The sequence below is a fragment of the Phyllostomus discolor genome, chromosome 3 (assembly GCF_004126475.2).
Source record: "Phyllostomus discolor isolate MPI-MPIP mPhyDis1 chromosome 3, mPhyDis1.pri.v3, whole genome shotgun sequence".
Lineage (NCBI taxonomy): Eukaryota > Metazoa > Chordata > Mammalia > Chiroptera > Phyllostomidae > Phyllostomus > Phyllostomus discolor.
The window spans coordinates 188,989,644-189,278,001 of NC_040905.2; the positions used below are offsets into that span (position 1 = coordinate 188,989,644).

General features: G+C 40.5%; 3 protein-coding genes and 1 pseudogene across 7 annotated transcripts; 2 read left to right on the top strand and 2 right to left on the bottom strand.

The window, feature by feature from the left end:
• The first annotated feature begins 500 nt into the window (after positions 1-500).
• Positions 501-26,068, top strand: RNF20 (ring finger protein 20). Of its 3 annotated transcripts, XM_028512102.2 has the most exons (21): positions 517-653; positions 1,748-1,902; positions 5,027-5,101; positions 7,537-7,704; positions 7,833-7,980; positions 8,129-8,311; positions 11,525-11,643; positions 13,835-13,981; positions 14,156-14,233; positions 14,445-14,564; positions 15,877-16,056; positions 16,967-17,102; positions 17,432-17,553; positions 17,674-18,044; positions 19,494-19,611; positions 20,186-20,335; positions 22,411-22,623; positions 23,464-23,589; positions 23,760-23,900; positions 24,601-24,702; positions 24,962-26,068. In XM_028512102.2, the coding sequence occupies exons 4-21, from the start codon at positions 7,588-7,590 to the stop codon at positions 25,136-25,138; spliced, it is 2,748 nt and encodes a 915-aa protein (XP_028367903.1). In that variant the 5' UTR covers positions 517-653; positions 1,748-1,902; positions 5,027-5,101; positions 7,537-7,587; the 3' UTR covers positions 25,139-26,068. The 3 variants fall into 3 exon arrangements, with proteins under 3 accessions (XP_028367894.1, XP_028367903.1, XP_035877876.1); XM_028512093.2 differs by lacking the exon at positions 5,027-5,101 and having other exon boundaries at positions 501-653; XM_036021983.1 differs by lacking the exon at positions 5,027-5,101 and having other exon boundaries at positions 517-890.
• Positions 26,069-28,894: 2,826 nt separating this feature from the next.
• On the bottom strand, positions 28,895-193,714 carry GRIN3A (glutamate ionotropic receptor NMDA type subunit 3A). 3 transcript variants are annotated; one of them, XM_028531093.2, is made up of 10 exons: positions 192,174-192,308; positions 187,038-189,075; positions 141,146-141,750; positions 118,009-119,056; positions 83,068-83,213; positions 78,825-78,940; positions 70,390-70,541; positions 38,863-39,027; positions 37,743-37,819; positions 28,895-33,168 (listed from the first exon to the last, which is right to left on the bottom strand). In XM_028531093.2, exons 2-10 carry the CDS (start codon positions 187,734-187,736, stop codon positions 32,829-32,831), a joined length of 3,348 nt encoding a protein of 1,115 aa, XP_028386894.1. In that variant the 5' UTR covers positions 187,737-189,075; positions 192,174-192,308; the 3' UTR covers positions 28,895-32,828. The 3 variants fall into 3 exon arrangements, with proteins under 3 accessions (XP_028386894.1, XP_035877877.1, XP_035877878.1); XM_036021984.1 differs by lacking the exon at positions 192,174-192,308 and adding an exon at positions 193,684-193,714 and having other exon boundaries at positions 31,825-33,168; XM_036021985.1 differs by lacking the exons at positions 28,895-33,168; positions 37,743-37,819; positions 38,863-39,027 and adding an exon at positions 45,044-45,468.
• On the bottom strand, positions 52,934-53,785 carry PPP3R2 (protein phosphatase 3 regulatory subunit B, beta). The gene has a single exon (XM_028531106.1). It carries the CDS (start codon positions 53,740-53,742, stop codon positions 53,221-53,223), a length of 522 nt encoding a protein of 173 aa, XP_028386907.1. The 5' UTR covers positions 53,743-53,785; the 3' UTR covers positions 52,934-53,220.
• LOC114512247 lies at positions 168,871-169,395 on the top strand (annotated as a pseudogene).
• Positions 193,715-288,358: the final 94,644 nt, after the last annotated feature.

Consider the following 288,358-nt stretch of genomic DNA (forward strand, 5'->3'; position numbering starts at 1 on the left):
GTCTAGGCACTACTTAGAGACACTAAAACACCCCCAAGTGTTTCTAATGTGTAGGCAGGATGTATATAGTTCCCTGTAAGAAAAATGTACAAGCTCTGAAACCCATCAAATCTCTTGGATTTTCTCCAGAAGCCTTCATTTCAACTCCAGGTGCTCCAAGTAACATTTTCCCGAGGCCCGAGAGGATACTCCCCCCCCCCCCCCCCCGCGAGATCGACGGGACTACCAGCCAATCGCCAATTTGAATGGGTCTCGGTAGACCAATAACAGGCAACAGAACAAGGCACTTTATCTAAATAGAAAAACCAGGTAGCTATAAAAGATCAACAAGCCGAAAAACTCACAGGCGCTCTCTCCACCGTCAGCAAGGCAGAGACACACCTTCTTAGCGGGTCCCGCTAAGTCCCCCACCCGCAAGTGTTGCTATAGAGACCGCGCCTACTTCCGGGCGCTTGGCGCCCTCGCGCGCGTCATTTCCCTCCGCTGGTTGAAGCGACGCCCTCTTTCCCGTTCCTTTGCCTGGCCCCGCCCCCCGGAAGCCCCGACCTGTCTCAGCCTGCGGGTCAGGCTTGAGAGATGGGCCGTCGGCGTGGACGTTGGTGAATAAAGTACCCCGAGTTCTGCTCTCGGGCGAAGCGATTAGGAGAAGCCAGGTTAGATCTCGGCCTAGGGTGCAACGGGATTTGCGGGCCATTGGGAATCTCCATCCTCTCCGGCTCCGGGGCCTCCATCTCCTGGGCCTACATTTGTACGTGCAGGAGCATGGGGTCCTCGGCCACTCGCGAGTGAGATTGAGGTCCTTCTCCTGCCCCACTGTCTCCTCTGTCTCCAGGCGTGGTCCGACTAAGGTTGCTGCCGCCGACATCCTTTTCCTGCAGCTTGAATTGGACGTAATGTGTAGTTTGTAGTTTGGATGATGGTAGGGCCGCTTTCTAAGGTAGCTGAGTGCCGTGGCATCCATTTCTTTTCCTTTGAGCCTGGGAACCCTGGGAGACAGGTAGGCAGGCAGAATATTTGTTCGCCTCCATTGTGCATACGAGGAAAATGAAGCTCAAGAACTCTTTCAAGGCAGCACGGCTCCCTAAACCATAGAACTGGAATTTGCACCCCGGTTTGGCTTCTTTAGGGTTGCAGAAAATCATGGGGAGAACATTCGGAAATAGAAAAAAAAGCGCGAATATAAAAAGGAGAGGTAGCATTTCTGAGTGCAAACTTCATGTCAGGCATTATGCCAAGTTTTTTCTGTACTTACTCATTCCTTATAAAAGGCATAGAAGCATATGCTACTGTTGTTATTTTTGGTTTAGGAAATACATACAGGCTCAGAGATGATAAATGGCTTGTCCAGTATTAATGACTTAGTAAACATCTCCCAGATCTCTTTACAGCCCTGTGATTCTTCTAATGCAGCAGTATTAACCTCTATGCTGATCATATTGTGTTTTTCCATTTTAGGAAATGAGATTTCTGACATTTTTCTCTGTCTCTTCATCTTTTACCCGTTATCTTATTTGTTACCAGCATCTTACCTAGAAATATGTAGTCATGTAAATTCAGCCCCGACTCTTAATCCACAGTTTACTTCTTTCTTTCCAAGAGGAATTTGGGGATTGTGTTGTTTGGTGTGGAATTAATGGACCAGGTTAAAAGGTCGGTCAGAAGAATGGCTAGTTTTTACATCATAGGTGGTCTCTATTGTTGCTCTCTTGGCATATCTTACTTAAGTTTCTGTCTTTTTTCCCTCTAGGAAAACAGCTGTCATCTTGTGCCAAGATGTCAGGGATTGGAAATAAAAGAGTGGCTGGAGAGCCAGGCACTTCTGTGCCTCCGGAGAAGAAGACAGCTGTTGAAGATTCAGGGACCACAGTGGAAACAATTAAACTCGGAGGCGTCTCTTCAACGGTATGTAGAAACAGTAGTAGGAGATTGTGCTTTTCTTCTGTCAGTTGCAACCTGAAAGTAAGAATTTATGGAAGCCTTCAAGAGTAAGGGGAACTGATTTGAAAAGAAGAGGCAAATAAAACAGCCAAACGTAGATGAAATGATGTAGTGGTCTGTTCTGAAGAAGAGATACTGACGTTTGATCTTTATTTTTAAAAGGGTGCTTGAAGAACCTGGTGCCTGGTACACATTGATTATAGGTATTCAGCGGTAGGAAACTGTACATTCATTTTTCATTCATTGAGAGATTAGGTCGTGACTGGGTAACTTAGTCAGTTAGAGCATCGTCTTGATGCACCAAGGTTGCAGGTTTCATTCCCAGTCAGGCCATGGGCAAGGGATTACCAACAAATGCATAAACAAGTGGAACAAGAAGTAGGTGTTTTTCTCTCTCTCCATCTCTCTTTTCCTCTCCCTTCCTCTCTCTCTCTCTCTCTCAACTCAATAAATTTAAAAAAAAAAAAGAAAGAAAAATTAGGTGCCAGGTACTGAGAAGTAATGTAGCAAAATCATGATTTGAGCCCTGGCTAGTGTAGCTCAGTGGATTGAGCGCGGGCTTCGAACCAAAGCATTGCAGGTTCAATTCCCAGTCAGGGCACATGCCTGGGTTGCAGGCCATGACCCCCAGCAACTGCACATTGATGTTTCTCTCTCTCTCTCTATCTCCCTCCCTTCCCTCTCAAATAAATAAATAAATAAATAAATAAAATCTTTCAAAAAAAAATCGTGATTAGAGTAGCGAAGAGCTGGAGACTGAGGCCCAGCTTCCTGGAGTTGACTCTCGGCTCTGTCCCTCTCGCTGCATGGTGCCTTGTTAGTCTCCCTTGTCTGCAAGATGTACACAAGTACCTATCTCATTGGGTTGTTGAAAGGACAAAATGAAAGACTTTGGTAAGGGCTAAAATATTACTTTTAACATGGTAAGTGCTCCATATATTTGAACTATTAATGATTATTGTTGGGCTAAATATTATGAATATAATGGTGCATAAAATAGATATTGTCCTTGCTCTTATGAAGCTGACATTTTCATTAGGTTGTTAGACACCAAACTTAATAGTAATGTTATGTGTCTAGTAGACATCAGAAGCTCACTATAATAGTGTGCTTTACTACTTAGCTCAAGATTGAAGCCTGTATTTTGGAACTCAGCCATGGTGATATGTTATTACAATGTTTTACATTTGTATAGGTTATGAAACCACATCTGTTACCTATTTGAATTGAGGATGAAGATCAGAGAGAGTAATAGGGGCGTTCAGTGTGCATTGTTGATGAGGTGTCATTTCTGAGTCTGTCTGGGGTTCAGCTACTCCATACTACTGCCAGAAGGTGATTTTGTCATAGCACTGTCTCACATCTAGCATCCTGGGGACGTTTATTCATTCAGTAAATATGAATATTTGTTAAGCGTCTGTAATTTGCCAGACACTGTGCTTTACACTGAGCATAGCACCTGGACTACAGTTTGTAGGGCGACACTGACAATGGCACAGACTGTTGGACTAGAGTGGGATGTGTGCTGTTCGTAGGGATAATCGCATGCTCTAAGGGAAGCACAGAGCACACAGATCAGTTTGGACTTTATCCAGAAGACAGGGGGCAGCTGTTGGAAGGTCTTAAGCAGGAGAGTAACATTCTCTGAGTTGTGTTTGGAGACTAGACTGTAGAGGAGCCAGGGTTATAAGCAGAAGTCCAGTTAGCAAGATTATTCCCTCATTCCTTCTTCCTCTTCCCCTGCTCACTCCCCCTCACTAAAGGTGGGGAGCTGGGGCATATGTCTACTGATCCTTGCCCCAGTTGTTTGAAGGTTGTTCTTGAAGGCACTGACTCCTCCTTTGTATTTCAAGGTTGCCAGCTAAGATTGTGAAACAAAAAAACAAACAACTCCAAAGTGTGCTTGAAGCGGGAACTCTGAGAGTGTGAATGGAGCTGTCCACCACAGCTGTGCTGAAATCTGGCAGGCTGACAGGCCAAGGCATGGGGCAGCAAAGTGTCAGCTGCAGCAGGCTGTTGTAATGATCTTGATGAGGGATCACGGTAGTTTGGACCACTGTGGAGGTAGTGTTGACAAGATATGCTGATGGATTGAGTGAAGCATTTGAGAGAAAAGCAGCAAGATGACCCTGGGATTCTGGAAGTATGGCGTTTCCACTTACTGAGCTAGGGAGGAGTATGAGAGGAGTGGATTATTGGGAGCTGTGGAGGATGAATCATGAGTTTAATTTGGGATCTGTAAGTCTGAGATGTTTACTAGACCTCTGAGTGGATAGGCCATTGGGTATGGTGATATGCAGTCTGGGGAGAGGTCAGGGCTAAAACTATACATTTGGGAATTATCATTTTGTAGGTAATGAAATCCATGAGACTAGAGGCTCCTTTCTAAGGAAAGGGCACAAAGGAGAGATCTGAGAGCAGAGACCTAGAGCTCTACAGCATTTTGATGTCAAGGACATGAGAAGAGGCTAACCAACGAGACAGAAAAAGAGGGGCCGGAGAAGTAGGGGGAGAAACAGAGCGAGTGGGGCCCCAAAAGCCAAGTGAAGGAAGTGTTTCAAGGAGTTGATCAGGTGCTGCTGATGGGCTGAGGGAGAGGAGGACTGAGTGTTAGATTTAGCAGGGGGAAGTGCCTGGAGGCTTGACCGGAGCTGTGTGCGTGGAGTAGAGACGACAGAAGCCTGATTGTAGTGAGCCCAAGAGAATACATAATAGGAGGAGAGGAATCGGGGGAAAGAGGTTAAAGACAGTGCTTTGGAGGAGTATTGATGTAAAATAGAACAAAAAAAGGGGGCAATAGCCAGGGCGAAATGTACTGTTGAGGGAAGGTTTTTTTAAAGGAATTCTTTTTAAAGTAGGAGATACAACATGTTTATCTGCTGATTGAAATGACTGGGTAAAGAAGATAAAATTGATGATATAGTTAATGCACAGGTAGGGGCCTTAACGAGAGCAGAGTCAGGTTTTCCAGAGACTGTTAGCAGACAGGAGGAGGAAGGGGATAGATGTAGATTGGCCAGTAGTTGTGGTTGTGGGAGATAGATGTGGATGTCTTCCTCTGATTGCTCCTATTTTTGTTTTTTTCCAGTGAAATCAGAAGCAAGACTCATCTGAGAGTGAGGATGGGGGAGGAAGTTGTGGAGGTTTGAAGAGACAGGAGAAGGTATGGAGTAGTTGTCCTGAAGAGAGAGAGTGAACTCGAGAGGTGGAGCAGGGCTGCCAGGCAGCCCCGAGGACCCACTCGAGTTTGCGGTCATGAGTTTAAAGGGAGAGCAGTCAGCCTGGTGCTTTGTTTTTTCTAGTCACATCGAGCTGCCTGGATGGAGGCCTGTGTGGCGTAGGTGGAGAGTCGGGTGTTTCCAGGATTGGGGTTTGTACCAAACGGTATGATGAAGGAGAGGAAGGTTATACAAGGATGTGGTTATAATGACTGATCACGGAATTGAAGTTTGACAGAGAAGGGATTTTAAGGAAGTGAGAGGAGTGATGGACATTGACAAGTGTAGGACCAACGGTGGTAGAACCTGGAGGAGTTGAAGACTTGCTGGAGTCAGGGAGGTAGAGAGTGGGAGCTGGAAAATAGGTGATAACTGTGGAGAATGGGGTGTTTGGAACTGAGCTCAGAGAGAACATATAGGTCCAGCTAAGACTAAGGCCAACTGGGAGTTTGTGGGTGAGGGAAGTAGAGGACAAGGTCACTGGAAGAGAGGAAGTCAATGACTTGATCCAGTGTGTATAGGAAAGAGCATCAGTGTGGGAACTGCGGTCAGTAAGAACTCTGACAGGAGTTGTATTGCAGAGAGTGATGATAATCTAGGTGCTGAATCTTCGGAAGATGTAGGGCAGTGACCCGGGCACCTGTAGATGAGTGCAGCAAGGTGGGCTATAGGTGGTGCAGGCCAGTGGCATGAGCTGCAAAGCAGGGAGGTTTTAGGGAATAAGGTGGAGTAATGGCCTGGGAGTGGCAGTTGGGAACAAGGAGGATGCCTGTCTGTCTGCAGACCCAGGGCTTCAAAGGGTGTGGGAGGGAAACAGTGACTGCCGGAGAAGCCTGCAGGGAAATGAGTATTTTCCTCCAGGTTTCAGTTAGAGCAGGAAGGGGAAGAGGTGCTCAGAAAAGATGCTGAAGATATAGTTTATTAACTATTAATAAGCTGGTGCATTGGGAAACTACTGACTCTTTTAATGTATCAAGAATGTTTTAACCAAAGTGGGAGAAGTGAAACAAGAAATTGGTGCTCTAATACATAGCTCATACCTTAAAATAGTCAATAATTCCTAGGCAAAGTAAAAAATGCCCTTTCTAATCCTGTTTCTTTGCCTGGAATACTGGCCTACACCCCAAACTAGCAAAGGAGCTAGAGAGAGAGAGAGAAGTTACAGATGCTGAGGGGTGTGGAATTACTGATGGAGTGATGTTTTTGCAGAAACAGAAGGGAATGGGATTCTGAGCACGCATTGAAGATTTAAGAATATATGCATAGGTTGGTAGGTGATGTGAAGGGGTCGAGGAGTTGGGGAATCAAGAGCTTTCCATCTGATGCCCTGTATTTTCTCTTTAAAGTTGGAAGCAAAGTCATCTGCTGTGTGTGTCATGAGAGGAGGCAGGGCTTGGTAGTTCGATGTTGTCTCGTTGGAGAATAGGAGATAACTTACTTGTCAAAGAAACATTTCTAGAGAAATTCTAAGATCTGTTCAGGTTAGGAATTTATTTTGTAATGGCAGCGGTCTCCCTGGTTTAATGACCTCACCTACAAGTCTCAGCATACTGGGTGCAGGAGTGGAATAGTCAGATATGTGGGTTAATTCAGATTGGGGTTGTTTTGCAGAGGTGAAATAAAAGGATTAAGGGCAGCAAGTTGAGGGGCTGGACAGGCAGGAGTTGGAAGGAATATACTAGGGTATAGTCAAGGCATGGGAGATAGTGGGCACAGAGGGGACTGACAAGGAGACAGGTGAGAATCCAAAATTTTGGTGCTCTAGATGAGGGCTGGCATATTGTGAAGGGCATGAGATACCTAGAAAGATAGGGATTTATTTAGGGAATGAGAATTTGGAATTTTAGATTTCAGATATGACAGAGTTCCAGACTAAAGTCCAGGATGTGGCATTTGAGGTACATGGCTGAAGCACAGTGGAGGAGGCAACCACTGGAGTTGAGGAGTTCAGAATACAGCTGAGATGCCGGAGGATGTGCACAGGTACACACATTTATTGAGGCAGGGACTGGGGTTCAGAAGGACCCGGGTGCCAAAGTCTTGAAGGGATGAAAGGCAGTGCTCAGGTGATGGATGCCGTTGGACGGTGGAGCCTCCCAGTACAGAGCTTTGTGGATGTACATGGGAGTGGGACAATGGGATGAGCAAGGTTGGGGTTCTGGTGTATTCCTGCATGTCATTCTTTCCTCCCATCATCATAGACCCTTTATTTCTCCTGCTCCTACTTCTTATCTAATTATTTGTTGTTAAGTTTTTTTTTTTTTAATGAATAGCTTTATCCATAGGATATAACTAATTAACTACTAAGGCCTTGTTGAATTCAACGGCTGATTTGTCTAACTTCATTGTGGAGACTAATAAGATTGGTTTCCTGGGGCAGGAGGATTCAGACATTCGGACACTGCAAACCAAAAATCGCAAGCTGGCGGAAATGCTGGATCAGCGGCAGAGCATCGAGGACGAGCTCCGGGAGCATATCGAGAAGCTGGAACGGAGACAGGCCACTGACGATGCCTCGCTGCTCATTGTCAACCGCTACTGGAGTCAGGTGTGTTTGCTCAGATTTTTATCGTCCTTCTTCTTAGCACTCTTCATCTGCACAGTTGTATCTTTTTGTTTTTCATAATTACCCAATTTGTGCCCTTTTGTGTTTTTATAACTGCACCTAATCTCCAGTTTGATGAGAACATCCGTATCATCCTGAAACGGTACGACCTGGAGCAGAGTCTGGGGGACCTGCTCACGGAGCGGAAAGCGCTGGTCGTGCCAGAGCCCGAACCGGACTCGGACAGCAATCAGGAGCGGAAGGACGACCGGGACAGAGGTGAGCGTCTCTGGTGGGTTTGCCCGTGCGCGCTGATTCTTTTGGAAGAGCCTTGCTTTTATGCTTTCCATTTGAAGGGGGAAAATGGATTTTGATAATTCCAGTTGAGTAATTCGGGGGGCTTTCTCTTTCCCGCTGTGCCCTTCAGGGGAAGGACAAGAGCCAGCTTTCTCTTTCCTTGCTACTTTGGCCAGCAGTTCCAGTGAAGAAATAGAATCTCAGCTGCAGGAGCGGGTGGAGTCCTCCCGCCGGGCCGTGTCCCAGATCGTGACTGTGTACGATAAGCTTTGGGAGAAAGTGGAGCTCCTGTCCCGGAGGCTCAACGGCGGAGGTGAGGCCTGAACCAGAAGACTGGGGGCAGAGGGGGAGGAGTAAGAGCTCACCTTTGTGTGCTGATTTGTACTTTGCTCAAGTCAAATATTTATTTTTAATCAAATTGCTTGGAATCCTAATCTTCAGTGTTACTGGTGATGTTGTTGCTGTGGCACGTTAGTATTTTACTTCACGTTTTGAGCCACACCACAGTCCTACAGGAAGTGGAGGAAAGGTTTGGTCAGCCCCAATTTGATTCTCTATTAATTTACACTTAGATAAGTAGAACAATTAATTTTATTCTTTAAGAAAAAGCTCTGTTTCTGAGTATTTGTGTAATATTGGCCATTGATTTACTAGTGATAATATTTTAAATATTGGTAATTACATTTTTAAAAAATTTCCTTTATTGATTAGTTTTGACTTTAGAAAGTCAGTTAATATATTCTTGTTTTTTGTTTTTCTGTTATCTAATAATTTCAAAAAAGAGTTGGTGTAGCTTTTAGAGTTGTTAGGTGATCTCTGTTTAAAAAGAAAACAAAATATTATGGATGGAAAGTGTCTAAAATAAAAATATTTGAAATAAATATGATACCGTTCAGTGTTAATGCAGAAATGTATATTTGTACAGTATTGTAAGGTATTTGTGTAGTTAGGTTGCATCTTATTAAATGCCCCGGTTTCGTGTTTTTAATAGTAATGCTGATCTAGTTGTAATATTTTAATTTCTCTGATTATCATTAAGACATTTAACCCTTTGTTTCTGAAAGAAACATGTTAAGTGTAATGGAGATTGAACTATTGGGTGGCCAATTAGAATTTTATTACTTTGTAATTTTGGTTTTGAGGCTACTTGGGCTAAATTATGAGCAGCTAAAAGAAGAGGCATATAGAAGATTTGTGAAAATTTGGCGGGCAAGGGTGTCTTTTGCTTCTCCATCTGTGTATTTCTGTATTTTATTATTTCGATAACAGTTGTTTTAAAATATACAAACAGAAAACATAAAAGTGGACTATGGCAGTCCTCCCGTCTCACTTCCCAAAGATACCGTTATAAACAGCTTTGTATGTATGTGCTGCATTTTTTTTGCGTGTTCCAGCTACAGCCTGTCTCGGGGGGCAGTGCCTCGGCTGACTCTCCTTTGTCTCTTTAGTGTCTGGCGCTGTATCTGGTGGGCGCTTAGCTAATGGTGAATGAATGGCTGTAAATCCTCCCTGTCACCTAACGGAAACCAAGCTGTGTGTTACTTTTTTCTCCCTTGGTTGTACTCAAGCAGTTAGATGGTGTTGTCAAGTCCTAGTTAAATGCCACATGGATATATCATATGCTTTATGGTATATACCGTGCACATATTATACACAGGTAATAAGATATATGCAAAGGTTATGTCAGTGTTAAACTTGATTTTATAAATGAGTATCAAGTAAGATAGTTGTTATGTTTAAAAAGGAGCTCAAATGAGCCGTGGTGTGTGGCTCAGTGGATTGAGCGCCAGCCTGCAAACCAAAGGGTCACCAGTGTGATTCCCAGTCCAGGGCACATGCCTGGGTTTCAGGCCAGGTCCCCAGTTGGGGGCACGTGAGAGACAACCACACATTGATGTTTCTCTCCTTCTCTTTCTCCCTCCCTCTGTTTCTCCTTCCCTCCCTTCCGTTCTCTAAAAATAAATAAATGAAATCTTAAAAATAAATACATAAATAAAAAGGAAATAAAATGAGTAGTATATTAAACAGTACTTTCAAATTTTTCTTTTGATGGCATGCATTTTAAGGTTTAAGTTTAAAAAATTAATTACAAGTTACCAGTTGCAAAGCTTAGCATAAAGGACAATTGCCATTGATAAGCTGAACTTTCTAAGAGATAACAATGTATAAAGCATGGATTGTAGCATAAACTCTAATGTTTTGGCAGTTAATTTTTTCCCTATGTTAATTTGGTCATTGATTCAAAAGAATTGAATTTATCAGCTTGTTTATTAATTCACTAAATATTTATTGAGCTCTTTTCTATTTTTTTTGATACCTTAGGATTTTAAGAGGACTAAACTTCATTCCTAGTTGTTAACTTGGATTATGAATCCCTTAACTGTTTACATTAATTTTTTTTTTGTCCTGCTTACAGAGATTCTTACTTCATAGGCACAGGATAGGTCCCAGGGAAGTGGTCTGATGGGCAGTTCTGGTGGAAAACCCCAAAAATCATTACGTGAGCAGCCATTCCATATTATGTTTTTAGTGGTGCTGCCAGGGAGTGGCATGAGAGGACACTATTTTACTTCTGTTAGCTTTCTCTGCAGGGTGGAGTGTGTCTCTAGAGTATCTGGTTTTATTTAGGTACTAACATTTGGATTTGAGCTTTGTATTTGTGACTCTAATTTTAAACCTACGCACTTGGTGTAATTAGTTCTGTAGCTTATCCACCTTCTTTGTAAATAGCGCACTTCGGTTTTTCAGCTTCAGGAGTGCCCGTAGCACGGTTTTCCAGAATATGATCAGGAACGCTATACTCTTTATTCTTTAGGACTTGATAGGTGCTCATTTGAACAAGGAAATTTCTGCTCCGTGGTCTCCTTCTCTCTCCCAACATAGAGATGCTTCATGTTGGTGTTAGTGAATAATAGCAGTTTTTGGTCATCTTACAAAAGAGAATTTTATTGCTATGAAGTCTGACAGATTAGAGATACCTCTTTTAAAATTCAACTTTGGGGGGTAGTTGTCCCTTATCTGAATAAAGTTATAGAAACTCTCCATTTCTTTTTTTTTTAAACTATTTTATTTATTTATTTTTAGAGAGAGGGAAAAAGAGGGAGAAAGAGGAGAGAAACATTGATGTGAGAGAGAAACATCGATTGGTTGACTCTTGCCCGCCCCCAACAGGGACCTGGCCTGAAACCTAGGCATATGCCCTGACTGGGAATTGAACCAGTGACCTCTCAGTTTGCAGGACGACGCTGAACCCAGTGACCCACACTAGTCAGGGCTATCCATTTGTTTGCTCAAGGCATTTGGACTCCATAGAAAGGGTTGGGAGTCACCTTGACTCTGTGATCATTTCCTTAAGCAGGTGATCTAACCTCTGGGTAGTTCATCTGTCTTGTGCAGGTAATAAAAACCATCCTAATTCTTGATGTTTTCTGGGAAATTAAGTGAGATTTCATGTTAATGCTTTGGTGGGATATGCAGTTCTATGATTTGACACTATACATGCTAAATTATAGTTCTTCTCCCTCAGATAATCTGATAGTGGAGGAGGCAGTGCAGGAGCTGAATTCCTTCCTCACGCAGGAGAATATGAGGCTGCAGGAATTGACAGACCTCCTTCAGGAGAAGCATCACACCATGTCTCAGGAGGTACTTGACCGCAAAGGAGAGTGGTAGTTTCTGGTTTCCTGCGGCAGACGCTGGCTCAGAATCCTGAGTGCTTCCAAGGTCATCTCACCCTAGAAAGCCTATTTTTATATATTGAAGAGCGTGCAGGACAGGCTAAAGCAACCAGCTGTGAGAAATCAAAATCTGAGGCTAGGTATTCTAAAAGGAAGAAAATCATTGAATATGTCTCCTTGAATATGCCTGTGTTCAAACGATCCTAATTTTAGGATCTTAGACTTTAGGAAGAAATACTGGTGTGTGCAAAACACACCACACCCCCAAATAATGAATTGCCCCAAATAAAAAAGCCCATGCACAATGACATCGAGGAACGGGTTGGCAGAAATTCGTCTGAGAATGGGGCAGTAGGAACTGCTGCATTATCGATGGCCTAGGAACTTGAGGAATGCGGATTTTCAGTCCAAACTTGGACCCAAATGGTGCCATGACTAAACCATGTCGAGATTTGGGTCTTTGTTTATTTATATAAAATGACTGAGACAAGTGATGACAGGCCTTACACGACTCTTCTGATACTCTTGATTATCACTGTGTCAATAGTTTAGTTCAAGGGATATTCTGCTGAAGCTAGACCTATCTTAGTTATCGTTTACTTAGTGCTTGGCACGTAGGTCCTCTGTGGATATTAGCTCCCATCTTAGAGCTGAGGAAACAAGTTCAGAGAGGCTGGTGGCTGGTCCAAGGGCACACAGCCAGAAGGGGGTAGAACTGTGACTGGGGTGCAGGTCTGTCTAACCTCAAACTTGTGTTCTACATCATGCCCTTGTCTCTAAAGTCCAGGGCCGAGGTCTGTGCTGGGCTGGCTGCATGAGAATCACCTGGGGAGTTTATTAATATACGTGGATTCTTATCAACCTTCAAAGGGGTTACTGTAAAACAGTGCTTATAAATAAGTGGGAGTGCAGTAAAACATAGTGACTTTTTGGTCATGCTTAAAGAGAAACTAGTTGCCACCAAGATGACAGAGCCTTCCTCTTCTAGACTTTCCCCCAAATCTCACTTAACTTTACAAAGCTGGAGAGAGACGTCGCTTTGCTCAACTGAACTGATGTCCAGGATGGCTCTGTGGCTGGCTGTTACTGCTACCTCCCATGTGGGAGCTCACCTTAGCTGTCCGCTGGAATGCCTGCGTGCTGCCTCTTGGACTTGGTGGTTCCAGGGTGGCTAGACTGCTTACGTGGTAGCCAACTTCCATGAGTGTCCCGGGAACGCCAGGCGGGACCTTCAGAGCCTTTCAGACATAGCCTCAGAGTTACGTGGCATTTCCATGGAGTCACCAATGTTGACTCAGCTTCTTGAGAAGGAAGCAATGATCCCACCTCTTGATTGGAGGCCATGTTTTAAAAACCAATACGAGGGATACATGTAATTAATGTACACATGTAACAGTTTTATAATTGAAGCACTAGATAGTATTAGCTTGTGTGTAGCTCCTAAATAAACAGAAAACAACAAAGATTTTTGTATCTTTATAGTGTCTAATTCAAGATTGTCCTGGGGTGAACTTAAAAAAGAAATTGGAAGTTTTCCTTTTGTTCTCTTTGGGTTATCATTTGTGGAAATGTGGGAAGGAAAAGTGAGGGTAGAGATAGCTGTCTTTTTTTTTTTTTTTTTTAAGATTTCATTTATTTATTTTCAGAGACGGGAAGGGAGGGAGGAAGAGAAAGAGCACACTCCCAACTAAACTTGGCCTGCAACCCAGGCATGTGCCCTGACTGGGAATTGAACCAGTGACCTTTCCGTTCACAGGCCGGCACTCAATCCACTGAACCAGCTGGCTGTCTTTTCTAAATATACATGTATATTTAAATTTTTGTCTCATATTATCTGAAAAAATCAAGGGTGTTATCTTTTGTCTCTTAAAAATACACATTTTTTTGGTGGTTTTGTTCTATCTAGAGAAATGATGCTTTGAGGTAGAAAAATGAATGAATCTTAAGGAGTCTTTTCCTTGTGTGGGAGTTCTTATAAACTTCTATGGTTTTCATTATTGTAGCTTACTCAGAACTGTTAAAAGAACCTGTATAAAATTTCACTTTATACTCATGCATTGGGATGAAGGTATTGTTATCCATTTTTTTTAACTTAGTCTCTCTCTCTCTCTTTTTTTTTTTTGGCTATATTTTTATGAATGCCTGTCTTTGGGATGTAGTTCTCCAAGTTGCAGAGTAAAGTGGAGACAGCCGAGTCACGAGTGTCTGTCCTAGAGTCCATGATTGACGACCTGCAGTGGGATATTGACAAAATTCGAAAGAGGGAACAGCGACTCAACCGACACTTAGCAGAAGTCCTAGAACGGGCAAGTGCTGTTTTATTCATTCTGCTTGGAGACTAGAATCATTTTACGGAGTCTGCTCAGAAAGGATGGACTTGGGTAGTACTTCTGGGGGACAGATGGACTCCTTTGAAGCTACGTTGGTTACCAGACTGAAATTGTGGGGTCTCTCACTAAGAGTCTTCGTCCTCTCTGTAGGTGAATTCAAAAGGGTACAAGGTCTATGGAGCAGGGAGCAGTCTCTATGGCGGCACGATCACCATCAATGCGCGGAAGGTGAGTTGGCCGCTCTCTCGGCACGTGTTTGGACCTGGCGCCAGTGTTCTGCTGGGTACTTAGGGCTGCATGCACAAGGGGTACAGTGGGGTTTGCTGTGGGTCAATGAAACACTGGTCAGAGTGGGTCAGTGAAGACACATTTAGGAATGGAATGACTTAAAAACTTTTGTTCTCTGTTCTCATTTTACTATTTTTCTGCTTCTCTCCAGTTTGAGGAGATGAACGCGGAGCTTGAGGAGAACAAAGAGTTGGCTCAGAACCGCCACTGTGAGCTGGAGAAGCTGCGGCAAGACTTTGACGAGGTCACGGCACAAAACGAGAAGCTGAAGGTAGGAGACGCATCTCTCACAGGGAGTAAAACGAAACCTTTGCTGGCCAACTCACGTGCATACTTGTGACCCCTTATAAGTTTCCTATGAAGGAAAGTTGGTCTATTTACTTATGTACTTATATATTCATATCCTGCCTCATTCTGAAAAGGTTTAAAGCAACTACAAAGATATATAGACTGAATCAAGGCACCGTAACTTAGGAATTGTTGAGAAAAATGAGTAGGATGAATTAGGGTGAGGATTCAAAATGGATTTAAAAGATGGTGCCATGCCTTGGCTGCAGGGCACAGTTGGGTGGGGTGTTATCCCATAAACCAAAATGTTGCAGGTTCGATCCTAGGTCAGGGCACCTACCTAGATTGCAGGTTTGATCCCCAGTCTGGGCATGTACAGGAGGCAACCAATTGATGTTTCTTTGTCTCTGTCCCCCTTCCCTCTCTCTTCCTTTCTTCTCTCTCTATAAATCAATAAACATATCCTTGGGTGAGGACCAAAAAACAGCTGGGCTGTGCACAAGACATATGCCAGGAGTGTGTGCGCACTGTATGAGGGCGTGCTGCTCACATGCCCGTGATGGCCAGGTGCGGGCCCCAGAGGCTGGCTCTGCAGCTGCCAGCTGCCAAAACAGAAAGAAAACTGGTCAGTGATCCTGATGGTGTTCAAACCTGCCCCCCATTGGAATTTTCTCTCCCCAGGTTCTGGGGGGGAAGCAAGTAGATTCTGAAAGTCTTTGGTTTCTCTTTCCATCACAGCCACGTGTCTTCGTGTAATTTGATTTATTTATAGGTAAATATATGAGTAAAGACATTTGACCTGAAAACCACAAAACAACCTGAGTAAAATCATTTGAAGTGTTTGGGTAATTAAAACAGATAGTTGCTTAGGAGAAGCATAACTATTTTTGATGTGATGTAGAAAATGTTTTTTTCTGTGACTATGAATAAAGGCAATAAAGTTAGTGACGGGGCTCCTCAACTATGTTCTTAAAATAAGCATCCTGACAAATTTCACAGGGCTTTTTCTAGTATTCTTGGATCTAGATGGACACATAATGTAAATAAAAACTTATCAATTAAAACAGTTCTTGTGTGGAAGAATACAGGTACCAGGCACTGCCTCTTGGGTGGTCTGATTTAATTTAAGGTAGGTTTTACATAACCAGAGGAGTTGGTAGACCTGCCCCATAATCTTCATAAAGTTTCTCTCAATTGTGCAGGACATCAGTGAGTTTAAGATTTTATTTCCTCTCTGGCATCTAGGGCACAGATGCGAGATTCTGCTTCTGACCTTTTCTTTGGGTCCTCCCAAGGTGGAATTGCGGAGCGCAGTGGAGGAAGTGGTTAAGGAAACCCCGGAATATCGCTGCATGCAGTCCCAGTTCTCTGTCCTCTACAACGAGAGCCTGCAGTTGAAAGCGCACTTGGATGAGGCTCGGACCCTGCTCCATGGCACCAGGGGGACCCACCAGCGCCAGGTGGAGCTCATTGAGGTAACAAGTAGCCTTGTCTTCTGTATATAAGCTTTTTCTGCTTCCTAGATTTTTAATTTTATTCTCTCATGTGCAATTAATCTCTTAATTGTTCAGCAAGTACTTACGGGGTGGCTGTAGGTCTTGATTCTGTCAGCTGGTGGGGATCCTGCCTTCAAGAATCATACAGCACGTCTAGTGGGGAGAGCAGCATCCATCAGAATGCAGTGTGGGTGCAGTAGGGGCATATCCCACGGGGGCAGTGATAAGGGAGACAGCATCAGGTCTGACTCTGGAGCCTTCTTGTGTCCCCTTGCCAAAGTGAAGTGTGAATCTTAAGGATAAATACAAGTTTACTAGTAGATCAAAATAGAAAGGCATTCAACAGTGAGAACAACAGATACAAACATAGGTTAGTGTGCTGGAGCCTTGCGTGCATGGGGCAGAACAGTGGGTAGGAGCTGCGTCACTGCTTACAAGCCATATAGCTTACACTATCTGTGTAAATACTTTTTTACAGGCAGAAACTTTTATTTATATGTTCATTTTCTCTATCTCCTATAGTTCTTAAGGTAATGTTTATAGTAGTTGGTTTTTTGTTATATTTCTGCCAAGTGAACTGAATTTAATATATCTTCCTTTACATGTGCTTATTTTTGTTTTATTGTTTAGTTCAACCAAATTGTAACATTCTCAGAGTTAGTGGCCTTTTCCTTTATTTCTTTAATATTCAGCTGGGTCTCAAGTCAGTGTTTTCTAACTGGTGCTTAGTAAGTATTAATTGAGTTGGAATTTTTCATAGTATCCTTCTTTTCTTGCTGTTTTCTTTATTCTTAGCTCCATAAAGATCAAATTTAGGGAACATAATATAGTTTGATGATATTTCCACATCGTGATGAGAATTTTGATTGGTTCTTTTTTCTCTGTGTAGCGAGATGAAGTTAGTCTTCATAAGAAGCTGAGGACCGAAGTGATCCAGCTGGAAGACACCCTGGCCCAGGTCCGCAAGGAATATGAGATGCTGAGGATAGAGTTTGAGCAGACCCTTGCTGCCAACGAACAAGCAGGTATAGTTATTTTTGTTCCTCCCTGCAGTTTGGCTGCTGCAAATACTTTCTCTGAAAGACACAACGCAGTTACCGGGATTTGTTGGTACTAACTGGAGTTCAGAAGAACTCCTAGAGAACCTAAAATCAAGTCCTATACTTCATTCTGGTTCATAGCCTGAGTGTTCGTTTTTAACTCAATGGTCAGTTTTGTTTTCATCATCAGAGAGGACTTTTTCTTTCGGCAAATCTCCCTATTTCTTAGTGTCCCTGATGTACGTGTTCTGTGCTTTCTCCCCTCTGCCTTTGCTACCATAGTTCTTAACAACATTGCTGTTGCTGTGTTTAAGGCCCCATAAACCGGGAGATGCGCCATCTCATCAGTAGCCTCCAGAATCACAATCACCAGCTGAAAGGGGAGGTCCTCAGGTATAAGCGGAAGCTGAGAGAAGCCCAGTCTGACCTGAATAAGGTAACCAGGAAGAGCAGAATAAGTATTATTTGCTATTCAGTTTTTAAAGCTGTTTTTGAGTGAAGACAGCAATGCGATTGCCCTGAGTGTCATGCTTCTTCCATTTCTTTGTCCTCCCAGACACGCCTGCGCAGCGGCAGTGCCCTCCTGCAGTCTCAGTCTAGCACTGAGGACCCCAAGGACGAGCCTGCAGAGGTCAAACCAGATCCCGAGGACTCCTCTGCCCAGGCCTCTGCAGCGAAGGCACCCCAGGAGGAAGTCAATGAAATGAAGTCCAAACGGGACGAGGAGGAGCGGGAACGAGAAAGGAGGGAGAAAGAAAGGGAGCGAGAGAGAGAGCGGGAGAAGGAAAAGGAGAGAGAGCGAGAGAAGCAGAAACTAAAAGAGTCAGAAAAAGAGAGAGATTCTGCTAAGGAAAAAGAGAAAGGGAAACATGATGATGTAAGGAAAAAGGAAGCAGAAATCATCAAACAACTGAAGATTGAACTCAAGTAAGAGCAATGTGTAGAGTAACTTTCTGACCCAAAAGCCAAGGTTAGGACATCATGCATGAGATTTTTGGTTGATGGCATGGCTTCTCCGATAATTATGCTATTCTGAGTGTAACCGAATGCGCAGTTAACGTGGTCTTGATTCTGGATCAGGTGTACGGCCAGCATGAGCTGCGTGGCTGCTGGGCAGTCTGTTTTGGCGGTCAGGTCTCAGTAAGCCCCGTGGTTGTGGCTTTATTGTTCATGGACCCAAGTTAAGCAAAAGGGTGTCATGATTGAAATAACACTCATGAGAATTACTGAATTGAACCCCTGGCAGATTGCTGGCATTAATTATAATTTAAATTATATCAGGTAGAGTATGTATCACTATAATTGGAATAATACTGATCTGTTTGCCTTGCAGTTAACTGGTTTGTGTACATATCAGGTCATTTTAAGAGATTTCTTAAAAGGCTTATTTATTTTTTTTTAAAGATGTTTTATTTATTTTTAGAGAGAGGGGAAGGGAGGGAGAAAGAGATGGGGAGAGACATTGATGTGTGAGATAAAACATCAGTCAGTTGCCTCTTGCCCGCCCCGCAGTCAGGGACCTGGTCCGCAACCCAGGCATGTGCCCTGACTGGGAATTGAACCAGTGACTTTTTGGTCCATGGAGTGATGTTCAACCTACTGAGCCACACCAGTTGGGGCTTTTAGGAGGTTTTTAGCTATAAGCATTAAAACAGTAAGACCTTTAGGTCAGTGAAGTACTGTTGGATCTCACACATTGCCCCTTCTCTTCCTGCTTATCTGATAACTTCTCTGGTAAAACAGGTTACTTCTTGCCTCACATTGGTCATGGTTAAGCCTGTATTGATGTTTGGATTTGAGGGACCACTGTACTCAAAACATTTGAACTTCTTTGGTATATGCAAGTATAGTTCAGGGGTTTGATAATTTACTACGAGATGAAGTTTCTGTCTTTGGCTTATGGTTGACCACTTAACTATCAAATCTAGGAATAGCAGTATATTTTAAATGTTTGATTTTTCTCGCCCCCTTTTTTTCTGTCTTTCTCTTGGTATCTTTAAGACAAGGGTTTTTTCAAGCATGCTATCAGAATCATTTGTGACTTATTTAAAATACAATCCTGGATCCCAGCTCAGACCTGTTGAGTATCTTTTTCTAAGAGTGAGGGCCCAGAAATTCGCCTGCTAAATAAGGACCACGCGTATTTATTTGCTAATTCTATGTTAGAGAACTTGGTCTGCAGGGAGAAATGATTCTTTTATACAACTACTTTTCTGTGTCTACCGAGTATATCCAGAAGTCTCTTGATAGTCTGTGCAAGATAGAGTATAAAATAGAACTGTTGTAAAATATTTTGCTCAATTTGAAATTCCCTTGCACTGGTGCCCTTTGCTTTCTCTTTACCCCGCTCCCTGTCCTCCCCCACCCCCATCCTAGGAAGGCGCAGGAGAGCCAGAAGGAGATGAAGCTGTTGCTGGACATGTACCGCTCTGCCCCGAAGGAGCAGAGGGACAAAGTTCAGCTGATGGCCGCCGAGAAGAAGTCCAAGGCAGAGGTACTCGGTCTGCCATCACCTATTGTTCGGGTTAAATCTTCATTTGTGGGATGTTCCTTCACACTTCTGAAGGGTGTAGTTTCCTCCTCTGTAAAGTTAGTGTTTAAAACTTAGCAACATTTCCTTGCCTTTCAAGGACCATTTAAAACAGAGATTTCCACATTCTCCACTAGGTGGTGGATAACACATATCACAATTACTGGGAATAGGAGTAGTCTTTTCAGTTTTTTATCCACCTTTACCCATAAAAAAATCATTGTTATAATGAGTCTCTTTTTGATTATTTATGGGGAGAATGTCTTATTCTCTTAAATTTTTGGAGCCCAAGGAAAACAAAAATGATGAGGACATGCACTGATCAAAAGTGTTGCTGATAGAAGCCTGTGAAGTCGGAACTGAGTGGTGCTAAAACAGTGTTTGATGTGGTGTGCTGGTACATCATTTCCCTGCTTGCATAATTCTGTAAAGCTGCTTTTGATGTTACAGGCCCTCCATCTGTGTACAATATTAATCGAGTTTTGGAATTTTAACACAGCTTTTTCTTTGTTTTTGTGTGATTCCCCTCCTCCTGTAGTTGGAAGACCTAAGGCAAAGACTGAAGGATCTAGAGGATAAGGAGAAAAAGGAGAACAAGAAAATGGCTGATGAGGATGCCTTGAGGAAGATCCGGGCTGTGGAGGAGCAGATCGAGTACCTGCAGAAGAAGCTGGCCATGGCCAAGCAGGTGGGCACACTTCCTTTATTTAACTAGCTTTGGAAGTCAGTGTGATCTGATAAGTGAGTTATTGATAGTGACGTTTGCTCTTTCATTCCAGTCTTTTTTTTCTTTTTAAGATTTTATTTACTTATTTTTAGAGAGAGAGGGGGAGGAAGGGAGAAAGAGAGGGAGAGAAACATTGATGCGTGAGAGAAATATCGATTGGTTGTCTCTCGCACACCCCCGACTGAGGGCCTGGCCCGCAACCCAGGCATGTGCCTTGCCTGGGATTGGACCGGTGACCTTTCAGTATGCAGACCAGCGCTCAACCCACTGAGCCGCACCAGCCAGGGCTCCAGTCTGTTTTAAAAATACTTCTTTTCCCGTATGTATGTTGGTTTGTTTTACATTGAAGTCTTTCATCCTTCAGTTATTTTGTTGTGTGTATTTGTGAAACATGAAGTTTACGTTTATTTTCAAATGTAGCATGTTGTTCAGAAATTGTTTATTGAGGGATCTATCTCTGCTGATCTGGAATCAGGGGATGTAATGAATGTTAAATTAAAAAGAAAAATACAAAATTTTATACACATTATGATTATAAATATATGAAACTAAGAAAAACGTGGGCCCCAAATAAGTTATAAATAAGTAGCCAGTGTTTTAACTGTGGTTGTTTGTGGGTCATGGAACCAGAGAGACTTCTCCTCTTCTGATAGGGAGCAGGTACGTCTTTAAGTCCCAGGGAATTTATTAACATTCAGTAATAAAGACACCAAAAACGGTTGGAAAAACCATATGTTTACCATGAGGAACACCTCCAGTGTTTCTGAGAAATAGCAAAATGACAGTGAAATGAAGTATTTCTAATGGTGATTAGATCATTATGTGCCTTTAAAAGAAGAACTTATTAGAATCTATATACATTCCTTTTATAAAAAGTGGGGTTTTGACTTATTAAATCTGATCACCACTCCTCCCCCGCCCTTTTTGAAATTATTGTCAGGAAATCGTATTACTGTAGGTTCTGATACAAGTAGAAAGACACAGTCAGTTCTTACATAGGGTGACTCATTATCTTAAAAATGTCAGTTCTCTCTAAAAATTTGGAGTGGAGAAGACCTTTCTAGCTATTAATAAATGTTTAAAAACATGAAAGAAAAGATTCATAATTTTTGACTTATGAAGAAAAAAATCTCACAAAACTTCTAAATGGCAAAAACCACTGTTAGCAAAGCCAAAAGAGAAATGACAGAGGAAAAAATTTCTAACACTTATCACAAAAGGGCTTATGTTTCTAATATATATATATATATATAAAAGATTTTATTTATTTATTTTTAGAGAGAGAAGGGAGGGAGAAAGAGAGAGAGAGAGAGAAACATCAATGTGTGGTTGCTGGGGGCCATGGCCTGCAACCCAGGCACGTGCCCTGTCTGGGAATCGAACCTGTGATGCCTTGGTTCACAGCCTGCGCTCAATCCACTGAGCTGTGCCAGCCAGGGCTCTAACATATTTAAAAAAAAATTCTGAAAAATGATAGGGGAGAAAATCCACCAACCCAATGGAACAATAGGCAAAGATATAAATAGTTCACAGGAAAAAAAATAGAGATGACTCTTAAACATATGAAAAGATGCTCATTTATAATAACACAAATATAAGAAAACTATTTTAGATATGTTTTTCTCATCAGTTTGTTATGCAGTGCTGTTGGGAAGTTTGTAGGTTAAATTCAGCATTATAATTATGAAAAGTGTGAGAAAATGTGAGGTTTTATGTTAGAAGTTCTCCTAACCAACTACTCCATCATTGGTATGCTGGATTCTGGTGTGTACAATATTTCGTCTGTTGACACTGACTCTGAGAACAGATCCAAGAATGGTGTCAGACCAACGCCAGTGGCTTCAGATACTGGGGCTTCTTCTGCATAGCTCGGGCTAACGTGGTGACAGGACGGTGCTTCTGAAAACAAAGTGTCTCTTCGTCTCTAGGTTAATTTATTTTCAAATGAACAGTGGGGAAGTTTAGTTTCCTGTGCTCATTTTTTTTTTGAAGTCAGATGATTTGATTAAAATGAAGGGTTTTTCTCCTTATTTTAGGAGGAGGAAGCTCTCCTCTCTGAGATGGATGTCACGGGCCAGGCCTTTGAAGACATGCAGGAGCAAAATATCCGTTTGATGCAGCAGTTGCGAGAGAAGGACGATGCGAATTTCAAGCTCATGTCGGAACGCATCAAGTCCAATCAGATCCATAAGTTACTGAAAGAAGAGAAGGAGGAGCTGGCTGACCAGGTTTTGACTCTGAAGACTCAGGTAATTAGAATGAATAGAGCTTTCCAGATTTCTGTTGAAGTAGGATAATTTCTACATGAAAATAAGCATTAAAAGTGGTGGTTGTCGCAATTTTTTTTTTGTAATAGGAAAAACTGAAAACTAAATGTACATCATTCGGTTACTGGTAAATAAATTATACATCCCTACCAAAGAGTACAGTGTAGCCATTAAAACAAGGGTAGGTCTGCTAATATGGAAAAAATATATCTAAAATATCTAAAATATATCAAGTGATTTATTTTCCTTTTGTGTTAAAAATTACATGTCTTTCTGTCCATGTGCTGTGTATTCTAAAAATTTCTGGAAGGTGACATGACAGCTGGTGAGAGTCACCTGATTACCTCTGGACGTTGGGGTCAGAGTATGGGGGTGTGTGGCTTTGCTTTTTACCCCTTAAGATTGTTTGATTCTATTTTGTGCATGAATTTAAAAAAAAGACTACTTTTGAACCTGTAGCCATTCTGAAAGAGACACTTGGCTTTTTGTTTGAGCTGTGATACATGCTCTAGTGTGAATGGCCTGGCTTTCATGGTTATGTGCCCAGAAAAGATGAGTATCTGTAAGTGTAACTTCCTCTGTTCTTGGCAATTTAGAGAGAATTATTTCCCTGGTTTCCCAGACTCTTTGAATCATCATTAGTATCTTTTTGTGTTCAAAGTGAAGCTTTTAATTATTCTAATCTGCAGGGTTCATGAGTAATATTGGTAATAGTTTGAGATTTCTAACAGATTCTCTTTTGTGGGCCTGTGGATTAACAGCACCTAGTCGGTTTTTCTTTTTCTTCCTGTTTGTACTAAAATCTGATTTCCTTCTCCCAAGGTTGATGCCCAGTTACAGGTAGTAAGGAAATTGGAAGAGAAGGAACATCTGTTACAAAGCAACATCGGCACGGGGGAGAAGGAGCTGGGTCTGAGGACCCAAGCCTTGGAGATGAATAAACGCAAGGTATGACGGATTAGTCTGTAATCTGAACGGACGGTCAGTCTCAGAGGAACAAATAAGCGTGGCACTGAAGAAATTACAGGCTCGCTTTTCCCTTGGACTTGGGTTAATGTTTTGACTCGCCAGAAATATAGGAGGTGGGTAAGATGACATTATTCGTACGTCCCACTTAGGCGATGGAGGCGGCGCAGCTTGCAGATGACCTCAAAGCACAACTGGAGTTGGCGCAGAAGAAGTTACACGATTTTCAGGATGAGATTGTGGAGAACAGTGTCACCAAAGAGAAGGACATGTTTAATTTTAAACGAGCCCAGGTAAGAGCAGTTCTGTTTTCTTTACCTGTTACTTGCTAGGTGTTCTCTGAGCTCTCAAATGACCCTCCTTATGAAGGGTCATCGGTCTAAAGTATGTCATTTCCTGTTCGACTGAAGTTCCTCAGGTGAAGAGACCAGAGTCTGTTTTCTTCACTGTGTGTCCCCAAAGCCTGTCATGGTGCCGAACACCTCGTGGGCGTGAAGTAAGAACTTCCTAAATGGATGCATTAGTACATAAGTGGCAACATACCTACGTTAGAGGACTTCTCTAGGTTCTCCTGTACTTTCTCTGTTTTTGACCTGTCAGCTGTTTCACATGATGCTCTTCTGGTCCTATCCATAAATGTGTTAATTATTTTAATCCAGTCTACCCTCAGCTTAAAACTAATTGGCTTAAAATAGTATCTCATCAAGTTTTTCATCTTTTAAAAAAATTTAATGCCTCTAAATTCTTAGACTGTATTTTCAGTTAGTACTGAAATTGACCATAGTTAAGGGCGACCCCAGTTTGGTAATATGATCACATTTGCCTGTTCTGAAACAAAAGAAAATATCTTGCCATGGGCAATTCTCTACATTCTTAAAAGACAATTGGGCATGAAACGACTTCTTCCCACAGCAGGGTGTTCAAGGTGGAGTGATGCCTTTCTCACAGTGGCAGGTCTGGGGGGCGTGTCTAATGGTGTGCGTCCTGCCACAGGAGGACATCTCTAGACTCCGACGGAAGCTGGAGACCACAAAGAAACCAGATAATGTCCCCAAATGCGATGAGATTCTGATGGAGGAAATTAAGGATTACAAGGTAAGAAAAACTACCTCAGTGACTGCTTTGTGGGGTTTTTTTTTTTTTTTTTTGGTTAATCAGGGTCTGAAGTGGCCTGCTAACAGACTGGGAGAATAAATAATGAACTTCTTTCCATGAATATAACCAGAGAATGGTTTATTTTCAGGGAGAAAAAAGGTCCTTAGCGCTTAGTGGATTATGTTGTTGTCTGCTTGTGTATGCAAGCCATTTGGATCATAAACCTTTACGGTTGCTCAGACTCTCCTTGCTTTTTCAGGCACGCCTGACCTGTCCATGCTGCAACATGCGGAAAAAGGATGCTGTACTTACCAAGTGTTTTCATGTTTTCTGCTTCGAGTGTGTGAAGACACGCTATGACACCCGCCAGCGCAAATGTCCCAAGTGTAACGCTGCTTTTGGTGCCAACGATTTCCATCGCATCTACATTGGTTGATCCAAGCCAGAAGAAGAGGAGGGGCTGGCTCAACAGGCACTTTCTCATTAACCATCAAACCTCTACCTCTTCCCTCCCTGACCGTCACTCACAGGGCACTTTGTCAACTACCTGTCCTTCACAGACTTGACCTCCAGGTTCTCTTGTAGCTAGATGACATCAGGGGGAAGGACTGGTAAATGCAAGTCTTAGGTTATAGAATGAATTAGAAACAGACAACTCATTTGTCTCCCTACCAGCCTTGCTTATTTTGTGACTTGCTTTTAGACTTTTCAACATTTCCGTCTTCAGGCTCACTGTAAAACCTTGGATTGCCCGTTCCACCTGTGGAAGTGGAGTTGGTGTTCTTGGCGTGGGGAAGGGAATAGGGAACCAACGAGGCACGTGGCTCTTTGGGGAAGAGATGCGTGTGCGATCTTTCAGAAATAAGCTGTCGATGGGCACAAGCTTTTCTTGATTTAGATAATAAACTTTTTTGTAAACTCGGGTCAAGATGTGATAGTTGTGCTATTCTTTCCTGGATGGTTTGAAGCCTTAATGAAATTATTTCCAGGATGATGCAGTTCATTTTTTATTCCCTAGCCAAGTAACTTACTGAGGTCAGCTGGCCTCCTTGTTGAAGTAATCTAGGTTTTGAATGTTCTCATTAAATTCTTTAAATTTCTTGAGGCAGGTTACTTTCAGATACTGTAGTCCCTCTTATCTCCAAATGAAATGAAGGTTGGAGAGGATGGGGAAACAGTACTGAGAGGGTAAGGAGAGCTACTGGGTACTCCGGGAACTCGAGTCAGGGAACCTAGGGGAGCTGTATATTTCCCTCGTCAGCCTCTCCCAGAGGCGGTTCTGATCCCTGTTTTCCAGAAGAGTCCCTGTAATCTCCTTGTAAAACTTATATTCCTCAAGCTTCAAATAAAAAAGGAGTCCATTTGCTTTTGTGTTTGTTTCTCTTTGAAACTTTTGTATTTGTCATTATTAGTTGATTTATACCTGCTGTTCTAGAATAGAATCCTCTTGAACAGAAATAATCAACTTAGAATAAGAGGCTAACTGTGATTAGTTAGTTATTTGATTAATTGAAGCACTTTACTCCCAGCTGTTTTATTGAGTCTGTTCTGGGGGGAGATTATACTTAGAAGATGATGGCTTTTTTGTCCCTTCTTGGTTCTGTTCCATAGCTCATTGTCAGGGTAAGAGACTGTGGCTTATGTGCCAGGGCGTATAAGGCTGTCTGGCACTTTAAGTCGCAAGTTCTTGAATTTTAAGTTTATTGTAACCAGCCAACCTGAAGTCTTACATATCTTTGGCATGGGGTTGCAAAAATGGATCCCTTCTGTCCCCTCTGATCCCTTCTGGTCACCACCTGTCCCAGGAGATGGGCAAGGACAAATTCCATGTCCTTTTGTGGTCACTGCCTATAGTCAGCAAGACTTGTGATGAATTTCACAGTCATGTATGGGTTAAGAAACGAGTTTAATGGGAATCTTACAGTGTCTTCGAAGAGATCATGGGTCCCTGAAGCCCCTCAACTCCCTGTCTCTCAACACACACACACACACACACACACATACGCACACATGCACACACACACACACACAGCCACCATGGGGTCAGGACACAGTGCACTTGCAGTCAGCAATATCATACTTCCCGTTGCTGCTCTGTGCTTACCGGGCAGTCTGCAGCATAACTTTGTTGGCTTGGGGGCCAACAGACTACCTAGGCAGCAGGTTATGATGGGCAGGTGTCAGGCACTGCTAAATAGTAACTTATAAATAAATTGAGGGGTCAGTTTTTCTTCTACATTTTCCCCTATGTCTAGGATAAGACTGATGTTCTCTTTGGAATCTAGGCCACATGTATTTGTCTCTGTCTCTAAGTCCACCAGTCCTGGTTAAATGATAGCAAGTCCAAAACATCAAAAAACTAAGTTCATTTGCTCACTGCCCAGCAAACAAACTGAATGCATGTGAATGAGAGGCATTTCCACCCAGAAGCAAGGATTCTGATCTTTTAAATATGCTTCTGTTCAGATTAAAATCCTTTAATGATTCTTCCTGTCCACAGGTGGCAAACACAAGGCCCGAGGGCTGAATCTGGACCTCCACCTTATTTTATGTGGCCCAGCACCTTGTTTCTACTGGGTGGCAGTGCTGAGTTCTCGCCTAACTGTTAACAAGTAGTTACATTTATACAGTCCTAAAATTACATTCGTCCCTTTGAAGGCAACTGAGAGGCTGACAGGGCCCCTGGTGAAAATGAGTTTGAGACCCCTGCTCTGGTCTTTGGGATCCAAATCAAAGTTAACACAGTGATCTTGCCTCTCTGCTTTTCTCTTTCCAGTCCTTATACTTACCAACCCACCTTGTGCTTTATATTTCTGTCCTACTTGATGTGCCTAAGTTGTCTGATTGCCATGGTTTCCCAACTCTGGGGCTTTGCATAGGTTTCTTTTACCTGGGCTGCCTGTTACCCTCCATCACACACACACACACACACGCACATGCATGAAAATGATTTCTTTGTTCCCATAGTACCTGGTGTGCATTTCTTTATCAGAGTAGAGGCCACACTGTTTTGCCAGTTTGCATCTCCCCAGCAGACTGGGGTTCCATGGGATTGGAATCGGCTTTTGTATCTATCTCCAGCAGCTAGCCCCGACGCCTGGCTAAAGTCATCCAATGAGCCAATGAAAGATGCAAAACATCCTTGGGTCATTTGGCGGTTGAATTAGGTTAGAGTAGGGTTATATTTTTATGAGACTCGACTTGGGTATATTCCAAAAGAATGTGTGTGAAGAACGCACCCAGCCAGCAGATTCGGGATGAGTTTGTGAGAGCTAAAGTGGCCTGAGCTGTCAGAGACAGCAGGATGCCTGAGACTGCAGGATTCGCAGCTGTGTCTATGCTGGATCTTGGTTGGACTAGGAAGCAAAAAGAGGGGCCTAAAACTATTTCTGTGAGACTCAGGGGCTGTTGAGTTGAGTGGACCAAGGCAGGCGCAGTTACCACAACAGATTTCCTCTCTGTGGAGCTGGGAGCCAGGCCTCAGCCTCAGACACAGGCGATTAGCAGAAAGACTAAGGGGAGTTTGAGGAAGAAGAATCCTGGCAGTGCCGCATGGCTGTTCTGGAAGCTGCACTGCCTGCATAAAGAGTCTCTGCTGCTGCTGTTACACACTGGCTGGCCTCAGGCAACGTTCAGAGTTTCCCGATCCTTAGTTTTTCTATCTGTAAACCAGAGATCTAGTGCATCTGCTCCAGACTAGGCCTAGAGTACATGTGTCATGAGGTTATAAGGAGGATTACAGGAGGTCACAATCTATAAAATAAGAGATCGACCAATGTTAGCTCTTACGGTATTGTCTGTTTATAGGTTTCGAAAAGGACAGATTGAGAAGAGGCCCCTGAGGTTAGAGACCACACCTGTCTCATTCACCATTGTGTCTCCAGCCCTTCGCACGTAAATACAAGCTGTTTAGCTCACGTTTGTTGAATTACTAAACGAGGGTGGGTAGGGCAGAGTTTTTCAGACCTCTCTTAATAGCGTGGCTTTTCCTGAAAGTCTCTCACAGACGAAGCCACCTCCGTTCTACTTTATCATGCCTGGGCTCTGAGTTTTCTGAGCAGATTTTGTGCCGCTTTGGATTATACCCAGGAAGTCAGCACAGGTCATAGTACCAATGGCCCCCAGTCAGGAAGGCGCTGGGACCGCATCAACGTCTGAATCCCCAAGGACAATGCCAGCAGTCCATCAGAAGTGAAGTTTCTATCTGAACATTTATTCCACAGTCATAGAAACTGAAGATGGAAAAGATTTGAGGACATCTAGTCCATCCACGTGGTTGTACAAGAAAAGTGGCTGGAGCAAAACAGCCCGGTCACGTCATGCTCACAAGACGGCATTTCAGTTCTTCCCGCAGCGGAGTGATCGCAAACACGTTAGAATGAAGACACAGTGCAAACAACACTCATTACAAATCTTAAGAAAATACTTTTAAGTACATTGTTTTCATAAAACAACTGGGGACTAAACTAAAAGGAGAATGAGGGAATCCGGGATAAGATGGATGGTGTCAGGGTGAAGAAAGGAGCAACAAAACAGCGAAGAATAGTGAAGTGGTTTTGATGACTAGGAAGATTCTTCTGAAGACTGCTTGCTTGGATTTCCTGGTTTGCTCATCAGATATCTGAGTTGGGAGGCAGAGAGGCTCTAAAGTACTTTCGTTCCCCTCCCTTCTTTATCCACACCCAGGAGAGCTCACTAGCTGCAAGGCCGAGCAGACCCAGCACCAACATAGAGAAGCCCCTCATCACCCACGTGACAAAGCTCCATTCTCCTCGGCAGCTGAGCCACTTACACTTCTCTGGTTGGCACAGAAGCAGCAGGTGCTGTATAGGGTTTGTGCAACAGCAAGATCCAACAGTGGAGAGTCACCTCCAGGCACATTACAGACCTCGACTGATAGGGTCCCTGTGGCTACCTCACTTGTCTGTCCTTGTCCTTCCTCCAGCTTGGCTTTAACTGTTGGAGGAATCCCCTGTCCTCTCCCTTGAGGCATCCATGCTCTGGGGCCCTGACAATTATTTACACGAACCCATCTGTTCTAACATGCTCAGTCATACTTTACTGTGGGCTTCCAGTGCCAGGAATTCTGCCTTGGAAAACAGGGCCGGGGGCGTGTGACACGAACATGTCACGTTCTAGGTTTCCCAGCACCAGAGCTCAGACCAGAATGGCCTTCCTCATCTCATGAGTAGCAGCCCACAAGAGGAGGCAAGGTTGCAGCATCCTTGGCATCCTTCCTCACCACAATACCACCTCCACCTGAGGACTTCTGAGCTTGGTGTTTTTTGAGCCAGAGGAGAGCTGAGAGAACAGAGGTGGGGCAAAAGAGGTGGGGCAAAAGGAAGGTTTTCAAAGGACCTACCATTTCATGGAATCTTTTTACAAAACACAACATACTGTTTCACAAATTGCAAAAACACTGTTCAATCACTACCGATAAAAATAACCATTGCTACTTAACATGAAGACAGCTTCATTTCACCACAAGCAATTAAGCTTTGTTTTTCTTTACCCCGAACCAGGAGGCCTTTCAAGCAGTGTTGATAGCAGCAAGCCTGCTTTCAGCCCCTGCTGCTTCTTGCCTCATCCTGGCCACGGTTTTGGCCAAGCAGTTCCCCAGAGGGTACTGGAGGAGCTGTGCACTGGTCCTCCAGCTCGTGGAGAGGCAGGGCGGTCTGGCGTGTTATCACCACTGCTCAGAATGCCTTAGTAGAGAAGCTTAAGGTAAACCCGATATACAAAAAATCCAAACTTACAAAACAGATACATTAAGGGATAATTCATTGCATTACAAAAGGATTCTTTACAAAAGAATTCACCTCTGGGTTCCTTTAAGTAGCCAGCTTCTCAAGTACAGTCAGGAGATGAGTTATAAAAGTGTCCACGAACAACGTTAGGAGCATGGCTGTTCTGTGAGTTGAGGTACGCCTGTACACGAGCCTTCCAGGCTGCTCAGAGGGCAGGGGTGCGCGGAGCACTGTGGCAGAGTCTCTGCGGCATCCTTAGCTGTTGCAGATGGCGAGGGTGGGGCAGCTGAGGAGCCTAATCTTTCAAAGGCAGTTGCAAACCTTCCTCTGGGCCTGGGGTGAGAACGTGGGAAGATAGGGCATTTCAAAGCACATGTCCTTCCTCTTTCCAGGCTCACCTGTTCCCTCCCTGCTGAACTGTTTCATCTGTGAGGTCGATGAAGTCTACCTCTAGAACCCTCCCACCTCCCTCATCGGTATCCCCGTGTCTACATCCACCCCTGGGTTCTCTCAGACAATTAACTAACTGCTGAAATGTTACCTAAGTACAGCTTAGGGTGTTATCTTTCCTTGGGAGCCTGGGTAGCTCTTGCTGGGAATGCAGGGGCTCCATTCAAAAGTAGGCTGTACCTTTGTAGCATCGGCAGCTGTTGCAGGGCCCCGGAGCTTGGCACAGTGCTGCCAACTCATGGTGGGCCTGCAGATGGACTGGGGCACAGCAAAGCGTACTGAGAAGATAAAGCAAACAATTGAAAAGCAAGGAAGTCTAGTCCTCAATGGTGCCTGGGACTGGAAGGGCCTGTACAGAAAGTGAATGAATCAGCAGGTACTCGTGGAAGCTTTTAAAAAACTCGAAAAAGCTCTTTTTGCTTCTCCCACTGCCTGCAACAGTCACACTTCTTGAACAGTGTTTCTTGAAGGGTGATTTTTGAACCACATGGGTCAGGCACCTGGGAGCTCACCTCTAATCTCTCCCCTGGCCCCCACCCACTGTCTGGGGAAGGGTCCTGTCAATCAGCATTTTGACGAGTTCCTGGATGATTCCTGTCTACACTAACATTGGGAACTGAAGTTCCGTAGTTCCCAGAGCCCTTTGCCTTCCTGCGTGTCCAAGCAGCTGTCCAGTGGGGAAGGGATGCCTGGGCAGAGGGGTGCCACGTGACCAACAGCAATCTTTAAGGGCATTAGATGGGGCCTGGGAGGGAATTGGAGGGACCAAATCTGTTCGTAGCTCCTCAGAGCTCCTCAGAGGAAAGTGGGTGTGAGGCTGGGAGACTGACTTGGTTGTTATCAAGACAGGTATGAGAAGCACAGGGCACATTTCTGAATGGTGGAGCCTGTGATGTTCACAAGCTTGAGGTTCACTTTTGGGATGTTTTGATCCAAGAGATAGGTGACTCCTGACCTGAAAACGGCCTCGTATGGGGCTTGCGAAACATTTTCACTGAACCCACAGTTGCGGTAAGCCTGGATATTCTGGTGTCGTCCTCGGGCCACGCCCTTGTTTTGTTTTCCTCTCTCTCCCTTTTACAAAAGGCACGCACTGCAGTGGAGATGCTCAGTTACATTACAAGTACAGTCCTGTTCATTTCTTAGTCAAATTGCTTTTCCAGCCCAGAGCTTTGTTCTAAAAGCAAGGTGGACATTTTTAACGCCTCTTTGGCCTGCCCTCTCTTCTTATTCGCCACATCCCTGTCCCCTTTCATAGTGGCATGTAAACAGGTTCCCACTAAATGTTAATCAGGATGGTGTCAGACAGCTAGGACGTTCTCAGAATCACGGCTCCTACCCAATCCGATCCGTCCTTGCCTGCTGTAATACTAATGAGTTCAGGTGATGTTTTTAAGCACCCACTTCCCTGTCCGCAGTTTCTCTAGCTCTGACCCTGTTCCTCATTCAGAATGCAGGAACAAATCTAGCCTGGGGAGTTGTATCAAAAACCACAACCCTGGATAGTCCTGTTCTATACTGAGAATGAAGCCGACAACCTAGTGAGACACGGGTCTGGCTAACAGTTCTTTTTATCTCTTGTTGTTAGTGCTGAGAAAGGGTTAAAAACCAGAAATAGTACTGTGGCACCCGGTGAAAAGGTTAACAGGAGCTGGGGTTGTCTGGTAGTTCACAGATCCCTTATGCTGTGCTCACTCCTGACTAATTTGAGATTCCTGCTCTGAAAGGCTGTTACCCTGGAGACCTAGGGAGCGAGCTTGAGGAGAGCTGGGGCTGCCTTTTTAGGCTGGGGAGCACAGACTTGACCTCTAAGAAGACTTAGACCTCAGAGTCCCCACACCTTTGTCAGTGGTTACAAAAGAACATTACAAAGTGTCTCAAGGGCTCAGAGGAAGGCCAGGAACCGACAAAGGGGAGGGGCGGCATCAGCTAGGACTCATGAGTCCGTTTTGTCCGTTGATACTCTTCCAGCTCCGTTTTCCTGCTCACGGCCAGCTGCAGCTCCTGCTGGATCACCTGAATCTGCTTCTCCAGCTCCGAGAGCTCCTGCATCACTGAGTTCCGCGCCCCATGTACGGAGTCTGCTTTCCCGTTGGTGGTCAGTGAGGCAGGGAGCTCTCTTCTCCTCGGAGGGAGAGGGATGTCCTGGTGGGTCCCGACACCCAGCTGGTTTTGTCCTCCCTCCTCACTGAAGATGTATTTTCGTTGGTTGTCGTGACCTTGATTGGAAGTATTCCACACGGAGAGCTGACGGGGTCCCACGTTGGACCTGGGAAACAAAGAGGCACTGTAGGTTGACCTTCCACTCGGCAGCTCTCAAAGCACTGTTCCCCATCTGTTAGCCCTTTCATGTGTGAGTGATATGGAGCCGGGCACATAATTCAGAGACGCAGGAACAAAGCCATGGGCGGACTGCCTACTAGCTGCTGTCATGGGGATGAAAGGAGCCAATATAGTTCTTTTCAACTGAAGTTCAAGGTCTTATCAAGTCTTATGCTGCCCTAAAACTGGAATGGATGTATACTCTGCAGAACTATCGGACCAGGGCATGACCCATTCTTACATCAAGAACCTTAGATGCCCTTTTATTCCTGTCCTGCTGGGAAGGCTCAGAAATCAGCACTGCCTTGAAACATTCTGTGGCTAGAAAGATGGTGCCTCAGTAAAAGTAAGAGTTGGTTTATTCAGCTGCTGGACTCTGAGCATGAGCCTGAACATGGATACTATGCCATGGCTCATCTTAGGTCTCATAGGACCACACCGATGCTCACTACTTCAGAAGTCTGAGGAGAATAAAAGCATACAAGCTATAAGCCACAGGTTTCAGCAAAGTCTCCTATTAGAGGGAAGCCTTGATGTGGGTTGAGACTGACAGCCCAGTTCTGAAGCTTAACAACAACAACAGAGTGCACAAGAACGCCTCAAGATCTTGCCAGGATAATGAAAGTCAAATAGAGATAGATTCTCAATCCTCTGTTGGGCTTGTGTCAAACTACCCACCACCAGCTCAGAGAGATGGCTGTAGACAGCCAGAGGGTTATTGAGGGCCAGGTACAGGGGGTCGGGGGAGGATCTGGTTTCTGAAATACACTTTGACAGTTGGATGCAATGAGAAGAGTTTCTTGCTACGAGGACAGATTAAAGCCCAGTCTGCAAAGCCACCAATTTCTTCTAGCCTTATGGAACAAGGAGAAGGAGGAGGAGGGGGATTATGACCACTTTTGCAGTCTACCACAGGGCCAGACAAAACAGAAACACTCTATTAGGTCCTTGTGTCTTGGTCCCCATCCATATAATGAAGGAAGATTTTATTCCTGGACTCTTACTTGCCAGGAAGAGAAGGGGAGGGGTCAGGGGAGGGATACTCATGTCTTGATTCAGTTACACGGATGAGAACTAAACCACAAGGATTTCCTAGGATGACTCTATTTCATTTTTCCCTGTGACAGATGGCAAAAGTGGTCACAATCCTTTGTTCTTCCTCATCCATGCCCCTCTGTAATGCGACTTTGCAAGTCATCCTTACCAAGGGGATTCAAAAGGGGGAAGTCTATTTTCCCTTCCCTATGAATTTAGTCCGTTCTCATGACTGTTTTGGGCAATAGAAAGCAGCAGAAGTGGCAGGTGGCAGTTTCAAGCCTAAACTTTTTTTTTAATTTTAATCATTGTTCAAATACAGTTTTCTCCTTTTAAGCCTAAACTTTTAAGAATATCACATATGTGCACTCTCTCTTAGAACCTGCTGCTGCAAGGCGAGCAAGTCCAGACTAGTGTGCCGGACGATAACAGACCATATGGAAAGAGTCCCCAGCCTGCCCAGGTCACCCAGCTGAGGACCCATCATAGACCGACCAGCCCTGAGCAGCCTCCCCACACCTGTAAGCTGGCTGCAGACATATGAGCCAATGTAGCCAAGGTCAGCCACGTCTGGCCCAGCTCAGTCAAATGCCCAGCTGACTCACAGATTCATAAGCAACCCCCCATTGTTTCAAACATTAACTATCGAGGTAATTTCTCACACGGTAAAAAGGAACTGATATATGCCCCAAGCCATTAAAACACACAACCACATTTCAACCACCCTGTCATTCTGTAACATTTCTCATAGTTTCAGTCTCGTGTAAATGAGTAGGGGGTACCAGAGCCTGGCTTCCACGTGTCCTGGGCTGGGTAAAAATTCTACAATGAGCCCACTTATAGTTCTCCTAGCTTTGTACCTGGATCAGAGATGGGGTTATAATTTCCCTTCTAGCCTTTAATTGTTCACTTCTGCTTAAATTTTTGAACTCATTTCCCACTGAGTTTGAATAATTTCAAAACAATCTTATTTGTGGTGTGTGTTACATGGTTTATACTTTTTGTGTATCTAGGAGTGATGGGAAAGGGAAAAGGGGGGTGCACTGGAAATCCAGGGGGCAAAGGATACCAAAACTTACATAAAATCACATGTTAAATAAATCGAGGGCTATGTATAAATAGTCTCTTTCAATTGTTACTTTTTTCTCTGCTTTAAATAAAAAAGGAGCGACATCAACTTTCATACCATGATCCAAAGTTTCTTTCCTCAAACCTGAATGTTAGTAATTGACTCATTTATCTATTGCTTTATTCGCTCAACAAATACGGGGCACATAGGAGGGATGTCAAGTTGTGGCAGGCATGGGCATTTGCAAAGACACTCTTCCAAAGGAGAAAGAGGAGAGTTTTCAAGCTGACAGAACTAACTCTAGTACCATAGGATGATTGACAATGGGATGGGGAAAACCATGGAGTAGGGGGCATCCACCTTTCATGTTTTCTTGGACTGTACAGGCAACCACAGAAATCAGGTAAGTGGATTTATCTAATCTAGTTTTCTCTAGAGCTTTGTACACATATCTGGAAATATAATGTAGATGAATAAGCAAAAGCTGGGTTCCACGATGAACTCTAGTATTGCAAGTGCTCTGATAACGGACGGGCGGCTCCAGGCCATCTGGGCATGCCAGACGCCGGATGCTGAGCGTCAGACTTGGTGTCTGATTGGAAGGAATGGCTGTGGTACACTGCTGCTCTCCACAGTGTTTAGGTTTAGTTTTGTAGCAAGTCTTTCTCAGCCTTGGAGTGCAATGTGACCAGTGAGTAAACTGTACTTAACACAAAAAAGAAGCCAAACAAGCTTCCACAGAGCAGTTGCGAACATGGACGTCTGAGGCTCCCCTAGACCATCCAGAAGAGACGTGACAGCTGTGGGACCTCGGACACTTGCTGCGTTTGACAGGTTCCAGGTGGGAGTTGGGCTGTAAGCAGGTGGCACAGGAAATGTGGACCCAACCGGAGCCATAGGGCTTTGTTCTGCCTTAGTTCCTTCTCCAAATAAGGGGTTCTGGAAGGGAATTTGCCAGGGAAAGTGGCTAAGTTAAGGGAAAGACACATTTGGTTCTCAATTTAGGCCAAAGAGATGTGTTTTGGACTCGCATCACAGTTGGAGCGGGGCTCCCTGGGCTTCCTGTTTCTATTATGGCTGGAAAACAAATGCTTTGTCGTTAGGAGATGATGTCTGTGCTGCTGTGACTTCTTGTGTTCCTCTGGTTAAACATTTATGTAAAAGATAATTACAGAAAAAATATATGTAACATGACATAGAGCAGCTGGAACCTGATTAGCCTACAGCCCGTCGCTGACAGGGCTGCCGGCTAGGATACAGGGGACCACAGCCTGAGCGGCGGGTGGGGGGTGGTGGGGGAAGTCTGCTCACCGACTGCAAAGACGCTTTAAGAGATAGTGGAAGGGATTCTGACAAGCTAGATGCAAACTGGAGAGAAGGGGATCCCGGCAGTGCCCTGGGGAGGTTCAAACAAGAAAAACAAACAACGGTTTTCATCCCTTTTCCCTTTTCCTCGATTAGAGAAGTGTGAGTGTCAGGTTTCAAAATTACCCAGAAAGCCAAGCTTTGAGCCTAGGATGTGCCCTGGATGACAGTAGCTTAGAGGTGATGCCCGAAGCAGAGGCCCCTGGGCATGTGGAGGAGCCAGGGGGGCCACCCTCGGCAGCCACGCCAGGAGCCAGACCCAGACGCTTCCGACATCTTTGGCTACCATGAATGAACAGGTGATCTTCATCCGCAGGCTAGATGTGGGAGGGGGTGAAGTTCTAATTTTCAAATGTCTTCTATGCATTTAGTTCTTGTTACTTCCTGGTAATGAGCTCCTCTTTTCTGGGGAGTTTGTAGTAAGAGTGCCAGGAAATAAATTAGGCAGAACACATCTGTTGCCTGTTCTGCCTATTCCTAGGAGTGCTGCAATGGAGTGGGGAGGGAAACATGTCCGAAACGCAATATTGCATGAAATTGATTACCTGCAGGGTTCATGAGCTGTCTTACATGTATTTCTTACACAAGAATGATTACTAAAATAGCTTTGTTTTCAGGGTTTTACGTGTATTATCTCATTTAATTCTCACAGCGTCTCTACGGAATGGATACTGTTTTTATCTCAATTTCACATGAGGGCACTGTGGCATGGAGAAGTTAAATGATGTGCCCAAGGCCACAGCTGCTGTCAGTGTCCGAGGCAGGATTTGGATGCAGCGGCTTCACTGTAGGGACCACACCTGAACTTTTACCCATGACAAATATCGCCTAGGCTGCCTTTCGGTGTTGGTGTATGTACAGACCTGTTCTTTGTCTTCTATTTCTACTTGAAGTCACACAGACTTTTTACTGATTGTGTTTATCAACAGCGGGGTCCTGATTTGATCTGAATTATTTATACATAATTTCCCTGTTGAACACGAAGTTTCAGTTTTATCTCTAAACTTTTACATGAACAAATTTGAAGACACCTAGCACTGGCTTCTTCTTACCTCTTCGCCACACGCTTAGTCTTGAAACGCGGCTTCTTTTCCTCTGCAAATGATGTATTTAGTGCTCTGTGTAATCTCTGGTGGAAAGAACAGAGTCACACGTAGAGATCATTAGAAACACACAGTCAGGGACAAAGTTCTGCCTGCGATTTAATAGTGTATCTTGTCACTACAAACCTTGGCCTCTTTAAACAAACTTCCAGGGATGCCCGAAAAGAGATCAACATTCAGTCCCAGATCTCAACAGAACAAGAATTATAAATTATTATTCTACCTGGAGGGAAAAAATAATTTGATAGGAAGCTTAGTGATGCTCTGGGTTGTAAAAAGGTACATAATATAAAGAAGAGCTGGTGTGACTGAGGTGTGGCAAAAGGCCCAGTGCATTTGCTAACGATGCATTAAAAAAAAAAAAAGCCTGAGCTTCCTAGCAGCCAAAACAAAAAAGGAAAGAAGAGCATTTGAGAATGAAAGTAATCACATTAACACACAACGAAGATCAGTTGTCTGCGGAATTCTCCTTAAAAAAAACAAATTCTTCCTAGGGTGAAGGTGGGAAAAACAGGGTTCAAGTGTAACTGAACCAATACACGTTACCTAGAAAAAAATGTATTGTGATAACAAAGCGGCAAGGCCGATGACTGGGGCAGAAGTGGCCCCATTTTCTGGACCACTGAAGAAAAATGCAGAGAGAACAAGGGCCAGTGGGTTCAGAGGGAATCAGGGACTTGAAGCTCATTGGATGGGCTCCAATGTTGGCAAGGACAGAATCTATAGAAAACACACCTTTCATATCCTCTCTTCAGATTGTCCCTATTCGGTGAAACCAGGTTAAAAACAATGTTGTTGCTTTCATTGTGAGCAGCAGTGGAGGGTTATAGGAAAGGAAGGAGCTTTGAGAGGAAAGTGAATTAATGGGATAGAGGGAGCTGTGTCTTGTACACTGAGGGTGTTCGCACCACCCTAGTTCTCGTGGTAACTTGTCATTGGTCAGTCTGACTTGGGGCTCTGCAGGATTCTCCCACTACTGGGAGTTCTGACGTTTAAGAACATCGGAGCAAAGATAGATAAATAAATAAATAAAAGAACACTGGAGCGCGGCGGCACCTGCGGCACGCACCTGACTGGTGTGGAGCCAGTACTGCAGCCTAGATTTGTTCTTGATTCGTGGAAGCAGCAGCCTGTACACTATGTGCTCACCAATGGCCGTCAAGATGGACAGACCCAATCCTGCGCACAGCAGCACGAAGAGTCCCGAGAAGTGTTTGATGCCCATTTGCAGAGTCTGGGGCAAAACAGAAAAGAAAAGGCCGTGAGCACGATGCTCCCCTTGGGCCCACGCTTGCTCTTTCTCAGGTGCAGATGCTTCTTTTCTAGACCCAGAGGATGCAGGAGACTGTGCCTTCCCGTGTGCTCTGTAGAGCTCCCTGTGAAAGGAATGCAGCCAGGAATGAGGCCGCGCCAGTGCCTGGGGGGCCACTCCCATACAGTCCTAGTGCAGGAACAACCCCTGGGCTGGTGCAGAGACCCCGAGTTGGGACCACGCTGCCGTCTCCAGCGAGAGGTTGATAGGGACTCCGATGAAAGAAACAATTTAATATGTGAAAACACTGACTAGTTAGTTACCAAGAAGCAAACCTCTCTCAGGGACACAGAATGGGTAGGTTTCAGGGGAAAAGATGATGAATTCAATAATTTTGAAATTTAGGTCTGGCAGGGAACATGGGCCTCAACTGCTTCAATGTGCCCCTTTTACAGATGAAGAACCGAGGACCAGAGAAGTGGGTTCTAGGTCCCCAAATCAGTCAGCCATGGAGGAGGGAGAGATGGGACCTGGGATTTATCGACTGCCTGCTCTTTTGCACTGAGACGGGTATGATAACCGCAACTGATAGTTGAGGAAGCTGATGTCCCTGCAGCTTTGAAGTGACAACGTTGGTCTGCAGGCCCATGTTTGTGTTGTTCCCGGGCCCGGGCTCTGCCACAGATGCAGCAACAACAGTTACAATAACTAAATGGGCAGGCACTTCCCGAGGGGTTTACATGGGATATCTAAGAACACTTGTGAGTTCTCTACGGAGGAGGTGTTTGTTACTCAGTCATTGACATCGACAATGAGTTGATCCTGTAGAAGGAAGGACATGTGATCTGTTGAGTGCCTGCCTACTATGTGCCAGGCACTCTTCAAAGTACCACAGGATGGAGATAGGAGGGTTCTGTCCTTGCCTTTCGTCAGCTTGAATCTCGGGAGGGAGCGAACATGTATACCCCATGCCCCCTGGGTTTTGGGGAGAAGCTGGCTCATGAGATAAGATTTAGAGTAAGAGAGGCAGGTGGAATAGTAAGTGTTCTAAGTTTGTGGTGTGGAAACAAAACAGGAAAGATATGACCCCCTGGCACAGTGATGTAGGGCTTGTGAAACAGACTGTGGCTTAGGGGCAGGGTGCATGAGGCCTGTGTTGTGAGGGAGAAGCTGGGACACTGGGCGAGCCCTCAGATGCCAATGCTAAGGAGGAGCCTGGGTGTCATTCCTTTGCTGCAGGCTTTTAGTCATCATCATCATCATCATCGTCCATCTTTATCTAACACAGTACGTGGGAAGCACAGTTTTGAGCTCTTTACCAATGCGGCAGCTTGTTTAATACTCATAACAACCTATCAAGTAGGTAGGTGCTGTTACTACCTCTACCTTGTTGGTGAGGAAACTTAGGAACAAAGGAGTCTAAAGCCACATAACTAGTAAAGGTTAGAGCTGAGGTTTGAACCCAGGCAGTCCGGTTCCAGAGCCTACACTCATAACCACATCATTGACTGATGTGGGTGATCCTCCCATCCTCTTGAAGGGATTTTCCTTTCTTTCATCCTCCCCACCTCCACTTCCAGTCCCGGAGAGAGAGCCAGCCAGGCATGGTTCAGGCCTGGCTAGACCTCCTGGGTATTCCAGGAAGTGTATCTAGGGGGCAGAGTTCAAAGGCAGAGCTTGGAGGTCTCAGGCATTGGTGGAGGCCAGGGCATGGAATCTTGTTTCCCCCATGACGCTACTTCTCTGGCTCAAAGATGGGCGCTAGGATCCCTGATGAACTAACAGCTATAGGTGAGCAGGGGTGTAGAACAGACACCAGGTCCAGGAGACTGGGACTCAGGCAGGAAGACCAGGCAGACCGCCTGAGAAGGCAGGCAGAAGCCATGCCCTAGACAACAATGCATGCTGGGCTAGGATAGGGTAAGGAGGTGTACTGGGCCCTGCGGGCTACACAGGTGCTAGAGCTTTTCCTGGGGCATCTCTCTACAGGTGGTAAACAAAGTCTAACCTTGACCTCCAGAAAGAACTTACAAATGTGTTTGGAAATAACTTTTGACTTGGATCTGCTGTAACATATACAGGAACTAGCTATCACAGAAGGGTTCAATGTGTTATTACTGCTATGGATGAAGAGCAAACTGGGGCAATTCGCCTTGGCCTTCAACATAAACATCATCCACCATTCGGCAAAACGCTAAACAGACCGACACTGCATTTTATAAGGCTCTGCCAGGATGAGGAGAAAAATGTAACTTACAGTGAGTCATCTTGCCTTTATTTATTTACTCATTTATTATTTTCATTATTTTTCAATTGAATTTATTGGGGTGATATTGGTTAATAAAATTATGTAGGTTTTCAGGGGTACACGTCTATAATACGTTGTTTGTATATTGTGCTGTGTGTGCACCACCCCAAGTCAAGTCTTCCGTCACCATTTATCCCGTGTCCCCTCTCCTACCTACCTGTCCCTGCTCCCCTTTCCCTCTGCTAATCCCCATGAATCATCTGTTTTCTTGTGCATAACAATAGTCTCGTTTTCCTCTTGTTACCTCAACAACAAACAGGCTGTATTCAGTTTATTTTACACATCTCTTTCTTTAAATTTCTGTTATTTATACCCACACAATAACAGACAAATAAAAGAATCAATAGTTACTTTTTTAAAAATTGGGCATCTAATATGTGTTCCAGACGCCAGTGGGGTACTATGACCTTATAATAACCCTGTATGTTAAACATCATTATCCCCATTTCACATCTGAGAAAACTGAGACTCACAGAGATTAATGACCTAACCCAGGATCCCACCAGTAGCCAACAGGAAGCCAGGCTGTGGATCCAGGTCCATCTGAGGCCAAAGCCCACACAGCCTTTCAAATGCACACGGTTTACAGATCCCTTGCTAGTTGCACTCTGTCTGTTCCCTATAACAACTTGCAAACATTTTTATTCACAGCTCAGCATCCTAATTGAAAACCCACTATAATCTGCCTGTGAGTGCCCATAGAAATGTCTAAATTGTGTCTGTGCCTGAGAGATAAGACATACAGCTGCAGCTGTGACTCGGCTGCTCTTCCCCGAGGACCACAGGGTCAGTGTGCCGTGCATCGGTTATGCGCACCTGCCCCAGGTCGTCACATGAGCACTGGTTTTCAAATGAGGTAGAACTGGTTCGACTTGATATGTATCATTGGTGAGAGGAAGAAGAAGGAGAGGAGCAATGAATATTCAATGTCAAATCTGTAAAATAAATTTAAGTGAGGCAGACAAAATGATGATTGCAGTTGTGACATGAGAGGAAACATCACATTCAGATTTGCAATCAAAGCCCAGACTCATGTCATCAAGAGCTGCATAAATGGAAGCAAAGAGACGCAAACAAAAGTATGCTTTTCATTTTCTCCATCGCTTCACTTGCAGCTTCATCTGATAGCTCTCAGCCACACACTCCTGAGGTCCCTGGTGTCGAGGAGACAAGACTATCCCAGAGTTTAGCCAGGGAGAAGTATCAGTCATTTACGGTTTCCCTTTGTCCTTCACAAGCTCGCTGCAGCTCATCCAATCTCAGATAACCCTGTAATCATTATGTAACCATTCAGCCATGACCAGTGTGGCTCAGTAGGTTGGGTGTCATCCTACAAAGTGAAAAGTTGCCGGTTCTATTCCCTGTCAGGGCACATGCCTGGGTTGTGGGTTCCGTCCTCAGTTGGGGGCAACCAATCAATATCTCTCTCACATCAATGCTTCTCTCCCTTACTCCCTTCTCTCTAAAAATAAATAAATAAGATCTAAAAAAAAGGAACTGTTAAAAAATTGCCTTCTTTGCTCCTTTTATTTTGCTAAATGTTATTTATACTTGTGTTTCTTTAACATTCTATTTTATGGCTCATTTAGAGTAGTACATGTGCATTGCACTGCGGAGGGAAAGCATGCTCTGTATACTGAACTTACGAATACCCAGTGATTATGTATTAAAAAAAGTGGTGTCTTAACTGCTTTGTGCTATGCAGAAGTCCTTGGTAGATTGCCCCACAGGACAACCCCTGCATTGTGCATGAGACATTAAACATCTAAAAGGTGCCTAAGAGTGTTTTAGTGTTATTTAGGGAAGCTGGTTGGGTTTTAGTGGAAGTGGGAGTGCTTTATTGCTTTTCCTGTCTAAAGTAATGGAAAGGACCCCCACCATCTGGAAATTCAGTAGCTAACACATTTTCTTGAACAAACTAGATTCAGATAAAGGGAGGTGCCTGTACTGCCAAATGCTCCGAGGGGACTCTGTCCATATCATCAGATCTTCCACTGACAGGCGGAGGCTGGGACTGCCAATGTTGTTGCCGCCCAGACCTTGCTTTGAGTCCTGCTCAGATGTACACACTGGAAACATCTGACAGCTGGTTAGACAACTGGCTAGTCCTCAAACCTCCAGCAGGATGTATGGTTTCAAAGTATTTCACTCATCATGTGCCTCAGATGTTACTGGCTAAGTCCTGTGAACTAAGCCTGCCTAGCTCCCAAGGCACATCTCCCCTAATGCACAGCACCTACTCAGTTTCTCTGGTCCTCTAAAGAGTCCTCCACTATTTCAGTTCCCATTTTCTTTCCCTGACCCGCTCCAACAGGCGTTCGTCCCTACCCATTACCTAAACAACGCCCACTGAAGCCATCCAGGACCTTCACATCACCAGATCCACTAGTCGGTTTTCACCTTATTCATGTATCAGCCTGGACACTGTTGATTATTTAATGTTCTTTGATATATTTGGTTCACTGTTTTTGGGACACCTCTCTTTTCGTTATACACCAGTCTTGTTTTCTGGTTCCTCCTCATCTTTCTGAACATGAAACACGGGTGGGCCCTCAGTGACCTAGCTGCACTCACTTTCTTATCCAGACTCATGGCTTCAAATGCCACCTGTGTGCCAAGGACTTCCAAGTTTGTATCTTACCCCAGTCCCCACTCAGCCTCTCTATAAGGAATATCTAATAGACATCTCAACCTTAACACATCAAAATAAACTCCTAACTTCTCCCCTGAAATCTGCTCCACATACGGTCTTTCCCATTTTAATACATCTCCATCCTCGCACTTGCTCAGGCCAGAGACCTGAGAGCCAACCTTGACTCCTCTCGTTCTCTGGCATCCTGTACCGAGTGTGACTGCAGATATGGTGGGCTCTACCTTCGAAGTATGTCTAGGGTATGATGACTCCCCACTACCTCCACCGACCACCCTGGCTGGTCCAAGGCACCGTCATCTCTCACCTGGTCTCTTCACAAATACCTTCCTAATTGGCTCCCTGGCCCCTTCAGCCTGTCTTCTGCATAGCAGGCAGAACGACTCAAAATATGTCAGTCCTGTGCCCAGTGCCCAGCGATGGTTCTCCATCTCACACCGAATACATGTCAGACTCCTTACAATGGCCTAGAAGACCTTGCGTGATTTAGCCCCGTGCATCCTCAAGTTATATCCTTCTTCTCTGACTTGTTCACTGTGTCAGCCACGTGGGCTTCCTCACCATTCCTTAAATCTACCGAGCAGTTTCCTGCTTGCGGGTCTTCATTTTCTGTCCTCTCTGCCTGTGAACTCTTCTACCAGGATTCAGCATTGCTCCTTGCCTCGTTTTCTTCAGGTCTCTGCTCAAGTGTCACTGGTCAGTGAAGTCTCCCCTAACCACCATGGTTACAAAGCAAATCCTGCCTTCTTCCTCCCCTTCTTTCCTGGACACAATCTATCCCCCTTACCTTCCTTTATTTTTCTCTCAACAGAATATATATTTGTTTACTGCTTATTTCCTTTAAAATTATTTATTTTTAGAGAGAGGGGAAGGGAGGGAGAAAGAGAGAGAAAGAAACATCAATGTGAGAGAAAAACATCGATCAGTTGCCTCTCACGCCCCATAAATTGGGAACCTGGCCCGAAACCCAGGCATGTGCCCAGACCGGGAACTGAATGAACGATCTTTCGGTTTGCAGGATGACACCCAACCCACTGAGCCACACCAGTCAAGGTGATTATTTCCTATTTAATTCCTTATGTAGAATAAGTTCTAAGAGACCAGGGATTTTGCCCATTTTTGTTCAGTGTATACATCCTGATTATCTAGAATACTGAGTAGCACTTACTAGATTTTCAGTAATTGTTTTTGAAGATATAGATGCCAGAATATGAGAGCTAGAATCTTTTTTGTATAATATTAATTTACAAATGTGTCTGTATAATATAATAAAATATATAAGTGTTTCCCCGAGAATACTTTCATAGGTCTCAGGAGATTTTTAGAATAACTCTGTGAAGGAGGAAGATATGGATGGATATTCTCAACTGACAATGAGAACATGGAGGCTCAGAAAGCTTGGGAAACTTGTCACCCTGACTTCATCGTGCCAGTGTTCATCAATCTGAGGACCTAATGTGGGAGCCTAAATGAAAGATATATTTACAATTAATAAAGTCAGAAATTGAAGGTTGGATGTAGTCATTCAGCTGGCTTACATTGGAAGTGTATTGTATTGATTTTATTTGCTTAGGGTCCTTTCCTTGGGGAGCGTCCCTTCTCTACTTCATGTCTTTGGTGTGTCTACCCGTCAGACGCTCCACTCCTTGTGTTGTTGGTGGAAATCAGGCTCTTCCACGGAGCAACAAGGAAAGCATTCCGAGGACCCACACACGAGAGACTGTGGTACGGCAATATGGTCTGTTCAGTTGGAGATCTGCCCCTGGGTTTGCAATGTCCCATCTCTGTCTGCCCTGCTGTGCAAAAAGTCCAACTCTGTCCTCAGCAAGGCCAGTACAAAAACCAATGTCCCGTTTCTGTTCTACAGTCAGGCTTAGTCTTTCGGAGCCCACGCCATCTGCTGCAGGCCCTGGTCGCTGCTCCTGGTAGCGTGCTCCTCCTCGGGGAGAGAGTGCGCATGTGCCCACACACTGGGTGAGTGTGGTCATGAGCAAGAAAGCAGAGCTCCTTTGTTCCCCTGAGATTATATCAGTTTGGGTTTGGGATAGATCTAGTGCTTTTTCAAAAGGATCAATCAACTTCCCCAGCTTTTATGGGCTTTGGTTGGGTCCACACCCTCTAGTTAGACCCACAGGCTTCTAAGGTGCTGAATCTCCCTCTGTACCCTGCAACAATCCTGTACGGGAGTGGGTATGGGAGGAGGGTTAATCCCCTGGGCAGAGAAATGCTGTAATCGCCTGGGGTGTGAAGCTATGGCTTCCTGGTGAAGCCAACAGGCTCGAGTCCCCCTGTTTATTAAGCTCAACATTGAATTTCCTTTCTTATTTATAATTAGTTAACTACTTATGGTAACACTTGGTCACACCAGGCCAAGCCTGTGACCCAAGTAAGCCAATTTGCATTTGAAACAAAGACCTTTGGCATTGGAAGAGGTTGGAGCTGAGTGCACTGTCACTGCCTAAAATATAGTCTCCTACTTCCTGCCACTAACCTCCCTGGATCCTGTAGTTGCTGTAGCATCCTCAGTTACTCTTTTTTTTTTTTTCACTTCAAAACATTATTTTTTCGATAATCCTCTTTCTTGCTTAAATGAATCTGTTGCTTGCAACCAAAGAATCTGAGCTGATAGACTGCTTACAGGGTTTAAACCTCTCTAGCTCTGAGGTGTGACTATAATCTCTTTTGAGATAGACTTTACTTCTCACACAGAACACTGAAATGGCTGTGTGAGCCTGCTCTGGAGAGATTTCTCTGACAGGTATGGCTTTGCCTTTCTTCGTGTGCTTCCACAAGCTGGGTGTATAGCAGGTGCTCAATAAATGCTTATTAAATGAAATGCATACCTGAAAAAGAATTAGGTATAATTACTCGCAAGATTTCCAGTGTCCATTAAGTACTTTGCCCCAGAGCAAAATGATTTCAAGAACTGGGGGAAATCATTTTATTTTTCAGTGATCTAGTGCATTAAGCTTTGTACAATCTCTTCTCTAAGTCTGTAAAACCAAATCTTGGTGTTCAAAATAATTTTCTTGTTCTTTAATAAGAGAGTGGGGGTCGGGGAGGAATACTGGTTTCAGTGAGAGGGAAAGAAAAGAAAGGCTATGGAGCTTCTGAAATATTGACAACTCCTACATACTTGGAAGCAGAAGGAGGAGGAGGCATATGCTGTTTCTAATTTTGAAGAATTGATTTTTATTTTTTGCCATCCCACTATTTTGCCTACAAGAATCTTAGCTCCGTAAAATCTGTCAGATTCATTTTGTGTGCACACGCACAGCCCTTTGTGAGGGAGAGAGAGAAGATGGAGACATGCATGAGCTGTGGGCTTCCTAGGTGCCAAGGACAGCTCCCAGGGGGTGGAGTTCGCCTGGCTGGAGAGAGTCGGGCAAGCTTGTACAGTGTAATTATTTGGGATTTCTAAAAATAGTTTAACAAGCCATAAAAAGGGAGGAAGAAGATGTTCACTTGGCAAATCTGGAATCTTCTCTTTTATGAATACGAATTGAAAAATCACGTGTAACGAAAGGAAGAAAACAGGAGGTGATTTGCAAAATCCAGGGAGATACGGTGTGAATGAATAGCAGTCACACATTTCTTTGGATGAGCAAAATAATGCAGATGTGCAGCCATCAGGGGCTGCAATCAGGGAACTTCCCGTCATTCCCCAGGCCCTGGGGGCGGGGCCGCCTCCACCGTCTCTGACCTACGGTCGGCGGCGCTGTGGCCCAGGCGCCCAGCGGCGCTGCCCCTGTGGCCCAGGAGAGGCTTCTCTGTGTCCTTGAGTCCCTTAGAGGCCCGGCCAACCGGCCCTTAGCCTTGGACATGGTGCTTCGTTTGCTGCATTCGCTCCATAGTGCAGCCTTTTGGAAAAAAAAATCTTAATTTATTATTAAAACAACTCAGAAAACATTCTAAAAGGCAAATTTGAGACAACCATAATCTGTTTATAGTTATGGTTATTTTGATAACTATTTTCAAGTTTTCATTTTTATAAACAGTTACTTTTAATTTTTCATTTCCTCTTCTGAATCATGACCACAATAGGCATATTTCCCAGAGTTGTAAACAGAACGTCTAATCATTACACGTTTTACAATAATTAATGTTATTTTCTAAAATTTTATGTGGTTTCATTGTCATTTTATTTATTTTAGTAGCTTTATATACAACCTATTGTTTTACCATAACTGACGTAACTACCCCCCAAACTATCAGGTGTCTAATTTTCTATCATACTGTTTATCTATATATGTGATCAATATTGCTGCAGCCAAAAATCTTCTGTGTACAGCATTTTTAAATGATTACATTTGATTTTTTCTTTGACATCTCTGTTGCAATGGGTGGGATTAGCAGGTCAGACGATGTCACTGTTTTGACACGTGGTGGTGTGGGAAACAGCCCCTGGAAAGTGCGACAATTGTCCGGCTGCCACCAGAGTGCCCCCCCCCACCCCCCATGCTCACATCCTCAACAGTCCTGCTTTATAATTAGTCCTTGTTTCCTGCTTTAAATATTCTCCTGTGTACTTACCCAATTAGTGGGGCTTGTTTTAAATGTTTGTTTTCCTGATCTCCTTTTGATGCTCACATCCTCAACAACCATGCTTTATAATTAATTTTTGTTTCCTGTTTTAAATATTCTCGTTTGTTCTTACCCAATTAGTGAGGCTAGTTTAGAATGTTTGTTTTCCCAATCTCCTTTTGTATGAATCATATACATTTATATCTGTTGCCCAATTATGCATTTCAGAAAAGTTGGAAAAAGGCTCTTAACCCCTTTCCTAACATGTGGTTTCTCCATTTTTAAGTTTTCTTGTTAGCTCTGTTTTGTTAGATTTTATTATACGAGGTTTGAAATTTTACACAGCTGTGCTTCTGTTGTTGTAAACTCTTTTGTTATTGCAGTTGTTAAAAAATATTATTTGTTGGAATTAATGTTTTATGACCAGTTGTTTTATTCTTGAAAAACAATGAAGACTGCAATCCATCTTAAGCTTTTGTACTGAAGAATGGGACGCATTAGTTTCTCTTCATTGCGACTTCATTTCAGCCCATGCTTCAGAGGTACTTGAGCCAATAAAAGGCCACCCCATCCCGGTTTGGCCTCAGTTCCTGTATGCTAATTTTGGTTTTTATTTCTAAAAAGTCTTCAAATTTTATAAATATTGGCAAATAAAAAATTGTGAGAACAAACACTTTGTAAAACTAACAAAACAATTTCTTTCTGGGTCAGGGTTAGCCTCTGAGCTGTCAGATGGTATCCTTTGATCCACGCAGCTTTATGGCTGTGTCCTTTCACTGTTATGGTTTTTTGTTACGATCTGGCTATTGCCTTTACAGCTGACACATGATTTGCTGCTATTCACACAGTCTCTGGCCACCAGGATACTTATGGTTCCAATATGAATGCAGAGGGGTCCAGTTCTGATTCTCAGGCTAGTGGGCTGACTTTTCTATATGATGCTACCTTATCTTAAAACACTTCTCCTGCCTTGGCTGGTGTGGCTCAGGGGATTGAGTGCCAGCCTATGAAGCAGAGGGTCACCGGTTCGATTCCCAGTCAGGTCATGTGCCTGGATTGTGGGCCGGTTCCCTGGTGCGGGGTGCTTGAGAGACAGCCACACATTGATGTTTCTCTCCGTCTCTTTCCCCTTCCCTCTCCCCTCTCTAAAAATAAATAAAACATTAAAAAAACCTCACCTTTTCAAGTCATGCTAAATAGATAAAATGGGGTAGTCAGAAATAACTATCTACTCTACATTCTAACAGAGAGAATCAATAGCATAAGTGAAGAATGGAATTTATAATTAAAAAAAATTCCTGGGAGATATTTCCTTGAGAATTCTTCTAAAGTATCATAGACTTAGAGGATAAACCAACTGTTCTAGTTCCATATATTTTTTCCTATGTTTCAAAGGATGAAATGCCTAGTGCTTGGGGATTGCAACATATGGTAGAGAACAGACACAATCGGTTAATACAGGATTCATAAGAACATATTGTTTCTGATCTCCATAGCCTCAGTGGACATTGGTTGCTGGAATCAGTTTAATCTAAATACTGTCAATATTTTTCAGGATGAGATGAAGGTGGAAGATGATTTAAGACTGCCTTGCCGAATACGTGTGTGGTTTTTGTAATACACAGAACCGAAGAGGCAAGGTTGGCAAGCAATTCACCTCTTATGTGAGAAGTGAGGCTTGATTTGATTACATGAACAAGACTATCAGAATAATTTGAGGCAGGTAAATGTAGGAACCACAAAAATAGGAGACAATACAGTGAGGTGGGAAAAGCTCAGCGTTTGGGTTCAGAAAGGCTGGTTCAAATCCTTGCTTTGCCACTAACCAGCAGGGAAACCTTGGAGAAGTTTCTAGATCTCTCTGCAGAATCGTCTGTAAAACTGAGATGATGGCACCCACTTCACAGAGCTGTTATAATGATTAAATGATACAACAATTGTAACAGCATCTGGGACGGTCGTTCAATAACTGTCCGCTATTTATCTCACCCCAAATTGTACAGAACTGTATTTGCTGGCAACCCACAACAGAGAGAAAAATCAAAGCATTCTAACTTGGAAGTAAATATGATCTTTCTTCCCCCAAAGCCATATAAATCAGATCTTTCCTGTTAACTGAAACAAGAAACAGGCTCTCGGTTCAAGGTCATTGCCCCAAAGCCTAGGGTAACTATACTAAGTACTGATCAAGGAGTTGGCTTAATTCTAACCACTCTAGAGTGGAAATATTTTCCTTCTGCTTGTTAAATTCAACTATGTAATCCCACATGTTTCAAACCCTTGGCCATAATTATAAATTTTCCACATTTTACTGTGCATATTACAGAATATATAAATAATGTCTCTTTTGGGGGGGGGGTCATCTGGCTATGCATGCTCACTTTCCTCATGCAGTTTCCTCCAAAAAGTCAAAAGGGTTGAGCTAGAGTGAGAGAGCCTCTCTTATTTAAACTTTCTCCAATTGAGAATTCTGCTGTCTCCTTTGCAAATGAGGAGGTAGGAGGACCTTGACATTGTTTTCTTTCTGGATTAGGATGACACAAATGTCCAGTTAAATATAGACTGGGTGTAGCTAAGTACTAAGTAAGGGTTCTAAAGGAATCAATACACTTCCTGTCTCCCTTACTGTGTGGATCTAATAGAAGTGGAGGGAGTGGGGGAAGGGAAGGAAATCAGTAGAATGAACCTACTGTGCTCCAAGCACTTTATATCTCTTTCTCTCTTTTTTTAAAACATGTTTTGTGTTTTTGAATCCTCGGAACAACCCTGGGATGTAGGAGGAATGACACAGAGAGGTTAAGTAACTTGTTCATACTCACACAGCTGATAAGAAGTGACTGTAATAAAAATCCAGTTGATATTGAATCCAAACCCAGGTGTGTCTGAGTCTTAGAACTATGTTACCTGTAGTAGGGGTATGATTCATATATCACTACAGAGTTGGGAGCATTTAATGATTGTTAATGTATTTTCTTAGGATTGCACAAGAATTAAAGGGACAAGGACTCCTGCTCTTTGTGGTTCCTAAGTAAGCTATTAAATAAAAAGTGTGGCAGGATGCCTTGATGGATGGGTTATCCTGACAGTAATTCAATCTGTGGAATTATCTTTCCTACTTTTTTTTTCCTGCTAAGACTTCCTTCCAGCTTCTTTAAAACATAAGGATATCCTTGAAATGGATCTTTCTTGTCCTTAGGAAAATCACCTGAGTTTTGTCTCTTGGCTAAGAACGTGTAAGGGAGGGTATGTTTCATTGTCTTGGTGTTATAGAGCCTTCGGCACCTTCCATGGGGAGTGGCCCACTGGGAAGAACAGGGATGGGGTGAAGCGTGACCTCAGAGAGCTGATCATGTCTAGGGTATAGGTGGCGCTGTACTTACTGGTGCACTGCTTTCCAAAACCAGCAAAACCAAACCAACTACGAGTTTCTGCTGTCTTCTGGGATGTACTGTCCCATAGATGGATGATTTCCAGCTATGGACATGATGTCATTGACCTCGAAGCTAGGAAAAGATGCACACCCACTGGCCGTCGCCCTGTGAACCTTGCCCAGAGTTCCCTCACATGCTTTGGCTGCAGGCTTATTATGGTGTGAGAAACTCTGGGATGAATGTTGTGTTAGAGGAATGGCTTCCTGGGATGAGAGAGCTCTCAGCTTCCCTGCCAGGCCCCAGGTCTGATTTTCAAAACTAAGCTGAGTTAGTGCAGACGGCATTTGCCTCTGCTGCAAGGATGTGCCCACCCACCCTTGACCTCCTAGGACCACCACCACTTCAGCATCCTGGGGAGAGCCCACTGCCTCCAGAATCTTCACTGCCTCAGCCCGGGGAAGAATATCATTGAACCTGTCCCATCCTCACCTGCTGGCATGGGGCTGAGTGTTGGAAGTGAGAGAGCTTTCCAGAATGGCTCCTGCCTTGTTTGACTGCAAGCCCTTTTACTGAACTTCATACCAGGGCGGACAGCCAACCTTGAAGACCCACTGCCACTGAGGCTGACAGCTGCCCAGGGCAGCGCTTACTTCAGGCTTAGTGTGTCTCACCTGACCCCCGAGACCTGTTTCTGCCTGGGAGCTGGAGCAATGCAACATGAGGGGCCTGACTGGATTTCCAACCCTCAAGACCTGCTTGGGGATTTCTAGGCGCATTATGGGGAGGGGGATGCAGCCTGGGAAGGGGAAAGATGGGTTTTGTTGCCCCGAGAGAAGCGATTCAAAGGGGCTCAGGCAAGAGAAAATATGTGTTCCTACTGCTACAATGGGAAATTAACTATCTGTCAAAAGACACCCGAACACCACAAGTGAAAGAAAACTGTTAACCTAACACGGGGTTTGAATTGTACAATTATTTCCCTTATGTAAAATAATGAGAAGGAAAGGCAAAGATATCTCCTCATTTTTGAGCTTTTAAAGTTCTTCCTGGCTCTTTATAGTTTGGTCTGTGAATCGAAACAAAGAAAAAGACGTTTATAAAAGCCGTTTCCTCCTCTGTCCCCACTAGGCTCCCTCAAGTGTCACCGCGAGTCTCTGCGAGAAGAATTAACACCAGTTGGTCACGAGGCTCGTGTCAGAAAATGCAGCTTTACAAAGAGAAATACTTCTGGATAAGCCAGAAAGACAGTGGCGGGGCATCTCGAGCTGATCTTGAAAGAGACAGAGAAAGGAAAGTCGGCGTTGGGCGGAGCTCGGAAAAGCTCACACGGCTGCCACCAGCTGCTTGTGCACCTCCAGGCCCCCCACCGCGGCTCTGAACTCCTCAAAGGATATTTTCCCATCGCCGTCCCTGTCCAGGGTGATGATGGTTTTGTCCACCAGCTGCTGTAGCTTCCAGTCTTTCAGGTTGTCCCCCACCATCATCTGTAGCACCTGGAAGAGCTCCCCGTTGGAAATGTAGCCGTCCTTATCCATGTCGTAGATGCTGAAAGCAAACCTCAGCTTCTTCTCCTCGTCTCCCTTGACACTGAACTGGGAGGTCCCTATGATGAATTCCTCGAAGTTCACCTCTCCGTTGCCGTCGGTGTCAAAAACCTCGATCACCCGCTGCACCAACGGATTCTTCTGCAGCTCGGGCACGGACATGAACTCGTCCACACTCAGGGCACCCGAAGAGTCCAAGTCCAGCTTCTTAAACCTCTTGCCCAACCTTTTAATTTCGTCACGGTTAAATTGGGAGCACATCTCCGCGGGGTAGCTGGCCTCGTTTCCCATTGTGGACATCCAGCCCGCTCTCAGGGGCGCAGGGGCGGTGGGTGTACCGGGCTCGCGCAGGGGCAGTTGCGCAGCCGGTGGGGTCGGGGCCTGGTGGGGCTGCTCGCGCGGGGCTCCACCAGGGGACTATGAAATAGGCAGCGGCGCTGGGAGCGGGCAGGGGTGGGGGTGGTGAAAGAGAACAGGGAGAGGGAGAGGGTGCTTTTCAGGGCATAGGAGATGGTAGGACAGGAGAGGAAGAAGCTGAGAGCGGGCTACCCTCTGTTCTCCCTGCTCTCAGCCCCCAGGAGGTTTCATTGATAACCTCTGGCCTCTTTGCTCTTCCTTTCTCACTTCCTCACTTCTCCTTTTCCCCTAACACTATAAACTCCAGGAGGGCAGTGGCTGCATTGGTACTGCTCACCGCAGCCCCCTCCAGCACAGAGCCAGACGTACAGAACCTGCTTTATAAATGTATGCTGATGACCTAGCGCGCTGCAGTCAGGGGCTCCTCGCGCTCACCCTCCTGGCCTCGTGTGAGCACTAGGTGAGAGAACGCGCCAAACCGCCAATGTTATTTATCCCCCACGTTCTCCACCAGGGGAAGCCAGGATTGGTCACTGGCCTTTTTCAGGACAGGGGGTTCAGGGTTTTTGTAGGAGGCCATTCAGATATCACAGAGAAGTCTTAAACAGATCACACGCTACAGGTAGTAGCGTGTGCCTGACGAATGCACACAATGGCGGGTTCGGGGCATCCTTCCAAAAGACACAGGTGCCAAGAGCATAGCCTCTGTCACGTTGTTACTCTGAGTCCATCGTCTCATGCACAGTCCGTATCTTCGTGGGCTGTCCTGCAGAGCACTCTGGGGGACGGCTGCAGTGCGCCAGGGAAGCCTGTGCGTGTGCTGAGTGACGCCGGCTCCTAGGCTATCCCAGTCTCTCTCCTTCCTCCCACCGATCGTCCTTTCTGTTGAGGATTGATATCACATGCCCCCATGTTCCCTTTTCTTTTAGGAGCACATCAGTTACTCCAAATGCATAAGAAATCCATTTGGTTCAAGAACAATAGAGTTCAGAAGGACCTGGGGGACACCCCGGGCCACAGAATCAGCTGAAAGGTGGCCCTGGCCACCTTTGGTTAGAGCATTGTCCCTATACACCAAGTTTGCAAGGTCAATCCTTGGTCAGGGCAACCAATGAGTGCATAAATAAGAGGAACAACAAATAGACATTTCTCTCTCTCTCTCCCTCTCAAGTCAATAAAAATATTTTTTTCAAATAAATTTTTTTTAGATTTTATTTATTTATTTTTAGAGAGGGAAGGGAGGGAGATAGAGAGAGAGAGAGAAACATCAATGTGCAGTTGCTGGGGGTTATGGCCTGCAACCCAGGCATGTACCCTGGCTGGGAATCGAACTTGGGACACTTTGGCTCCCAGACCACGCTCAATCCACTGAGCTATGCCAGCCAGGGTGTGAATACAAATATTTTTAAAAAGTTAATTTGAAGGGGGCAAAAATTCCCTCACTTAAAAAATGCTGGCATGGTCTCTGAGCTTCAGTTCAGCCAAAATATCAGTCTAAAGGTAATCATGCTGAAATTGGCCCAAGGCCATAGGATACCTTACCACCAGCTCTAGACAGTTTAAGAGAAAAGGAGAAGTTTGGAGGCTGAAATATTCAATAACTGAATTACTATCAAGACTGTCTGAATTAACTAGATCTGAAAGAAGCATTATAAAAAAATAATTTAAAATCAGATGACCCAACATCAAATCTTAGGTGTCCAACTTCATGGCAATATGGCCTTGCACAAGTTTCTTATTAACATCAGTCTCTCCTCTGTAAAATGTAGCTAGTCACATATTTTGTACACTTGTATGAGAATTAAAGGTGACATTGGCCAATAGGATGAATCATCGTTCTCACTAATTTTATTACTATTTACACTGCTGGTGGAGACGACACCTCCAGAAAGAGTACTCGGCCACCTGGGAACTTCAGTGCACGTTACGTCCGTGGAATGAACACAACTCACACACGGTTCACAGTGTGCTGCTCACTGCTCTCCACGTTTTTGACGTTGGCTCCTCCCGTGCAGCATTCTTTGGGACTAACTGCACACTTTCCACTGCAGGCTTGAGGAGTCCAGGGACCGGCCTCACTGGCCCAGCAGGCACCCCAACTGAATCCTCGCTGCCTTTCTCCTGAGTAAAAACGCCTTGATGGCCGTCATTTAGAAAGGAGTCATCAGTGTGGAAACTTCCAGTCGGTGTATCCCTTGATGAGGGTGTGTTAGTAGGAGGTCTCAAAGGGGTAGTGGGGGGAGCATAGGAACTAAACAAACCAAGTTCCGAGGCTCTACTCTGCCTCTATTAGCTGTCGGCCCCTAGGGGAGCTATTACTGTCCCCGCCTCAGTGTCCTCACCTGCAAAAGGCGATAATAATTATACCTGCCTTATCTACTACATGTGGGTATTATACGAGTGAGATGAGAGGATGCATACAGAAATGTTACGTAAGAGGAGAGATATTGTCTCAAGAGTTAATTAACTTAATGGTTGAATAGACAGTACTGGGAAGATGGTGCCATTTCATTGAAATAATTTGTGTGTGCAGCGAGAATTGCTTTACTGCTGCCCCATGGAGGATGGAATGTTATGCTGGACCTGACGTTTTAGTCAATGAGAGGTTGAGCTCCCCATTATTCCCATTTCATAAACCTTGTAATTCGGCATTATGATGGGACTCAATGCCATTGTTTTGATTTTCTCTGGCCATTAATCTCAGTCATTTCTATGGGAAAAGGTCTCATTCCATTTAGAACTGTGGAGGGATCCAGAGAGTGGGGCATTCGCCGTGGTAACTAAATTAAAAGAGTTGACAGATTGCTTTGGAAGAAATCAGGAGCCTGATGGACCTTCCATTTCTGCAAATTATTTCTTCCTGAAGAGTTTTCAGATGAAGAACTATGAGATGATTACGTGCAAAAATGTCTGACATTGGAAAATAAAACCAATAGAAATGTAAGTGATGACACCTGAGGCTCATATGAGGCCATCCTGGTAGCTTTACAGGAATCCTGGGCCTTTAGCTGGAAGTTCTCCGCTTTCTGTGATGTTGCTGGTCACCGTATTTAACATCTGTCTGCACTGAGGTTAGTCACCATGCAGACTGTGGGGCCCAGAGCCCTGAGTTTAAAACCTTTCATGAACATCAAATTTCTTATTTGCAAAGCTGGAATAGCATAATGATGGCATAGTGTTATTTTAGGCTTAGGTGGGATAATACCTAAAATGATAATTGAAAAAAGCATCTGAAATAGCCTGCCAGCACACAGGAGGTGCTTAATGTATTTTGCACTTGGTCTGTTTTCCTTTCTGTCTCCTTTTCTTTATTTGTTTTCCAAAGTAGAAATTTGACTCTGGCTGTATGTGTTTTGTCCTCTTTGGATGTAAATAACTTTGTTTCAAGTTTAAAGCCACTTGACAAAAACATTGAGCATCACTATGTGCCATGCTCTGTGCCAGGTAATGGGGTTTTCTGAGGTGAATGAGGCACAGTCCCTTTAGAAATACATAGTTTTGCCATTAAGAAATGTACAGTTGAGTGAGAAACATGCTTTAAGGGTTTATTTGCTCAGTATTTTATGTTTATCATGCATAGGCAAAAGGATCAAAGGCATTATGCTTGATTTTCTTTTGTAATGCTGGGATAGTTTTTAATATGAGCTTCAGAGCGTTTGATTTTTCAATCCTAGTTTTTCTGTTTAATAACTCTCTGATCATGGGCAGAGTTATTTGTCTGAGTCACTGTTTGCTCATCTGTCAACCAAGGATACAAATGCTAACATAATGTTCAGGAATAAATGAGATAGAACACATAAAGAATCAGACTCGATGCTTAGCACATAGTAGGTACAAAATGGTAGATGTCATCATTGCCTACTTTAGGTTTGCCTGGAAAATTCTAATGGACTGTTTGCATATATACACGTGCAGATGCACTCAATTATTTGTTTTTTCACAAACACTTATTGAGCGTCTGATATATGAGAGGGACACATTGTCTATAGCAGACACTTTCCAAGCTGTCTCTGCCCTCATGGAACTTACAGTGTGGTAGGAGAGTTGCATATTAGTTACTTTATCATGCCCATAAATGTTAAAGAAGCACCCGTGGTGTTACAGGTGAGAGATAGTGTGGTACGAATTTGATCCAATCAGAGAGAGTCACAAAACCTTCACTGGGGACTAGTGATTGAGCTGAAATCTCACAGAGGAGGAGCTAACAGGATGTTTTCTAGGCAGGGAAGTGTTCCAGGGAGAAGGAACACCCTGTGCAAAGGCCCTGGGGCAGGAGGAGCACACGAAGCAGGAAGAAGTTAAAGGCCAATGTGGTTGAACAGGCAGGTTGAGGGAGAGCATAGTATTAGATAAAGTGAAAAGATGGTATGATCAGGCCCTGGACACTGAAGAGAGGGCAACGGCTATTCAGTTATTCCATACAGGATGTAAATTACTCAGTTGTGTTAAAGGGGGGACATGTAAAGGGGGTACTCCCACGGTGCTGCCTTCTCAACCAACATGTGCTGAAATCCCACCACAGCTGTTCGCTGAGGAAGGACCTCAGAAGCCTTAGATATCAGGAAACGTCAGGACAATGACATCCTTAGGCTCAGTTAATGCCTTTTGTGAGGAACAAAAAAGATGGCTTTTCTGATATTTTGTGACATCTCACATCACAGCCACTAGATGGCAATCTTCACACATTTCCAGGCTTCCTTTTTTAACTTCCAGCCAGGAATCTCCAGAATCCGGAGGCAACTACTTAGCACAGGCAATACTTTGGGGAGATCTGTTTCCTGGGATCACCCATAGATTCCAGTGTAAGGAAGTCTAGAAAAAAATGGAAGACTCTCTCACGGTAGTCCTAATCAGTTTGAGCCCTGCTCACACCTTTTAGTCGCATAGTAAATAAATAGCACTCATAAATATTCATGAGTTCACTGAATTTAACCAGGGGAAAGGCAAGAACTATCGACAGTATGTGCTCCTGGGTATATAATGTGTGTCGCAAGCATCTCTGGTATATAAAAGAGTAGACACTTATTCCATGAGGTCTGTTTTCTTGGTCATTAGCAAAGGTGATTGGGGACACTTGCTGGAATTAGTGTCTCGGTACCAGAATTCAAACGCAGCAACCAGAGAGCAGCAGAGAAGCAATCCTCGTGACGCCGGGGGCTGAGGGAAAACGAGGCTGGGGCACTGTCGGTCTCCAGCCTGCCCACCCGGCGACCTGACCTGAAATACCCTTGATGGCATTTAAAGAAAATAGTCCTGCTGCTTTTTTTAAAGATTGGGGAAAAGGGCAGCCTAATGCCTTGTATAAGCCATCTTCTTGTTTTCCCACTGAGACCTCGGAGCTGAGTTGGAAGAAAGGAATAACATAGTACTACAAAAACTGGTTAACTGATAAAGATGATTGAATAAAGAAAATGTACCTATCTACTGTGGAATACTACTCAGCCATAAGAAAAGATGAAATACTGCCATTTGTACAACATGGATGGATCTTGAGAATAACATGCTAAGTGAAGTCAGTCAGAAATAACACATTGAGAACTATAGGATTTCATTCATATGTGGGGTATACAACTGAAAGCAACAAATGAACAAATAGAAAAGCAAACAAAAACACACAGACACAGACAACAGTGTGGTGGTTACCAGAGGGAAGGAGGGGGTGGGGGTAGTAAAGGGTAAAGGGGTCAAATGCACGGTGATGGAAGGTGAGTTGACTTTGGGTGGTGGGCACACAATGCAATATACATACGATGTAACATAGAATTGTACACCTGAAATCCATGTAATCTAATTAACCAATGTCACCCCAATATATTTAATTTAAAAATTAAAAATTAAAGCAAGGAAAAAATGCTAATTAATCTGGCACTTTGCAAAATAGAAAATTCCAGAATCATGTTTCTCTGAAGTCCTGCCCCAAATGTCTTCTGTTGTACAACATATGTAAGTAATAAAAAAAGTTTACGTTGCAATTCTAAGATGCTTGTAATCAGAGAATGTTCCTTTTTGGCAGATGGGTCCATGAGGGAGGGTGCACCAATAATTTCTTGCCCGTGCTTATTATTTACCAAATAGTTTTTCCTCTGTGTGTATAGCTCTATACTCAGGGAAGAAGGGGGAAACATTTGCTAAGCTAGGTGCTCTCCATAAACTAGCTCATTCAATATAGTTCACTACTTACAAGTAGCCATTATTATGATGCCCCAAATAGAAAAGATGTCTCTGCTCTTGCAGAAGTAAGAAGGGGCTACAAGGCAGAACATAGCAAAAGTCTAAGGCCTGTAACTTATGTCTGGTTGTAGCTGTGGCTGCACAACAGGTGAGCCAGGGGAGCTGGCCAACTGTGACTTTAGAATCCCCGAGGAGGGTACCAGTGAGAGGGCTTGGGGTCCTGTCTGTCCAGCAGGGCTGGGCATGGTAGGCCTGGAGGGTGGGGCCACATTGCATTGCTTATAATTTCATGCCTCAGTGTCTTGCTCATGCTGTAGCTGGAGGGGTCTCCCTGCTCCAAAGGTTACCTCCTCCAGGAAGCCTTCTTTGACCCTCTCTCTTGCTCTTTCATGGGTGAATCATGGGCTTGCCTGTGTCACAGTTCTGCCTTGTGTCTTCTACTGCTGCCCCTGTGGTGGTGAGGTGGAGGGGGTTTGTTTGCAAGGCTGTCTGTCCCTGCCTGTGAGCTCCCTTCACGTCTCTGTTGGCTGCTCCTGGTGCCTGGAGGGCACACAGGAGTTCAATACATGTTTCCTGACAGATGGCTGGCTGGCTGGCTGAATGGCTGGATGGATGAATGAGTTTGTTCTGGCAGCTGAGTAAAAGAAGGTGAAGCCTTTCTGAGTTTGGTTTCCCTTTCTTCGGTGCAATTCCACCCCACTTCCAAAAAGGACACATGAACAGCTTTGTGCTTCTTCAGGTTTCCAGAAAGTGCTACCTGGATAGGTTCCATCTGACCCTACGCTTGGCTTAAATATTAAACTTAATTACTGAGGCTATTCCAAGGGAAGCGCTCAGCTGTCAAGGTGGCTCTCGACATACACGGGTTTTCAATTTAAAGCAATCTACAGCCATTAACTTTCCTTGCCTCACCATAAGTTTCATCAGGTTGAATAGCAGTGACATTTTAAATTGAAAAAGGAAGGGATAGGAATGAGAAGGGGCAGGAAGCTATTGAGACGTGACCTAGTTGTCATGAGAAGAAAAGACTGCATTAAAACTCACCGCTCCCCCACCCTGTACCATTCCCTTTGGGTTTTAAAAATAAACTGGACAGAAAATTGACCAACATTGAAGCTTCTTGATGTGGCTTGTGTGATTTCTTTGGCTTTCAATGTGTAGTAAACTAACTCTTCTTCCCTCCCTTCCCTTAACAGAGGGAAGAATGGATGTGCCAACTCTGTCTTCTCAGTGAACAAATATTAACAGGTTTCACGCTAGATGCACATGGTGAGGGTGAAGAGCCCACACCGGCGGCCAGTCAGTTCACTGTCCCCTGTATGCCACGGTCCGTATCTTCAGCGAAGTAGCTCAGGCTTCCTCTAAACGAACCAGCTTGAGAACCACAGCATTCCCTAAGCTGGATATGCTGCATGGCTCAATCTCAGAGTGAGAAAGTAAGCTTAAAAAAACTTCAGTGATTTGCTTAAGGTCATCAGATTGGTCAAGGCGGGGTCTGGACAAATACACCTGCCACCCATGCAGCACCTACGACATGTCCGCCACTTTTATGTACATCATCATCTCTATTCCTTAGGCCAAATCAGGAACCTTAAATGGTGCTATCTACCTTCTGCAGAGGGGGAGACTCAGAGAGGGGAGGTCACTTGTGTTCACAGTGTTTTCATGCACCTTTTTGTCGTGGATGCTTCCACACCATGGTTACGTTACATTTGTTCCTCTACAGCACTCCTAAAGACAAATGGTTTAAACTTAAGCTTTAAAAAATGAATGTAACAGACACGTTCATGCCTGCCTGCCCTGTAGCCCTGTCCCCTATGGGATGGATTTCAGGTCTGGGGAGGCCAAGGATGGGAAGGGTCAAGAGTGAATTAAAGGTCAGGTTGGGGTTGGCAGCTAGAAATGAGGTGAGGTGAAGTGAAGGATGAAGTAAGTTCAGGGGTGGGGTGAGGGTCAAGTTGAGGGTGAGGTCAGGGATAGAATGGGACAAAGTTTTTTATTGTGCACTTGCCTTAATAATAAAAAAACACTAAGAAGTATAAAAATTTACTTTTAGACTGTTTCAAAATTTACTTCTCTTTTTCCCTACCCCAGGTAACTGAACTCTGTGGATTTCAGGGAGAGAAATCCTTTCACCACAACCTTTGACCTCTTGCTTAGTGAATGTCTGTTTCCCTCGGCACTCAGTAACAATGTGAGAACTCTGGATTCAGAGATAGAAAACCTTGTACCAAGCAACAAGATACGAGTTATACTGGGGCTCAGAGGGGTTGAGTAATTTTCCCGAGGATATAAAGCTGCCTCCTTGTAGTAATAGGAGCGCCAGGGTGGTCGGGCTCCCAAGACCAGGGTCATTCAGTGGACCTGGTCACACCTCCCTCTCCTTCTAGCATGAGGCATGATCTCTGCCTGCGCGCCGGACCTCTGTCTGTAGGTGCAGAAGCTGCCGGCTCTCAGATGGTCAGGCTGCGAGCGCTTTCTTCTATCTGGCCCCGGCCCCACCATCATCTGCCACGAGGTGGTGTGCTGGACATTCTTTTGCCCCTCCAGATCCACTCTCCACCTTTCTCCACCCTGCTTTGTGCCCTGGGGTGGTCTTCTATGGACCATATTGTTGGCTGCTTTGACCTAAGGCAGTGGTGGGAGATGGGAAGGCGGGAGGAAACTGATGTCAGGCATTTATTCTCTGGCTCATTCCTGGCCAGGTCCGTGTGAGTTTTCTCTAACCAAGGGCTACAGCTCCAGTTGCAAAGCCCCGTCCTATTCCCCACTGGGCTCTAGGAATGGTGCTCTCCACTTTTCCCCTTGAGTTTAAGTGTGGTAATAGCTCTTCCACTTTACCTGCCCTGGGAGCCCGTACTATTTCCACTGGTTTCCTTAAACTGTTTTTTTTTTTTGCAAATAGTTTCTTGAAAACTCTCTTCAGACTGTTTGAGTGTGCTATCTATTCCGTGCCAAGATCGCCATTCCCTTTTCCTTCTTGACTATTCCCAGTTGGTTACAATGTGCATTATTCAGCCCATTATTTAAAGTAGACTCTCAGCCTGGCTGGTGTGGCTCAGTGGGGACTGAGTGCCAGCCTGCGAACCGAAGGGTTGCTGGCTTGATTTCCAGTCGGTGCACACACCTGGGTTGTGGGCCAGGTCCGCGGGGGGGGGGGGGGGGGGCAGGTGAGAGGTGACCATACATTGATGTTTCTCTCTCTTTCTCCTTCCCCTCCCCTCTGTCTAAAAATAAATAAAATATTAAAAAAATAAAGTAGACTTTCACAAAGAGGCATCATCATATGTATTAAAAATTCCTTGAAGAATTTGGGGAGTTTATGAACAGTGATCTGTTTACTGCGTTCCTTTTACTGATTTGTAAATGACAGATCTCACAAAACTTTTCCTGAGGCTCTTAAATTCACTCAGTGATTTGAACAACAACAAAAAATTACCTTTTTTTCCCCTCCCTGAATCCAAAGAAAGTGAAGGAAATTTAAAGCCTGCCATAAGTTTCCCCCGTGGAATTGATCTACGGCGAGTCTAGTGCGGGCAGAGGCACAGTCGTGCTGGTGGGATCACGGGGAAACATCTAAGGTCAATTTAAATTTCCTCTCTGAAATTGCCTGAGTCTGGCCTGCAGAATTGGACCTGCAATTTCCTAGGTGACTCTGGGGAGCAGATAAGGCCCTAGAACTGAAGAAAAATGAGTTTATCTTCCAGAGAAACTGTAGCTAGACAGGCCTGGGCCTGCCGAGAAATGAGAGGTGAATAGATCAAAGTTCTCACAGGGGACCAGGTATTAATGTCCACCTGCCAAAGAGGCATCTTTCTTGTCTTATTACTAGGTGACCACATAACTCCTTAGCCAAACTAGAATATATGTATATATGTGTGTGCATGTGTATTATTTGCACACACACATACATATGAAAGGGTGTGGAACACTCTGTGGCACAGACACAGAAGACTTGGCTTGTACCTGGCAACTAACAGAGGTAATCTCAGAAATAAACAGAGGAACGTCTTCCCTGGAGCACCTGCTGGGTGGGAAAGCCTCCAGAACATATCTGCTTCCTGCTGCACTGTGCCCTGCACCCCTCCCCACCCAGGGGGAGGGGGAGGGAGAGAGGGAGGAGGTGGGACATGTTCATTAAGCAACCATTTTTAATTCCTCACAAGACCCACGGAAGAGATGAAGAATCGGAGGCTGGGGTGTTAGGGACTTGCCCAAGAGAAGCTGATGGTAGAGGCAGGCTTCAAATATGGCCTGTTTGCTTTCAAAGCCAGTCCTTGTTTCTCACACCGACTCATCCCAGCAGCGCATGGTATTTGAGGTGCAGGGGTGGGCAAACAAAGCTTTACCAGGCATGCTTCCTTCTTCTGACCTTTTCTGGGAGAGAGCTTTTTAAAAAAAGCAAGCAGGGGGAGACTCATGGATTGAGCAAAAGGAAATCCAGCAGACAGATGGCCTTCCCAGAGAAAGTTCAATCAATGAAACTTTAGGTTCTGTGTGGGTGATGCCCTGAAATTCTGTCTTGGGTTGTTCAAGATAAACATGCCCCTCATTGCATGAGGATATGTACTGCTATTTAAACGCACACAGCTGAGCACCACTGTATAGCAGTTCGTTATTGCCTTGGCCGGGATATGCCACAGTGCAGGCCACCATCCCTGAGAAACAATAGTGCCGTGTGTGTGTTCATAACGTTCCCTGCGCCTGGGGGTGGCCGTCCTAGCTCTACACACACGAATGCTATCAGAATCTTCTGTCTCTGAAGTTCCAATTAAGGATATACCTCTTTTTCATTCCCCTAATTCCTACACCTCGCTCCCCTTTCTAAAGTCAGCTGACCTGGAAGGTGGGACCAAGGTTGTCTTAACGAGCATAACTTGATGGTTATGTGGAAACTGAGGCTCGGAATGGCCTAGTAGCGTGTCCAGTATCACACAGCTGGTAGGGTTCAAACCTAGAACTAGCTCCCAAGCCCATGCGTTCTACCATTAGACCATATTGCCTAGGTTATTAAATACAGGATGGGGCAAAAGGAGGTTTACAGTTGTTCATATGGAAATTAATATGATAATGAATAAATAATAGTATAAGAATAAATTCTGTGTTTTGCACATACACAACTGTAAACCTACTTTTGCTTCATCCTCTAGTCATGCCTCAGGATGCTATAAAGGGAAACCAGAGTCACTGTATCAAAAAGCTGGGAGGGCTCTTGAGGTTAATTAAACCCAAATCCCTCCTTGTACATATGGCTGGAGGTGGGCAAGATGAGAGAGGGTGAACATGGACAACAGTGTGGTGATTGCAGGGGGAAGGAGGGTATAAAGGGGTTAAAGGGTTGTGGGAAAATACAATAAAAATGTTTTTAAAAAATGAGAGAGGAAGCAACTTTCCCATCCACAGACAGGTACAGAAGTATTTGGTTGTCTATTCAGCAACCACTCTCCTGTCTTCTTTCTAAGAGAGTCCTGCCTTTGTTTAGGTCGTCACCCTTCTCTGTGTGAGCATGTGTTTCAAGGGAAGCTGTCCCATCACTGATCCCAGGGGGTGAGTCATGGTTGGTCTAAGTCATCATGGGGATCCCATGATTCTCACCCTTGGTTGTCTTAGACATGAGCAGATGACACAATTTTGACTAATCAAATATGAAGAAGTTTCCTGGAGGGTTTCTGGGAAGGTTTCCTTACTTCTAAAAAAAAGCTGGAGGAAGACACCTGAAGATATCTATGAACCCCAGGAAATGATGGAGGGAGAGGCAGTGTTCATATTTCTATTTACTATTTACTGTGCCAGTTTTCTTACTAGATGTTTCCATAAGTGATCGTCTATGCTCAGAACAAAATGGCAAGGCAGGTTTCATACTCATTCACAGAAGAGGAAACTCAGACTCAAGAGCCATTCAGCTATTAGTTGGTAGAACAAGGATGCAAGTCCCAAAACACATGGTTTCAAATTTATCATGCTTCATGTTCTATATTTTCACATCTGAATAAATAGTGGTTGTGTTAGTGGCTGTGTTAGTCAGTCTCCAAAAGTATGTTCCCCTTGGTGACCTCAATTGGGGTCAGGTTCTGAGTTTTCAGCGATCCGTGCCCCAGGAGGTTTGCCCTGGGAGTCACATGATCCTTTCAGCTGACATCTCAGTCTGCCGGTCCTCTGAAATGGCAACAGCCTAGAGGTGTGCCTGTGGTCAGGAAGGAGCAAATCTTTCTATGTTGCTGGCTTTGGGGACATGCCTCAGAGTCTCCTTTTGTCTGTCTAATGTCTTCCTTTCAACATTGAATCATTTGGAGATTCTGAGTTGAGTTAACCATCCGTCAGAACAAATGGCAGAAAATGCCAAGTTATGGTTGCTTTGCACAATTTCAGCAATTGGTTTGTTTGCTTTCTTGGATGAATTAACTTAGCTGACCAGTATAAACCCAGGAGTATTTCTTTTAGGAAAAGCCATGCAAATCCCTTCCAACAAAGATAAAAAAATGCCTGTTTTACCAGGGTTGTAGTGAGAACCAGTGGCTTAATGTCGCTAGTACAGTTTCTGTCATGGGGTGAGAAACAGAACGTGCCAGTTCTCTCATTCCTCTTTGCTTCCTTCAAACTTTGCTCAATGATCATCTCGATGAGGTCCTCCATGACTGTTGTCATCACCCTTGTCCACCTTCTCATCTTGCAAATACTGTTTAATTTACTTATGTAGTATGTCTATTGCTTATTATCTCCTCCTGCTACAATGCAAACTCCTCAAAAGCAGAGACTTTTGTCTCTTGTTCAATGGCATACACTGTGGAACCTTGGTCCTTGAATTGAATTCTTTCTGGAAAGCTGTTCGAGAAGTGATTTGTTAAAAAACCGAATCTCCTCTGTCACCTGAGAGACATGTGACTGATTGTACAGGTATCATCATGAAAGGGCTGTTGGGTAGAAAATCAAGACCCTGAAGTTTTGTTAGATAACCGAGACATTTTTTTCATGAACAACTTAGTCAAGAATCAAATTGTTTGAGAACCAAGACATTGGAGAACAGAAGTTTTGTTCCCAGTAGACAGCCTCTCTGGAGTGCCATGGGAGTTTTCTCCATCAGCCAAGTTGGCAGCAGGGGGAGGTTCTCGCACTGAGCACCTGAAAGGCTAGCAAGATAATTGGATAGAGGAAAAAGCCTTTCCCCTCCTCTTCCGGTACCAGATTGAAGGGGATGCCAGGGGAAGGCAGGCACATGCACCACAGAAGTCAAAATGGCCCAGAGGAGGTGCTGGACAAAAGAGGGTGTAGTCTAGCCCGGGGAAAGAAGGAATTGGTTGAAAGGTGGACCCACCCAAAGCATGCGAAAGTTTGGGAAGTTGATTGGTCATTTTGAGAAATCACCTGGTCCATCCCACACCCAAGCTAACATAATCCCAGGGGAACAAAAGAAGGGTGGCTCTCTCTTGCTCGTGGCATGCTGGCTCTTGACCTGCACTTGCAAGGCAAACAAACTCGCCTGTTCTCTCCATGGGCCATGTGGCCCATGGCCTCCAGGAGGGAATTTATTTCCCTCTCTCTCTCTGACCTGGTGATACATTTGCCAGTGCGTGCATGTGCTCTCTCCCAAGGGTACATGACCTTGCAGCCCCAGCAGCTGCATGGCCCAGGACTGGGCTTCATACACAGGCTCCAGGAGGGAACCTGAAATGAGCAACAGCTGGGAACAAGCCACACTACCTGGACGGGGAATACAGACTCCTTAGCAGCCACCTGTGGGTTTCAAAGAATTTAATGGGAGCAGGAACTCTGGACCCTGGCTTTTGTCTTGGTCTTGGTAAGGAGTTGGGCTTTGAGACAAAAGTCTGCCATTCTCCCTGAGAATCATGCAGCACCTGAATAAAACCTCTTTTCTTTTACTCCAGCATCTGCTTCATGAGTTTGGCTTTAGTGGTGAGAGGGAGCTGACCCTTCATTTTCTTTGCTTGTTTGTTTGTTTTGTTTGGCAACAGTTTGACTGCGCGAAGTGTTTAGAACGCTGTCTAGCACCATACCGAGTGCTTGATAAATGCTGTTGGAGAAGACAAATCCATTCTTACAGGTGGTCTAAGTGCTCTGAAGCGGGTTGGGTAGGTCACAGAGAAGCAGAGGATCTGCATTAGCCATGTAGTGCCTCCCAAAAGGCTTTCACTGAATCACGTCTAACATCATGCTTGCAGCTTCTATGAACCATCAATACAAGAATTAGCTAGAGAAATATTTTTGCATTTTGCAAACATTGCCAATTCTGTTATTTAGTATCATTTTTCCAAAACAGAATTATTTTAGAATTTAGTACTAAAACCAAACTAGTTTCCTTCTCTTCTTCTGATTAAAAATCTTTCCAACCCATCTCATAGTCTATTTTTTGCCATGGCTGCCCAGAACATTGGAGGTCAATTGAATTCTCAGGGCATTGACTGGCTTGCCTCAGGTTCTAGTTGTAATCATTTGCTCTTCTTTTATAGGTTTTGATTTCTGATTTAGGAAAAACACACTTAAAATCTATTTATCTATCTACCTGTTTATCTATCCATCTACCAATTATCTATCTGTATTAGGTTTCTAGAGGTGCTGAAATGAATTACCACAATCTGGGTGTCTTAAAACAACAGAAAATTTCTTTCACATTTCAGAAAGCCAAAAGCCTGAAATCATGGTATCAGCACAGTGGGTTCTGAAGACTCCGTGGAAGAATTCATTGCATGTTTGTCTTTCAGCTTCTGTTTTAGCTTTTGGTGGCAGCTGCCAATCCTTAGCCTTTCTAGGCTTATAGATGCGGCACTCCAGCCTCTGGTTGTGGCTTCACACGCGCTTCTTCCCTGTGTGCCTCTACACATGGCTTCTTGTAGGACACCAGCCACCGGATTTAGAGCCCTCCCTAATCCAGCACAGCCTCATCTCATCTTAAATCATTGCCTCTGAAAAGACTGTATTTCCAAAGCAGGTCACATTCTGGAGTTCTGGGTAGACATTAACTTTGGGGGGACGTTATTCACCCCAGTACAGTACCAATACCACACTGGCTTTATGTTCTTACCTTTTGCTTCCCAGCTACTCAGATATGTTGCTCGGTTTCTCTGGTTCGTTTATTCCACAGTTACTTACTGAGTGCCCACTACAGCCTAATGAAGGAGAAATACACTAACAAATAATAATCTGATTAAATATATGTTAATAAATAGTAAAGTTTATAAATTATAAGTGCTAGCTATAAAATAATGTGAGCTATAAGATTTTAAAGGGAGATAGGATTCGGATTGGATCAGGAATAATGGCAGGCTCTGAAGAAGGGAGATTTCAGGTGGGAGTTTATAACGAGAAGGGATTAGCTGGGTAAGTGTCAGGGGGAAGGGTGTTTAAGGGGGAGGAGGCAACAGCATGCGCAGAGACCCCATGGCAAGGAAGCCACCTGGGAATCGCTATCTAAAATGACTGTTGTGGAGGGGCTGTCATGGTCCAGGAGAAAGCAGGAGGAGACAAGGCTGAAGAATTAGGCAGGATCACATCCCACAGGGCACTGTAAACCATGTTCGGTATTTCAGGCTGTTCCCTAATGAACATGGGAGGCCACTTCAGGCTTCTAGGCAGAAGAGTGATCTACCATGCAGAGAACAAATTGAACAAAGGCAGGCATGAAAACAGAGATACCAGTGAGGAGACTTTAACAGTGGTCCAGGTGAGGGATAATGGCTTGGGCTAAAGTGATGACTGTGGAGATGGCAATAACTGGGCATATTTGAGACAGAGTTTACAGAAAGAAAAGAAAAGATATGGCTTGTTGATGGATGTAGAAGGCGAGGCATGGGAGACATTAAGGATCGCTGCCAGTTTCTGGAATGAGTAACAGGTACCATTACAAAGATGTGAGGCACAAGAGGAAGAACACCTTTAGGAGAGAAGATCAAGGGTTCAGTTTTTGACAAGTTAAATGTGAGATGCCAGTAGGGTATTCAAGTGGGGATGCAAACAGGAAACTCGATATATGGCCCTGGAATTCAGGAGAAGAGTCAGTGTTGAAATACATGTTTGGGGATTGTTGGCAAACACAGGCTATTTGAAGCCATTATTGTTGACTTTAGATTTTTTTTTCCTTTTAAATGTCAGGCTGACCTTGTACTGGTTTATTTGGTTTCTCTTTTAAGTGCCTGAGCTCTTGTGGCTCTTGTCACACCTGTTAGTCTCCTATCTAATCATCCAATTTCTGGCTCACTTTGCAGGTTTCTTTGTAATTACATCGTAAAGGCAGAGCATTGCAATAGAAAGAAGCGGGTTCTGATTATTTGTATGCCTTGGTCAAATCCCTTAGGATCTCTGGGTATTAGTTTCACGTCTACAAAAGGGAATTGGTTGTTTTCAGTTTTTCTAGTCCTCATGGTAATGCTATACAAAGCACTAATGTCATCCGCAGTTTTCCCTTACCTCGGTGACAGCAAAGCTTCTCTTGCCACAGGGAACCACCTTGTACCACTTGTCATGCAGCACGTCCATAAACCCGTGGGACTTGTATTGACTGATTAGCTCGGATATATTGGAGGTCAGCAGAGAGTTGGGTGGGAGCCCAATGCCATATCCTAGGAGAAAACACAATCTCAGATGAGCTTTTCACCTGAGAGGTTCCTAACAGGTTGCTACTACACTCATGTGATATTGCCACCCGGCCTGGTAACAAGGGTGTGGTGAACTGTCACTGTCTTGCCTTCAGAGGACTCAAAGATGTCCAAGGTATGCTTCCTTTGGATCTGCTGCCTCTCTGAGTGGCTGTGATGAGTCTGGAAAGGAGAGAAATGGGCTGGGCGCAGGGTGCAGGTGGTACATTGTTTTCCACGGGCTTCTGTTCCTCCTTTCAATGTATTTCTTAGAAACCATCCTTGAGGTCTCTGCCAGGGCTAGGATTCCCTATCCATCTCTCCTAGAACCCTTCCTCTAGGCCTTAGGTGCACGCAAGCAGGTTATAATCATCATCTTTGGCTTGTGACATACTCTCATCACTGGTCATGCATGGCCCTCTTTTACTTTTATTTTATTTATTTTTAAATAAGAAGACCACATAAACCTATACTATAGCATGAGAACTAAAATACCAATAAAAATTTATAATAACAAACTTCAATTGTTAAAAAATAAATCTGATAATCCCAAATGTTAGAGAAGATACAGATCAATAAGATTGCTTGCCCATTGCTTGTGGTCATGCAAACTGATATAAACACCTTGGAAAACCATTCGCTGTTTCAACTATATATTTCTTTTTGTATAGTTGAACACTTACATACTCTAAGACCAGTAATTTTTAGTATATTCCCAAAGAATTCTTCCACGAGCACACCAGGAGATGGGCATGAGCATGTTCTTAGAGTCACCTTTCATAGTAACAAAAACTGGGAACAACTCAAATGTTCTTTGACAAGAGAACAAGTAAATAAATTGTGGAATATTTACACAATTGGAATATTATATGGTATGAAACATATGAACTAGAATTACATGGAATAATACAGATGACTCTTAGCAATAAGATATGGTGTGAAAAAGGTCAGTCCCAGATGATTACAGCACGGATCCATTGTGTAAGTGTAAAGGCACTCAAAACAAAACAATATGTCTTTAGGAATTCATGTGTAAGTGATTGAAATATATTTGGAAAAAAAAGCAAGGAAATGATAAACCAGGAGTGCAGGATGGTAGTTAATGAAGGGAAGGGAATCAGGGGAAATGACGAGGGAGGAACAGAAAGGTGGATGTAATTTGTTGTCAGTTTTATTAATCAGCTTGAACCCTATATCCCCACTCTGCGTGGCTTTATTTGCTTTCCAAACTGTTACCGCATTGTTAATCTCTCTGATGAGCCATGTGAAGGAGCTAATTACCTGCATTTTATCTTTAGCTATTGGATAGCAGAGTCAAGAAAAAGATGTTTTGCCCTCAAGGTGATTGAGGAAGATAAATAAAAAATATAGTTACTTCCTAAAAGGCTGTCACGAATCCAGAGATGTTTACTGGTGACAAATACATGTTCTAATTATTGTATCTTATAATTTATTTCCAAGGAAATTAGCTTTTTTCCTTTTTTATTGCAGATACATAAATTACACAAATCCTCCTTTAAAAAAAGATGAGGCCTGGTATGTGTGCATAACCAATAAAAGACATAAATAATGCAGAAAAATGCTTGAGTTTTAAAGAGCTGTATGTTTTCTTTTCCCTGATAATTTTGTTTGTCCCTTAACAATGGCAAGTCAAGGAAATGATGACAAATGTCAAGAGCGTGCTTAGAATTTTCCACACAAAAAGTTATTTTGAGGGCCTGTTTTGTGCCTGCTAGTTTTGGATTGAAAGGCAAGGCTGACAATGAAAGGCTTTACATGGGCAGCCTGTTCTTCTGCTGATGTTATCATTAAATAACATTTTTTGTAATGAGTATAAGAGGTTTTCTTTAGAAACATTTCTCATAATGTATGCTATTGACAATTCAGTCGCACCTACATTTATTCAGTACTTCTGTATATGCCAGACACAGAAGATAGGCACGTGTTTGATAATATTCCTTGACTAACTGATTCACTCATGCATTCATTCACTCATTTGTGCACTCAACAAATATATTGAGTGAACAGGCACAGTGCTGAGTGGTGGGGATTTAGCAGGGAACAAGGCAGGTGTGGTCCTTGCTGTTGTGGCATGCTATCTGTCTCTCTTAGGGAGACAGACACTAAACAATGCACTAAATAATGATTGTTTCATTACAAATGAGGTAAGTGCCATGAGGATGAAGAACTGGGGCATATAAGAACATACAGAAGGAGAACTTGGAACTCTGGTGGAAGTGGGTTTATGGTCAAGATAAGTAGGCCAAACCTTGGCTGGTGTGGCTCAGTGGATTGAGTGCTGGCCAGTGAACCAAAAGGTACCTAGTTCAATTCCCAGTCAGGGCACGTGCCTGAGTTGCGGGTCAGGTCCCCAATAGGGGGAGTGTGACAGACAAACAAACACACATTGATGTTTCTCTCCCTCTCTTTCTCCTTCTCTTCCCCTCTCTCTAAAAATAAATAAATAATATCTTTAAAAAAAAGATAATTAGGCCAGGCTTGCTGAATACTATTGTATTTTTAATAATACATTATGAACTATTGTATTATAAAAATATTATAAAAACATAGTAATATTCAGCCCCTGAGGCAATAGTTTTCAACAATGACAGCAACAACAACAACGTCTAATATTTATTGGGGGCTTAAAATATACCAAGTCCTATTCTATAATAAAGTTTTTACATACCTTACCCCATTTTGTAGATCATGTACTAGATGAAGACTGTGTTTTTGAGTGTGGCATATGGTTCAGTTGAATCACTCTGGGATTCTAATAATAAGAACCACAACATACTGAGCCCTACTGTGTGCCATACACCATTCCACATGCATTTAATTTCTTTATAAACCCATGCAGAATATGTATTACTCAAGTATTAAAGACTGGATAAGTAAATTACCCAAGGTCACACAGCTCGTGGTTGGCAAAGCCAGCATTTGAGGGTATGTCTGTTTGAGTCCGAAACCAGTGCTTTGCCCACTGTATGTACTAGAGCATGTGGCCAAGTCAAGGGAATGCTTGACTGACTTCTGTCCCTCCAGTGCAGGCCGTATCACTATGTCATACTGATGTAATCCCCCCAAACGAGGCAGCTCACTAAAAATCCAGTTACCAAAGCTGGTGCTTTGTTTTCAACAGCAGGCAAAAATCTATATTATCAAGAGCAGATTTTTATTTATAAACTTTTCATTAAGTTGTGTGAATACAGCATAAGTATAGCCCTAATTGGTATATATGTGTGTGTGGTGTATGCAGGTTTATCATACATACATATGTGAGGAGATTAGCTAGCAAGAATGCTCCCTAACTGTATTATTCCTCCTACAACTCCTCTTAAATTATTCCAGCCCACATTAGTGTAATAATGACAGAATTGTTTTTAGTTGTTTTTTTTTTCTGGTGTGCATGCAAAGCCTTTTATTTATTTAATTTTTTAAAAAGATTTTATTTATTTATTTTTAGGGAGGGAAGGGAGGGGGATAGATAGAGAGAGAGAAACATCAATGTGCGGTTGCTGGGAGTTATGGCCTGCAACCCAGGAATGTACCCTGGCTGGGAATCGAACCTGGGACACTTTGGTTCCCAGCCCGTGCTCAATCCACTGAGCTACGCCAGCCAGGGCTATGTTTTTAGTTTTCACTTGATAAGCATTTGTTGCACCGCTATGCACCTAGTCATTAATTCTACAAACATGCATTGACTGCTCACTCTGTACCAGGCACTCGGCCAAGTCTGTGGAGGTTGCCAAGTGAACTCAGACCCTGAGTGTGTCCATGAGGAGCTCCGCGTCACATGGGAAGATGAGGCACACACACAGAGAACTGCACCACAGGCAGAGAAGTTACAGGACTTTTCTTGGGAAAAAAGATAGGTGAGGCGTACATTCAACAAAGGTAAAATTGAATGACTAGGATGCAGTGAGGAGGGTGGATAAGACTCTGTAGAGTTCAGGGGGATGACAGATTGCTACCAGATGAGAGGATGAGGGAAGACATCTTGGATTGATTCTTATAATGGTATTTTGGGCAGATGAGACAAAAATACATGATAAGAAATTTTAAAAATCTAAAATTAACACTTATAATAAATCTACAAGTTCTAAGAATAGAATTTTGGCACTACAACAAAAGTATAAAAATTGCCCCAGAGGAAAAGCTATGTTGAAGTTGCAGAGACATTTATAAAAAATTGCTACATAGGAAATAATAAATATTAAATCACTCCACTCCATCATGTCAAAGTTTAGTTGCAAGTGACTGCTAAAAATACATTACTATCCTTTTTAACTTTCTATTTTAATGCATATATTGAGCATTGACATTTTAATGATTTTTAGCATTAGTAATAATTATTAGCTAATTAAAGCAAACTATGCATGTGAAATAAGGGGAGAAATAAGAAAAACATTATGTGACAATGAGAAGAGGTATTTGTTAAAAGACACACAATTTTTTTTACTCAGAAACATAAAACAGTAAAACCTTGCCCTGACTGGGTGGCTCAGTTTCTTGGAACATTGACCCATCTACCAAAAGGTTGCAGGTTCAATTCCTAGTTAGGGTACACGCCTAGGTTGTGGGTTTGATAGCTGGTTGGGCTGCTTAGAGTAGGCAACCGATTGATGTTTCTCTTTCACAATGATCTCCACCCCCAATCAATAAACACATCCTTGGGTGAGGATTAAAAAGAAAGTAAAACCTTGAAGGTTTCATTTCTATCCTTTATCAGTTGCTTTTCAAATTTGATTGTGTTCATTGGTCAAAGAATTTTTGTTTTAAAATTGCTGACCCAACTTAGCAGCCTGAGTTGCTTTCATTATCATTAGAAACACGGCTTTGCAATAAAGATGAGGTTGACTATTTTGTGGTTGATGGATGAAGCAAAAATGGAATTCTTCAACTCTACAGATGAAGGCATCAGGCACCCTGGAAATTGGATATGGCTTAATAGCCCAAGAGAACAATTTTTACAACAGAATAGAATCCCTATCTTTTCCCCATGGATAAATCAGCTTTATTCAACTGAGAGTTGTGGGAATATATTTTGGCTAGGAAATGCATAGTTAGAAATCCATAGACTAAGAGAACTTCCTGAAATGTGGTTGGAAAATCGATATTTTGAAAATAAGATCTCAGCCTCAAAAAAGGCTCCAGGAAAAAGACTAATTCAGCTTTACAGTCTATCCTTGGAATGTCATATCTAGCTACTCTGGAGCAATGGTTGAGAACATGTTGTAGTAGCCCCAACTATAAAGGAAACATTAAAAATGTGTTGTCTTTACTCCCAGCACAACAAAGTGGAGAGAGAAATGTGTGGGAGAAGCTGAGATATATGAAGGCTATCTATCCTGGGATAATTTGATAGTGATTGATCTCAATCTATTAATTCAATATACTGAACACTAATTTTGGGGGCACTTACTGTGTGCTTGTACATGCTTTACATGCATTATTTTATTTAACCTTTACACCAGCTCTCATAGAAGTATGAGTGCAGGCAAGGAACCTGAAGAACAGGTTAAATGACTTGCCCAATGACACACAGTTAGTAATAGCAACTCTGTTCTAACCCAAGCATTCCGGCTTCACCCCCGGGGCTCCAAGCACTGTATTAAATAATTAGCGGGAAGCATATAAAAGAACAAACTCAAAACAAACAACGGTCTGTGGCAGAAAGGTCACAAATCATTACTATGCAGTTCCATTACTTTTTTCTCGTTTGACCTTTACTGTCAGCTACCTCCAGTGCATAAATCTGGGACATGTATTCATTTATCTCCACACTTTCTTTTTTCCCTCCAGAGCATGCAATATGTCTTTGTGTCCATGGTGTATACAGTACTTAATATGACCAAGGGTTTTCCATATGCTCTTAAATTCTTAATATTTTAGTTTGCTGTGCTAAGTACTATCTACAGTGAACGTGCACTGATTATGAAGGAATCAATGTTTCCCTCCTAAGTTCCCAAAGTCATTTAAGCACTGGGAAACGTATATGCAGACCATCTGGATGCTTTTGATGACTGCATTTGTAAGTGAATTAAGTATTTACTTCAAATCTAATCTAATGAGTTATGTAATGGGTAATACATCATTTATCACATAACTGCTATATGCCTAGAATTTTACTAGGTCCTGTGAAAGGAATCAGACACATGAAACAGTAAGAATTTTTCATAAATTGCTTTAATGATATTTCTATGCTTATAAGGTCTAATCAATTAATAATAAAGCCCACATTTTCACAAGTTCCAGAAACCTAAATGTTAAAGGAAAGCATGTAATATTTTAAAAAATTTTATCAGGAGAGAAAGATTCCTTAGACATCTATAAATGAACATGCCTTTTTAAAAAGCAGCAATCAAGACTTTCCTAGGATCTTCATCCCATTGTTTACAACTTACAAGTGACCTCCCTTTGTGTTTTACCAAGTTCTGTTTTTAGGGCATGACCTTGTTGCTGGGGCAGTGATGAATTAAATTTTCTGATTTGCAGCTCACCGAGAATGAATCAGTGATGGTGGTTATTTATTTATTTATTTATCTATTTATTTATTTTAGAATAAACCAGCAATGATGAGAATGTTGTCTCTGTTCAAATCTATAGTCTTTCTGCTCTTTTTGCAGGGAGAACCCTTCATGGGCCATTTTGGTGCTCATCCTCTTTGAAAACAACGTGGTGTCTGGGGATGATGAGAACTGCGAGACACGAAGTCTCAGGCACACAGATGGAAATGTAAACAGGAAGCCAGTGGGAAGTTAATTATCTGGCATCTGGCACTGAGAGCCAGCAGAAGCAAACAAGCCATCTCCACTGCCTTTTGACAAGATAGGGTTGCCCCCCGAAGACAAAGGTGGAACGTGGAGTCCCTCATTCTTATGCCTGCAACCAATGATTCATTGTTTAGTAGCTGCTGATGGCAGAAGAGGCCTCAATTACCCAGTGAATCTAGGACAGAAAAAAATACAACATCCCTTCTATGTGGCATCTCCAGATGCCACAAAAAATGGAATTTTCCATTGTTACATCAAAATGGGGTAGGTAATGAATGTCCTTTGGTTTTCAAGCTTTTTTTTCTTTTTGTGACTTTACAATCTCAGACTGTAGTCTTAATAGAAGACCACTGCCACTTAATTTCTTTCTTCCTGAATTCTATCCCTGGTTCAGGTAGAGGTCACTTTGCCTGGAGAATAGATTGATTTCTCTTAGGAGAAGGCATGAAGAAATAGCATCAGCTATTATATTGTCATTCATCACAGAGGCAAAGACTTAAGTACAAAATTTGCTGATGTGTTTAGGGTAGACAGAGACCAGCCGTGGTTGGGAAATTGGACTCAGAATAGTCTTGTGACACTAGTTAACACACAGGACTTGGGCGCCCCTGTGGGATTGTTTCAAATCAAGTGTTTGCTGACAAGAGAGCATCACTGTCTAGAGAGCTAGCTCATGCTGTCAGAGAAGGGAAGCTGGGGATTGGGAGATAGGAAATTTGCTGGTTCACACTACTAGCTCTATATGTCAGCTGTTGTCCAGAGTGAAAGGAGCTACCGACAAAGCAATCGTTCTCTGGTCCTGAAGTTTGATTTATCGGTTGATCAAGTTGGATGCAAAAATTTGCTGCCCGTGGGGAGAAAGGCAAACCTAAGGTCCCAAACAAGTTTTGTTTAGGACTCTTAAAGGTTACTAAGCTATAGAATTAGATTTTTCTACTTATGTTCCAACTAGTGGAAATACATTTATTAAGAACCATGGATTTGGATTCTAATTCCCGTATTATCATCTAATTGTGTGATTACGAAAAAGTGATGTGATGTCTCCAGGCTTCCTTGTGTTTAAAGTGAGTAAATTAGATTAGATCAACATCGGGGTCCTTTCAGTTGTAAAATGCAATTGTTCTAGCTTTTGCGTTTTTGGATCAGATTCATTACAGGATTTGGCCATTAGAAAATATAGATTAATTTAAAATTGGACTCCCCATTTATTACACTATACTACTATTTCCAGACATCTGAAGTGACATCATTTGGGTACCAATTTTTTTGTTTTTTTTTTTTCCCCTAACAGTTGGGTAAATAAATGTTTGTGGAGTAGGTGAAAAATAAATTCCTAACTTCAGCAACTTAATAGCTAAGTGCTTATGCGTTGAAAATGAAAACAAGGGAAGATGAATAGCATTTTGCCTCTGACTTTGGCATTTGTGACTTGCTAGGTTGGCAAAACGAGCACATCGTGAGTAAAAGTGAATTAAGAGTGACTGATTAATACCTTCTATGGCAAATGGCTTTCCCACGGTAAGAAGTTTGCAGTCAGCATCTATTGACACTTCATAATCCAGAAGGGCTTTGTCCATAATGAAGGCGTCTAGTTTCACTGGATCATTCCTATATTTAAGACCAAGAGAAGAAAAGCAAAAAAAGAAAATCATCAGTGGACAGGAAGTGCTAAGGCTGATGGCTGGCTTTGTTTAGGGGACAGAAACCTGGGCACTCAGGGCAGCACAAGCTAGCTGCTGACTCTGCCTTGTTGACATCTCACTGACCTGTAGAGAGCAGACCAGGAGACACAGCCACTGTTGTAGGACAGCATGACCTCTTTCCCATGGGTGTGCCTACCAGTTCCTTCATTACTTCCAAATCCAACAACAAAGCCAGGGAGACTCTGAATTGAATGGGAAGGTTCATTTCTCTTCCATTAACCAAAGGGCCTTTTTTTTTTTTGGTGCTAGGCACCGTATTTATTATTTTCCACACATTATCACTTGGAATGACCATGAGGTAGGTTGTAGTATCCCATTTTCACAGATGAAGAGATTGAGGCTCAGACACTTGAAGTAACTTGATCCAGGTTACATAGCTAGTAAGTGCTGGAGCTAGGTGGGCTCGTGCATCAGCTTTTGGAGATTCTTTCTTATTTTTTTCTGTCATGGTCACTATCATGTTCTTCCTAGACCAGGCATTATTTCAGATTTAGGAGTAGATGTAAGGAAACGCAAATAAGAGAGCTAGTACTTTTGGGGGAAAGGGAGTTAAGGTCTCTTTAAAGTCCATAGGCAAGCATTCAGTAAACCCAAGGGGAAACATCTGTCACAGGTCTTAGTAATCTGTTTTATTAATTTATCTCTGTAGCTTCATGTCTCATTCCCATCACAGGAGGAAGTTCTGGCAAGAGTCATTTAAGGAGTTGTCCCTGGACTGTATCAGTGAATTGGTTGTGGACTGGGCTTACGATGCCAACAGATGTCTTATACACCCTTCATGAGTTCTCCCCACTTTTTGGACACAGGCACAGAGACAGTCCAGAGGACAGCTATGCCTAGGCACCAGCTGAGCTCCCACTTACAAAGGGGGGCTGGGAAGGAGGAGTTTCAAAGAGAGTTGTTTAAGGTATATGTAATGACTGTTGTTTTTGGTCACCTCAAGGCCTTTTTTGGATGGCTGCAGGACATACATCCATTTAAAAAAGACTTTCTGACCCTCAGCGTTACCCAAACAGCTTGTCAAAGAAAACATCCCTTCTCCATCCTACCTGGGCTCAGTCATTCCTCACTTAGAGCCAAAAATGAGGCTATTGGAATCTAATATAGAGGAGAATATGGCCAGGGCCCATCAAAATCTAAAAGAGAAAGACATCCCTAGGCACCTCTACGATTCATCATGGGGCAGGATGTGTATGGGGCAAAGACATGGATGACTTTGGGGCACACATGAACCCATCTTAAGTAGGTCAGTTCTTTTCTTGGTGCCAGTGAACATTGCTTCCTCCTCATTCAGGAAGTAAAATTGCCAATTCACAATACATCTTCCTTTCCATGCAGTATTGGAGGTCTATGTTTAACTTTAACCAAAATGACAGAATACCTCCTAGTTCTGCAGCTGTGGGAAGCTTCAGAAAGGGTTGGGGATGTGAATTGTCTCATAGGAGCTGATGATGAGGAACCTTAATGGAATCTTGGCAATAAAATCAAAATTGAACTGAAACATGTTTCTCCAATCAAAGTTTTACTGCTTTAGTAACAGAATGTACCTTGGGAGCTACACAGTGACAAGTTACCATTTACCAATACTTTGCAAATATTTGTAGTTGCAATAACAATAGAAAGAATTGGGGTTCAGTTTTTCTAACAAGTAATTCCTGAGGTCCATTGTCAGTAGTATCCTTAAATAACTACACCTGATTTCAGACTGCACAGGGTAGCTCACAGACTCCCCTGGGGTCCTGAGTCACCGGTGAAGATGGGTGAGATCCAGGTATAAATAGCCTCTAGACAGGCTGAATCATCCTTTCAGTTGGCAGAGCCTGTGGTTGTTTCTTCCATTATTGACCTGGGCTCTTTTTGAGAGGTCATTTTATAATAAATAAAATGCACAACACAGTCATACATAAACATGCTAAAATAAATGAACAATTTAATAGGGCTTTATTTTTTAAGAAAAGCATCACCTCAGAAAGCAGGGCGCTAAGTAAGTAGGACTAAGCCCAGGGAAATTTGGATAGGAGTGGGAAGGGACAGGTTTAACATGAAAGGAACCTTGCATGTACAGAGCACTTCAGGGTTGTGCCCTGTAGGTGAAGGTGTTGGGATATCAGGGGGGTAACATGAGGACTGTGGTTGCTCAGAGTGGTGGTTAAGAGCTTAGGCAGTGACTAGGTCAAAAGGGGAGAGAGAAGCCCAGATATTAGATGGGAGAGGACATTTATGGTAAGCTCTGCTGTATTCCAATTTCACCTCAATTAATGAATCACCTAGGAAGCTTGTTAAAATGCAGATTCTGGGATGGGTCCTACATTCTACATTTCTCACATCTCCCAGGTGCTAACTAGAACATGGATGTTACTGAAACACGGACATTCTTTGAATATCCAGGACCTACTCTTCTGTTATGGCTCCTAGACCAGCCTACAGCAATGGTTGGATTCTAGAGACTTGATTCTAGTCCTGAGTCTCCACTTGTTAGCTGTCTCACCATGAACAAGTTGCTTCTTCCAGGCCTCAATTTTTCATCTGAACCCACTTTTCTAACAATTTCTTCTCTCCAGGGTAGAGTGGGGTCACCTCTGCCCACTGGGGCCTTTTTAGGTGAAGCTCCCAGAATCATGAATACCCTGAGGTGAGTGGAGCTGGGTAGAGCAGAGTGGCCCTTTGCACCCCTTTCTTAGAGAAGAACCTGGTATGTCAGCCATTGCTACCTCGCTGGGAGCCACTGCTATCTTCCTGACATCTTCCTGCCTCTCTCAGCCATGCGTTTGCCTGAAGAAGAGAATACAGGAGGAGCTTGGAGGCCAAGGAGCACTAAACTCTGTATCTGAGAGGGACTCTAATGCTTTAGTGTTTTTGCAAAATTAAAAGTGCCATTTTGCAGTATTTGAGCACCCTATGTAACTTTGCAAATCTGAGAGCACAAGTCTTCCTCTCTAATTCTAGTTACAAGTCCACAAGATTGTTTTAGAGGCCTGTCACTAGAGCTTTCGAGAAACACATAACTAGCCATTCTGTCCCATGAAGCTATTTATTTTTCCTTTTGTCTCAAAGAATTTGGGGTGGCAGATTCTGCTGTCCATTGGGAAGATTACTGTGGTTGACCACAGAGACACCAGTTTCCTGAAGCTGCACAAGTTTGGAGGTTTGAATGTATGTCATTGTCCTGGGACCAGTAGGCAGGAGGGAGAGGACTGCTCATTCTTATGCTGGGTGCTTGTCAGAAATCTTTCCTTCCCTTTTCTCAGGCCAACCAGGTGAGCAGATCCATAGATGCACCACCCTCCTTTGCATTCTGTCTCACTGAATTATAACCTCCAATATCCTGCCATGGAGATAGGAGTACTTCTCATAAATACGTTTCTTTTCCCTTTTTTTTTTTTTTGAGACGGAGAGATGCATCAATGTGTGGTTGCCCATCATATGCCCCTTCTAGGGACCTGATCCACACCCAGGCATGTACCCTGATTGGGAACCAAACCAGTGACCCCTTGGTTCACAGGCTAGTGTTCAGTCCACTGAGCCACCCCAGCCAGGGCTGCTTCTCATAAACTCTGATGAGAAGGATACAGGCATGGGATCATTGCTTTTTATCTTATTTCCTTTCTACAGGAGATCTCTAAGAAAACTTCCACTTCTTTGTGAAAAGAGGAGACAGTCCACTGGCTTAGAAATTCACTGTGAAGGAAGAAAGGGTTGCTTTGGGACACTTTATCCTCTGGCCACATTCCCTGAGTGCTTGATCATTTCTGCACCATTGTTTTCTCAAGTAAAGTCAAGCCAACATTTATTTCCCCCACCATCTGCTACCCTAATGACCCCACTGGCACTTAGAGAAAGTCTATTGCCAAGTTGGCACTATGCAGGTAACTAGTAATTTAGGTCACAGAAGTAAATGCCCACTATTCCATATTGGATCTCACACAGTGTGAGGTATTACTGAACACACAGTGGGTATATTTAGCTGTCATTAAAAAGAAACAACAGGCACTGAATCAGAGAACTTTTTGGACCCAAGAGGTTGACACTCACTTCAGAAACTCCACTCCATTGGGGGTGGCTGGTACATTATACCTTCTCATGTACTCATGCATCTCTGGGAAGCTTTGCCTCACGTAATCTTCAGCACTGCTTTCCCGGACAGTTCCAAAGCGGAAGCCTTGGGACGGATGATGGAGCTATGAGAAAAAGAAATGTCTTTAATATAAATTAGTCTTAGAATTTTCTTCTTCCATCACTCTAAAAATCTAGTAATGTATAATTTTATGCCACATGCAGGCATAAATATGCACATAGAAATGTGCAGACATAGGGAGATGCTCTTTCCTATCCTAGCTTTCACATCAGTAATTGTTCTGTCTTTCAGAAGCAAAGAAACACAAAACAATTTTCTTCTTTTTGTTGAGAACTTATCACAATTCTTTAGAAGCTGTATAAATTGGGATGTAGAGTCAATCTCATTATTATAAATTGCACATCAGACATAATACATGGTTAAGGTAATAAATGAAAGATTGTGCTCCTTCTTGGTTAGAATGAGACAAAGTCCAACTTAAAACTTTGCATACTGGGACTGAAATATACCTGACCCAAAGCAATGACTATATCTCTTTTATGTTTATCTGTCTTTATGCTGTACAACAGATCCTCAAATAATATTTTGTTCATGCCTTTTCATGAGATACCATAGGAACTTAACTCTTGCCTATATCAATTAACCGATGGTAAAACTGATTTTTGTTAACGTTGTTTTGCCACAGTTCCAAAAACCTATCAATGAATTAGGAAAGAACTTACTGTATTATATGTCAAGTCTGTAGAATTTATTTTTGGTGTTACTAAGAAATGATCTTTCCTTTAAGTATTATCCAATGCTGAGTCATGCTGTATATTTGCTCAAATGGAATAGTAGGTAAGACAATTAGGAGCAACAGAGGAGAAGGGGAGCAGGAATAGACCCAGTAATATCCTAGTTCTCCAAGGGCAAGACCTCCCAGTGGGGACCCGTGCACTGGGCATCCTGCAGAGGCTTCTGCCACTAGGACAGCTGAGACAGAGCACATGAAACATTATTATCCTTGAAAGGTGCACACAAGTGTTAATGTGGAAACTAGACAGATTATTTCAAATATAAGAATGAACTGGGGTTGGACCATATCACGAAAATAGTAGAACACCCTGTAATCAGCAGTATTTTTGAGATGATGCTTCTCCACAATTGTTACGGTAAAGTTTTTGCAGTGTTGGTTTTGCTTCATGTTAAGACGTTTGATATCATTGGTTCTGGAGCCCTGGGGACAGGAATCCATGGATGGGCTTCATGGAATTTATAAAGTTCCTAAAACTGTAGGCAACATGTAATGTAAACATGTGTTGGTAATTTTCCTCTATGGGGGAGATAGCAGAGAGGTGTTTTTTTTAATAATTAGATTTTCAAGTAGTTTACAAGCCAAAAGTGTTCAGAACTCACTGAATATGGTAACAAATAACTCACATTGGACAATGAATTAGTGTTGACACACACAAGTGTCTAACAATGCGGCAATGGTTAAATTATATGACACATTTGTAAAATGTTATGCAACATATAAGTATGTTCATGAAACATATTGAACAAAACAAGATGAATGCTCCCATGACAAATAAATAAAAAGCTTTTGTAGGGTATGGTTGAAATCAAAGATGCATTATTATTATAAATGCTGTGATCCCCCACATGTGTCATATTTGGAGACACCCACGCATTTGGAGGAAAATGTGTCAAGATGCCAGCAATGTCTGTCCCACTGGTGGTGAATACGGGTGTGCTTATTTATTTTTACATTGTCTACAGAAACATGCTTTATGATTTAAGTAGAAAAAAACTTTATTTTACAACAAGCAAAATAAATCACTCACTAATTTACTCAAAATTCATTGAGGACTTAAGCGCATGCAGCTATCAGAGTTACTGGGGCCACAAAGGTAAATGCCCACAATTATTGCCACATAGGAACTCACCACCTGGTTGTTCACGATATTTCATTCATTCATTTATCACAGGTACCTCAGGTTCCTATTGTGGACACTTGGTATCTGACAGGTGCTCTAAACATGTTCATTGAATGACTTTTACACTGTTCTTTCATCCTCTCTTTACCCACCGAACTTTCATTCATCCTTCTGCCCTCAGCTGGGTCATCCCTTCCCTGACCTGTGGTCTGTGCCAGATCACCCTTACACAAAGCCCTCATTGCACACACTTTTCTTTCATAAAACTTAACAGAGCAGCACTTTTTACATTTAATTGTGTAATAGTTTAATACTGAGACTTTCAGTTTCTTCAGTGGACAGGAAGTTCATTGTAAACTATTGAACTGACTTGCATTCCAATGACTTTCATCATGTAGTTGCTCGATAAAATGCTTGATGAGTAACTGACCAATAACTATTCTTTGAACCCAGAGGAAATGAAAGATTTGTCATCCCAGTTAGTACAAATGGGGCTAAAAACATAGCTTATACCTAAAGCTTTTGAAATGAACCCTCCTTTTCAGGTAAAAGGGTTTTAGTTCAGTGATTAAATAATTTTTGTCTCAGATATGAAAGTCATTCCTTTTCAAAGTCCATTTTCTCACATTATGCTGTGGCAATACTTTCACAATCTACAATTGTTTCTAGGCAAACTCTGGGACTGTTTTCCCTGCTGAGTAGTGTATCACTACATCAGTCCCTCCCCAGACACCGGCTGGAGTTGCGAGCCAGCAGGCACTGGCTCAGAATTCCAGTGGAGGACTGGCCCTCTTCCTCTGGGTACCTTTCAGATGCCTTTGCTCATGGGTTCCCACATCTGCCTCACATGGCTCTAATGTCTGGGAAGGAAGCAGTTTTGAGGTTTTGAGAATGGAAAGTTCTTTAAGGATTAAGATGAATAACCTAACTCCACGAGAGAAAGCATTTTTTTAGGATCATAGGGACCTGCTCTAATTTGGAGATGTTTTGCAATGCTGCCACCTCTCTGGTCCACGCCACCATCATTTCTGCTCCTGCACATTGCTTCTCTTCCCCTCTGACCCAGTCAGAGCAATCTTGTTAGAGCCCAAATATGACCGTGCCCCTCACTTGCTTAACACCCATCAATGGCTCCCCACTGCTTTTGGAATGAAATTGAAGCATTCTTCATGTGGCCTAAGGTTCAGAACCATCTTGCTCCTGCCTTCTTCTCTCCATCCTTATCTCCCCACTCTCCCTGGGACCCTCTAATTTTTAGCCAGTTCTATCAGTTCTTCCAATGTATATATTTTTTAATTGATCAGAGCTCTTTCCCATAATCTTCATGTAGCTAATTCTTAAAGTTGCTCCTCAGAGAACTCTGAGCTGACTCCCATTGTACCCTGCAATTTCACACAGTATTGATAACACTTGCAATTATCAATATTTGTTCAATGTCTGCTCTTCTGCTAGCTTGTGAGTTTCCACGAGGGCAGAGCCCCTGCCTACCTCATTTGTGTGGTCATAAGTCCTGAACGTACAGCTGCTATTATGGTCATCATCGTCATCATCATCACTATGCAACAAATACACTGCTCAGCACATAGTAGATGCTTGAGAAATATTGGTTTAATAAGTTATCGTTATTAACACAGAATGCTGTTAGGTAGACACATTACCAGTTTGATACTTTTGTTACACCTCATGTTGTCTGTTCCCTTAAAAATTAATTTTCCCTTTAATTCTTAATTTAATTCATTTAAAACCACATGTCCTTTTTATTTCTGTGTGTGAGCTTCTAATGGAAAAAACAATGGGCCACCCAGCAGTCACAGAGTAATAGAAGCAGAAAAGGGATCAAAGAAGTGAATGATGCCACCCCATGGACTAACATAGCCTGTCCTGAGTGTGCCCATGTGGTGTGTAATTCAAACAACCAAGGACATCAGAAACCCTGAATCAAGGAGGGGGGATAAAAGTACACAAAGAGCAAAAGCATTTGAGCTGGATTACAGCTATCACCAGGAAGTCCCAGAGAGAAAAGAATTTCTTTAAAATCTGAGCTAAATATTTCACCGGCTCTTCCAAGTCTGTTTATGTTTGCATCAGCCTCTTCAGGCCTTGGGGAAATATGTGTGGTTAAACTATCTATTTGTGTGTGAATTGTTCAGTATTAATGGAATACTGAACTTTACCCAGAGCACCTACACAGGGAATAGTCAGATAAATACTTAAAAGACAGCAGAGAAATGGCTCAGAACAAAATAGAAGCAAACTCAAGAAATAATCAACCTAAGCTTGTATGTCTAAGGTAACTGTGATGTTTTAGATTAAAAAAATATCCTAATATTGAATGCATTCATTTAAGGCCTACATCTGTATTTATCTGAGATTGATACTTAAATAATAAATGGAATGTAGCACTGGACCTGGGACAATGTTTTCTGAAACTGGGTGGAAAGGGCCATTCTTAGCTTGCCCGATGGAATTCATTTAGAACCTATGGACTCTATAATATCGGATGGGGTCAGAATTTGGAGGCTCTTTAAAAGTCACCTGCTCAAATTGTCCACTGATGCCTAGGTCCTTTATAGCAAAGATAAATACACCACCTGTAGTTTCCTCAAAATGTAGATTCTGTTTCATGAGGGCTAGGTTGGAGCCTGAGAGTGCATGTCTAACTAGTTCCCAGTTGATGCTGATACCTTGGTTCATGGGCCAGACTGAGTAGAAGGGCTTTATTTATAACATCTCCATGAAGTGCCTCTTAAGCCTCTGCTTGAATATCTCCAGTGATAAGGAATGCCTCTTGAGGCATATCTTATGTACATGAAGGATAATTTTGTGTCCCAATCTCTTTGAATCTATTCAAATATTTGAATCTATAACAATAACAATAGCAATAATGAAATAACAGGTAATATTTTCAAATATTTACTATATGCAAATACGTTAAAATCTAACGAGTGCTAATATTATTTATTATTACACAGGAAGAGCTGAGATTCAGGGATATTGTTTAAGACCAGCAGAAAGTGATACATGAAGATATGACTGACTCTGTCTGACCCTTCCCTGGCTCTGCCTTCTGCTTTTACAGACATGTGTTGTCCAAGGTCTCATGATAACTTAAAAATATATATACCTGTCTGCACTACAATTTCAAAGTCATTTTGGTTAGTGTTGGTGTGGCCATTGAATTTATATTGTAAGTGAGGACACTTCTTTAAAAGGGGGCACTATTGATAATTACACGGGAACCACAGGCACACTAGGGTGGTCCCCAGCAGACAGAAATGTGTGTTCTCCAAATTATCACTCAGGCTTTGAACCTTAGGAGAGTGATTTTCAAACTTTTTCATCTTATGGCACACATAGACTAATTACTAAAATCCTGCAGCATAGCAAACAATATACTTTTTGCTGGTCTAATAAAAAATAGGTATAATTTTGATTCATTCACAATGGGTGGCTATTGTTGTGTTGGCTGTTGTCATTTTTTTGTTTGAAAATCTGAGAAAAGTAGTCAGTGTCCCTGACTAAATGGTTAGGTATGGCATGTTTTAAAAATTCTTGTGGCACACCAGTGTGCCACAGTATACCAGCTGAACATTGCTACCTTAGAATATAGAAAAACGAGGCTGGAAGTAATGTTTCTGATCTCTACTCAGTTTTCAATGTGAATTGCAGAGTTATTTATGTTGTAATTCTTTTTTCCATGTTATTCTTATTTTCTTCCATAGAAGCTAGGTTCTCCATTTAAATTTAAGCTTTTTATTGTCTCTCTCTTTATTTTAGTCTGAAATCCTGTCTGTTATATCAGCTAATCTCACGCCAGCATATCCTTTGACATCATGTTTGACTTGTGTGAGCTTTGGCCCAGGTTGTTCAGACAACTGGAGTCCTCGTACCAAATCCCTCATATAGGCCAAGGCTCAGCAAATTATGCCCCATGGGCCAAATCCAGCCTGCTACCTGTTTTTGGAAATTAAGTTTTATTGGCACACAGTCATGCCCATTCACTTACATGCTGTTTATGGCTGCTTTTACACTACTACTTACTGCCCTTACTACTTAATGGGCATGCTGAGACAAAAATATGGCCCAAATGAAAGAAAAGATCAAAGGTCCAGAAAAAAACACAACTAAATGATGAAGAGATGGCCAACCTATGAGATGCACAGTTCAAAGCACGGGTAATCAGGATGTTCACAGAACAGTAGAGTTGAGTAGGTGGGAAAGAAACTATATGGTTTCACAATGTCTAAAATATTTTTTATCTGGTCCAAACAGAAAATGTTTGCCAGCCCCTGGCATAGACAATATTGATCTAATTATTTCCTTAAGTCCCATTATTTCAAATTCTCCTCTCTATTCAAAAATCCAACTTCTGGCCAAGATGGAGGCATAGGTAGATACACTTTGCTTCCCTGCACAACCAAAAGAAGGACAACAACAAATTTAAAAACAAAAATTACCAGAACTGCCAAAAGTTCAAACTGTATGGAAGTCTGACAACCAAGGAGTTAAAGAGGAAACATTCAACTAGACTGGTAGGAGGGGCGGAGATAGGTAGCCAGGGTGGAGAGGATGCATAGCAAGGCAGTGGCTGGCAGAGCAGGAGGTCCCACAGTTGTGTGTGGATAAACCAGGAGGGACAACTGGGGAACCCGACAGACCTTGCAATCTAGGGTCCCAGTGTGGGGAAAATACAGCCTCAAAACCTCAGACTGGAAAAACCTGTGGGGGTTGTGATATTAGGAGAACCTCCCAGCCTTACAGGAGAGTTCACTGGAGAGACCCACAGGGTCCTAGAATGTACACAAAACCACCCACCTTGGAATCAGCACCAGAAGGGCCCAATTTCCTTGTGGGTAGAGGGAGAAGTGACTGAAAGCCAGCTGAGAGCTGAATAAGCTGCATTGTTCCCTCTCAGACCACTCCTCTATATACAGCACCACAATGCAGCTATGTGGGTTGCCCCCCCATGGCAAATACCTAAGGCTCTGCACCCCTTACTACTTAATGGGCATGCTGAGACAAAAAATATGGCCCAAATGAAAGAACAGGTCAAAGGTCCAGACAGAAACACAACTAAGTGATGAAGAGATAGCCAACCTATGAGATACACAGTTCAAAGCACTGGTAATCAGGATGTTCACAGAAATAGAAACAAAATAGAGGAAAAAGTGAAGGCTATGAAAAGCGAAATAAAGAGAACCAACAGTGGAGGGAAGAAAATGGAGACTCAAGTCAATTATTTGGAGCAGAAGGAAGAAATAAACATTCAACCAGAACAGAATGAAGAAACAAGAATTCAAAAAAATGAGGACAGGCTGAGGAACCTCTGGGACAACTTTAAACCTTCCAACATCCAAATCAGAGGGGTGCTAGATTGAGAATAGTAAGAAGTGCAAAGTTCAAAACTTATTTGAAAATATAATGAAGGAGAACTTCCCTAATGTGGCAAAGGAAATAGATTTCTAGGAAATCCAGGAAGCTCAGAGTTGGGTCCAAAAAAGTTGGACCCAAGGAAGCACACACCAAGGCACATCATAATTATGTTATCCAAGATGAAAGATAAGGAGAGAATCTTAAAAGCAGCAAGAGAAAAGGAGAAAGTTACCTACAAAGGAGTGCCCATAAGACTATCAGCTGATTTCTCAAAAGAGACTTTGCAGGCAAGAAGGGGCTGGAAAGAAGTATTTGAAGTCATGAAAGGCAAGGACCTACATCCAATATTACTCTGTCCAGCAAAGCTATCATTTAGAATGGAAGGGCAGATAAAGTTCTTCCCAGATAAGGTCAAGTTAAAGAAGTTCATCACCACCAAGCCCTTATTATATGAAATGTTAAAGCAACTTATTTAAGAAAAAGAAGAATGAACAGTAAAATGACAACAAACTCACAACTATCAACAACCAAACCTAAAAAACCAAAAATGAGCTAAGGAAACAACTAGAACAGAAACAGTTTCACAGAAATAGAGATCACCTGGAGAGCTATCAGTGGGGAGAAGCAGGGGGGAGAATTGGGAAAAAGGTACAGGAATAAGAAGCATAACTGGTAGGCACAGAATAGACAGGGGCAGGCTAAGAATAGTATGGGAAACGGAGAAGCCAAAGGACTTGTATGCACGACCCATGGACATGAACTAAGGTGGGGGAATGATGGTGGGGGTACGGTACAGGGTGGAGGGGAATAAAGGGGAGAAAAAATGGGGCAACTGTTATAACATGATCAATAAAATATATTTAAGAAAATAAAAAATATATACCATCAGTCACTTAAGAGATTCCATCTTTGCAGGTAAATGACCAGAGGTAGGTTTGATAACTCTTAGCAGGCTTCCTGGCACTGCCCAGATTTAGGCTTTGATATGCAATGAGATACACCTCATTTCTCCCTGCATGGAGTATTCAGTCCTCTAGCAGGAGGTCCTCCTTAGGTCTGAGTTGCTCAAGAAACCAGAGGGATGAAGCCAGCTAAGGAGAGCAGGGTTTATTAGCAGGGAGTAGGAGGGAAAGTGGGGCCAACCGAGGGAGATTCAAAGGAAAGTGGGGTGAACCAAGGGAGGCTGGGGAGCGAAGCAAGGGAGGTTAGGACTCGTGGGGGAAAGTGGAGCCAACAAAAGGAGGTTGGGACTCACTTGGTTGTTTTTAGATCAGGGTTTTTTGTTTGTTTGTTTTTAAAATTTTAATGGTTCAAGTACAGTTTTCTGTCTTTTACTCCCATCCCAGCCCACCCACCTATCCCTCCCCACCTCCCTCCCATTTCCACCCCCCCTAGTTTTTGTCATGTGTCCTTTATATTTGTCTCTGTAAACCCTTCCCATTCACCCCTGAAATTCTCCTGAAATTTCCTCCCCTCTGGTCACTGTCAGCCTGTTCTGTATTTCAGTGTCTTTGGTTATATTTTGCTTGTTTGTTTGTTTTGTTGATCAGGGTCTTTAAACGCAAAAACTTGCGGTTGGGGTATGAGAGTCTGACTGGCTAGAGGTGGTTGCTGGGTGAAAGCTGCATCCTGTTATGCCGGATAAGCCGACCCCAGACCCTAATCTTCCTGGTTGGGGCCTGCAGGCAGCTCCCCACAGTGCCATTTTCTCGCCTGGTGATTTTCATTCCTCCTAGGCCTCCCTAGATCTAACTGTCCTGACTGCTCAGTCCTTTGTTTCTTGCTAAGGCCAACTTACAGGGAAGCTCCAGTTACAAAATTTCAAATTGAAGCATGAATGCTGTGTGGACTAATTTTAAAGTTAATTTTAAATCCCAGGGACAGGGAGTGTTGCAGCAGCCTCCATAGGTGTGAGGTTTTTGAGGGCCAACCTACTCTGGCTGAGTGGTTTCATCTCATTCTTTTCTTTGCCACTTTCCTCCATTACTCCTCCTTTTGATGCAGACTTCGTTAGAGACAGAAACTATAGATAATATTTTCTACATTATTTCTTCCATTATTTTAATAATGATAATAGCCAACCCTTAATGGATAGTTCCATTCCAGGCACTGTGCCAGGCTCTTAAATTAATCACTTTGTTTAATTTTCACAGCATCCTTTTTTGGGTACACAGAATCATTATCCCTATTTCAAAGAAGAGAGAACTGACATTTGAAGTGCCGAAGCAACTTCTTGCCCAAGGCCACACACAGCCAGAAAGTGGCAGATCAAGGAACTGAGTCCAAAACCCTGAAAACTTATACTATTAATCTCTAGTTCACACTGCTTGGGGGAAAGATGCTTTTTCTTGGAGTAGCTATGGATAAACTAGGCATTCCTCAAGCCTATTGGTCAACTTAATCCAAACAACTAGTGCCAGCTTAAAGCAGTAAGACAAAGAGCCCATATCCTTTGGGTTTTTAAACGAGGTGTTTATCAGTTACAGCAACAGCAGCAAAAACAGCAGTGTTTTGAACTGTGCTGTTTACAAACTCATTCATGCATATTATTCCACTCACCAGGCACAAGCAGTCTGATAGTTTCTGTGTTCTATTCATTGACGGTAAAAAATGAGCTAGATAGATTGGCCAAGCTTCCTAAAATAAACACATTCATCCTGGATCCCATTGGGGCAAATGCTTGTGCTCAGTATCCAACAGTCTTGGGGTGGCTGTCAGCGGGCTGAGCCCTGCTCCTTCCTCCTCCGCCCTTGTCAGTCCAGGCTATGAGTAAAGATAAGCAGTTGGAGATCATTTAGTTTATTCATTTATTTTTATAGATAATAATTAAGGTGGGCTCTATTTTTTATTTTTAGTGTGTTTATTGATTTTAGAGAGATGGGGGGATAGAGAAAGAGAGAGAGAAACATCGATTGGTTGCCTCCCATTTGCACCCTGACTGGGGATTGAACCTGCAACCTAGGTCTCTTCCCTGACTGGGAATCAAAACCCCAACCTTTTGCTGTATGAGATGACACTCTAACCAACTGAGCCACACCAGCAAGGGCAAGGGAGCTCCCCATGTGTTAGGTACTGTACTAAAACGTTAACAAAGGTGATCTAATTCAAGCCTCATAACAACACTATGAGATATTTATTATCATTTCTAGCTTTGGCACACAAGAAACTAAGGCTTGTGTTTAAATAAATTGCTCAGGCAAGAGGCATACAGGAGGGGTCTGAACTTTGCCAGTCTCCGGATTTAGGCCCTTGATGAGAAACGTGAAGAAGGGACTTGCTCCAGGTCACACAAATAATGCACAGGCGAGCCTGAAAAACCCTCACGCAGGCCCAGACATAGCTGTATTGCATGTTCCCCTCCCTAAATGAATATGGCTGATAAAAATACTTGTTCTTTATTTCTTCTTTATAATGTTAATGATGAACAACACTTTCCCATCTACTCTTTATGAAACTGTAAGCTTCCAGTCTTTATTTCCTTCTCTAAAAATAATTTCCTGAATTAAATTTGCTCAGCCACATCCACGAAATGGCCCTGCAGTGCTCATTCACCAGGCCTCTCGATGTCCTGGGGGTCTTCCTGTCCCAGGCATAGGGATACACGGGGAGAGCCTGTCAACACGGTCTTTACAGTGTCCAGTCTTCAGACACTATAGAGAGCAAACCAAAGAGTTACAGACTTTCTACGGGGAAATTATCATTATTCTGCTACCAACGTTCTGTTTATGTCTTTCGTCTTCCCCTTCTTTTTCCACGTAAGTCATTTTGTTTTGCTTCTCTGACCCTGCTCTCAGTGTCTTACTCTCTTCGTCTGGGGCAGCCTCTCCTTTTCAGCTCACGGAGACCCTTCCAATCGTCTTACTCAACATCCCCTTCAAATCCCATTTTATGTCGAGTGATCTTGTAGCGCTAAGTCCGTTTCTCCCTTCTGTGTCAGACTAGTTATTTTGCTATGGACACTACTATCGGTATTTCCAAATAAAGAAGCATAAAGTAATAATAATCACAATGGTGATGATAATGATAATGTAGCTCACTATGTGCCAGGCACTGTTTAAATGCTTTAGACATATTAACTTTTTAAATTCTTACAACAGTCCTACGAGGCTGATTCTGTCACTATATGTATTTTATAGATGAGAATCCAGGGGCACAAAGCAACTGACTCACTGGTCTAAGCTCATGGAGCCAGTAAATGACAGAACTGAGCAGCCTTTGTAGCTCTCTTGTTTATGGTCTTGACCTCTACGGTACACAGTATAACAGTTTTTTGCTTTACCAGCTATTCCTTTATCTGCTGTGACACTGACTCAGTTCTCTTATCCAAAAGAGTTTAGTCACTGTACCTGTAGCCCCACAGCCAATTACAGGAGCTTAATTAGCTGCTAACGAGCTGTTAATACTAGTATCTATGATTTATTGTGCTAATGATATGCATGGCTCTCCACATTCATCATGTCATTTCAGACTTCCTACACCCCTGTGAGGTAGCTTGTGTTAATAACTCCAGTTATGGGTGGGGGAAATGAAGCTCAGAGGCATGAAATAATAACTTTCCCTAGGCTCTTCAGCCTATGCTGCTGGAGTCATTGTTAAATTTGCTTACCAGCTGACTCTAGAATCCATCTCATGTAGGGTATTGTCTTAATGAGATTTTCAAAGGTATTTGTGATCATAATGCAATCACTTTAGAACTAAGATCCCTCTAAAGATGTGATTCCACTACTGCAAATAAAAGAACTGGGGCCTGAACCAGGTCAGCTGAGGCCAGAACCTCTGGCAGGAAGAGGGAAGATTCCTTTAAGCTCATGGCATCAGCATAATAACCCTGGCCTTTGTTTATATAATTGACTTGTTATCCAGCCAACAACTTCAAGGGGGATAATGATCTGTGGACTGTGGAACTCAAACTTCTCACTCGAATCATTGCCTATCACCGGCAGTACTGTCCTTGCAGACTGAGCAGGAGGAAGGCCCTTGCCTAAACTAGAGTCAGCAATTATGGGCTGATTAAATGCAAATGAATAAAAACAGCTATAAATTTGCCCCCAGTCTAGTGATGTAAGCTTTTTGGCACTACTCTACCCAATCCTTGTGGCTGAGTAACTTGTTTAAATGCCAGTTTTTATTTAATTACATAACTTAGAGGAATTCAATGTTAAAGCGTGTCCTGAAGAATGCGGCTTTCGTTCAGGGTGGGTTGGGTGCAAAAGGGCAGTGGGAGGTTCAACCTAAAGGTCTGTAATCCCACAGCACGGATTCCAGGAAGCCAGTTTCTTAGAGAAGCTGCTAAAGACAAACATCAGACAAACAGAAAAACAAACAACTGAGTAACAGAAAGAAGAGAAATCCTTTCCTCTTAATTTTTCTCTTAGGCTAGCCCTTGGGGGTGGCTTGGGCTGTTTCTAACACTTTTATTTGCCGATGAATACTCAACCTGCCTTTGCCATGGAGTGCTCAGGGAATCAGTGCCATTATGATTGAGGGGCCCTCCAAGATTCAAGCATCTATTCTGAATAAATGCATCCAGGAGGAGATGCCTCCCCTCTCCTCTCCCCCAGGGCAGCCTGCCTGTGGCATTGTCCCAGCTTTCCCACTTGAGATGATCTCCCGGTTTATGGCTGAGCTGATGTTTGCGTATCTTTCTTTTCTGTTCAGCACATTTGCTCCCGTTAAGGGAATCACAAGAGCAGCACAACGAAAGTAGCATTTTGCTTTGCGAGTCAAGCATCAGAGGGCAGCAGTCAGCTAAGTTAAAAAGGCATTTTCTTTCTCCTTCTTTTGCAAGTCTGAAAAATTTTGCATGCAGCAATAAAAAAACACACAGTGATTCATAAAGTTTGCCGCTGAGAAAAATGAAGATCAGCAAGATTAAGCAATTTGGCTAAGATGAGACAACTAAGTGGAGCTATGCCATACACACACTTAACATATTGAACTTGTGGGCTGCCTCTGGAACTTCCCTTGAATGTAAGTTCTGATTCCATCATCTTGAGCATCATCACAGCAAACAAACTAGATGCATGAAATGAGGAGTTTATAATTCATATGCAGAAACTGGCTTGGTATAATTTGGAAGAGCAGATCTATGAACTGTCTCTAGTGACCAGATAGACATTAGCTGCAGATGCTTACTTAGTGTTTGATGAATGAATACACCGATAATGTAGAGAAAGAAAAAGTGGAAGTTGAAACCTAGAACCTCAGAACCTAAAAGCCTCATGATGTTAATTAATTCACACTGAGTTTAAAAGCACACATTTGAAAAAAAAGAAGTTAAATGTATCTCATTGGTATAAAAATAATTGTAAGTGGAAGCTATTTTTTAAATTTTATTTTTCAATTACAGTTTACATTCAATATTATTTTGTGTTGGGTTCAGGTGTACAGCATGGCAATCAGACAGTCATATATCTTACATAGTGTTCTCCTAGATATTTCTAGTACCCGCCTGCTACCACACACAGTTGTCACAATATTATTGACTATATCCTCTATGATGTACTTTATGCCCCTGTGATTATTTTGTAACTGCCAATTTGTACTTCTTCATTCCTTCACCTTTTTCACCCAACTCTCCTCCCCTCTGGCAATCATCAGCCTATTCTCTGTGTCTATGAGTCTGTTTCAATTTGTTTGTTTATTTATTTTGCTCTTTAGATTCCACACAGAAGTGAAATCATATGGTATTTGTTCTTCTCTGACTGACTTATTTCACTTAGCATCATACCCTCTAGGTCCATCAATGTTGTCAAAAATGATAAGGTTTTATTCTGTTTTTTATGTCTGAAAAATAGTCCATTGTGTATATGTACCACCGCTTTTTTTATCCATTTGTCTATTAGTGGGCACTTGGGTTAAGTGGAGGTTATTTGATTGTTTTAAAATCATCTGTTGCACCAGTATACACTAGAAGTAATACAATATTTCAAACTGAAAACTGATTTAAAAAATGTATGTACTTACTAAACCCTGATTTAACTATTCTTTTTTTGCTCATGCTCTTTTGTTTGTTTATTTTTAATTTAGGTATAGTTGGTATACAATCTTATATTGGTTATATTAGTTTCAGGTGTACAATAATGATTCGACATTTTTATACTTTACCATGTAGTCACCCCACCAATTCTAGTAATCATTTGCCATGGTATAAACTTACCACAATATTATTGATTATATTCCCCTTCCCCTTTTTGCCAATCTTCTCACCCCAACCTTTCTGGTAACTACCCCTTTGGCCTCCGCTTCTATGAGTCTGATTTTGTTTTGCTTGTTTTTTAAATTCCATATTAGTAAAACCATACAGTATTTGTCCTTCTCTGACTGACATATTTCAAGTTGGCTCATTTGCAAATGGACCATTTCTTCCTGGAATCATAAAATGTTAAATCTGGTTATGTTTGAACTATTTAATTCATATAACCCTTAATTTTTAAGTGAAGAAACTACAGTTGACCAAGGTTAAGTGACTTGTTCAAGGCCAAAAATTGATTATGGCAAAGTTGGAACCAGAACCTCATTTCCTGGACCCTTGAGATTACATGAGTAATGTAAATAAAAATAAAATTTAAAAACCTATGACTTTACAGATATTTAAGGATGAAAACTGAACAGAAGCAACTCCTCAGGTCCAGGTCAATGTCTGAGTTGGTGGATGGGAAATTATATAAAAAGTAGCCAGTTTCACTTCATGAAACTTTTTCAAAATTTTTAAATTTTAAATAAATATTGTTTATTTAATGTCACAAGTAGTACATGAACCTCACTGTAAAATAGAAACAGAAAGTTTATGGCATGAAACATTATAGTATCTCTTTTCACCGTGATTCTAAAAGTAGCCATTGCTGATATTTTAGGGGCTATCATGAATATTGCTGAGCTCACCTCACTTTCAAAGGAGCTCAGTTGGGTATTTAGATGTTTTTTCTAGATTATGGCCTGAAAAATATATTAGCCTTGTTTGAGACTAATGTTTTGTTTAAGGAGCTAATGTTTTGTCTAAATGTATGATTAACTGGTGTGCAAACCACAAAGTAACACCAATCTCTTTGATTTTTACAATAACTTTGTCTAAGTTTTTTCAGCTAAAGAACTTTAAAAACTCCTTTTATACGTTTCCTCCCCAAAATCCTGGGATGTCAAGATGAAGAAATGGTTAGACTCATAGAGAATGAACTGAGGGTTGCCGGTTGGGAGGGCCTTCGGGGAGCTGGGTGAAAAAGCCAAGGGATTAAGAAGTACAAATTGGTAGTTACAAAGTAGTCATGTGGATATAAAGCACAGCATAGGGAGTATAGTCAATAATATTAAAATAACTATAGCCCTGGCTGGTGTGGCTCAGTGGATTGAGTGCTGGCCTGTGAGCCAAAGGGTCACCAGTTCGGTTCCCAGTCAGGGCACATGCCTTGGTTGCAGGTCAGGTCCCCAGTAGGAGATGTGTAAGAAGTAACTACACATTGATGTTTCTTTCCCTCTCTTCCTCTCTCCCTTCCCCTCTCTCTAAACTTAAGTAAATAAAGTTTTTATAAAAAGATGGTGAGAAATGTGCAGGGACAAAAAAAATAACTACATGTGATGCCAGTTAGTACTAGAATTATTGAAGGCACCACTTAGTCAATTATATGAATGTCTCACAACTATGCTGTATACCTGAAACTAATATAAAAAATAATACCGAATGTTCAATGTAATTGAAAAAGAAAAAAATAAAAAGATGGAGCAATCGTTGTGTTCTCCACTTACCAAATAGGAAACCAAACTCTATAGAGATTAACTGGGTGCAGCCGGTTGATTGTATTAATGGGTCTAATTTTTCTCCCCTCTTTTATTTGCACCTTTTGCCAAGTGACTGTGAGTGCCCTCCCTCTCTAACTCTGGTCCTGGTCAGGTGACTTATCTTTGTCATTTGAATGTTAGCAGACAAGATGGAGGCAGTTTTGGCAAAGTGCTTACACATTTCTACTAGTGCTATAGCCCTCTGCTGTCACATCGAAGGACATGCCTAGGTTAGCCTGCTGGAAGATGAGCCATGTGGAGCAGAGCCAAGTCCCCCAGCAAGTACTGAAGCCACCCCAGATCAGCCAACAGCCAGAGGACTCCCAGATCTACGTAAGTGAGCCCAGACTAGGTCAGCCAGACCTGACAAGCATGTGAGCTCCAGAAATGCATTTTGTCATATGCCACTGATGTTGTGTGGTTGTTGGTTATGTGGTATTGTACTGGCAGGTAAGTGATACAGTGCTAACAACTATAAGTGAGAATCCAGAAATTTAACTAATATCTTCTGTCTCTAAACCTAGTGCTCATGCATTTGACCCAATCTTGCTTTTCTGCATTTGTACAGGTTATTACCTCTGCCTGGGATTCCCATTTCTGTGGGTCCTCCCATTCTTTCTTTAAAACTCAGACTGGTACTACTTCCTTTTAGAAGCCTTCTCTGATTTTCCCAAGAGATAGCTGTCTTCTTGGGTGCCACCTTTTTAATATATTTTCATTGTTTCACTAATTGCAGTGTAGAGTAGGTAGTTATTTACCTGAATATATTTCTGAAGGGAATGTGAGTTTCATTAATATAAGTGCCTCATTAATATTTTTGGAATTATATTAACTGGCAGGAAGAAGATTATAGAAGAAGAATGAGTGATTTCTTGCTGGAAAATTTCAAGTATATTTCTCATCTGGTCTTGTCTGCCACCTAAGTTAGCATCTCTGGGTCAGGTAATAGGTTTAAGAACAAAGAATCCATAAATTCAGCACATATATATTATATATACTGTGTACCAGTTAATAATCCTTATAAATAACACAGAAGAGATCTCTAACCTTGTGGAGAAAAACGATTAAGAGAAGGCAAACCAGATAGTTACAGATAGTGATAAATTAAAGAAGAGAAGAGAAAAAATGAGAAAAAATAAAGAAAAGAAAAAACAGTACAAGAAGATAGAAAGTCAGATGAGGAGGCCACTTTTGAGAGAGCAGTCAGGATACTAAAATCCTCACTGGGTGCTTAGTGGTAAACACCCTTCCTTCCTTTCTTTTACTGCAGCGTTTTAATCTTAATTATACATTTTCTGAGGACAAATTGTGTTCATTGTTCTTCATATCTTCCGCAGACTCTAGGTGCAGAGCGCAAGTTGCTGGCTGATTTATTATTCTGATACTGAGGGGCACAGTAAGTTCAGGGTGAGTGTGTGTCTTGTTTCCCTTTCAGGTTTTAAAATTTATGCCACTTGCTTGGAGGGTTAGTATAAGTCTATAAATTATACAAATAAATTTCATATTCCTCGGTAATACTCCTGTGCTGCTTCTTAGAATTCCCATTTATAAATGGTCACAGGCTTCATTTTAAAGATGTACGTCAAACCATAAATCTGGAATGCCATGAATGTTGGCAGTAATTCTTTCTGGAGAAGGCAAGGATGCATTGGGTCTTGGCCTATTGTTAGAAGTAGGAGAAAAAACAACTAGAGCGATCCTCAGCCCTCGTATTAAGTATTATCTGTCCTTTTTCCTTCATCTGGTCATCTGTAAGTCTTGGATTATGGTCCTCTACAATTCTATAGTAGGTTGAACAAATAATCACAGAATGCTGATACAGGCCAATCACTGTACTCAGGTAATTTATACACATTATTTCATGATTGCCTAAAGACAGGGCTGTGAATAGGTATTTTCATTTCTGTTTCTTAGGGGAAGAATCTGATGCATAGAGTTTAAGTACCTTGCCTAGGATCACAAAGCCCAGTCATGTAGAAGAGACAAGATGAGACAAAGTTTTCTAATGAGAAACAGGACTTAGAGATCTTTCTGTTCACCACGCCCCCTCCCTCCCCCCCCCCCCCCCGCCCCCAGCTAATGTTTAATCAAGGGCCAGACTCTGTCCTACGTTCTGAAAATTCAAGGATGACTAAAATAGCATGGGGCAAGTGCTTTTCATGTCATTCCATGAACCTCAGAAGAAGGCATGGAGAAGAGGAAAAGAAGACAAGAAGTGATTCTGAGTGTTCTATGCAGCAGTTTGTCTATTTAGAAGAGCAACTTTTGCATTGAGTTCCCCAGAAAGCTGGTAGTTCTCACATCTGCCTCCCATGGAAGGTGCTGTCTCCTTAGTGATGGACTTGACTGCCAGTGGGCTGCTGAGGGATCCCCAGGCAGAAAGCCCTGAGCAGTGCCCCATGATTGGAGTTTTCATGCTTTCCCCAGCCCCTTGGACCAGGGACATCTGGGACTTGGGCCGGCAAGTTAGCTTTCATATTTTCCTTCAGCGCAAACTACTCAAGTGAATTTATCTTTTGTGAGGTTTGGTCTTCTATCAGCATTTAGTTTTTATGTATTCAAACTTTCATCTAATATGCATAATTGCTGAAAGAAAAAGGCTGTAGAACAGCCATGAATTATGGCTTTTAGGGGAATGAACACTGCAGTTAATGTTGCAAGACAGCTTCCATTATAATCCCGTTTTCACATCCCTGTGATATTTTAGGGGGGATGGGGAAAGGAAGAATTTTCCTTTGAGCTAAAATTTTCCACAGTTTCACTCAGCCCAAGGTGATTTTCAAAAATGAAATATTTTCACAATGTCTCCATTTATTTTTGAGTTATTGTATTTGGAAATTGCTGTTCATTTTTATGCCAAGCATTATTAGTGCATAAAAAATTCCAAGTATGAATGGCTATTAAAACTTCAGTCATTACATGCCACTTGTCTCAGGAATGACATCTGAGCAAGATTTTAAAAGAATTATAACACCCAAAGGCCAGATTCTTTCTTTATGTGACTATATTATGGTATCTGATGCAAAAATGGTTAAAATATTTCATTATTTTCAGAGTTTCATTAGCACAGCTTTTCAGAGAGGAAATAAATATTTAGGTAACTTTTACAATTTTTGAATTTATTGTGAACTCTTAAGTGACCAAATATATTTAAAAATAGTTTCTATATTTTAGGAACTATATTATTCAAGCTTTAAATTTTTTAGGTGAGATCTGTTTTAAGTATGTCTTTTATAAATGGCACATTATTGAGATTTTTTTCAAAAAGTGTCATTTTCTTAGTGAAACCTACTTTTGGGGCAGAGAATTACTAATAAATATCATAAAACTAAAATTAATTCTACCTATATCTAAGGATCTTTATTTAGAATGTGGGGCACATATTTAAGTAAGTGTTTTGGGCAGAGGGTGCTGACGCCCCGAGGATCGGTGCGCCCCGCCATCCTCATCTCCCAGCTGGGCAGGCAGCTGATGGACTTCCAGCCAAGATGGAGGCATAGGTAGACACACTGTGTCTCCTTGCACAACCAAAATAAGGACAACAAAAATTTAGAAACAAAAAAAAACAACCAGTACTGACAGAAAACTGAACTGTATGGAAGTTCGACAACCAAGGAGTTATAGAAGGAGTATTCATCCAGACTGGTAGGAGGGGCAGAGTCAGGTGGCCAGGCAAAGAGGGGTTACAGCAAAGCAGAGGCTGGTGGACCTTGGGCTCGCAAGGTGGCAGTGGGTGGACCCAGTGAGGCGGCGATTGTGGAATGGGGTGCAGCACACAAGGCAGCTGGTGGACCAGGTGGTCCCACATTTGCGTGCAGATAAACCAGGGGGAACTGGGGAGTGAGACAGACTGCACAACCAAGGGTTCCAGCACTGGGAAATAGAGCCTTGGGCACTGATTGAAAACACCTGCAGGGGTTGAGGTACCAGGAGAGATTCCAAGCCTCACAGGAGAGTGCACTGGAGAGACCCACAGGGTCCTAGAATGTACACAAACCCACCTGCCCAGGAATCAGCACCAGAAAGGCCCAGTTTGCTTGGGGGAAGTGACTGAAATTTGGCAGAGAGAGGAGCGAGTGCCATTGTTCTGTCTCTCACCCCTCCCCCACCTACTGCATCACAACCCAGTGACTGGGTTGCCCAGCCCTGGTGAACACCTAAGGATCCACCCCTCACTATGTAACAGGCACGTCAAGACAAAAAAAAATGGCCCAAATGAAAGAACAAATCAAAGATACAGAAAAAATACACTAAGTGAGGAAGAGACAGAGAACCTATCAGATGCACAGTTCAAAGCACTGGTGATCAGGATGCTCACAGAATTGGTTGAATTTGGTCACAAATTAGATGAAAAAATGAAGGCTATGCTAAGTGAAATGAAGGAAAATGCACAGGGAACCAATAGTGATGGGAAGGAAACTGGGACTCAAATCAATGGAGTGGACCAGAAGGAAGAAAGAAACAATCAAACAGAAAAGAATGAAGAAACAAGAATTCAAAAAAATAAGGAGAGGCTTAGGAACCTCCAGGACATCTTTAAATATTCCAACATCCAAATTATAGGGGTACCAGAAGGAGAAGAGGAAGAGCAACAAGTGGAAAAGTTATTTGAACAAATAATAAAGGAGAACTTCCCCAATCTGACAAAGGAAATACACTTTCAGGAAGTCCAGGAAGCTCAGAGAGTCCCAAAGAAGTTGGACCCAAGGAGGAACACACCAGGGCACATCATAATTACATTACCCAAGATTAAAATGAAGGAGAGAATCTCAGAAACAGCAAGAGATAAGGAGACAGTTTATCTACAAAGGAGTTCCCATCAGACTGCCAGCTGATTTCTCAAAAGAAATGTTACAGGCAAGAAGGGGTTGGAAAGAAGTATCCAAAGTCATGAAAGGCAAGGACCTACATCCAAGATTTCTCTATCCAGCAAAGCTTTTGTTTAGAATGGAAGGACAGATAAAGTGCTTCTCAGATAAGGTCAAGTTAAAGGAGTTCATTATCATCAAGACCTTATTATATGAAATGTTAAAGGGACTTATCTAAGAAAAAGAAGATAAAAACATGTATAGTAAAATAACAGCACACTCACAATTATTAACAACCACATCTAAAACAAAAACAAAAACAAGCTAAGCAAACAATGAACAGGAACAAAACCATAGAAATGGAAATCACTTGGAGGGTTAGCAACAGGGAAGTAGGAGGAGGAGAGGGGGAAAAAGGTACAGAGAATAAGTAGCATAGATGGTAGGTAGAAAATAGACAGGGGGAGTGTAAGAATAGTATGGGAAATGTAGACGCTAAAGAACTTATAAGTATGACACATGGACATGAACTAAAGGGGAGGATGTGGGTGGGAGAGGGTATACAGTGTGGAGGGGAGTGAAGGGGGAAAATGGGACAACTCTAATAGCATAATCAATAAACTATATTTAAATAAAAAAATAAAAAAATAAGTAAGTGTTTTGTTCTATTGGTCTGTGTCTCTAATTGTTTTTTTCCTTCCACCTATTATTGCTGTGGTTGACATTCTGAAACATAATCTTGTGTCTATTGTTTATTTTATGTGTATGGCTTTAGATCATTTATTTATATTTCACTATGCTAAAACTCTACTGGCAGTGTACCTAGTCACTAAGATGAGAAAATATGTATTTTGCAAAGTGTGATACAACAAAAATTGTATTATCACTGAAAATAATAATATAATTTAATTGTTTGAAATGATACTGAAATATCTTGCAACAGCAAGATGACTTGTGTGGTCAGGCTGGGGACCACTTTGTGTGGTATTGGAGACTGTAGCCCTGCTAAAGCCCTGTAGCCCACAAGAACTGGGTTGAGAAAACATTGTAATACAACAAATATAATAACATTTAGAAGATTACTTTGGGCTGGTGGTTCATCTGTAAGTTTAGATTACAAATGAATATTATAAAGAGGATGATTTTTAACCAAAGGAATATATTTTTAACTTGAAATCTTTTCTTGTATTAGAGCAAGGCCTTGAAAGAGGACTGTAAGTCTTGACCCAAATGCTGGGAATGCAGGAGGCACGCATGACCCAATGCTAGCACCGAGGGATCCTGTGAGAAATCAGGCCTGAAGAATGCATTGTACCCTGTGAAGCTTGCTTTGCTTTGTATAGCCCTATTAATATAAACCAGATGTTTAAGCTCAAAGCAGAAGGGAGTGAACTCCTGAGCTCATGAACTATGCCTTATCATCACCTGGCATCAGCATGTCTAACAGACCCTGACCTGAAGCAGATCTCTGTCTTCCTTCAATTGCTATTTATAGATAATATCTGTTTTCTATCACTATAGCTTGTTGATATTGATTGATGAGCTATGCTTGTATGCTGTATACCCCTGCACATACAGATCTCAATAAAAGCTGATTTGGGGAAGAGTTTGAGGCATTCTCCACTAGAGGGAATTGCTACCCCCTTTCCTGCTGGACAGATTGTGTCTGGGACGACTCATTTCATCTGCGGCCGGGAGAACTCTGCGGGATGGGGTCCCCTCATGATCAGTGACTTTTTCAGGGCTTTTCCATCTGATGGCAACCTTTATATTTTCTTCCAAAATGACTGATATCTTCACTAGGTAAATATTTCATTTAATGTAATTCAATAACTTCTTTGTCTCCTTTAGAATCTTGTTCCTATACTTTTAGTTAATGCAATGTTTTATGTTTTTATCTGATTTCATCATCCTAATTAGATATTCTTTAAATATCATCTCTAGAGCCTTTGAATCTTAAATTATTTTTTTCTTTTGTGACTGGAGAGAGGTATTTTATAGAAAACAGCTTGGTATTTTCTCATTTCAAATTCTGGTCTGGTACAAACACATGTGTATATATACATTTACACATATACATAAAGTATACATAGATACTGTGTTACATATACATGCATGCATATATTTATGCAGTATATCATGATACATACTATATGCATGAGAAATACATACCACACACATGAGATATACATACATGCATGTGTACACATCTGTGTTTATATACATGTATATATACACCTGTGTATATATTTATTTCTTGTTAATGCTTAGGTTACAATATTTTCTGATTCTCCTCTGCTTTTTTTTCTCTAGCATATTCATACAGCTGTCCCTGTCATTTGGAGGGAGGTTATATCTCTGTGTTCTCCTTTCAAGGTCTGTTTTTTCTCTCTCACTCTCATGATCTGTTTGTTAAGAATGAACTTTCACCTCCTCTTATCCTTCATAATTCCGACTTATCATTCAGAGCCCAGCCCTATCACTACTTCTTCAAGGAGACCTTCCCTGATTGTTTCCCCCACCCCCAAGTTGGTCAGGTTCCTATTGATACATTGGTAAAGCATTCTGTTCATCATCGTAACATTTACCACAGAGTTATGGTCATTTAATGTCTGATTCTCCCACTAAAATGAAAGTTCTTTGAAGGCAGGCTAAGGGTCTGACTTGCCTGTTGTAACCCCAGTTCTTATCTTCATGGTAGATATATGGTGATTTACAGCTTTTTATGGAATAGATGGGTAAATGAATCACCTGCCTGCCACTCATTAAAAAAAGCAATTCATATACTTAAAGCCATTTGTCAAAATGACTATGCATTTAATATAGTTTTTTCTATAATTGGTATAAAGGACAGGCTAGTTATGGTACTCAATGCTTGAAAGCATTTCAACAACTTTTGCCCACAGGGAGCTATAATTTCACCTAATGGTCTCATAAACCACTCAAGGATTTCATGTAGTTACCAGAACCTCAGGCTAAAATTATAACCCTGAAAGCCCTTGCTGCCTTTCAGTCATTTGGTACATGACACAAAGCAAAATATATTCTACATTTTGGGACTTGAGTTTGACTCTCGGTATATTGGTTGCTTGATATTAGATTTGACCTGCAAAATATTCAGCTCCCTAAAAGGTTAAACCATCTAAACACCTAAGGTAAGTCACAAGGACTAGGGGTACCTTGAGCAGTAATTAAATAAACATATTATGAACTTCTTGTTTGTTCTGGTAATTATTTTTCTTAAATTACCTTCCTGAAATGCTGAGCAGAGCTTTGGAAGCCATGAGTATTCTTACCCTTGTATACTTAGTAAGTTTTTCATGTAGTTTAATATAAGGGAACACATTGTATGGAAAATGTGATGGACCTGAAATTAAAAAGCTTGGGTTTATGTATCTGCCTGAACTTTGGAAAACTCACTTACCTTCTCTGGGCCTCAGCCTTCTCTCCTGTTAAATTCTTTCTCTGCCCCAAGAGGTAGAGGACAAATGGAGGTGCTGGATTGAAAGTGTTTGGGAAATAACAGAATGCTTTACAAAGTGGTTTGTGTCATTATCTGTCATATTGGTGAAGCAAAATGGTCATTTTCTAAAAGCATGTAAAAAAGTGAAAAAGAACCACTGGGTCAGGATCAGAGCTTGTATTTCTTTTTTAAAAAAGGTTTTTATTTATTTATTTTTAGAGTTGGAAGGGAGGGAGAAAGAGAGAGAGAGAAACATCAATGTGCTGTAGCTGGGGGTCATGGCCTGCAACCCAGGCATGTACCCTGACTGGGAATCGAACCTGCGACATTTTGGTTCGCAGCCCATGCTCAATCCACTGAGCTACGCCAGCCAGGGAGAGCTTGTATTTCTTCTGTGTAATTCTTTTCCTTCTTTTAGCACTGAGTTGTCGATAAGAACCTGTGCCAGAGCACGTGATGGGAACATTATGGGAGTACGAGGGCAGTGCCTTCCTTTCCTCCAGAGGAGCTGAGTGCAATGATTTGTTAAATCATTTACAAGATGTGAAGAGCAGGGTGAGAAATGGGTTAATAATGACCCAAAGGAGATGCTGATAAACTGTATACTGTTTCCACAGAGAAGAAAAACAAGTGTAAAAAGGCTTAAAAAGCAACATAAGGGAGCACTTCTTTGCACTCAGGGTAGGCCAGTGACAAGTACCGGGGATTATTTTCTGAAATTCTTCAGGAAGTGGAGTGGTGTGTTGCTGGTTTGACTAGAAGGCATAGATGTAATGTAGATCAGATTGACAGTGGGGTGGGGAGAACTTTGGGGGGGGGGCAATGAACCAAACTGTATAGGTCCATTATCCAAGTTGTCTGCTAGTTGGGCTAAAATTGTAGCTGGCAGGCTAGTTGCTCTGAGTCAAATCATCTCCAAGATGCTGGGAGAGGACCAGAGCTAAGCAGAATCACAGTATATAAGCCATTGGAACCTTGAACTTGTTAACAGGGCATGACACCAATTATGTGACAGAGATAAAGTTTAGTCCTGGGACATGCCACTTATTCAAGGGTAAATGGAAGAATGGGGCCAGCGGCTAAGTGACCTGATGCTAGGCCATGTGGGAACTGACCGACAGCACTGATTCTGGTTCAGTGGGCCTGGAGTCTGGCCTGAGGTTCTGTATTTCTAACAAGTATCTGGAGATGCTAAAGCTGCTGATTCTTGGACCACATTTCTGAAAAGATCGGAACAGGGCATCTCAAATTCTCCCTGAATAGGAATAGGATTAGTTCCTGGCCTGGTTGAGGGAAAAGAAAGGAAGAGGGCTGTGTCTGAATGTGAGGATTAAGTGGCATCAGCTACGAGGAACAGAGAGTGAGAGGAGTCTGAATCTTGGCAGAAAGCTCTGCAAGATGTCTCCTCCTTTGGTCTCTTCTTCCTCAGATTTGATAGTTGGTAACTTGCCCCTAAAATTCATGAAACTGTCCAGTAGTCCTGACCTTGTTTTCTCTGTGAGCAGAATCATCGAGTCTAAATTAGTAACCCACAGAGGAAACTAAGAAAAGTCGCACCTCTTTCAGGGAACGTTTGTCTTATCTTCAAACATGTGCAGTGCATATGGGGGCCTTCTGGAGGGAAATTTTTTAACACAAAGAAATGGCCATTGGGAGAGTTTCAGGACCTGTTGCAAGACGAAAGATTTGGGGGGCCCCTGATACCACTGTATTCTATTGGTGAGCAACCCTTCACACGACTGCCAGTTCAGGAAAACCAAAAACGTTAGTGGAATTTTTTCACAGACTATTTGATTTAATATACATATCTTGTATACTCTACTTTTTCAATAATATACATCTAGTTCATTTTTTCCTCTAATTGCAACATTATATTCAAGTGAAGAAATGTATCCTACTTTAACCAACTTCCACTTAAGGGCGAGGGATTATTTCTAGATTTCCATAGGATAAACAATATCTTGACTAGTGGAGACTGATTTTGTTCCTGTTCTCTTTCAACAAAATGTACATGAGCTGAGTGGTGCTGAAGGTGGACTGGAGTAACAGCTTGAGGGATTTCATTTTGGGGAGATGAGTTAGTGCCCGTTTATACTCAGACACTACAGCCTCACCTGGAGGTTTCTAATGTAAGCCAGGAGAAGCTGCCCTTGCACAGGGAGTGGGGGCAAGGGAGCAGGGCATCGCCTGAGACTGTGGCAGTGTGCCACAGTGAGGGTGGATGGAGACAATATGCAGATAAATGATTCCTTTTTCTTAGTTTCTGAAGTACCCAGAGGGCATATTCTGTTACTGCAACACTTCCCTAGGTAGGATAGTAGTGATGGTGCTGGTGAGGGTAGGTGGCGGTTAATCTGCGTCTCTCTCACTTCTCCATCCCCTACTCAGCCATCTACTATGTGTGCACACATTCGGATGTCGCAGCCCCAGCCGTCATCTCTGCCCTTGAATCATCTTTGTGTGTGAGCAGCTTTCTCAGGTGAAGTCCAAGGGTGGGCAAGGGCTGGCTAGAATAAATCAGACTGTGGAGGACATTCTTGCTGCATGTATAAATAAAACACTGAATAGAAAATAATTTACAGTCAGATATTGTTGGGTATGAAAACTACCTCTACCATTGATTAGCTATATGGCCTTGGACAAGTTACATAATTTCTTTTAGCCCTGTGTTTTCATGGGTATGGCTACAGTGAAGTTTAAATGAGAAAAATTCATTTAAAGCAGTTAGCATAGTTCCTCAAACATAGAAGGGAGCCAATACACGCTATTATTATTATTTATTAACATTGATATTTGTAGTTCCTGCTATTGAAATTATATCTATGGTCTTATTATGAAGTTATGGAGTTCATATAGAACCTCAGGATACTGACTGATCATCATTTTAAACATAAACTATAGGAGATATACCTGTTTCTATATCTACATTCATTGACATTCTTATTTGCCAATAGATTTACCTCCATTAATTTTATGTCTTCAAGTCATGTGTGGGAAAGAACTCTAGCTCAAATATAATTTAAGGAAACATTGATAAGCCGTGTTTGGGTTGGCATTGTTAAAATTTTCTGTCATGTGGCATTTTTTAGGCAGCAGCTTCCTGATAAAATGCCATGGTAAGTGCATTTCTTGAGTTTGAAAAGTATTCATGGATTCTGACAAAATGTCTTTCTGAACTTAAATTATGAATAACATCATACACCTATCTCTAATTGGCTAGAGCAGACGTGTATGCAGTACCAGTTGGGAAAACTGAGCCCTAACTTGTCGAATTTCCCAGACTGAGTTAATAATGGAGCTGAACACACAGCTCAGCTTTCAGACTTGCCAGTGGGTTTGCCAGTGGTTAGATCATGATAGCTCCTGATCTAATTAAGGATCAAAATGTCAAGCTGAGGCTCAATCATAAAAATCCTACATTCGCCTTAAATCCTAATGCGTGTGGAGCTAAAATATGTATTTTAGACATAAAAAAGAGCCTCGTTGGGGGTTGTCTGCAATTTCTTCAGACACACACAGGTATTTACCGAGCATGAAAATGAGATTCTTCATGGGCAAACCGTCAGACCTAAATTGCATCAAATTTCTATCTGTCCAATGCCAGCACTTTGCCCTTTGTATTACAGCACATTGTCCCCTACTGGGGCTCTCTCTGCATTCATGCCATAGCATCTACTGTGAGAATGGTTTTGAATGGTTTGGATGGATGTGAGGCCATGCAGGGTGGCCAAGATGAGTCCAGAAAATAGAGGCAGAGTGTGGGGGCACCTCTCACTTGCAGTTGGAGGGTGTAGCCAGATGGTTCCCACATTATGTCCAAGAGTGGCCTGGAGTAACTTAGTTCTCCCAAATTACTAGTGAGTGACTCCATTAACCTGCATTAGCTTCTAAAGTATAATAAGAATGGATGTGAACATACAGTCCATAGACATGCCTATGGATAATTAGTTTGAATATGTAAGATATATGTGAATATTTAAAGATGTCTGTGACATATTCATTGGTATAGAAAGTATCCATGTGTAAAGGTAGTGCTTGCTAAGCAGGTTAATAATGTAAACAAAGTTATAAGCCTATTTTCCCCTACTTTAAGAGAGGGGTGGGAAAAATTTTTGGCACAATCTCTGTTCATATTCAAATGAAGAAAGTGAACTTAGACATTCATTAAAGCAAACCCAGCAGGGTGTCTAATTGAAAACACTTTGCTGCAGTTAGCATGAATTAGCGTATCTGTTTGAAGGTAATAAAGCTGCAGTTATTTTAAAAATTCTATTAAGAACCATCTCAAAATTGTTTTGGATGTAGATGAGGAAATAAACAGATCACATGCTCATTTATTCAGTTTTCCATTTATCAACCTGAATTAGCTAAGTCTTGATGGTTTTCCTAAAGTTCCTCAGAGAACATTCAGGAGGAGAAGGGGAATACACACTTTCAACTCCTCACACGTGTTGCATCCTTACTGAACCATTAAGTGCTTCTGACCTGACTCCACGCTGTGCCTCTGGGGACTGAGAGCCACGTGGGCTAGGGTAGTAGATTCTGTCTCCAGGATCCTGCGCCTCTGACCCTTGGCTCAGAGATGAGCATCATGGTCTTAGGTTTTCCTTGCTTTGATAATCTGGTTATATCAGTCTCAAGGCTCAAACACTCCTGGTCACTCTCGGATATAATCTGGAACCCACTTGGGTGCACTCTCCAATTTCAAGTGAGAGGTGCTTCTGCCTTCTGCCTCCATCCCACAGGACACATCTGCTTGGCTTCCTGACCAAGTCCATTATCTACCCAACACTTACGTAAGTGAGTGGTTGCCATGTGCTCAGATTCTAGGGATACAGGTGCATGAGATAGATCTGGTCTCCACCCTCATGAAGTTTATAATTGAGTGGTGAATGGAATCAGAACTTCCGTTAGATATTTCACACCCATTATCTCCTGGAATCCTCTCAGATAAGGACACGGAGGCCTTGGCAAGTAGCTAGCTAAACTTCACACAACCAACCTCTGATTGTGGCATATATTAAATGCAGATCTGTCCAACACTGGGACTTTGCTGTCTGTACAATAGTATAGCACCCCTTATTGGAGCTTTCCTTCTATTTATTCCACAGCATCTAGTACGAGAATGATTATAAAAGATCTTATCAGAAGCATTACTTCCAAAGTAATCCCTGCAGAAGGTTATACCCCTATTCCAATGATGCTGCCATTTGTCATCAATTTATTAATTGAACAACATTTAAGAACATTTACTGTTCACCCAACACTGTGTTGATCCAGTGATGAGCAAAACACAAAGGAACAATTACCAAGTGAACAAAGAGATGCTATGACAATTTCAGATCATGCTACATCCTGTGAAAGGGATAAACCAGTTGGGAATAAAAATTTTCTACAGAAAGTCTCTGTGGAAAGCATGGCTTCTTTAAGATACAAATGTTGTATTAGGATGGGAGTGCTGTTCCTTGGGCAACTCATCCTTCCTGGACTTGCAAGGCTGCAGGCTGCAGCAGAGCATGTGGAGTGAACATTGTTGTGGTGTGACTATTGTCTCGTGCCTCAGTTATTCTCATTCTTGGCTCATGATGTACTTTGTCATTACATAAATAATTCGTGGGCATTACAGAAAATATGGAGTGAAAAGAATAAAATACATATTTCCTGTAATATAGTGCTTGGATGTCAACACTGTTAATATTGGGTGATATTTCCTTCTGGTCACTTCTCTTTATAGTGTGTGCATATGGGTATTCTGAACCTGGAAATGGAGTATATGCTTTTGTATCCTAACTTCTTACTTAATGTGATGTTTTGATTTTTTGATATTTAAAACTCTTCAAAATCATCTGTACTGGCTACATTTTTAATAGCACATACGAATGTTATAATGTATTAGTTGTGCTACTTTTGGATATTTACCTGATTTTCATGTCTTTGCTATTTCAAGCAAGACAGTAGTGGATCTTTGCAATAAATTGTTGTTCATATATTATTTCCTTTGGATGGATTCCTAGAAGTGGAAGTCAAGGGTGACAGGGCATGAACCCTTTTAAGGCTCTGGATACAAATGGCCACACTGATTTATGAAGATATGGTACCTACTTACCCTCTGAATAGCAGTGTATGCTGGTGCCAGTCTAATGTGCGTTCATCAAGGTGGAGAACTATCAGTTAAAGAGTCCTAATTCGATAGGTAAGAATATCATTTCATTACTGTGTCAGTTAGAATTTCTTTGATTGCAAGTAGGATTTAACATGTTTTAATTTCTTGGTCAACTTTTCTTTCCTTTTCTGAATTGCTGTTGGATACTTTCATTTACTACTCGATGTTAACATATTTAATGTCTATCTTGCTCTCTTTCTGAAAGGATTTATGGCAGCTTACGGGTCATAGAATGCAAGATAGCATAAATTAAAATAGGAAGAGGTAGAAAAAGAAACAACGTGAAGCCAGGAATGATGCTTAAAATGCGTACTGCAGTGATAATAAATGTGCTATTAATAGGCAAGAAATTTGCCTCTAAGATCTCCAAATGTTAGCTCAGAAAGAATCTTGCCATTTACCAAGTTCACACTGACAATGAGAAAGAGAATGAAGGAGAGCTAATTGTTCAAGATAAATATAATTAATATTGGTATTAAAATCTGACAAGACTTTTAACTATTTTTGTGTTTTTTCAATATAAGTTGCTTCACTTGGACTAATTTAATTTCCATGACCACTTAATGAGGGAATCTACTATATTAATATCATTTACAACAGTGTCTGTCACTTGGGAGTGGTCAGTGAGTATTACCCAGCTTTTCTGTTCTTTTTACTACTATTAAGTTTTCAATATCAAATCTCTTGAAGCTTCTATTTTTAATATTAACTTTAATATATTACTTTTAGGAGATTAAACAAAACAAAAATGTCCCTTGGGATTTTGATTGGACTTGCTTTAGATCTATAAACTAAGGAAAATTTGACATGTTTCAATATTGGGTCTTCCAATGTTGTAACATGGTAGTTTGTTTGCTTATTATTAAAAGAGCTTTATTGAGATATAACTCTCATACCATACAACTCATCCATTTAAAGTGTGCAACTCAGTGGTATTTAGTATGTTGACAAGATATGTGCAAGCAATCAGCGCATTCAGTTTTTAATATGAACCTTATGTTTGTACATTGAACATCATTTTTAATGCAATTCCTACAGAGGACACTTTCCTGAATATGAATTTTTGTTGCAAGAGTGAATGAAACGTTTCTCTCGTATGTTTTCAATCTGGAAGTACATGGGGCCTGTGGGAAGTGCAGCTCTCCTTAGACTATGGCATTTCTTGGATTTTTCTTGTTTTGAGAAATTTTTTTCCCTAGAGTGTCTGGTGATCAAAATCCATTACTTTTTAACTTGTCTTATTTCTGGTTCTCTTTCCCATCTCTTAGCTCGTGATGGGGTGCTCACAATTACACCCCTCTTCCTCCTGTCTCTGGGCTTCTGCACAGGCTGCCGGGTCACGCTGCCCTGTCACCCTGAGGCTATGCTCTCCTAATGCCCCCACCTCCCATTAGCTCATTTACATCCTTCAGATCTCAGCTCCATTTACTTTCTTCAGGGGGAGGGGTCTGGGTGAGGCTGGTTCTCTGATTCTCCAGACAGATCAGGTTTCCTGTGAGGCTCTCTGATTCTGTGTAATTTTCCTTGATAGTAAAGTTACCATGATTTAATTCATTAGCTGATTTATGTGCTCCCTTGTTAAATGTCTCTCTTTCCCACCAAACTCCATGTTGCAAGGATAGTGTCTGTTTTGTTCACCACATAATAGCCTGCCACCTAGCACCGTGCCTGGAACAGAAGTTGCTGAGAATGAATGAATGGTTTGGTGTAGTTCAGTTTTCTTTCCCTCACCTCAAACTCCATTTTCAGGATCTGTCTGCCTTGGAGTTCTGGCATTCCTCTCTCATTCAAGGCCAGCTGTTATTATATGAATTCATGTGTTATATGAGGCAGCCACATGCTATTATATGAAGACCAATAAAGGAGGTCTTTGTTATTTGGGGGAATGCTTACATCTTGCTAGGGTTATGTGAATGCCCTTTAATATTTCTGGTTAAACTTTGCTCTTGCCTTCACAGTAGGTCTATTTAATTTTTAATATTTACTTTAATGTTCACCAGGACTGTTTTTCTAAAGCCGTACCATGATTTGCCTGTACAAAAATGACACTAGCCTCCTATTTTCTCTAAGGAGCTGACATTTTAAAAAATATTTTAGAGAATAGGGATAAAGGGAGCATTTTATGTGAGAAGCTGGAAAAGAAGAACTAGAAAGCCCATTAAAATCAGCAAATAGCTCATTTGAGATGCACATGTATCCTTTCAACCGGGCCAGTTCAACTCCAAGGGGGAGGTAAGGTTTTCTTTTTCAATGTACCTTACAATTTATGGAGCGATTTTTAAATCTTTTCTTATATCTCAGTAGAATGGATGTCAATGGCTGGAAGGTTCTAAGAATACCCAGGTCTACACCATAGATCAGAGACCCAGGTGAAGACCTTGTTGGATAAAAATAATAACTGCAGTTTCTATCACCTGTCAATCATCTTATAATGTTAAAGGGAAATGACCTTGGATGATGAGTCAATGGGTGCTTATTTCCATCTGTCTACTTCGTTCTATTTTCTACATGGCCTGTAGTGAATAGTGCTAGTTTTATGCCAGAGAAATATCCATACAATCTCTATTAAATATATCACTCATAAGTTCTTTCCCTCATGTCTCATGCTTTAGGAGCCCACCTGCTTTGAAGCATGGAGCTTGCTTCCCAGAAGAATCAGTGGGAGGCCATGAGTAGCTACATGTATTACTTTTAGTGTAAAATAAATTATTCTGGCAAAAGTGGTTGAGTGAGGCTAGAACCATTGTCCTGAATATCATTTGCACAGCAGGCCAGTCCCTTTCTCTTGCGGTTATCTGTAAGAGCAGCCAGCAACAAGCTTATTTCTTCCCTCTGACCCATCAGAGAGAAAAAAAAAAGATTCCAGTCTGCTTTGGCTACTGCAACATGTAGTGAATCATAAACTGGCCTGTCCTGCACAGCCTTTTGCTTTAAATTTTATTCCTGATTCAAAGTAGTTGGTCGAAGCAAGTGAATCTCAGCTCTGAAATGGAGATGAAGTATTCACATTTTTAACTCTTAACAGTTTTATTAATTGTGTTAAATGTATAGCCATCATGCTAAGCAATTATGATCAAGAAGAGAAATAGGGCTATTATATTTATTGCTAGCTATCTGATAATCATGATTACAGATACTTATGTAGAAAGGACTCAAGTCACTTATGAACTGTGTATAAATCCAAATCACAAATCTCACTTTTTAAGTCAAGTATTGCTTAGTCAAATAATTTGGGTATCTTTGTATGAAAAAAACCTATAAGTGAGAGACTTTAACATAGAAACATCACTAGGGAAGATATATATATATTGAGGAACCTTAGGGGAAATTCATTTGTTATCTCAGATTAAAAATGGTTTAGATTTAGGCTTATGTCACTTCTTTAAGAACTTGAGAGCTATGACAGAAAGTTAACTTTGTCCAATTCTACTCACCTCGTCTTGTGGGCTGGGTTAGATTTATAATTTCATCTTTCTATTTTGATATAGTGGAGAATGGAATGATTGTTCCTTTTGCTTAAAAAATTGTTTAACTGCTGTGTATGGTTTATCTTTATGTTTTTTTTTAAACCTCTAAAATCATTGCTTCATGTTTCTCATGCATACCATCATGACTTAATTTTGGCAATCTTTGGTTCTGATTTGTGAAACTCACTACTGCTTTACCTGTTTACCTGAACTCCACCCTCTTCCTTTCCTCTATCTGTAGGGTCAAATATCTAGGATACGAAAGGCAGCCTGGATTAGATACGTTTTTCTTAAATGTCCTTGGACAATTGTAATGTAACTGTTGGTAACCTCCCCCAAACCCAAGGTGGCCAGCTTATACAGCTTTCCTTACTCTGTAAGGATGCTTTATTCTCAGCTAATTCTGCCACCTCAGTTAGTTCAGCACCTCTTCTTCAATACCCATTGAGTTCTCTGGTGTCTGGCTTTGGGAGATTATGATAAAATGTAAGTTCTTTCCATGTAACTATTTTTTTTAATGGTGGAAAAAGATTCTTTACTATTTAAAATATGGATCTCATTATTTGTTTCCCAAGAGAATTAATTAGTTCGCAATGAAATCTGCTTTGGGTGAATATACTTTGTAAAAGTATTCCCTGATAGCCATTCTGCCCATCAAATAACACAAGGAAAAATTGCGATAATAGATGTTTCTACCAGAAAAACTTTCTTTGGAACAAATACCCCCTGAAATCCCTCACTTTTTTTGTTTCATTTAATACAGCAATAAAATGTTTAATTCAACAAGACAACAGATTTTTGGGCTACTCCCTATGGATGGCTGAGAGAATATTTTGTGTTAGATGAAAAAACATGGACATACTATAGCATAACACACAATATATGGAGTTATAACAAACAACAAAGAGAGCTAGAGTAAAAAACAAGTATTACCTTAGGGTCGTGTATTCCAGAAAGCTCTTCATAGATCTTCTCACCCACCATGACAGCTGCCAAGTTTGCCGTGTATGTAGAAAGGCAAAACATACAGAATATGGCCCAAAGGTTCATTAGAAACCTTCCAGTCCAGCATTTTGGGGGTTTGATTGCTGCTGTTCTACCAAACAAGAGGGCATAACACACATTCAATGCTGAAGAGAAGGAGAAGACTTTACTCCTATTCCGCCCTTTGGGAGTCAGACCAAAGGGGCTCTTCCATTCATACAGAGTGAGGAATATGGCAGTGATGTGCAAAGCTACAAAAATCCCTAGCCACAATGTCCAGTGGAGTGGCCACATGAAGGCTCCAATGGGAGCTGCTGTGTCTCGGGTCTTCACTAAGATGCCCAAGCTGGTGGAGAAAAAGGGACTGGTGAAATCTATCACCTGGCTTCGTGCAGTATTGATGCTGAAGGAAGTGACTGCCATGTGGGCTGACCCACTCAGGAGATCACCCACCAGTCCAGTCCAGTGCCCATTTTTCCAGGCACCATATTTTCCATCCCCAACAATATAGAGGTCAAAGTCAAAGTTCAGGTCTTCTGCTAGTTTTTCCAACAGATCAATGCAATATCCATAGCAGCACTTCTTGAGTTTGATGGGCACTGTATCATTACTGCTATGGAGGCTACTAAAAAGGTCATCCAATATGGAAGAGTCATTAGTCATGGGGTCTAGGCAGAGTTGGCCAGCAGGGCATAAGCCTTCATCATCTACCTCCCGAGTGAAGACAAATGGATGCTCGATCAGGGTAACCACTCTCAAGTGTAGCTTACTTGGGTGTTGGAAGTGGGTTTTGTGCCTCTGGGCCTGCTCCGGCCATATTCCATAGTCCATAACAACTTTTCCCTCCTGCCAGCTGCCCAAGCGGGTCCACATTGGCTTTCCCATGGGGTCATGTTGCAGATTCCAGATGAAAAAGTTGTTGTCCGAGCTGATGATAGAGGAACCTTTTACTTTGATGGAACCACTGAGGCCTCTGAAAGTGGTGTTGGCTAGAAACCTGGCAAAGAGGAGCAAGCACAAAAAGTAAGAAAAAGAGGTGAAGCCAGAGACAGGAAGCTGTGTTGATTTTTGCTTTTCTGTCACAGAAAAAAAAACCTCTCTAATGTTTTTTAAAAGGCATGGCTTATCGGCTTTTTTCCAGGAATTAATAAGCTGGACTCTTTCTAGGAGAGGAGTCCTATCTCATGGAGCCAATGAGATCTCACCCTCAGGCTCTAAACATTCAGGTTAAATGCTTGGCTCTTGGTCTTATTCCAACTTCCTTTATTCCTAGTTAAGACTGGTGTTCATTGTTTTCTGTTGGAAACTGTTAATTATATATTTTCCAAGCTATGGTGTTTCTCAGCATCTTTAACATGTTTTACATCTACTGCCCACTACATCTGGTTGTAACTCAATCAGCTCAATAAATATTTTTTGGTGTGAGGAATAAGTTTTGGTAAGTATGCATACACTTTTATAATTGCTTAAAAATTGTATTCATGAGTCTCGATAATAGCCGGATCTTGTTATCAGTGTTTTTTCTTGGTAGAGTGGAAACAATCAACACATCTGTCCCCATGAGGCCAGTTAAAGCTGTATGTAGGCTATCATCCATGGAACAAAGGAAAAGATGATAAATAGGTTTGCAGTTCTCCATGGAGCCTCAGGCTACCCTCCCCCTAAGTCATTAGAGAAAAACAATTGGCTCTGGCACTAGAAAGAGCTTCTGCCAGAAGTCAAAGGAAGGAAAATTACCAACTGAATGTTACACTGATTCCTAGTCCTGTGAACAACTGTCAGGACATGTATATTTTGATACGGGTGGGACAGGAAAATGCTTGGTCAGAGTCCATGTCTTTCTTGAGTCTGGGAAGATAAGACAATAATAGGTAACATGCAAGTTTGTGGCACCTCTGTGCCCCTTAATTATGACCTAGTGTCAGAATACAAACCCGCACTTTGACATCAGACACACCTGTGTTTGAATACTATCTCTGCTCCTTTACCTACTCCTATAAACGGAATCTTACAATAGGTGCCTTTTTATGTCCACTCAAATATTTTTGTTTGTTTTTATCTGAAATAGCATTTTGATTATTTTAAAGGGAAATTCCAGGTGGATTTGTGATCTTTTTTTTTTAAAGCCCTTTTAAGTGTGTTGATGATCATGGGCTAGAGACCACTGTGCTAAGTGTGACTCAAGGGCCAGAAGCCAATCAAGACTACTCCAAAGAATTCAAGAAGAGGGAGGACTCCCAAGCTCATTTTACCAGGCCAGCATGATCCTAATACTAAAAGCAGATGAAGACACTGCAAAGAAAGAAAATTTTCAGCTAGTATCCCTGATGAACATAAAGCAAAAATCCTCAAAAAAATATCAGCAAACCAAATCTGGCAATACATTAAAAAGATCATACACCATGATCAAGTGGGATTTATTCCTGGGGTGCAAGTTTGGGACAATATCTGCAAATCAATTAACATAAAATGACATATATACCACATAAAATGAAGGATAAAAATTATATGATCACATCAATAGATGCAGAAATAGCATTTGATGAAATGTAGCACCATTTATGATAAAAAAATCTTTCAGCAAAGTGGGAAAGGAGGAAACATACCTGCACAGAATAAAGGCCATATATGACAAACCTACAGCCAACGTCATACTCAATGGGCAAAATCTACAAGCATCTCCTTTCAGATAAAGGAAAAGGCAGGAATGTCCACTTTCACCACCCCTATCCAACAGAGTAGCAGAAGTCCTAGCCACAGCAATCAGACAAGAAGAGGAAATTAAAGGCATCCAAATTGGAAAGGATGAAGTAAAACTCATTATCTGCAGGTGTCATGATACTGTACAGAGAGAATCCTAAAATAAATTCCACCCAGAAACTACTGAAACTGATAAGTGAATTCATTAAAGCAGCAGGATAAAAAATTAATATATAAAAATCAGTTGCATTTTTATACACCAATAATGAATTATCAGAAAGGGAAACTGAGAAAACATAACACTTACAATTGAATTAAAAATAAAAAGAAAATACCTAGGAATATAGTTATCCAAGGATGTAAAATATCAGTACTTGGAAAATTATAACACACTGAAGAAAGAAATTGAAGAAAATACAAATAAGTGGAAGTATATACCATGTTTATGGATGGGAAGAATTAACGTCATTGAAATGTGCTCGCTACCCAAAGCAATCTATAGATTCAATGCAATTCCCATCAAGATTCCAATGATGTATTTCACAGAACTGTAGGAATATTTCAAAAGTTTATATAGAACCACAAAAGGTCTCACATAGCGACAGTGATCTGAGAAAAAAGAACAAAGTTGTAGGAATCATGTTACCTAGCATCAAACTATAATCTAAGGCCACGGTAATCAAAACACCATGGTACTGGCATAAAAACAGACACATAGATCAATGGAATAGAACAGAGAGCCCAGAAATAGATGCATACCTTTATAGTCAACTAATATTTGACAGAGGAAGCAAGGACATACAATGGGCTAAACATAGTTTATTCAATAGATGGTGTTGGGAAAATTGGACAGATACATGCAGAAAAGTGAAACTAAACCACCTTCTTACGCCACACACAAGAATAAATTCAAATGGATGAAAGACTTAAATGTTAGCTCTAAACCATAAAAATCCTAGAAGAAATCATAGGCAGTAAATTCTTAGATATTGCTTGTAGTAATATTTTATGTGATATATTGCCTCAGGCAAGGGAAACAAAAAACATAACAAAATGGGACTACATAAAACTAAAAGGTTTTTGCACAGCAAAGGAAACCATCAGCAAAATAAAAATAACCTATGGAATGGAAGAACATATTTGTCAAAATATCTGATAAAGGATTTATATCCAACATTTATAAAAATTTATAAAACTCAATACCACATTAGAAAAAAATCCCAAAACATCCAATTTAAAAATTTGGGGGAAAGGACTTGAATAGACACTTCTCCAAAGAGAACATACAGATGGCCAATAGACATATGAAAAGACGCTTAATGTCACTAATCATCAGAGAAATGCAAATTAAAACAACAATGAGATACCCAAACACAGGTCAGAATGTCAATCAACAACAAATAACCTGCTAGCATTGTGCATGGACAACTTACTGAACTCTAACCTTCAGTTTCATAATCAGCAAAATGGGGAAGATAATACTTCCTTCTTAGAAAGGCTGGAAATCATGTACACAAAGCACATACCACACCTTCTGACATAACACAAACATTCCAAATATGGGAGCAGTTTTTAGTGTCATTCAAGTTTTTTCTTTTTCTTTTTTAAAGATTATACTTCTTTTAAAAACATTTCATTTATTTTTAGAGAGAGGGGAAGGGAAGGAGAAAGAGAGGGAGAGAAACATTGATGTATGGTTGCCTCTCGCACACCGCTCCCCCCCACCCCACGGGAGACCTGGCCTGCAATCCAGACATGTGCCTCACTGGGAATCAAACTGGCAACCCCTTGGTTTGAAGCTTGGCACTCAATCAACTAAGCCATACCAGCCAGGGCAAGTTTTTTCAATCAAGGCTGTCCCCAGTTCACTTTCCTGTCTTTTATTATAATTTTTCAAGTTGGAGATACAAAGTACTACATTATGATAAACTCATGGAAGGTACTCAAAACACATTTAAAATGAGAAGGAACTAAATTGAAATGTGGAATGTACCATAGGTTTGTTGTTTTTTTTTAAGAATCAGATAATACAAGCCTAGGCTCTCAGCAAACACATTCATCAATTGCCTGCCACAAACATTACCTAGTAATTCACAAATGCAAATACAAGCGGTAAGAAGTTATGCAATCATGGAAGGGAGAAAATCAGAAAGTCTGAAGAATGCACTAATCTTCATTAGAGATATAAATGTAATTCCCATTTGAAGATGTTACCATCACTAAAGGCAACGAAACTACTCATGTTGATAGATTGTGTGTAATGGTAATTATTCATGTTAGCACTCCCCAGTGGGGTTCAACCACTTAAAATGAGTTCGATTTTGCAACAGTAATGAAGTCTCAGTTATCTTAGACTTTAAAACAGTCTACTGCATCTTTAGAGAAGTAGGGATCCAAATCATTAAAATATACAGATTAATCAATTGATAATTACCTAGGTTCTATAAGGAAAGTGTGACTACAATTGTGTTTCTGATGAGCAACTACTTTTAGATTCATTCAGAAACACACACCACACCTGGGCCCTTGCTGACATAGCCTAGGGACGAAAGTGGCAAATAGGTTAATTTCATTTGATTAATTTAGTGACTGGGAAAGTCAAGTTAAAGTTGTAGAAAGAGGAGCCCTTCATTATTTTAAGAATACTGGGACTTAATGATCACAGATTTTCAACTGGATGGACCCTTGAAAGACTATCAGTGAATAAATACATACTTAAATTATCTCAGAAAAGAAGGCACTAGAAGTCACCAGAGGTCTTTCAGAAATTATGTAACTCCCTCATCTCAGTAAAACGATTCCTTCTCTCATTGTTAACATTCAAGATGGCCATGACTAAGGGCAATACTCAGTTGTCTCTGAGGCATTCGTTTGTCTCAGGAAGGCAAATCAATCAGGATCTAAATGGCTTCAGTTTCCCCGGACCATTGTGTCTGTTTCCCTGTGCAGTTGGGACCAAGGAACTGGATCTCAGAGAAGCCCCATTTATGACAGATTATTTCTATCTATATTATTTTCAGTTTTATGGTGAGGGTAAATTATAATGATCTCATTGATAGCTTTTCCACTCACACTTCACACTCTTTGTATTGTAATGACAATGTGAGGCAAAGTTTCAACGCTCACTATATTAATTAAAAGACTGAAATCCCAGTTTTGTATAAATCGAATTCTACCATGTTCATTTTGATCTTGCTTGTGTCTCTTCTTGGATGAACAAGAAAAAAGATCAGGAATAATTTTATTGGCAAGATAAGCTGACACCAACACCAGGCAATGGCTCTTAGCACTGGAGTGACAGAGATGAAAGACACACTCATTCACAGCCAGATCAAAGTGCAGAAACGGGGAGAAAGCAGAGTGCGCAGGTAATTCTAAACCAGTGTGTGTTTCATAACACTGGGACTGAGAGCAGGGCACCTGCCCATTTTACTCTTGGGCCCACAAGGAAGGCTTCCCAGAGGAAGAAGTGCCAGAACTAAGTCCTGAAGAAGAAACTCCAGTTGGCCAGAAAGAAAACCTGGGGACTGACGCCCTCAAGCCAGGGAGAGGTGTGTGCAAAATGCAGGGACAGAGAGGGCAAGCTGTGTGAGGATGAACACTGAGGAATAAGACTGGAGATGGGGAAATGAATGACAAAAGCGTTGAGGTCACCGTAACAGTAATGGAGTGTCATTGAGGAAATTTTTATCTTGGGAAGGACACGATCATCAGATTTGATTTTAAAATTAATTTTTTCTTAGCTACACAGGAAATGGTTTCGAAGAAGAGGGGGCTGGGCACTGTTTCAGATGTGAGGTATAACACTTCTTCCCCTCTCTTGCTTCCTCTCTTCCCTTCTCTCTGCTTGCTCCGCAGGAGGTTAAGGCGACAAGGGCTACTATGATAGCAGTAGAAGTGGAGAGAAGATGGTATAAGCAAGAGACACACAGTTTCAAAAAGAAAAGTAGTAATTTTAATAGGGCCAAATGCACAGGATTGCATTTAGTTCGCAAACCATACTAAGAACATGTGAAACTCAGCTTGATGGAAGGTCACATAAATAAGATCTGGAGTATTTAGGTGAATATGAACTCTGTGTAAGCCCATAAAGCAATGTGGGTATAAAAAAAAGGAAAAATATTCATTTTTAAAAATAGAGGCTTAGAGCTTGGGTTTCAGGGACCAATAATAACACCACATCCTGTGCTGATCACACTGCTGCTCCAGACTAGATATGAATTCTAAGTAAACCTTCTGGACTCAGGAATGTTATAAGGAAAAGCAAGGAGGCGGTAAGCACAACACGCTGATTGGAGCTGGGAAGATTTTTGAGCGCAAAATAATACAACCAAAGGTTTGCTTTAGTAATACTGATCTGAGAGTAAAACGTATGTTTAGGAAGAGACCAGGTGCCCACTTAGAAGAATATTACAATTGCTTTGTCATGGTATGATAAGGGCTTGACTCTCACTCTGTGAGTGAAAACCAAGTTTAGCACTGCACCTCCAACATGGTGAGTAAGGAACAAAGAAGTTCAGGTATGCATTTAAAAAAAAAATCAATAAACCTCCCAAGATACCATTCTGTTCAAAAAAGTGAAGCCCAGTAATTTATAGTGGGGTAACTTATTACTTTAGTAAAAATTCCCAATTATGGCACAAATTAAGAATATGTGTTGATGTGTATAGGAGCAGAGATAAACTCTGCACTTTGTATATTATCTAAAAAATGTCTTTGAGACAGTTCACGGTGTAAACAAGATCAGTGTTTAATGTATTTAAAATACGTTTTAAAAGCCACACGCACACAAAACTTGATGTACTAATCAAAGGATTTTCTTATTAATGAAAACAAATGAACAAAGATGTTAACAAAACAACACATGTCCCATTTAATCATTTATTCCATTAATAATACTATGTGCCAGACAGTGTTCTAAGTGCTGGGGGTTATAGTAATGAATAAAACAGACAAAAAAATCTATGCAACTTACATTCTACTGAGCGAGACAGAATAAAATTATAGATAGGTAATATTGGGATATTAGATAATGCTAAGTGCAAAGGAGGAGAAATAAAGCAGAATTAGGGGATAATATGTGTCAGGATTCATGGTAGTCGGGTGAAATTTTAGATTAGGGAGGCTATAAAAGGCCTTCCCGAGAAGGTGGTATTTGAGTAAAGAGCTGAAGAAGCAGAATTTATTTTTCATCTTTAATCACTTTAAAAATATCCTCACCCAAGGATACATCCATTGGTTTGAGAGAGAGAGAGAGAGAGAGAGAGAGAGAGAGAGAAAGAGAGAGAGAGAGGAGAGAAATATCTATTGGCTGCCTGTCTGACTGGGGATCAAACCCTCAACCTAGGTATGTGCCCTGATCTGGAATAGAACCAGAAACCCCTTGGTGCATAGGATGACACCCCAACCAACTCAGCCACTTGGCCAGGGCTTTAATCACTTTTTTGACCAGGAGGATGTCTGGGTAAAGGGTGTTTCCGATATAGGGAGCAACTAATCCGGTGTCCTTGAAGTTGGATTGTGTCTGGTATGTTTGAGGAGCAGCTATAGGAGTGAAGGGCAGGAGAGTTGAAGATGAGGTCAGGGAGAACTTATGACCCTGAAGTCAGGGGAGAGAGGATTTTGTAAGGACTTTGTTCCTTCTCTACATGAGATGGAACACCATTGGTGGGTTTTGAGCAGAGAAGCGATGTGATATGACTTAACATTTTAATGGGATCTTTACAGTGCTGTGTTGAGAATGAACTAAAGAAAGACAAGAGCAGAAGCAGAAAGTCCAGTAGTAAGCTGTTTTTAACCCCAAAGGGTGATGATGGTTTGGACTGAGATGGAGGCGGTGAAGGTGAAGACTTAGTTGGATCTTGATATATTTTGAAGCTGAAACTGATGGGATTTGCTGACAGCTCAGATATGGCTTCTAAGAATAGGAGAGGCAAGAATGACACAAAGATTTTGCCCTGAGCAATTGGAAAGATGGAGCTGCCATTAACTGAGATAAAGAAAACTATAGGAGAATCAGGTTTGAGGTGGGTAAGAAATATCAGGAGTTCAATTTTGCTAAACTTAAGTTTGAAATAACTTACAGACATACAAATAGAAATGTCAAGTTGGTAGCTGGAGATCATCTGGAGTTCAGGAAGGATGTCTGGATAAGACATACAAATTTGGGAGCCATCGCTCTGTACATGTTATATTTAAGGAGACCATTTTGATCACAATTGTGAGTAATTGTAGATGAGAAGAAATCCTGGCATAAGTCCAAGGCAGGCCAACATTTGCAGGTGGTACAGGTGAGGAAGAACTATAAAAAAAAATACCCTGAGAAGTAATCAGAGATAAAGAAAAGTAGGAGAAACGCAGGCTGTGTTGTATTCTAAAAGCCAAGTAAAAAAGTCATTTCAAAGGGGAGACAGTGATCAACTGTGTCATATGTGTCTAACCCATTAAATGCAATGGGAGCCGAGAATTGAGTATTGGCTTTAGAAATGCGGGCCACCGGTGACTTCACTGGAGTAATTTCAGTGAAGTGCTGGAACCTAATGCTTCAAGGGAGAATGGGAAGAGAGAAAGTAGAGAGTACTGTTTAGACAGTTAGGCTGTAAAGAGAAGGAGAGAGAGAAAATTGTGGTGGATGAGAAAAATCAAGATATGTTTGTGTGTATAAACATATATATATGAGGGGGGACACCCCAAAACCCCTGGAATTATCTTCTAAAGGGCAGGTCCCTGGAAGCCTCGTACTATAGGCTCCCCCACTAGGTGAGGTTCCAGGAACCCATCGGTGTTGGTGCACCAGTTGGCGATGTTGTGAGACGGTGCACTCAGCTTCAGTGAATTTTTTTTTGAAGACTCAACGTGTTTGCCCATTTCATGGTGGGTGATTTATGAGCACATCTGCCCACACTTGCACTGACTGTTCAGCAGTTTTTGACCAAAACCTGCATAACCCCCGTGCCTCACCCTCCCTATTCACCTGATCTCTCCCCGAGCGGCTTATTTTTGTTTCCCCCAGAAGAAAAATGTCCTCACAGGGAAACGTTTTGCTGATGTGGAAGAGATAAAAGAAAAAATAGCAGAAGCAGTAAAAGGCATCAAAATTGAAGAGTTCAAACCTGTTTTGAGGAGTGGGAAAAAGGTCTCCATAGGTGTATTGCATCAAATGGAGAGTACTTTGAAGGTGACTGAAGTTTAAACATGTAAAAATAAATACACACATTTTTATAAATAAATTCCACTTTTTGGGTCTCCCCCCCCATAAGTGTGTAAGGCATATAAAAGGACAGGTTTTCATGCTGATGAAAATGATCCAGTTAAATTAGAAAAATCATTGATCTAGGAGAGAAGAAAAAGAATCCTTAAGACAGTGTCCTTGAGGGGCAGAAAGGATTGTGACCTCAGGTGCAAGTGGGGTGATGCCCTTTGCTGTGACGGGAGAGGAGCCTGGGTACAGAGCAGGCAGAGAGAATGAGGGGCCCAGACGCAGTCAGATGGGTGAGTATGAACAAGGGGGTTTGTGGAAATTCTGTTCTGATTGCTTGAACTCAGTTTTTGGTCAGTTAGAAAGTAAATTATAGACCTCATTATACTCTCCCCACATAATTCATTTGAGAGAAGTTTCACTGTATTACTGTCAAAGTGGAACCAAAGGTACTTTTAAAAGTATAGAAAGCAAAGAACTTTTATGAGAAATGTTTTAGATCAATCTCAACTGAAATGTTTAGTATTCTTTTTTTCCCACTGAATTTGCAAGAGTCAGTTAGTTGGAAGACTATCTGGACCTGGCACTTTAAAAAAATTGTAATTCTCTAATCACTTTATCCAGGCTTTTCTATTATGCATTCCATTTCTCTGAGTCAATTTCAGCAAATATTTTTCCATGAATTAGAACCACATATACTATTACATACTTTTACTACATATATATTTATATTTTTACTACATACATATTTTTACTGATTTAAGGATTTCTCCTCAATTAATCTTTTTTGTCTTAATCCCTTCTTTCTAGGTCTCCTCCCAGTTCTCTCTCTTCTAGACTTTTTGGATGAGGATATGTTTGTGTTCCTATATTCTTTAATAATAGAACATGGAGTTCTGGCAAAGGTGGAAGTATAGGTAGAAACCATTTGCTTCCTTGTACAACCAAAAGGAGGGTAATGACCAATCTAAAATCAATAAACAACCAGAAGTACCAGAAAATCAAATTGTATGGAACTCCGACAACCAAGGAATTAAAGAGACAGTCAACTAGACCAGCCAGACCAGTAAGATGGGCAGATGGAGAGAGCCTGTGGCAAGGAGGCAGATTATGTGGGCAGAGCTGACTGAATGGGAAACTGAGACCCAGAGCTGACTGTGGACTATGGTGGGGATTGCTGTGGTGGGAGAAACTCCCAGTCTCATATGAGAGTTCATTGGAAAGTGGCCTAGAAATGAGCAGGTGAGCTGCACTGTTCTCTCTCTGGCCCCTCCCCCACAGTGCAGCAAGGAGAGATGCCCTGCCCAAGTGAATACTGAAGGCCCCGCACCCTTACAACTTAGCAGGTGTGCTGAGACAAGGAAATATGGCCCAAATGAAAGAACAGAGCAAAACTCCAGAAAGAGAGCTAAGTGATGAGGAGATAACCAACCTATCTGATGGAGAGTTTAAAGCCCTGGTAATCAAAATGCTCACAGAACTGATTGAGCTTGGTCACAAAAATGAAAGAACAAATGAAAATACTCAAAGCGAAATAAAGCAAAATATTCAGGGAACCAGCAGTGACAGGAAGGAAACCAGGACTCAAGTTGATGATTTGGAACAAAAGGAAGAAATAAACATTCACCCAGAACAGAATGAAGAAACAAGAATTCAAAAAAATGAGGAGAGGTTTAGGAACCTCTGGGACAACTTTAAATGTTCCAATGTCCAAATTATAGGGGTGCCAGAAGAAGAAGAACAAGAGCAAGAAATGGAAAACTTACTTGAACAAATAATGAAGGAGAACTTCCACAATCTGGCAAAGGAAATAGACTTCCAGGAAGTTCATGAAGCCAGAGTGTCCCAAAGAAGTTGGATCCAAAGAGGAATACACCAAGGCACATCATCATAGTTACCGAAGATTAAAGATAAGGAGAGAACCTTAAAAGCAGCAAGAGGAAAGGAGCAAGTTACCTACAAAGGAGTGCCCATAAGGGTATCAGCTGATTTCTCAAAAGAAACTGTACAGACAAGAAGGAGGTGGAAAGAATTATTTGAAGTCATGAAAGGCAAGAGCCTACATCCAAGATTACTCTACCCAGCAAAACTTTCATTTAGAATGGAAGGACAGATAAAGTGCTTCCCAGAAAAGGTGAAGTTAAAGGAGTTCATCATCACTCAGCCCTTATTATATGAAATGTTAAAGGGACTTATCTAAGAAAAAGAAGATAAAAAATATGAACAGTAAAATGACAACAAACTCACAACTACCAACAAATGAACCTAAAAAAAAGAAAAACAATGAAAACAAAAACTAAGCAAACAACTAGAACAGGAACAGAATCAGAGAAATGGAGATCACGTGGAGGGTTTTCAGTGGGGAGGGGGAGGGGTGGAAAAGGAGAGGAAAGGTACATGGAAGAAGAAGCATAATTGGTAGGCATAAAATAGATGGGGAAAGGTAAAAAATGGTATAGGAAACAGGGAATTCAAAGAAGTTTTATGTACAACCTGGGGACATGAACTAAGGGGGCAGGAATGCTGGAGGGTTGGGGGGTGAAGCATGGAGGGGAGATAAAGGGGAAAAATTGGGAAAACTGTAATAGCACAATCAATAAAATATACTTAAAACAATAAAAAATAATAAAACATTAACTGTGGTGTTTATCTTGGTGTATCAGATTAATTACATTATTCATAAACTATTGCTACTTTAAAAAATGTTTATTTATTGATTTGAGAGAGACAGAGAGAGACATGGATCTGTTGTTCCACTTACTCATGCATTTGTTGGTTGGTTCTTATATGTACCCTGACCGGGGATCAAGCCCACAACCTTGGTGCATCAGATGACGCTCTAACCAACTAAGCTACCCAGTCAGGCCTACTTACACTTGCCAAAATTTACTAAAGTTACTAAATTTACTCAAGTAAAATTATATTAAAGTTTACTAAAGTATGAACACCTACGGGTCTCTTCCCAACTCTAAATTTACCGAAATTTAATCAAGTTAAATAAAAATCTGTGACTAGAAATGTCATGTTCTTAAAGATTTTAAGGCCTGTTGCCTCCTGATTTTTCTCCCATTTTATTTAGCATGTGAAGATTTACAAATGTTATGTTTTAATGTTTGTTACATTTGGCTCTTTTCTTGTTTTTGAACTAGTTCTATAATAATTCCATTGTTTCCAGGGTTCATTTTGGAGACATGCAAATCTATCTTTGTGTTTTTAAATGTATCATCATCTTCATGTGTCTTCTTCCACACCCAGTGGTTCTTAGGTCGTGTATTTGTTTCTACTTTAATCTTTTCCACTCACCAACTTGTCTCTTTGTATATCTGCTTCTCTCATTTGTTTTTCTTTACTTCTTATTAAATTGCCCTCTTTCTTTGTTCTTTCCCCCTATTGTGGCCTTCCATTAATCATATCTGCACGTGGGAATATCTATTTTGCTCTGTAAAGCCTTAAAATTTATTTTCCCCTTGGGAACTTTCTTTGTATCATTAAAAAATTTGTATTCTCATTCTCTTATATCTTGAAAAATGAGCTGATTTTCCTTTCCCATGATTGTCTCATCATTTGTAATGTTTTCCCCCTGAGGAATAAGAGATTTATTCATCTTTCATAAAGCTCCATAAAATTTTTTAGCCTGTGAGAACATAATTGTGGTTTTTTTAAAATTTTGCCTGATTAGAACTCTTTGACTATATTGTTGTTACTGACATTTTCTCTAACTCTCCCCCACCTCCCCCAGCACCACATAATTCTTGTCAGGTTTACTTGCTCCTAGGCACTGAATCTAAATATGTATTTCTTGGTTACACTTCATTTAACTCCAGATCTATTGGCTATAGTGGAGAAGCTCAATAAAGCCCTTTTAGTATAAAACAAGGCATATTCCCAGTCTCCCATTCTTCTTTTTCTGGGAAGACTGAAAGAGAGTTGGGAAGAGATCAGGAGATGCTCAAAAAATTCCATCTTTTCATCATGTGACTCTCATTTACAATCATCAATCGTGTAGTGAACCTTCCAATGAAAACCTCACACCCTCCACAGTTCTACTACCATACTTGTCATATGCTCACACTTTGATTGTTGCTTTCTGTTCTTTACCATTGAGGACCCCCAAACTATTCTCTCTTTGGATAGTCTCATAGCTTTCAGAAAACTTATACCCAATTCTTAAAACTTAAGACCGATTCCGGTCTTTGACAGCCTCCATAGACTTCCAGTTGTCTGAATTATTAGCTATTTGTATTTTGTTTGTATTTTAATCTGTGATTTTCTTAATTCTTTAAGACTTTTTCTCTAATCCTTTTGGTTCCCTGAATCATTCTCATGTTGGGTCTTCGTCAGGTTGTAGATCATTTCCCCTCCCTCCAGTATTCTCACAGTTTCTGGCATGTGGGTTAATCTATGGTTATCTCATTATTCCTTTAATGTTCTTGCTCATATTTGATTTCTCTTAATTTTATGTTCTCCTCTCTTCCTCTCCCTCCTTCTTTTTCCTTTCATGGACTTTGTACAAAGGAAATGCCAATATTCCACCTTGTTAGGAAGAGACCTTGTCTTAAATCAGTGACTGACTATTTCTAGTTAAGTATTTTTTGTGGTTGCCATGCTAGGCCCCTTCCATTACCCTCTGAAACCCATCTATTTACTTCCATTTTCCCCACAATGTCTTTTTTTGCCATCTTTCCTTTTTTCGTGGCCCTGGAGAGCTTTCGTATATTTGTATGCCAAGTTGTTACTAGTTCAGGTTTTACTCCATGGCATCTTTCACTGAAGCAGACCCTGTGGTGTTTGCCTCCCTTTTGTGAAAACGTGAATTTGCCCTCTTAGCCTCAGAGCTTACCGATGGTACAGTTCTATCAGATGGCTGCTTTGATTTTGTTCCCCATGCATGGGAGAGCTCTCCAAATTAAACGTTAACTGTAGATGATTTCTTGAGCTAAGTATAAAATGACTCAACTGTCTTCTTAAGTCCTCCTTAATATCCCAGCATATAAGTATTTGGCAGCTGATTAAATCCATCTTTGACTTTTTAGACTGGTAAATCCTCAAAGGCATGGATTTTGACATTCTGTACGTTTGGCGAGTAGTCTCGCTGAATGTACACAGCAACCACAGAGTTGCTGTTAGGAATGAGCAAACCCTCCCTTTCCCATTGCGCTGCTTCCTTACACTGTGGGCTGTAAAGCTGAAAGAGACATCCATCTAAGCTCTGAGCTCACTGAGTTGTCTTTGGATCTCAGGTAGCACACCGAGCCTGATCAGAGTGACTTTTCAGTAATGTGTGTGGGGAAAATGCAATTAACCATGAGTCTTCTGCACAAATCAGACATCACTTTGCCAGAAGAACAGGATCCACCAGCCAGGAAGTATTTGCATTTGCAATTTATAGATTGTTCCAAACATTAAAATTCCAATTCATTTTCCCCTGAATAATGAATGGGTAGTATCAGTAATACAAATTAGTTCACTGGGAAGCCTCTCTGATGACAAGGAATTTAATAGGAATTAGAAATTGCTCAATTTCAATCTTCAGAGCAAAGCTGCACCTCCATTATAATCATTGATTGCATCAACTTTTGAAGTAACTTACAAAGTTCATCTTTTAAAATAGATTTTATCAGTTAATGGACAACAGCAATTTAATAGCATATTAAAGGTACAAATGTACATACATATGGATCATCTGGATCTATGTTTTGCCAATGCCTGCAAAATTCAGTTACTTACAAGTGAAACGAAGGGAAGGGTAGGAGAGCTCCTGCTTTTCTTGACCTTTTTCCCTTTTTCTTTGACCTTGTCCTTTTCTTGAGGAAAAGTCTAATCTATGTGATTGGGTCATAGGTGAACATAAATTTTGGGCTGTGTTAATATTGGTGTGTGTGAAGGGGTTGCTATATTAAGAGGTCTGACATGTGGACACAGCATTCTCTTTTTCCTGCTTTCATGTGGCACAACTGGCAAGCTGATGCTTTTTTCTGCTTTTCTCCCACATGGTAGTTAGATCTGTTTCATGCCTTTAGGTTGTTTTCCTTTCCCTTTGCTTTTTAGTATGAACCTTGACTTTTCCACATGATCATGGTCTGTGCCCACCATGTTCCTGGTTGCTTTGTGTAATACTCCAACTTCGCTCATTCTAGTTTTCTAGATTTGGCCCCAGTACTAGTCCAGGTGTTGATATCCCTTCTCTTACCATAGTCCTGGCAACAGGACATTACACATTATTTACCAGTTAAGCATCCATCCGAAGAGTTTACAGGGTCTGTAGGTTGAAGTGGCCCCAAGAGATAGATCTGGAATTCAGAGTAGAGCTGCAGTATTGCCCTCTATATCTTCATACCTCTTTTTGACATAGTTCCAAATTTTACAGTAGATGCACACAAAGTAAAAAAGTCAACAGAGACCACAGTTACCTCTCAGGCAAATAAAAACTTGGAAACTCTCCTAATTTGGAAAAACTCCACAGTTTAATATCTGCTGGATGCTAGGTTAAGCAAATTTAAGCTGCACTCACAAAATAAAGTCCTGAGGAATACACATTTTCCATTGCTCTTTATTTGAGGCCCTTGTGAGTTAGAGAAAATTTCAGACTCAGCTCTTGATGTGCCTTAGGTGATGTGGAAGGAATGGAAAATTCAAAGGATTTCAGCCAAATTAGTCCACTGACAGAGGCTCCTATTGAAAATATCTGAAAACACAGACCTTGTATTGGTCCCTAAGATTCACGACACCAAACCCATGGGCTTTCTAGAGGTATTGACTCCTTGGTTGCCCTAGTAGAGAAGCTAATGCAGGAGTACCAGCTGGACAAAGCGGCTCATCCCACAACAGTGGGTTCTCCTTGGGGATCCAAGGAACCAGTGTTACTAGCACTCAGTCCCTGGCTTCCATGTTCAGTGCAACAGTACCTGTTGACCGTACAGGCTAACTGATTTGGCTTGATAGAGGTCCTCAGGACAAGAATGCCTATATGCAGGTAATCGTGCCTCCTGATTTTTATAACTTTGGCTGAAATAATATTACAAAGAAATGAGATCCCAATTAAGGAAAGTGTATATAAATTCTGAAAGAGCCTGGAACTTAGATTTAGATGCACTGATTTAAATCTCCCCTTATAACATAGTCACTGAATGACCTTAGGCATAACACTTAACTTTCAGACTAGGAATTCTTACAGTTCAGGAAATTAAAGTTCCACAGAGAATAGAAAATTTTGCCAGCATGACAATGCCAGCAAATTATTGTAAAGGTGGGCAGAAATACCCCAAATTAGAATTATATCATGCACCCTCAGGTTCTTCTGGGATTCATCTAGTATCCAGGAATGAAATGGAGATCATCATTAACTTATACCTTGGGATTTCTGAATGGATATTTGTTTTAGTCTTTTTTTTTGAAGCTTCCTAGTGTCTCAGAATACCTGACACATAATATGTTATGAATATTATGTGCAAAATCAATAAACAAAGCAACCTTTACTATTAATGAAAGGCCAGTAAACCTTGGTATTGCTTGGCCACATAAGCACAAGAATGAACATGGCTTATAAGGGAAAGAGTCTCTAGCATGTTGGACCATTTTTAAAAAAAGATTTTATTTACTTATTTTTAGAGAGTGGGGAAGGGAGGGAAATAGGGAGAAAGAAACATCAATGTGTGGTTGCCTCTCACACACCCCCAACTGGGGAACTGGCCTGCAAACCAGGCATGTGTCCTGACCAAGAATTGAACCAGTCACCCTTTGATTCATAGGCGGGCGCTCAATCCACTGAGCCACACCAGTCAGGGCATGTTGGATCATTTTTCAAGGACAACTGAGGAGGGGGCCTAACAATGCCAGCTAATGAAGCAGGATAATCACTAGTAGAATGGGTGTTGTCTCAATAAGAATAATAACTGAACAACTAGGTCAAAGAAAATACTTAAAAATATAGGTAATAAGAGGAGCATATCCTCTACTGGTTGGAGGATAGAAAAAGAGGGTTGTAAGCTTCCTGAGGGCAGAGCCTTTGTCTTATTCTTCATGTCTCCAGCATGAGCCAAGGGCCTAGCCTAATATCTGTAGCTTCAACAAATATTTGTAAATGAATAAATGAATTAATCACTGCCTACTTGATATAGCACTGAACTGCTGACGCTGTTCAAACAAGAAAGGCAGGATTCCATATCCTCCTTAGAAACCAGAATAACTATCAGGACTATGATTAATTAGCCAAAGGATCAGGGACGTCTTAGGCCATGAGAAACAGGGTGCCTATCAGTGCAGACTCTTGAAAGTCTTAAAGCAGGGGTGTCCAACCTTTTGGGGTCTCTGGGCCACACTGGAAGAAGAGTTGTCTTGGGCCACACATCAAATACACGTAATCACAGAAAAATCTCATAATGTTTAAGGAAATTTATGATTTTGTGTTGGGTCACATTTATAGCCATCCTGGGCTACGAGCAGCCTGTGGGCCACATGCCTTGGACACCTGTGTTTTAAAGGACAATTGCTTTTGAACAGGCTGGGAGTAACCCAGGGAGCTCTTTCTCTAGGAATCATAGATTCATTAGCACCCAAAGCCTTCAGGTAAACATGGGCAAATCCTAAACCTAGGATCAGTAGCTAAATCCCCAAACTCTATTCATTTTCACCAGAGTCTGGCGTTTAGAATGGAATAAAGAAATAAATGTGGGCAAGGTTAAAGCCAATTTTCAGAAATAAAAAAATTTAAATCCTAATAGTTTAAAAAAAATTACTTGCAAGGATTTTATGTTGTAGTACTGTATTCGATTAATTTGTTACAGGATTATGATTTTATAATATGTCATGGCTAATGTTCTGCCATTCAAGTGATACCCAGTATGCATATAAATGCAAACTCCTTAGATGGGTATAAAAGCCCTGTGGGGCATGCTATCAAATTAACTACTCTCCCAGAATCATGTCAAAATCCTCTTCAAATGCAATTTATGCTCCAACTGTACTCAAATTCTTCTTCAGGTCTCGGTGAATTTTCATTGCCTGTGAATTAGCTCCAAACCAGAAAACTCTTCATTTATCAAGATCCAATTCCAGTGTTTTTCCCTCGTCACCAAATCTCAAAGGAGAGCTAATTATTTCCTCCTCTGTGTATCTGAACATAACTCTATTTTAAGAATCATGTATCCATTTGTTTTATAACCACTTACTTTTTCAACCCCACAGGGTAGGCTGTCGGCTCCAGAATGGCAGCCTACAAGTCTTCATTTCTGTCTACCTCACCTAGCTGAAGAAACAGTCACCAGCTACACAAAAACATCCACGCATGTATATTTATGGAGTCATTACCAAATGACCAATCAGATTTCATGTCTTCCAATAATTAACATTTAATCAAACAACTTGGAAATACATTATTAAAGATCATGCTATGAACTTGACTCCCCCCACCCACCCAAGTGGTTTTGTCTACATTTAGTTGTGACGATGTTTGCTCTGGCATGTGGAGACCTGGAAAGAATAAAATCCTTGATACCTGTAATTACGCCCGTGTAGTCTGCCATGAGAAATGATTTTTCTAGTCTAAAAAGCTAGGCTGAAAAAGCCATGCTTTTGGTGATTTCATTAACATTTAAAAATGTTAACAATTCCGTCAGCCCAAACTGAAAATGACTGTGTGAGAAATGAAAGCTTGCGTAACTTTGACACTCGTTCTTCATGGCTCATTATCCCCGTGACTTGCATTATGCAGTGAGGAAGAGGGGTCAGCTTCACAAAATTCAGGAACAATTAAGAAAATTAGTATATGCAGATGTGACTTATAGGCTGAGAATAACAAACTTTGTAAAAGACTGTGTTCAGCGAAATAAATAAGAATGATGAAAAAATTCACAGCTGTTTCATACCTTAAGGCAGCTTTTCAGTTATTCATTATAAAGACTGCCCACTTCCTTTGACCCTTTCCTGAACACTTTGAAACTCTCTCCTTGACGCATTACCAGAGAGTTAAGAAGGCCTGGGCATATTTTCTGAAGTTCTTTAAGTTCATTCTCAAACACATCCCATAAAGATGGAAATATTGTCACTGACCCATATACATTGTAAATTGCTGCCTCCATCCCTCACAATCTTCTTTTGTAGCTTTTATAGTTTGTGGAATAAACATGTGGAAAAGTCACAAGAACAAAGGTTATTCACTAACTTAATATTTCATTAAAAAAAACAGAAGAAAACTAGATGGTATCTAGGTAAGTTAAAAAACAAGTATGCTTTTATTCTAGACAAATTTTTATTTATGTCAACCACTTGGTTTTCTTCCACAGCTACATTTGATGTAGGATGTAAATACTGGCTTAGCCAAATAGTCCATTTAGTTTTTTCCATAAAATGAAAGGCACGTTTTTCATTTTCACTAATAACTTTATTGATTTTTTTAGTATATCAGCTATCTTCCCCATGGTATAATGTTGATTGTGCTTAATTAATGTCTAAATTTGATCGTTATCAACTTCAACTGGGCTGCCTAACCTTGGAGCATCATCCAGTGAGAAATCTCCAGCACGGAACTTTGCAAACCACTATTGACACAATCCATCAGTCACAGCACCTTGTCCATACACTGTACAAATTTTTTTTTTGCATTTTAGTTGTATTTTTACATTTCTCAGAATAATAAAGCATGATATACTGAAAATGTTGCATATTTTCTTCCATCTTCAATATTCAAATGGCTACACAAAAAATTCACCAATTTTGATAATTTTTAAAAAGTGCATGCTGATATGACAGCTGTCACAATACAATCTACCAAAATTGTTTTGAATGAATTAAAGACAACTAAGTGCTACTAGAGCCATCTTATGGGAGAAAACAAACTTCAGCCCTGGCTGGCGTGGCTCAGTGGATTGAGCGCGGGCTGGGAACCAAAGTGTCCCAGGTTCGATTCCCAGCCAGGGTACATTCTTGGGTTGCAGGCCATAACCCCCAGCAACCGCACATTGGTGTTTCTCTCTCTCTCTCCCCCCCTTCTCTAAAAAAAATAAATAAATAAAATCTTAAAAAAAAAAAAAAGAAACAATTAAAAAAAAATAGTGCCTTAAAAAAAAAAAAAAAAAAAAGAAAAAACAAACTTCTTGGCCAACCCAATATAATAGAAAATTTCCTTTCCTTCTTTCTATATCAAGTTCAATAAATGTCTTTTAAGGGGTTGCTATATCCTAGGTATTAAACCAGCCTGAATAATAATATTTCCACTTACTAAAATTTGTATTTTGGCTCACAAGTCAGGTACAGGCAAATAATAATGATTTGTACATCATTTCATATAAAAAGTGCCATGGGATCCTTGTGGAAGGGGGCATACAACTTTAATATAAATTAAATCTTGAGAAGCCAGAAAGATCAGTTTGATCTTGATAAAATTAACCCCAAAGGTATATATAATGCATGTCAACAAATATTTCTCCCTGAAGTTTTTAAACATTTTTAGGATCCAAACAGAATCATTTTTCCTGGGCTCTCCATTTTATATGAAACAGAAAAATGTTAAATATTTAATGTAGTTTCCACCAGTGGTTTTTCCTGCCTGCTGTTTACAGTTGTCTTTTCAAAATAATGACTATTCTGAAATACAAATAAAAACTTTGCTTATATTTTTGTTATGAAGGAAAATGTTTCTTACCCTAGATAAAATCCTGCACCTCCATTATGAGCTAGTTCAAAAACAGTAGATTAAATCAGACAGCAGCTATAAAATAAAAATATTCATAGAATTCCATCTTGTGGAAATTCAAATTGCGATATGGAAGAAAATGGAAAGATCAGATTATCGTAGAACATTTAATTTTATCATTAAAAGTTTCCTAATAAGTACAGTTTGATTTATTTTATTAACAACCTTCTTTAGGGAGTATATATATAGGCTGTGCTTAAACTTCTCTACAAATATGGTATTTAGCATGTTGCTTTGCAATTAGTAGGTGCTCAATCCACATATGTAAAATTAAATGTAAAATGCTTAGGATTTCCTGACTTTTCATCAAATAATCATGTCTTTCTGAAAGGTAAGATACTATGGTTTTGCCTTGAGTCCCTCAATATTGTGGGATGTCCCTGTTTCACGAGAGTTGCCTAAAAATGGGGCCTAGTCTAGAGCCAAGCATTCACCTCTGAGAGAGCAATGGTTTTCTGATTCAGCCTCTCTGACCGTAGGTGATCCTTTTCAGAAAAAAAATTAGGCCACTATAAAAAAATCCTTTAAGGACATTCTCCTTTGGGGAAATCATGAAAAATATTTCTATAAAATTGGTTATCCTTTAATTTAAATGGGCTTTTTCATTTTAGCTTCTGAGCCAGATTGAGGAAGTGGGGATGAAAAATGACTAAATTTTAAAAATCATACACATGTATGATACTCTTGTAGAAACTCTTAGTTTATTCTAGCTCTCTATGTATGTATATATGTATGTATGCATGCATGTATCTACCCATCTACCCATGTATCTATTACAATGTGTCCATGGACAGTAGAATCTATTAATTACATAAATGAATATATAACATAGCAAACCAGGGCTTAGAGAACTTAGGTAACTTGACCAAGTCATGCAGGTAGTAAGTGGCAGAGTCAAAATTCAAGTTCAGAGTCTGCCTCCAGGGTCTATGCCTTTAACCACTACTTTATACTGTCTTAAGCATCAAGGCCTAGGGGGAGGGAGAAAAGTCTATTTTCTGCTTGATTATTTTTTTTTCCCTCTGTGATTTAGAGAGATTTGTCCAAGTCTGTCGATATGGGAAAGCGTGGGCAGGGCAGAACTATTCGTTATGCATCTACTATGAGCTGAGCCACAGTGTTAGGTACTCTTCATATGGAATTTCATGGTATCTTTATTATGACATCAAGCTATTCAATATTATCCCAGTTTACTAACTAGAAAACTGAGGCTCAGGCTTGTTAAATAACTTGCCAAGAACATACAGCTAGTAGGGGACTAAGCTGGGATTTAAAAGCAGAACTGAGTGTTGCCCATTATATGCCGTGTGCTAAAAGTCTATAGATCAAATTCCAGATGACAGACCATAAAATACTAGCCTTATGTAATCTGAAAACCTCTCAGAAACAGTAGAGTTTAAAGTTACTCAGAATCAAGATTTTTGCAAAAAAGATAGGGAAATTTTACTTCTTGTCCCCAGCCCTGTGAATGGGGATGTAACCCAGGTCTTGCATCCTACCTTGACAGATACTGTCCTGAAGTGAGATTTGTAGTCTCCACATCCATGCAGTTCATTGTGCTGGGAATGAGGGCAAGTTCTGGCTGGATCATGGTGGCTGTGGCCACAGCTCTTGCAACCAGTTCCATGGCATCTTGCACATAGTACTCAAAGACTGACTGTGTTGTTTTCCCATGAGCAATGAGTCCCAAGGGAAGACCTTCTGTCCTCAACTCCTCGACGTTCTGTGAATCCCCCAGCACCCAACGAAGCTCAGGGGGCATTACCCCAAACTGCGTGGTGATTTCAAAAATCCGCCGGATACCCTCCATGTCGCAGCCAAACATCACCATTGTGGGCGTGCTGTTCTTAATGCTCTCAAGCTGGACCTGCAGGAAGCTCAAGAGATCCTCAGTGGAGGAGAGGTTGGTGGTGATGTTGATGATAGACCCAAGGAGAAACTTGGAATTATTCTGGGTAAGGAGGATGAAGTCGGTGATGTTCCAGTCTTCCTGGCACAGCAACAAGCTAAAATTGTACCAGTTGTTCATGGTCAGGATTGAGACAGTGACATCAGCATCAGAACTTAATGAATTTTCTAAACTCAGCTGTAGGTGAAGGGGATTCTGTATTTAAAGATATGAAAAAGAACAATTAGAATTGGCCAAAGACTATAACATAGGGTACACTCTTGCTTTCCTACTAGGCTTACTCCTTTATTTTTTTTCTATAATATTCAAATGCATATCTGAGATAAAATTCTCATAATCCAAAAAGCTATGTTTTCTGTCTAATGGAATTATTGATTCTTTACAACTGATTACCTTATAGTTTTTGCTAAGAGTATCAGACAGCAGATGGTTCTTGGTGTAAATGCTGGGGTAACACAACCATACATACACTTGGTCTTAAATGTTTATTAGGCTTATCTTCCTTTCCTTCTTCCTTTTTATTTCCTTCTTTGCCTTAACCCCATTCCAGACACAAAGAGCAACGGAAGGCAAACTCCATATCCAGCTGGCAGAAACAAACCATTCCCAACTGTTTCCTTGGCCTCAGCTCCCTATTCTGTTGACAGTTTTCTTTCTAAAACATAAATATGACCACATCAGTCTTCTGCACCATACCCTCTGAATCACCCACAGGACATATTTCAAAACCAACAGCATGGCTTAGGAGGCCATTCCTAGTCTTTAACCTGCAATGCTCCAGCTATGCACACCAAGACAAGTCATAGCGGACAATTTATTTCTCCTGCATCAGAGCGAGCATTTTCATGCCTACACAAACTCGATAAGCTGATCTCGTCACCTGGGAATGCATTGGTCTATATTCAATGTCATCCTTCAAACACTCAGCTTTTTGACGCAGATTTCCAGAAACTAGTTTATGCAGCCTTTATGACTATTTCTGTTGCTGCGGCTGATTATGTTTTTTTCACTCCCAGTATTTTTGCCCTGTTGATTTCCTGCAGTGGTGAACTGGGTTTTGTTTGTTCTCTGCCTGCTGACCAAGCAGACTTAATCATCTCATGTCTGTGTCATGGGGTCATGCTCATCCCTTTATTACACAACTCTTCACACCACAGTGCAGCTGTTTGGCTCATGTGTTTATCTACCAGACTAGACTGGAGGCGCTTTAGGGCAAAGACCGTATCTCAACCATTTCCTGTAGCACAGTTCTTAGTTAAACAGAGAGTATTTGTCAAACAGGTTCTTCTTTCCTTTACTTCAAGTCCTGGGCTATGATCATAATCTCTTCACTGAAAGACTGAGAAGAAGTCCTTTCCTAGCACAACTTCAAGACCCCATTTTGTCCTCATTTGGAACAAGGCCCATCATACACTGCCCACAGAGGGATTCATTTAATAGTATCTGAGAAGCAAGTTCTAATCAAGACAGGGGTGAAAATGTTCTCTTCTTGCTAAGTTGGGAAGTGAAATTAGCTAGTCACAGTGGGCATTTAGCATCAGACAGAGAAACCAATGCATTTGGCATGAGAGAGTGACATGAAGGTAAAAATGAAGAGTCCTCCCCACTCCCATGGATAATAATTAATGCATCCAGTCACAATCATCCCTATAAACAGTTCCAATAAGCAAATCTAGATGTTGCAGTTGATTTTTTCACAGACTCAAGGAACCAACTCTTCAAACAAATATTTATTCAATATTTAGAAATATTGAGTGATAAAGCAGCCTCACATGTAGCATTTCCTAATTTCTCTCCGTGTAATGATAAAGGCACACACATACAAAGATGTGAAAACTCATAACACTAAAATTCAGCCTTAAAAATTTTTCAGATTCTGAGAACATTAAAGAAGACCCATCAAATCAAATTAAGAAACAAAATCTAAGTTGTACATATAGTTTGCTATTTGCAAAGGGCAAACTGATGACTTGACAGAAGGTATCATCTAAACACAATAATTTTCACATTGTTTTCCTCCTAAATCAGAGAGCCCAATAACAGAACAACCTAAGAATCAGGAAGCCTCTCTCAACCATGCAATAGAGTAAAACTGCCTCATAAGTGCATTCAATTTATATAAATTAAGCAGCCTCAGTGGAAGGAGGTAGGGGGAGGGAAAATATGAAGCTAAATATACTGATAATTCTCATTTTCCTATATGAGTGTGTCCTTTATTATATATGGCATATTATATATTTATGTATTGTAACATGTAAATATTATTATACATAGTTGTATATATAAAACCATATATGGCAAACTAAATAAATATTACTAGAGATTTATAAAATGTAAGTTTCCTACACTTTGAATTCCACAGACAGAAATGTCAGGCAAAATGGTAAGAAAATTTGGAAAATAAATGATAGAGAGGCCTTGCAATTTTTATGAAACATTAATAATTAAAATAGGGAATTACTAACAAAATTATTAACAGATAACTAAGTAGAATAGATGTTAATGTATATATTAAAGAGTTATATTGACTTAATGTACTATATTAATATATTACAGGTTGAAAATTACAAAGGAATATGAAGTTGAAAAAATAGATTATTTGGAAAAATAATGTCATTTATTAATGTATTTTAAATTATTTTTTATTTTTCAATTACAATTGACATACCATACATTAGTTTTAGGTGTACACTCCATGATTACACACTATATAACTTACGAGGTAATCATCCTGATAAATCCTGTACCCATTTGACACCATACATAGTTATTAGAATATTACCTACTACATTCCCTACATTGTACTTTTCATCCTCATGACTAGTCTGTTTCTTCCAATTTGTACTTCTTAATCCATCCACTTTTTCCACCCAACTCCACAACCCTCCTGTTTTCCAGCAGCCATCAAAATGTTCTCTGTATCTATGAGTCTGTTTTGCTTCTACTTATTTGTTTTTTTAAGGTTCCGTTGTTTATAGGTATGTATTTATTGCCATTTTATCACTCATATTTTTATCTTTATTTTCTTCTTCTTAAAGAAGACCCTTTAAACAACAATAAAAAAAAGACAAAAGAAAAAAAAGAAGACCCTTTAATGTTTTCTGTAATACTGGCTTGATGGTGAGGAATTTTTTTAGCTTTTTCTTGCTAGGGAAGCTCTTTATGCATCCTTCAATTTTAAATGTTAGCTTTCCTGGGTAGAAGAATCTGGGTTATAGGTCCTTGCTTTTCATTACGTTGAATATTTCTTGCCAGTCTCCTCTGGCCTGCAAAGTTTCAGCTGATAGTCTTATGGGAGCTCCCTTGTATATAACTACATTTTTCTTGCTGCTTTTAATCTTCTTCTTGTCTTTATACTTTTGCATTTTATGATGTGCCTGGGTGCCAGCCTCTTTGGGTTCATCTTGTTTGGGACTCTTTGTGCTTCCTGAGCTTGTGTGTCTATTTCCTTTACCAAGGTTTGAAAATTTTCCGTTATTATTTTATTCCCATAGGTTTTCAATTTCTTGCACTCTCTTTTCCTTCTGGTACTCCCATGATGGTATGCTTGAGATTATCCCAGAAACTCCTTACTCTACCCTCATTTTTTTGGATTCTTTTTTTCTTTTTACTGATTAAGTATTTTTGCTTACTTATATTTCAAATGGCTATTTTCATCCTTAGCTTTATCTACTCTACTGTTGATTTCCTATAAATTATTCTTCATTTCAGTTAGTGTATCCCTAATTGTATCCCTAATTTATGGCTGGTTCTTTTTTATGGTTTCCATGTCCCTTTTTCCTATGCTGTTGAAGTTCTAAGTTCATTGAGCATCCTTTAACCAGTGTTTTGAACTCTGCATCTAGTAGACTGCTTATCTTAATTTTATTTAGTTCTTTTTTTCTGGCATCTTGTTCTGTTCTTTCGTTTGGGACATATTTCTTTACCTCTTCATTTTGGCAATCTCCCTGTGTTTGTTTCTATGTATTACATAGAGCTGCTACGTCTTGAGGGCTTGGTAGAGTGGCCTAACATAGTAGATGTCCTATAGAATCCAGTGGCACAGTCTCTTTGTTCACCCAAGCTGGGCACTCCAGATGCAATACCTTTGTGGGCTGTGTACACCCACTTGTTGTAGTTGAGCCTTAATTTCTGTTGGCATGTTAATGAGAGGAATTTACCCTCAGGCCAAGTAGCTACAAGGACTGGCTGCAACCACCATGGAGGATCTGCTGTGTGGGGGCCCACTCAATGGAGCAGCACTTATTTCAGCAGTGTTCTTGTGCCTGCTGAGTCCACCCCTTGAGTGTGTTGCTTGTGCAGGTGCTTGGGTGGTGCTTCAGTGTGGTCTGAAGCTGTCCACCAGGTGTGCTGACTCTGGGGAGATGCAGGAGATGCAGGGCAAAGTCAGCTACTGCCTGTGTTCTGCCCAGGCCACTTAGGATGAGCTACAAAATTATCTCCAGGTGGCTGCTACTTGTGCTGGGCTTGGAGACACCCAGGAAAGGCCAAGCTGAGAACCAAGCTGCCGGTAGTGCTGGGCCTGGGGGCCACATAGCAAGGGGTATGGGGGCATGTCAAAGCTAGATGCTGTTTGTTTGAGAGATTTTAGGGAAGTCTGAAGCACAAATCAAGACAGGCCATTTGTATGGAAAATCCACTGGAAACAGCTTGGGTGGGCCCACAAGTTGGTGGGGCAGGGTCTTACGGAAGCAACAAGTGTGAGCTAGGTTGATAGGAACTCAGATGTGGCACCTGCTTGCTGGCTCTGTTGGGAGAGGGCTCACCAAAGGAACAATGGCCTCTGCCAACACTCTGTCTGGGAGAGAGCTGCCCCTCCAGCTCTCACTCTGATGTCAGACACTTCAGTTCCTCCCTGTATGTCCCTGGTGCCTTCTGAGATGCTGTCTCAACACTGGGGCTCAGAGGGAGTGAGTCTGAGTAAGTGCAGGCCCAGGTCCATTGAGAGGAACTGCCTGGGATTCCAGAAGCCCTCCATCTCTCTCAGTCACATTCCCTGCTGGTTTTTATGGCCAGAAGTTATGGAGACTTCTCTTCCTGGCACTGGAACCCTGGGCTTGAGGGCCTGGTGTGGGGCTGGGACCCCTTGCTCCTCGGGGGGGGGGACCTCCGTAGCTGAGATATCCCTCCTGATTTTTATCTGTGGGACTTGGTAAAAATTGGAAAATACCAATGACCCTTTGATCCTATCCTTGGTTTTTCTGTTGTCAGCAGGACTTGCTATAAACAGTGAAGAATGCATTTCTGAACCCCATTCCAGGTACTTGAAAGTAGAAAGACATGACTGTAGTAAGTAGACAAATAGACACAATATAATTTTTTAAAGATTTTATTTATTTATTTTTAGAGAGGGAAGGGAAGGAGAAAGAGAGAGAGACAGAGACATGAATGTGTGGTTGCTGGGGGTCATGGCCTGCAACCTAGGCATGTGCCCTGACTGGGAATCGAACCTGCGATGCCTGGTTCGCAGCCCTTGCTCAATCCACTGAGCTATGCCAGCCAGGGTGACACAATATAATTATAAATTATAGAAATTAATGTAAACGTGATAGGATGCAGCAAAACTGGGAAATGGGGAAGAATGCTCCAGGAAAAGTTCAGTAAGTATGATTAGGGGAAGCAGGTAGATACAAGTGTTTGCTCTATACAGGCATTCTCTAACTGGGTGTTTTAAAAAAATAAAGAATGTATATAAAAATGGTTATCCACTGTTTATAGGTAAACATATAATGATTTATAAAAAAACATACATATTTAACTAAAATATGGTCTTATTTTGGCTATCCATTCTTCTTTGACTAGGTGTACTATCTTTCTAGTCCCAGAAAAATGGTTGGAGCCACCACCTACTTCTACAGTTTTTCTGTTTGGTTCTGCATTATCCTCTTTCACAGTGCCTATACTGTTCTTAAGTGCTAAGCTGTCCTTGCTGGTGGTAAGGTAATCAAACTGAATTTTTCTCTCCTCTTCTGGGAGGCAGTGAAGCAGAATGGTTAGGGCTTATTAGTTAAGACAACATATGCTTGAATTCTGGCTCCATCATTTAGGAGCCATGTGGCTTTCTACAACTCATGTAGTATTTCAGAGTCATAAATTCTTCATCTGCAAAATGAGGTAAATACTACCTCCTAGCTCACAGATTCATTTTGAGAACTAAATGTGAGAAGGAGGTAACACATGGGAAGCGCCTGATGTACATAGTGAGGGTCAGTGACTGATGGTTGGTACAATCTGCTTGAGTTGAGTCACTGCATTGGAAGTGCTTGCTAAAGTGACTGACTGCAGTACAAGTTTTTCCTTTGCGATTGCTTTTTCCTTTCTCTTGTCTCTTTTCAAACAATTGTCCCTGAAATAGGTGTCTTTTACAAATAGCAATTACATGAAACAGCCACTCAATCTCAGGCTGGGAGAAGCCATTTATTTGGGAGATAGTATGTTTACAGCAGAGTACCCGCCCGCCTGCCCCCATCCTCGCGAAGCCTCTTTCTCCGGTGACTGGTTCTAGTATCACTTTACGAGTTAAGGAATTTTTGGTGCCAACTCCTGGAGATCCCCCATCAATCTTTGTTCTCCCTGAGAGCACAGATTAAGCTATTTTCTGGATCAGTAAAAGTTTCAAAGACAGGATTGGCTGCAGCGACGAGCTTGCCAGAGTGCTGTGAGATATTCCCTTGGCAGAAGAAAAGAGGTAATGAAACCAGGTTTGCGTAAAGAGTGGAGGAAAGATGAAATTCTCTTAGCTCTTTCCTGGCAAGCAAACCCATTTAGATGTGCCTTCTAGGCCAAAGCTCAAAAAGTTCAAGTGAGCAAAATATTTACACTCCTTTCAAACAGGAACGAGATCCCCTTCCTTTTGTATGTCTGCTGGTTATTTAAAGTGTTTGAGGGGCTCAGAGCCCACTTTCTGTGCTGCTATTGCTTCTGCTCAGCCAAAGAGGCTGCAGGTTTTCTGTTTCTCATTATCTCACTTCATTTGACCTGTATGATACAGAAGTATTTTTTGCTGAGAATTAAAGCTTATTCCTTTAGAAGCCCAGGCTTTTAAATAAATTAACAGTTTTTTTAACGGTTGCATTAAGGTTGCATTAAGGATTCAGGCAAATATAATGCACAGGCCTTGCCCAGATATTATAACCTAATAATACAAATTAAAAACTAATAATAGCTGCCTATGCCCCAAGTGTTCTATGCAGATTTCTTTATCTTATCCTCACAGTGGCCTCCTGAGGTGACTACAATGATCAGCCTCCTTTAATGGATGACCAAACTGAGGCCGAGAAGGAGTGAGTAATTTTCCCATGGTTGCACAGTTACTAAGAAAGGGGTCCTGAGTCCCAAACCCACATTTGTAGGACTTGAAAGCCTGTGCTTTGACCAGTAGTCTGTACTTCTCCCTCCACATGATATGAGCAATGTGTAAAGGAAAGCCTTGACATGTGTACATTTAATATTTATAGTTCCAGTTATTTGCAAGTAATCCTAAAGGCCCATGGAATCAAGTCACTTTTAGGATGTCTCCTGGCATGGGTAAGAACGACATGCATCATGTGGCTGGCACATGGGAGACAGTGAGGGGGCCCAGCCTGCTACCAAGAGTACACCTGGCTTCCCACCCTTTTTCTTCATTCATCCTCCCATTTACAGTAAATTTTGGGGAAGCATAAGACTTGCATTTCTTCATTAACAGCAATTTAATTTAACAAAGAGGTTCAGTTGTACAATTAATGACATCCATTTTGTGTTTGGTAGAATAAGAAAGTTTGGGAAACACACTTCAGTTTGTCCTTTAGATGCTACTGAATTTCATGGTCAAAGCTATCCATAATGGTGTTCAACCAATATGTTTGGGGTTGTCAACAAAGATCTTAGGACATATCCCTCAGGATTTTCAGTGATATACATATAAAACAATACATAGTGGAGTAGTAAAATGCAAGGGATGCTTTAGAAGGCAGCATGGTGAATGCATGGTGCAGTTGGCATAATATTGCCAGTCATGCAGGGTGGGCTGTATTTCACTGCAGCAGCATCAGGAAGGCTGGTCTCGCCCCCTGGAATACAGCAGACAGTGGGAGACCAGTCCAGTCTTAGGAGGAAATATTGGCATGTCTAACACTGTCTTCAAAAAAACAGGCTGATTCACTTATCCAAAAAGACATATGTTGAAAGCCTAGTATCAGCCAGGCCATAGATACAGAGATACATGTCTTCAGGCAGAAGAAATAGCAGAAGCAAGCACGTGGTCTCCTTTGAACCAACTCAATCCTTCTTTTCCCCAGGCTGATTTCCAAAAATAGAAGTCAAGTGGCATGGCAGGTCAGTTTGTAAAAATCACTCAAGCTTCCTACACTGTGCTTTAATACTCAATGGGTTCATCTGTATTCCATTCCACTTCTGCCTTTTGTACTGAATGCTTATACCTACTCTTGGTGACCCTCGGCAACCTTGAAAGCCTTTCGCTGCCACTCACTCTTTGAACCCTGTTCTCCCAGCCCACATGTATAAGATATACCCAGCTAGGTGCAACTCTGGTGATAAAAATGATCACTGGTATAGTTGGTGAAGAGAGGGCTTTGATCAAGGGGTGTGGCTACTGAAGACATGTAGTCATATGATGATTAAGAGAGAGACAGCAAAGGCAAAATGTCCCAACACAGGAAAGGGTGTAGCAGTCAAAGAGGCATTGGAAATGTGGGCATCTGACATCAGGAAAGACTATCAGGAAGCAATAACATTCAAAACATTGGTCTGGGGTTCAGAAGGTCACTGCAATTCCCAGGAGAGCCCGGAGGAGGGGAGGTGGTGATGCTATGTGGACTCAGATCTTTGTTTGAATTGTGGTTCTGCTGTTTACCAGTTGTGTGTGAGAGGCTCTGTGAAAATCACTTAGCTTCATGGAGCTTAATTTCCTCTTCTGAGCAATGCAACTGATGCTAGCTGCCTTGCAAGGTTTGTGAGGATTAAATAACATAATGTATATAAAGCATTGGCAAAAGTATATAAAGCAAGTGGTAGCTAATAATGATAATGATGATGATGATAATGATATTAGGAATGTTACACTAAGAGAATTGAAGTGTAAGAGCTAGATTGGTATATTCAATTTATTGAACAAACTGGTTGAATTCTTGTTTTGAGTACCTATTTTGTGCCAGGCACTAGATACTGACTACTGAGGCCACAGTAGTGAATAAGACCAATAAGGTCTTTTCTTTCATGGAGTTTAAAATCGAGAGGGTATTATTATTAGCACCGGAATATATACTGGGGAAATAGTTTAGGGATAGGGCAAGTAGACTATCACAAGAAGTAGGGCCTGAAATTTCAGCCAGACTAAAAGAAATGGTGGTTTGGTTTTTTGAATTTTAGATTATGAGGCAAATATTTTTATAGCATTCTTGCCCACATTTTGGACAAGCGCTGGCTACTGGGGCAAGACCAAGTCTGCAGGTGAAGGTCAAGGGACCATGGATGATTGGGAAAGGAGGCTTCATCACATGGCTGACATGTAGTAAGTACTTAGTAAATAATAGGTTGTTGTTGTTGTTGTTATTATTATTATAGGTGTTAGTAATATTATCACAGTTCTGTGAGCTGCTGTAATTAATCCTTCCCTGATGACTCACAACATTCTGATGTCATCACCGACCACAGTGCCTGGATGCAGGACTGTGATGTGTTCAGGGACATGGAGCCAGCCGGTTCCATGTAGAGCCAAGGGGAGCTGGGATTCTGGTGACAATGGAGCTCTTGAGCCTCTTTCAAAAGTGTATTTTCTCTCTTTCTTGTCATGGTATCAGGATCTCTGCTGTCCCTTTTTATTGTGCCACTGTGCCTATTTTTATCAACTTGCAGGTCCTATTAATGTACTTTAAACTAGAAAAAGAATATGACTCTCATGTCACAATTTTATCTAATATAAGAGTAAAACACATCAAAAACAATCCTATAAGCAAATGAGTCAGCTTTAGCAGTATCAAGGAGGCTCTGGACTGGATTTGAAATCAGGACTGTTCTGGGAAACCTGACTTCCATTTATTTATCTATGACAAGAGAACAGTAATTAATAATCAACCAATGACTTCAGGGCAATATGGGGACCACATGACGTTATACATGTGATAGTGCTTTATGAAATAGAGAGCACTACAAAAATGAAAGATACAGTGCATCTGAAATATGTATTTCCTGGACAGTAGCAGGTGGCAGGATGAGTAACCTAGATAAAGAAGTAAAGGAGGCATTTTGGAAGTAGAGTATTAAAGTTACAAATAATTTTCAAATTCCATGCCAACTTTTTCATCTTCATACTAAGGAGGACAAGATTATTTGTCATATTTTCAGACCTTTTAGAATAAAGATGTTGGCTTAAGGATGATTTTAGTTCTGCTCTGGCTGGTGTGGCTCAGTGGGTTGAGTGCTGGCCTGCGAATCAAAAGGTTACCAGTTCAATTCCCAGTCAGGGCATGTGCCTGGGTTGTACCACATATTGATGTTTCTCTCCCTCTTTTCCTCCCTCCCTTCCCCTCTCTCTAAATAAATAAAGTCTTTAAAACAATAAGAATGATTTTAGTTCTTATATTACCACTCAGGTTTTGGTCAAATTAAGTAATACTTGAATGAACATATATATTTATATGTATCAGCAAGCAGATGATTTACCAGATAATTAAAACTTATCAAAGTATTTAAATTACTGTTATAGACACTCTTGGTGACAAACTGGCATATTTTCTTTCAAAATATTTTTATATTTTTTTCACTTCCAGCCAAGATGGAGGCATAGGTGGATGCACCATGCCTCCATGCACAACCAAGATTGGAACAACAACAATTTAGAGGCAGAATAACATCCAGAGCTGACAGAAAATTTATCTGAATGGAAGTTGGACAGCCAAGAAGCTGAAATAGACCCGATCATTCAGACATGTAGGAGAGGCAGAGACGAGCAGCCAGGTGTGGGTCGCGGCTCGGAGAGCAGAGACAGTTGGGTGCATAAGGCATCTGGGGTGCACAAGATTGCAGCAGGTGGACCCTGAGTACGCAAGCGGCAGCTGGCAGACCCAGTGAAGCGGTGATGGTGGAACAGGGCAGAGCGCGCAACTCAGGAACCCAGAGAAGGGACTGAGGTCCCATGGAGAACGGAGCAACCACCATTGTTCCCTCTCGAACCTGCCCCCACATATAATGTCACAGTCTAACGACTGGGGTGCCCAGCCCTGGTGAACACCTAAGGCTCCGCTCCTCATCATAACAGGAGCAACCAGACCAAAAAAAAAAAAAAGAGGGAGAGAGATGACTCAAACAGAAGAACAGATCAATGCCCCAGAACTCATCCTTTTAAGTGACTGAGAGATAGCCAGCCTATCAGATGCACAGTTCAAAACACTAGTGATCAGGAAGCCCACAGAATTGGTTGATTTTGGTCGCAAATTAGATGAACAAATGCAGAAGGAATAAATGCAGTTACAATAAAAGAAATGAAGGAAAATGCATGGGGAACCAATAGTTATGGGAAGGAAACTGGGACTCAAAACAATAGAGTGGACCAGAAGGAAGAAAGAAACAACCAAACAGGAAAGAATGGAGAAATAAGAATTCAAAAAAATGAGGAGAAGCTTAGGAACCTCCAGGACATCTTTAAACGTTCCAACATCCGAATTATAGGGGTACCAGAAGGGGAAGAGGAAGAGCAACAGATTGAAAATGTATTTGAACAAATAATAAAGGAGAACTTCCCCATTCTGGCAAAGGAAATAGACTTCCAAGAAGTCTAGGAAGCTCAGAGAGTCCCAAAGAAGTTGGACCCAAGAAGAAACACACCAAGGCGCATCATAATTACATTAGCCAAGGTAAAAATGAAGGAGAGAATCCTAGAAGCAGCAAGAGATAAGGGGACAGTCACCTACAAAGGAGTTCCCATCAGACTGTCAGCTGATTTCTCAAAAGAGACCTTATAGGCAAGAAGGGGCTGGAAAGAAGTATTCCAAGTCATGAAAGACAAGGACCCATATTCCAGATTACTCTATCCAGCAAAGCTTTCATTTAGAATGGAAGGAAAGATAAAGTGCTTCTCAGATAAGGTCAAGTTAAAGGAGTTCATCATCACCAAGCCCTTATTTTATGAACTGTTAAAAGGACATATCTAAGAAAAGAAGATAAAAAAGTATAGCAAAAGGACAGCAAACTCACAATTATTAACAACTATACCTAAAGCAAAACCAAAAGAAACTAAGCCAACAACTAGAACAGGAACAGAACCACAGAAATGGAGATCACATGGAGGGTTAGCAACAGGGGAGTGGGAGGAGGAGAGAGGAGGGAAAAGGTACAGAGAATAAGTAGCATAGATGGTAGGTTGAAAATAGATAGGGGGAGGGTAAGAATAGTATGAGAAATGTAGAAGCTAAAGAACTTATAAGTACGACACATGGATATGAACTAAAGGCGGGGATGTGGATGGGAGAGGGTGTACAGGGTGGAAGGGAGTGAAGGGGGAAAATGGGACAACTGTAATAGCATAATCAATAAAATATATTAAAAGAAAAAAATATTTTTATATTTTTGACAAGTGAGTTCACAGGATGGCCAAGAACTATTGAAATGTGCACCAGATAATTAAACTGTCTAGCATGCAAGTTGAATTTCCTTTGGAAATTTGACTATGTCATTGCAGCTTAAAATCATTATTAAGAGATGGCTTATGTCATATATTAATTTGCCTTATTACATTAACAATGAAACCTCAGCTATATGCTGATTATTTCTTTTTAAATACCCTTTAGAACTAACACTACAGTTGACATAAACTTTTTTCCTCCGTTCCATAAGCTATTTTTCTATTGATACAAATACATATTTTATACATTCAAATGTGGTTCAACTAATAGTGATATAATATGGTTTTTATATTAATTTAAAATTTATAAAATCAGTTTAATTGCATAATGGCTTGTTATTTCATTTGGAAATTTAAAAAATTTCATGGACTCATTTCAATAAATTTATCGATTTATTGTTTGATACCTGCCACTGACAGATTTCACACTAGAAATAGTATTATGTGGTCACCTCGGCAGCATACACACTAGAAATAGTATTAGCATGCCATTAAACAGCATCTCAGTTCATTTCCGTATTAGCACCGTATTTCAAAACTTGTGATCTACTAATTATGATTATGCTTTGCTGCCATGACATTTATTTCACTTGCATTACTAGGTGCACATTAACATAATTCTTTGTACCTTTCAAATCCTGGTTCAAAGTGAGAAAGCACTGGAAATGTTCATTTTAGTTCTTAAAGTCTCTGGTCCCAGAGGCAGCACTTTCTCATGAATTAGTGATCAAACTTAAAGGCTCTGTAAGCAGTTCCGGTGATCTCAGGTCCCGGACAATGAATTCTGAATGCACAGGTCTGTGTTCTTCCAGGCCGGTCTATGTGAGCATTGTCACTGACTAGGAAATAAAAAAAACCTAGTTGGCTAGTTTTCAAATTTAAGATGTGGATTGAATCTGGCCCTGTTGTAAACTCCCTTGTCAAACCTTTGCCCATATCCATTCAATAATCAAATAATAATCAAATAGGATGGAAATATCAAGTTTGAATGATTCACCAAAAGCCAATTGGTGCATTTAGGATTTTAGTATTTGGTTTGAAAAAGACCTGAAAGCTCATCTAACCCAAATTCTTGTATAGTTTATGGAATGTCATGAATTACGGGGTAAGTTAAAGGCATTTCTCCTTCCATAAGACAGGTTAATAATTTGCTTAATTGAGGTGGCCTGTCTTCACATGATCTTTAGAGAATAGGACTAAATTTTAATATTTAGGAATACCTACTTGTGTTTTATTCCTGAATTTTAAAGGAAAGATTCAGGCTCTGTCCAATTTGTATACTCGACTATCTCTCTGTCATCCTTAAGCCACAAGTAATTGCCCTTTATGAGAGAGGTGTATAAAAATGCACTAATTTATGAATTCATTAATTTTTCTTCTCTACTGTGACAAGCACATACAATCACATCATGTCTTGAGAACACTGTAACACTAATTACTAATATTTTAGGTAAAAAGAATCTAATCAAATCAGATGAGTTTTTTGGGTTCCTGTCTGATTTAATGTATGAACCCTGGAGTGATCTCTTTCTGGAATTATTTACTGTTCATATAAGTTCATTCTGTTAGCATTACATAGCCTCTGTTGGCATTATTTCATTTGAAACTCTTGCATATCATGTCAAAAGTGTTTAGGTTTTAAGGTGGGAGGAACCTCCAATGATCATCATTATGTTTTCTAAGTCCAGGGAGCATATACCCATAGAGAGAACAGGGACCTCGAGAAGTCTTCATTATCTCCAGAAAGAAAAAAAGAGAATTGATACCCCAGCCTTTATAACATAAGCCAGCATCTCAAAATACTAAATTCACTATGGATAACTTTCTCTCTCCTTTCTGTTCGTGCCCTGGATGATCCTGGAGAGTGCCATACCCCATCTCTTGCCTCCCTTTCCGGTCATGCAGGACCCATCAGCGCAGACTGTTACATCTCTATGCATCCCAGCCCTCATGTTGATCTCCGTTGGTACAGGACAATGGTGTCATCTTGTCCTGATTATCCAATTGTCTAAGCACATCTTAGTTTTCTTTTTAATCTTGCAAGCTGTTACAAAACATTTGGAATTACAGAAGTACTCTGGTTCTCTTGTTCTCCACATCCATAGGTTGGTCCTTTTCTCTTTACCCCCCTCGTTACATCACTAACTCCCAGACATCTTTCCAGGCTGAGCTCAGGATTCTCTTCTCCAGGTCAACATTCTTCATTTGCCTCACCCTCAAATTCTATTACTTGCCTTGCTTTGAACTGCAGCTCCACCACACTCCGTCGATCTACCAGTCATTTCTACACGGCATAGTCATCATGGGCTTGCTCCCCTCTCTCCTTCCTGGACTATTTGGGGCTAGACATGTTTGTCTTTTATACTCAAATTCCATATAATGGTGCCCTGAAAACAGGAGACTCACAGTGAAGATTTGTGGGTTGAATGAATAAATGGTATTGTACAGTTTAGATTTAGACAGAGAAGCCTGACCTTTAGCTGAGATGTGTGTCTATTTTGTATGAATCATTTTCATTCCTATTTCACCAACACAGTTTCTCTCCAGAGGCACGAGTAATTATTATCTGCATTCCCATAAAACCTTATCCTCCTAAGAAGACACGGATCTTCTCCGATGTCAATCAAAACACTGGCACCTGAACGCTGGGAGGTCTGACAGAGCCGTCAAGCGCATCTGCACCTGAGGCACTGTTTAGAAACACAAGTGAATCATGATCTGCACAAACTCAGGGCGTGTCAGCCGCTTTCTTTACACTCAAGATGGTTGTGGGGAAACATTTATTGTGCTTTATAAATTATTCATAATCGAATTTATTTGAAAGCTCAACACTGATGCATTTAAAATACGATTCAATATAAAGAGGTATCAACACGGAAGCAAACTTTCAGTTACTTATCTGTTACCTAAAAGTGAGGTGCCATTATACAACCAGAGAAATAATTGGAATCTCAGCAACCAACCTAGAATGGTATTCTAACAAAGTAAATGGAAATAACAGGAGCCAAACAAGACTATGTTAAGGGTATATAGACTATGAAGAGGGGAGATAAAGGAAGATGATACAAGTTTTATCAGGATTTTAAAACTTGAAAATAACACATCTATTATTACTATGCCTCTATTATTACTAAGAAAGCATCATATTTTGCATAACAAAGAAATTAGTCAGGCTTCTGTTCATTTGAATTCAGAGACACAGCTCTACATGGCGTGGAGGATGGGGAGAGGGAAATATGGACAACTAAACTCAGTGTAAACCTCTTCTTGCCCTGAATTAGTCAAGCTTGCCACAGTGTATATGGTGGAAGAGTGAAGACACTTAACTTTCTCAAGGAAATAAAGTGTGGACCGCTACGAACTGAAGTGAAGTGGCCTCAGGATTAGTTCCTGAAGGGTCTGGCAACTGTGGGTCATAGAAATGATGGGGAGCTTATTCATTCCCCTCTCTCATCTCCTTAGTGACCTTGTTCTAGAATTTGCTTCAGCAATTTCTCTCCCCTGAGACCTCTGATCAGCTTACAAATTTCCTTAATGTCAGTCACTTTCCTCCTCCAGCTCCTATTCCAAATGTTACTCCTTTTCTTCAGCATAAGTCTGAAGATTTACCGATGCTTAAAGCTTGCACTTCATCTTTTTCCATTTTTCTTATCCAATTAGGATTTCAAACTTACCATAACAACTTTCATTACAGCGATCAATGACCAAATACCACTGAAACTAATGGTAGGTTTTCACTCCACCTGTGACTCAACCTCTGAACACCATTTGACACAATTGTTACTTCTTCTTGAAACACTTCATCCTTCACGCTTCTCAATCCATTCATCTTGTTTTCTTTCTGTCTCACCAGTTGCTTCTTCTCAGGGCGTCTTTTTCTAAATTCCAGGTGTCCCAGGGCTCTGTCCTTGCCTCTCCTTTTCTCCTCTACACTCCAGCCTACTAAATTTAAATACCACCTACCCCCTTTATCTCTAACCTGGACTGTACATATTCAACTGCCTCCTTGGTATCTCCTTTTGGATTCCTGTTAGGCATCTGAAACTTAACAAGTCCAGAAAGATTCACTGTGTTCTTTCCTCTTAGACCCCCCAACTCCAGATACTCCCACCAAACCCACTTCCCTTAAAGCCCTCCCCAAGTCATCATTCACCTCAACTGCTCAGACCAAAGATTAAGACATCAGCTTTTAATCCCTTTTTTCCCCTGCACATCACTCATTAGTCCATTCATAAGTCCAATTCACTCCAAAATATGTCTACAACTCAATCACTTTCATCATCTCACTGCCTCTAGAGTGAGCTCTAGATGGAGATCTGTTGCCTGGACTAATGTGACAGTTCCTCACTAGTAGCCTCCCTGCCTCCACAGTGCCTGGCTGGCAGTCAGTTTTACACAAAGCAGTCAGAGTGATCTTAAAAAAAATCTAAATCCACCTCATTCCTTTGCTTATAAGACTTTAACAGCTTTCCTGGGCATGAAAGCAAAATGTAAGCTTTTTACCTTATGCCCTCAGTGGTCTGGCCCTGCTCTCTCATTCCACCTGTGTGGTCTCAAAGCCTTTATGCTCCAACCTTGTACTTGCTGCCCCTTCTTCCTCATGCAAAGTGGGGATGCTCTCCCCCCCGGATGACTGATTCTATCTCGGCTCAAATTTCTGGGCTTTCCACTGAACATTAGCAGCCTCCTCACTGCATCAACCAGCATGAAATTCATCATTTTCTTCATAGAACAATTTTATATTCTTCAGAGCATTGATCAATAGGAAAATGATCTTGTTTGTTGAATATATTTTCTCACTACTAACATGGAAGTGTCAAGAGGGTCTGGACAGTTGATTCTAACTACACTCTCAGGCCCTAGATGAATGCTTGATGGTGTTGGTTGGCTGACTGACTCACAGACTCAGGATGCCTCTCAATCACATGTTAAAATTTATCCTTCTACTGAAAACTTCAAAAGTTCTTTTTTTTACTGATAAGACACATGCGACAATCATTTTGTGGTGACATCTGTCTTCCTGTTCCATCTCAGGTTCCACCCAAGCCACCTGGGTACTTCTTTTGCCACTTGCACTTCCGTCTGTCTTGATCTTGATGTGCCTGGGCCCCTAAGTTTCTTCATCTAAACATTCACCTCCATTGTGGCTCCATCTCTAGCTTTCTCTCCTGTTTAAACAAGTTAAACAAAAAGCTAAGGGTTTCTTTTAATAGGAGCACAATAACGGCAAGTGATTGTGTTTACTGAGCATTAAAACTATTATCATCACATTCAAACAGTTCACAATTTTGCCTATTGTCTTAAAACAATGAGACAGTTTAGCTATTATAAAATAACTCATTGTGACACAGCCCTTTACTAAAAAATTGGATAACAGTAGATCCAATCATGTTCCCTAAAATATTCTCAAATAGTATATTTTGATAGAATAGGGCTAGCTAGTTTATTCATAATAAGTTCATGCAATGTTACAGAGAGACCCAATTTAATCCTTTGGTGTTCGAGGTCATATTCACTTTCAGAGTAACTAGCTCATGTTTCTAAACAACATATTTCATTCAGAAATTACTTGTGTCGTGCTATTACATGCTGGGCACTGTACCACATATTGGGAATGCGACGAGAGTGAACAAAACACATGTCATCTGTCTCCATAGAGACTAGAGTCTTATAAGGGAGAGGTACATATTAATAAAATAAAAATCAATGATAAGTAGTGATTATTGGGTGAATGCTTACTGTGTGCTAGGCAGTGTCTTAAGTGTTTTACATGATTAACTCATTTAATCCTTACAACAACCCTCTGTGTTGTAGGAATTATGAACATCCCCAATCTCCATAGGAAGGCCACACAACTGGTAAGAAGCCAAGATGGGATTCAAAGTTGAGCTCAAATGAGACATACTTTTAATCACTACATTTTACTCCCTCATAAGACTTGTTAAAAAAATGAGAGGTATCATTTAAAGTAAGTTCATAATTGTAATGATATTTCTATGAACCTAACTAAGGTAAAGAGTATAAAGAAAGTATATTCGAGAGTGACCTAGCCTGGGGATCAGGAAAGATTTTTTTTTTTAGGGAAGAGGTATTAGAACTGAAATGGGAAGGATTGGATTAATTTTTATTTCAGTCCCTCCAACCTGGTTATGCCCCACGTAATACTAGAACTTTCTTCTCAAAGGAATACAGACGCTCCTCATTGACAATTTGGCAGTTAATTTTTTTCCCTGACTGTCCCACTTTCCTACAATGTAATCAATCTCTGCTATTGTTTAACATAATTCAGAGTTAAAACAAATACATATGGCTCAGGTGCACATAAAAAACTCTTTGGGTGGCCATGATATGTCTCAGGATAAATGTCAACTCAGGATGAATATGGTACCTTCTATAATAACCCTAAGAAGTGAACAATATTAACTACCATTCTTTTGTAACACATTCTAGCCACTTGTAGATAAAGCCTCAATTTGGAGAGGAAGTATTTAAGAAAATCAGATTATATAATGAGGCCACTGGAAGAAATGACATTATAACATTTAATTTATGACACATTATTAGAAAAACATCCTTCCCTGCCCATGAGGCAATGCACCAAAGCATAAGAATGTGCTGATAACGGTCATCATAGGTTCCTTTGAAGCAACAGTTCATCTAGTTCCCAGAGAGACCAGGAAGCTTCAGTTTGTTCCTTGGTCACAGATTTCATTCTTCACCCAAATCCCTATCTAAAAATATAGAACACAGCACACAGGGGAGACCAAGAGAAGGAAGGAAATGAATGTATTGCCAAATGACCAAGTCCAAGAGGACTGATCTTCTTTTTTAAAAAAAAAAACTTGCAGATGAAACTCACAGATTTCAGGAAAGAAATCACAGATTTGTAAGGAGGCAGGTGACTAAATCAGCAAATGAGAAACAAGAGACATCCCACTGGCAATTATCCAACAGACACTGAAATTTGCAAAAGATGCCAGCATTTCCCAGGAGAATAAATAATCATGATGTTGAAACGTCAGCTGTGGAAATAGTATGTTAAAAATGCTGTGCAAAATTTCCCAGCAGTATATTTTGTCTTATGGAGTATAGCATTACGCACAATGGTCCACAAATAGCCCCAGGGTTGTAACTGTATCAGCAGAAATGTCTTTAGTGCGCTGTCCATGGTAATCATTAATGAACTGAACTAGGCACACACTGGCTAGCTTAATTCTTATCAGCAGTAATTGTTTATGCCTGATAAGATAAAATCATAAACTTCAAACCCAAATCCTACATATATCCATTTGCTCTACTTTGTGGCTTGTTTATTGTCTGGTCCTGCATATATTTGACACAATCAAGAGAGACCTCGCCTATGGTTGCCCTGGTGATACCTTCTCTATATGCTTTGAAAATATCACTGATTGGCAGCTGCCAGAAATATGAAATAGATATAGATGGGAGTCATCTAATTAAGAAGTAAAATAATTCCTTCTAACATGTTTATCTCTCAAGTTCAAAGAAACATTTCTAACACTGCATAATATGCATACAGTTTTAAGGTAATAAATATCAAGGCAATTGTCTTCATTTCTAACCATGATGGACTAGCCATCCTAATGATTTGAAATTAGCAGATAGTGAACTTTTCCTTCCCTCTTGGAAGGCATGAAGCTTCTGGGAAAGGGTAATGTCCTTCCCTTCTTCATGTTTAATGTTTCTGATGAGGAGGACAGTGGAAAGGAGAAAAAATGATAAGTTGCACATGCTTCTCTTTTGATAGTTCTTTGGCAAGACTTCCCCCTTAATGGCAACCAGTTGCATCTTGCTGATTATCAGGTGAGGACAAGAGGGAGTTCCTCAATGCAAAAGCGGTAAGGGGCAGTCCTGAGAGGTGCTGAATGTGTAACAGACTTAAATAAAAAGAGAATGGTGCAGTCTACCATTTGGATAAAGACTCAAATGAGTTTGCGGATGAGAATAAAATATTTTTCAGTATAAAGTGTTCTGAGGCCATGTTGCCAGTGATTGAGTGCTAATAGTAGTTAATAAATAGATCACCAAGTGACTAATGCAATCACATTTTAGGACTTATATAGCTAATTGAATTTTATGATTTTTCAGGGATTTAATATTATTTATTATGGGGAATGGAATGTCCAAAGATAGAGAGACTAGCATCATATGCCTTTTTAATATTTTTTTCAAACAAGATAATGTGATTTTTGTGATGGTTTTATACATAGAGCCAATTGAAGCATATTTTGTCCCATTGGCACTGGGGAACTATGTAACTAGGGAACTTAATATTGCTAAGCCATCGTGGGAGTAGAATGCTCAGCATGAAAGGAGAGATGGGGTATTGTTGCCTAGTCCCCCACCCCCAACAATGAGCTCAAGGTCATAGCTAAATATTAATGTGACCTAGGGATGATCTCTATGACACCTGGCATGATAAGGTTCTGTTTATATAATTATAACTAGTAATGAATACACCATTTTGTTTTAGAGACATAGAATTAAATTTAGTATCTGTTCAAAGCAGAAATCTTCAGAAATAATGGAATAATGATTTCTAAGGCTAGCCTGGCATTTTCATACAGGGTCAGTGAGCCTCTGGCTCCAAAATTATATTGTCTCCATTAATGTCTCCCAGACATTTATTAAAAGTCCTCACAGTAACTATGTGGACTCACACAAAAAATTCTGCAGTGAATTCACAACATGGATATAGAATATTTTTCATGAATTTCCCATTATAGTAGAAAGCTCAAAATTAAATTTGTAACTGCTATAAATGTTTCCAAAAACCTCTGAAAAGGATTCAAAGTGATCCTAACACACAGGCCATTTCAAATGCTCCCATGACCCCTGGCAATACACTCACTCTTCCAACAGCCCGTTCATATTTTCCCACCCATATCCTTGGCTGCAATTCGTATTTTTTTTCTTTTGAAACCTATTCTTCCTCGGAAGATGGATTGCTTAAAATTGCTAGAGGCCAGCTATGAGTAAAGGAAGCTGATAGTAAATATGTTAATATGTATTCAAGGTCAAATACATTTCAGAATATTCTAACAATCTTTTCCAGACCAAAACAACAACAACAGGATTCATTATTTATTCATCTCAAGAGCTTCAGACGATGATAACATTTTCAGATGCCAAAGGGGAAATCTAGAGGCAGCTTTAAAAAATCTATCATTTATTGAAATAGAGTACAACTTTCTGCTATTGGGATCTTTGGTAGATTATCCCTAGTTTTGTTTAGGCAGCGGAGCCTGTGATTCAAGTCTTAGGAGAGGAGTCAAGACCTTTAGATTCTGAGGTAGGTACCAGAGCAGCTCACACTCTCACTATCTAGGAAGAAGAATCTCTGAATCCGCAGGGATTTAGATAACAGATGGCTGGACTAAACATCAGAAAATTTCATTTTACTACTTGTTCAGTAAAACTGTATCTGAGGCTCAGTTCCTTTATTACTTTGTTTGTAACTTGGGGGAGTAATACCTTCCTCCTAGAGTTGTTGTAGATCGCTATGTGTACCTAAGGTTATGTGAACTAAATTACTTTGTAAATGGTAAAATCCTCATCAAATGAGAGTTACTGTTTGTATTATACAGATACAAAAAGGTTCATGGCCTATATGCAGGATGTAAAGGAAATGAGACACTTGATTACAACTTCATACTGTACTTATTCCTCTTTTAGTTATGAAACAGTCCATTAGACCATGTAGAAATAGTATTTTTCATGATCTATTATATCTATAATATGAGGATGTAAATGGCCTTTAGAAAGTGTTGTTCAAACATCCCAAATTTAAACTTACTCTATATACATTGTGTCTCTTTTACCATGACTCTTTTACATTGTTTTTCATGGAAATCCTTTGTTTTAGAGAACTCTGAATGAATCCCAGTAATTTGGGAGGCTGGAGGAAAGAACTATAAAGAGGTTAGATTTTGTGTATTGGCAATATCAGTGTAGTCGCTTTAAAAAATGGTTTGGTATGCATAGGTAAGTGACAATGGGGAGTCTAGGCAGAACTGGGGTGGGTGAATGGAAACTAAGCAGTTAAGATAATTAATGATCTAGGTCTCAACTATCAAAAAATCTTGAATGATGAATAATAGTGAGTGTGTATTCCAACCAAATTTTCTTTCTTTTTTTAAAAGTAAAGTATTTTATTAAAAAGCAAAAGCTTAGAAAAGATGACTTTCATCTCTTAATGTTCAATGAATTCTTTTTCCCTCCCCAACATTATTTTATTAGAAACATTTAGACATATTGAATATGGGTAATGAAGTGTGTGTATTTTATCCAACCAAATTTTCTATGTCAGAGAATGCTTGTTATTTTTTTCAGTCTCAAGCATAAATACAAATTAAGACAAAAATTTATTGTTGCATGGAGAATGTCAAAATATGTGCAAATTTTAGGAATCTTTTGCAGATGTCAGTGGGTAGATTAAGGTTTGGCGATGATTAATGCCCCAGATCTACTCTCAAGAGCAATAATTTATTATCTAAATAGAGATTTCTAGTCTGGAGATCTGTAGTAAGCTGCAACTTTCCAGTTTCAACCCTGTTCCGTAGATCCAGCTTGTAACTCAGAGATTTCTATTTATGGCAGAATTGAACAAATCCAAGTTGCTTTCCTAACGAAGAAGCTACTGGGGAGAGTCAACCTCTAGTGATGAGATACCCAAGGGAGGAATTTTGCCAAACAATTACACTGACATTATGTGGCATAAAGCCAACTGGCAACCAAGCATTGCCCTAGGCCATCTGAAAGACAAAGTAGATGGCCAAAGCAAATAATTCACATTAATATATTTTCTTCTAAATTTCATAGTGTCTGATTCAACTATCTGTTTAGTTCAGATGAACTGGAAAATTGCCCAGTCTCCACAGCTCTCAGCTGTTAGGCACACATGCCCAACATACTAAATTGAGTGTTGTGAAATAATAATTTCATTGGTAATAAAACAAAATCAAACACTGTTGAGCAAAGAGACATTAATTACTCATAAATGCATTGCAGAGTTAGAAGGAACCATACCATCACTGCCACCCATTATAGGAGGCGGTGTTGTATAGAGGCTTTGGAGCTCCAAAGATTGAACTTGATTCCTGGCTGTGCCTCTGACCAGTTGAGTGACCTTAAGCAAGTAACCTCTAATCTTCTCACAGTAATATGAGGATAAATATATTAGCTACAAGAGAAGATTTAATAAGAATGAAATGTGATGATACATGATGCCTAGTGCATAGTAATGGTGCAATGAATGCCAGCAATCATTGCTACTATTTTTTCATACCTTGAGTCTCAGATATGGCTATTGTCTGTCAACTCGAAACCCACCTTGCTCTTCTCTGCTTTGGGATGCTGGAGCTAGTAGTCTACAAACCACATTCCTGTTTTGCGGGGGAGGGAGGGCATGGTGGGCTTTGGCAGTGAAGGCCACTGTCGGGGAGACTGCAGAGCTGAAGGAAGAGGAAGGACTTGGTTCCTCTGGTCTGCTTTCTGTTTGCCTCCTGTGGGTTTTTTGTTTGCGGTTCCTTTAAGCATCACCCCAGCAATGCTTCTTCATCCCGTCAGTGTTTTTTTTTTTTCCCAGGAAAACAGCTAAATCCTGAGCAACGTTTCCAGCACTTGTAGAACCACTTTATCCTGTTAGTGATCAGACTGGATCCGAGCACGTTCATGGAGCTCAGAGACACCGTTGCCAGCTGAACCATGCTCCTTTTTCTCAGATATGTGAGTTTTGACTTCACGGAGCTTTTCCTCTAAGCTCCTAAGTGTTAATATTCCAGCCTCTTCCTAGTGATCCTCAGTTCCAGGGCTGGTAACTGCTTCCAGAATTTGCCGTCTTCACACCATACAGTTCTCTTAAAATCCTTCCAGTTATCCGACGGACCACTCTGTACCTAGTTAATTATTCACTATATTAAATTTTCTCTCCTTAAATATCTGGTGTGGTTTCTACTTCCTGAGTGACACTCACTAGCACATTTACAATTTTACAGTCTATTGAATCACTTGGACAGTTTAGAAAGACCTTGGTTTTGAGCTACACTTCCTTCCTAGTGACTATCACCCTTGGGGGTCTTGTGAACCACACAAAACTATTCCCTTTCTGGACTTCACTAGCTTAGCCAGTGCTAGCATGTTTCAAACCGTTACTGCTGTGAAGTCACAGAATGAGGTGGAACAAGAGATGAGGTAGACAAGGCAGCCAGTAGGAAACAGCATGAAGGCATGGATGGAAATGAAATGATTGATTGCCTGTGCAGACTGAAATTACAGTGATGGATCACCATGCAAGGACTTATCCATAAAATTCCAATAAAACTCAGGAACTGATCTGATGCAGCATTCTACAACTTCCCATTGAAGTATCAAACGAGACATAAAATATGAAAGCCCACAACCTGAGAAAAACTTTCACTCACAATCAATTTATTGCTAGAATGGAAGGGTAGTGCACAAACTGCAAGCTGGTAGAATCAGAGGGAGATATATAATGTTGATAATTGTGCCTGGAACTAAAAGTAGCTAATATTTCTTGAATATGTAATACATATCAGGCATTTAAAATTTTTTTCTGTAAGTTATTTCATTTAATCTTCCTTAAAACTAGGTGAAACAGATCCTATTATCCATATCTTATAGATGAAGAAACTAAGGCATGAGAGGGTAAGTGGTCTACCAGTAATACTTAGCTAGTAAGTGGCAGGGATGGGATTTAAACTCAGTTAATCTGGGTCCTCTGGCTTTTCACTCCTGTGACTATCATCCCTTTCTTCCTGATGCTTCATTCAGAAGCATCACTATGGTCCTTCTACTGATGGGTTCTGCTTCTTGAAGTAGTCGGAATACCATTCAATCACTTTACTCCTCTGATTAGTATTTTTATTCCTAAATGTAGATAAAAACTGCATCTCCAAGAGGAGTGTGTATGGGAGAGGTTCAATTTCTCAAGAAAAGCATCATAGAACATAGCAGAATCAGAAAGCACCCCAGTAGACACGCAAACCCATAGCAGCATTTTTTGTTTTTCAAATCCTTCATTCAGTAGAGATCAGTTGATAAAACTTTTGGTTCAAATCAGTGATTCTCAGCCAAGTGGGAACAACAGAAACACCTGGGAAATCTTAAATATACAAGCCTACATCTCCTAAGATTCTGAGCCAGGAGGTCTAGGATGGAGCCCAGGTGTGTATCTTGAAAAGGCTGCCTAGGCTGACGGACTGATTAAGAGCTACTGGTTCATATTATCAGAAAGCAACACAGCAGGGGAGAAGCAGATTCCAGCTTGGTACAGCAGAGTAGCGCGGCATGCTTGGTGACAGCTGAAGACTTGGATTTGGAGGTGATGGGCAGAACGACTTTGTGTCCAGCTGTATTTATTTATTAGAAGGAGATTCAGTGAGAACACCAGCGAATTCAAAGTAAGGCAATTAGTAATCTAAGCCGCCTGTTTGTTGGTCAACAGAGGCTTTAGATAGATTTCTTACTATTCTAGAATAAGAACTCCTCCACATATGCCATAAACAAACAAACAAACAAAACCTGGGCCCTATACAAATGCTGCAGAATAGGCAAAGGAAAGGAAAGACATTCAGAAAACGATTTATTTTAGAGGCCAACAGAAAGTTAGGAAAAAACCCACAATGACACCAACATTTAAACAATAAACAAGATAACATGACTTTTATGAAATATGAGTAATTCACAGGCAGAGAACATGTTGAGATGAACAATAATAGGATCTAATGAAAAAGAATTGTGTTACATGGAAAGAAACAGGGACACGGAAAATTCAATAATAGATTGCAAATATGCTTGAGAAGCATACAAGCGTAATAAACACTGCAAAGTAGTGAGGTAGGGACGTGGAAGACAAACTTAGAAGGTCTTTCAGGACAGAGAGCGAGAGCATCCAGATCTGTGAATAATAGAAAGAAGGGTCAGGGTGGCTGCGTGTCTCAGTCTGTACTCAGATGGCTCCTGTTTTATGTCTACTGTCCCGTGTACTCATGGACTGCTCCCCTTTTCACTTTCAAAATTGTCCTGACTTGGATACAAACTGTTTGGTCACCTAAATGTGGGGAATAACTTTAAGAATCGTGGCGTACTTAAGAAAGAAACCAGAACCACAGGAACAGAAGGACTGATCAAAGACAGATCTGAAGAAAAATTTTGTTTAAAAAATACTCAGCTTCATGGACTCACCTCATTCTGAGCAAGCTCAATAAAAATGAGCTGTACCTAGACACATCTGTCAAAATGTATTAATAGAAAAACTGTCAAGCATTTGGGAGGAAAAGAAAAAAAAAGTAAACTTCAAAGGGATAAATAGAAATATCATGGGTGTCTCATTTCCGCCACATTAAATGCTCAAAAACAATAAAGTGAAATCAAACTGAATTTGGGAAAGAATTTTACGCCTTGTCAATCTTTAATTTGTAAGAAAACTAATGAAGACATGCTGAGATATACACGGGTGTAGAAAATACACCCCACAAGACATAGATCCCTGGAAATACTCCAATTAATTAGCATGTATTTCCCCTTCCAGAAATGTATGCCAAGGAAATAATCTACAAAGTGGACAATGAGTCTATAAACAAAGACATTTATTGTTGAACATTTTATGGCAAAAACTGTAAAAAAACTTAAATGTCAACATTCTAGGTGTATCCAAAAAGTCTGTGATAATAGTTAACAAAATAACGATGACAGGCAGTGCATGGCCACTACTGGTCAGCAGTGCAGCTGGAAGGGAAACAGCTATGGTCAAGGACGTGCAGGGTGAAGCAGGGCTGCACTTGGATGAGATGAACTAAGTTGGGGCATTGGACCCAGAGGTCATCCAGTAGACCGTGGAGCTCAAAGAAGAGTGCAGGGACTTTCAGGACAAAACTGGCCAAATTCAGAAAATAGTTGGTGGATCAATTGAGGTTGTTGATCATCTTGCAAAAGAAGCAGAAAATGAGAAGATGAAGGTCACTGGTGTTTAGAACTTGCTCAAATCTATAGCAAAGCAGAGAGAAGCCCAGTAGCAGTGACTCCAAGCCCTAATAGCAGAAAAGAAAATGCAGCTTGAAAGGTATTGGGTTGAACATGGAGCTTTGTATAAAGTAGAAGCAGAACAAAATGAATTTATTGACCAGTTTATTTTTTTCAGAAATCAATGGAAATTTTCATTTTATAGCAGGAGGGCAATAGAAACAATCAGAAAATCTCACAAAAAATCCTCTGTACCATTCCAGTGACTTTGACTGATGACCCAGGCAGGTCATGTGAGATGCTGCATCTGGAATGCAGCATCTCTAAGGCTATAACACAAGCCGGGGGTTAGTGTTATAGCTGTTTCAGATGGCAGTGCAGGTTAGTGTTATAGTTGTTTCAGATGGCAGTGCAGGGAACACCCAGAGACCACCATGGACTGGGTTCTCACATCTTGTATTCTTGGTCTGACCTAAGCAGTCTGTAAACTTTGATCCTTTTTTCTTTTTTTGTAAATCCACAAAACTTTGGGAGAAAAAGCAATGAAGTATTGTTTTCAAAAATAATAAATGAAGTAAAATAATGGTGACAGTGGGTTTCCCATAACATGGGAAAATACTAGCAACATCACATCAAGTGAACGAATCTGAATAAAAACTCCCCACACTTAAAGAACAAGTTTTATGTAATAAATACTGGGAGAAATAGCTCAGCAAGTTAAGAGTGATTGTTTCTGGAATGAGAAATTTTTTTTCTAGGTTTTCATATTTTTCTGATTTTATAACTAGAAAAAACCAACAAAACAGAGAAATATGACTTTTGGAAGTTTATGGTGACATAAAAGACTCATGACATAATAGAAGTGAGCAGAGCAGAATACAAAATTGACTGTACATTTATCATTTCAGAAGTTCATTCATTTATTCCTGAAACAGATATATGAGTGACTACTATGTGCAGAAGACTATTATGGGCCCTTGGATTATTATGGCAAGTAAAACAGAATACACTGACCTCCCAGAGATAAAAAACATGTATACAAGGGGACAAAAACTGGATTGGAATGTATGTTGTTAAGGTGCTGAAATTACTAGCCTTTAAAATTGTAAATACATTTTTTTCACATAACCATTACATTGTTTTTAACATAAAAAATTATTATATTTTTAAAAAGTCGATGAAGCCCTGGCTGGTGTGGCTCAGTGGATTGAGCACCAGCCTGTGAACCGAGAGGTTGCTGGTTCGATTCCCAGTCAGGGCATATGCCTGTGTTGCAGGCCGGTTGAGAGGCAACTGACAGAGATATCTCTTTCACATCAATATTTCTCGCCCTTTCTTTCTTCCTCCTTTCCTCTCTCTCTGAAAATAAATGAATAAAATCCTAAAAAAATAAAAGTAAAAAATAAAAAGTTGATGAAAAATAGAGTGTCATAAGGTAAGCAACCTTCCTAAACCAGAATATTATTAGTTTATCCAGAATTATCCACAAGAATCCTCTAGATCATTTGCTTAGCATCTTCCTTTGCACCGGATTTAGAATCACTGAACCCACAGTCGTGGAAAGCAATCCAGTGATGAGATTCAAGGACATTGTTGTATTTTGAAATAACATTTCTTATGAGGCACTTCAATCACTTTGTCATCACTACCTTGTTAATTATCTCATCACAGAAACATTGTCAGTTTTCTTTAAAAAAATACACACACAAATATCAAGGGAGTTTGTCAGTTTTTTTTTTTTTTGCCATGAGCTTGTTTTTTTTTAGTGCCTATTGAAATTTTAGTGTCAGGGAACAGAGGCTTAAAACAGAAAATAAGGGAGCCAGCGTTTTCTTTTTAAATGAGTACCTACTGTATGTCACGTGATGCTGCTAATCTGCTTGATATAAACCACTCTACTAATGCCTCAAACACTGTAAGTAGCTATCATTCTCTCATTATCTCTATTTTACTCAGGCTTCTAAGATTCACTTATGAGTATACCTGGAATGAATTACATTCATTATCTTTTAGTGTCTTTTCTTCTTCTTGTTTTCTTGCTTTCAGGTGAAGCCGGCTACCTCTCCTTTACAATATGTGCTTAATCTATCTCTTTCTAGCTGCACCTTAATCCCACCGTACGAGCTATAGCTACTGGCCTGTGTCACCTCCTATTACTGAGCAAAGCATTGAGGTATTTCTGGTTAACGCTTCTCTACAACAAAGGCATTGACATTTCCTTTTCCAAAAGTGTCAAACTGGCAACCATCCAGCCCTAGTGGACCTGCAGATCATATTTTTTAAATGTGAGTTACTCAATTAACTTGATGCGGGAACACTTTCACAATGTATAGTTGACCTTAGAACAATAAAGTTTAAATTGGGTGGGTCCACTTATATGCAAATTTTTAAATAAATGCTGTAAATATATTTTCTCTTCCTTATGACTTTCTTAGTAATATTTTCTTTTCTATAACTTAGTTTATTGTAAGAACATAGTATATAACATATATAGCATACAAAATATGTGTTGCCAACTATTCATGTTATCAGTAAGGTTTCTGGCTAACAGTAGACTATTAGTAGTTAAGTTTTGGGGGAGTCAAAAGGTATATGTGAACTTTTGACTGCACAGGGTGTTGGTACCCCTAACCCCCCCATGTTATTTAAAGGTTAACTATATACATATATCAAACCATCATGTGTATACTTTAAATATATTGGTTTTATCTATTATAATGCAATAAAAATGAATTTATCATCAACACTTAAAGAAAATTTTTACATTAAAAAATCTTCAGTCTAGCTTATTGGAAAAGTTACAATATCTGGCAATGTCCCCATGAGTTGGTTGTAGCTGAGGGGTGGCTGGCTGGCTGCCTCCTTTAGAAAGGTCAGGCACCTTTCGGTCACCTACAATTTTTATTGCTCCCTACTGTAGCATCTGGGACTATTTACTTCACATTTTCATTCCTTTCCTGTCCCCCTTCAAGGCATCTGAGTCTGATACCTCTGCCCCAGGTCATTGATTCTCAAACCGTACTGTGCAAATATGAATCCCCTGAGGAGTTTCTTCTTAATATGTATATTAGGCCACAGTACATAGTTTAGTGGAATTCAGTGAGGCCGAAAATCTACACTTTAAAAAATCACCTAATTGGATTTTGTTTCAGGTGGCTCCTGGTCACAACTTAAAAATCACATTAGGGGAGACTCTTAGGATAATGTGGTCCCCAAATACACTTGGAATCACCTGTGGACATAATCACCTGTGGAGTTATTTGTTTTTTAAGTAGATTTCTATGCTGCAGCTCTCCGGGCTCCAATTTGATGAGTCTGGGAATGTATATTCTGAAAATTCTCTGGGTGTGACTAACACACAGATGACCAGCACTCTGGGAAGCTGAAAGCCTAAGGAATGGTGCTTGGTGAGGGAAAGGCAGGGAGTACAGCGGGAAGCTAGGAACAGAACCGGGTGTTCTTAGCAGATCTGAACTCCTGTCTGATTTCCTGATGGTTTGTTTGACAAGAGATGATGTGATAAAGTGCAATTCCAGGCTTTTTTTCTGTTTCATTGATGATTATTTCCAGTAAATTTACATTTCATTAACTCTGGCTCTGTCTAATTTTACATGTCAAGAATTTTGGGCTTCAAAATATAGTGAAATTGGCTGCCTAGGGGAGGGGATGGGAATTAGGAAAAGCTATGACTCAAAGACGTGAGAACAATGTCCTTTTTCTGTCACTGGTAGCCTCCAGGAAATGGAAAACCAATTGAGAGACAATGAAGGACGCATGGAAAGTTCAATAGGGTAGTAGAAACAGGTTTTCTATTTCCTACAAAATCAATTTCCTGAAGGCCTTTCTCTTCCAGCTTTGTTCTACATAACACAGTAAATTCTGGGCGGTCATGAACTCTATCCACCACAGTGAATGAAGACTTTTTTTCATAAGGCAGTACAATTTCTTAGGTTCACATCACCCCACCTTGACAGATGGTGGGTTTCCACAGATGTTACTTAGTTCTGTTACCTGGAAGGGATGGCAATGGACCATTAATTGAGTTTAATCAACAGTCACTAAGCATCAATTATGAGCCACATACTGTGTTAGGAGCTTAGGGTTCTGTTTAGTGGAGAGTCACATGTTAACAAATAATTACACTGCTGTGCCAAGGATCTAGACAAGAAAAAAAATACAGGTAGAAAAGTTGCACAGAAGTGAAAAGGAAAGGGTAGGGAGTGGTGGGAAGAGGGTGGCAGTGAACTGTGCACTGGTGATATTTGAGCAAAGGTTTGAAAGGCCAGTAGGAGTTTCAGGCAGATGCCGGGCAAAGGGCATTCCAAGCAGTGAGAAGAGCAAGTGCCAAGTCTTGGAACAGCATTGTGCATGCAGGCATTGCTGAGCACAGAGCACAAAGGGTGAGGATCAGTATCCTGAAGAAATGAGAGTCAAGCAAGGCTCAGGTAATGAAAGGTCTTGAATGCTGCTTAGAATTCATCCCATGGGTTAGAATTTGGCAGAGTACAGGTGGTTCATGGGAGAATTTAGGTTGTTCAGGGACCTGACATTAAATAACATTGAATCACAAAGTGAGAAAGCTAATCCCATTTCAATTAGCACTTAATCCTTCTGTTAAATCAAGGAGAAAACCTCAGTTTGTCTTTAATACTGCTTTAACACCTGGAAATTTTCTCATTTAAAAAAGGGCTCAGGCAAGGCTACCCAGCTAAAATTGTTTTGATTTCGTGATGTACTTATTTTTACAGTTAACTTCTAATTGTGGCAAGGGGTTTTCATTAATGTCATGATGGAAAGATTTTTTTAAACATAAATTTATTTAAGTAAAACAGTAAATTAATTTCCAAAATTAATAGAACAGATGATGCAGAGATGCAGCAAACATTACTAAGGCGGCACGTGAGCACCTCAAGTTTGGGAACCAATTCTGTTGTTCCCAGGGAGCAGTGAACGGGTTTAAGCAGGGTGGCGGGTTGGTTTTCTTGCTGACAGCAGCGTGGAGAACATCAGGTAATGTCAAGAATGGAGGCAGAGAAGTCAGGAAGGAGGTCACAGAAATACTGTGGCAGAGACCGTGTGGCCCTTGTTAATCCTGCTGGTTTGTTGTGGACCTTTGCTAGTGCTCCTTTGCACGAGGGAAATCCTGAACTTCTCCTGGCCTGGGCTGCGGCTGAATCCTGGTGGAGATGCAAGGATCTTGACCTGGTTGCTGCCCAGCACGTGTTAGGAGGCAGACTTGGAATGAAGGTTTCAATGCAATTTAATTTTTTTTCCAGTGACCCAACCCAGCGTGAGGTATCCTTTAGAACCAGATACAATCTCTTTTGAGATTGTATCTTACCTAATCTATTTCATGGACAGAAGCAGGCAATCTTAGTTTTAATATTTGGTTTCCAAAGTGTCTCTCTCATTCTCCTCCGTGTCCTGGCTGTGCTCCTCCTACCCCGCCAGCTCCTCAGACGCCTTTCTTCCCTCTAGGACAGGCACCTGCCTAGGGGGCATTTAGTGCCTGGGAAGCGGGAAACGCTCCTCTCCAGGCCTCCCTTTCCTGCCCCTGCGGGCCCTTCAGGAGTTTCAGTGCGACCACTCTGGTTCAAAGCAGGAGGCTAGAACAAAGGTTCCTCCTGCCAAATTAGTTGTGGGGAGGGAATGTCCTGATTTCCAGAATTGGAGCTGGGAATGTTTTCCTGAAGGAAAAGCTGTTTTAATAAAAATATGTCTCATCTGTTTTTTTTAAAATTTGAATTTGCAAAGTGTTCTTATATCTATTAAGTTGCTGAGACCCATACCAATTCTTTAAAATAGCACAGTAGGCACTCCATGAATACCTCTCCACTGACTATAATGCATCGTAGAGGAAACCGGAACTCAGAGAGCCTGTACAGATGAGCCTGGGGCCATCACTTGAAGCCAGGTCTTCTGGCTTTCTTCCTCACTCCACACCCCCTTGGCCTCGAGCAGAAAGAACAAGTTACAGATAGTGTTTAGCATCTACAGAACTATTAATACCATAGTTCTGTTATATTATGGGGCTTTTCTGCCTGGCCTGAGGTCTTAATAGTCGCAGATAACATTGTTTCGATGGAAAAATCAATTCTGAATCAGAACTTAATTCATCTGCAGATCGTTACAACTTGGGTGTATATCCATCTGTCTATATAAATATATAATAGAAAAATGTTTTTAATATAGTGATTTACATTTATCAATAAATATCACACACATATTTCTACTCTGAGAGGTGTTTTTGGGCACCTCTACACAGAATGCCACGAATTGGAAATAATTATTTGCACATGTTTGTGGAAGGCCACGAGGACCAGGTGCTGTGTGTTTGCTAATGATTATTGGCCTGCGTTTCTCTGGCTGCAGGGGAGGCACACCCAAGCCTTGAGTAGGGATGGAATGCTTTTTTTTTTTTTTTTAGAGAGGGAAGGGAGGGAGAGAGAGAAACATTAATGTGCGGTTGCTGGGGGTTATGGCCTGCAACCCAGGCATGTGCCCTGACTGGGAATCGAACCTGGGAGACTTTGGTTCCCAGCCCGTGCTCAATCCACCGAGCTATGCCAGCCAGGGCGTCTAGAATGCTTTTTTGAACTATACTCACAAAACGTGGAGAATCTGATACATTCTCTTAAGGGTGTGAACCCTGTTCCAATTGTGCAAATTACTCTTGTAGTGAAGCACTGATGTCAAGGTGTGCATTCACCCCCAGGAAAGTTGGGGTATGGGAAAAGAATGATAACATTGTCACAGCAAAACAAAACGACTTTTGAGCAACAGGGTGGCATGAAGCTCAGTGCACTATACTTCATATGTGTTCATGGAATGAATGAAAAGAAAAGGAATAAATAAATGAAAGCTGCTCTGCGTTAGGAAGATTTATCTAGCATCACTGTGCAGAATGGTTTGGGGCGAATATAAACCTAGATATTTAAAGGCTATTCAAGAGTATTGGTGAGAGGAATTAATGTCTTTTGAAAATAAGAAGGAAGGGTGGGGATATGAGAAATATATTCAGGCAGGCAACAGAGCCTGGTAAGGAGAAAAGGGAGAAGTCAAAGATGTTATGAGAAACCTTGTTAAGGATGAGAAGGAACACCATCTGAGGATATCTTTAAGTATTTTGAGCTTAAGTCGAGAATGAGAGAGATAACTGAAAATTCCAGTTTGAAATTTCTGGTGGTGTTGCCACATGTAAAGAGACAAAATCAGGAATCGAAACCTTGAAAAACACCCCTATGTGAGTATACTAGGTCTTGTTATTGCCTCACTATTGACATTTCCTTCCTTGAAATTGTGCCCAGTAACAAATCTGAAATGAATGGCACTAAGGAAACCCATTCACTCATTTACTCAATAACTATTGCTATGCTCATTCCTACCTCTGGGCCTTTGCACTTTTATTCTCTCTGCTTGTAATGCTCTTCCCTCAGAAACGTGCATGGTTCACTCCTTACTTCATTCTCTGCTCAAACATCACCTCTTCAGACAAGCCTTACTGACTAACCATGGTCATTCTCCAATCCTTTACCCTGCTTCATTTTTCTCTGTCATGCTTGCTTCTACTTAATAATGCTGTATTACATACTTATTTGTTTGTGTGTCTTATTATCCGTCTCCCCTACCAGAATGTAAGCTCTTTGAGGTTTTGATGTTTTATTCATTGCTCTGTTCTAAGGTTTCCATTGAGCACTTAACTCAGGAAGCTGGCCACTGCTGGCTGGATTAAGGAGGGACAGTAACTTGGGGGTGGAGATGGAAACAATCTACGTAAGTTGAGCCAAGCACATGTCTGGAGAATGTAAACTAAGAGAAAGAAGGACCGTAGTCAGATGATTTGATGAGAGTTACAAAGTCGGAAAAGGGGAGTAGCTGCCCTAACCCTCTCCGGTGGTACAGCCCAGCTATATACTTACTTCATGCAGTTTCGTTTCTTTTCATTTTCTTGTAGGTTTTCAGCACAGACCCCTTGTTTTTGAGCTTAATGGAGTTTCTTTTCCTTGAAACTGCATGCTTTTTAGTCAGCAATAGAACTGTTCAACAGAACTTTCTGTGAAGATGGAAAATCTTATATATCTGCACTGTCAGACACAGCGGCCACTTCCCATAGGTGGCCATTGAGCATTTGAAATGGGGTTAGAGTGCTTGAGAAATGGACGCAAATTTTATACCATTTTCAATAATTTAAACTTAAGTATTTATAGGAAGTTGGTAGCTGTCATGTTGGACAGCATGGTGCTATGATTACTATTACTCCAAGGGGTCAGAGACAAAAAGAACAATCAGTAAAACACAGTGGAGCCAGAACTATAGAAAAAGCCATGATGGTATCATAGAACTCAAGCAGCGAGTGTTACCCAGCTCCACAAACTGCAGGAATAATAAGGGGAAGGCAACTCTGGCCAAGTCCCACTAGCATCAGTGTTAGTGATTTTGTAGTGGGGAAAACCCGAATTCAAACAACAGGAGTGAAGCTAATCATACAACAATCCAGTCAAAGGCAAAGTATCTAGCCATCAAAACTAATGGGAAAATATTAATGATGTGGATCTTTATAATATATAGATAAGTTAAAAATTTGATAATATAGCATGGCCCCAATTTTATAAATTATACTTATGTCTTCTAGGTCTCTGGATTTTGGGTTTATGATTAATTTTTATTTTATTTTTTGTCATTTTATTAATTTTCAGAATTATCTACCTAGAACATGAAATTTATATAATCAGAAATAAAAGAACAAATGCTATACTTAACACAATAAATGGCTGCATCTCTTTACATTATGAACCCAATAACTGTAAATACAGCTACTAAAATATTAACCAACTAGATTTCTAAAGTTAGTAAGAGTCATTCACAAATTTCTCCCAACGCCTCTAGATACACACCTTGAAATATTGTAATTGTTTATAACTGCAATTATAAAATATGGCGGCAGAACAAAGTTATCATTGAATCTTTTTAGGAGGCGGAAGTCTTTTCTTCCATGGATTAACCTAGATTTATTCCTGTCAAAAGACTAGGAAAAGGACTAAAGCTGGCTTGGAGTCCTTTGCCTTTCTTTTGAGGTTGGATTCTTAGGATGCTTTAATTTAAAGCTATATTTTAGGGACCACTAGATGGCTCTCTTGTGCCTGGGACCAGGAGAAGGCACATTGGATGAATTCAGGTATGGATTTATCATTCATTTTCAGGTATACAATGAAGCATTTCTTTATGTGCATAACACAATGTGTGATGTGATCCAAATGAATTCCACGTATAGCACCAACATAATAACAGCTCTCTGTCTGGACCTATTAAATTTACCATATGCAGAAGCAAATTCTTTAATGAAATTCTTAAGTACCTCTTGTTGGGACTGAACAAATAAATTCCATAACTGAGACAGATTGTGATGCTATTAGTTGAAGACATTCTGAGCATCTAACTTTGTTTATGAAAATAATTTTTTTTCATTTGACCTAGAGAATACAAACCCAACTTTGGATGACTTTGAGTTGAGACTTTCCATATAAAAACATAAATTATATGCAGGTTGTGCAGCCATCAAAGTGCTTCATACTCAAAGTTCAGCTAATGACCATCCCTGATTGAAAGGACAGCAGTGGGAACTCATTTGCAAGTCTTTTCTAAGAATGCCGCTGAAAGGTCCAGGCAGAGCTATCTTTGGAACTGTACAGACTCAGCCGCTTTGCAGAGTGGTGACAATATAAAGCTAGATTGCAAATACAAAGGAAAATCCTACCTTTTAATGTAGAAATATCATCAACTCAGAGTTCCCAGCCTTCAAAAAGCCATGCCAACTCTGAGTTTTCTTTAAAAATTAAAAAAAGAAGATTTTGCTTGCCTCTGTTCTTTGATGCCAATGATCAGTTGGAGTGACAATAAGGCTTTAATTGTCCCCGACTGTTTCTAAAGTTTTTAAACCATTACAGCCTTGAGAGAACAAAGGCATCAAAATGTTACTCAAGGTGATCTGTGGACGCTGTGGTGTAATAATGTGTATGCATTACTTTTATGATCAGAAAAACAACACACATTTAACAAGTCCCTCAAAGTTTATGAATCAAACTATTCTGATATAGTCAGCATTCAATAAAACACAGAGTTTGCTTTATGGGTATCATTCCCCTATAAGCCTTAGTATATTATAAGGCTGTTGTCCTTTAAACCACGAGCTACCGTATACCACAAGTCAGCTACATTAACACAGATAATGCCTGTGTGAAAGAGGGGATACTTCTGCATCTTTAATCCACAGCAAGTTCGACTCTGCCCTTCTAACAACCCCCTTCTACCCTAAGAAGCCCACAACATCAGTTGGGTCATGGTTACAAGTGGGTGGGGTCACTCTACCTTAAAAGACCCAAGCTCTACCTCTCTTATTATTTTTTTCTTTTGTCCAGCTGCAAAACATATAAGCTGAAGCAGAATGTGCCTTCCCAGGGTAACCTGGGCCAGGTCACCCTCTCTTTTTCACCTCCTCCCGGCATGAGTCTGTGCCATAAAATGCATTAGTCTTTAATGTGGCTGTAACAAATCATCACAAACTCAGCAATCTACAACAACACAAATTTATTCTCTTACTATTATGATGGGAGTGCATAAGTCTGACATCAGTTTCACACTGGGCTAACATCAAGGTGTTGGTAGGGCTGCACTTTTTATGGAGCCTCTGAGGAAATCATTCATTTTCTTGTCGTTTAGTTTCTAGTAGCTGCCCGTTTTCCTTGGCTGTGGGCCCTTCTTCCATCCTCAAGGTGCGTCACCCCAGCTCTCCATATTCATCATTGTGTCATCACAATGACTTCTCAGATACTTCTTCCTGTGTCACGTTTACAAAGAGCCTGTGATTTCCCTGGGTCCACCTGGATGTTCCAGGATAACCTCCCTCCCTCATGATGCTTAATGAAATCAGAGAAGCAAAGTCCCTTTTACCATAGAAGGTAACATATTCACAGGTTCTGGGGAGTTGGACATAAAAATCTCTGGGAGACCATGGTCCAGCCCACCACAGCAAAGTCAGCTAACTCCTGGTCTCCCAGAACCCATACGTCTAGTTCATGATTTTTTTTTGCCACTTTCTTTCTTTTATTTGCCTGAATATAAGGTGGTAGATGTCAACAATTAGAATCAGAAAATGCTACAGAGACCTGAAGCCCAAGCCATAGGCTCCAACTCAATATCTTTCTGAAAAGGCATTAAGGACTAGACATTAATGCATCTATTAATGAAGTGAGACTGTCATTTCCATTCTCCAGTTCCTTAGGTTTCGATTCTGGGAGGCTCCAGTGAGAACTTAGGGTAGTAGAGAAGGTAAGAATTCCTCACTAACACAAACTAACAGAAATGGAACAGTATTTTTAATGTGACTGCTCCAGAGATCTAATTTTTCAGAACCCATACAAAGGAGCAACTAGTTGAAATATGACTTCACAAGTCACTTAATTGTTGGCTAACTTTTCACACACCTAACCTTCAGTGGACTGGAGCTCTAACGTAAGTGGGGTTTCAAAAAAAAGATTTCTTCATCGTTTTCTTTGGGTTGCTCTGTTGGAACTGGATCTTTTACACCTAAATAGCATACACATATTGAAACTGCATATAAAAGTGCTCTGGAAAACCATCTAGAATACTTGCATTCTTATCCTAATTATTTTTTATTAATGCCATGTCAACACATCTACACTCTGTGCTAAAAGAATGATCACTATCATATACATGATGTCCTAAGGTACTTTGCCATCATGTATGGCATCATCATGTATGACACCATCATACATGACTGTCTTCACTGTAACTTTATGAGATATTCACATTTTATGCATCAAGAAATTGAGGCAAGGTTATCAGGAATGTCACCCAAGGTTAGTATGTCTAGGAAGTTGTAGAGCTAAGATTCAAACATAAGTCTGTACCTCTCAAAAACCTGTTCTCTTCCTTCCATTTCTTCCATTAATATGCTATTATTGTCTCTTTGCAAAATGAAGATAATAATACTATTTGTCCTGTTTACCTCACAAAGTAATTGTGAGGATAAATGAAAAATAGAAATGTGTATAAAAGGACTTTGATAAATTTAAACATACTGTACAATATATTTTTCCTGAAACATATATTTTCATATTGAAGTATTAAAAGCATTGGTGAGGAAATGTGAAGGTAACATCTTTTTTTCTCTTATTATTTTTAATTGTATAGATAATACATACTTATTTTTAGAAAAATAGAAGCATGGATAGGGCAAAATGTGGACTTCTATCATCTAGTTATAATCACTGTTAGCATTTTTATGAATAAAATTCTAGACTTTGTATACAGGTGAGGCACAAGTAGGTTTACAGTTATTAATATGGAAAATAACACAAGTAATAAACAATAACACAAAAATAAACTGTGTTTCACATACTACAACTGTAAACCTACTTCTGCCAAACCCTGTATTTTGCAGGTCACATTTTACATACACTTTTTTCTTATCTCTCTGTGTCAGTAAATATGCTTTTATTTTGAATGAATAGTGTTCCACTGTAATGATATGATTCATTTAATTAAATTCTCATGATTGGATATTTAATGTGAAATATTCTTTTAATAATCAAACCTGGAAGTAGATCTCTCTCATTTATCCTTTTCTCTGGGATAATTCAAAAGCAGTGATGGATCCAGCCTGTTTTGGGAGTGTAGGCTGACAAAGACACTAAATTCAGAAAGAGCTGTTTGTTTTTCTCTTCTTATTGATGTCTTCTTTCAACAACGCAAAGCTCTTTCCAGCACTCTGTGTGTTGTCTATATACATTGTTACCTGCCTCAGAGGGCAGCTAGGAGGGTTACAGGAGCACATTTGTGAAGAAGCCTTAAAAAGTATAAATGCTACAAAATATATATGATTGAGTTTTTCCTCTACCTATATCTCACATGAATAATTATGAGGCATATTTCAGCCTGACTAAAAAAGAAGTCACCTTCTTCGTTCTTTACAACTCGAACCTTGAAGGCTCACGTCCATCTGCAGGCCACCCTGGCCAAGCAGATACTAGACTTTCAGTGTTGGCATTAATACCAGCCCAGGCTGGTACCTGCTCCCTCGATGCAGAAGACCAAATGCAGCCTCCCCTGAAAGTGTCTGAATCTTACACATTCAGAAGGAGATCTGAGCATCTGGCTGAGGTGTTAGCTTGGGGGAAGAGGTAGGAGGTGGCAGATGGCTGGCTTACTCCTTGCTCACTTTTTCCCGTTGCTCTGTTCTCCCACCATCCCATAAAGGAGGGATCTGAGAAACACATGAGTGGCTTAAGGATTTCTATTAGTTTTTTTTATTCGCGTATTCTCTCAAAATGCATTGTGGCAGATGCTGAGGTATTCTTTCTTCCTTCCTGCCTAGTTTTATAGAGGTAGCATCATATTTCTGGTGTTGTATCATTCCTCTGCTCTTCTGTGTATGTCAGTGGGAGGAGATAGAATGGGCAGGAGAAAAGGCAATGAGATTCCCATCTCTGCATTTAGTTGGGCCACTACGATAAGCAATACCTTGCTGTGAGAAGGCCCAAGTAATTGTCTAGAGCAATGGTACTCAAGGTAGCTGCTTTGCAAACTGTTGTCTCTCCATGTTGAGATAAGGAGCTTGTGCTGTTGTAAAACGACAGACTGCTTTGCTGTGAATAGAATGTAGGATGAGCCAAACAGTGTGCTTAGTGGTACAGTAGGTGGCCTTGGGGGTGGAGAGAGAGGTTAGACTGTGTGGCTATAATCTCACAAATGTTCCACTATGAGTGTGTCTCTGGGAGAAACTTATGATCAATGTGAGAGACCAACATTTCTGAGAAATCCTGGGCATCGTACTGAAGTTTCTAATATGGCATGCCTTTCCCTGCTAGGCAAGAATGCAACCTACTTAGGAACTCAGTGTTTTTTTTTTCCTTCTTTATTGTGTGTGTGTGTGTGTGTGTGTGTGTGAGTGAATCCACTTTTTTTTTTAAAGAGAAAGGAAATGAGGAAGTGGGTAGGAATAAAGTGACTACACTGTGGCAGGCACAAAGAAAAGTGGATGAGACAGATTAGTTGCCTAATGAATAGTGTCTGCTAGTCTCCCGTTTTTTTATCTAGAAAAAGTAAATTAATATTGTGAAGAAAAATTCCCAAACTAACAATAAAAACTTCCAAATGAAGCCCAGGTCTCGGTTCTTTAAGGGGAACCTGTAAAAGATCACTGCTAAGAAAAGTTTTGCATCACTTGACATTTAATTTGAAATCGTTTATCTTCAAGTCAGCAATAATTAGGTGCTACTATCAGCCATTCATCATGGATTGCAGAATACATTTCCTCCAGCCAGAGAACAGTGCTTAGCATGGAGCAAGTGGAGGAAAGCCAACACAATTGAAAGCAGATGTTTTAGAAATAAATGTCCTTTACTTCTCCCCTCATGAGGCACTGAAGTTATGTGGTGGTATCATTGTTCTGTCCCCTGTACCACACAAAAGTGGTACTGTGCTCGCCAACTTCTAATAAAGAAGCTTCAGTACTTAGCCATGTATCATCAAGAAAACGGACCATCTAAAGCACTTGTATTGCTATGGGAATAAATATATATTAATTAGTATATATGGCTCACGAGACAGACAAATTGTGGATGGTACCTCCAACAAGAGTTGAAAAGAGTCATGTAGTCACTTTTTAATTGCATGAGTTTGGATCTAAGCCAATTATATTACTCCATTAACTGCCTAATGAAACCAATATGGCATTAACAGGACATATACATGTTAGAAAGAAATGTGTGTTTGTCACTACCTCAGCAGGTACATTTTAAGAAGTTAACTTTGGAGAGACTATACAAAACCCCCTACAAGAAAAAAGTACTATGGGGGGGGGAGAAAAAGAAAGAACAAGTACAGAAACTTAATGTAACTTATATGTAAATATAACTGGATTCAAGGGCAGCATCAGTATTTGAAGGTCATGGAAGAGAATTTAGAACCAATAACATAAGTTAGCCTCAAGTAGAGGTGTGGGTGTGGTGGTAAAGTCAGAATTTTTTGGATGCAAACGTGTTTTGACCCTAACCTATGTGTAATGTTGCTTTAAACTTTTATTATGTTGTGATAATACACATAGGATTTCTACAAGTGGGTAGTCAACTATCTTACTTTTAATGGATTTCTCTGCTTGAAGGAAGTTGATTCCATCCAAGCTGATGATCTATCTGTGTTTCTGTTTTGAATAAACAGTATATTGAAATAAAACTACTGTGCTTGTCTCAGGGCTTTTATCATAGCAGTGGTTTCTCCTTCCATCCAGAAGTTGTGGCAGGATACCACACACACTATTATTTGTTAAGTAAAGCCTTCACATGAGAGAAATCAGCAGCTCAAATGGGAGAGAAAACACTGTTGCTGCTCCTTCTCTAAAAGCAATTTTGATTTGTCTGAATATGAGACACAGTTTTATTTCCCTTGGTTGGGTGGACAAGTCTTCTTTCTTCGAGAAGCCTTTCTTCAGACGCTGGCACAGTCAACAACGTGGGTCCCTGGGCAGTAGGCTCTAAAGAGGACAGTGGCTGAATTAAGTCAAATTCAATTAATGTGTAAAATGACTTCGACATTCTTTTATATATAGACAGGTTTTTTTTTAAACAAAAATCACACCAGTGTATTAGAGCAAGTCCATTTTTGAGAAGCAAGGTCAGTTATTACTTGTGCTGAAAGGAGATTATGGTCAAAACTCTAAAATTATACATGACAGTGACTTGGCATTGAGGGACTTGGACATTCTTAATATACAACATTATAGAATGACCTTTAAATGACACATTAAAGTAAAACAAGTTAGATATGTTTGAATTTAAAATACAAAGATAAAAGAAAGAAAATGTCCTCAGTTGGGCAAACTAGATCTGAGTTAATAGAATAATTTCTCCCTTTCGAGATGTGTGCCATGAAAATGGCAGTGGCATTAGAGATTTCAAGTAACTTTCTGAATTGAAATACAGAAGTAAATGTGCTTGGCAGAGTATTTGTTCTATTGTCTGCTTGTTAAGACTGTCCCCAGAGGACCTTGTTCCCCTAGGGGTCCCAAAGCTTTGAAGTCTGATGCTAGATGGTGCTTCAGGGTTTGCTCTGGTTCCCTTGCTGTAGCCAGCTGTACACTGCACACATCCATCAGAGAACACAGACACTCTTTCCCTCCTAACCAAGGAACACTAATTTGGGGGAAAATCCTTGCTATTTAGGACCCGTGCCAAACAATCTACAAATGGAGAGGAGTCTGGAGACTGTGGACAGTATTGGCAGCTTATGAAATATTAGATAATAAAGAAGCAATGAGGGGAGGCAAGTGATGCTGACTCATGCATTTCATTAGATCTGATTCTGCATATATATTAATAATGATGTACCCTACGGATGCAATTTCATGTTTATAACACTTTGGCCATTGGCAGCATTGTGCACCTGTGTTTCCCATGCCTTCCCAGCTGCTGTCTACAGTCATTCAGATTCAGGTGACGGAAATATTTTAGATAAAAGTTAATTAGCCTGCACTCTGCAGATCAAATCTCTATAGTTCGGCATTAAATAGGAATCTTCTGAGCAACTGCTGAAAGTAGCTCGTGCCCACCCTTCCTAAGATTAAAAATGTAAGACTTCTTTTTCCAGGAAAATAAATATTTAGTACTCTCTTGACATTTTATGCATGCATTCTAGCAAACTTTTGATATTTTCCCTTACCCATTTTCATGTATATTTTGTTGAAAGAAGAGAGATTACAATTTTTTTTCTAGTGAAAGGGAGTTAGAAATTCTCTAATCTCTGGACTCTTTTACTAGCACACCGACCAGTGCTGATCAAGCCCCAGAACTTTCCTTAGTTTCTCAGTCTTTAAAATGGGACCAATACCATTTAGTACCTATTTGTACCATTGTGCTTTGCGAAAGGCTTAATGAACCTCGATATTTTGACAAAAATAATACACAAAATGTAGAAAATGTCCATGTTTAAAGGACCCGCCCTCTTCATTACTGTCAACAGTTAAGTTCACAAATAGCTTCTTTTACTGAAAACATACTCGATTTTTTTACCCACAGAAAACTGAATCACCACATTGTTCTTCCTTTATTTCTAGGTAATTGGCGCAGAAATGGGCTGAACAGACAGCAACAGCATATAGTCGGTCTCTGAGCCCACGTCACACCAAAAAGAAGGTAGTCACAAATAAATAATCCCAAATGACTCATCCCGTCCATTTTCACGCGATCACGTAGCATTTCTAACACCGAAGGCTAATTAGCCATTCTTGTTTACCGACTGTTTCCGCACTAGTTACAGGTTTCTTATTTACTCAAAGGAATCCAGAGGGATGTGCCTCCTCCCTTACACCATCGCCTATGGCTCAGGCACATGTTCCGAAGAAGTCGGAGAGCAGATGCTGCTCTCTCCGCCACATGCTCTCAGAGCGCCTCCAGGGAGTGAAACTCGCGCAGTCAGGGATCCTCCATCCCCACCCCGGAGCTAGTCATCAGAACCCCATCGCTCTCCAAAATCTTGCATTCAGACATCTACTTCCGTCCGGCATCCACTAGGTTTCTCCCCGTTGGTCAAAATATCCATTCCCGCTACCCTTCCTTCCACCTGCTACCCTTCTCTCTCATTTTATTCCTATTCGCGCTTAAAGTGTTTTATTTGACTTCTACCTACCACCTACGGATAGGGTCCAATCCTTAAACGGCATCAAAGTTGTAAATCCCAAAGTCCCTTTAGACTTAGCCTGTGCCCCCTACCCCCTACCCCCACCCCCCACGGCGGTACTAGCCCCCAGCGGCGCCCGCCTCCAGTCTGCTCGCCCGCGTCCGCTCACCTGACTCTCCCGCGGAAACTCGTGGCGCACGACGCTGATCACTGGAATGTGCAGGACGGAGCTGACCAAGTCGAGCTCCATCATTTCTCCCTGGCTCTGGGGGAAGGCGAGCAGCGCCGATACCCCTTGCACCACCACAGTGTGGCACACGCTCTGCAGAAAGGAGAAAGGGTCACTGCTCCACGGCGAGCTAGGGGAGGAGAAGGGCAAGAGCGGCAGATCGCCCAGGCCCGCCTCGATGGCCATCACTACTTCTAAAGACAGGTTGTAGGGCAGCAGCCCTTCCACGCGGTTCAGGTTGTCCACGGCGAAGAGGAGGGCGTCCCGAGGCCACAGGGTCTCGGCCCTGGCGCCCTCTCCGGGCTTTCGGGCACCCGGCAGCCCCCGGCCATGCAAGGCGCTCCCCAACCAGCGCGCGCCGGGCCAGGACGCCGGGGGCCGCCAAGTCCCTGGCTCAGGCTCATCCCGCTGGGCGCCTGCCCGGCTGCTGTCCGGAGCGCGGCTGGCTGCGCGGGGGGCCGTGATCCAGGGCTGCAAGTGCACCGCGCCGACCCTCACCGCGTGCCCAATGCGCTTGAGGATCTGACAGGGCTGCGGGTGCGAGGAGGAGCCGGGCACCCCGGCCAGCACCAGTGCGCAGGGCGGCGGTAGCAGCAGACAGACCCTGCTCAGCAGCCACCACAAACTCAGTCTCCTCATTACTGAGACCCGCAGGGAGAAAGCGCGCCCCCTCCTGCGCCTGGCTCGCCCCCCCTGCAGCCGCCGCCTAAGGTCTCCGCCCCCAGTTGCAGCGCACAGCTCACTCGGCGCGGTGAAGCGGTCCCAGGAGCTGGAGCGGTCTCGAGGCCATCCAAGTGGCAGCCTAGCGCGCCCTCGGCAGTGTCAGATCCCGCTCCCGGGTCCGTGCGCCTCTCATCCTTTTCCCGCCCGGTCCTTGAGCGGGCGGGTGCCGCTCACCCGCGGCTGGGGCGCCTGTTCCCTACCTGCCCCATCTGCAGGGCTGCTCGGGCACTGCGTGCGTCTGGCCCCTCGGGGAGGCTGGGCTGACAAGTCTCCGGAGTCCTAGGGGGCAGGTGACCGAGGAGGCAACGCGCTCACTTGGATTCTTTTCTCTTCCTTTTCCACCCAGGCGAGACCTACTTATTTTCTTGGGGTCTCGAAGGAGAAAGCGTTCACGCCCGGGGCGCGGAAAAGGAGCCAAATCCACCTTGCTCCACAGTGGACCACCGCATCGCAGGCTCCCCCAAGCGCTGGCTTCATCTTTCTTCTTCCCTCGCTTCTTCCTCTCTTCCTTTCGTCCTCTTTCCGCCCAGTCGCCGCCGCCGCTGGCTTCCTCGGAGGAGCGAGGCGACTGGACAGCAAAGGGTGGTTCTGCTCCGAGCTCAAAGTTCTCCCCGCCTCAGCCGACGCCTCCCTGTTGCTGAGCCCTGGCACCAGCCTGTCGCTTGGCTGCGCTAAACGCCCACTGGTGGCGAGATTCCCCGGCCGCGCTGCCTGCGCGCGGGGAAAGTGCTCTCCCTTCAAAGGTTAGGAGTCGTAGTTTGCAACATTCCCTGCGACCTCAGAGGGTGAGGACGACGAGCGGCAGAGAATACAGAATTCGGGATTGCGCCGGAGGAATCTGGAATCCAGTTGTTGTTCACTGGGATAAATTCAAATAGGCGGTGACTTGAACGAACTTCTTTCTTTTCCATATGTCGCTTTAAAGGTGCTTTGAGTTAAGGGCATTAAAGCAAGAATCGTTGACACATTTAATCTCTCCAGTTCCTCTCTAGCTCGTGGGCCTCTTCGGTTTTTAAGGATCCCTATGATTCTAGATGCTCAGCACTAAAATAGTGAATTCAAAGCAATCATTTGATCAAGAAATTAAAGAGACAAAATAAATACTTTTAGAGTTTCAAGCACAGTCAACAGCGTTTCCTACATGAGACCAGGAGTTCTCTAGATCACTTGCTTCTAGCAAGTTCTTTCATTTGTATGCTAATACAGTGAGGTCAGTGGGTTATGATATGATCTTTTCTTTCATGATTTACATGATCTGGAATTAGAAGCAAAGGAGAAGTTTAAGGGCGGGTCTGTGGTTTTCACACATGCAGTAAATTTTCTGCCACAGCATCATTTAGGAGAGTAAGGGCAGAGCAAGCACTGGGCATCAGCAATTCTGAATTTCAACACGGCTTCAAGAGAACAATGACCTTGACAATTTATTTCACCTGACCTTCCCCTGTTGTTTGGATCTGTTAAAGTGTTATGCAAATACAGTTCGCTTTTAGCTCCGCAGAGTTGTTTTGATTCGTAGGCTAAAGTTTCCATCAGGCTTTAAATCCTCGAAGCAAAGAGGCTCTAGCTACATAACATTCCCAAGAAGTTTGCGAAGTGAATGCTGTTTTCCTCAGACCTTTAAAGGCATCTCAGAGCAAACTTACCTGATGCTCAGAATAGCTCTTACAAGGCTGGGGAGCCAGAGAAAAAAGGGCTTCCAAGACAGAAAAGTGAAAATCACAGTAGAGGTTAAACCAGAAGGGAAAAGTTTCCTCCTGATTTCCTAAAGAGCATCCCTATGCATGGATGCTCCAGAGGTTGCCACTGGTTGGGATCTGAGCAAGGTGTGTAGAGATCCCTGGTCCTTATATTGCAGAGAGTGGGAGTAAGGAGGTAGAACTGTCTGTGTAGGACTTTGTGTGCATTGAGGAGTATCACATTCCAGCTGGTGACCATGCCCCAGAGTGGTTCTCTTAAATTCTGGCATTACTTGTACATTCAAATGAGGTTCCCAAGAAAATAGGTGGTGATGAAGAATAGATAGATCTGATATAGCAGGTCATTAGACAGACAGGAGCAGAGCAGGAACAACAGACCAAGTACAGAAGGTCACCATGGCAGAAAGCCCCGGGGTGCCTAGCCAGGACAAAATTGCGAAACATGTATTGTAGGGTGGGACCTCGCCCCCAGGTTGACCTTTCCTCCCCTAGCATATAAAGATCTTGTGATTTAGACCCCCTGACCTTTCATATTGCTGGTCATGCAGTTTGGACCCTCCTCTGACCTTTCCTTGCCCTGGCAAATCTCTAGCCATGTGGTGGACCCAACTGGAGGAGGAGCAAGGGGGCAGGAGAATAGAAGCCCCTGCACAACCACTCTCTTAAGCCTTAAACCCTTGGGGCAATGAGGTTCTGCCAGCATCATATAATCTTAAGAACAAAGCCTCAAGTCTGTTTAAAATCCCTGCCTTTGGAAAACAGAGATAGAGCTTTGGTCAAACTAGATATAACATCTAGGCCTCAGTTGCATTTCAGCTCCAGGCCCAGAAAAGTGGCAAAACCAGACTAGTTGACACCATGGCTGACATCAGAACCAGCTGCAATGACTAATGATCCCCTGCCTTAGTGCCATCCAATCATCAGAGACCAGGACTCTCTAAGGACACACCTGGAAAGCTGATGGATAGTCAACTGAGATCCTCCCCTGAGACCTGCTCTAAAATCTCTGCCTTTGGAAAACAGCTAAAACCCCTTAAGACAAAGGACCCCGTGCGTTCTGTTTGTCTCTCTCCCTCTCTCTTTTTCTTATGCCCATGCCTTTCCCTACCCTCTTCTTTCTCCAAGCACATTCTCACTGGGGCACACCTTGCTTTCCCCCTCGCCTTCCCCCAGGTGCTTGTTTTTGCCTTTCTTTCTCCTAAGTTCCAAAGGCCCTTCTTTCGCCTCTGTAACTTGTTTCCTGAGGCCACACAGCCCAGGTGGCTCTCTCCTTCTATGAGTCATTTCTTCTACCTCTGTGACTTTCTAAATAAACTTTTGCTTGTATTTGAGTTCTTAACTCTGAATTCTTTCTTAGCTAAACTCAAGGACCGTGGTCTATCATCTGGTGCCATTTGCTGTTAGTAGGTCTAATGGATGATGGCACCCTACAGTCACTGTGTGCGTTAGGCCTCTCATAAGTCCATGACTACCTTGAGGGAACAGCTCAACTTGTGTTTCACAGAACAGAGGACAATTCCCATGGTTCTGAGGTTAGTGCTGCTGCAAGTCACGATAAAACTGCAGCTGAATCATGAGAACACCTAGTGAACAGTGAAGAACAGCCCTTCCTTCCTGTGCTTTCTTTTGCTTCTTTTCTGGGCTTTTCAGCTATGATACACTGGTTTTCCCTCTGTTTCTTTTGCTGTTTGGTTCTCTTTTTCCATATTACTGTAATCTGAGCATCTCTGACATGATTCTCTTCTCTCCTTTCACCACGTCTTCCTTTTCCCTTTTCTCCTTCTCCTTATTTTTCCATGCTTCAATGGTCATAATTTTTGAGCTTCAGTCATCAGTTCAACACCCATTTATTAAGCTCCTACTACGTGCCAGGCATTGCTGTAGGACTGTCTTCGGGGATAGATGAATAAAGTCTAGTTCAGAGAATTTGAGTTTCCCCCACCAAGTCATATAGTTAATGAGTAAACAAAATGCTAACATTGAGCTTATATTCTAGTGGGAGAGACAGACGATAAAACACAAATAAGTGAATGTTGGATATGTTAGTTGATGGTAAGGAGAAAAATAAAGCACCACGAGGAAATATTGGGAGGAGAGTGGGTTGCAATTTTAGATAGAGCAGCTGGGGAAAACTGAGTGAGAAGATAACTTTTTAAAAAGATTTTATTTATTTCTTTTTAGAGAGGGAAGGGAGGGAGAAAGAGAGAGAGAGAGAGAAACATCAATGTGCGGTTGCTGGGGGGTTGTGGCCTGCAACCCAGGTATGTGCCCTGACTGGGAATTGAACCTGCGATGCTTTGGTTTGCAGCCCGCGCTCAATCCACTGAGCTACGCCAGCCAGGGCAGAAGATAACTTCTGAATAAAGCCCTAAAGGGAAGTGAGAGAATAATTCATTTGGACACTTAAGACAAGAATTTCCAAGCAGAGGAAACAGTGAATGCAAAGGCCCAGAGGCAGGAGTCTTTCTGGTATGATTGGAGAACAGTGAGGTGCCCAGAGCTGCTGGGGCAGAAGGACAGTGGTGGCAGGTGAGGTCAGGAAGGCAGTGAGGATGTGGCGGATCATGTAAGCCAATGAGTAACTTTGGCTTCTACTCTGAAGGGAGTGTGAAGGCATTGGGGAGGGGGCGTTAAGCAGAAGAGTTACAGAACTTACCATGTAACAAGGCCACCCTAGCTGCTCTGTTGATAAAGAGATGAAAGGCGGTCAAGGGTGGAAGTCAGAGACCAGATATGAGGCTGTGGCAATAACCCACCCAAGAGATAACATTACCGTAAAATCACAAAAACAACTTTATCAGGTTAGTGTCCTTTATCCTTATTCTGCAGACATGAAACTATATTTGACAAAAGTTGGGTTCTTTGCACCACATAGTGAGTGGCAGTGTGGGTTTGCAATCCTAAACTCATCCCAGCTGCATTGTTGGTAGCCAGGATCAGCCAGATTTCAAAATTGGCTCACCCAGAGAAGATGAAGCTCTTTTTATTATCAGGTTGGAAATGAGGACTACTCATCTAAGAACCCGTGTTGGAGAGTCAAAGAAACAAAAATGAGTCTAAATGCTGGCAATTTAAAATGTGCTTTTGTGCACATCTGTGCTTCCTGGTTCCAGCAAAGCGTCGACTAAAAACTGAGATATTCCGGAGGTAGCCCAGGAAAGGCTGCAGTGAAGGACACCGTGGGAGTCAAAACTTCGATTCTCTTCTCAGCCCTGGTTCCCTCTGGGTGTGACATGTAGCCCCCCAAAGCTCAAGCTTCTTCTTTTCTGCTGGGGTCCTCATGACGGCACTTTCCAGTTGTCTCCACGGCAGTGCGGGCTCCTGCGACTCCTTTCAAGTTCCATGAGGAGAGGTGGCTTCTGCAAGGCTATCTGTTTAGTCATGTATTCATAAAAACTTGGACAACTATCTTTTCTTTTTTTGTTTTCATTGCCTATGCCCTGAGGTATTTCCAGTTCTACCCATATCTAGCTCTGTTTTTGCGGATGGGAATAATGTTAAGTGGCATGCTTCTACCTCTCAGTCAGTGAGGCTTTTACGCAGTAGTAGCAAGGTAGGTTTGTTTTTTTAAATCGATATTCAGATGAAACATGTGCTTACTTCTCACTAATAATACCCATAAGCCCAAAATGTGCCCTTTCCCACATCAACTTCTTTATGGCCTGTTGTTTTGAGAACCTTTCCAGGTAAAAACAAACCAAAGAATATGTGGAGTTGGTAGAGAAGCTATGGTAGCAGAATCTGAGGCAGGAATAAATCTAGAAAAAAAATTACGCCAGTTTAGTGGAGCAGACCCTACCTAAACCCTAATTATTCTTTTCTCATTCCCCCAGTTGAAAAAAAAATAGCTTATATTGACTTGAAACCCACTAACACTGTCCTGTATTCTACTAAGTAGATGTTAATTTTGGCAAGAGTCATCCTTTCTAAAAATACAAATAATTCATGATTATGGGACTATGCATCAAACACTGGTATAAATTACCCTAATTGTTTTAAAATTAATATTGTCTTGGGATTTCATTTTGCATTATTTGGTAGAAAAGGACCTCGGTGGGATCTCTTAAAAGGAGTTTTGGACAACCTGAAGGCCTGGAAACAGGATAAAAGAAGCATTAGGTAGTAAAAAAATTGTGTGAAGAAAAAGAAACAAAAAATTAATTCACTTTGTCTATTTCAAGTAGTGCTTAAGCTTTTCCCTTACACTGGAGCCTATAAAGGGAAATGTCCTTTTTTGCACCCTGTGATCAGCTATACCCAGGAAAACAAATTCAGGCCAGCGCCATTACCTACTGATAAATTAGGATTTGCCAATAGTTGTTTACCTTTCAAAAGTGAAAAAGAACACCATGGTGTCCTCAGTTTAGTTGTTGTCAGGGGAATGCATTATCAGTTGTGACAAGTGCGTGGCCTTTTCAACATCCACCAGGATTATTAGCTGAGTATTTGGATTTCCTGACTCCTCTCCTAAACCACGCACTACAAGGAAATCAAATGGGATTTGGAAGGCCCAGTATGGAAGGGTTTCTCACCTCCCTCTCTCTGTTTCCCTCCCTCCTTTGATGGCAATAACCTTGGTGTTTATCCAAATGAGTTATGAAACAAAACTTGGCCCATCATGGACTGCGGCATTTATAAAGGACTTCATTGTGCCCAGTTGGTAGCACAAATTTTATAACTGTAGCCAGAAGAATTTGGGAATTTTCTAAGTGCTACTTGCCTTCATAGATCTCATGCCTTACATCTGTAAAAGCATTTTGTTTAAGAAGCAAAGTTTTTGTTTCTTTAGAAAGAGACTTTCAGGGAGATTTTCAGGACATGTACAAGATGATGAAATCTTTATTATTCTGGAGCTTATTATCTTAAGAGACTTCTACATGCCAGGCACGTTGTATGCGTGATCTCCTAATTTCATGCATAGATGGTGTTTATCCTTATTTTATAGATGATGCAACTGACACTTGGTGAGGTTGAGCTGTTTGCTGAGAAGTGGGAAGCAAACCCAGGTCTGATTCTCTGACTCCAAAGACTGCATGCACTTTCCATTTCCATTTGCAGGTGAATGGGAGCGTCATGGTCTGGCCTGGCGGACTCTCGAGCCCTTATCTAACCAGTGTACACGGATGAGCACAGCCACAAAGTTATTTGGTTGTTTAGCATTTATCAGAGTTTATAAATGAACACTTGAAAAGTTTTAATATAAAAGGAGATCTTAGGAAATGATTTTCTTACTGCTGAATACTACACATGATGAATTGTTATGATTTTCTATTTTTCTATTGGGCCACAAAATATCCAGCAGATATCTTTTGTCTGTTTCATATATAAAATGACATCTGCCTCGGTTGTAGTTTCAGATGTCATTGGATGTATTATAACTCATTATCCCCCTTAGGGTCTTTGCTCAGCAACCACATATTCAAGATGTCAAGGAGTACTTTCATATGTGAAAACCTGGGTGGTTTGGTATGATGCTTCTAGAATGTACTTGCTGGGAAAATTTCAATCGGGGGAACTTTTATTTTCTATAAGGCGTACAGGAGCTGCTTCTTCACATACTGTAGCTGACAAGACCTTTATCTTGATCAAAGGACTAGGGAGTTTGCTCGGTATAAGCTAGCTCACTCAAAAATGGTTTGGGGTATGCTTCCTAGTGTGAGGTGGGAGCTTTTGCTAAACAGAGGTGTGTTCTGTGCCATTTCCACTTGGTGCGGGCAGAAAAAAATCTCCTGGTTATGCTGAAGGAAAATCTGGGAACTGCACCCCTCTGAAATGATTGCAAGTCATCTAGAAATTGTTATCAAAAGACGGATGAGCTCTTCTTCCTGAATTTGGAATCCCCTCAACACTGTACCTCTTTCTTTTGGGGTGCTATCATGGGGTTAAAAAATGAGGCACTCCTCTCCCCCAGCAGCACTGTCACACACTCTGGAGAGCAGACTGAGCAATACTGTGGTGCTTAGACAATAGCCATGGTGATTAGCTTATGATCACATGGAACTCTACCAAGAACTGAATGGCAAAACATTCCATCCATTTAAAATGCTGGTATAATGATGCTGACTGGGATGAGGTAGGAAGAAAATGACATCTACTGTGTTCTGAAATAAGATGACATCTCCTTTGTAACACATTTTTTTGCAGATAAAAAAATGCTTTGTAAAGTAAAAAGAGGGCAGACATTAATGTATTTATATAATTTTGAATCAATTATGAATAGCTGATGCCTGAGGCAGACAGTCAATAAACGGATAGCCCAAGGTGCCACACATATGGCAGGTGCAGAACTAAAATCCTGTTTCTTTATAGCAGTGGGAATGGGAAAGCAGCATTTACTGCGGCGACCGCAGATGGGGGCGCTGGTGCTGTGCAGGCTGGCGCTCCTCCTGTGATCTGATCCCACGCAGGACGACCCCTGCTTGATTTTGATGTTAGATGCCACTAAGGTGTGAGCCGAGCTTTTCTGGTTATGAAAACACTTGTAGCCCATTTGTTTAAATGGTCATATCTGCCTTAATCTCCATTCTTTTCTTTCTTTCTTTTTTTTTTTTTTTTAACTGGGGGAGTTGCAATTTCCTCCCATCTTGGTATGACTTCCTCCTGAAGTCCTTCGTCTGGCTGGCAGCACAGTCATGATTCTGCGAAGTTTCAAAAATGGTCTCCAGCAAAAGCAATCTTCCTTTTCTAGTGTAGCTGCTATTCAATCTTCCCCTTTAAGTCTCCTCACTAGCTCCCTGCTGCTTTCTAAATCAAGCTGCGATTTTCCTGGTTTATCAGCCTCTCCATCATGGGGCTTAAATTTGCCATTACAGATTTCCACCCCCACCTCCAGTGATATCTTCTCTAGTGCCAAAATACATCGTCGTCGCTCCAGAGGTCGGTGGTCAGGAACTCTCCCTGATGGTGTTCACAGTTAGTGGTGCAGTCGTCTGTATGTGCATGGGATGGGTGGGGGAGATTGCACACAGCGTTTTTGCTTTTGCATCCACAGTTTTCAAGTGACTACAGTGTCTGTGGGTTGCCCATACATCATTTCATTCTCACTCTGCTAATGCCAGCAAGTCTCATTGGTCCACATAGTCAGTGGGTCTGGTTTAAAGAAATGAAACTAGTCATAGCCCTGGCTGGCGTAGCTCAGTGGATTGAGCGCGGGCTGGGAACCAAAGTGTCCCAGGTTCGATTCCCAGCCAGGGTACATGCCTGGGTTGCAGGCCATAACCCCCAGCAACCGCACATTTCGCTATCTCTCTATCTCTCTATCTCTATCTCTATCTCCCTCCCTTCCCTCTCTAAAAATAAATCAATAAAATCTTAAAAAAAACAGATATTATAAAGAAATGAAACTAGTCAATATAATCTTTGACAATACAATCTTTGACTGTATTTTTATAAACTCAGAAAATATTTGATAATGAAATTACACTGAGTCCTGTGAGTGTATTCGGAAAGGCTATATAGAAATATGTTCATATAAAATGTAATGTAAAATACATGTATTAAAATTAATGTAGCTATATGTACAAGTTAAATTATTCATCTTGATTTTCCATTCCTCTGTAGCACGACCTCATGTTTGATGAAGTGTGTAGATCTAGTCCTTGTCTTGGGGTTTGGCTAAGCCATCATTTTGACCAAAGGGATTTTAGTGGACACAATGCTAACAAAGGCTTAAAATGTGCTCACAGTTGGGCTTGTTTTCCTGAGCTGACGCCTTTACCCAAAAGACATTCTTCGGATCGCTGCTGGTCCAAAGACCATGAGAGGTATATAAAACACAGCTGGACCCAACTGCAGCTTGGAGCCAAGTCTAACTGACCTCAGACTAGATCCTCTGAACCCTAGCAAACAACAGTGAGTGAAAAAAGCAATGCTGTGTTTTAGGCTGCCGCCGAGATTTTGTTATCTGTGATGCAGCAGAGTGACTGATATAAATCAGTCTGGGAAAAATGTAATGAGCTGCATCTTGTTCACCTTTAAGGGAAAAATAAACCAGAGATTAATCGATTAAGAAAACCCCCTCAAGTCTCCATAGTATATCCTGGTGAGAGCCCACATTCCGTCCAAGCACTCACAGTTACTTCTATAACCTCACACTGGGAAGTTTCCCACACTGCATGACCCACCACAATAAAGATCTTGAACCCTCAGGAAATTGAACACACTCAGCACATACTTCTGACAAAAGACCATTCCATACATTCACATAGTATGCAGAATAAGTCATGTCAAGGCAAAACTGAACACATCCAGTCTAAAATAATTTTAAAATAACAAGTGCTTTATTTGTACTTTTCAAAATGGAATGAAGAATGAAGAGAGAGCCATACACTGCAGTAATCATTTTCAATGTTTGTCATTTCCCATTCATTTCCTTTACTCATGGCAACTGCTTCCACATTTCTTCCATCCTAAATTGTCCTTAAGATCTTCAAACCTCTCCATTTGAAGATTTCCTCAACCATAGCCTTTCTCCCAGTGTTTCTCTGCCTCCAGCTTTCTTCCTGGTTCTGCATAACAAACCCCAGTTGTCAAGAGACAGAGGATTTCAGGCCAGAATTGTCTTTGGTGGCCAGAGTTAGGATAAAGGCCAGGAACACTCACAATTTAATAACTGTTGACACATCACTGTGGAAACAAAATCAGCTCTGTGTTAGGGACATGATGGATGTTTGGTGTAGAATACAGACAGAAATGAAGGGGTCCCTGATCTGATATCTGAACAGTGTTAGAGAATTGTGTCATTCCAACAAAGATGTGAGGAATAAAGCTTGAAATAGAAAATACTTTCTGAATTCACTTAATAGCTTCCTTATAAGACTATCAAGCATAAAGGAATCAACAGAAAAAATTGGATCACAGAATACATAACATATGCCAAAAATTAGAAAGTGGGCTAATCAGTTAAAATAAAGCCCAAATACAATATTAACATATGTATATAACCATAAGTATATATTTTTTATTTGTCAGTAAACGTTAACATTCCCAAGTTCTGTGGTCTCCAAATAGGTGGCATTTTAGGTTGTAAAAATGTCACTTTACTTCTGTATAAATAAAACAATTTAGCTTTCAAATTTCCATTTCTGCTGATGGCAGAGATGTGGGGGAAGGGGAACCCTTTGCATTGCTGATAGGAATGGGGGACTGGTGCAGCCACCGTGGAAAGCAGTATGAAGATAACGCAAAAAATTAAAATGGATCTGTCTTTTGACCCAGTGATCCCACTTCTGGGAATATATCCGAAGAAACCCAAAACACAAATTCAAAAGAACATAAGTATCCTTATGTTCATTGCAGTGCTCCTAAAATTACCAAGATATGGAAGCAGCCCAAGTGTCCATCAGTAGAAGAGTGGATAAAACAACTATGGGACATTCACACAGTGGAATACTACTCCGCTATAAAAAAGAAGAAAAGTTTACCTTTTGCGATAGCATGGGTGGACCTAGAGAACATTATGCTAAGTGAAATAAGCCAGTCAGAGAAAGACAAACACCATATGATTTCACTCATATGTGGGATCTAATTAACAAAATGAATGAACAAGCAACATAGAGACAGATGCATAGATAGAGATTAGGTTGCAGCTACTGGGGGGCAGGTTATAGGATGGAGGGTTTTAGCAAAAAGGAAAAAGGACTCATGGACATGCACAACAGTGCAGTGATTGCAGGGGCGTGGGAGATATAAATGGGTTAAATGGTTATGCAAAAAATACAATAAAATTTTTAAAAAAGAATAACCATCTCTCAAAAACCTACTTAGGAAAGTATATGATAGTCTAGCCAGTATGCTGTACACATGAAACTAATACAAAATGATATTGAATGTTAACTGTGATTGAAGAAAATAAAAAATGTGAAAAGTTTAAAAAAAATCTACTCGGGAGCTAAAAAGCCAAAAGATGATTCTGTCTTCTCTGTTCTTCCTTAAACTATATAATAAACTTTAACCTCTCTGTCCAGTTTTAATGATGGGATGGATGCAAAATTAACAACAAATTAATTATCAAGGAGAAAAAATATATCGGATGATATTCAAAATATAATTCCGGTCCATAGGCATAAAATCAGTGGGGAATGTTATTATTATTGTGAAATGACTGCTTTTTGGAAGCTTGCATATCAACATTGAGAAAACTCACTTTTTACCTAATATACTGCAGATTAAAGAGCTAAGTATAATCACGTAGGAAAATTAAAATGTATAGGTCAAAGTACCTAAGGTGACATTGTTGATATTTTGAAAACAATTAAAATATGCCTATGCTGATTATAAAAATGAAGCTGCCAACACATATGGAGGACCATATAACTGTTGATCCTCTTTGATAAAATAATCTGCTTCATGGAAATTAATACCAAAAGAAAAAAAAGGAAGAAAGGAAGGAAGAAAAACAGAAAAGTATAAGTAGAAAGGTATTTTCCAACACCATTGAAATATTGTAGAAATTCCCAAAACAACATTAATATTTAGTAAAGGAAATAATTAGGTTATATATGGCATATTCTGTTATTTCATTCATTTAGTGTAAGTGATGAACTTGAGAATTTTAGCTTTTGGTAAATCACCTACAGATATAAAAACAAATCAAGTATGGATTGCATACATTTTTTATTATTATTCTGTATTTAAAATTACATATTGATAGAAATGGAAGGTTAGAGAAATAATATAAAATAATGGTTATCATTTCTTTTAAATAAATAGCACCTCATTTACACATTTTAATGTGAAAAAAGTAATGTGCAAATTAAAGTTATAACTAATCTAGCAAGTAATTACGCAGTTACCTTTTATTTAAAAATATATTAAGAACCAGGAAATAACTAAGTGCATATCTAAGGAGCAAAAGAGAAAAAGAAATCACCGGAGGGCCAAGGCTCTGAAGTTCACACATTTTTTATAGGAAAAAAAACACTTGCAACTTTTACTCAGAGCATTTGAAGGAGCCTGGTATTCATATACCACAGCAAATGTAAAGACATAATCAGAAGACAATGACCAAACCTCTGAAAATTAATGCTAATAATAAGAGCCAAACAATCTCTCTATTTGTAAAGTGCATTCACATGTGTTATTTCATTTGATTCATTAAAAAAACTTTAAGGTTTTTATTGTCCCCATTTTACAGAAGAGAAAATTGAGACTTAAGTGGTTAAGTGTCTTTGCTTAAGATTGTACAACTTACCAGTAAATTCAAATTCATCTGCTGTCTTGCAATTGTGCAAAGTGACATCTGATTGTCTGCCAACTCGGAACGTCAGCATAGCAGGTTCCAGACCAGTCAGACTTGTTCTGAGCTCCTGGCTTACCTGCTTTATGACAATGCTGAGACTTGGTTTCTTCATTTATAAAATAAGGAAAACATTTGTACGCCCGTTGTGATCAGTGAATAAGAAAATGCTGGTAAAGTGCTTGGCATAGTGTCTAGCTGGCAGTATGGAAAAGTTTAAGTACGAGGCACATGTATGTAAAACTGAAACAGGACATGGAATCAAATGAACAAATCACTGCACTATCTAGTCACTTTGGAATTTGACATTAGTTTAAGGCAAAATGGCTTCAATGACCACATATGTATAGATGTTGGTTTCTCTCTCTTTTTTTAAAACATCCTTGCCACTCAGTCTTCACAGTTCTCATAGCCTCTGTGGATTTCATCCTAATCACGGAATAAAAAACGTTAGGAACCCAGGGCTTTTTCTAGTACAGGTGCCAATTTTCATTCTAGAACATCTTAATGACGGAAATAATGGTGAATGGAAATACGTACAGTTTTACGTGATGCTGTTTTATGGCATGGGAAGGAGGCAAGGCCGTGAAAAATGGACCTCAAAAGCTTCTATTGTGAGCAAAGGCTTCTGTGATCTACAGAATCCTGAGTCAATTGGTGCCCTTTGAAATGAGCTTGAGGCATCATCTTATTCTTTCTCATGCTGTCTTTTGACTTCATGAAGTATTTAATATTTTCTAAAGTTTTTCTGGCCAGATTAATTGGTATTTTCTAGGTTATCTTGGACCCATAAAAAGCACCACTCTGGGCAGTAGTTTTAGTGCTGGTAATTTTTTCAGCACACACAAGGCACATGCACAAACACCACACATCCTTGGCATTTACTGTCTTGAATTACATTTCTGTCATGTCTTTGTTTTAACAAGTTAAACTCTGAACCCAGGAAAATAGGACTGATTGTGATATAAGGAGATAATGGGATCTACTCTTCCTTGGGTGATGATATGTATAAACTTACCTCTTTGACACCTCCCCAAACTTGCTTATGATACCAAGTAGACGTACCATAACTACTGGCAAATTGAGTCTTTCCTACTATCAGCAGCTAGATGTTAATGGAATTAACCATACTCTACTTGCCTTCCACCAGTCAGGAGAATAGGTGTGTCACATACTTGGGCTGATGAATGAATTAAGTGGCAGGGACCACTAGAGGTTTTAGCTTTGGCCCTCCTTCCCACCCTCCTGCTCTGGTTTGTAAGAATAGAAAAATATATGTTTCATAAATACTTTTGAAAAATGAAACAACAGAAGAACAACAAAACAAAAATCCTCACCCACAATAAACAATCAAGACAAAGAAGTACCTGATAGAAGCTGCCAAGATCAGGGCATACAGATGTAGACAATTTCTCCAAAATATCCCTCCTTCTTGTCTTTTTTTTTTGTTTTAATGTTCACCCAAGGATATATTCACTGACCCTAGAGAGAGAGAAGGGGAGAGAGACAAACATCAGCCAGTTGCCTCCTGTACATGCCCTGACCAAGGATGAAACCCTGCAACCTAGGTATGTGTCCTGACTGGGAATCAAACCTGCCATCTTCCAGTCTACAGAAAGATGCTCCAACCAACTGAGCCACTAGGCCAGGGCCACTCCTTGTTTTTTGTAATACATTTGAGCTTATGACTGTGGCCAAATAGACTGAGCTAGATATGGGACCTAACCTTAGATTGAAATGTTCTAACACATGTTTCTTTGGGTTAAGGTGACAAGTCAGGGAGAATATTATTGGTGATTTTGGGAAATTCATAAAGAGAAGGTTAATCTGAATGGTGTGTAGAGGGGAAGGCATGGATTGAATATTGACAAGAGCACCTAGCACCTGGCTAAGAAAAAAAGCTCAAATTTTGAATGAAGAAATCTTTCTGAACTTCTGAATTGTCACATGGATGCATAACAAGTATTCAATATTAGCTGTTATTATTACTGACTAAAAACAAACTCTATAGATCATAAAAAGTAACAACAAAAAAAAGAAGAACTGAAAAGTATAGGGCTCCAGTATATAGGCAATCTGAATCATCTAACTCAAAGTCTTAGAGATCATTTCTGCATTTCAATAGTGCGATAGAAGAAAAGATCAGCTTATCCTCTCTTTCAATTAAGTTGAATCACCATAAATCTGTATAGTTGGATTGCATTAGTTCATTTCTTCGAAGAATTGCAAGTCATTAATTATATTTAATATATGCATTTGTTTATTTTAATTGCTACAACCAAATTTGCTAGAAATAAAGTTGAAGGTTTTCTCTACTACTGTAGGTATGCTTATATAAAATTCTCTGTGAGTAATGCTTTTAGAAATAATTTATAGAAAAATGTTGGTTTCTCTTTAAGAAGTATTATGCTCCCTCCTTTTCAGAAATGAGATCTATAATTGGTTCTAATTACCCACTTTTGCTGTCTTTACCAGAAAGTTCAGTACCAACTTAGAAATTTAGGTATAGCAAGTATACTGACTTTTTTTTGGCTTTGTTAACATTAATTTCTTTTTTTAATTAAAATTATTTGGGTTAACAAAATGACATAGGTTTTAGATATAAAATTCTACAATACATCATTTGTATATTATATTACATGTTTACTGCACCAATAATATTAATTTCTTGATTCTGTTTTGCACCATTTATATTACACTATTGCATTTCATGCTTTTCCCCCCTTTTTCCAGCTGTATTCAAATCCTTTGTAGAAAATAATAGATCGAAATTCAGCCATGCATTCAATCAATCAATCAAGTCCGCCAGATCCTGTGTGTTCTGTTTGAAGAGAAAAGTGTGCAGATGACACAATGTGCATTTAAAAATGACACATTATGCATTTATCTAAATTTATTAAATTTGATAAGGGAAATGCTCAACCAAATACAAAGAACTTCTGGATGTTAGACCCTTAGAACTGAAAGAACTTCAGAGGTCACCCAGTTACACCTTCAATGTCTTAGCTTTTGAATTCTTGTTGATACCATGTTTTCTGAAGATTTTGTAGAGCTTGGTGTATAATTCTTCTACTTTTAAATCTTGTAATAAATAAGCATTTTAAAAATACATTCATTTAAAGTAGGAATGCTCGGTATAGATAACACACATCAGCATATCAAATAATTTTAACCAAAAGTGAAAGTATTTTGATCTTTTTGTTCTATTTATGTAAATGTACTTTGTTTATGCATTCATATCCTAAGGCTCATTCAAACTTATTTCTAAGTTATTTACAGGTAGGTAAGCATTATCTGCCATCTAAATATAACATCTAATCTGTGCCATTGTAAATTTTTCCAAGATCTGGACAAAAGGTAAAGCAATTTTTTTTATTATTGTTCAGTTACGGTTGTCCCACTTTTTCCCCCATTGCTCTCCCCTGCCACCCCTCCCACTCCCACAGTCAATACCCACTCTGTGGTCCGTGCCCATGGGAGCTTTATCCGTGTTTCTTGACTTGTCCCTTCCCCTTCTCTCCCCTTTTATCCCCCTCCCACCTCCCCTGTGGTCACTGTTAGTTTTTTTCTTTATTTCCTTGTAGGTAGTTCTATTTTGCTGGCTTGTTTGTTTTGTTGATTAGGTTCCACTTAAAGGTGAGATCATATGGTATTTGTCTATCATTATTTAAATTCGAGCCTAGGCTCAAATTTTAGTAACTATTTAAAAAGCTTAGAAACATGGTAAACCGTTTACCTCAAGCTCAGGGTGCAAGTGCACCCTAGTTTGTCAGTGACCTCTGTCCCACTCCCCCGGGCACCCTGTCAAATTGCAGACGATATGGAAAAATTGTTCGGCAGCTCTGGAAAGCCTTGCTGAGGAACTGGGGACATCTGAATCGTAAAAGTAGCTGCCAGTGAAAATAAAACCGCTAGTTATGGTTGGTTCTGTGTAGGAATGGGCAGTCATCGCAGCTGGGGTTGCTGGACTGTGTTGAGAGAAGAGGCTCCTGTTCGTGGCTGTGGCAAAATCCTGCCCTTTGTTTGAACCATCCACTTTCCTGATTCTGTGAGCCTCTGCAGAGGCATCGTCTGTGGAAACACTTCCTTCTAAGAAAAGATGAGTCAGATGCAAATGGCTGTGATAGTTCCTGTCCCTGAGAAAGAGAGGGAGAAAAATCTTCCCTTGTTTGTTTTGGGTAGACTTAAAGGACTCCTTCTGTGGTGGACAGCTTCTGTGGGTGCCTAGAGAAGACCTCGTGTGACAGGAGAACCCTGTCTTAGTCCATTTGAGCTGCTATGAGAAATACCACGGACTGTAGGCTGTAAACAACAGAAGTTTATGTCTCACAGTTCTGGAGCCTGAAGTTCGATTTCAGGCTGCTAGCATGGTCTGGTGTGGGTCCTGTTCTGGTTTGCAGATTTCCTGTATCCTCACTTGTTGGAAGGGGTAAGGGTACTCTGTGGGGTCTCTCTAATAAGGGCACTAATCCCAGTTATGAAGACCCATCCCTCATGACCTAATCACCTCTCAAAAGTCTGTCGTACTAATACTATCACCTTTAGGGGGTAAAATTTCAACATAGGACTCTGGGGCAAGGGACATTCAGACCATAGAAAACCCTCTGCAAAATGTTTCTTGCATGCCCAGTTTAAATTTATACCAGTTCTAGGAATAAGCTGAGGGCTACCCCCAAACTGAAGACCATGGGCATGTCTTCCTGGGCAGATGTCTGGCACATTCCCTCCAAGGACTGCAGCCTGGGGATGACAGCTTGTGTTTACTCTTCCCTTTGTCTTATGTTTGTGCTTTGTCGTGTGTCACTTCAGAACATCACATGTTCAATTAGCCAATTCGTGAACAATTACTTTATTGTCATATGTGGAAGTATTTGGATATAGACAGAAATATACAGCCCTTTTACTTCCAAAATAATGTCAATGCAAGTTCGCTCAAACATGAATATTCTAACCAGACTTGGTCAATTGTCAAGTGAGACAATATCCATTGCCAAGGGCATGGCAAGTGACCCACATAATTCTTCTGCTAGAATTAAGAGTGGCTGATTATGTTTTTATATTCAGTTATTGAAGAATTATGAACATTTCTTTTTTTTTTTCCTGGTTAATCCCATTAACCTGTGTGTAACTCTTTGCATAGAGAAGCTCTGGGCAGAGAAGCTCAACTCAGCCAACCCAGAGTGTATAAAACTTCAGCCTCCCTTAGGCTCCATCAAGGAGTAATCTGAGATGGAGATTCTGTTTTTACAGTACGATTTAGGGACGTTGCAAGATTATTACCGACTTTCTGTTAGTAACTTGAGTGTTTAAGTTAAAAACATGAAAGCTGATGTTGGTGCATAAGTCAATTTAAGATTACTTTGAGGATGACATTCCAATTTAGGCAGCAGAATTAAGAAACAAATGTAAGACATTTTAAATTGGATGCAATATTAGATTTCCTTGGAAACTCTAAAATTTTGGCATGTTTTAATTTATTTTCATTATAGTAGATGAATTGGCTGCATGCTTGTTATTTTATATAGTTAAGTAATTTTATATACTTTCATCATCAGCTTTTCAGTGAAAAAGTTTATGACAGATTCAAGACAGAAGGAGGAGGGTCCAGAAGGGTGTGTAAAAAGAAAGCTGTTTGGGTAAGAAGGTAGCAGTCAAGGAAAGATGGGCCAGGAACAGAGTGGGCCCATCACATTTTGTGGTCTGTAGGAGATCTGGGTGACAGTTCTCTGTGAGAATCCAAGCACTCGTGGAACACCCTGTGGCTTAGGAAGCTGTGAGGCACTGTAGAGTCTTCTCTTATAGTCCCAGGCCAGGTTCTGCAGAAACAGACTCTGACACTAAGATTAGAACGTAGGAAGTTTACAGGAGGAACAGTGCCTGTGGGAAGGGAGGCGGTGAGGGATTGACAGAGGGAGGAAGTGCTGCAATCATAACAGAGTCCTTAACAGGTTCCACAGGGAGCTCTGGGGCAGGGCTGGCCTTTCAGAACTGTCCTGCATTGCGGCAAGGGGACAAGGCTTTTGCTGTCTCCCCCAACCTTGCTCTATCAACCAGACATTGGAAGAAGGCTGCCTCCAGAGGGTGTGAATCTTGGCAAAGGAGGCTCCTCTTGTCAGAGGGCATTTCCCAAAAGATAGCTTGGTTGTGAGTTATCTACAATTAGCACCCTTGGTAGCTGGGATAATGTGGTCTCTGTTCTGAAGGGAGCTTAGTGGGCCTTGACCACAGCATTCCTTCCCTGTGGTTACCTGCCCTGTTAGATGCAGAGCATACAATTATTATATGAGTATTGTTGTTACCAGTGATTAGAGCTAACAGTTATTGAGACCTCTTTATGCATTGGACACTGCCTGATGCTTTATGAGGCTGGTCACTTTAAGAGTGACCACGCTGAGAGGCAATATATAATATTGGTTAGAAACACAGGCTTTGGAGTCAAAGTGCTTGAGTCAAGTGCCAGTTTGTCTGTGCAACCCAGAACAAAATCTGTAAACTCACAGATGCAATCTCACAAGGCACCTGGGAATGTTAAACATTCTATAACCTGGTTATTGAAAGCATTTAGGATAGCAATTGTTATATAATTTATACTTAAGAAATGTTAGTTATAATTAGTGTCCTTACCCATTTTACAAATAGGAAACTGAGGCTTCAAGAGGTTTGGTAAATGCCACAGCACATGAACTCGGACAAACTACTACTGAATCCGTTCTCTGAACTTTTTCTGTAATAAAGTACTAAGCACACTTGATAGGTAGAGATCAAGAAAGTAAAATAGATTGTATTCTCCATGTCTTCTGGATGAGAGGGTCACAGTGAGTGAAGATTAACTCCATAAAATAATATGTGCTCTTCTGACACTGCAGCAAGGTTCCAGCATTAAAGAGAACATATTCTGCTTATTCATTCATTATTCAACAAAATTTTTTTTTGAGTAGGACCATTGTGTTACAGCTATTCTGCTAGACTCAGCAGTAAAGTGGGTAGTGAGACCATCATTGTTCCTTGCAGGAGGACTTACGGTCAAATAAGGAAAGTGCGTTAAATTTTATAAAAAGGAAGTATAAGCTATGTGGGTATGAGAAGAAGAATGAGCTTCAGATTCAGTTAATACTTAAATACTTAGTGCAGTTATGGCCAAAATGCCACTCTTATACTCATAACCTACATAAATCAATAATGATTACCCTATTTCCCCCTGACCCTGGATGTGGCCTCACAGTATATAGTAGGAGCACATTAAATGTGCTCAAAAGGAAATTTAAAAATGTGAAAGTGTAGTAGTAGAGGTGAGCCGTTTCATTCATCGGCTCCATGCCCTGGAGAGAATGTGAGATGGGAAATACTCCTTTGCTATTCAGTCATTCGGCTTCAGTTTCCATTTACTTCTTATAATATGAATGCTTTATTGAGCTGGGCATGATTCTTAAGTTAAAGGCACTTAGTTTCCCAGCACATGGCCTCTAAACATAAACTATTTCATCTGTGCTACGTTAAAGAAACAGCAATCTGTTCCAATTCTGCAGGAAAAATTTCTGGGGTTGAACCTATTGGTCTCCAGCATGGTATAGAATAGCCCATGTAGGATAGTTGATGTGCAATTAAAGGGAGTTTTAGTGAAAATTTCAATTATATGCAGTTTTTGTCTTATACACTGACTTTGGGACTTAACCCTTGAATATGATGTGACTCCATATAGTACTATCATTAAACAAATGGACTCTGAAGCAGGTAAACTTCATTCAAAGCCAGGATTTGAATCACATTTCCCACATACCATGTGGCATATTGAGGACTTCAGTTAACTTCTATGATTATTTTCCTCCTCTGTAATATGGGGATAAGCCTATAACATAGGGTTGTCATGAGGATTAAATGGAAACATGTAAAACTTAGCACAATGAGCAATAAGTGGTCTATTAAGAAGAATCCTGCCATCAATAAGTCAACAAACAAGACTTGGTGAGGATGTGGAGAAAAGGGAACCCTTGGGCACTGTTGGTGGGACTGCACACTGGTGCAGTCACTGTAGGAAACAGTATGGAGCTACCTCAAAAAATTAAAAATACAACTGCCTGTGACAAAGTGATTCCACTGCTGGGAATTTATTAGAAGAAACCCAAAACACTAATTTGAAAGAATATATGTACCCCTATGTTCACTGCAGTGTTATTTACAATAACTAAGATTTGGAAGCAACCCAAGGGTCCATCAGTGGGTAAGTGGATAAAACTGCTGTGGTACATTTACACAATGGAATACTATTCAGCCACAAAAAAAACAGAAAAATTTACCTTTACGACAACATAGATGGACTTGGAGAACATTATGCTAAGTGAAATAAGCCAGTCAGAGGAAGACAAGTATCATATGATTTCACTCATATGTGGAATCTAATGAACAAGCTGAACAATAAGCAAAATAGAGACAGATGCATAGATAGAGTACAGGCTGATAGCTCTGGGCCGGGGGTGGATTTGAGAGAGGGTGGAGGGATTGAGCAAAAAGGGAAAAACAGAGAAAGAACTCATGGACACAGACAACAGTTTGGTGATTGCAGGGGAGAGGATGTTGGGAGACGTTGAAGAGGGGTTTAGTGGGGATAAATGATGATGGAAAAAAATTAAATTAAATTAAATTAAATAAGGAAAAATCCTTATCAAACACAGAACTCTAGAGAATCAGGGTTGGCTCAACAGCTAAAAGCTGATTTGCACTGATATGTGTATTAGGAGCCAATAAAACAGAAAAAAGTACTAGATACAACAGCAATTAAGTTTAATTTTGGAGTTAGTGCTGTGCTTCACACCCTACTTTTTGCACTTACAAGCTTTTTAACTTTGGACCTGTTGTTTGTCTTCTTTGAGCTGTTCATCTGGAAAATGTGGCAACTAATAATTCCTAACTCACAGGGTTGCTGTGAGGATTGAATGAAATGATCCATATAATGCACTTAGCCAACTTCCTGGCACTTAATATGCACTGGAAAGTGTTAGCTATTATTATGGGGAAAATTTATACACATTAGCTTTATAACCCCTACAGTTATTTATTTTGTAAGTGTAAGAAAGAAAGTTCAGTGACTTGTCTAGCTGGCGAGTGGGGATACTTGTCTCAGTCATGCATCTTTTGACTCCAAGTGCAGGGCTTTTTTCACAACCTGTTTTGTCCCTTGTCACACCCCTTCTCCCCATTCCCCATCTCCTTGTCTTCTCCTCCACCCCAAAATATGGACAAGATGCTCTCACAATTTATGCTGTTGGTATCATTTTATAATAGCAGTGACCAGATACTCAAAATTAATTCTACAACTCATGAAAAATCCCTGTGAGATTTCAATCACATACAAATATGTCAAACTGTGAAAAATTACAATACCAGAATGAATTTCCAGAAATAATTCAGAGGATATGTCAAAATTAAATATTCAGACAGGAGTTTAAAAAGGAAGTGCAAGACACCTTTCTACTAATACAAAGCATACACTAGAAATGGCAGGATAAGGGCACAGTATAAACTTTTCATTGTGGTATTCTTAGTGTAGGAAGAATTTGCAATGCTTATGCTTCATGATTTAGAAAAAAATACAATTTCTTGTTCTCTCATTGATGTCATTTGTTTCTAGTTACAGAAGCCTCTTAATATGTACACATTTGAAATCCATTCTTCACGTCCATATTTATCAGCTGGGGGTGAAGTATTTCCTTGAGCAGAAGAAACAAGTTAATGTTAATAGTGTCCACTTGTTTGATACCTAATAAAATTGATCTATGCGTTTGAACTGGAAATCTAGCATGATGAGCAGATCCTTAGTTGATGTGGACACTGACCTGCAGGGTCTGAGTCTTTATGGATGAAATGAGACATTCACACGAACTACTGAGTCCGGTGGAGGAAAAGGGACAGCATGCCTTTTCTCTCAAGGGGAGCAAAAGCCGTGGCCTTCGCCATGACAGGCCTTTATTTCTATCTCCTGCACATTACTTGTGCAGGATGGTCCTCATTTACTGTGCACAGGTTCGCTTTAGGCGGTTACCTTTCACAGAAAACGAAGGAGCCAATGCCACTAATCACATCACAGAAGAGGAGTATTTGCAAACGAAAAGGCAAAAGTGGTTGAACAGGTTACACTCATCCTTGAAAGGTTTAGCATGGATTTTAGGAAGTTGCTTTGCAGTAAATGTCCTCAATTCAGGGTGAGGGAGTTTTTTAGCAAGACTCGAAGGGTGAGAGCAAGACTGAAAACAGCCTAGGCACATTGCAGGCCTGATTCCCCATGGGGGAATCTATCGATGGGCGTGGGTCCTGTGCATCTCCCAGTGGGAGCTGGGCCCACACCATACAGAATGATCTCTTACACTTAGTGGCATATTTAGAGTCAGTAGAGCCCTGCTTTCAGAGAGCTTGCCATGTGTCACGTCTATGGCACAAAGGAACAATGTACAAATTCAAGGCTATGGTGATTTTAGTTTAATCAATCTGGATTGAGATCATTCTCCACTTGGTTTAGGTGGTGAATCCTTTTATCCTTTGCTTTTAAGCACTGCCTAACATTCACTGACTCATAAAAGTGAGGCATATATTTTCAACAAGATTAATGTGATTGTCCTACTTCTTCTCTTGCTTCCTGTTATCATTCTGACTTAACTCCTGTTCAGTTCCTGGCACTGGGCTGCATCTCTGCTACTCTTTACTTTGCATCTCAGGAGCTCCTAACTTTCATGTCACTCAGAAAGATTTTGGCTTGTATGTTTTACTGGCATCTCCTGCTTTAAATGTCCTCTGGTAGGACACTCTGCTTAGCTGGCTTTCCTGTCTCCCACCTACTTACCAACTGGACTCCAGGAGATAAACACAACTCAAACAGCTAGTTTGCAGCCTCAGGTAGATTCCTCAGATACCTGATCCTCTCTTGGGAGATATCGTATTTATCACTACCCTATTCCCCAAGTCACATGATAAATTCATACACACACACACACTCACACACACACACATAATTCTTGAATGGCTTCTTAAATCACTACTTGTTTGCAAAAACTCTGCTCAACTGCACATGTATACAATCTTCCTCCTGGAAATTATAATAATAATTCATATTTATATAGCCTTACTACATGCTAGGCATTATTCCAAGTCCTTTATAAATATCAAACTCATTTAATCCTCAGAACAACTCTATCAGGAGCATACTACCTCCATTTTACAGGTGAGATACCTGAGCTACAGAGAAGTAATTTGTCAACGGTTACCTGAAACTCTAAGTTAAACTTACAAAATATTCTACCTTATGTTAGTGTGTTAAATCTACTTAATGGCTAACAATATTGACTGTATTTATTCCCAAGAGGCTCTGTGTTACAATTTCCAGTAATGTTACCGAACACAAGGCGGGGGGCAAAGGCAATATACTATTACCCAAGGAATCCCCCCAGGTTTGTTGTGTCCGCTGCCAGGGGAAAGACGTCTCTAAATGCCAGAGATTCACGAAAAGGAAAGGAAATGTTTATTTAAAGCTATACAGACTTAAAGTAGTGACTTAAAGTCTTCATAAAAATCCCAAAGCCCCTTAAAACACCCACAAACACACAGTTCTTTCTTTCCCCCTTTGCTCAGTCTGGGGTGCCGTATCTCAGGAAAAGAAATAGAAGTCTGTGGCTCAGGCAGCCCCCAGTTCTTCCCAGTAATCTGTGCTCAGCTGGTAGGCCTCCCTTGGTTCCCAGCACCATCACCTGTATCGCCAGGACCTTTGCTAAAGCCGTGTGGTGGTTCCCCCTTCTAAAGCTGCAGGGGTCCCCACTCTGGCAAAGCCGCGAGGCTCTCTCTCCACTGCCCCAGCTGTGTGGTCCTTCTCCCTTCATTGGCTGTGAGGAGGGGGGTTGCCACTCTGCCCAAGCTGAGTGGCAATTCTCTGCTAAAGCCTCATGGTGATTTTCTCTCACAGGGCCACAGGAGTCCCCACTCTGCCAAAACCACATGGTCCTCCCTTACATGTCCACAGCCACACGGTCCTCTCTGCACAATGGCTGCAGGAGTCTCCACTCAGCCAAACTGCGTGGTTCTCCCCCATGTCCACAGCTGCATGGCTCTCCTTCACTGCCACAGCTGAGAGGTCCTCTCTCTACAATGGCTGTGAGGAGGGGGGTCGCCACTCTGCCAAAGCTGCATAGTCCTCCCCCTCCAATGGCTGCCTCATCTGGGCTTTAAATCCCCGAGCCAATCTTCCCCTGCAGCCCCATTTCCAACTCCTCCCACAATTGGCTACACTTGCCAGCACTCTCATATCCTTCCAGCTTTACTGGGCTGCCATAGTGAGTCTAGGCAGGCGTGGCCCCATGTCACAGAGCCAATCTTCTCCAAGCTCCCATGCAGGCACTGTAACTCGGGGGACTGCCCCCCAGTTACATATTAGTGGGGAAGTTACTTCCATTCCCCTGGCTCAGAGCATGGCCACAGATATTTAACATATATCTATGTAACCAGTTAAAGATTATAGATATGTTAAATGGCCATGCCAGAGGTTAGCTGCAAAGCTGTTGCTATGCAGAACAGCTCTCAATGGCCCTGCTCCATTTGTCCCTTCCCCCAGCTCACACCTGTGTGGGGGAGGGGTGAGGACATCCTACTATTTCCTGGACACCCTGAGTTCTGGGCCCCATTCCAAATCCTTATTTGGGGCCCCCTTCTTGGCTGTACCCTGTAACAGTAACAATGAAATATATATGTTTGTCTACAGTGTTTTTCATTTCCTCATTGAAGTACCATCCTTCCCCTCAAAGCCCAGTTCTTTAAATTGTCTTATCAGGAGAAAAACAATCTGCATAGAGGATGTACAGTATAAAATAACATGACTCAAAGGAAGAAATGGAAAGATCCATAACATGAAAAGATGCTCAACCTTATGAATAATCAGGAAAGTGAAAATAAAAACAAAAAATATTTTCACCTAATACACTGACAGAATTTTAATCACAATAATCATGAAGTTGTGGGAAGTCCCATTTGGCTTCTGGATTTATAAACTGGGATAGTTTTTTTGGATTGGCAATTTGGCAGCTTCTTACAAAAACTTAAATACATGTAATCTTCAAGGTCGAAGTCCTACTTCTAGGTATCTGTTTTAGAGAACTATTTATATGTGGACATGTTGCAGAACAAACCAGGTGGTGGGGGGGCCTGGGACGATATACCATTACTGAAAGAAGCCCCCAGGTCTGTTATGTCTGCCGTCTATAGGAAAGATGTCTCTCAATGCCAGAGATTTGTGAAAAGGAAAGGAAATGTTTATTTAATGCTATACAAACTTTAAGTAGTGACCTAATGTCTTCATCAAAAAATCGTAAAGTCCCTTAAAACACCCACAAACAGACCAAAGTACCATATCTCAGGAAAGGAAATAGAAGTCCATGGCTCAGGCAGTCCTCTGGTTATTCCCAGCACTCCATCTTGACTGGGAGACCTCCCTGGGTTCCTGGTACCCTCAGCTGAGTTGCTGGGATCTTTGCTAAAGTCGGGTGGTGGTTCCCCCTTCTAAAGCTGCAGGGGTCCCCACTCTGGCACAGGCACGTGATCCTCTCTCCACCGTTCCAGCCACGTGGTCCTCCCTCCCAGGACCACGGGAGTCCCCACTCAGCCAAAACCCGCGTGCTTCTCCCCACAAAGCTGCAGGGAGGGGGGCTGCCACCCTGCCAAAGCCAAGTGGCGATTCTCTCTGGCAGGGTTGCGAGATTCCTCACTTTGCTAAAGACGGGTGGTTCTCCCCCTGCCTAGTGGCTGCTGGGTCTTGGTTTTTAAATCCCCGAGCCAGTCTTCCTCTGCAGCCCCATTTCTGACTCCTCCTACAATCGGCCTCACAGATCAGAACTCTCAAAATCTTCCAGCTTTACTGGGCTGCCATCATGAGTCTGGGCAGGCGTGGCCCCATGTTATGGAGCCAATCATCTCCAAGCTTCCACATAGGCACTGTAACTTGGGGGACCTGCCCCCCAGTTACATCTTGGTGGGGAAGTTCCTTTCCATTCCCCTGGCCCAGAGCATGGCCATAGCTATGTGTGCCCCTTCCCCCAACTCACACCTGTGGGGGAAGAGGGGAAGACATCTTAAAATCTCTTGGACACCTTGAGTTATGGACCTCATTTCAAATGCCCATTTGGGGTCCCCCTCTTGGCTGCACCCTGTAACAGACATAGTAAGTAGAAGGATGTATACCACAGTATTATTGGTATGAGCAGAATTCATAAATTGATAATTAGTTGAACACGCTGTGGTGTTTGCATTTACAGGATACCATGTAAGTAGCAGTTCCAAAAAGTCAGGTAAAGCTGTAGTGACATTTGAAAAGCTCCAAGATCATCATTGCTTTTTGTGTGTGTGTACATTTTGAAAACAGCAAATAAATACGTCTTTCTATGAAGAGTTTGTGTCTTTCATGCTACCCTCCCTGTTTTATTTGCATATTTGAGGAAGACCGCAGAATAGGGCTATTCTCTGATCCCTTTCTGTCTACTCAGAAGAGGCTATTCTATGATAAAGGCAGATTAATATCAAAAGCTTCCTGGTGTGTTTAAGTCTACTTCTAAGGCAAAGTGGTCTTAAATGACAGGGGGATAACCACAATCACTTAGCACAATCATTAGCATTTCCCAAGCCCCACACTCCACTTTCTTATCTATATTACTAAACCAGTTGCCCAACATTGCATTCCAGCTGAGCCCTCTGCAAGTTGGCTCTAGCCTTGTCCTCTTATCAGACCAGCTCATCTGGATACCAAATAGGCTTAATCTTTGAACTTCAGATGTTCTAATAATCTCATCAATGGCTCTCAATACTTTTTCTAATGAGCCCATTGATAGGCCTCTATAGATATGGTGATTCTGACCTTAGGCCAAACCATTGTCCTGAAATGGACCAGGCTCACTTCTGTAGACTGAAGACTGACAATGACTATTATGAAGGCTTCAGCTACTTGCAAATGGGAGTGCTAGTCAACTGAAATTGAGCACGTCAGTAAGTGAGAAGCAACCATTGCACTTTGGTCTCCTGTCCAAGAGGCAAAGTAGAGATAAGGTGAGGTGTGCTTCCCAGGCCACAGGCTGGAAGTGTCCTATGTGCGTGTGTGTGGTAGGGGGAGCCAGGGAGCTATAAATACAGTGCAAGTGGTGCCAGCGATTGGGAAACACAAAAACATGTATGATACATTGAAAACAGGAACATGGGACATAGTTGTTAAAGTGACCCACTCTAATTCTTCTAAATGACCGACACATGTTTTCCAGACCAGATGTGACCATGGCACACTACTTTATTATAGACATTGCTTAGAATCTTCCATTGCTGCTCCATTAAGCTCTGCATTAAGGGCTCTTTTCTCGCCTCCACTTTCTCAATGTCACGACCAGTGTTCAATTTTGGTGATGGCAGGCTTGTTGTGCTAAAGGCATCTTAGGCCCACACACCTGCTCTTCAGTTCTGTACGTGCTGGAATCTGTACAGGTGCTCTGGAGGACCTAGTTTACGAAGCAGAAGTGACAGCAACTCGTTGGGCTTCATGTCAAAGGAATAGGGAGAGCGCTGGCTATAACAGGAGTTGAACAGTAGCCTTTGTAGACCCTATGCTTTTCTCTTTGCATTCAGGAGTATTTTGAAATTTCCCTGACTGCTTAACCATCCTAAGAAATTGGAGAGAAAGAAGGGTTATCTATTTCTGAGCCAGAGCTTTAATAGGAAAATAGCACAATCTCCAAGGGCTAGTGTGATGGTGGTTCTAGGAATCCAAGAGTGAAATACAATGAGGAAAGGTAGAACTTAAATGAACCTAGTTACAATCTCTTGATTCTCTTTGGAGATTTTTTTCCCCCCAGAGGTAAACTTTAGAGGTTCTGGGCTGAGTCCAAGAGAGGTTTTTCTTTTTCTTTTTTTTTTTTTTTTAAGATTTTATTTATTTATTTTTAGAGAGGGAAGGGAGGGAGAAAGAAAGAGAGAGAGAGAGAGAAACATCAATGTGCGGCTGCTGGGGGTCATGGCCTGCAACCCAGGCATGTACCATGACTGGGAATCGAACCTGCGACACTGAGAGGTTTTTCAATTAAGCTACCTTTAGTAGATATTAGTAATTATTAGTAATAATTAGTAGTAATTTCCTTGTCTTTGGGGCTATTTAGACAGAAGCTTGACACAAAGTTTCAGGAAGCAGATAAAATAGAAACCCTAGATGGTACCACAAGGCACCTTGCAATCTCAGGATACTCAAACATCAAATGAAATCCTGAAATATAGTGTAGTATATTTTGAATTTTTGGAAAAGGCAATGCAATAAATTTTCCATCATTAATTTGGGTAGTGGACCCTAGAATAATTATTTAATTGACCGTAGTATTACTTCCCAAACTCCTAAATGAACTCAACAGAGTCAAGAGTTAATTCACATGGCATCTTTCTAATTGTGAAGATCTATTCTTGTAAAGTATTTTTTCTTTAAATCAGTATGCATGTAGATATCCAATGATGACATTTTTTTGTACTTTTCACAATCAGGAATTTGAGAAAAATGCATAGAAAAAGCTTTCACATGATTTGTCAGTATGATCTTTGAAATAACCAAAAGTATTTAAAACCAGGATAGTCACACTATCTGTTTTTCTATCTATAGTCACTGAATTTGTTTTCTTTCTCATTTAACTTTCTGAGATTTGGCCCAACACCCAAGCCTATAGGTGCTCATGTTAATATGATCTGGAGGCAATAGAGTGCTTAGAAACCACAGTGATCTGTGCTGTTAGAACAGATTTTGAAAGTAATAACAACTCTTGAACTTAAGCTCTACTTTGGCAAAAGCTTGATTAAAAAGAAAGCACTTGTAGTTTGAAAATCAACTTATTATTTGTGCTCTAAGGCTAATGAAAAGGAGCACTCAGCATAACCAACCAACAATCTTCCAAACTTAATGGAATGCAATGAGAGTGAAACAACAGTTATGCAATGAATTACATTCCTGGAAATTTAAACACAACAAAAGTTCATTGTTCGCACAAAATATAACCCGTTTGATCATCCCCTTTTTTGTCCTTATTGTTTGTATTACACATTTACAGGATCATTTTCAAAGACAATCAAGAGAATAAAAATGATTTTGTAGCCTCCCCCCTACCAGGAGACACCACATTTTAGTCCTAATTCAATTATAATGCAAGTCAAATAATTTGCTCTTTGTACATAGTTTATGTGCACCTTTTTTAATTTAATGTGAAAGCTTCTAAATGCTTGGCTTGGTTCTTCACTGTAATGGCATATTTGTAGTCAGTCCAGAGACAATAGTAATAATAATAACAGCTAACATTTATGGAGTGCTTACTATGTGCTTATTACTTCCATTTATAGCACACACACACACACACTTCAGCTGACTCCTTGGTAGTGGCCTCTTTAAGCTGGCAGAGTTTCTTCCTGAGAAAATCAACCTTTCAAGGGACTACATTCTTTTCCTCCTTAGGTCCCAGAATGCTGAACTTACTAAGTGTGTGCTCATCATCTGGTAGGAGGCAAGCATTTATAGTATTTACCTGGAGGTGTGATAATAACAATTATACATGATGTTATTGTGACTTATATTCTTTTTCACCCCCTTTTCTGGTACAGAACTCCTAAAACCCTTTATAATTTCCTAAGTGATAGGAGCAAAAATTGTCTTTGTTATTTAATGAGGTGACTTCAGGAACCCAACAAGGATGGAGGCTGGTTACCAGGAGACCAAACAGTGCCATTACAGGGTTGAAACTTTCCGTCCCACTGCCTTCATCTTCAAGGGACAGGAATTGAAGGTTGACTAGATTACCAATGGCCAATGATTTAATCGGTCATGCCTATGTAATGAAGGCTCCGTAAAAATCCAAAGGACAGGGTTCAGAGAGCTCCCAGGTTGGTGGACACACTGAAGTGCTGAGAGAGTGGCGCCCCTGGTGAGGGCATGGAAGCCCTGTGCCTTTCCCCCATACCTCTCCCTATGTATCTCTCACATGTGGTTGTACCTGGGTTATATCCTTTCATAATAAACTGGCAATCTAGTAAGTGGAATGTTTTTCTGAGTTCTGTGAGCTGCTCTAGCAAATTAATTGAACCCAAGGAAGGTAGGGATCATGGGAACCTTTTATTTATCGCCAGTTTGTCACAAGTATAGATAACAACCTGGACTTGCAGCTGGTGTCTGAAAGTCCAAGGAAGGGGTTTTGAGAACCTCCAATCTCTAGCTGGTCTTTTAGAAGCACAGGAATTAACTTGGGCTTGCGACTGATGTCTGAAGTGGAGGTGTGGGGAGTCTTGTGGTGTTGAACACTGAACCTGTGGAGTTCCGATAGATAGTGTCAGAAATGAGTTGAATGTAGGACACCCAGTAGGTGTCCAGATAATTGCCTGTTGGTGTGGGGACCTCTCTCCCACACTGTAGAATTGGGTCGTAGAACCTAAAGCATGGTCACTGCCTTCCATGAATATGTACTTAGCTACCATATATTAAGTAGAACATACAAAGCTATTATATGCTTATCAGTTTTTATAGGTATAACTTTTTTTAGTTGTCTTTCTGGTTAGACAATGAGCTCCTTGGGTTTAGTGGTTTAGTGTTGAATATCACATTTTTGATGTAGTGTCTGGTGTAAAAAATATTTGCTCAATTAATGGTCTAGTGGGGGAGATAGAAATACACAAACAAGAAGGTGATATGATGTTGAAAGTAGAGATAAAACCATATATCTTTCTCCCTTTATATTATAGCAATATGGTAGAATTCTGTTTTTTGTATTTTAAATTTGATACTGATAATATTTTAAGTATAATAATACCTGAATCACAGTATAGGACTTTTAACTTTTTTAGGTGATTTCATAACCCTAGAAATTCTGTAGGTTGCCTTTTCATTCTGCTGATTGTTTCACTTGCTGTGCATAGCTTTCTAGCTTGATGTAGTCCCATTTATTAATTTTTATATTTGTTATTTGTTTGTTTTTGGTGTCATGTCCAGAAAATTGTTGCCAAGACCAATATAAGGAATTTTTCCAATGTTTTCTTTTAAGAGTTTTATGGTTTCAGGTGTTATTTTAAAGTCTTTAGTTCATTGTGAGCTAGTTTTTGTGAGTGGTGTAAGCTAGAGGTCTACTGGTAATTTTATTCTTCTGCATATGATTCACCTGTTTTCCCAACACTATCTATTGAAATCCTGTGTCTTTTCTTTTACTTGCTTCTGTTGTATAAGTTTATGCCTCTATTTTTATGCCAGTATCATACAGTTTTGATTACTGTAGCTTTGAAGTATAGTTTAAAATCAGGAAAGGCAATGTTTTTTGATATCAGACTCTATTCCCTTGGACATAACTTATGAGATTAAGGGATGGCACTGATCCAAGGTCAACTAATCAGCTACTCTGATAGAAAAAAGACAAGTTGAGCCTATCAGATTCTGTTCCTGGAGAATACTGAGAGTAAGTGGCAATGTCATGTAGAGCCAAAGTTAGAAGGGAGCAGAAGCCAGAGGTATAAACACAGGTGGCAAAGTTGGTATAGAGGTAGGGAGACTATATCTGAGTCACAGAAATCAATGAGCATTTGAGGGGAGATGCATGAGGTCCCCAGGGCTGCCATGGACTCAGAACAAGTCTATGATCTCTGCTATTCCTGAGGCCTGGATGTTTAGGTTTTCATATATTACTGCCATTGCCCGCAGGACCTTGAATGAATTACTGGGTTTTTTTCTTTTCTCTTTTCTTCTTCTTCTTCTTCTTTTTTTTTTTTTTTTTTGGTTACCCTAGAGAGTATGAGAAAAGTGCTCAGTTATGGTGCTGAGGTTTGTTGATCAGCTTAGGGGTATTGCCAGTATTAGGCTGGCCCCAGGCCCAGCAGAACTAGGTACATTCATGGGAGTCATAAGTATAGGACTCAGGAGTCCTGGAAAGTGACACATTACTCAGATTGGGATATAAGGTTGGACTTATGACCATGGGCATGTGAGTAGAGTGAATCCAGTAGCAAGGTCATAATACCAATGAGTGACAGTTGAGACTTTGCATCCTTGTTCTCCCGGGCCAAGAACAACAGTGGCTTCTGAACCTAGTGCAAGTTTGAGGCAGTTTCTAGGACCCATATGGATCTAATAATATTTCTCCAGTCTCACCTTCTTCTTTGTCCTTACTCATTATATTTCCTCTATGGGTCCTATATTGGCCTTTCCCCATTTTTGAAGTGTCACTCTTTCTCCCCTGAAGACCTTACTTTCTCCTCATGAATGTCAACCCATTCTTTAGGTTTTGGGTTAAACATCCCTTCCTCTGAATACCTTCCTTAACTAATAATTCTAAAATATACCATCCTTCTACTTTATCTCAGGACAATTTGTAGTCTTTCCTCAAAGCCCTAAACAAAATTTGTAATTATACATTTACTTGCATGTTTATATGTTGAACATATGTTTTCCCCCACTAGGCCAAGGGCAGGGCCTATGTTTGCCTGAGTTAGGGATATCCCTAACATCTAACTCTGCTGGCACAGAATTAGACTTTAATAATGTCAGATGAATCAATGGGTAAATACATGGGAATTAAAGTGATACAGGAGTAAAAAATTGGGCAGTCCATCATTGAACCAAGAATTTGCTTTGCTTCAATACAGGATCACTATGGTTATCTAATATGACAATTTTCATTTTACTATAAAACTGTATTACAGTTTTAGTGATTTTAGTCTCTCTGAATGACTTTGTTTAAAGTTTATAATCAATACGATTCCTATTCTTGGGTGAATTTTCTTGATAAGACTGACATATACTGAGTGATATTATGAATGATAGTCTTAAATTGTGCCTTTTAAATATTTTTTAAAAAGTTTTCCAAAAGAAAGTCACAGAACACATGTTATTTGTAGATGATGTTGCCCTTTCCTTGAGAAATTCTACATTTCTTGGTTTTAATTGAAAATCTGAGTATTATGACATTTTTCTTCTTTTAGAATAAGAGTTTAATCATGATAGCTTAGTTTATGCTGGCCCTGTAGAATTCAGCACGTCAAGAACAATTCTATCTGTTTTTCATATCAGTTCTAAAGCAAATTCACAGCTGGCTCTAGCAGAGGGAAGGCAGGGATGTCAAAGAAACAGATGTTGGCATTGTAAAAGCAGATGCTCTATGCTTACTTTTACATGCCGAAAAATTCTATTATTAAAATTCAACACCTGTCTTTTTAAAGGAATTACTCACTTTCAACCAGGTTGAAAATAAGCCCCAGTATTCAATTACAGAAATTTTTTTTTGACTGAATGTTATACATTTGAAAACCAAGTCAATAAACCAGAAGTAAAGCTCTTCTAATATTAAAAGGCCTTCACAGTGATATATTCAAGTAGTTTCACATATGAAAAGTTTCTTATATGAATTCCATCTGATTTCTGCCTCCTGAACAGTCCCTTCTGAGTTGAAGACCAGGGTTGCCGGTACAAGGCTACCCACTAGGAGGAAGACGGAAAAAGCATCTTTGGTTTCCGAGGAACTGAAGCCTGAACCTAGGAGTGTTCCTGGGGAGACTTGATCAGTGATAAAGGGAGACCTATCTGAGTCTGTGGTTTGAAATCCTGCATCCTTGATAAGGTCAAAGATACAGAACTAGCTGCCCTAGGAACCTAATTAAAACCCTGCCTCTCTGAGAGAAATTAAACATTGGCAGGAAAGAAGGCACCAGCAGCTGTCAGGAAGCCATTTCTTCAAGGACAGCTGCACCTTGACAACACTTTAAAAGTGTTTTCATCATCTGCTCTGTGAACTCCAAAAAAAAAAAAATCATTCCTTTTATCTCTGATTTGACAGCTGGCCCTGAACAACTCAGTGAGTCTGTGCTGCTTTACCCTGTAGGGAACTCTGTTCATGCAAAAGGCTTCTCCTTTGTTGCAACTCAAAGTCGCAATGATTGGACAATGAGACAATGGATGGCCCATTCATCAGGGAGCAGGTGAAGGGGAAACATCAAATTAATCAAGGAACCTGAGTTTCCACTGTAATGCATTTCCAAATTACACTTTCAGAATTTCTGTGCAGCTTTTCACTTGGCTTTTGAGGGAGAGGGTTGGAGAATCCCTTTAACCCCACTGAAACTGGCCTGCAGATAGGCACTTGAGCATGCAACCTGTGTTGCTTTGTTTTCAGACAATCTGACCACTTGGAGGGAAGCGTGTAATGCATTGTAAGTTTCTATAAGGCTTCCCATGGTGGGTTCCTATGAGGCCATTGTAAAGTGTCTGCATTAGGGTGAGAGCTTAGGGGGCAGCTTTCTCTGAGACAGAAGTGCTGGTGGAGGCCATTGTTCCTTTTCTGAACTCCCTTTCTACAGAGCCACAGAGCTGGCAGGTGGGTGCCACATCTGAGACTTCATTAACATGGCTCATGCTGTTTGCCCTACCCTGGTGATTCCCTGAGGCTCTGCTCCACCCAACATTTGGGCCCATCCAAGCTGTTTCCAGTGGCTTTTCCATGTGAATGGCTTGTCCTGGCCGATGCTTCAGATTTTCCTAGATTCTCTCAAGCAAGTAGCATCTGGCTTCAGCAAGCCCCATCTCTCTTGCTAAGTTGCCTAAGGCTGGGCATTAGCAGCAGTTGGCCTTGGTTCACAGCTTGGTCTCACATGGGGATCTCCAAGCCCAGAGCAGGTAGCAGCCATCTGCAGTCACTTTGTAGCTTACGTTGTGTGACCCTGAACAGAACACAGTTGGTGGCTGACCTTTGGGAATGCCAACAGCAATCAGGGGTCAACTATAATAAGAGGGTATGCACAGCCCACATGATTGGTGTACCTTGAATACCCAGCTTGAGTGACAGTAGAGGCTGTGTCACTGGACTGACCCTACAGGATACCTGCTACTACATTAGGCCACTCTGCCAAGCCTGAGAGACATAGTAGCTCGACTTAATACATACAACATACAGGGAGCATGCCAAAATGAGCAGAAAAAGAAACATGGCCCAAATGAAAGAACAGATCAAAACTCTAGAAAAAGAACTAAACAAAATGGAGATAAACAATCTATCAGATGCAGAGTTCAAAACACTGGTTGGTTATAGGGATGCTCAAGGAACTTAGTGAGGACCTCAATGCATTTGAAATGTGCAGTCAGAAATGAAGGATACACTATTTGAAATAAAAAACAATTTACAGGGAATCAACAGTAGAGTGGATGAAGCTGGGAATCAAATCAGTGATTTGGAGTGTAAGGAAGCAAAAACCAATCAATCAGAACAGTAACAAAAAAGAATTTAAAAAGTGAGTTATAAGCAGCCTCTGGGACAACTTCAAGTTTACCAACATTTGCATCATGGAGGAGCCAGAAGGATAAGAGAAAGAGCAAGAAATTGAAGACCCATTTGAAAAAAATAATGATAGAAAACTTCCCTAACTTGGTGAAGGAAATAGACACACAAGTCCAGGAAGCACAGAGAATCCCAACCAAGATGAACCCAAAGAGGCCAACACTAAGACACATCATAATTAAAATGTCAAATGTTAAAGACAAAGAAAGAATCTGAAAAGCAGGGGGAAAAAACCAATTAGTTACCCACTGTCCACTGATTTCTCAAAAACAAACAAACAATGCCCCTCCCCCCCCAAAAAAACTTTGTAGGCTAGAAGGGATTGGTGAGAAATACTAAAAGTGATGAAAAGGAAGGACCTATAACCAAGATTACTCTACTCAAAAAAGCTATCATTTAGAATCAAAGGACAGATAAAGAGCTTCCCAGACAAGAAAAAGCTAAAGAAGTTTATCACTACAAAACTGGTACAATATGAAATGTTAAAGGGTCTTCTTTAAGAAGAAAAAGAATATAAAAAATATGAACAATAAACTGGCAATAAATGCATTATCTATCAACAATTGGTTCCCCAAAACAAAATAGACAAAAGAGTAGAAGAGAAACAAAATAATAGATACAGAGATCTTTTTAATGCTTGCTAGATGGGAGGAGGAATTTGGGGGATGAGTGAAAAAGGTGGAAGGATTAAGTGCAAATTGGCAGATACAAAATAGTCATGGGGATGTAAAGTATGGCATAGGAAGGAAAGTAACTGAAGAACATATAGGCATGACACATGGACATGGACAATGGAGTGGGGTGGAGCTCAGTGGAAGGAGACAAAGGGGTAAAATTGGGACAATTGTACTAGCATAAAAATTATAATTAAAAAAAGCTACATTTATGTTCAAGAGTAGAAATTGTAGATCAGAAATTTCAACCTTTGTCATCTCATGGCACACATAAACTAAATACTAAAATTCTGTGGCACACCAAAAAATATATATATTTTGCTGATCTGACAAAAATAGGTATAATTTTTATTGATTTAAAAAAATCATAATTACACTTTTTGCCCCTAAGTGACTTTTTAAAAAAATCAGTTGTCTATTCTTTTATATAAGGATTTCTGATACCAAGAACAAATCAATAAGATGCAAGGTTATTATGCAAAGTGACCAATAAGATGCAACTCTATATTTATGGTTCAAGACAGGGCATTCACACTGGAAAGCTATTGTTGTGTTGGCTATCGTAAGTTTTTAATTTGACAATATAAGGGAAAAAAGGTCAGATGTTCCTGACTAAATAGTCAGGTATTGCATGTTTTAAAAATTCTTGTGGCACACCAGTTAAAAATCAATAATGTAGATAAATGCAATAATAGAAAACTGAGGAAATGACTTTGATTTATATAGTATTTTTTTCTGTGACAATGCAGTGAAATTGAAAAAATTGTTAGAGTCTGGGGAAATATAATTAAAATTCACACATACCTTGTATCTTAAGCCTCAGTGTATGTGTAAGAAGACAGATAGGTATGAAAGCCAAACTATGCACAAAATCTATATTACTACATATCTACCTAGTTTTGATTAGAGTTGAGTTAGACTTTTAGAGTTAATACTTTTCTATGTAGTACATAAAAGTTATCAGATTTAATTAAACATTTTAAACATTTGTAAAATTTAAATGAATATTACCAAAGCAAAATAAAAATCAACAAACTTAGGAATAGTATTTAGAAAATGAGAGACAAAGGATTTATACCAACATTATTTTACAAAATATTAAATTTTAATAAATAAGTTGACAATAGACATAATTCATTTAAAAAAGAGCTACAACTATAAACAAACATATAGAAGACTTTTTCTCATTAATGATGAAACTAATGGGATTGTCCTAGTGCCATTTATTAAAAGTTTTCACTGTTTTACTTAACTAGATATAAAAATTACAACCAAAATGTATGGAGTTACAATTTTATACTTATGAAGATAACAAAATGAAAAATAATGACAATAATTATACATTCTTTATTTTATTTCTCATTAGTTAATTTTATATTATTAATCATTAAGTTTATTGACTAATTTAGCAAATATTTATTAAATATCTACTGTGTGCTAGACACTGCTGTAGGTACTAAGGATGAATTTTGAATATGTCTTCCTTATTATCATTCATTAGAATATCCTCTCCTTTTTCTCTCATTTGTATAGCTTTAAGAGTTTAATCATTACTTATTATTTATGGTGGTAACATTCTGAATCTACTGGTCCCATCTTCCTTTATTCAACTGTTTACCTTGCTACTAGAGTAATTTTTAAATAATAAGTTTTGGTAAAATTCATTGTACATTACAAAGAGTATATAAAATATGAAGCTTAAAATTGTGGTTTTAATTAGCATTTTATTTACTAACGAAGGGCATCTTTTCTTATAATTATGAGCCATTTGTGCTTTCTTTTCTATGAAATGCTTTTAAAGTCTTTTCCCCCTTCTCTCTGTCAGCTTAGTTGTCTTTTTTATGATTTGGAGATCTTTATAATCTATACCTACTAATCCTTTGATACTTGTGTATGTATCTGCGTGTGTATGTAAACACACATATATACATACTGTTTTTCCTCCCTGATTAGCAGTTCTTACTTAATTCTTTTCCTGCTAGTTGTTGCAAGGGACCTATTATTTTAAGTTTTTCTTTTTTCTTTTCTTTTCTATTTAACTTTTATTCTATTTTTTCCCGTTACTGTTTAGTCCCCTTGTTACAGAACAGACCTGGAGGTGGCTGAATGATATACTATTACCAAATGGACCCACTCTTGTGCTCTGGGGGTCCCCTACCCCGTACTAGGTTCACCTTGCCTGCCACCGGGGAGAGACATCTCTCAATGCCAGAGATTGGTGAAAAGGAAAGGAATTATTTATTTAAAGAGGTATACAAACTTAAGAGTAATGACTTAATGTCTTTATTGAGATCCCAAAGTCCTTTAGAATACCCACAAATGCAGTCCTTCCTTCCCCCTCTGCCCAGTCCGAGGTACCATATCTCAGGAAAAGAAGTAGAAGTCTGTGGTTCTTCTCCGCCCAAGCCACTTGATCCCAAAAAGACCCCACATGGCTGCCACGCCTGGATTTAAATTCCAGCTCCAATCTTCCTCTGACGCCCCATTTCTGACTCCTCCCACAATTGGCCACAGCTGCTAGCATTCCTGTATTTTTTTTTCCAGCTTTACTGGGCTGCCATAGTAAGTCCAGGCAGTTGTGGCCCTGTGGTGTGGAGCCAATCATCTCCAAGCTCTTAGGCAGGCTCTGTAATCAGGGGGAGTTGTCTCCCAGTTACATCCTGGGTTGAAGTCACTCTCATCCCCCTGGCTCCAAGCAGGGCCACAGCTATTTAACATACCTATGAAACCAGTTAAAGGTTATAGATATGTTAAACGACCATTCTAGAGGTTAGCTGCAAACTGTTGCTATTCAAAACAGCTCTCAATGGTCCTGCTCTATGTGTCCCACCCCCCAGCTCAGACTTGTGGGGTTGAGGACATCGTATATATATGTTTTTTTTCTAATTCCTGGGCACCGAGTTCTGGACCCCATTAGAAATCACTATTTGGGGCCCCCTTTGGCTGCACCCTGTTAGACCCTTATACCACCCTCCCCCCAGTAGTTCTTACTTTAAATTTTAATATGGTTAACTTGATCAATATTTTCCTTCATGGTTTGTGGTTTTTGAGCTTTTTATGAATTTTTTTCTATTATGCACTTATTATGCATAAAGATATTATCCTAGATTGTTTCCTAAATAGTGATATTTTATAGGTTTGCTTTTCTTCTTAATTTTTAAGCTTGTAGGAATTGATTTTATATGTGGTGTGTGGTGGGGACCCAATTTTGTTTTTTCAATATGGATAAACAATTATCTTAGCACCATTTATTAAATAGTCCATCCTTTTCCCATTGCTCTGTAAAACTGTCTCTGTGGGAAATCAGTTTCCACACACACGTGGGCTTGTTTTGGGGCTCTGCATTCCATTGGTCTATTTTACTAACATTGATGAAACACCACATTGACTTAATACCCATAGCTTTAAAATAAAGCATTGGTAGTCAGTATGGCAAATCCTCCAACCTTGTTTTCTTCTATAGGAATATTTTGTGTAATTTTGGCTCTTTGCTTTCTCATATGAATTTTAGAATCAGCTTGCCAAGTTTCATGAGAAAAAAAATCCTTTTGGGATTCTGATTAGATTGATTCAACTGCATTGAATCCATAGATCAAGTTGAGAGAATAGACAACTTTATGATGTTGAGTTTTTCTATGTAAGAACATGGTTTATCAAGACATTTTTGGGGATGTCTTTAATAGCTCTTAATGAAGTTTTATACTTTCTATCTATTAAGGTCCTGCACATCTTTTGTTAGATTTATTTATAGGTACCTTATATATTTTTGCTATGGTAAATGTTTATATTTTTAAAGCTACATTTTTATCAAACTGTTGCTAGTGTCCAGAAATGCAATGGATTTTGCGTATTGATTTTATATCCAGCAACATTATTAAAACCTTTTAGTATTTCTAAAAATATATCTGTAGATTCTTTTTAGGTTTTCCACAAGACATAATTGCATTTGCAAATGTTAGCAGTTTGGGGTATTCATTTCTTATCCTTATGACTTTCATTCCTCACACCCCCTTAAACCCTGTATTGCTGGATTTCTAACACAGTGCTGAACAGAATTAGAATTGGTGATTTTAGATACTGTATTTGATTCTATGGTATAGGGAATGTTTTTAACATTTCATCATTATGTTTGACGTTTATAGCAGGTGTTTGGTAACTGCCCTTAATCAGATTAAGAAAGATTAATTCTAGCCTTGGCTGCTGTGTTTTTCCTTTTTTTAACATCAATGTCCTTTTACTTCTCTTTTAAATTTAGTACATCCAATTGATTTTTTAAAAATTTAAGTATATTTTATTAATTATACTGTCCCAATTGTCCCATTTTTTTCCCTTAACCCCCCTCTATCCAATACCCCCTTTCCCTCCAGCAATCCCTCCTTGTATGTAAGTCATGTATACAAGTTCTTTGGCTTCTCCATTTCCTATACTGTTCTTAGTACCACCCCATCTATTTTGTTCCTATGAATTATGCTTCTTGATCCCTGTGGCATATTTTCCCTATTCTCCCACTTCCTTCTCTCACTTCATTCTCCCAGCTGATAACACTCCCACTTCCTATTCTCCCACTTCCTTCTCCCACACAATAACCCTCCAAATGACCCCCATAACCATGGTTCTGTTCCTGTTCTGGTTGTTTCCTTAGTTTGTTCTTGTTTTGATTTTTTAGATTCAGTTGTTGATAGTTATGAGGGTTTTTTTTTGTCATTTTAGTGTTCATAGTTTTGATCTTTTTCTTAAATAAGTCCCTTTAACAATTCATGTAATAATGGCTTGGTGATAATGAATTCCTTTAGCTTTACCTTGCCTGGGAAGCATTTTATCTGCCCTTCCATTCTAAATGATAGCTTTACTGAATAATCTTGGATATAGGTCCTTGCCTTTCATGACTTTGAATACTTTTCACCAGTCACTTTTTGCCTGCAAAGTTTCTTTTGAGAAGTCAGCTGACAGTCTTATGGGAATTCCTTTGTAGATAACTCTCTGCTTTTCTCTTGCTGCTTGTAAGGTTCTCCCTTTTATTTTTAACCCTTAGCATTTTAATTATTATGTATCATTATGTGGTCCTCTTTGGGTCCAACTTGATTGGGACTCTCTGTGCTTCCTAGGCTTACATGTCTATTTCCTTCACCAAATTAGGGAAGTTTTCTTTCATCATTTTTTCAAATAGATTTCCAATTTCTTGCTCTCCCTCTTCTCCTTCTGGTGCCCCTATGATACGAATGTTGGAACTCTTGAAGTTGACCCAGAGGCTGCTTATACTACCCTCATTTTTTTTTGGATTCTTTTTTCTTCTTGTTGTTTTGTGTGGTGGTTTTTTGCTTCCTTATATTCCAAATCATTGCTGTGATTTTTGGCTTCATCCACTCTACTGTTGTTTCCCTGTAAATTGTTATCTATTTCAATTAGTGAATCCTTTATTTCTGACTGGATCTTTTTATGCTGCTGAGATCTTCACTAAGTTCCTTGAGCATCCTTATAAACAGTGTTTTGAACTCTACATCTTATAGATTGCTTATCTCCATTTTGCTTAGCTTTTTTTCTGGAGTTCTGATTTGTTCTTTCATTTGGGCCATGTTTCTTTGTCTCCTCATTTTGGTAGCCTCCCTGTGTTTGTTTCTATGTATTTACTAGAGCTGCTTTGAGTCTGTGTTTTGGTAGTGTGGCCTAATGTAGTAGGTGTCCTGTAGGGTCCAGTGGCCAGCATCCCCTATTACCCAGGCTAGGTGTTTAAGGTGCGCCCTTTGTATGGGCTGAGTACACCCTCCTCTTGTAATTGAGTCTTGGTTGCTGTTGGCAGATCAATGGGAGGGATTTACACAGGCCAGTCAGCTGCAAGGATTGGCCATGGCCACTTACTGCCAACCTCCCCCCTCCACAGAGAATCAGCTCTACAGGGGCAGCATGGTAATGCTCCGACGTGGTCTGTAGCTGTCCACTGGGTACGCTGGCCCTGGGATTTCCCAGGTGGTACAGGCCAAAATCAGCCCCCACCTGTGTTTTGCCTGGAGCCACTCTTCCTAAGCTATGAAGCAATCTGAGAAGGCTGCTACTTGTGCTGGGCTTGGGGACTCTAAGGTGAAACCGAGCTGTGAGACTATGGTAATCTGCCTGCTGCTAGTGCCTGGCTTGGAGCTCACTGAGACCAGCTGTTGTTTGATAAGATTTAGGAAGTTGTGAAGCATGAGCCAAGACCAGCCATTCATATGGAAAAGCAGCTTGGGTGGCTCAGAAGGTGGGTGCAGTGGATTCTCTAGGGATCTCCAAGGTGGGTGAAACAGTGTTAGCCAGGTTGATGGAGTCTCAAATATGGTGCCAGCCCAACAGCTCTGTGGCTCTGCATGGGGATGGCTCAGAAAAGAGACAATAGCCTCTGTGGGCCCCATTGCTAGATACTTCAGCCTTTCCCAGTATGCTATTGGTGCCCTTTAAGTTGTCACACCAGTGCTAGAGCTCAGAGGGAGTGAGTAGAATAGGTGAGTCTATGTGTGTGTTTCTTAAGAGGACTTGCTTGGGGATCTAGCAGTTTCTTCCATTGACTCAAACCTCACTGGTTTTTGCAGCCAGAAGTTGTGGGACTTATCTTCTTGGTGCTGGAACCCTGGGCTGGGTGGCCTCGGGAAGGGCTGGGACTCTTTGCTTGCAAGGTATTTCTCCTGAATTTTTATCTACCACACACAGGTGAAAGACTAGCCTGTTCCACATTTGTGTCCTTCCTACCAGTCTCAATGGATGTGGTTTCTTTAATTCTGTAGTTGTCAGACTTCCATTCAACTTGATTTCTGACAGTTCTGAGTGATTGATGGTTATTTGATATTTTAGTTGTAATTTTGACATGGTTGTGTGAAGAGGTGAGCCATGTCTGCCTATACCACCATCTTGACTGGAAGCTCCTGTGTGCTTTTCTAGTATCAAGACAAGATAATGAATTTAATCAGAATTGATTTTCTCATCTGTTGATTATCATGTAATTTTTCCTCTTTAATTTATTCATGGTACATTACATTTTTTATTTTCTAATATTAAACTAAATTGCAGTGCTGTGATAAACAAAAATAATTATGATTAGTTATCCTTTTTAAGCATTATTGAAGTTGGCTTACTAAAGTATAAAATTACTATTATTTGTCTATGTTGATGCATTAAATAGACTATTATTTAATCTTCTCTCTTTGTTAGGTTTTGTATCAAAGTTATACTAGTTATAAAGTGAGTTGGGGAATTTCCTCTTTATTTCTAGGAGAATTTATGTAAGATTGGAATATGTGTCTTTGAATGGTAGAAATCACCTGAATTTCCATTTGACCTTCTTATTTTCTACATAGAAAGATTTAAGCTGGTTCAATTTTTTAATGGCTATAGGACTGACTGTTAGCATGTTCTATTTCCTTTGGAATCAGTATTGGTATTTGTTAGAAATTTGTTCATTTCACTTGTTTTAAAAGCTATTATTCATCATGTCTTCTTATCTCTTTAGCCTCTGCTACATCTGTGGTTTCATTCTTAGTATTTGCACTATGTTTTCTCTTACATGATCTCATTTCTTCTTGATTAATCTTGTTTCTCTGTTTTATTTATCTTTTCAAACCACCAATATTTTGCTTTGCTGCTCTCTTTCTCCCATGTTTGGTTGCCATTTCATTATTTTCAGCTCTAACCTTTCTTTCTGTGTGCTTTCTTTGGCTTTACTCTGATGATCTTTTTCTAAGATCTTTGTATGCTTAAGGTAATTAATTTTGAAAAAAATTAATGAAAGCAATTAAGCTCCATATTTTTCTCTAAGTACTATTTTAGTTGCATTCACTTAGCCATAGTATGTCATATTTTCATTATTGTTCAATTATTAATATTTTAAGGTTTTCATTAGGATTTTGTTTTTGACCCACGAGCCATTTAGAGAAATGCTTTTAAATTTCCATGACTGTGAAGGATTGCTATATTTGTATAATTAATTTTTAAAATTTGTTCCAGTGAATTCAGCAAATGTGGTCTGATTGATGTAATTCTCTGAGTATTATTGAAGCTCTATTTGTGGCCTAGTAGTTGATCAATCTTAGTAAATAATTCTTCTATGCTTGAAAAGATGTAAAGTCTGCAATTGTTTGTGATGCTCAACATACATCTTTTGGAACAAAATCCTTTATTTTACTGTTCACATCTATATCCTTACTGATTTGTATCTTTCTTCTTCCAGTGTTTGAGAGAGGAATAATAGTCTTTTACTATGCTAGATATAAGGCTGATTTTAGGCTGGGACAATGAAAATACTACATGAACTGAGAGCATCTCATGGTGCCAGAGAATAACAAAGTACTCCAAACACAAAAGGATGGGCCATGTCAATGAGACACAGGCCAACGTGAAAGGCTCTGAAAGGCCAAACCCAGAACATTTTGAGCAAAACAATAATGCAGTATTGAATTACAACTAAAAATAAAAACACATCTTCAAAAGTTCAAACTGAGACAAATAAATGATTGAAATAGAGTAAGAAACAAGTCTTCCTCAAAGAAGGAATTCCAGATAATTTATGTAAATACATAGCCTCCAGAGGTGATACTTAACCTCTTCCCCTCCCTGTTCCCATCCCTCAATAATGTGTACTTCATTTAACAACTTGCTTCTGAAGAATAGAGAATGAAAAATAGTAACAATAACTTGAAGTGGAGAAACTACTTTGTCCAGATGATCAAAGCTAATACCCTGGGTGGTAAGTAATGCGGAGGCTTGTATATCTTACCACGGGCCAAATGTAGTTCTAAGCACTGGGGATTTACCAATGAACAAAACTGATAAAAATTCCTGCCTTCATGGTGCTTACATTTGGTACAAGGAGAAAGACAATTTTAAAAGTAAATATATTTTATAGACCTCTGGGAGGTGAAAGCGTCTATATAGATTGATAAATAAAGCTGGGAAGAGGGAAGGAAGTGCTGTTGCAGTGTTAAATACATCGGATATCATGCAAAGGTGAGTTTTGAACAGACATAAGGAAGAGAGAAGAAGAGATATGCAAACATCTGGGGAAGGGTGTTCCTGGCAGAGGAAACAGGAAACAGGAGCATGCCTAGGTATCCAAGGACTAGCAGGTCTGTTGCAACTGGAGGAGAATGAGCAAGGGAAAAAGTAGAAAGAGGTAATAAAAGATGGGCATTAGTTTCCCAGGGCTGCCATAACAAAGTCCCACAGAACTGTTTTACTGGTAACTTAAAACAACATATATTTATTCTTTCAGGGTTCTGGAGGCTAGAAGTCTGAAATATAGGTGTTGGCAGGTTGATTCCTTCTGGGGTTTCTGAGGGAGATTCTGTTTCATGCCTCCCTCCTAGCTTCTAGTGGCTGCTGGTAATTCTTGGCTTTCTCTGGTTTGTAGATGCGTCATCACTCCAATATCACTTCCCATTGCTTTCTTTCCCGCCCCCCCCCAACCCCCACCAACTTGTGTGTGTCTGTATCTCTGTTTTCTCTTATAAGAATGCCAGTCATTGATTAGAGTCTATCCTAACCCAGTATGGCCTCATCTTAACTAATTACATCTGTAATGGCTCTATTTCCTAATAAATTAGATTCTGAGGTTCTAGGTAGACATGAATTTTTTGGGAATACTATACAACCCAGTATAAAAAGTAACAAGGAAATCTCTGCAGGCAGTTGTAACATATTTGGCTTATACTCTGAGGGAAATGGGAAGCCATAGGAGAGCTTTGAGCTAAGAAGTGGGGTGATCTAAGTAAGTTTTAAAAAGATTGCTGGCTGCCCTGGCTGGTGTAGCTCAGTAAATTGAATGCCAGCCTGTGAACCAAACAGTTGCTGGTTCGATTCCCAGTCAGGGCACATGCCTGGGTTTCAGGCCAGGTACCCAGTAGGGGGCCCATGAGAGGCAACCATATATTGATGTTTCTCTCCCTCTCTTTCTCTCTCCCTTCCCCTCTCTCTAAAAATAAATAAATAAAATATTTACAAAAAAAGATTACTGGCTGTGCTGTATTTGGAATAGATTGTAGGGGGCAGGGGTGGGAAGAGGGGAGACTAGTCTCCTCCTACTACTAAAATAATTCAGATGCCAGAAGATAATGTTTGGGACTGAAGTGGGATCAGAGGAATGGAAAGTGGTTACATTCCAAATGTTTCGAAAGTAGAGCCAACAGGATATTTCAGTGATTGGAGGTGGCATGGGATGAAAAGAAGAGTAAAAATTTCTCAAAAAACTTTGTTTTGAGAGCATATTTATTGAAGCTGGGGAGAGTGAAATAAAGAAGGGCCTTGGTTGGAAGAAGCAACAGGCAAGTCTGGGCAGGGCTGCTTTGGCTCTCTAAAAAATATCGTTTTTTAGAGAGCCAAAACGATATTCGGCTCCTCAGAAAAGAAAAGAGCTGAGGTGGGGCCGCTATCAGCTCACTGGAGAGTCAGAGAAAGGGGAGCCTTGGGGACAGGTTCAGGGGTTGGCAGGCACTGAGCTGCCGCTGTCCATTGCTCCCCTGATTGCAAGTCTTGTGGGGTCCCTTAGAGTTTAGGAGAGGCACATCTCCATGGGGAGAAGAGGGAGAAGGCAAGGGCGTGGGTGTGCTTCTAGGAGGAGGAGCGCTTCTCAAAATTTTTGACCTCAGGCACTTGAAGAAAGGAGTTGCCATCAACCAAAATAAGAAAGGCTGTGCGCAGGACAAGTTTAGGGGAAGTATTTGATGATGCATTTTTTTATACAAGTTCAGATGCCAATTAGTTATGGAAGTGAATATGTCAATTAGATAATCGGACATATGTCAGTCTAAGTGCAAAGGAGAAGGCTTGGAAAGTGACAAGACCGAGAGTCATTAATATATAAATGGTATTTAAATCTATGAGATTGACTGAGCTCACCCAAGGAGGGAGGACAGGAAAGAGAAGGGGCTCAATGATTGACTCTTAGGCCACTTCACTGAGATCAGAGGTTGGAAAGAATGTGAGAAAGAGCAGCTGGTGAGAGAATATAAAAATCAGCCAAGTGAGACTCCTGTTTCCCAAGCAATGACAGTATTTTAATGATCAACTCTGTCAAATGCTGGGGGGCATGTAAGGGAGACCAAGCACTGAACATTGAATTTAGCAATGGGGAGTTCACTAGTGACCTTAATAATTGCACATTTAACGGAGTTGTGGAAGTGAAGGTCAGATAGGAAAGGATGAGAAAATAGGAGTAGAAGAACAGAATGGAGAATTTGGTGTGCGGTTTTGCTACAGAGCAGTGATTACCATTTGAGACAATTTTCCTCTGTGGAAATTCAGTAATGTCTGGAGACATTTTTAATTGTCACAACTGGGGCCAGGAGTGCTACTGACAAGTAAGTGATAGGGAACAAGAAAGCTGCTAAACATCTTACAATGCACAGGACAGTCTTCACTGATATATCCAGACCATTGTCCATCCTTCCTCATGAAAACTTAGCTTTCTTTGAAACTAGAGTCATCTATCTCTAACACCCACTATCTCCTTATGCTGTAGTCATCTAAGGTCTTCTAGGTCACTACCCTTTGTTTCTAGAAAATTTAATTCTTAGTTCACTGTCCCTCTCTTCAACAGTTCCCAATTTAGTTCATATTGATTTTAATGTCCATACAGAAAATCTTTCCCACACTCTTGGCCTCTGAGTTCTTTGAATGTCTTCCCTTCAGGGAGCTTGTTCTCCAGCTCATCCCTTCTACAGTCTTCTCCTCAAAGGTCTTTGTTGTTACCAATAACTACAGGCCCTCCATAAACTTTTTTGAGCCGGCTACTCCTTGACCACCGCTTTCTTTCTTCCCAGACTAAATAGTCTCTGCTATTCCGATTCCACTCATGTGTTTCCATCTGAAACTTATATTTATTTTCTACCATATTTTAATTGTTTCTCACTCACTTCGTGTTCTTACTTTTTTCTTTGCCTAGCCAAATTATTATAATCACCTCATTTCATATGCTTTGTGTTCCTTGTTTCTATGTCAATGCATTGTATTCACTTTGCCAAAACCCAGCCGTGATTAAATCCCACTCTCTGCCTGCTGTCTTCCTGTCCTTCCGAAGCTGAGTGGTCTTGCTTAAAATTCATGACCACAAACCTCACGACTGTTAATGCTGCCAGCAATCAGGCTCTATTTTCCTCTTCATTCACTCTTCAACTCTTTTAACAATTATTCCATACTTCCTCAAACCTTCACACCTTCTCACTGACTTCCACCTTAACTCTCAGTTGATCACTGCTTTCTGACAATTAAAAAATAATCCTCAAATTGAATAATAGAAAAGAAGTAACTAATCCTGTAGGGCAGGGTTTTTTTTTTTTTAAGCAAGGGCCTACAGGTCAAGTCCACTGCCTCTTTTGGTATAGCCTGGAAGGTAAAAATAATTTTAACATTTCATAGGGGTCAAAATCAAGGAACAATGCTATTCTCTGACATGTGAAAATTACATGAAATTAAAATTTCAGTGTCTATAAATAAAGTTTTACTGGGATACATTCAAGCTCATTGGTTTATGTGTTGTCTGTGGCAGCTTTAACACCACAGCAGCAGAGATGAGTTGTTGAGCCAGATAGAGCATGGCCTGAAGCCTGACGTATTTACTATTTGGCCATTTACAGAGAAAGTTCATAGAGCTCTGCTATAAAGCAGCACCTCTCAGGTTTACCCAAGACAGGGAGTTGAGGGAGAAAATTGCTAAGGAAGAAATAGTTCCTTTGTAATTCACGAATATTTACTCCAATTTATTTCTTGTTCAGACAATCCTCAGATTCTCTTTGGTACTGATGAGCAATATTTTCATGATACAAATCACATTCTTTTTAATGGTCTACTCTTCTCGCTATGTGTTACTGGGTTACCTTTGCCATATGGCAACGAACAGAGTTCTGAAATTTCTCACTGTGTTGCTTCTTCCATTTACATTTGCCGTTTTTTTATAACAGAAAATGTCCAAGTCCCAGAGAGTGTAGGAGTTTTCCATTTGCTCTGCAAAAGCATGTTACATGAGGAGGAAGTAAAGACTACAGTTGATACTCATTAAGGCAGCTTGCTTTATTTCTGGGAGTTAAAGCCATTTTGTCAAATATCTAAAAATAACTTTGTTCCTTTGGCAGAAATTGGACTTCCAGCAGCCAATGGCAAAGCTGTTATCTGGAGGAGGGAGTGCTCTGTACATTTATTGTGCAACATTTACTGTCCTCGGCTCTGTCACAGACGTGCCCGAAATCATCTTCCATAGTGTATTTTTAAATCTTTCACTCAGCCTAGAGAGATTTCTAAGTCAATATGTGTGGAGAAACTTAAATTAGAAAAATTAAATAACGCCTTTCTCCCCACACATTTTGATTTTTCATTAAACAATAATGGTAGTAATTTAATAAGCTACTTCCGATATGAAGGAGAGACCCTGGAGGGATTCTGAATGACTGATATTTAATGGAAACCTCACATTTTTTCCACAATTTGGCTTAAGATCCCATGAAAAAATTCAGCTGGAAGAAGTTCGGTTCTGAGATGAGTTGCAGATAATTAAGCAGTGGACCAAAGAAAGCACAGAAGGAGGAGCCAAGGGCAGGGTGAATTTGCAGGAAGGATAGTAACATTGCAGGTCCAAGTTAAGAGAGATGACCTAAGACATTTTAGAGACAAAGAAAAAAAATACCCGTGTGGTTGTTCACAGGAAGGATGGCAGGTAAAAGCCATGTATATGATGCTGTTAGTCGCAAATATTCTGTGTGGGGCAAGATGCAGTTTTCTGCTTTTGCTTTTTGTGTCTGGCTAATTTAAATAAGATTTAATCCTATTAGTAAATATACTGTTTGGGAAAATGCCATAACAAAAAAAAAATTCTACTGAGATCTCTGGTGAAAGCTAGGACTCTCTTTGGCACACTGGAGAGGGAGGAGGGAGGGCAGGAATCCTTCTGGCAAAGTTACAGTAAGGATTTCCTCTCACTGCAATGATGTCTTCCATCTCCTTATTTAAACTAGCTAGCTTCACCTAGACCAGTGGTTTACAATTCTGACTGCACAGCACATTAGAATCACCTATGGAACTGGCATACATAAGATGTGATATATATGTGCCTAAATATATGATGAGGACAGTCCTGAAAAAGCCCAGCCACTGTTAATATAATGAGAATGGTTTGCATGACACCTATGTAACCTGGCATCCAAGGAGAGTGGACTGGAATGTGCACACATGAACAATGATGACTTCACTGTACTAGTCAGTGGGGGCAGTAGGTGCCATTGAATGAGCATGTGTACTGTGTGGCTGTCAAATTCAAAATAACTGAGAATAGAGCAATGAATCTGCATCAAATTTTGGGTGAAGCTTGAACATTCCTCTGTGGAAACTATTTAGATGATTCGGAAGGCCACAGCAATAAGCAACTGGTGATTGGCAGCTCCATCATGACAATGCATCTGATCATGCATCACATCTTGTACAGAGATTCTTGGCAAAACATCAAATCACCCAGGTGACTCAGCCCAACTACAGTCAAGATTTGGTGCCCTGTGACTTGTGGCTTTTCCCAAAACTACAATCACCTTCGAAAGGGAAGAGATATCAGGCCACCAATGAGATTCAGGAAAATATGAGAGGGCAGCTGATGGTAATTGGGAGAACTGTGTGAGGTCCCAAGGTGCCTACTTTGACGGGGACTGAGGCATCATTTTTCTATGTAAAATGTTTCTTGTATTTTATATCTTCTTCAATAAATGTCTCTATTTTTCATAGCACATGGATGGATACTTTCTGGACAAACCACAGCATGTTATGTATGCCAAGATCTACCTCAGACCACTTAGGTCTGAATTTCTGGGTAGAGGGAGGCCCAAGCAGCACTGTCATTTTAAAAGTCCCTGAGGTAATTCTAATGTGCAGCCAGGGTTGAGAACTACTGATCTAGACTAGAGTTATTCGATCTCAGCACTTCTGATCTTTTGCGGGGGGTCATTCTTTGTTGTGGAGCTGTCCTGTGTATTGCAGATGTTTACCAGCATCCTTGTCCTCTATACGTCAGATGCCAGTAACACTCTCTTCCTCATCACGTGTGGCAGCCAAAAATTTCTCCAAGCATTACCAAATTTCTCTGAGGGGCAAAATACGCCAAATTGAGAGTCGCTGAATGAAACCAGGTACAATCAGATAGGTGCTTTGAGATGTACCCTAATTCCTTTAAAGAGGAATAATACCTTAAAGGAAATATCTTAATAAATTAAGCTACACTGAAAATTGGTACAGCCACTAAAGAAAATAGTATGGAGGGTCTTCAGAATTAAAGGTAGAGCTACCACCATGTGACCTAGCAATACTACTCTGGGTTTATACCCACAGGAAATGAAATCAGGAGCTTGAAGAGATATCTGCACTCTCATGTTCATTGCAGCATTCTTCACAATAGTTAGGAATGGAGACAACCTATGTGTCCATCAATGGAGGAATGAATAAAGAAAATCTGGTACACATACAGCAGAATATTATTCAGGAAGAAGGAACTCTTGCCATTTGCAACAACATGGATGGGCTTTGAGAGTGTTACACTAAGTGAAGTAAGTCAGATGTTGAAAGACAAATATCACATGATCTCACTTATATACTGGGTTAGGCAAAGTAGGTTTACAGTTGTCTGTATGGAAAATATACAATAATTAATAAATAATAATATGAGAATAAATTCTATGTTTTACTTCCTTACAACTGTAAACCTACTTTTGCCCAACCCTGTTTAGACTGTAAAAAAGCCTAACTCACAAAGAGTTAAAATGATAGTTTCTAGGGGTCAAAGGGTACAAACTTCCAGTTATAAATTTTGGGGACCCAGTACTACAGCATGGTGACTATAGTTAACAATACTGTACTATATACTTAAAAGTTGCTAAGAGAGTAGGTCTTAAATGTTCTCAACACACACACACAAATGGTAATTATGTGAGGTGATGGATGTTAATAGACCTTATTGTAGCTATCATTTTGCAATACACAGTGTCCAGCAGGAGGGAGGCTTGCTCGAGTGTGGTTGGTAGGGTATGTGAACACCTCACATGAGATGGACAGCAATTTGAACATTTCACGTAAAATGTCACACAGTGCACTTGAGTGTGATGTTTTTATGTTACAGAATTACATGCTTATGATTTTGTAATAAAGGATTTTGTAATAAAAAGGGGTGTTATTTGTGCCACACACTGTATGCCCATGTTTTGCTGTGTATGATGCACACTCATGTTTTTGGCCCCAACTTTCAGGAAAAATATCTTTCATTTTAATTGTTTAATTCAATTATTTTTTTATTTATACTTAGATACTTGTTTCTTATAGAGGAATTTTAATGTTTATTTTTGAACATATTATGGTACAAGAAATTTTATGTAACAAATGATGACAAAACACAAGAACAGAGACAAGGTATTGCAGATACTACTCACATATAGTGAGCACCCTTATTTTTCTCTCAAAAATTTGGGCAAGAAATGTGCATTATACACAGCAAAATATGATAAACTCATGCAATATTATATGCCAATTATTCCTCAATAAAGCTGGAAAAATGCAAATACGTTGAATAGTATGGATAATATGGACTCCGCATTTTTCTCCCCTTTTTAAAAAATATTTATCTGTATATGCAAGAGCGGCTCCCTCATTTGAAGATCTTCCCTTAGGCTTGGCTCATTTGAAGTAATAGGGTAGCCTGAGGTGTGTGTGCATTTGGGAAAAAAATTAATATTACAATTAACACTATACTTCTATTTTACAATACTTACAATGTTATGCATGTGTAGTATTAATACAGAACAAAAATTTCTAGTAATCTAACCCATGAATTGAGTGATTGACTTTGATATACTTTACAAAGACAGTGCAGCAGACACTGAGCGATGTGAGGATGGAACACAGAATCCCACATCCCACAAGGGTTTTAGGAAGCAAAATGGGGTGTGATAATGATGGTAAGTATGTGTCAAATTCTGGCCTAAACCCTTATGTTTTATCTTTTTAAAGCATTCACAAGTAGTTATATGAAGATTAATAGCATCTCCTGGTAAGAACTATGTCCATATTTACAATTAGTTTGCCCTGCTTGAGACACACTGTGATATAAGGGGGAGAAAACCTTCTAATTTAGAAAGACCTGGATTTGAATCCTGACCACATCAATTGCTAGATGTTTGCTCTTGGGCAGGTTATCTGTTTTGAGCTGTTCCTTAATTTTTGAGATGGAAAACATTGTGGCTACTGTGCTAGAATAAGAAATCACATATATAAGATGCATTAATAATATCTGGCAATAGTTGACATAATAAACATTAGATTTCCCTTTTCATTTCTTCTTTTTACTAAGTACTGACTTTTCTAGGGGCATTTTCTCACTAATCTTGACGAGAGTTATGTGAGTTAAGTATTATTATTGATATTTTATTTTACACTAGAGAAAACCAAGTCTTAGAGGAGTTAAATACTTGTCTGAATACAAGTGTTAAATCACAGGGTCAGGGTTAGAACCCAGGCAACCACCTGGGTGAGAAAAGTAAGGCAGAAAATGGTTTACCTGCTAGGTAGTATCCCTGTGTCCCCTTTAAACAGGCACGTGGCTGCTTTTTGTTTGGAGTCCTACTGCTGTTCACTGCAGGATATCATACAGAGAAAAATGGAAATAAGTATGGGAATTAAAGACATTTGAAATTATACCCCATAATCAAGTATAAACTCCAAATATTACTAAGACCGAGTTTTTCATAGCCTCTTTTTTGACTTATTTTTTAGATTATCCAGTGGAAATCTCTTGATCCACATGGTAATTTTACTCTTGAGAAGGGTGGAAAAAACTCTTCAATTTTCCCTCAGTTTTCTTTTCGCTCCACAAAATCTCTTGTTTGTTCTCAAAGGAGAGAATAAGTAGTCTCTCCTTTGGTAATTAAGAACAAAATGCTTGTCCCCCCAAAATTCTACTTTTTCTTAATTTTTGAAAAATATAGAGTTAGTTCAGATGGCTGAATAAGTTTTAGATAAATCGTCAAATTAATCTCAGTCTTGATTACAAGTTAGATGTTGTCTAACAAGAGAGTAATTCCAAAATTGATAATTATGTGTCATTATGACTAGAGTTCATTAGTTGGATATCCCAAAACAAAAGGCCAGGCAGTGAAGAGTCTCACAAAAATACCCAAAAGAAACCCTAGTGAGGGCAACTTGTCAAAATCCACAAAGAAGCAAGAAGAATAAAGGTAAAAGATGAAAGATGCCATTTTTTCATAGGTTATCTCTTGATTGTTTTATCAACTATAATCAGGGAAAGTGATGAGACAGTACAGTGCTGTTTTTCAGTGGCCTGGACAATCAGTGTAATTACACAGAACTTTCCCTGTCGCCCCTTCACCAGGTCCAACTACAGTGATTGCCACTGAACCATGTGCATCCTCAATTTTCTCACTTTTACCAGCGGATTCTATTTCATTGTAAACTCAGACATTTGTGTTTGGTTTCCAGAGGTGATGTATTCTGCTTGCACATTTTGGAACTATTACCATGGAAAATAATCAAAATAGATTGGGTTAATGGGAGAAACTAGAATGTACGTGGTGATTCAATCTCTTCAAAATGTCTTACAAATTATGAAAGTAATTTCAACCAATTTTTAAGAAGGCTATTTCTGTATATCTATAGTTCTCTATTTTTCAGAAAGTGAGTACAGCAAAAATTAATTATAGTTACCTTTGGAAAGAAGAAGTGAAGGGTAGAAGAAGTTTTTTGATGAGAACAGAGAAGGAATGATTACAATTTTTAACATTTCTTTATTGTTTGAATTTTTTTACCCATGGATATGAATTAGTATTTTTTGTTTGTTTTTGTTTTTAGTCAACAAGACAGTGAAATTATGGGGACCATTTTTCTTTAAAATTTTCTGTATCAAAATAATTAATATATATTGATATTATTTCAGGATTAAATATAGGCTTTAGAAATCCTACATCTGCATGTGACAAAATCTGTCTGAACTTTGCTTAGATAGATTTGTAGACTGTCTTAAGTTTAATTTTTTTTGTATGATATGTTTACCATGTCAACTGGAGAAAAAACCGATGAATTATTTGGCACAATGATTGTACACAAGGCTTTTCCTTGCTCCTTAGTCCTAATCTTGTTCTTTTGCAGTTAACTGACAGCTTCATTAAATCTTTATTATCTTTGTGTATTTTTGATACTGAACCTGGAACTTACCGTTACCCACTGATGTGCTTACAGTCATATCGAATCTGCTTTTCTCTGAGACGAGTAAATGTCATCATTACATTTGTTCGTTGCCCCAACTTCAAGCTCAAGAATGTCACAGTGAAACTCATACTTTTATAACTGATCTGTGGAAAGGACTTTCTGGTATCAAGAGTCAGATAATGATACGGAGAGATCAGATCAGATCACTGGGGAGGAACAGGGAGGGCAGTAGGAAGGGGTTGCCCAAAGCAATGCTAAACAGTCTAGGACAGGATTGGCTGAGAAGCCGAGTGTCTCCAGTGGGCATGGAATTATGGGCCAGAACATTTAAAATAAAAGAAGGGCTCTCTGGCTCTCTTTCTCACACTCTTCTTCCTCGATGATGCCTGGATGATTGTGCTGCAGCTGCCTGTGTTTCCCAACAGACCTGACCATAGTTTGGATGGGAAGGAACTCTGGGCTCAGCCTAGGCTTGGGCGGGCCTGGCAGAGGGAGGCGGGGTTATTTTTCTTTGGGTGTTCTAGAGAGGACAAGCTCCGAGGCAGAAGCCTGCCATTCTTCCAAAATTGTGTAGCTTTTGGATCTTATGTTGTTTCAGTTTGTGAACTAACCCTATAGAAATAAGATAATTAAAAACTAACAGGTTGAATGCTAGAAGAACTGAGATGTTAAAGAGTTTAGCCTTAATTGATCGATTTAAGTGATTAAAGCTATAACTAAAGAGTTAGAGTTTAGTCTGAATCGAAAGGCTTAAGTGACTAATGCGTGTGGAATGCTGGTGTTCCAAATTATGTAACTTTTGAAGATAGACTTCCTTCTTTATCACCAAACCTTTTCCTCAGGAATTTTGCCTAGAGGGTGGGGGGTAGGCAACAGGACCCCATTTGCTGTTCGATATCAATAACACTAAGACACAGAAAATTAACCATCACAGATGGGTCATGTTTTTAACTTCATTTTATAAATGAAATAAGCTAAGGCTCAGAAAGATTAGCTAATTTGCTCATGGACACTTGGCTAGTAAGTAACTGAGATTCAACTCGAAAAGCCTACCTTGGGAAAATAAACTTTTAATCAATACACAAAACTGATCAATATAAATATTGCAATATAGAATTATCTCATCCTTTGAGACAAACTCTATTTGACACCTTTATTGAATTTCTTCATATTACACATTTGGGGGTTAACTGGTATTTCTTAAATTTGTTGAGATCAGATTCTTCTATGAGGCTTACTTTAGTACTATTCTGTGTTAACCTCATGGATGAATGCAGCATAAAGGTACACCAATGGTGATGAAGCTGTCTTACATTTATTATGTGTTTATTATAAACAGGTATATTCTGCATGTATTATAATATTTAGTATTAGAACGTAGTAGGTGCTCTACAAACTTCGTCTTGATTATAACATATATTAAACCATAGTTGCTCAGGTTTGCATATGTGCTGTGGAATTCATCTGCATAATGTACCTTTATATCTGTTAGGGTATTGGGCCCTAAGTAGTTAAACAGCAAAACTCCTCTACTAATTCATGCAAAGAAAATGGTTAATGGCAAGCTATCTGGGGGAATTGTGGTGACCTTATTTCTTTTCATGTGTTACTCATTTTCAGCTCAGAGGCAAACTTGAAGATCCTCTTGCTGTCAAAAAGAAGTGGGATAACCCCGTGTCCATCACAGAGCAGAGCAGAATACTGATTCCGCAGAATACGGGCAGCCAGCCGGAGAATAGAAATCAGAGGGAAGAGCCTGCTCAGCCAACTGGGAGAGGGCAGAGATGATTCCACGGTGAAAAGTAACTAGTTGCAGACATTTATCAGATGGTATTGGAAGGCTTATAAGAATTCTTGTACTTAAAGTTATCAGGTAGAGAATGAGGCTGAAGATTTTCATAATTAGTCATTGGCATCGTGATGCAAGAAAGCAGTCCTCCCATTATAGACTAGGGTGTGTCAGTAACCGGTAAGACACAAAACCAGGATCTGTTGAGAGCTAATGAAGGAGCATAATCCAGAATCGACCAGAAAAGAAAATGCTGACTTGGTCAAACCAGGTGAAGAGTTTTTCTAGTAGTTCTATCAAAACAGAAATGTGATATCACAGCTGTGAAAGTCCTGCTGTCCCCTCTGCCTAGGGGACATGTTTCCCTCAATTATGTGTTCAGTTTTCTCACCATGTCATGTGGTTGCTCACATCTTCCACAGGAAGCTTGCCCTGAGCACCTCGTGAACAGTGTAGCATCCGCCTGCCTCCCCAATCCTTTTGCCCAACAATACTTTAATTTTCTTCATAGAATTTATCATCTCCCAACACGTTATGTGATTTACTAATTTACACACTTACTGGAACTATTTCTTAACTGCTAGAATATAAGCTTCTTGCAGGCGGAGACCTCTGTTAGTTTTGTTCATTGGGTTCATACACTAAGACAATACCTCACACACAGAAGGGGCTCAGTATTCATTGCGTGAATAAATGAGGCTCTGAGAGTATCAAAACATCTCGCAGTGGCCAGAGTATTGTAAATTCTTGTATTGACTTAATCTTATTGTAAAATGTATATTGTTTTCTTTTTATGTAATTGACTCAGGTTTTTCAGTTTCCTCAACTAATTTCTTAATGAAGTCCTAAGAATTACTTTCTTAAAAAAGGAAGGCAAATCCTCTCATTTCAATTCTGATACATTGTGCCAACTAGGAAAGTGACTTGCTTGAAGAATGGTGCCTTAACGTGATCAGTTTTATCTGGTTTGTTTTTGTACACATTTAACATTACATACCTAGATGGATGACATGGGTTAGTATGCAGTATTTTCATGATATATATATAAAAAATAGTTCCTTGACTTCTGATTCATCAAATCCTTTCTGTTCTTTGTCTTTTACCATGTATAATTTTATTGCATTGCTTTCTTGCTTGATCCTCTCCATGACTATTTTTATAAAAATTGTTAACTTCATGATTTAAAGAGAATGTCTGAAATCACAATTGTCCTGAGAATTCAGGTTACATGGGCACAGTCTCTGCAAGGGATCTTCAGCATATAGTTAAGCATTGATTATGTGCCAGCATCTGGGGATTTAAAAATGAGAGGACACAGGGGATTTTCAAGGAGTTGTTTGGCTCTATTAGCCTTGGAATTGAGCCATTAGAGATGGTTCACTGCAGCCTAAATTCTAGGCCAATCATGTGTAAGTGTTGTCATAATTTAAGGAGCATGGCAGAGCTAAAATTTTCTTAACAGTGTTTTTCTTTTCCCTCTCCGGTGCACTCTAACCTCTGCCCCCTGCCTCACTCCAGGACTTACCAGAGTTCCCTACAGAAATCAAATTGATGTGTAACTGGCTATCTTTATTCACAAATCTGGGGTTCATTGACATGGATTTCTTTAGAAACCTGTGTCTTCCTTTCTCAGACACTTAATATGAAAATCTTCTATTCTTAGATGCAAGTGGAATTGCAATTGCTCCAGGAAATTTGTTCACCTCATCTCATCCTGCAGTGTGCCACCTAGTGGTCTAGCAGGGTTGGGGCATACTCAACCCTGGGTCAGGGGAATGAAAGATAAGGCTGGAGAGTAACTGAGGAGCCAGATCAAAGGAGTATGTTTTGCTTTACAGGAGGAAGCAGGGTTCTATTGAAGTGTTTTGTTTTATTTTATTTTTTTAACAGGGGAATGACCTAATCAGATGGACATATTTGGATGATCACTATGGATGTAGTACAAAGAGTGGATTGGAGGGGAGGCTGGATGAGGTGCAGAACAATTTACTTAAGGGCTCATGATGACCTGACTTAGAAAAATGGCAGTGGGAGGGGGGAAATGTTGAGATGGACTTGAGGTGGGCATGCAGATGAACTGAATAGGGAACAATAAAAGATGAGCATTTAGGTACGCTCTCAAGAGAAGTAGCTCATTTGGGGAAAAGATGATGAATTCATCAGTGAACAGACTGAGTTTAGATGTCTGTGGTCTATCAGAAAGAATGCCTGTGTAAATAGTTAGGTATGTGCCTCTGGATTTCAAGAGAGATATTTGGATGGAGGTCAATATTTGGTATTTATTAGCCTATGAATGTTAATCAAAGCCATGATTGTAGACAAGATTTACTGGGGAGAGGTTGTGGGGTGAGAGGAAAAAAGAGCCAACACTGTGGTTTGTTAATACAGGGATGTACAGAGAATGAGATCCTGAAAATGAGACTGAGATGAAGATGCCCAAGATTGAGAAGAAAATCATTCCCGTAAGCAATGGACCCATTACAGCTTCCATCATCTGCATGGATCTTGAAGTTCCTTGGGACAAGAGCAGAGTGTAGAGGAACAGTGTTGTTGCCAAGGTCTTGAATGAAAGAGGAGACTGATCAAGTGACAGTAGACGATGATGACTACTACTGACTAGGACGGGAGAGTGTGACTGGATGGCTTGAAGGTGCTCAGAACAGAGAATTTCAAATCTGAGACAGTAAGAAAACTTCCTTTGTGGAGGCTGCAGGAAAAACAAGATTTCGAGAGGTGTGCTGTAGACTGAATGTTAGTGTTCCCCAAGATTCCTATGTTGAAACCCTATCCCCAAGGTGGTGGTATTTGGAAGTGAAGCCTTTGGGAGATGACTGGGTTGTGAGGGTAGAGTCCATATGAATAGCATTAGTGCCCTTAGGAAGGAGACTCCAGGGGGTTCCCTCACCTCTTGTGCTGTGTCTGTGGACCAGGAAGTGGGTCCTCATAGGACACCAAGAATCTGCCAACACCTTGATCTTGAACTTTCCAGTCTCCAGAACTGTGAGAAATAAATTTCTGTTGTTTAAAAGCAACCCAGTGTGTAGTACTCTGTTACAGCAGCTGGGATGGACAAGGGCAAGTTTAGCTTAAGGCATGAGAGGGATGAAAGAAACAGTTAAAAGACTGTGGCTTTAGAGGAATTTTATAATCCAGAATTTAGGATTCTAGAGGGTACAGTGAACAGCTTGGGGACAGAGGAGGGCAATAGGTGATATGGTAAAATGATGGCATACAAGACGGCTTTCCTTTTTTGATGTCCAAAGATAGCAGGGTTTGAGGTCAATGGATTTAATGGTTAATAAAATTACTAGATAATCAGTCTTTGTTTTACCCTATGGGTGACTGGAGTTCTTGGGTTTCCTAGGGATCATCTTTTGGCCAGTGGAGTCACAGCTTGCGATAAATGAATAGATCTGAAAGGGAAGTTTGTGTCCTCAAAGGTCTAGACTGATGGCATGAACTATGTGAGTGACCCAATTTTCTGCCGAGTATTTTGACGGAGCATGCTGGGTTCTATGCGCCACCCTCTGTACTACATGGAACACCCTTCATCCCCCATTTTCCGATCCCAGTTTTGAGATAGGAAGCCTTCTTTATCCCCCAAATCACCGTCACATCCCCCCTTTAAATGCCCCTGTAGCGCTGTATGATTTCATGATCATAGCCTTGGCCGAAATACATATTATCGCCAGTTTATGTAGCTGTATCTTCCATTAGGTCATACTCTTTGAAGGACAAAACATTTCTGACCTACTGATGTATTTCTAGAAACTGCCGCAGGTGTGCGAAATATTTCCCTATACACACTCACACACACAGCGAGTGGGTAGGGCCAGTTTATCCTGTGGGCTTTGCACCTTCCGTGGGAGGGACTGGTTTGTGGCTCAGTGGAGGTGTTCTGCATTAGGGTGGAGTCTTTCTGCCCTCAGTGTCCGAGGGGAGGTGCGGAGCCTCAAAGGGAGGGGTTGAGTTGCTTGTCATCAGCTCACATCCATCAGGACCGAAAGAGGGCAGCAGAGGGTCACAGACAAGAGGTGATTTGGAGTGGTGCAGAGGACAGCCGCTGCGAGAGAATACAAAATTAGGAGTGAGAGTTTTGGGTACTAGGCATAGGGTTATAGGGTGTGTTTCTTTTTTCTTGTGTTTTATTTATTTATTTATTTATTTATTTATTTATTTATTTATTTATTTTTACAGAAGCTAGTACTATGGAGGTAGGGTTATGAAGGAGAGTGCTGGGAAATGCCCTTGTCTAAAGAGGATATTGAAAGGAAAACTAAAATCTTAAAACCAGGGGATGAAACAGGAAGTAGCAAGGTACTTTCTCCTTGGGTAGGAGGTAATTTTGCTTTAATTGTGATTTTACTGACATTGGTATCCTTTAAAACCCAGACCAAGCCTCCATTCTGTTTCCTATGTGACAGATAGAGGACTTTGACCCTGAAAGTGCGGCCTTCCAGTCATACACAGGAGAGGCGAAGGGATGGAGAAGTTTAGCTGACTGAAGGGAAGCCACAGATATACAAGGAAGATGCTTCAAGTTAGTGTTGGAGAGCCTGCCTCTTAGAGGCAGATCAGATTCATCTGTTTTGAATGTCCCCAAAGGAGAAAAACTGGGACTGAGGTGTGGGAATAACAGGGAGATTTCAATTCAAAACGAGAACTTCTTCAGTCCACTCTCCCCCATTGTCTACCATGCTAGAGCCAAACTGGCTTCCTTTCAATTCCTTAAGCACACCAAGAAGTTTCCTGATACTTCACTATCTGCATGGTTGGGTGTTCATCATCCTTCAGAGCTTGATTTAAATGTTATTTCCTAAGGGAGTTCTTTTACAACTCTCCTCTGCTGTTCTCCATCACAGTACATGCTCACTTCCTTTAGAACACCCATAACTGTTTATGATCATGCATTCATTCATTTCTTTCTTATTTATTGTCTGCCTTCCTCTGAGGGACAAAGATCATTTGTGTTTACTCCCCACTGTGTAGTATAACACCTGATATTTAAGTGGCTTAATAAACATTTGCTAGGCAAATATATTGAATAGACAGTCTTTGGAGGGAGGGAGTTATCATCATGGACGGTGTTTAATATGGATTGGACATGCAGTTGGTCAAGACACTGTACAAAAGATTCAAAGATCAGATGGATATTTATATAAAATGACATTTGAAGTCCCTTTCTGTCATTTGATTCTATTATTCCAGGAAATGAAGAGTATAAAATTCATGACTTTAAAATGGAAGCAATAATATGTCCATTGTTCATCAATATGAAAAGGAAAGAAAATAAGTGTGGCTGATTAGAGAGTAACGAAGATCTTGCAAACTATTAACAAAAGAGATGATATAATTTGTAGGAAATCTGGACTTTAAATAAGTCAGTAGACTGGGGTAAGTTTCTAGGGAAATATTTAGGGACTGATGCAAAAACCTATTTATGCAATAACTAATTTATTGTCTTTGTATCTTTCCTAACTAGAACAGTATCTGGCACATAATAAATGAACAGTAAATATTTGTTTAATAAATAAATCAGTAAACTTTTAGGAACCACCACCATCATATTTTTTTCATAAATCTACCCAGCTGTAGAGTCTGCATTGGGCCATCCTTAACAGTGTAATATGTATCTTTGTTATGAATCTGGACTTAGTTTTTTACTTAACATCATGCTTTGAGACTCTTCCACATCTCTGCATAAAGAACCAATTAATTCTTGTTAACAGCAGCGTTGTATTGCATGCAATAAATGTACCATAATTTGACAACTGTTCTATTGTGGCTTTTGTGCATGTTTAGTAGATTCTACCTCAGTGCAGCAGAATGAAATATATATATGTTTTCTACAAACAGGAAATTGGGTTGAAAATTGCTGGTCTGTCTTCCAGGTGTGGGTTGCAAAAATAGAACTCATGGTCAGACAAAGTCACAAAGTGGTCAAAGCTGGAGGCAAAAAACAAACTTTCTCTAATGGTAAAAAAACCTGTGAATAAATAAAGGAGAACAGAGGAGAGGGAACAGCATCCTGAAGACTCAGAAAAGTCTGAAAATTTTCTGAAAATTTGTACTGCAGGACACAAATAATTGTTTGTTATTCCTAATATGATGCAAGAATATATGATAAAGATAAAACAGTAGAAAGTCAAACATAGAAAACAACTTTAGATAAAAATAAAGATTGAGGAAATAAATGGTTACCTGGGGTCTAAAACCATAATTGCATCATAGGAATAAGCAAAATGAACAATATAAAAAAAGTCACATCAACAATGGGTAAATAACACTGAGAGACTCTACCTAAATACAGAAGGGGGGGAAAAACAGTTAAAAGCAATGAGAGCCTGTGGATAGAAAGGAGAGAAAACAAGGTTCAAACTAGAATATATACGTCATTCAGAAAAATGTCAACATATCCATAGTTCATATTCGAAGATACGGGCCATATAGCTTTTTGTTCATTTTTCACCCAGTGCCTTGCAGAGTTCAATAATCATTTGTTGAAGAAAAGGAATAACTTAAATAAACCAATTATTTGAAAATTATTTAAAAAACCCTTTTCCTAGAGTAATTTGATAGCTAACAAACTTTGTATGCACAGAGAATGTATTTTTTAAAACTCCATAGAAATCTGCAAAAGTTTTCTTAAATTGGGCCACAAAAAGCATGAGTTAGTTCTCCAAACCAGGAATTGTGAGACCATATTCTTTGATCAAAATAAGTGAAAATTCGAGATTAATAAAAGTTTATACATCTCCCATACAAGCTTAAACCCATTTACATGGGAAATGAAAAAAAAAATGACATTCTCAATAAGCATTGGGCCAGAATTAACAACAAATGATGACTAAAGACTATTGATAATAAAATAGCTGCAGAGAAATTCTTTAAATGACATATAAAGCTACAATAATTAAAAAAATTATGGTACTGGCCTGAGGATAAGAGATAAATCAATGAATCCAAATAAAGCCTGGATGCAGACTAGAATAGGTAGAAACACCGGGTGTGACAGAAAAGGAAAGGGAATAGGACCCCATAACATGTTGGATGGATTACTCACTAACTTTTCAGATTAGCAGGATTATTAAACAAATTATTATTTTAACAATTGATAAACTTCTTGGAATTAAGATGAAGTTAGTTCTCTACCTCAGATTCCATATCAGAATAAATTCAATATCAATAAAGTTAAAGGTAAAAAAATAAAACTATAGGAAAATAGAAGAAAAGAGCTCTGAATGTGTTTCTGATCTTAGGGTAGGAACGTATTTTCCAAACAAGGTCAAAGAAAATAACGTATAAATAAAAAATGAGATTTTTATGAAAAATATCTGAAAAATAGAAAATGTATATATCTACTAAAGAGCATATGGCAAACTGGTGTAAGAAGTTTGAACATTTTGTGAAAGAGAGTTTAGTACCTTAAAAATAAAAACAGTGCTAGCAATTAATACAGTAAATAAAAACACTCCAATAGACAAATAGGTCAGGAATATGATCAAATAATCACAAGAAGGAAATGAACCAATAAATATGGAAAAATATTCAATATCAAGAATAACCAGACTAAAATAAATAGAAACATGTTACCAGTTTTAAATTTTCAAATATGCATGCTTTGAAAAATGATAATGTCCCCAGTTTTGGCTGGGGAGCAATTCTTTCTACTCTGGAGGGAAATTTTGCAATATGCTGGAGGAACCTTAAAAATCCTTCCACTTTTAACTGAGTAAGTTTTCTAGGAATGTATTTTTAGAACATTTAAAGAGATCCACTGATGACTATATGTGTAGGAATCTTTGCTGACACATGATTTACAATGTTGAAATATTTATTTATTTATTTATTTTAAAAGATTTTATTTATTTTTTAGAGAGGGAAAGGGAGGGAGAAAAAGAGGGAGACAAACATCGAATGTGTGGTTGCTTCTCATGCGCCCCCTACTGGGGACCTTGCCCGAACCCACGCATGTGTCCTGAGTGGGAATCAAACCAGTGACCCTATGGATTGCAGGCCAGTGCTCAATTCACTGAGCTACACCAGCCAGGACTATCATTGAAATATTTAAAACAAACAATATTTAACTATAAAGACTAAATGAAGTATTGTATAATTATTAAATCCATATCTAATATTAATATTTAATGACATTTAAATGCTTAGGATATGTTGTCAAATGCAAAATGTAGATTATAAAAGAATATTTACAATATTAAATAACAATTATCTATACTTTTAATAGTTTTTATAGTTTTTGGTGACTATCTTTGATCTTTGCAGAAATCACCTGAGAAACTGCAAATGATTTTTATTTTGCTATATTTTCTAAATTGAGTAAAATATTATAAGCATATTGATTATATTTGTAGAAAAACAGAATGTGGTATTTATTTTAAAAAGCCATGTCTTTCATATGAAACCTTAAAACATTAACAAATACAGTTATGAGAGATAATCAGGATCCTTGTGAAAATATTAGTAAAAACACTATTTAACATTCCACTATTAATTATACTCTGAGCATTCTAATGACTATCAGCAGAAGAATTTTACTATAGAACCACACTTAATGACGTACTGTGAACTGATAATGTTACTGGCTAAAATTGCATAATGACTTTCCAATATGAGCTTTTTTTAAGGGAACTATGGTTATTTTTCAACTAATCTTCAAAACTTCTCAGTGTGAGGGTCTTAGAGAATCTTAGACAGTCAGAGATGAAAGGGACCTTGGATCATTTGGCTTGATTATTTTCATTTCACGTCTGGGAACACAGGCGCATTAAGTGATCTCCTTACTGAAACAAAGCCAGAAGGCAGTGGTGATGATTCTGCAAACTTGTCTAATAGCTTTTAGTTGATTTTATTTTTCAGATAGAGAGGTAAATTAAATTTCCTGTGGTTACAAAGGAATATAGACATATTTTTGCCTAATGGTCTATATGAAAATTATAAGTGTATAACATATGGCAAACTCCCTTATTTAGGACCTCTGTACAATATGCATAGGTCTACCTGAGCATAGGTATTTTTGGGTTCCTGGACCCAATTCCAAAGCTTGTGTGTGTATGTGGGGTGGAGTTTCCCCACACCAAGAAGCAATTCTCAGATACCAGTTGGGTATCAATTCTGACACAATCTACCCAGAGATTGATTGCATCAGATCCCACAGCTTAAGGGTTTAGTCCCAAAGACACCTCCCCACCCCTTCACACATACTTCAGGCACCTGTGGTAAACTCAGGTTGTGAAATATGCTTCTGATCTACCCACTGCAAACTGGAGATTTCAAGGACCCCTTCCTTGGACTTTGGACAACAATCACAAATTCAGGTTGTCACCTGTGCTTCTGACTGACTTGCTATAAATCAGAGGTTCCCCCAACCCCCTTTTGGGTTTGATTAATTTGCTAAAGAGGCTCACAGAACTCAGAGAATCATTTTAATTACTGGCTTACCAGTTTATAATAGGAAATAATTCAGAGACAGCCAGATGGAAGAGATGCACAGGGCAAGGTATGAGGGAAGGGGGGATGGGCTTCAATGACCTCTTGAAGCTTGCCATTTTCCCAAATCTCCATGTGCTCACCAACCTGGAAGCTCTCCAGACTGCCCTTTGGGGTTTTTATGGAGGCTTTATTACACAGGCACGACTGAAAAATCACTGGCCATTGGTGGTTATTCCAAGTTCCATCTCCCCTTCCTTCCCTATAGGTCAGAGGGGTAGACCTGAATGTTCCCACCCTCTAGCCTCCTGGCTGGCTCCTCTGGTAACCTGTCCCCATCCTAAGGGCTTTACAAAAGTCACCCAACTAACCCAACAAAAGACACATTTATGTCTGTTATTAGGAAATTCCAAGGGTTGTAGGAGCTCTGTGCCAGATAGTGATGGAGACCAACTACACCTTTTTGGGGGTAGGGGGAGGGAAATAGATCTTTAAATACTGTACTAATTGCAGAGAATTCCCAGTCTTCAGCTGTAATTTCTCAACTGTAAGGCTTTAAGTGCAGTCCTCATCAATTCTTTATTTAACACCTTAGCTCTTTAATTAGAAATTGAGGAGATCAATTTTCTATGATACAAACTTGAAAAAATCCTTGCTGAAGCTGCCTTTGATCCAAGATGGCTTCTGTCTCTTCTATCATGATATTAATATAACAGGGCTTTTTAGGTTGTGCTTGCCTTTGATTAAATGAGAATGACTTCTAGGTTAAGTACTGGAAAATGTTTTGCATATGATGTAAAAGGTATTGGCTTCAATTTTCTTCCTACTTTATGTTATTAAATATCCCCCTCAACCTTCCATAGAAATATTTAGAATTTAACTTATTATGCATGTGTGCAAATTACCCTTCACTTAAATTATTCACCATGTATAAATTACGTATGTCCCCTAATTGCTCAAGTGGTAAGCATCTTTTAGTAAACATACCAAATGAGAGTATTAAGAAAATAAGCAGTGAAGTGTGTAAGAAATTCAGGGAGCAAGGTGTGTTGATGTCCACTAGGGATCCTGGCTGTGGCTTAGGAGAGCCATTTAAGGGTATAGCGGGGGTTGAGGCACCACATTTCAGGGTCTAGTCTTCAGCCTTGCAAGGCCAGAAATTTGGTCTTGTCAGAACTTTGAGATAATTAAACCTTAGGAAATTGCTTCATTTCCATAAAAAGAGAGAGAGAGATGTATAAACTAGAATATCAATTTACTTACTTGTAATGAGAACTATGACTGTAGCTAGGACTGAATTACTCTTGTTAGCAGATCAGCATATTATTTCCCTGTAGGCAACCGACAAAGACTACAACAGTTAATCACAAGGCGTATTTGATGGAAACAGATTTGTTTAATTTTAGGGAGTGCCTTTTGTAAATTAAGAATAGACTAGAGGAAGAATGTAAAGATAGTCTTACCTCCCCGAGGGGCGTCCAACCTTTTGGCGTCTCTGGGCCACACTGGAAGGAGAAGAGTTGCCTTGGGTTACACATTAAATACACAAACACTAATGAAAACTGATGATTTTAAAAAAGGTTTTAAGTAAATTTACAATTTTGTGTTGGGCTGCATTCATAGCCATCCTGGGCTGCATGTGGCCTGCGGGCTGTGGGTCTGCCACCCTTGACAGACCATGCACGTCTATTGAATCCCTCAGCCCATGATCTCCATCCCCTGAGTACACACCCACTGTATTTCAGAACTAGTCCCTCGTTTCCTTCAGGCTATTTTGCCTATTTTCCCTATTCCATATCATATTCTTTTAACTTTTTAAAACATTTCTAATATTACTTTGGTGTTCCATACTCTAGAAATGAGACTGTACTAAATATAATTGTACAGTCTCATTTCTTCCTTGGTCATAACTGTACAAGTTGTTGCAAATGTTTTGAACTCAGTCTTCTGAGATATTTCAAAATACATTTTATGTAAACTTGCTACAAAAATATAAATTATGTTTTCTAGATCAAACTAGCCCAGGTGTCTAACTAGACTCCCAAATATGGTCATATCTACATTTTCATATTTACTTGTATTCACTATGTGAGTTTTCCATTCCTGCCTTAAGTCTCCTTGCAGCTATTTCTGGAAGTTGCTGGAGGATGTTTGGACTTCTATATATGTATGCATATATACACACACACACACGTATATATATACATATATACTGTATACATGTATATATGAGTATGCATGTATATGTGTGTGCATACATATATATACCACATTTACTACAGATTTCAGAAATTTAGAAAATATGAAATTTCCCACTTCCCTATAGGTGGCTGATGCCTTAGAGGGAATTTGTATCATTGATTTGCTAACTGAAACTGTGAATATTTTCATTTGAAGTGAAATCCAGAGCTGGCTTTCAGCAGTGAGTATTAGAGGTGTGATGCAGTGAAGGAATCCCTGGAGGGAACACAGCCATGGGAAAATTTTAATATAGATGCATGAAAATATAGAGTTGTAATCCTTGGGAGAAAAATAACTACTGCACTTTTCTAGCAAACTGAGCCTCAAGCCAATTTTTGGACTCATCTCAAGCCAATTTTTAAAATTGCTATGGCCATTTCTAGGCTGTCTGAACTCCCCTGAACATCCCCCTCCCCCAACTTTTCTCCAGCTAAATCCTACTGCTTTTCATATTTGGACCTGCACCTCCTTTTCTTTTTTGTAGTTGGCCTATATAGCTCTTGGGTATCTCTTTCCTTAAGAATTGGCTATAAAGTGGAATTGTCTTCCTAGCCTCCCAGTACTTCCTCTCCACTCAGCTTACTTTCTTGTCATACACCAAGATGGGAACTACAAATTGCTGATTTTAATGTCTTAGCTGATAATCCTACAAAAAAAGGAAAATAAAAAAGTAACAAATGTGAAGAAGACATACATTTTTAAAATCTTAAAAAGTCTCTACAGGCATAGTACTTTATTCAGAGATGGTACCTAATGGACTATGTGAACACCTGTCTTATTCCTGAGTATTGGGCTATTAATAACATCCCACCTTCTAGCCAGCAGTTCTAATAATTTATTAACTTTTTTGTGAATTCTCTCTTTAATATCAATAACAATAACAACAACAACAATATAAGGATAAGGATAGAAGCCATTATTTTTCAATGTAATCAAATAAATTTTATAGTTGATGAATTGCTATATTATTTCTTCAGACTTAGGCAATATTAGCTATCCTTTTCTATGTATTGGTTTATTCTGTTCCTTTATTTTATTACTATTGTTTTTGAAACTAAACTTCAGGTATGGACTTTTGTTTTTAATAGAACAGTAGAAACAACCTGAGTTCCTGAATCTGAAAGCCCCGGAAACAACTTTTAAGAACCACAAGCCAAAGTGCTGAGTTTGCAATTTTCTTCTTCATCCCATTTTCTGTCTTATTAACATATTTTAAAATATGATGTGTAGACTTCCAGCCAAGATGGAGGCATGGGAAGATACACTTTGCCTCCTCATACAACCAAAAGAAGGACAACAAATTTAAAAACAAAAAATAACCAGAACTGCCAGAAAATTGAACTGCATGGAAGTCTGATAACCAAAGGATTAAAGAAGAAACATTCATCCAGACTAGTAGGAGGGGTGGGTGGATAAACTGGGAGGAACAATTGGGGAGAGAGACAGACTCAGAGAGACAGACTGGGTCCCGCATGGGGAAATAAAGCCTCAAAACCTCTGACTGTAAAATCTGTGGGGGTTGCAGCAGCAGGAGAAACTCCCAGGCTCACAGGAGAGTTCATTGGAGAGACCCACAGGGTCTTGGAATGTACACAAACCCCCCACCCAGGAATCAGCACCAGAAGGGCCCAATTTGCTTGTAGGAAGAGGGGGAAGTGACTGAAAGCTAGGTGAGGGCCGAGCAAGCAGCATTGTTCCTTTTCAGACCCCTCTTTCATTCCCTTTCAGACCCCTCTCACACATATAGTACCACTAAGCAGCAATGTGGGTTGCCCTGCCCTGGTGAATACCTAAGGCTCTGCCCCTTACTACATAACAGGGGTACCAAGACAAAAAAATAAGGCCCAAATGAAAGAATGGATCAAAGCTCCAGAAAAAAATACAACAAAGCAATGAATGAAGAGATAGCCAACCTCCCAGATGCAGAGTTCAAAACACTGGTAATCAGGATGCTCACAGAAATGGTTGAGTATGGTCACAAAATAGAGGAAAAAGTGATGGCTATGCAAAGTGAAATAAAGGAAAATGTACCTGGAAGAAAAGTGACAGGAAGGAAACCAGTACTCAAGTCAATGGTTTGGACCAGAAGGAAGAAGTAAACATTCAACCAAGACAGAATAAAGAAACAAGAATTCAAAAAAAAAATGAGGAGAGGCTTAGGGACCTCCAGGACAACTTTAAACATGCCAATATCTGAATCATAGGGGTGCCAGAAAGAGAAGAGGAAAAGCAAGAAACTGAAAACTTTTTTGAACAAATAATGAAGTAGAACTTCCCTAATTTGGCAAAGGAAATAGACTTCTGGAAGTCCAGGAAGTTCAAAGAGTCCCCAGAAATTTGGACCCAAGGAAGCATACACTAAGACACATGATAATTACAAGATTAAAGATAAGGAGAGAACCTTAAAAGCAGCAAGGGAAAAGGAGATAGATACCTACAAAGGAGTTCCCATAAGACTATCAGCTGATTTCTCAAAAGAAGCCTAGAAGGCAAGAAGGGGCTGGAAGGAAATACTTGAAGTCATGAAAGGCAAGGACCTACATTCAAGATTACTCTATCCAGAAAAATTATCAGTTAGAATGGAAGGGCAGATAAAGTGCTTCCCAGATAAGGTCAAGTTAAAGGAGTTCATCATCACCAAGCCCTTATTATATGAAATATTAAAGGGACTTTTCTTAGAAAAAGAAGATGATCAAAAAATATGGACAGTAAAATGACAACAAACTCACAACTATCAACAACTGAATCTAAAAAAACCCCCAACAACCCCCCCCCCACCCCAAGCAAACAACTAGAATAGGAACAGAATCACAGAAATGGAGATCACAAGGAGGGTTATTAGCGGGGGGGGGGGGGGAGAAAAAGAGAAAATGTACAGGGAATAAGAAGCATAAATTGTAGGTACAAAATAGACAGGAGGAGGTTAAGAATAGTATTGGAAATGGAGAAGCCAAAGAATGTATATGTACGACCCATGGACATGGGCTAAAGTGGAGGGATGCTGGTGGGAGGGGTGGTGCAGGGCAGAAGGGAATAAAGGAGAAAAAAGAAATGGGACAACTGTAATACCATAATCAAAAAGTATATTAAAAAATATGATGTGATAATACAGATGTGACCTCTAATTTACATATTTGTTTAAGGTCAAACTGATTGTATCCTACAGCCCACATTGAAACAAAATATTGAATATTTTCCTGCATGGTCAAATAAATTTCATTCTACTAGGCTTATACTAATCTATATCATTCACTAATAATTTATGAAAGTACAACTTTTGTTACATAATCATCAGTAATAAAATATCACTTGAAAAATGTTTTAATAATTATTTAAAATTATTTATTAAATAATTTAATATTTATAAACACTAATGTTAAAATATTTAATAAATAATTATTAAACATAATGGAATAATAAAATATTTTAATAATGATATTTAAAATATTGAAACATTTTAACACTATTGATAAGGGTAATTTGCCTTTATAAGGATTATGATTTAATTTTTAAAACTTCACAATCATTGTATAATAGTATTTGAAGTAGAAAATGTCCTTTTTCTATTAGTCACCTCCAAGGAATTAAAATGAATGCTAGACACTTAAAAATCTACAATGTCATTGTGAATCAAATAGGAGATAATATTTTCTGGTATTAAATAAATTATGAAAATTAGCATGGAGAATACATTAAAGCATGATGAAAATTAGACATGGGGATTTAGGGATCATATAATCTGACTGCCCACTGAGCTGGAGAGTTTACATGACCTTCCTAAGGCTTTTTGGTGGCATGCAGGGATGCAGCATCCATTTCGTCTAACTTCCAGTCTTAAAACAGTTTATTAAACTGTGCTGGTTGTAATCATTCTCCCTCCAAGTTTTTGATGTCTTTTTCAACTTCATCATTATGACCATGAAATACATCTGGTGACAATGACCTGTAGTCACTTAAACATATACTTCATTATTACACATAAAAAAATCTTACAGGAAATCTTGTAAGATTTAGGCCTTGCCTAATTTTCACATACACAAATGCTTCTTACTACAGTTTAGGAAGAATCTTGAAGGAAATCATCTTAGTGCTATTCAGTTGTTACTCCACAGTAAAGCAGCTCCTGCTGGTGCATTTCTTTTCTTCACCTCCTTCTTCTCCTCCTTTTCCCTCCCTCCCTCCCTTCCTTCCTTCCTTCCTTCCTTCCTTCCTTCCTTCCTTCCTTCCTTCCTTCCTTCCTTCCTTCCTTCCTTCCAATTGATTTGAGAGAGAGAGAGAGAGGAAGGAAGTAGGGGAGAGAAAGAAACATCAATTTGTTGTTCCACTCATTTATGCATTCATTGATTGTTTCTTGTATATGCCTTGACCAGTGATTGAACCCACAACTTTGGCATAGGGGGACCACGCTGTAACCAACTGAGCTATTCAGCCAGGGCTGTGCATTTATTTCATGAGACTGTTGTTGGAGGGAGGCATCTGTATATAGGAAAAGATTCTTCTTAGTGATTGTATTAGTCAGGGTTCTCCAAAGAAACAGAAGAAGAGGATACATGCTGATATTAATGGGGAGATTTATTATGGGAATTGGCTCACAGGGTTATGGAGTCTGAGAAATCCCATGATCTGCAATCTATAAACTGGAGAACTAGGAAAGCTGATGGCATAATTGAATCCTAGAGTCAAAAGGCTGAGAACCAGGAGATCTGATGTCCAAGAGCAGGAAAAGATGGACATCTCAGTTCAAGAAAGGAAAAAGAATTTGTCCTTCCTCTGCCTTTTTGAGCCCTCAGTGGATTGGAGGATGCCAGCCCTCATTGGTGAGAGTAGATATGTTGTTGTACTCAGTCTACCAATTCAAATGCTGATCTCTTCCAGGAACTCCTCACAGACACACCCATAAACATTTTATCACTATCTGGGCATCTTTGCTCAGTCCAGTTGACATAAAATCAACCGGCACAGTGGTTATGCTTTTTATTTTCAGAAACTGACATTGATTGAGTCTAACTCTGAACTCCAAATTCTAATGTCTACATTGTCCTATTGTTGACAAATAATCTACCAATGAATCCACCTTGATTTCAAATTTTGTGCAGCACTCTTGTTTGCCCGAGTCTCCATCAATCAGTGTCTCTCTACCTGTGACAATCCAGCCATGCCATCTAAGTCAGAAGGAAACAACATTATCCCCAGGCACTACTGCAATGTTTCAAAAAGTATAGATCTATTTGTAGGAGATGTGAAACGTCCTTCACATTTATAGCCACTTAATTGTTGCCTTAATAGTGAAGTTAGCCTTGACTATGGACTGGATCCTTTAGAGAGGCTTATTTATAAGAAAGACAGATTTCCTTTTTCAAGGATTCTGAGGTGCCAATATACTGTGACTTGGCTTTGAGTTGCTCCCAACTGAAGATCTAAAACTGAACATTAAAGAAAGAATTTTGGTTTTCACTGAAATGTGAAAATTTATGACCATATATTTTAGCACTGTAGAATTTTTCCAGTATCTTGCTCTATAGAGAGTCTTGTCAATGGGATCTAAACAACATGTATCATCTGGTGAATTCCTCTAAAACTCACACTGCTAAAAGAGGATGGAATGTTCAGAGTTTTCACAGAAATTATTACATTACCTTCTTGTTCCCTTCTTTTATTTCTTATGTGTGACTCAGACATGGGAAAAGGGCCAACCCAATTTGCCCATAAACAAAAATATTTGACAAAACCTCGTATTTCTTTAAATCATTATCTTTTGCAAGTCCGATCAAGTTATTGAATAAAAAATCTATAGAGAATAGAGGATGACATTGACCCTGTTAACTCTCAGAGTGCAATAAAGAATATCTAGATTCGATTATTTTAATGGAAAAGTGAGTACCTCATTGAACTCAACATTTGTGGTGGCTACTATACTGAATAAAAGAATTAGTTTACCAATTAGCTCTTGGCAGTTCACCTCAGTTGATTTTTTAACTCTGAGGCAGAACAAATAAAAATAAGGAATATTTTTGCTCAAATGAAGGATTTGAAAACAAAACGTGTTTTTTTTGTTTTCTTATGTAAGCACAGTTGAAAATTATCACTTATTTTTCACTCAATCCCACATCAATTTTGATTTCTTCTTTTAATTTTAATTTCTCCAACAGAGAACTCTGTCATGTTCCTTTAGTTTTATCAGTCAAGTGGTACACCTAGTACCTGTATCAGTGCTGTGTCGGGCACTGGGGGAAACACAAAGGCAGATCTTGTAGAACATGGAGTTTTCATCTGTAAGGAGGCGGCAATTTAGCTGGAATGACATGTGATGTTCTCTCAAATGTTCAATAATAATTTGCTAATTAAAAACATTAGAGATTTGCGTGAACTAACAGGATACACATTTATCCAGTTTACAAAAATGTAAGTAATCCTGACATTTGTTTTTGGAATATTTGAGGTATCACAGCAACTGAAAATGGCTCTATCTTTGTAAAAACAAAAATTTAACTTCCATGAATGTAAATGTATAGGTCATACATGTTTAGTAAAAAAAAATTATATATATATATATATAAAATCGGGAGTCAGAAGACCTGAGCTTCTAACTCATTCTCATGGCAAATTGCCCTTGGACATTTTTTCAAATGTAAAATCATTAAAATAATAGCACATACTGTGGTTGATTGACTGGATTAATGACTATAATTAATGACATCCCTGTAGCAACATATTCTTCTTCACACTTTAACTCTGAGGTCATCTGTATGACTTGCTTTGGTCAATGGAACAGTAGCAAACAATCCACTCTGAGGCTTGAAAATGTGCTTTTGCTCTTTTTCTTGTTCCTCTTCCTTATTATGAGAAGATACCCAAAGTAGGGGGTGAGCATGTGGAGCAGCACCAAGACTGCCCACTTTGTCCAGCTGAATCCCAAGACACTGGAGAGAACCCAGGTAAAGTAATCAAAGCTGCCTAGGTGACCCGCAACTGATTGCTGGGGCATGAATGAACACCAATGAACCCAGGTGAACTGTGCAGCCAACACCACCAGCTCACGAGCAAAGATAAGTGATCATTGTTTTATGCCACCTAGGTTCTGTGATGGTTTCTCATGCAGTGGAAGCGAATTAGTAAAAACACTTCACTGTTACTGTGGGAACCAACTAAGATAATACACATGCACACATTTTACAAACTGTGAAGTAATAGGAGTTTTAAAAATCCTTAGGATCAATAGGTTATTGGAGATGAGTGACAAGATGGAGAGTTTAGTTATTTCTAGCATCCATTCAACTGTCCAAGTTATTCTGTTAATCTTTATTTTTGTAGTGGGTGTTCAAATACATGTGATACATTGCATATTTATTGTAGTCATATATTTACATGTCCAAAATAGCTTAGAAGTTCTTATTATTTATAAATAATTATTTAAAAAAGGAAACAGTAGAGGAAGGTCCAATGCTAAATACTAGATATGCAAAAAAGTCACCAGATTGTGTTCACTTCATTTAAGTTCAGGAAGTTTTCATTAGCAAGCAGACAAGAGTTTTTTCTTAGTGTTATTAATAGTTTGGCTTGATCAAAGCCAAGAATAAAAATATCCAAGAAGAAAATTATGAATTTGATATTATTTAACATTGATTTATGGAATGTTTTTACATTGCTGATTTTTAGCAAAATTAGTTGCTGCAAAAATAAATAAAAAATAAATCCTTGATTTCTGAGTCGACTGTACTGTAAAAGCTAGTTGTTAACAGTTGGCTCTTTGGATTTTGGAGGACATTTTTCCAATATCAACAATGATATGTTCTGCCCTGGCTGGTAAAGCTCAGTGGATTAAGTGCGGGCTGCGAACCAAAGGGTCGCCAGTTTGATTCCAAGTCAGGGCACATGGCTAGGTTGTGGGCCAGGTCCCCAGTGGAAGTCACATGGGAGGCAACCACACATTAATATTTCTCTCCCTGTCTTCCTCCCTCCCTCCCCCCCTCTAAAAATAAATGAGTAAAATCTTTTTAAAAAACCACTTAAAAAAAGAAAATAATTCTTCTGAGGGTTACCTACAAAAGTCCATTTAGCAAAAATAATTTAACGGGTGTTAATGGGGAAACTTACATGGGTCAGGCTGTTCCAGGGCATAGAGATATACAGGGGTGGGCAAAAATATGTTTACAGTTAGTCTTATAGAAAAAGACATGCAGGTGATGATTATTACAATAGCTTCATTAGTCCAAAAGAATGTCGCAATGGCACAGTACAATTAGGTACAACCTTGTATGTGCTCAAACTGCTGGCTTTCATCACTTACACATGTTTGTAGTCTTTGGAAACCTGTAAATGAACCTGAATTTCACTGACTGCTTGGGTGAGCCCCACTGCCTCCTGAGGTGGTTAAATTCACGCCTACTTTTGCCCATCTCCGTATTAGTGAAAAAATAGGCAAATATGCCTGTTCTCATGGAGGCTACCTTCCATTAGGGTGGACAAAAAAAAAGCAAGACACAATAAGTAAATATGTGGCGTGGTATCTGGCAGTAAGTGCTCAGCAGAAAAACAAATCGGGAGGGAGATGTGGAGAGCATCAGCAGGAATGCAGCTTCAGCTCAGTGGTTTGCACTGCCCTGGCTGAAGACAAGGGCTGGCGCTGCGCACACGAACAACGGGAACAGTGCTCTGTGGCTGACGAATGATTGTTTTTGGTGGTTTGAATTCCCTTTCCTGTTCTATTCTCCCTGCCTTCTAAAGGCCATCATTTTTCTTTGAATTTGTTGAGATAAAAAAAACAGAGATAAGATGGGAATAAGTGAGGAGGGAACAATGGCTGAATGAGAAGGGAGGAAAGAGAAATGTGAGGCAACGGCTACTAGTCCCCCTCTCTGAGATGGCTGCTCACGTCAAGGTAAATCATAGGACGTGGGACTTAGAATTTTCTCTCTCATGATGTACTTTTGTCTATCAACATCTTTTCCTTCTTTCAGAGTACATGTTACTCAGTGGTTGCAAATATGTGTGCTGAAGGAAAAATAAAGAAGGTTTCTAGTGTGTTGGACAAAGAACCTCAAAGTGTCTTGAAGATGTTACCTTCTATGGCCGCCTTTGCAGTCTCCTGTGCATTAAAGCAATCACAGAGCACACACAAAGCCACAGGGAAGGGACATAGACCCCCACCTCTCCATAATTAAATTAAAATGTTGAATAAAGAAAATCTGTGTTATCCCTATTAGACTGCCAAGAGTTTTTTAATTGTAAGACTGTTTGATTTACTGTGTCTAACACACTGCCCGTGGTTGTCATTGTAAAAGCTAATTTATTGAATCGAACAATTTTAAATTGCTCCACTTCTGAAGGGAAGTGCAAAAGGTGTTTTCCAAAAATTGAGAGGGAATGAATACCCTGTGTAGGGTCTTTCCTATGTCGACCGTTCTACCCTAAGCAGTCCATGTTACTTGCCCAAAGTTATTTTCCTTTCATCGCAGGCATGCTTGACTGACCAACTGGACACCAGCTGTAAAAATCAAAGGGGAAGAAATTACTTCCGTAGATTCAAAGTCAGGAAAGGATGTTTCTCCACAAGGAGCCACAGAGCTGCAGGAACTGCGGGCTGCTGCTTGTTGGAGATTCCTGAACAAATGTGATAGCCCATAAAGCAAGACAGGCTTAGGGCCCAGCTATAGGGTGGAACTGTCAGAAGAGTTTTAAAAGTGATGCACTGTTGATCTTCACTGAATGTTGTGCTTAGGTAAGAGCAAAAAACCCCATTCATCATCATTTCACTGATGAAAATGTGCTCAGTGCTCGGCTGGAGAGCAGCCTTGTGAGGCTCAAGGAAAACTTACCTTTCATTTTTGTCTTGTGTTGGTGGATGCTGCTTAGAAGGGTATGCAGAGATTTAAAACACACACACACACACACACACACACACACACACACACCTTGAGCACAAAAGTTGATGACCGTGTCTGAGAGCTAAATGTAAGTGATAGCTCAGGACTGCCTAGAGATGGGACTCACTATTCCCTGCATAGTATGGTAATGGTAATTCTTTCTTTATCCAGGGAGTCAGGGATATTGCATTGGAATGCGTCCCTCCCTACACTTCCAGACAAGACTGGAAACAAAGGGAGATTTGTATTTAAAAGAAAAGATTCGCATAGATCAGAAATTATGATGATGAAAGAGGAAGCAAGAAATTAGTCACTTTCTAGAAACTTTTTTTTTTAATTGGCAGGGCAACTTAGAAAATGGACAAGTTGATAACTTAGATGCAACTTCGAGGTCATTCTCGAATGGATACATAAGTTGGTTCATATCTGACTGAGAAGAGTAATTGTGAGGCTTGTGACGGTATCATTGGGATGGCCTCAGAAGTCATTTAAGAGAATCCGAAATCAAAGAGACACACAAGGAGGAACTGGCACCTAACTTGACCTGGAGAGATTCCTCTCCTGCCCACTGCCTTTCCTGCTGATGACGAAGTGCTTATCTCTCAGCCTCAGCTTTGTAATCCTGTGTTGGGGACTGTGCGAACTCTTCTTCCCCTTTGCCTGCTGGTTCCTATATGGACCAGGGGAGAAACTGAGAAGCTGAAGGAGGAAAAGGGATTTGCTCCTTCTTTTTTGTTCCCTCACCCCATCAGGGTCACTGCAGCATTGGGTCTTCATTTTTTAAAATGTATTTTTTATTTAAGTAGAGTTGGCGCACAATCTTACATTGGTTATATTAGTTTCAGGTGTACAATATAAGTGATTCGATATTTTTTAAAAAAGATTTTATTTATTTTTAGAGAGGGAGAGGGGAGGGAGAATGAGAGGGAGAGAAACATCAATGTGTGAAAGATACATTGATCTGTTGCCTCTTGCAGGCTCCCAGCTGGGGACCTGGCCTGCAACCCAGGCATGTGCCCTGACTGGGAATCGAACCGGTGACCTTTCAGTTCATGGGCCAGCACTCAATCTACTGAGCCACACCAGCCAGGGCTGATTCAACCTTTTTATATGTTACCATGTGATCACCCCACTGCTTCTAGTAATCATCTGTCACTGTGCAAATGTACTTTATTTTGAACACAGCAGGTGGTTCCAGCAGCAGCAGGTGGCTCCAGGTTCCATGACCTTTTTTATATTTCCTGTGCCAGCCGCATTGAATCTCCCCAGATTTCCCACACCAGCCAGCTGGTGTCTCTCCTCCTATGTCTGAGTCCCAGGTCTGCAGGCATCCTCCTCTGAATGCCAAGGCACTGGTGGCAGGTAGCAGTGCCCCTCTTTGAGGTCTATGTCCAGTGTTTTAGGACCTTTCTTGTAACTAGGCTTCTTAGTTCTCAGTACGCTAGGGCAGTGGCTGCTTCTTGCAGTTACCATTTCTGGGGCCTTTGTACTCCTTTTATTCCATTCATTAATTCTTTATATTAAATCTCTGTTAAAATCACTGATGAGTGTGACTGTGCAGGAATGTATACAATAGGGCCCAGGGCTGCTCTGATTTTGTCACAGAGGAAGAGAGCCCGAGCCTTTCCTGTATAGTCCACACTGAGATACAATGATAATGCCCATCTGCAAGTCTTGCTGGGGTGCAGTTGGTAATCAGTCAGCTACATATGCTAAAGGAGGGTAATGTTGGAGTCTGTGGAGGGGTCATTATTTAACCTGTTCAGAACTTCTGGAAGCTGCCAAATCTCCAAGAGTCAGCATTTTATTCCATCCTTTTATTCACTGCCCACAGCCCCACCCCCAAACTGTGTCATCCCATGGTATCCTGGTTTATGTGTCTGTCTCTAAGAATTCCATTTTGTCCTTGACCTTTATTGGATTAACTGAAGGGGAGTAGGGGAGCAGGGGTGGACGTGAGTTTCCTGAGAGGTTAGGGTACGGTGCCATTAAGACATGAAGCAGGATGTTCGAGACACAACCTAAGGGTACGTACCCCACACAGTGTGCATTGGGAAGCTCTTCCTACAGGAGGCACATCTGAGTTGGCTCCTGAAAGATGCACTGGAGTTAACCAGGTGAAAAGGGAGGAGACAGAGAGCTAGAACTAGGTAGGAGGTGCCTAAATATCCCAGTAAAAGGAACAAATTGCTGGGCACTGAATATTGTTGTATACAGAGGTACTCTTAGGTAAACATCAGGTTCTAGAGAATTTTAATGGACTTGGATCAAAGTATGTAATTTATATTATCCTGTTTACTGTTTGGTTTGGATAGCTATACCTTATTTTCCCAATTAGACTAAGTAGAAACTGCACTAGATACTATATTGTACCTACTCACCAGCACTTTACACAGTGACACGAACATCTCAGTAGGTGCATATGAAATGAATAAATTAAAAGAAATGGAATTTTTAAAACACCTGCATGTGTCATAAAAATGGCCCACTGAGACTAGCATTCTATCTTGAAGAACATTTTTTCCTTTTATGGTTTTGGTCTCAAAAGGTAAGGTCAAATGTACTACCTTGTCCAAAATTCCCAAGATTTCCCTATCATACCTTGTTAACAAAATGTGAATATATATTTGGTTAATATTTGGACCAGGAATGATTTTCCAAATATAACTGGAGGACAGCTGTCATAGAGGGGTTTGATTTGTGCTAAAATGGTTTAGTTAGTATTTGCCATTTGGGGGGATGTTCAGCTCCTAGGCCCCATTCTTGGTTGTATTCTCATATTAACTTGGAGGTCTCATTTGTGAAGGCAGTGGACACCTACTGTAGAAAGTAAAGGAGACACGTGCCCCCCCCACCCCTCTTCATCACAATGAAATCAGAGGGTAAAGCTATGACACAGGCTTGGCCAGTAGGTGTTATCTTATCGGACTCTGTATCTTGAGCAAGTGATAGCACAAGACAGTAACCATTAGAGTTGTGTGATCCTTCACTGCTTATCTGCTGTGTAGCCCTCCAGAGCTCACCTGGTACCTGTCCAGTTTTAAGCCTGGTCCTTCAGTCTTCCAATATCATCCCAACAAATTTTCTTTTTGTTTCCAGCTTATGTCATTTTCCACTGTTTGCAATCAAATGCCCAAGATGATATAGATGGTATCATTAAAGATGTAAGAAAACTTACTACTCTTTAACCTTATTCATAACTGATTGTCTTAAAGAAGTACAAATATTATAAAGTGGCCCACAAAAAGAGCATTTCTGTCTTTAATAGCAACCATCTGTGAAGAAGTTTCCTACTGGATACCGAAGTTTTTGACAGGTATTATTGATGTTGCAAGTGACGCCGCTCACATTTTTGGTTGGAGATTTCAGGGTTTCACCAGGGAATGTGATGAGCTGTCCAGATGGTGCCCTGAGAGCCACTCAGCAGAGTGTTTTAGCAATAGCAATAAACAGCTAATTACATGTAAAGTCTCGAAAAGAGTCCAGTAGCACTCATCTGATCAGAAACCCATCCCTAGGTAGATCCAGAAGAGAGAAAAGATTTCTAGCTGAGCCATCTGGACGCTCTGTTTTCCTCTTGCTTTTGCAGCTGAAGAGGGTTTAGTGATGTCCATGACTCCTTTTGGAGTTCATATTCTGCTTCTGGAAGCTGCTTAAAGAATTAAGACTTGCTGAATTAAAAAAAAATGACTTTTATCCCAGCAAAGCCAAGAGTGGAGCTGGATGAAAATCCACCGTTGCTATGGAGAGGACAAGAGAGAAAGCCTGGAAACCCTGCACCAGACATTTGTGGTGGTTCTAGGAGTCAGGACCTACAGACGACTGTGCCAAAACAAATCTGGAGCAAAATGCTTGAAGTGATTAATTCAAACAAATGTATGCTGCTTCTCCCATTTACATGATTTCTCTTCACAGAGTATGGACACAGAAAAGTAACATTATAATAACATATTATCAACTTATAGACTCTTAGTTTAGAATTCATGACAATGCTGATAGAAACTGGCATGGAACATACATTTTTCAATGCATGTTCTTTACTTTCCTATTCAATAATAGCCCTGTCCACCTGACATATATAATTAATGCCAAGTAATTTCTCAATGGCAGACAACTGAATGTCATGTAGAGATTTTCCACCTAGCAACTGTGCTTTGATGTTGCTGTTTACAGAGACTGGGATCTAGACAGTTGAATCACTGTAGGCAGCAGTGGCTAAGGGGTGGAATGTAATAAAATTGCATTTGCCCCCTCAGGAACTGGCCTCAAAACACAGTGGAGAGCCTCTAAAGCCCAAGAGGCCAAGTCTGTGTTGCTGAATCCCACACTTTCCGATCTATAACTGATCCAAGCTGGGCCAACTGGATTTTATTTCCTGGAAATGTAAATTGGGAGAGGGGAAACAGTGAGGATGTGGGTTTTGAAACTGGGTCACACTAATGGCAATAGTCTAGAAGGAAGGCTCTTCTTATGTATATATATGTTTTATTTTTAATGTGTACTTAAAGCATAACTTTTTAAAAAAGTATATTTCCATAGGTTTTGACATATACATGTAGTGTTTTAGTCCTTTCTGTAGATATTCTATAATTTCTATTTAGTTTTTTTTTAAATCTAAGTGTTTGTATCAATCGACACAGGATAAATAAAATGAACACCAACTTCATGCTCATTTGGGTCCGTTGGGGCTGTGCTCCATTAATGCTCACTCAGAATCATCTGAAATGTTTCTAGTTCCTGCAGCAGAGGTTGGAGAAAAATGGAGACTGGCACCTTAAATACTCCTGCTCACATTTGTTGGCAAATTCAAATCATGTCACCTTGTCTAAATCCAAGGGTATAGGGAAATGATCCTATTGTGTCCTGGAATGGCAAAATGTAGAAATACTAGAGATATCAGTGACCAGCTCCAGTATAATACAATGGTTGGAGAAATTTTTGGTCTTGGTTTTGGTATGATTAGAGATGTTACCAGTACTTTTTCTAAATGTTTGAATTTATGAAAGTTTAATTAGTGGCTAAATATATGATAATTTTTGTGACTGTTTCATGAACATTTAAAGAAAAGATATTATCTATATTCAAGGTATAGAATTTCATTTATATCAATTACATATACTTTTCACTCATGAAACTTAGTTTTAAAAAATGAATTCTGTCCATTTGATCTGCCATGAGCTGAGGAAAGAAAATGAAAACCCATTATTTTAAATATTTCTATTGATCTTTGTATCTTCTGTGATTTTTGGCTTTATAAATGTTATCTGGTGCATACAGACATGGGCAAAAGTAGGTTTACAGTTGTAATGCAAATAAATAGTACAATAATTAATAAGTAATAATACAAGAATAAACTGTATTTCAGTGACCAGAGAGGGGAGGAGAGAGGAGAGAATTTCAGGGGAGAATGGGAAGGGTTTACAAGAACAAATATAAAAGACACATGGACAAAAACTAGCAGAAAACTAGGTGGAAATGGGAGGGAGGTGGGAAGGGATGGGTGTGTGGGCTGGAATGGGAGTAAAGGACAGAAAAATGTACTTGAACAATGATTAAAATACAATTTTTAAAAAAGAATAAACTGTATTTCATGTACTCACAGCTGTAAACCCACTTTTGCCAATCCCTGTACATTAACTGTCATTCCTTCAGTATAAATTGTGCTCTTTGTATTTATAAAGCACTGTATTTTCCTAATTTTATGCAATTCCCCTTGAATTCAAGCATATCTGATATTAACATCATAATTTCTGATATCTTTTAAACACATACTAGTCAAGGATTCTTTCCCCCCACTCACAGGTTACTGATGACCTCCACTTTGCCTGCATCGATCACTCTCTCTTCCTTGAAAGACTATGTTTGCTTGTTTTCCAGAGCACCACACCATTGAATTTTCCTTCTACTTCACCAGTTGTTATTTTTTTTACTGTCTTTTCATTTGTATTTTTTGCTCTTTTCTCCTTTAAATGAGTTCAAGTACTCTAAAGCTCATTCCTTGGAACTCTTGGTTTCTCTATACATACTCACTCTTTTGGTGATGCCATTGTACCTCATGGCTAAAATACCACCTATTCTGCATTAGTCAGGGTCTGATCAGGAGACAGAAGTCATGCCAGGCATTTCAACAGAAAGAATTAATTCAAAGGATTATGAACTAGGAATAAATTTGATGACTACCAATAATTATCATTTTGAGATATTCTGTAGGGCAGCATTTTCCACAAGTATTGTTTTTAAAGGGCTGCTTTTTAAATATATTTTGATTATGCTATTACAATTGTCCCAATTTCTCCCCCTTACCCCCTCCATCTTGTATTCCCATGCCTGCTAGCAACCTCCTCCCCTTAATTCATGTCCATGGGTCAAACATAGAAGTACTTTCACTACTTCATTTCCTATACTATTTTTAACCTCCCCCTGTCTACTTTGTACCTACCATTTATGCTTCTTAATCCATGAGCCTTTTCCCTCATTCTCCCTCTGCCCCCTCCCAGCTGATAACCCTCCAAGTGATCTCCATATTCATGATTCTGTTCCTGTTTTGATTGTTCTCTTAGTTTTCATTTTTATATTCAGTTGATAGTTGTGAAATTGTTGCCATTTTAATGTTCATAGTTTTGATCTTCTCCTTTTTCTTAAATAAGTCCTTCTAACATTTCATGTAATAATGGCTTGGTGATGATGAACTCCTTTAGCTTAACATAATACATCTCCAAATGTACCAACTTCTGAATCATAGGGATGCCAGATAAAGAAGAAAAAGAGGAAGAAATTGAAAACTTATTTGAAAAATAATGAAAGAAAACTTCCCAATTTGGTGAAGGAAATAGACATCCAAGTCCAGGAAGCACAGAGGGTCCCAAACAAATTGGACACAAAGAGGATAACACCAAGATACATCATAATTAAAATGCTAAAAGTTAAAGATAAAGGGAAAATCTTAAAAGCAGCAAGAGAAAAGCAGAGAGTTACCTACAAAGGAGTACCCATCAGACTGTCAGCTGATTTCTCAAAAGAAACTTTGCAGACTAAAGGGCCCAGAGACATCTGAAAGGGTGCTCAGCATCACTAGCCATCAGAGAGATGCCAATTAAAACCACAATGAGATACCACTTTACATAGGTCAGAACAGCCATTATAAATAATCAGCAAACAACAAGTGCTGGTGAGGTTGTAGAGAAAAGGGAACCCCAATGTACTGTTGGTGGGAATGCAGACTGGTGTAACCACTACAGAAAACAGTATGGGATTTCCTCAAAAAACTAAAAATGGAAATGCTTTTTGACCTGGAAATTCTACTGCTGGGACTATACCCTAAGAACTTTGAAACATCAATTCAAAAGAACCTATACACCCTAACGTTAATAGCAGCACAATTTACAATAACCAAGTGCTGGAAACAACTTAAGTGCCCACCAGTAAATGAGTAGATCAAAAAACTTGGGTACATTTACACAATGGAATACTATTTAGCAGAAAGAAAGAAGGAGCTCCTATCCTTTTGTGACAGCATGGATGGAACTGGAGGGCATTATGCTAACTGAAAGAAGCCAGGTGGTGAAAGACAAATACCATATTATCTCACCTGTAAGTGGCACCTAATCAACAAAACAAACAAGCAAGCAAAATATAGCCAGAGACATTGAAATAAAGAACAAATGGACAGTAACCAGAGGCGAGTGGGGAGAGGGATAACCAGGGAAAGAAGGGGAAGGGTCTAGTCAAGGAACATGTGTAAAGGACCCACGGACAAAGACAAGGGGGGTAGGACTAAGGGTGGGAGGTGGGGGTTGGTGGGGTGGGGGAGAATTATGGGTGGGGAATGGAGACAACTGTACTTGAACAACAATAAAAAAAGAAACTTTGCAGGTTAAAGGGCTGTTTGAGCCCTTTCAGCTGTCATTTCTCAGTAAAAATGTTCTTTCCACACATGGGCTGCATTTCTGGCTGTGAAAGGACTTCACATGGCTGAGTGTGTAGACTATGCCAGCTATGCTCTAGGTACTGGCACAAATCCTCCAGCTTCTCTTTTTATTTTCACTGTTCATGTGCTATTTATTGGTCTTCACTTGCCTGGGAGAGGTCAGGAGTAGTACAGAGATTTGAGTTTGACCATTGATATGGAAATAAGCAAAGCGCTCCACCCTACTTTATGTTTATTCTCTCAGAATCATTGGATAAGGCAGAGAGGTTCTTCTTAAGGTCTATACTACTTTAATGGAGTCTAGCCAGGAATTATATATATCATTCCTGTGTTCTGCTTCCTTTGTATGCATATGTTCTTTGGAAATTTGCTGCTCAAAAGCAGAATTGACTATCTCTCTGCTTACAAATATCAATTGATATCAAATTACTATTATAATATAATAATTTTCTAATGGTTTTCTGCAATTACCATTAGAAAATACGCATGAAGAAAGAAGAAGAAAATACGCATGGCAACAAGAAACTATGTTAAATCTGGATTACATTTTCTTTTCTCCTGGTGTGGGATTTTCCTATTGTCTGCATTTTAAGACTTATGTAACTATTATAATTTTTTCCATTTTAATGAATGGCTTTACACTCTTTGTGTTATTGAAATGTGATTACTTGCAGTTACATACTCATGTAAATATGTTTAATTAAAATAAAATACTGGCCAAAGAAATATAAGGAACATAATGAATAATATTAATAGTGCTTCTCAAACACTTTGCTAAATGTTAACTTAGTGTGGCCTCATTTCAATCTATGCAAGATTGTGGGCAGTGCTCTTGATTTTACACTGGAGGCCACAGAGGCCTGGAGATGTTAAATGACTTGTTCAAGGTCACAGGTTAGGGTTTCTCCCCTCTATCCCCTCACATTGCTATGAGGGCTGAGCACCCTGTACTTCCTGCTAAGAACTTCCACTTCCGTATTCAGGTGGATGCTAAGACACTTGCCCTTAGACTGTTTTAATTTGTACAGTGGAAAAGAATTTGACCTTCTGAATTGGCCTTTATGAAAGCTAATAAGGAATTAAGCTGCCTGAGAGATCTGAGATGAAAAATTTTCCCCAGGTCTTTTATATATTGTAAACATTCAGCAGGCAGGGACCAGAACTTGCCTTTGCTCATTGTGAGGTACAGGGGAGAGACTGATAAACGTGGAGGAACGAACTGCCTGCTGGGTACTTGTAATGTTTTGGAGGTCCCAGTTATTGTAGAGATGCTTCTGTCTCTACTTCAGTTGGGTACAGAGTGCTCCTTCTGGTCTCCGATCATCCTCTGCCAGTTATTACACACCAGTGGTCTTAGGGCCACGCTGTCCAACAGGAGGTAGAAAACAGCAAGAGCAGAGACAATTATCCACTGCCTTAGGCTCAGAGAGCCTTTAATGTTTCTGTTCATGGATGCTGCTGCTTCACATTCTCTCAGCTGTTGGATTCTGTACCTGCCTTAACCTTCAAGATGCTGTTGATCTCTCCAGCCTTTCCTAAAACCATGGACTTCATTCTTTCCTGCTCTCTCCTGATGTCAGACTTTGGTCCTACAAGTCCCAGTGGGAATCTGACCCATTGCCTCTTCTGACTTCATGCTGGTAGCTGCTCAAAACTCAGGTTGGAATCCAAAACTCATTTTGCTCTCTCTGCTGCTCACTGCCCTCACCAATGCTTGTGCATGATCCTTTATGCTTTGCTTATTCTGTAGTTTTCCTAATAACTATTCACCATTCTCTTTCAGAGTTGTCTTTTGGTTACTTGACAATGAATGTGAAATATACAGTAAAACCCGAGGGAACTGCAACCACAGGAAGTACATGATGTTTCGGAGGAAGGAACATATAAAAATTTCTGCTTTTTTAGAGATGAAACATTTCTACATGAAGTTCATGCCACGTTTGAATCTGGGGAACATATCTGTTTATCCAAATTCAGAGTGGGATTTCAAACCCTTTCCCATTTGCCACCCAATAGTATGGTAAGGGAGGGAGACCCCAAAGACCTTCAATAGAAGAAGCAAAAAGCCAGAGCAGTGCCTCCGCCTCATGGGGTAGCAAAGGCAGCCCTTGTCTAAGTGTCGGCTTCCCCAACCTGTGCTTTTGATTCTAGGGCTGAAGATCTTGCTTCCCTACAGTTTCTTGGGCTCCACATAGAATATTTTATGGGCATGCAGTCTGAAAATATGGATTTTTAACAAATCTTGTAAGCAAATCTGATGCGGCTGCCCAAAAGATTGATATTTAGAAATTACTGCTCTTAGTAACTGGGGGTAACTATTATGCAGGCCATAGCTGGGAGAAGGACAAATCTTAAAAGATACAGTTAAGAAAAATCATATTTATCTATGTCTGACAAAAGAGCAATTGAGGACAGAGGAATCTCTGCAGTTATTATCACAGTCCTTGATACAAGAAGTTCGTCAACCTCCAAAATTAATTGTTGAAGGATCAGTGAATCATTATGGTGAAATAAAAATAGAAGACAGACTAGAAGAGACAAGTTTCCCTCACCAACACCTAGCTAACTGATTCACCAGTTTCCTGCTAAAGGTGGGTGGTGAGTTAATATTAGATCACAGTGCTTTGTACTTTGTTTATTGTGCATCATTATAATTCTCTGCTCATTGCTTGTGTTTCATTGTTCTTATTTAAGGATGTTATTTCATCTTGAATGTTTTCTTTTTAAAAATATGAGGTACTAAAGTAAAATATCCCTCAGCTATTTTTATGGATAGGTAAATCATCCCCAGCAATTTGCAGGCAAGCATTTAGTGTCTGGAGCTGGAAAAAAGAAAAATAGCTCCTGTTACAAAGTTCTAATTTAATAAAACTTTCTTCTATTGACAATGATCAGGAATGATATTCCAAAAATGTAACAACTGATATGACATTACAAATTAATTTATAAATAAAATGCATTTAAAATTATTTTTACTCTTGACAGCAAAAAGACATAAAATAATCTTTAGTCTTTAATTATGTGTGTGTGTAAAATCATACAATTGCTTAACTAGTGACATAAATCATTCACCCATTTTAATAATTTTCAAATCAGTCGTTGATTTGTCTAGAAATTAATAGCATGTGTTTTTGTTTCTCATGGCTTTCACTCACTGAATGTTGCTCCTGTCTGAGACATCATTTGATATTGGAAAGCACACACACTATTTCAGTGACTTCTTTATTAAATGGATAGTGACTAAGTTCCAGGTACCTGAGCTATTCCTTCCTAGGAGGCAGCTGGCTACCCTGCCTGCATACATAGAGAGCCTGATTTTCAACCAGTTATGATAATATTGCCGCCAGTTCTACCACTCTTGTCACCTGCTCTGCCACTTCACCCCAGCAAATACTGGCTTATTCCAAAGTAGCAGGTGGGCTGGAGCATGCCCCGGGCACCTTTGCTGCCACCAGCTGTCTACTCAGCAATCCGGGGTTGCCCATGTTCGTACTAGCGGGATTAGGGTCGTACTAGCGTACTAGGATCGAATCCTAGGTTCGATTTTCTGTCTCTGCTGCTGCTGCTGCTGCTGTATGGCATTTTTAGGCAGAGCTTGTTGCAGTAAGCCATATGGAAGAATTTCATAATTTAATATTCAGCATGACTCTACTGGTATAAACTGGTGGAAAATCAAATCTAGGTATACCAGCTGTATCAGTGGTATAAGAGATGAAGTTCAGCTGCATATGAGGGTAGCTTAAGACTGAAAAATTTTTTTTCCCTTCTTATATAAGAGAGTCTGGAGATATGCAGTTCAGGGCTGATATGGTAGCTTGATAATCTTTAGAAATGTAGGTTTTGTCTCTTTTCTTCTGATGCTTTGTCTTACTCGGCATTTTGTCTCCTGGTTCAAAATAGCTGCTCAAACTTCATTCATCCTGCCATGTTCCAGCCAGCAGGGAGGTAGGGAAATAGAGGGAAAGACTTCCTCTAGGAAGGCTTCTTGGAAGCCCTACGCAGCACTTGTCTATACATTTTTCCTGGCAGGCCTTTACTTAACTATAAAGTCACATGCAGGAGGAGCAAGCCAGACTGAAAAATTTGGTCTTTAAGCTGGGAGGCTATACTTCTATCCTATAATCAAAATGATAGCTAAAGACTGGATGTTGGGAACAACTTGCTCTGTCACACCACCTTTGAATTCACTCTCCTTTTTCTTTAAGGACAGTAGCAAAAGCATGGGGGGGGACATAAAGAAACAGATGGAAAATGTGGAATGACCATTCAAGCTATCATTTGGAGGTATTTTGATTCTGGCTTGTGAACTTTGAAAAAGTTGAACTTGTCAGGAACAACTTCTCTCCACTGTTACGCTAAAAGATCTGCATCCCTGGTCTTACCCAGACAGAAGTCCTTGCCCTGCTCATAATAATGATGATATTTTTAGTGTGTGCAGTTTGAAGGTTTTAGGGGAAGAAAATAGGTATCTGCAGTGTGGACATTGCTGAGTATGTTTGGGGTGCTTGAGAGAGAAACAAAAAGGCAGTGACATGGAATATCACAGGTGTTGTTCTAGACCCAACACTCAGCCACATCTAATTGTGAAGATTTTATAAGAAACTACATCCTACTGAGATCTCTAGTCTGAAGGAAGAACATATTCATATATGTGAGCATGTCTCACATCTTCAAGAAGCCCTTTTACTGATATGTTTTAATTTCCTCCTATTTCCCTGGTCTGTGAGGGAGAAATTGCCATCTCACAGTTATGGGCATGGCCAAATGAGTGACCCAACACTGGACAGATGAGTTCGACAGTGGATTTTTGGTCACATAGACTCATGGCCTAGGGGAAGAGGGTACTTTATGTCATGCAGGGCCACACAAGATTGGACTTGGGAACGGTGTGTACAGGCTTTGCAGCGACAAGGGTTGAGGATCTTCCTCGTTCCTGTGGGAGGATGTGATCAGCTTGTTTGAGTAATTCTGCAGGTTGGCAGGGAGCTGAATCCCGCTGCTCAGGAATGAGCAGGAACTGTGCTGGTCCCTTTGAAAAAGAGGACTGTTTGTCTAGGGGACCTTATCTGAGGGAACAGACTTGGGAGGACCCTTGCTGTTAGACCATCAGAGGCCCTCCTGATTTTGCCACATGTCAAGAAAGCACATAAGATTTTTTAAAAGCTCTTATTTATTTATTTTTAGAATGAGGGGAAGGGAGGGAGAGAGAAAGGGGGAGAGAAACATCAACGTGAGAGAGAAACATTGATTGGTTGCCTCTTGTATGACCCCTGACCAGGGACTAAACCTTCAGTGCAGGCATGTGCCCTGACTGGGAATTGAACTGGTAACCTTTTGCTTTATGGGATCATGTCCAACCAGCTAAGCTACACTGGTCAGGGCAGCATATAATACTGAGCCGTAATTTCAGGCCTTTCCTCACATGCTGCAGATTTGATTGTGCTGGAGGTATTGTCCGTACTGGAGACATTTAAACAGGGAGACTTGAGTCTTTGTAATTTTACCTCTGTTTGCTCAAGTACCGTGAATATTCAGTGCTTGAGTGTTCCTTTCCTTTTTAAACTATATCAGTAGTTATTTAGAAAAAACAATAGCGAAAGGGTTTATAGTCTTGATGATGCTTCAGGTAAAGAGAAAACATTATGTTGCTTTTTTTGTTTTGTTTTTCTCTGCAGAGGACATGTTAGTATTATGACGGTTCTTACCATGTAATACATAGGGACCTAGTAGCATGAGTTTCTGGCAAAGGAAAGGAAGCTGGACTGGGGGAGGGAAATGAATTAGCTCTATAACTGACCCACAGTGGGTAATGTAAGGTAACTCAGACACAAACACCTTTATGTACTTTTATCTGTCATTTCATTTTTTTAAATTAAATAGTGTTTAGAAATTCTCTCCAGTGAAAGAATTTTATTGTGTACAAGAAACGTACTGTAGAAATTACTTTTCAAGAGACAGGTGTGGTCGAAGACTATGAACTGACACAAGGCCTCGTCTAGTTGGAATAAAGGTCTATGTAGATCAGCTCTGGCGCCCAACTCTGGGAAGATGCTTGTGGATGGTGTTAAGAGATGAACTATTTCTATAAAAAATGTCTTTGGGATTTTGATAGGGCTTTAATGGACTTGGCAGATTCCTTTGGGTAATATGAATAGTTCAGCAATATTAAGTCTCCCAATTCATGAATATAGGATATTTTTTCCATTCGTTTTTCTTGTCTAATTCCTTTCATCAGTGTTTTGTAGTTTTCTGTACATAACTCTTTCATCTCCTTCATTAACTTTGTTTCTATTGAACAGAAAGAAGTCTACTAGATGTATCAGAGCAGACATGTCAGCTTAGCTGGTCTCTTTGGGTTTCCTTATCTGGCCCTGAAACCCAGTGGTGCTTGGCTCCATGGGTCAGTGTGGTCCGGTCCACAGAGCACAGTCAGATAAAAGATCAGATGAGTCTCTGCTGGTTGGCTGGCACTCCTCTCACTCATTAAACAGATTCTCCCGGTTCCAGTTCCATAGTCCCTACAGATCTGGGAGCTGCCTTTTAAACTGCGGGTCTCAGGTTGGGAGAGGTTTGGGCCTTTGATCACAAGACAGATGAGAAAGGGGCGATAAAGTCAGGCACTGGGTGAATACAGGCATATTGGAAAGTGTAGTGTTGGTTGCCTTCTCTTTGAAGAAACAAAAAGGCAACAAACATCTTAAAGAAGTAGGGTAAGAGATCATTCATCATTTGTTATTGGATATTTTCCAGTATATCTATCTGGTCCCAGAAGGATCATTGGCTGACTGGTGAGGCACTTAGAAGTAAGATTGCATCTAATATCTATCCACCTCCATCTCTTTAATAACACATTTCCTTATTTTCTCTTAGTTCGGAATATTGGCAATTCACAGTCATTGGGTTTCAGGTACAAGGGAAAAGCATAGAATGTAATTGCCATAAGAGACATTCAGAGGTGTGTGTGTGTGTTTGTTAAACCCTGAGACTCTTGAATTAGTGTAGCATGTTTCACTTTTCACAAAAAAGATAGATTTCACAGTATGTCACTTACTGTGAGTGTACCAACACTGCAGAGTTCAAAAGTACAAGTGTTATATAGCCAGAAACATTGAGTTTCTTGGCAATGTGTTTGGAAACTCTTTTAGATTGTAGCTGTCTAAAACTCTGCCTATAAGACATTTTCACATAGGCTCCGTCACACCCTATAAAAGATCAGCTCATCATAAATGGGAGAACAATCGTTATGATATAGAGCGACTGCATTTCAGTACTCAGTGTGAGAGCAGGAATAAACAGGTGAGGGACTAGCAAATCTTCCAGAGGACAGTGCTTTATTGCTACAAATACCTACCCGAGGCTAACTTCACCTAAATCACTATAGCAAATGACTGCGGAGAGTCACAAGGAACAAAAACTTCCTGAGCATTCTGACAACTATAACTAACGCAGTATATTTTAACCAACAAGAGGTGTAAGGATGATGAAGTGTAGCTGTGACAGCTCCGACGAGTTTGTTAACCCACAAATTCTATTCAGGTAAATGCAGACCCATTACATGAAGTGAAAAGATGTGGCAATTCCACTGTGACAAATATAATACGGCAACAATAAAGTGATAAACTGCAGTGAGAGATGGGAAACTGGAGGGCCCTTGGAAAAATCCAACTGGTGCTAATGACTCAGGGAAGTGAGGAAAATCTAGGAAGGAAAAAAGAAAAGCGACAGAGTGATCACGTAGAGTAATTTAGGTGTGGCCTGTGCCTCCCAGGAGGTGAGCCTATCACGAACCCCACGTAACTAAGAAGGTGGTTAAAGTGCTTGCAGAAACAGGAACTGATTATCCATTAGAAATCAAGCTGAGATAAGGTTCATGTTCCTTTTTAAGATTCTGTGGGTGTGGAAGAGTTCTAAATTATTGCAAGGGTAAACAAGCAAGCAAGTGTAACCAATGCCTTGGCTGCCCAATAAGGAAAAGGAATTCAATCCAAGGTCATGTACTAGGGACCATTTCTGTCTTGTTTTTGTCTATATCCCAAGTGTCTAAGGAAGAGTCACACAGAAAATATTTTTTGAATAAGCATGGGCAAAGGAATTCGGTGTTTGCAAACTGAAATTGATTAGAAATTCTTACTGTTTGCATGTATTAGATACACTTGAAAGTATACCTGGGCACTGTATACAAATCTTTGCTAATAATTTTTAAATGCAAATAACACACACTACCATTTCTGCATATAGCTAAGACAACAAACGAATGAATAATGATTATATAATACACATTATATATAATAATGTAATTATACTTTTCTATAATATATATTACATGATATAAATGTTATTATATAATCTCATATATTCTATATAATTGATAAGCATTCTGACTGGGGCTTACTAAAAATCACTCTCTGAGGAAATAAAAATATATGCATATAAATGCAGTATTTGACATCATTAAGACAAAATTGTTATTGTGCTAGCATAATAACACAGTAACTTTTGTTGCCTTTCATAGTGCATTCCTTATAGAAGTTGCTCTTGGTCACCTTCTATATTACTATATATATAGATATACTTCCCAGTATTTTAAATATGAGTTACATTAATACAAATACAAGCTGGGTTAAGCAGCTGACAAATAATTTGTTGCTTATTTCTACATTAAATATATAACAAACTGAGGTATATTCGATAAAAATTAGGCCACAGACCAAGGAACCACTCTATCCTGCCTCAAATCATTATCTCTCCTCCTCACGCAGTCCTAAAAAGAGATAACAGACGCAGGGAACTGTCAGTTTATCATCACCTAGGTTTGCATCCAAAACGCAGCCCTGTGGAAAACTGGGCAGAGCCTGGGCCTGTCCGCTTCCCGCTGATAGCACCGCTCCTCTAATCCAAGTCTTGGCTCTCACTGCCCTCTGGACGGTTGTGAGGAAGGACAGCAGGAAGAGGGGAGTGACAGGGTCTTTTCAGAGAAGGCAGACCCTGGAGAACCTTACTTTCCCAGCAATGGAAAATGGGAGCTTTACCCAAATATAAGATCTTCTAATAGATAATTACTTTTCCCACTAGCAATAGTGGGCTAATTATTCTCCTGGAATCTGATCAATTAGATTAATAAATTTTTTCTTTCCAATATGTGCAGTCTGGAGCAAGAAAAAGAAAGAATGTGAGGAAAGAAAGAGTCTTAAGCATGTCCCTTCCTTAATAGTCTATAGTTTTTGATTAAATACAAATGGTCAGAAATTCCAATTACATGCTACTACAATCACAGAAATATATGCATTCATAATCACATGCACAATTAAGAATGTTTTTCCCATGCTCTGCCAGGTCCTGGGAGAAATTTCCAGCTACCTTGGCAGCATCGGGACCTAGGGTACAAGTATTTAAGTCAGACAGGAAAAGAGAATAATTTCTCTTCTCCTCATTGAATGCATCTATCACAAAGATTTAAGATCTTAGGCAACCAAATGGCAGAAGCAGCTGGGTCCAATTTACCCCCACATCAATCTTTCCGATGAGCCTCTCTTTCAATATCCATTGAGGGTCCAAAATTCCTAGTAATTTAACATTAGTCAGGGGCAAAAGAAAAGCGTATAGATGATGCTTTTCATTCTGAAAACTGAACACGTTAGTGAGAAAGCGTGGCCATGGGCAGCCTGCTCTTTGTTAGCTCTAGCTCCCCTGCCCCCACTGATGGTGCAGGAATATATGTCCCTGTACACCTTTGGCTGAGCAGGTATGGGGTGGGCAGCCCCTCCCTAGTCTGGCAGAGACACCAGGTAAGTGAGAGCTAAACGTGAGGACACTGCCAGGAAGGTGTGTAAACCAGATTCCTGTTTGAGATAGTGGTTTTTAGAACATACAGGTAGATATTAGGAGGATCATGAAGAATTCTTGTCCCTTTCCCCACATATAGGCAGATATTATGTCTGATTTCAAAGATGAGTAAATAGGAAAACAATATCTACTAACAGGAGATCTATGAACGGATTTAAGATGCAGGTGTAAATGTGAAACAATACATCGCAGCACATGAAGGTAAATTTTAAAAGCTGTTGTTTTATAGTTTCAATGATGTAAAACAAGGATACTAGGAAGCAAGTAAACAAAGAGGAAATCAGGCAAAAGACTGCCATGAAAATAGAGCCAGACAAGGTAATGAAATATTAGGATGATACCCCAAACTGCCATATGAGAAGTAAGATATGTGTTAGACATAATAAAGATACAAACTGATACCACAGGAATGAATGGGAATCAGTGATGTGAGACACACATTTGAGAAACTTCCCAGGGTACAGGGTGGAAGGATTAAGATAGGAAGATGATGACAGTGAAGATGAAACACGGAAGATTAAAGAGAACTGACATAAGAGATAAATGAACAAGATATCAGAACAAATGGTAAAAAAAAAAGTCCATAATCACAGTTGTGATACAGGAAACTTTGCCACACTAAAGAGAGTGTTGTTGAGTCTGTGGAATGAAGAGTCTCACTGAGAAGCAGCAGCATTAATGAAATGAAGCCGATATTTAGGCACATCCTGCTGAAGATACCTGAATTTCAAAGGATAAAGAAAAAAATCTCCTACAAATATTCAACTTGGAAAAAGCAGATTATTTGTGTAGAAGAAAAATTAAGTGAATCTGGAATGTTTCCATTGCTGGAAGACAAAGCTAGGTGGTGAGGGAGACTTTGACAATATTATGAGAAAAGATCCCACCTGGAAGCGTATCGCCTTTCTTGTGCAGTGGCAACAAGAAGACATCGTATGAAATGCACAAGTCATGACATGACAAAGAGATGAATCAATAAGAACGGTTGAAGACGATGAACTTATATAATAGAGCACTGACGATGAGTGGTAAAGTCACTTAAATGAATAATATAAGTAATTATAATGGTTACAAACATAATCATAATATAAATTTCAAAACAAATTTTCAAGGGAAGATTAATAATATAAATCAATAAAACATAATAACAAAAACCTGGGTATAAAATTCTCCATCAGGCTGTGAGTAGGGGAAGTTGGTAGAAACAGAACCATTAACATTAAAGGGTAGGTATTGAGTTTTTTATTTAATTACCTTGATAATTACTTCAGAGTGTTCATTTCTTTGTGTTTTTACATTACCATGATCATTTCATCTACAATTGTTCATAATATCTATTCTTTTACAAACATTTTGTCTCCTATTTCTGTGCTTTATTTCTTCAAAGTTTCTGTAAAAATAAACCCTCAGACCCACTGGTGCTAGTGGAAGAAGCCAGCAAGCTCTGCATTCTGGAACTCCCAGTTACCAAGACTGGCTCATTATTTCTTTTGTTCTTTGGCCCATTCAGTCTCCTATAATGCCACTGGCAAGGCTGTTTCTGGCCTGAATGATCCAGAGCAGATTCCTAATGCTTGATTTCCTAGTACTGCCAAGGTATTCAGATGCAGTCAGCTTCAGACAGCTTTGTGTGGTGAAAATACTCCCTTTGATTGCTAATTAGTTCTTTGATTTGTATTAACAATGGCTATCTTGTGGGTGTCAATGTCATCTCAGGAATGCAACATTATTCTTTCACATACACAGTTACTGGTAATTTTAGAAGCATATAACGGTCACTGTTATCCCAGTCTGTGAGTGACACATGGTCCTAATTAGGAACCAGACTGTGCATTTAAAACGGCAGGAAGAAAACTCAGGCTGGTCCTTAAGGCAATTTTGCAGTGGAGGCACATTGTGTCCTTTGTCCCAGCCTGCCCTGTCTGATCAGAGGGTCTCACAGTCTCTGACAAAATCTGGCTTATATGGTGCTTCTCCTCTATCCATGCTATTTCACTTGGGCCTCTCCAGTCCAGGTATGGCCGTCCCTGGCTCCTCTGAACCCTGACTTATGTCACCAAGGGATTCGATAAAGGGATTTCTCGAGAAATCCCTTCTAGTCCATGGTGTCAGCTCTGCCCACATTTCCTAGAACTAACTCTGGAGACACGAAGTACTGAAACTCCTCTTGCTGTTGGTCTGACCCTTCCATATGCCCAAGCTCTCTTAACTGAGAACCTGTTCGGGGTTTTGTTTTGATGGCTTGTGATGCCGCTTGTTAGTGTCCAGGAATGCTGCTGTCCTCTCCCGGGCTGTTCTGAGAACTACAGCCCCGACTTAACATTCTGGTGGATGAACCCTGCCTTTCCTGACACTGACTCCAAGCCTCCCAGAGATCTGTGCCTCTGGACTTTACCAGCCCACTGAGATAATTTTGCCCAGCATGTGTGCAGCCCAACCTCCACCAAGGACGTGGGGTGCCCAATACCTATTTCTTTATGAGGCTCCCACCTTTCTGATATCCCACTCAGCAGATTCCAGCCACCTCAGCACCCTCCACTCCCATCTCTGCTTCCTCGGCTCAGCTAGATCACTGCCCTCTTCCTGGGCCTCAGCTCCCTCTTTGTGATGGGCAACTGCTCTGTGACAGAAAACCGAGGCCAAGGTGACATTCACCACGTGCTTTCCTTCTCGCAGGAGTCACAGTCCTGCCCAGGGCATAATGCCTAACAACGGTGATGTCATATATTTTCTCAGTTAGATGGTCGTTTCTTATGGTGGAGTAAGTGTGAAACCAGTTACTCTGCTACGGCCAGAAGCACAGATGAGGTAGAAGCTTCTGTCAGTTTCACAACTCATTATTGGTTATGTTATGTATATTTTTAGTAGCTGTCAAATTTGGGGATTTTTATATCAAGTTTCTTTCATATATGAGCCAAATTCTAGCATGAAATATCCGTTCAGCTAGACCCCCACAGTGGCCACAGCTACTCTAATGTCACCCTAGGAGAGGCAGAGTGGAGGGAAAGGCAGACTGGAGAGACAGGGTCTTAAAAAAATTGCTGTTAGATTCAATTACAGTTTACTTTCAATATTATTTTGTACTAGTTTCAGTTGTATAGCATAGTGGTTAGGTGATCATATACATTACAAAGTGGTTCCCCCAATATTTCAAGTGCCCACGTGGCACTAGATATAGTGACTATAATACTATTGACTATATTCCCTATGCTGTACTTTACTTCCTGTGACTATTTTGTAACTACCAACATGTACTTCTTTTTTTTTAAGATTTTATTTTATTTATTTTAA

Bases quoted from the DNA above. Each gene is read 5' to 3' on its own strand.
- PPP3R2 (XM_028531106.1), bottom strand. From the start codon at position 53,742: ATGTCCACAATGGGAAACGAGGCCAGCTACCCCGCGGAGATGTGCTCC.
- GRIN3A (XM_028531093.2), bottom strand. From the start codon at position 187,736: ATGAGGAGACTGAGTTTGTGGTGGCTGCTGAGCAGGGTCTGTCTGCTG. The intron at 119,057-141,145 runs GTAGGATGCAAG...CCTCTTTGCCAG, and splicing joins TCAGGACAGTATCTGTCAAG to GTTTCTAGCCAACACCACTT. The intron at 37,820-38,862 runs GTGCGTGCCGCA...TCTTTCCACCAG, and splicing joins ACTGGCTCCACACCAGTCAG to AGATTACACAGAGCACTAAA.
- RNF20 (XM_028512093.2), top strand. From the start codon at position 1,774: ATGTCAGGGATTGGAAATAAAAGAGTGGCTGGAGAGCCAGGCACTTCT. The intron at 11,644-13,834 runs GTACTTGACCGC...TTTGGGATGTAG, and splicing joins ATCACACCATGTCTCAGGAG to TTCTCCAAGTTGCAGAGTAA. The intron at 16,057-16,966 runs GTAACAAGTAGC...TTCTCTGTGTAG, and splicing joins GCCAGGTGGAGCTCATTGAG to CGAGATGAAGTTAGTCTTCA.